This window comes from Procambarus clarkii, chromosome 49 (genome assembly GCF_040958095.1).
Source record: "Procambarus clarkii isolate CNS0578487 chromosome 49, FALCON_Pclarkii_2.0, whole genome shotgun sequence".
Taxonomy (NCBI): domain Eukaryota; kingdom Metazoa; phylum Arthropoda; class Malacostraca; order Decapoda; family Cambaridae; genus Procambarus; species Procambarus clarkii.
Genome location: NC_091198.1, coordinates 17,511,109 through 17,799,466, shown reverse-complemented (window position 1 = coordinate 17,799,466; position 288,358 = coordinate 17,511,109). Strand labels below are relative to the sequence as shown.

At 44.8% G+C, this 288,358-nt stretch overlaps 4 protein-coding genes and 1 pseudogene across 10 annotated transcripts in view; 4 read left to right on the top strand and 1 right to left on the bottom strand.

Moving 5' to 3' along the window:
* The window catches only part of LOC123763146 (collagen alpha-1(I) chain), a 118,927-nt gene extending 17,164 nt beyond the window's left edge, over positions 1-101,763 (top strand). Inside the window, exons 2-9 of one of the 5 annotated variants that reach the window (XM_045750105.2) lie at positions 20,193-20,275; positions 45,958-46,008; positions 63,267-64,048; positions 73,704-75,134; positions 84,112-84,925; positions 88,534-88,970; positions 94,805-94,852; positions 96,511-101,763. In XM_045750105.2, the coding sequence (XP_045606061.1) occupies positions 63,800-64,048; positions 73,704-75,134; positions 84,112-84,925; positions 88,534-88,970; positions 94,805-94,852; positions 96,511-97,506 (3,975 nt within the window). In that variant the 5' untranslated portion in view covers positions 20,193-20,275; positions 45,958-46,008; positions 63,267-63,799 and the 3' untranslated portion in view covers positions 97,507-101,763. Of the gene's footprint in view, positions 1-20,192; positions 20,276-45,957; positions 46,009-63,266; positions 64,049-73,700; positions 75,135-84,111; positions 84,926-88,533; positions 88,971-94,804; positions 94,853-96,510 lie in introns of all 5 variants that reach the window. The other 4 variants (XM_045750107.2, XM_045750103.2, XM_045750104.2 and 1 more) reach the window with 4 other exon arrangements.
* A 10,141-nt stretch (positions 101,764-111,904) lies between these two features.
* LOC123763144 (putative leucine-rich repeat-containing protein DDB_G0290503) lies at positions 111,905-122,137 on the top strand (annotated as a pseudogene).
* On the top strand, positions 111,909-142,197 carry LOC123763145 (SKA complex subunit 1-like). 2 transcript variants are annotated; one of them, XM_069303052.1, is made up of 6 exons: positions 111,909-112,020; positions 126,726-126,806; positions 128,356-128,682; positions 130,749-130,834; positions 134,233-134,402; positions 138,556-142,197. In XM_069303052.1, the coding sequence occupies exons 2-6, from the start codon at positions 126,732-126,734 to the stop codon at positions 138,708-138,710; spliced, it is 813 nt and encodes a 270-aa protein (XP_069159153.1). In that variant the 5' UTR covers positions 111,909-112,020; positions 126,726-126,731; the 3' UTR covers positions 138,711-142,197. The 2 variants fall into 2 exon arrangements, with proteins under 2 accessions (XP_069159153.1, XP_045606057.1); XM_045750101.2 differs by lacking the exon at positions 111,909-112,020 and adding an exon at positions 122,229-122,368.
* Positions 142,198-148,389: 6,192 nt separating this feature from the next.
* Positions 148,390-181,959, top strand: LOC123763143 (heat shock protein 75 kDa, mitochondrial). Its single transcript, XM_045750098.2, is given in 14 exon segments — positions 148,390-148,744; positions 151,314-151,522; positions 152,108-152,281; positions 154,767-154,930; positions 157,311-157,420; positions 160,885-160,985; positions 160,987-161,122; positions 162,806-162,919; positions 165,333-165,518; positions 168,906-169,108; positions 173,744-173,885; positions 174,600-174,831; positions 175,472-175,544; positions 181,616-181,959. Coding segments are annotated over 14 exon segments (2,061 nt in total). The 5' UTR covers positions 148,390-148,629; the 3' UTR covers positions 181,718-181,959.
* A 1,684-nt stretch (positions 181,960-183,643) lies between these two features.
* Positions 183,644-282,221, bottom strand: tyn (trynity). 2 transcript variants are annotated; one of them, XM_069303051.1, is made up of 18 exons: positions 281,977-282,221; positions 247,335-247,395; positions 238,145-238,277; positions 237,367-237,503; positions 217,547-217,668; positions 215,756-215,900; positions 211,528-211,640; positions 210,648-210,817; positions 209,832-209,887; positions 201,075-201,335; positions 199,216-199,391; positions 197,239-197,372; positions 196,846-196,890; positions 191,761-191,900; positions 190,363-190,444; positions 188,234-188,378; positions 187,304-187,652; positions 183,644-187,049 (listed from the first exon to the last, which is right to left on the bottom strand). In XM_069303051.1, exons 1-18 carry the CDS (start codon positions 281,998-282,000, stop codon positions 186,880-186,882), a joined length of 2,463 nt encoding a protein of 820 aa, XP_069159152.1. In that variant the 5' UTR covers positions 282,001-282,221; the 3' UTR covers positions 183,644-186,879. The 2 variants fall into 2 exon arrangements, with proteins under 2 accessions (XP_069159152.1, XP_045606053.2); XM_045750097.2 differs by lacking the exon at positions 196,846-196,890.
* Positions 282,222-288,358: the final 6,137 nt, after the last annotated feature.

The window sequence follows — 288,358 nt, the reverse complement described above, 5'->3', positions numbered from 1 at the left end:
CAAATGCATTTTAACTACTAATAATGCGCTAAGCTCTGTTAGCTTACATTTTCCTAAACTGATTCTCATACATTCTCCTTCTCTTGGTCTTGTTTCGTGCAGATCGGGGTTCAATCCCCGACCGTCCAAGTGGTTGGGCACCATTCCTCCCCCTCCTGATTCATCCCAAGTCCTTATCCTGACACCTTCCAAGTGCTATATTGTCATAATGGCTTGGGGGCTTTCCCTTGATAGTTCAATTCCCTTCTCCCTCTGGAGGGGAGCTGGGCGGTAGCGGGAGGTGAACCTCACTGAACCAATTAAAATATTGTACACCATTAAGCTTATCGTACAGGACGGCACCGCTCCTGTGCCAGGTGAGTCCACCATGGGCTCACCATAGCCCGTGCTAGGTAACCAGGTATCAACCAGGCTACTTGCCCCGCTCCTGTGCCAGGTAAGTCCACTACGGGCAAGTAGCCTGGGCTCACCATAGCCCGTGCTACTTGGAACTTGTTCCGAGTAGCTGACTCTATAACAGCAGCAGCAGCTTATGGTAGTGAAGATGTTTGACAGGATGAGAGGTGTGGGTGATGGATGATGTCCCAGTGAGGGGTGTGTGTGTGTGTGTGGGGGGGGGGGGGAGGGGAGGTCTCAGCTGTTTTCTACGTAACAACTGTACACACACACACACACACACGCTCCTCCCAACCATTTTACCCCCCTTTTATTTGTATTACTTCTATACTTTGACGACCACCTTTGTGAGGCGGAGCGCCATTGTGAGACCATCATTCTCATTCAAATTCTGGTACAATCCGCTTCATCAATTGTGCTGTGTTGTATGTGTTGGGGGGGGGGGGTCCAGCAGGAAGACTGGAAGGGATACCCTATGATGATGTCAGGGTTCAATGTCCCCGCGGCCCGGTTCTCGACCAGGCCTTGTTTGTTATTGTAACCTACAGGCAAACTGCAGGTTAAAATATTAAAAACTAGAGTTAAGTTAGCTGTGTTTGCCCAGTGGGACGGATATGGCATTAATTTAGAGTAGTTGTTGTTGTTATAGATTCAGCTACTCAGAACAAGTGCCAAGTAGCACGGGCTATGGTGAGCCCGTAGTGGACTTACCTGTCACAGGAGCGGGGCAAGTAGCACGGGCTATGGTGAGCCCGTAGTGGACTTACCTGTCACAGGAGCGGGGCAAGTAGCACAGGCTATGGTGAGCCCGTAGTGGACTTACCTGTCACAGGAGCGGGGCAAGTAGCACAGGCTATGGTGAGCCCGTAGTGGACTTACCTGTCACAGGAGCGGGGCAAGTAGCACAGACTATGGTGAGCCCGTAGTGGACTTGCCTGGCACAAGAGCGGGGCAAGTAGCACGGGCTATGGTGATCCCGTAGTGGACTTACCTGGCACAGGAGCGGGGCAAGTAGCACGGGCTATGGTGATCCCGTAGTGGACTTACCTGGCACAGGAGCGGGGCAAGTAGCACGGGCTATGGTGATCCCGTAGTGGACTTACCCGGCACAAGGACCGGTGCCGTTTAGAGTAGCCATTAGTTGTGCAGGCAGCTGACAGACACTGTTAAGGTGTCGGGTGGAGTAAAGAGCTAAGACGATCTCTCCCAGCACGTTGATGTATTGCCTCGTCACTTAAGTGGTGGTGGTAGTGACTCTGTACTCTGTGGTGGGGTGCCTGGGGGTCCGTGAGGTCCCTGGGGGTTCCTCGGGGTCCCTGGGGGCGAGAACACCACAGCTCCAATATACCCGTTGTTGTTATAGATTCAGCTACTCTGAACAAATTCCAAGTAGCACGGGCTAGGGTGAGCCCGTAGTGGACGTACCTGGCACAGGAGCGGTGCTGTCTGCTGTGCCAATATACCCACTCCACTACTACTTTCTTGAGGTTACCGTGAGATGATTTCGGGGCTTAGCGTCCCCGCGGCCCGGTCCTCCACCAGGCTTCCTTTTTGTTACCCCCCCCCCCAGGAAGCAGCCCGTACCAACTGTCTTAACTCCCAGGTACCTATTTACTGCTAGGTAGCAGGGGCATCAGGGTGAAAGAAACTGCCCATCCCAGACGCGCCTTAGTCGACTGCGCCATGACCATAGTTAAAAGAATTGTAACCTGGAGTGCTACTGCCCTCACGAGGATCCAGGTTACAATTATTTTAACCATGTCTTGGCGCAGTTGACTAAGGCGCGTCTGGGATCATACCGGACGTAGGTTCGAACCCTCATCATCTCATCTTGGGCCACCAGCTGTGGGAGTGGGGCGTCTCATCTTGGGCCACCAGCTGTGGGAGTGGGGCGTCTCATCTTGGGCTACCAGCTGTGGGAGTGGGGCGTCTCATCTTGGGCCACCAGCTGTGGGAGTGGGGCGTCTCATCTTGGGCCACCAGCTGTGGGAGTGGGGCGTCTCATCTTGGGCCACCAGCTGTGGGAGTGGGGCGTCTCATCTTGGGCTACCAGCTGTGGGAGTGGGGCGTCTCATCTTGGGCCACCAGCTGTGGGAGTGGGGCGTCTCATCTTGGGCCACCAGCTGTGGGAGCGGGGCGTCTCATCTTGGGCCACCAGCTGTGGGAGTGGGGCGTCTCATCTTGAGCCACCAGCTGTGGGAGCGGGGCGTCTCATCTTGGGCCACCAGCTGTGGGAGTGGGGCGTCTCATCTTGGGCCACCAGCTGTGGGAGTGGGGCGTCTCATCTTGGGCTACCAGCTGTGGGAATGGGGCGTCTCATCTTGGGCCACCAGCTGTGGGAGTGGGGCGTCTCATCTTGGGCCACCAGCTGTGGGAGCGGGGCGTCTCATCTTGGGCCACCAGCTGTGGGAGCGGGGCGTCTCATCTTGGAGTAATCTTTCTAACATTGGGTCCTCTTAACATTTCGATGGTGTTCCACACCCTGATGGCTTGGTGCTGCAGTCTGATGTTTAGTGGCTGTATGTTCAGGAATTCATGGACTGTCCAGGGTTACAGAGATGCTGATTCCAGCAGCAGACTGGTTGAGGTGAGTCTACCTACCTAAGGGGGTTCTCGTCTACCAGATAGGAGGGGGGGGGGTTAGTGGTGGGTGGGAGGCGAATAATTTCTAGCCGGCGGGTGGGGGGGGGGGTAGAGGTGCTGACACGGCAGCATTTCATGGTGGTAAAAGTGTAAAACGAGGAGTGTGGAGCGAATGTGAAAGTGTGCGGGTGGGCCCTGCTGGCGTCTTGACCTGCTGCTCCCTGCCCGTCCCCCTCCTCTTAGCCCGTCCCCCTCCTCCTGGCCCGTCCCCCTCCTCCTAGCCCGACCCCCTCCCTCCTAGCCCGTCCCCCCTCCCTCCTAGCCCGTCCCCCCTCCCTCCTAGCCCGTCCCCCTCCTCCTCCCGCTCATCTGCCCCTCCCTTTCCATTACCTCCACCTGCTCACTCACTCCCTGAGTCATTCTTAAGTAAATTGAGCTTCAAAGGGGCGCCAACGTTGGTAAAACAATTTAGGTAACGTCTTACGGTAACTGATGTTAGTAAGGGTGGTGAACCTCTACCACCTTACTCCCCCCCCCCCTAGTGCATTGTATTTTGTTAACTACTCTCAAGATTTACTAGAGAAATTCCAGCAAATATCTCTGTAGCTCATTTGGATACTAAGTTTGCAACTGTGCTCCCTTGTTCTTGCACCACCAGTGTTAAGTAGCGTGTCTTTACCTAACATATCAGTTTCCGTATGTGATAATGTCTCCCCTACCTCTTCAGTCTTCCACTGACGTGGTGTTTAATTCCTGTCGCGTTTGATCGTAATTCACACTTGAGCGTGACTAAATATGGACTATACAATAAGGCTGCATACTGCCACAATTGGTCTGACATATGTTATATAAGGTTCTGAATGATTCCTTGCACACATTTCAAAAGGCAATTCTTTTGTTGGCCTTCTTAGCATATGCTGCTGATCATATTCCTGTACTCGCCTAGTTGTGGTTGCGGGGTTACCTACCTTGAGGTTACCTTGAGGTGCTTCCGGGGCTTAGCGTCCCCGCGGCCCGGTCGTCGACCAGGCCTCCTGGTTGCTGGACTGGTCAACCAGGCTGTTAGACGCGGCTGCTCGCAGCCTGACGTATGAGTCACAGCCTGGTTGATCAGGTATCCTTTGGAGGTGCTTATCCAGTTCTCTCTTGAACACTGTGAGGGGTTTGCCAATTATGCCCCTTACGTGTAGTGGAAGCGTGTTGAACAGTCTCGGGCCTCTGATGTTGATAGAGTTCTCTCTCAGAGTACCTGTTGCACCTCTGCTTTTCAACGGGGGTATTCTGCACATCCTGCCATGCCTTCTGGTCTCATGTGATGTTATTTCTGTGTGCAGGTTTGGGACCAGCCCCTCAATTATTTTCCACGTGTAAATTATTATGTATCTCTCCCGCCTGCGCTCAAGGGAGTACAGATTTAGGCTCTTTAGTCGGTCCCAGTAATTTAGATGTTTTACTGAGTGGATTCTAGCAGTAAAGGATCTCTGCACGCTCTCTAGGTCAGCAATTTCTCCAGCTTTGAAAGGGGCTGTCATTGTGCAGCAGTACTCCATTCTAGAGAGCACAAGCGTTTTGAAAAGTATCATCATCGGTATAGCATCTCTAGTGTGAAAAGTTCTTGTTATCCAACCTGTCATTTTTCTTGCAGTTGTGACGACTGCTTTATTGTGTTCTTTAAAGGTAAGGTCTTCCGACATGAGTACACCCAGATCCTTTACATTGCCTTTTCGTTCTATGTTATGATTTGCCTGAGTTTTGTACGTGGTTTCCGTTTTTATATTTTAATTTTTTCCGTAGCGCATGAGCTGGAACTTATCTTCGTTAAACACCATATTATTTTCTGTTGCCCATAGAAAGACCTGATCTACATCTGACTGGAGGTTCGCCGTGTCCTCTATGTTGCCTACTCTCATGAAGATCCAAGGGGGTTGAGCTTTTGGCTCTTTGGTCCTGCCTTTCAACCGTCAATCAACTGATGTACAGATTCCCCTGTGATGGGCTTCCCTCCTGAAGTCCCCCTGTGATGGGCTCCCCTACTGAAGTCCCCCCTGTGATAGGGGCTTCAGGAGCCAGGTTCGAAGAGTAAGAGTTAAGGTTCAGGCAGTGTGTCCGAGATATCGGGAGTCATTGCAGAAAGTGAAACGTGTAAAGTGAACGGTACGTTTGTTGAAGCCTCCCGGCACACAGTGCAGGCTGGTACTGTCACATTATACGTGGCATACACTACTTGTGCCGACATCCACCTCCAGTCTGGTGTATACACGTTGGAGACTCGCCCAGTACTGGTTGGGGAGTAGAAGAACTCCTACCAGAACCCCATCAACCAGGTACTGGTTACCGGTGCGAGTGGTGGACGGTGTCTCCATGTTCTCCTGTGTGTATACTCACACCACCAGAACACGCATCTCAGCCACACGTCTAAATGTAACACTTCAGTCCTCAGACCCTGAGGGGGTGATACCTGAGTGGACAGCGCTAAGGATTCTTCGTCCTGAGGTTTCGGGTTCGATCCCAGGTGGAGGCGGAAATAAATGTGCTCAGTTTCTTTCACTTTGATGCTCCTGTTACCTAGCGGTAAATAGGTACCTGGGAGTTAGACAGCTGCTACGGGCTGCTTCCTGGGAGTGTAACTAATAGTAGGCCCGGTCGAGGACCGGGCCGCGGGGACGCAAAGCCCCGAAATCATTTCCAGATAACCTCAAGAAGTGCTACTGATTTCCCTGACGTCGTGGTTAAACGTTTGCAAGTTTTGAACAGAAATAGAGCAGTTCAAGTATGTTTATTGAGACAAGAAAGAAATACATCTCAAAGGGATAGAGTAGAGTAGCTTAGGCTATTTCTATCCCCCAATAGAGCAGTTGTGGTTCTACCTGGAGGAAAGTGAGGTCTCACTCTTATTATGCGAGTAAAATTCCCCTTGAGAAAGGTACTAGACCAATTTATAACAGCTTACCGTCTACCGCATTCTCAGAGAGCAGACGCTGATAGACTCACTAGACTCACAGAGGAAATGTTACAGTGTGATGTAATTGCGTCGAGCAATTCGCCATGGAACGCTACATGGATTCTTGTACCAAAGTGAGAGTACACATGGAGACCGGTAATCGATTATCGGAAGCTTAACAGAGTAACCATACCTGACCGTTTCCCACTTCCAGTTTTAAATGATTTGTTGCAAGACATAGGCCGAACCAATCCTGAAGCGGCTAGGCCCATGTCATTACTCACCGTAGAGCGGCGAGTGGCCGTTCTCAAGTAGGCTCAGTTATCTCAGACCTTAGACAAGGGTAGGATGCTGGCGAGGAGTCACAATAACGTGGCTGAAAAATGTTGACCAAACCACACACTAGAAATCGAAGGGACGACGACGTTTCGGTCCGTCCTGGACCGAAATCGACTTGAGAATGGTTCGGGACGGACCGAAACGTTGTCGTCCCTTCACTTTCTAGTGTGTGGTCTGGTCAACGAGGGTAGGACCTCGTGTCCCCAGTGCCCTGGATATATACATCTCCTGGATATATACAGTCTTCATCAGTAAAGACCGCGAAGTTAGACTGTATCTCTACAACCAAGCAAGTACAAACTGCAAGGTAACGAATACAAGAATCATACCAAATCCACCTTACCTTGGGGTTACCTTGCGTTGATTTCGGGGTTCAACGTCCCCGGTCTTCGACCAGGCATTGCTGCACAATGACAGCCCCTGTCAAAGCTGCCTTGATTACCTTGAGGTGCTTCCGGGGCTTAGCGTCCCCGCGGCCCGGTTGCCGACCAGTCCAGCAACCAGGTGACCTGAGCCCAGATTCATAAAGCTGTTACGCAAGCACTTACGAACCTGTACGTCTTTTTTTAATCTTTGGCGGCTTTGTTTACAATTATTTAACAATTAATGAGCTCCGAAGCACCAGGAGGCTGTTTATAACAACAACAACAACAACAGTTGATTGGCAAGTTTTCATGCTTGTAAACTGTTTAATAAATGTAACAAAAGCCGTCAAAGATTGAGGAAAGATGTACACGTTCGTAAGTACTTGCGTAACTGCTTCGTGAATCTGGGCCCTGGTTAGAAACCGGGACGTGGAGACTTCAATCCCCGAAATGAACGCAAGTTGGGGGTTAGTATAGGTCACTGCTTCCCAGCATTCCAACACACTCATATGCTTACGTACATTTCTGGCTGTTTCTTATTGGGTCATGTATTGGGATAGGTTTTTTTTATGGACCTAGGGAGTTTCCTGGTTTCAAACTTGTAGTGTGAGTCTTGGTTGTGTTTGAATCAATGGAATCTCATGGGGGGCCACCAGAAGTGGGAGCGTCCCGGGCCGGGTCTACATGGGGTAATATTTGCAGCGATGGGTTTTGTGTGAGTGTCGAGACGAGTGAGTCGGTGGTCGGGCGTGTGTTGTGGGTCCCTGGCAGGTGTGGCCTCTGACGGTAGTGGCTTGCAGCTGCTGTTGCAACACCCGCCCTCGCTTCCTCCCTCCCCTCTTCCTTGCCCCTCTACCCTCCTCGCCGCTCCATCGACCCCCTCCCCCTCCCCTCCCTTCCCTCGGTCATTTCCTATCTCCCTCCCCTTCATGACACTCCTATTCCCCTCATCATATCACTCCTCTCCCCCGCCTATCCATTCCCGTCTCCCCCCCGGACTCATAGCATGCTGTGTGCCGCCACCTGCCTCAACACGCCAAGTCTTGACCCGAGGGAGCGGTGACAGTGTTGGTGGTGAGGGTGCGTGGTGAGGGTGCGTCTTAGTGTGGCCTACACCCAGGCACGCCACCGTCCTTACCTTAGCTTACCTTCCCTTGACTCTGACCAGACCTCCTGGTTGATTCAAAACGAATTTTTCATTAATGTAATACCAACATCAAATCATATATCAGATGTCACCCTATCCCCACTGGATTTTGAAGAAGCCATAAGACAGTGTGCCTATGCACTCTGCACCAGGCCATAATTCTTGGAACTCTATATTCATCAAGAACAGCAAAACCCCACCATCGTAGGCCCTTCACATTCTTTGGAGAGAGCCTAGATATTTGCGTTATCCCTGATGTACTAAAAACAATATAGTTTGTTTGTATAGTCTCCACTCCATAAAGGAGGAAATAAGGCAGAGGCAAAAAATTACAGAGCGATAGCACTACTGTAGCAGAAGTTTCGACGAGCATGGATTCAAGTTTAAGTTTATTGTTTGTTTATTGAGACAAGAAAGAAATACATCTCAAAGGGAAAGAGTAGGTTAGGTGTTGCACTATGAGCATGGGTCAATAAACCTGTGCAGCCAACCCCAAATTCCAGAGGAGAATTCAGTAAGTTAAATTTTAATAACAAACTAATTAACTGGAAACTAATGAGGAATAATTATAGATGAATTAGAGTTGATTGATTATTTGCACGCTCTCCAAGTCAGTAATTTCTTCGGCTCTGATTTGAACTGTTAGTGCAACAATATTCCACCCTAGAGAGCACCAGTGTCTTAAACAGTATCATCATTGGTATGTCATCCCTTGTTTGGAAGGTCCTTATTATCCAACCTGTCATTGTTCTTGCAGTCGTGACAGCTACTTTATGGTGGAGGTAAGGTCTTCTAACATGATTACTGGCATATCCTTTACTTTCTTTCGTTCTATAGTGGGATTTTAATCCGTTTTATATATGGTTTCAGTTTTTAAATTAATATTTTTCCGTGGCACAGGAGCTGGAACTTATTTTCATAAAACACCACAATATTATATTTGGCCCATTGAAAGACCCAATCTACATCCGATTGGAGGTTTGCCGTGTCCTTTATATTGTCTTCTCTTATGAAAATCCTATTGACATCTGCTAATGATGATACAGTACTGTAGTTTGTATCCTTGTGTGATATTAGGATAAGTCTCTGGGCAAGTACGGTACCTTGGGTATGGTGGGTCATACAAATGTGACCAATACCTAATTGTGTTCTCTAAAAGTAAAGTTTTCCAACGTGATTACTCCCAGATCCTTTACATTGCTTTTCACGGAAAATAATCCAGAATTTACTTTTGTCTTTTACTCTTTGGGTTCTGTTTGTTGGGAAATAAATAGCCATCTTTGAATTTTCCAGTCATTCCTTTGTTTGGTAATTCCCAATTACCGTAGGGAATTCTGGGGCGCCTGACAGCTGGGTGGACAGCGCTTCGGGTTCGTAGTTCTGAGGTTCCGGGTTCGGTCCCCGGTGGAGGCAGAGACAAATGGGCAAGAAGTTTCTTTCACCCTGATGCGCCTGTTTGTAACACCAATTGATGTTGTAGAATGATTTAAGTGTTGTTGACCGGGGATGGTCGAAGGTTACTCGGTAGTGGGCAGGAATTGGAGTACCAAACGCCCACTGCTTTTCCAGGGTTTTATTATGAAAATATATAACTTCTACACCGGGCCAGGATCTAGCTTAGGAGTGTGTGAGGGAGCGTGTGTACACGCTCCGTTGCCCAGGGTTGTCTCTGAAGGTCTGACGGGCTGGAGGGCGCAGGGCTACGCTGTGTATTCAGATCTGCTGACAACGTTGTTGACACCTATTTAGTTGTTTAGCGCCGGCCATAATCAGAAGAGGGTATTAGGTCACCCCATGTGTGTGTCCAGGGCACGTCCACTGGCGCCTAACCGGCGTCGCAACATGTTACCTAGCAGTAAATAGGTACCTGGGAGTTAGACAGCTGCTACGGGCTGCTTCCTGGGGAGTGTTAAACCAAAAAAGGAGGCCTGGCCGAGGACCGGGCTTGGGGAGTACAAGAACTCCCAGAACCCCATCAACCAGGAGGACCGTGACCACCAACACCTGAGCTCGGAGAACAAATAATTTTGTTAGTGTTTCCATGTCAGGTGTGCCGAGTTAGTGAACGGTGGCTGGCCGATCTTTAGTGAACATTGTCTTGATTGTCCCACCAGTGGGCGTGACGGGGCCTGGTGAGTGGGCGTGGCAGCGGGGCGTGGCCCCTGTCTGTGGATGTAGCCACACCCTGGCTCCTGTTGATATTCTCAAAGCACCGCCCAAAACTCCTTATCGTCACAATCTTTCTTTTCTTCGTTACCTCTTGCTTGATGGGGTTCTAGGAGGCCTTCTACTTCCTAAGCTCGGCCCGAGGCCAGGCTTGACTTGTGAGAGCTTGGTCCACCAGGCTGTTGCTTAGAGCGGCCCACAGGCCCACTTTCAAAGATGTCCACGGTTGTTCCGGCAATATTTCTTATAGTCGCTGGGAGGACGTTGAACAACCGTGGACCTCTGATGTTTATACAGTGTTCTCTGATAATGCCTGTGGCACCCCTGCTCTTCACTGGTTCTATTCTGCGTTTTCTTCCATATCGTTCACTCCAGTACGTTGTTATTTTGCTATGTAGATTTGGGACCTGGCCCTCCAGTATCTTCCACGTGTATATTATATGATATCTCTCTCGTCTCCTTTCTAGTGAGTACATGCCCGAAACGCTTTGCGTAATAGTGACTTTAGGCATTGTATGTACTAGCTCTACCTATAAGTCAACCAATCTTTGTAAAAATTTCTTGTATGTATGTACCTTACCTAAATAAACATTTATTTATTATTTATTTATTTATTTGGAGAGCTTTGAGACGATCCCAGTAGTTTAGGTCCTTTATCGCGTCTATGCGTGCCGTACATGTTGTCTCCTCTGTTTCAGCAATCTCTCAAGCCATTCGTTTTCTTTGCTAATAGAGGGAACGCCGTTCCCGTTCCAATCTGCGTCTCTTACTTTACCTTGAGGTTATCTTGAGGTGTTTTCGGAACTTAGCGACCCCGTGGCCCGGTCGTCGACCAGGCCTCCTCATTGCTAGGCTGGTTAACCAGGCTGTTGGAAGCGGCTGCTCGCAGCCTGACGTATGAGTCACAACCTAGTTGGTTACGTATCCTTTGGAGGTGTTTGTCAAGTTCTCTCTTGAACACTGTGAGGGGTTTGCCAATTATGTCCCTTACGTGTAGTGGAAGCGTGTTGAACAGTCTCGGGCCTCTGATGTTGATAGAGTTCTCTCTCAGAGTACCTGTTGCACCTCTGCTCTTCAACGGGGGTATTCTGCACATCCTGCCATGTCTTCTGGTCTCATGTGATATTATTTCTGTGTGCAGGTTTGGGACCAGCCCCTCTAACATTTTCCACGTGTAAATTATTATATATCTCTCCCGCCTGCGCTCAAGAGAATACAGATCTAGGCTCTTTAGTCGGGCCCAATAGTTTAGATGTTTTACTGAGTGGATTCTGAGCTTTACTGAGTAAAGGATCTCCAGGTCAGCAATTTCTCCAGCTTTGAAAGGTGCTGTCATTGTGCAGCAGTACTCCACTCTAGAGAGCACTAGCGTGTTAAAAAGTATCATCATCGGTATAGCATCTCTAGTGTGAAAGGTTCTTGTTATCCAACCTGTCATTTTTCTTGCAGTTGTCACGGCTACTTTATTGTGTTCTCTAAAGGTAAGGTCTTCCGACATGAGTACACCCAGATCCTTTACATTGCCTTTTCGTTATATGTTATGATTTGACTGCGTTTTATACGTGGTTTTGTACGTGATTTTCATTTTTCCGTAGCGCATGAGCTGGAACTTCGTTAAACACCGTATTATTTTCTGTAGCCCATAGAAAGACCTGATTTACATCTGATTGGAGGTTTGCCGTGTCCTCTATGTTGTCGACTCTCATGAAAATCCTGGTGTCATCTGCAAAGGATGTAGTGAAAATGAGGTCCAGCGTGTTTTCTTTCATAGTTGGTTCTACTATTTGCAGGTTTAAGGCAAATGTTGTTGATTTGGGCGAAGAGCGCGTTACAGCTCTACCCCTGCACCCATGTCTACCCCAGCACCCATGTCTACCCCAGCACCCATGTCTACCCCAGCATCCATGTCTACCCCAGCACCCATGTCTACCCCTGCACCCATGTCTACCCCTGCACCCATGTCTACCCCTGCACCCATACTCCTTTCATTCTAGCCGGGTTTCTTGGTTATCTTGAGGTTATCTTGAGATGATTTCGGGGCTTTTTAGTGTCCCCGCGGCCCGGTCCTCGACCAGGCCTCCACCCCCAGGAAGCAGCCCGTGACAGCTGGCTAACACCCAGGTACCTATTTTACTGCTAGGTAACAGGGGCATAGGGTGAAAGAAACTCTGCCCATTGTTTCTCGCCGGCGCCTGGGATCGAACCCAGGTCCACAGGATCACAAGTCTAGCGTGCTGTCCGCTCGGCCGACCGGCTCCCCCATGTGCACTAAGGCTCTGTACAAACCTCATTTAGAAACTGGCCTGCGCCCCCCCCAGTGTGTAACCTCATAGGGAGTGATTATGGGTGTTAAGGAATGGCAAGGCTGTGTGTGTGTGTGTGTGTGTGTGTGTGTGTGTGTGTGTGTGTGTGTGTGTGTGTGTGTGTGTGTGTGTACTCACCTAGTTGTGTTTGCGGGGGTTGAGCTCTGGCTCTTTGGTCCCGCCTCTCAACCGTCAATCAACAGGTGTACAGATTCCTGAGCCTATTGGGCTCTATCATATCTACACTTGAAACTGTGTATGGACTCAGCCTCCACCACATCACTTCCTAATGCATTCCATTTATCAACCACTCCACTGTGTGTATTCACCTAGTTGTGTTTGCGGGGGTTCACCTAGTTGTGTGTGTGTGTAATTACCTAAGTGTAGTTGCAGGATGAGAGCTACGCTCGTGGTGTCCCGTCGTCCCAGCACTCTTTGTCATATAACGCTTTGAAACTACTGACGGTCTTGGCCTCCACCAAGTTGGTGGGTGGGTGTGTGTGTGTGTGTGTGTGTGTGTGTGTGTGTGTGTGTGTGTGTGTGTGTGTGTGTGTGTGTGTGTGTGTGTGTGCGCGCGTGCGTGCGTGCGTGCGCACGCGTGTGCGTACTCACCTATTTGTGCTTGCGGGGGTTGAGCTTTGGCTCTTTGGTCCCGCCTCTCAACTGTGTGCGCGCGCGTGTGCGTGTGCAGGAAGGTGTTGTGGGCAGGTGGAGAAGGTCGTTGTCCGCTGGCTCCCACCTGGCTGGCCGCGCCCGGCCCCACCCACACTCTTGTCTTAAATAACATTATAATGTGGCGCGTCTGGGAAGACCTTTACTATGTCTACTTCCCCCCTCCCCCCCCCCCCACACACACTTGGCACCCTCCATTTTTCCCCTGCCCGCCCCCCCCTCCGTGTAGTTAACTTGAGATGATTTTGGGGCTCAGCGTCTCCAACCAGGCCTCCTGGTTTGTGGACTGGTCAACAACCAGGAGGCCTGGTCGACGAACGGGCCGCGGGGTCTCTAAGCCCCGAAATCACCTCAAGGTAACCTTATGGTTAGGTTAAGTGGTTGTATTCGGTGAAGAACAGGGCGGTTAATCAGAGAACACTGTATAAACATCAGAGGTCGGCAGTTGTTCAACACCCTCCCAGCGAGCATTAGAAATATTGCCGGAACACCCGTGGGCATCTTTAAGAGGAAACCTAGATTGTTTTTTCAAGAAGTACCAGACCAACCGGGCTGTGATAGGTATGTGAGCCTGCGGGCCGCTCCAAGCAACAGCCTGGTGGACCAAACTCTCACAAATCAAGCCTGGCCTCGGGCCGGGCTTGGGGAGGAGATTAACTCCCAGAACCCCATCAACAAGCAGGTAAGCTTGTTCCCTTTCCTACTAAGTTGGGATAGGGTCATCTTGCTGGAGGAGACTCCACCCAATGCCGCCACCCCCCCCCCACCTCTCCCACTTCCTCCCCACCCCTCCGCTACCCCTCCGCTACCCCTCCACCACCACTCCACCCCACACTGATCTAAGCCTCCTACTTCCTACCCTCGCTCCACCACCCTTTCTCCCTCGCCTCATATCCACCCCCTGTCCTCGTCACCCCCAACCCCTCCCCCCTTCCTTTGCTTGCTCACTCTCTGGTGTGTCTGGGGCGGCGCGGCGTGCTGGGGGGGGGGGTGGGGGATGGGAGGTTTGTGGTGGTGAAGGGCAGGTTTGTGGTGGTGAAGGGCAGGTTTGTGGTGGTGAAGGGTATGGTGGTAGTGGAGGGGGGGTAGGGGCTGGTGCTGGTAAAATGTCCCGTTTAGATAGCCCCTATTGTACCGCTCGTCAATAGTCACAATTCGTACATTCTTGGTGATAGTAGTATATTGACTAGTAAGAATTTTCTAAAAATAAATACTTTAAACACAAAGTTAAATATTGCTAGGCCTAGTATAGTACAAACATGTACTATACTAGGCCTCAGATATCGTGTACTAGGCTTAGGAAGGTTAGGTTTAGTGTGTCACAGCAACACAGGTAAACAAATAGTGACGGCTGTAATACGCTTCGGTATTGGCAGTGTGGTCCACAGGGCGGTCCACAGGGTGGTCCACAGGGCGGTCCACAGGGCGGTCCACAGGGTGGTCCACAGGGTGGTCCACAGGGCGGTCCACAGGGTGGTCCACCGGGCGGTCCACAGGGTGGTCCACAGGGTGGTCCACCGGGCGGTCCACAGGGTGGTCCACAGGGTGGTCCACCGGGCGGTCCACAGGGTGGTCCACAGGGTGGTCCACAGGGCGGTCCACAGGGTGGTCCACCGGGCGGTCCACAGGGTGGTCCACCGGGCGGTCCACAGGGCGGTCCACTGGGCGGTGTGTTGCTATGATGGGAGTGTGTTGGTGGAGGAGGGACTCGCGCCGGTAGCTTGGTAGTCTAGGCTAATATCAGCGTTGTTGTGTGGTAGTTACGCCAACTTGTCATCAATCAATAATCGTGTGTGTGTGTGTGTGTGTGTGTGTGTGTGTGTGTGTGTGTGTGTAGTGGTGTGAACTGGTGGTGGTGACCCGTCCGTCACCCTCCCCTCCTCTTCTCTCGATGATTCAGCCCGAGTGGTGTGTATTTGACGGCGGCACCATTAATAAACTGTTGTGGGTGTAGGGGGGAGGAGAGGGATCAATAGGTTGACAGCCCTGGCGCCCCGGCTACAACTCCCTCACTCTCCCTCACTCTCCCTCACTCACTCACTCACTCACTCACTCACTCACTCACTCACTCACTCACTCACTCACTCACTCACTCACTCACTCACTCACTCACTCACTCACTCACTCACTCACTCACTCGGAGTAAATAGAGAATTTCCCCGTAAACACACCCACAGTACTCAGATGAGCCAGAGATATACAAGAAAGAACTTTATTAGTGTCAGGGTAGTTAAGGAATGGAATGACTTAGGAAGTGATGTGGTGGTTACCTTGGGGTTAAGTTGACCATGGTGGTGTTTTGAACACAATGCGTTCAAAAGGGAGAATACCTGTTCAAAAGGAATTGCCGGAAAAAATAGGTAGATCTACAATTTCCTAACTAACAGACCCCAGTGTGTAATAGTATATCAAATAAAATCCGGTCCATCAACCGTGAAGAGCTCAGTCCCCCAGGGTACTGTGCTTGCTCCAGTACTTTTTCTCTTCCTAATATCGGACATAGACAAGGACACAATCTATAGCACTGTATCATCCTTTGCAGATAACACTAGGATTTTTATGAGAGTAGACAATATAGAGGACACGGCAAATAAACAATGTTTGTTAGAACCCAATAGGTTCAGGAATCGGTACACCAGTTGATTAACAGTTGAGAGGCGGGACCAAAGAGTCGAAGCTCCACCCCGCAAGCTCAAGTTAGTGAGTACAGTAAATGTTCCAGCTTTGTCCAAGCATGTGTTGCTTTCCTGTCCCCATGCTGTCCAGTCAGTGTCCCCGGTGCTTTATGGCAGGAAATCATGCTGGAAATAACCAATCACATGCCAGTAATCCAGTTATTATGTCGCAAGTTTCCCCTCAAATGATAGACAACTGGAAACGAAAATTATTTTGGTATGATCTTGACGAATAATGATGAAACGGATTAGTCTTAAGTAATTTCGTACACATTTCGCAAATTCACAGAAGTTCAAAGCAACATTAATTGGAAGAAATGGAACAATTGATGGCAGAATTCTACAAAATCTGCTTATCTGCTTGATGGGGTTCTGGGAGTTCTTCTACTCCCCAAGCCCGGCCCGAGGCCAGGCTTGACTTGTGAGAGCTTGGTCCACCAGGCTTGAAATATATGCTTGAAATATATTCCTTTCCAGTAGATCAACAAGAGGAATAACTTAGGAATGAAACGCAGAAGGAAAATAGTAACTGAATTTCTTAGGACGACACAAACATTCCAGCCTTACCTTGTGGAAATTCCGAGGATCAGTGCCCTCGACATCTGGCGGAAAGGCCCGGTCTCTGACCACCCCTCCTGGTTGATAGTCTGGTCAACAAGGCTGTTAGACGGGGCTCCTGGCAGCCTGTCATATGACTCGGCCAGGTTGATCGGGTATTCATAGGAGGTGTTTATCAAGTTCTCGTTTGAATCCAGTGAGAGAGTTCGGCCAGCTATGTGTAGCGGGAATGTTGAAAAGTCTTGGGGCCTTTGATGTTGGTAGAATTCTCTCCCAGTGAAGTGCTGCAAGCAAAGGATGATGGAGAAATTAGTGAAATGGTAAAAGAACAGTATTATGTTTAACGCTCCATTGAACATGAAAGTCGAAGATCCTAGCAGCTCAATGGTCACCTCCGAGGTGTACCTAGCGACCATATTGTCTCGCGGTCTCCTGGGCGACCACGGCACGTGTTGGCACCAGTGTTGGGGTCTTCTGGGGACCATGACAGGTGTGGGCACCGGTGTTGAGGTCTCCTGGGCCGCCATGACAAGTGTGGGCGAGACACTGGCACTTGGTTGATGGGGTTCTGGGAGTTGTTCTACTCCCCAAACCCGGCCAGAGGTTGACTTGTGAGAGTTTGGTCCACCAGGCTGTTGCTTGGAGCGGCCCGCGGGCCCACATACCCACCACAGCCCGGTTGGTCAGGCACTCCTTGGAGGAAATTGTCTAGTTTCCTCTTGAAGATGTCCACAGTTGTTCCGGCAATATTTCTTATGCTCGCTGGGAAGATGTTTAACAACCGTGGACCTCTGATGTTTATACAGTGTTCTCTGATTGTGCCTATGTCACCTCTGCTCTTCACCGGTTCTATTCTGCATTTTCTTCCATATCGTTCACTCTAGTACGTTGTTATTTTACTGTGTAATTTTGGGACCTGGCCTTCCAGTATTTTCCATGTGTATATTATTTGGTATCTCTCGTCTCCTTTCTAGTGAGTACATTTGGAGAGCTTTGAGACGATCCTAATAATTTTGGTGCTTTATTGCGTCTATGCGTGCCGTATATGTTTTCTGTATTTCCTGTATTTCAGCAATCTCTACTGCTCTGAAAGGGGGGGAAGTGAGTACTGAGCAGTACTCAAGACGGCACAGCACAAGTGATTTGAAGAGTACAACCATTGTGATGGGATCCCTGGATTTTAAAGTTCTTTTAATCCATCCTATCATTTTTCTGGCTGACGCAATATTTGCTTGGTTATGCTCCCTAAACGTTAGATCGTCGGACATCATTATTCCCAAATCCTTGACATGCTGTTTTCCTACTATGGGCAGATTCGATTGTGTTTTGTGCCCTGTATGAACTTCAGGTCCTCATTTTTGGCGTACCTGAGTACCTGGAAATTGTCACTGTTAAACTTCATGTTATTTTCTACTGCCTAATCGAAAACAGTTGATATCTGCTTGTAATTTTTCAATGTCTTCAGCAGAGGTAATTTTCATGCTGATTTTTGTATCATCTGCAAAAGGTGACACGAAGCTGTGACTTGTATTTTTGTCTATATCTGATATGAGAATAAGGAACAGTAGCGGTGCAAGGACTGTACCTTGAGGTACAGAGCTTTTAACTGCGCTCGGACTTGGTTTTATCTGATTGACTGTTACTCTTTGTGTTCTGTTCGACAGGAAATTGAGTATCCAGCATCCTACTTTACCAGCTATTTCCATTGACCTCATTTTGTGAGCTATCTGGAGGCCTGGTCGACGACCGGGCCGCGGGGACACTAAGCCCCGGAAGCACCTCAAGGTAGGTATCACCCCATGGTCACATTTGTCGAACGCCTTTGCAAAGTCTGTGTATACAACATCTGCATTTTGCTTTTCTTCTAGAGCTTCTGTGATTTTGTCATAGTGGTTGAGTAACTGTGACAGACAGGATCTTCCCGCTCTGAATCCATGTTGTCCTGGGTTGTGTAGCTCAATATTTTCCATAAAACTAGAAATTTGATTCCTAATCACTCTTTCAAACACTTTTATTATGTGTGATGTTAGTGCAACTGGTCTATAATTTTTGCCAAGGTTTTACTCCCCCCTTGTGCAGCAGAGCTATATCTGCAGATTTAAGTGCAGCTGATATCTCCCCCTGTATCCAGGCTCTTTCTCCATATTACGCTGAGTGCTCTCGCTACCGGTACTTTGCATTTCTTTATGAATATTGAATTGCACGAGTCCGGCCCAGGAGCTGAGTGCATGGGCATGTTGTCAATTTCTCTTTCAAAATCTTCCGAGTTCGTGTTAATATCCGTTTTATTATTTGCAGCTTGAATGTCATTCATAAAGAAGCTGTCTGGGTCATCAACTTTCATGTTGTGTATTGGTGTGCTAAACATAGCCTCATACTGGCTTCTTAGAATTTTACGAATTTCCTTGTTGTCCTGTGTGTACGTACCTTCAGTTATAATTACAAGTCCAATACTAGTCGAGGTTTTTGATTTTGCGTATGTGAAAAAAATATTTAGTTTTTCTTTATCTCTTGTATTTATCTTCTTTATTTCTGTTTCAGTTCCATTTCGTCAGCCTCGTATGATCGCTTCAACGTTTGTTCTATATCTTCGATCTCCCTGTTTAGGTTTATTTTCCTTTCTTGTGATAGTTGTGTCTGCCGAAGCATTTCCGTTATTTTTTTCCTTCTCCTGTACAGTCGTCTGCGTTCTCTTTCTAGAGTGGTCCTCTTTCTGCCCCTCCTCACAGGCACGTACTTCAAGCAGACCTTGTAAGCTTCAGCTGTCAGTTGAGCTATTCCCTGTGTGGGAGTTTTGTCGCTTAAGACCGTCTCCTGTTGAATGGTTGCAAGGTCTACATTTATTTTTTCCCAGTCGATCCTCTTATTGTTGAAATTGAATTGATTGAATACTCATTCTCGCTTGTTGGGTCTCTTAGACCTACTACCGTTATTTATGCTAGTTCGCACTTCAATGAGCTTGTGGCCTGAGTATGTGGTATCTGAGATTGTAATGTGTCTGATTAGTTCATCATTGTTCGTGAATAACAAGTCTAGTGTGTTTTCGTTCTTAGTTGTTTCTGTAATCTGTTAACTGAGCGAGAATTTGTCACAGAATCTCAAAAGTTCTCTGACCTGTGGTTGGTTATTTCCCGGGTCGTTCCCTGCTATGATATTTGTGTTTGCCGTTCTCCATCTTAGACTTGGTACATTGAAATCTCTAAGGAAGATAATATCTGGAGCTGGGTTCGCTAGGTTATCAAGGGTGTTCTATATTTTGTGCATCTGCTCTGTGAATTCCTCAACCGTTGTATCTGGTTTGTTTATATATTAGAATAATAAATAGGTTTATTTTTTCCACCTTAATTCCAAGTACTTCTACCACCTCATTAGTTGAGTTTAGTAGCTCTGCATACTCAGGTCCTCTTTAATACACAGACCTACTCCTCCATTTGACCTTGTTTCTCTATCTTTCCACATCACAGGCAGTGATGTGGTCAACATACCTGCCTTGTGGGTAGGGGTAGACCACATCAGCTTTCCATTTGTTAACAACTCTGCTGGAAGCAGACTCCATACAGTTTCAAATGCAGATACGATAAAGCCCAATAGATTCAGGAACCTGTACTCTGGTACAACTATCAGGGGCACCAAGACTTTTCAACACTCCCGCTATACACAAGGGGCATAACTGGATATCTGGTGAATACCTGGGGTTGATGGGGTTCTGGGAGTTCTGCTACTCACTAAGCCCGACCCGAGGCCAGGCTTGACTTGTGAGTTTGGTTCATCAGGCTGTTGCTTGCAGTGGCCCGCAGGCCCACATACCCACCACAGCCCGATTATGGGCTGTGGTAAAGTTACGTCAAAACGCGATGTGCAATGCAAATTATTATGCATCTCTCCCGCCTGCGCTCAAGAGCAAAGAGATTGAGGTATTTTCGTCAGTCCCAGTAGTTTAGATGTTTGAGTGAGTGGATTCTAGCAGTAAAAGATCTCTCACCATGTTAATGTTACATCTGTAACTCACAAAATTCATGTAATAATTTTCGTTTCTCTTTTTTTCAGGTGGTGAGTATGGCGAGCTGAGCGGTAGTGTCGTGAAGGGAGGTAACGAGCGCCCTTCACTTCAAGCCGGACTTGGGATAGAGGTGTGTGTGCCGAGCCAGACTGACACTTAGGGGCAGACTTAAGTGCCAGGTGTAGGCCTGGCAGCGCCAGTCATGTGTGCCGCCCCACCACCAACCTTCATGTGACAGCATCGTGTACACTTTTCCCTAGTGTGTTACCCACTCTGTATGTAGGCCACCAGTGGTGTGGGGCGTAGATCACTGCGGATGTTTGTCATCCATCACCCACTGGCTTAGTGGGGGGGGGGGGTGTTGACGTGAAGGCGTCCCTCCACCGCTTGTTTGTGGGGTATCCTCTGGCGCTGTTGTTTGTGGGGGGGGGGGGAGGTGTCCATCACAATGGTTGTACTATTCAAATCACTTGTGTTGACCTGTCTAACGGGGTGAGAATAGCTTGAGCTACCTCATCCCTTTGTGTGTATTTTACCTCAATAAACTTATTTCAATTTCAATTGACCTGTCTTGAGTGCTGGTCGGTACTCGCTTCCCCCCTTCAGAGCAGGAGGCTCTGTAGGACCACATACCCACTACAGTCTGGTTGGTCCGGCACTTCTTGCAACAACTTATCCAAGTGCCTCTTGAGTACATCAACCTTTGTTCTAGTAATATTTCTAATGCTTGCTGGGAGGGTGTTGAACAGCTGTGGACCTGTGATGTTCAGTGTTCTATGGCACCTGTACTCCTCACTGGTTCTATTCTGCATTTAATTCAGTGTCTTTTGCTCCAGTATGTTGTTATTCTACTGTACAAATTTGAGACCCGGCCCTCGAATATCTAATATCTTCCATGTATATATTATTTCATACCTTTCTCGTCTCCTTTCCAAAGAGTACATTTTGAGAGCTTTGAGACGGTCCCAATAATTCAAACATTTTATCGTGTCCTATGCGTGCTGTATATGTTCTCTGTATTCTCTCTAGTTCAGAGATCTCTCCCGCTCTGAAGGAGGAGTACCCAGCAATACTCCAGACGGGACAGCACCAGTGGTCTAAATAGTATTAACATTGCTGTGGGGTCTCTGGGTTTGAACGGTCTCATAATCCATCTTATCGAAGACCTTATTAATATCTGCCTGCTGTTGTTCAGTGTCTTTTGCAGAGGAAATTTGCATGCTGATTTTTATATCTGCAAAGGATAACCCGAAGCTGTGACTAGTATTTTTGTTTATATCCGAGATAATAATGAGAAATAGCAGCGGTGCAAGGACTGTGCATTATCTTGAGGCTATCTTGATTACGGGGCTTAGCGTCCCCGCGGCCCGGTCCTCCACCAGGCCTCCTTTTTGTTACACAGCCCCAGGAAGCAGCCCGTAGCAGCTGTCTAACTCCCGGGTACCTATTTACTGCTAGGTGAGCAGGGGCCTCAAGATGAAAGAAACTGCCCATTTGTTTCCGCCTCCGCCGGGTATCGAACCCGGAACCTTAGGACTACGAATCCTGAGAGCTGTTCACTCAGCCATCAGGCCCCCTGACCTTTTGTAGTTCATTATTTTCCATAAAACTAGAAATTCGATTCCTAATCACTCTTTCAAAAACTTTTGTGTGTGATCGTGCAAGCAACAGCCTGTTGGACCAAGCTTTGACGAGTCTATAGTCTGGCCCCGGCCTGGGCTTGGCGAATGTAAGAACTCCCAGAACCCCATCCAGGTACAATCCAGGTACAGGTACATATTCATTTGTCAGACTGTGCGAGGAGCTGCGTCTAACAGCCAGGTTGACCAGACTGCCAACCAGGATGCATGGCCAGAGACTGGGCCGCGGGACATTGAACCTTCAGACCAACTTGAAGGTAACCTCAAGGTGTAGGGCGGCCTTACTGGTGGATGGTTAATGTGGGTCTTACAATGGTACAGTGTTTTAGGTCAGGTCGTGGAAGGTATCAAGCAGGTTATAAATATCTGTGCGTACCATTGCCCAATAGAAAATATTACGGCGTTGCGTGCAGGCGTTGCGTGCAGACGTTGCTTGCAGGCGTTGCGTGCAGACGTTGCGTGCAGACGTTGCGTGCAGACGTTGCGTGCAGACGTTGCTTGCAGACGTTGCGTGCAGGCGTTGCTTGCAGGCGTTGCGTGCAGACGTTGCTTGCAGGCGTTGCGTGCAGACGTTGCTTGCAGACGTTGCTTGCAGACGTTGCTTGCAGACGTTGCGTGCAGACGTTGCTTGCAGGCGTTGTAGCACTGGTGAGTGTGCGCGGCGCCTTCACTGGCAGAGCGGCCAAGGTCTGTGACACCGGGTGGTGAGGCTCCTGGCAACTTGCATAGTTCCTATTCGGACCTTGCAACATGGGGCCAATTATGCACTATAATATAACTTAAAAGTGAAGGATGTAAAGAAATAGACTAGAGGTGATGAAGAGTGGTGGAGCCACAGTCACTAGGCTGGCTCTTCATCTTTATGATAAGTGCTTCCATAGTATCCCGTATGGACAGTTTTAAGTGTAGTAGTCTTGGATTAATTGCTTTCACTTAGTAGTCACCTCGCTGGCGTGGCTCGCTCCTGCGCTCGTAAGACACTCGAGGATTAATATCGCCGTTGAAGGTGCATGTTTCTTAGGGATTACGTGATGGAAGGTGACATCCCTGACGGGCAAGAGTCGACAGTTTGGCCAAGGGTGGTCGCTGGAGGAGGTTGTCCACATTACCAGAGATGTGGAGCCCTGGTGTGAGACGTCCCAGGGTGGGTGGGGTGGGACAGGGTGGCTGGGGCGCCCCAGGGTGGCTGGGGCGTCCCAGGGTGGGTGGGACAAAACTTGCAGATAGAATGTGGTGACGGATGATGAAGCTTTTAATGTAGGTAATGTAAGAGAAGGTGCACTACAATCTCCTCTACTAACAGAACCCAATGTGCAATAGTCAACAAAATAAAATACGGACCATCAACCGTGAAGAGCTCAGTCACCCAGGGTACTGTGCTTGCTCCAGTACAGTCCCCCAGGGTACTGTGCTTGCTCCAGTACAGTCCCCCAGGGTACTGTGCTTGCTCCAGTACAGTCCCCCAGGGTACTGTGCTTGCTCCAGTACAGTCCCCCAGGGTACTGTGTTTGCTCCAGTACAGTCCCCCAGGGTACTGTGTTTGCTCCAGTACAGTCCCCCAGGGTACTGTGTTTGCTCCAGTACAGTCCCCCAGGGTACTGTGCTTGCTCCAGTACAGTCCCCCAGGGTACTGTGCTTGCTCCAGTACAGTCCCCCAGGGTACTGTGCTTGCTCCAGTACAGTCCCCCAGGGTACTGTGCTTGCTCCAGTACTTTTTCTCATCCTAATACCGAACATAGACAAGGACACAACCTATAGTACTGTATCATCCTTGGCAGATGACACTAGGATTTTCATGAGTAGACAACATAGAGGACACGGCAAACCTGCAATCAGATGTCAATCAGGTCTTTCTATGGGCTACAGAAAATAATATGGTGTTTAAGGAAGAAAAGTTCCAGCTCATGCGCTACGGAAAAAATATAAATAGAAAAGCAGAAACCAGGTACAAAACTCAGGCAAATTATAACATAGAACGAAAAGGCAATGTAAAGGATCTGGGTGTACTCATGTCGGAAGACCTTACCTTTAAAGAACACAATAAAGAAGTCGTCAACTGCAAACTGCAAGAAAAATGACAGGTTGGATAACAAGAACTTTTCATACTAGAGATGCTATACCGATGATGATACTCTTCAAGACGCTTGTGCTCTATAGAGTGGAGTACTGCTGCACAATGACAGCCCCTTTCAAAGCTGGAGAAATTGCTGACCTGGAGAGCGTGCAGAGATCCTTTACTGCTAGAATCCACTCAGTAAAACATCTAAACTACTGGGGCCGACTAAAGAGCCTAAATCTGTATTCTCTGGAGTGCAGGTCGGAGAGAGACATAATTTACAAGTGGAAAATAGTAGAGGGGCTGGTCCCAAACCTGCACACACAAATAACACCACATGAGACCAGGACGAATGGCAGGATGTACAGAATACCCCCGTTGAAGAGCAGAGGTGCAACAGGTACTCTGAGAGAGAACTCGACATCAGAGGCCCGAGACTGTTCAACACGCTTCCACTACACATAACTGGCCGACCCCTCACAGTGTTCAAGACAGAACTGGACAAGTACCTCGAAATTATACCTCATCAACGGCTGTGACTCATACGTCAGGCTGCGAGCAGCCGCGTCCAACATCCTGGTTGACCAGTCCAGCAACCAAGAGGCCTGGTCGAAGACCGGGCCGCGGAGACGCTAAACCGCGAAATCATCTGAAAGTAACCTCTCAAGGTGGTGCAACCTGCTCTGCCCCCAGTCACGCCTTCTGCAGGGCGTGAGGTCTGGGGGCGTTTGTGCCCCAGTTCATTCATGTGCTACATACTAGTTACGACACTATACTCAAATTTTATATTCGATTCCACTAAAAAGCCACAATTCTGATACGATTAATTATAGATTTCAATTATTTTCAGAAATATAGTTGGATACTTGTTTTTTATATTTTATTGATAATGATTTACGTAATGAGCATGGTAAATATGTTAATAATGTAATACATTGATGCACCTCAGTCAGTCGTGTACACCTGCACCTTGATGTCTGACGACCTGACATTTAGTGAACATAACCGAGCAAATCAGGCAAATGATCAGATGAATTATGAGACCGTTCAAACCCAGAGACCCCACAGCAATGTTAATTCTATTTAAACCACTGGTGCTGTCCCGTCTTGAGTATTGCTCGGTACTCACTTCTCCTTCAGAGCGGGAGAGATATCTGAACTAGAGGGAATACAGAGAACATATACAGCACGCATAGGACACGATAAAACGTCAGAATTATCAGGATTGTCTCAAAGCTCTCAAAATGTACTCTTTGGAAAGGAGATGAGAAAGGTATCAAATAATATATATACTTGGAGGATATTCGAGGGCCGGGTCTCAAATTTGTACAGTAGAATAACAACATACTGGAGCAAAAGACACTGAAATAAATGCAGAATAGAACCAGTGAGGAGTACAGGTGCCATAGAACACTGTCTGAACACCAGAGGTCCACAGCTACTCAACACCCTCCCAGCAAGCATTAGAAATATTACTGGAACAAAGGTGGATGTATTCAAGAGGCACTTAGATAAATTCAAGCAGAAGTGCCAGACCAACAAGGCTGTAGTGGGTATGTGGTCCTGCGGACCGCAGGGACGTTGAACCCCCACATCATGGCAAGATATAACCAAGGAGGCAATTCATGTGTACATGGTGGTTGGAGGCTTTATATAGTTTTGTGGGTTGTTGCGTGTGTGCATAACTACATGAAATCTGACAGCTGTAGGTGTGTGTGTGTGTGTGTGTGTGCGTGTGTGTGTGTGTGTGTGTGTGTGTGTGTGTGTGTGTGTGTGTGTGTGTGTGTGTGTGTGTGTGTGTGTGTGTGTGTGTGTGTGTGTACTCACCTAATTGTATTCACCTAATTGTGCTTGCGGGGGTTGAGCTTTGGCTCTTTGGTCCCGCCTCTCAACTGTCAATCAACTGGTGTACAGATTCTTGAGCCTACTGGGCTCTATCATATCTACACTATAAACTGTGTATGGAGTCAGCCTCCACCACATCACTGCCTACTGCATTCCACCTGTTAACTACTCTGACACTGAAAAAGTTCTTTCTAATATCTCTGTGGCTCCTGAGGTGTGTGGTGGGAAGTGGTTGTGTAGTGGTAGCGTGGGCAGGGTGTGTGAGGGTGCGGGTGGAAGGACCAACAAGAGTGGTGTTATCACGGGGTTGCCTCACACTCAACACTTCCCTCCCCTCACTCTTCATCATGTTTATTTCCCTAAGACGGTGACCTTGCCCGTTCACCGGCTACTCCCTCGACCTTACTCCCTGGCCTCAGTCTCCGCCACCTTTCTACCAGCCACTCGGCTCCTCCTCTTAATACCCTCACACACACCAACCCGCCCTCTTAATACTGTGTCGTATTTTAACAAACACTTTACCAAAGGCAAAACAAACAGGGAGCCGGTCGGCCGAGCGGACAGCACACTGCTCTTGTGATCCTGTGGTCCCGGGGTCGATCCCGGTCGCCGGCGAGAAACAAAGATCAGAGTTTCTTTCACCCTATGCCCCTATTACCTAGCAGTAAAAATAGGTACCTGGGTGTTAGTCAGCTGTCCCGGGCTGCTTCCTGGGGGTGGAGGCCTGGTCGAGGACCGGGCCGCGGGGACACTAAAGCCCCGAAGTCATCTCAAGATAACCTCAAGAAACTGTCGTACTAGAAAATAGTAGCGGCTTGCGAAATTGACATAATGTCCAGTTTTCAGTTGGTGGGTCCTCTGGTATGGTTAGGATAAGGCTCTTTAGGACGAATGTTTCTTGACGTTGGGACGGGCTATATACTTGTATACTTAAACGTAACCTGTATTGAGAGCACACATGGAAACCCCATACTATAGTCTTCCCAAACTACGGTTGCCTCACCAGGAATGGTTAAAATTAGGAAGTGCTCAAACTCTCCATTATCTATATTATATGGAAGGTGAGTAGGGAGTAGAAGGACTCCCAGAACCCCATCAAGCAGGTGTTGTTGACCAGACCACACACTAGAAGGTGAAGGGACGACGACGTTTCGGTCCGTCCTGGGCCATTCTCAAGTCGATTGTGGCCATTCACAATCGACTTGAGTATGGTCCAGGACGGACCGAAACGTCGTCGTCCCTTCACCTTCTAGTGTGTGGTCTAGTCAACTTACTTTAGCCACGTTATTGTGACTCGCCGCTTGCAAGCAGGTATTATTTACCTACATTTTGGTGGTCCCCAGCCAGGGCTCCTGTGGCTTGGTCTAGAACCAAGTGTGAAGGTTGAAAGCCTGGTCAGCTAGACTGTGCGTTCATGCAGCTCGCTGTCTGATGTGGGACTTGAGTTTACAACTTTCCCTACATTGGTTACCTTGCCTTGAGATGATTTTGGGGTTTACCGACCCTGCAGCCCGGTCCTCGACCAGGCCTCCTCGTTGCTGGACTGTTCAACCAGGGGAGTAGAAGAACTCCAAGAACCCCCCCCCCCCCCCCCTCAAGCTGGAGGTCGTTATCTCGTGATAACCATTGGGTAGGTCGTTATCTCTCGTGATTGAAACACCACTATAAATATAAACTAATAATGGAACACTAATATTGTACTGAGTAACACTTCCTATCGGTTGCACCTGGTAACACTTTGCTATTGAACACTGTATTTATATTTAACGTAATATGAACTGACATGTGATGGTTACCGGAACCCAAGGTGCACTTCCAAGGAAATGCTACACAGGATTAACTACGCTGCCACCATCTGCCTTGTCCATCAACTATATCAAGCAACGAGGCAAGAAACATTGCTTGACTTGGAGAATCCTCTTTTTCTTTAACTGTCATTAAGTATGGGACGGTTGTTAGCAAACTATATCCATAGACTAAGAGGATCCAACAATTGACACAGACGGAAAGTTTAACACGAGTTTATTGAGAACAAATTATGCTAATCACCACTATAAATCCTACTCTAACACTGGCCAATAGTTAAGAAATTTAGACATGGAACAAAACCCTCAGAAATCACACTTTACCTTAAGACCTCTGTCTCTCCCTCCGGTGGATTCACTTTCTCTCCCTGGCTGTGTGATGTTCTCACAGACCCACTCTGGACCCTGGTGTCCGGCACTGTCTAAACTACGTCTGCCCCAGGACCAATATATACACCTCAAAAATGGGGGAGGGGGAGATTTGCTGTTGCTACCAACACCGAAGATGCAAGAGGTCTGGCCACACGTGCACAAACACTCAAGAATTTTTCCATTAAGCTTATTTGACATTCACCATATACTCTTCAAGAGAGGAATTATTAATTACGTATGTGACTGACCTCTGACCTGGCCAAAAGGGAGAGATCCAAGGATGTTTACACATAAGAATCTGGGGTCTAATTCCATTGCAATGTTTGACAACAGTATCGTGAAATATTACATACTTGAAACTAGCTGACTAAGACTAACCCAGGAATTTTTAATCAACATACAAGATAATCCGGAGGTCATCTGGGCTGACCTCTTGGAGAAGGCTTCCCTGGGTGTGAACTCTAAGGGGGGGGTCATGGGTGTTACATGATAACCATTGGGTAGGTCGTTATCTCGTGATAACCATTGGGTAGGTCGTTATCTCTCGTGATAACCATTGGGTAGGTCGTTATCTCTTGTGATAACCATTGGGTAGGTCGTTATCTCTTGTGATAAGCATTGGGTAGGTCGTTATCTCTCGTGATAACCATTGGGTAGGTCGTTATCTCGTGATAACCATTGGGTAGGTCGTTATCTCGTGATAACCATTGGGTAAGTCGTTATCTTTCGTGATAACCATTGGGTAGGTCGTTATATCGTGATAACCATTGGGTAGGTCGTTATCTCGTGATAACCATTGGGTAGGTCGTTATCTCTCGTGATAACCATTGGGTAGGTCGTTATCTCTCGTGATAACCATTGGGTAGGTCGTTATCTCTCGTGATAACCATTGGGTAGGTCGTTATCTCGTGATAACCATTGGGTAGGTCGTTATCTCTCGTGATAACCATTGGGTAGGTCGTTATCTCATGATAACCATTGGGTAGGTCGTTATCTCTCGTGACAACCATTCGGTAGGTTGTTCAGATACCTCAGGCTCTTGGTGAAATTATGCATCTAATGATGGCTTACCTACGTTGTGTAGTTTCCGGGGATCAACGGTCACGCGACCCTGTCTTCGACCAGGTTGGTCATCTGGTCAACAATGCTGTTGGACGCGGCTACGAGCAGCCACGTCCTATGAATCACAGCCTGGTTGATCCGGTATCATTTGGAGGTGTTTGTCAAGTTCTCTCTCTTGCACACTGTGAGGGGTCGGCCAGTTATGCCCCTTATGTAGTGGAAGCGTGTTGAACAGTCTCGGGCCTCTGATGTTGATAGTTCTCTCTCAAGAGTACCTGTTGCACCTCTGCTCTTCAACGGGGGTATTCTGCACATCCTGCCATGCCTTCTGATCTCATGTGATGTTATTTCTGTGTGCAGGTTTGGGACCAGCCCCTCTACTATTTTCCACGTATAGATTATTATGTATCTCTCCCGCCTGCGCTAAAGAGAATACAGATTTAGGCTCTTTAGTCGGTCCCAATAGTTTAGATGTTTTACTGAGTGGATTCTAGCAGTAAAGGATCTCTGCACGCTCTCCAGGTCAGCAATTTCTCCAGCTTTGAAAGGGGCTGTCATTGTGCAGCAGTACTCCACTCTAGAGAGCACTAGCGTCTTGAAGAGTATCATCATCGGTATAGTATCTTTAGTGTGAAAAGTTCTTGTTATCCAACCTGTCATTTTTCTTGCATTTGTGACGGCTTATTTATTGTGTTCATTAAAAGTGCTTTTTTGTAACGTCTTCCGACATGAATACACCCAAATGGAGTATGAGTACATGAGTGCACCCAAACATGAGTACACCCAAATGGAAGGCCAGGACCCAAATCTACACAGTAAAATAACAACGTACTGGAGTGAACGATATGGAAGAAAATGCAGAATAGACCCAGTGAAGAGCAGAGGTGCCATAGGCACAATCAGAGAACACTGTATAAACATCAGAGGTCCACGGTTGTTCAACACCCTCCCAGCAAGTATAAGAAATATTGCCGGAACAACTGTGGACATCTTCAAGAGAAAATTAGATCATTTTCTTCAAGAAGTTCTGGACCAACCGGGCTGTGGTGTATATGTGAGCCTGCGGGCCGCTCCAAGCAACAGCCTGGTGGACCAAATTCTCACACGTCAAGCCTGGCCTCGAACCGGGCTTTGGCAGTAGAACAACTCCCAGAACCCCATCAAGCAGGTATCGAGCAAGCAGGTATATGAAAGGCTGAACAGTGTGTTGAACAATCTCTCTGGTGTAAAGAGCTCATACAAAGTTCTAAGTGGAAAAATTTGCACCTTTTGGAACATTTTCTTGTACCAAGAACATTCTTTCACATACTAGGGTGATGGCACCCCTGCATGCTCCATTCATGCTCCATTCCTTCTTCCTGATATTCCATATTTACACACACCATGGAGCCGGCGGCTGAGCGGACAGAACACTGGACGCGTGATCCTGTGGTCCCGGGTTCGATCCCGGACGCCGGCGAGAAAGAATAGGCAAAGGTTCTTTCACACTGATGCCCCTGTTACTTAGCAGTAAATAGGTACCTGGGAGTTAGTCCGTTGTCACGGGCTGCTTCCTGGGGCCGGAGGCGAGGTCGAGGACCGGGCTGCGGGGACAATAAAGCCCCGAAATCATCTTAAGATAACCTCATTTGTAGTTATCGACAGGGTTTTGGGTCCATGTTTTGTTTGTGTATCTTGGCGTTGAGCCCCACGACCCAAGCCAAAGATGAAGGTATGCAGTTGTTAGGACCAGATGCACATAGATGAAGCAGGTGGAAAAATCAAATGAGCCAGACGACTCTGGCATTGAGCCAGAGTCTTCAAGGTACGGATAGAACTCTTCTTATTTCTTCTACTAGGGGGAGAGATTATTGAAATTCGTTGCTGTGTGTAGTTATCCTTTAACGAATTGGAAAAAAATTCTCACATTGGTTGTGATGGGACCAGGGAATAAGCGTGTTTCATCCTCACTAGATAATATATGTGACCCAGTTAGACCACAGACATGTCCTCTCTGGTCTTCTGTGTCCCCGACCTCTCCTATTACAAGTTACGTCTGAATTTGGTCGTTTGCTCGTATGGCCGAAAATGGAGAAAAACGAAAATAAAAAAAAATTAATAAAATATTTGATTTTTTCTCCCAAAACAAGTAAGTTGAAGGTCGTCTAGTAGATGAGGAGGGCATGAAATTATCCTAAGGTTTCGAAACGTCATGGAAAAACGTTAATGAATAATAATAATAATGATAATAATAATTTATTTAGGAAAAGTACATGCATAGTTGCAGGGTTACAGTACAAACATTGTTTGATTTAAAGATAGAAGTAGTACATACAATACCTAAAGCCACTAGTACGCATAGCGTTTCGGGCAATTAAAGGTTCCTCTCCTAACCTAACCGAGTAACCCGGTGGATTCAAATAGAAAACGGGGACGGTACGTCACATTCTTGAGCCGATTTCATTTCAAATTAAGTCCATTTTTGGCCATAGCGCGCATACCAGCGAAAAACGACGCTAATTGTTTTTAAGAGGACGGGATTAAAATCGAGCACAGATTTTCTTCTAATCCGAAGGTTACGTGAACACGTGTTCATTCGGTGCCAATGAATAACCTGTTTGATAACTGCTTGAAGGGGTTGTGGTAGTTGTGCTTCCCAAGCCCGGGCCCGCGGCCAGGCTTGGGACGTAGCTTATGAATGATCTCCTTATTACGTCGCCAAATATGTCCGTCAATTTGGCCCAAGCTGCAGGCGGTGCATAGTTTGAAGGATGGAAGTTGTTGGAAGACGTGGTGGGTGGGAGACGGGGAGGAGGAGAAGAGACGGGTGATTCCCGTCTTGCCCAGGATGCCAGCATTTCCGGCCTCACTTTGCTTCCCTTCCATCTTCACCACCATCTTCTCTCCCACCACCACCACCGCTGCTTGCCTACGACAGGGTAGTGACCTCCATTTCTGAATGCCCATTTTCTACCATTTTTAGTAATCTACGTATATAAGATATTTTTATTTTATATCTACGAATATAAGATATTTTTATTTTATATCTACGAATATAAGATATTTCTATTTTATATCTACGAATATAAGATATTTCTATTTTATATCTACGAATATAAGATATTTCTATTTTATATCTACGAATATAAGATATTTCTGTTTTATATCTACGAATATAAGATATTTCTATTTTATGTCTACGAATATAAGATATTTCTATTTTATTTCTACGAATATAAGATATTTCTATTTTATATCTATGAATATAAGATATCAATATTTATAAAGAAATGCACAGTGCCAGTAGCACAGGCACTCAGTGTAGTGTGGAGGAAGAGCTTGGACAACGGGGGAGATACCAGATGCACTTAAAGCAGCAGACATAGCCCCTCTACACAAGGGAGGGAGCAAAGCATTGACAAAGAATTATAGACCAGTTGCACTAACGTCCCACATAATAAAAGTATTTGAGAGAGTGATCAGGAGTCAGGTCACTAGATTCATGGAAACCAATGTCCTCCACAATCCAGGCCAACATGGATTTAGAGCAGGAAGATCATGCCTCTTACAACTACTTGACCAATATGACAAAATCACTGAGGCATTAGAAGAAAAATAGAATGCTGATGTCGTATACATAAGACTGTGCAAAGGCATTCGACAAATGTGACCATGAAGTGATAGCACACAACATAAGGTCAATGGGAATAACTGGTAAAGTAGGACGCTGGATACTTAATTTCTTGTCGAACAGAACACAAAGAGTAACAGTCAATCAAGTAAAAGCTAATCCAAGCGCAGTTAAAAGCTCTGTACCTCAAGGTACAGTCCTTGCACCGCTACTGTTTCTTATTCTCATATCTGATATAGACAAAAATACAAGTCACAGCTTCCTGTCATCCTTTGCAGATGATACAAAAATCAGCATGAAAATTACCTCTGCTGAAAACATTGAAAAACTGCAAACAGACATTAACAAAGTTTTCGATTGGGCAGCAGAAAATAACATGATATTTAACGGTAATAAATTCCAGGTACGGCAAAAATGAGGATCTGAAACATAATACAGGGTACAAAACACAATCGAATCTGCCCATAGTAGGAAAACAGCATGCCAAGGATTTGGGAATAATTATGTCCGACGACCTAACGTTTAGGGAGCATAACCAAGCAAGTAATGCGTCAACCAGAAAAATGATAGGGTAAATTAAAATTACAGACCGATAGCACAAACATTACACATCATAAAAATCTTAGAGAGTGCTAAGAAGTAAGATCACAAAATACATGGAATCCCAGCATCTCCATAACCCTGGACAACATGGTTTCTGAATAGGGCGCTCTTGCCTGTCACAGTTGCTGGATCACTATGACATGGCACTAGATGCCATGGAAGACAAACACAACGCGGATGTAATTACACAGATTTCGCAAAAGCCTTCGACAAATGTGACCATGGTGTTATTGCACATAAAATACGCTCAAAATGAGTTACCGGAAAAAATAGGCAGATGGATCTACAATTTCCTGACTAACAGAACCCAATGTGTAATAGTCAACAAAATCAAATCCTGTCCATCAACCGTGAAGCGCTCAGTACCCCCAGGGTACTGTGCATGCTCCAGTATAGTCCCCCAGGGTACTGTGCATGCTCCAGTATAGTCCCCCCAGCGTTCTGTGCTTGCTCCAGTACAGTCCCCCCAGGGTACTGTGCTTGCTCCAGTACAGTCCCCCCAGGGTACTGTGCTTGCTCCAGTACAGTCTCCCCAGGGTACTGTGCTTGCTCCAGTACAGTCTCCCCAGGGTACTGTGCTTGCTCCAGTACAGTCTCCCCAGGGTACTGTGCTTGCTCCAGTACAGTCTCCCCAGGGTACTGTGCTTGCTCCAGTACAGTCCCCCCAGGGTACTGTGCTTGCTCCAGTACAGTCCCCCCAGGGTACTGTGCTTGCTCCAGTACAGTCCCCCCAGGGTACTGTGCTTGCTCCAGTACAGTCCCCCCAGGGTACTGTGCTTGCTCCAGTACAGTCCCCCCAGGGTACTGTGCTTGCTCCAGTACAGTCCCCCCAGGGTACTGTGCTTGCTCCAGTACAGTCCCCCCAGGGTACTGTGCTTGCTCCAGTACAGTCCCCCCAGGGTACTGTGCTTGCTCCAGTACAGTCCCCCCAGGGTACTGTGCTTGCTCCAGTACAGTCCCCCCAGGGTACTGTGCTTGCTCCAGTACAGTCCCCCCAGGGTACTGTGCTTGCTCCAGTACAGTCCCCCCAGGGTACTGTGCTTGCTCCAGTACAGTCCCCCCAGGGTACTGTGCTTGCTCCAGTACAGTCCCCCCATGGTACTGTGCTTGCTCCAGTACAGTCCCCCCAGGGTACTGTGCTTGCTCCAGTACAGTCCCCCCAGGGTACTGTGCTTGCTCCAGTACAGTCCCCCCAGGGTACTGTGCTTGCTCCAGTACAGTCCCCCCAGGGTACTGTGCTTGCTCCAGTACAGTCCCCCCAGGGTACTGTGCTTGCTCCAGTACAGTCCCCCCAGGGTACTGTGCTTGCTCCAGTACAGTCCCCCCAGGGTACTGTGCTTGCTCCAGTACAGTCCCCCCAGGGTACTGTGCTTGCTCCAGTACAGTCCCCCCAGGGTACTGTGCTTGCTCCAGTACAGTCCCCCCAGGGTACTGTGCTTGCTCCAGTACAGTCCCCCCAGGGTACTGTGCTTGCTCCAGTACAGTCCCCCCAGGGTACTGTGCTTGCTCCAGTACAGTCCCCCCAGGGTACTGTGCTTGCTCCAGTACAGTCCCCCCAGGGTACTGTGCTTGCTCCAGTACAGTCCCCCCAGGGTACTGTGCTTGCTCCAGTACAGTCCCCCCAGGGTACTGTGCTTGCTCCAGTACAGTCCCCCCAGGGTACTGTGCTTGCTCCAGTACAGTCCCCCCAGGGTACTGTGCTTGCTCCAGTACAGTCCCCCCAGGGTACTGTGCTTGCTCCAGTACAGTCCCCCCAGGGTACTGTGCTTGCTCCAGTACAGTCCCCCCAGGGTACTGTGCTTGCTCCAGTACAGTCCCCCCAGGGTACTGTGCCTGCTCCAGTACAGTCCCCCAGGGTACTGTGCTTGCTCCAGTACAGTCCCCCAGGGTACTGTGCTTGCTCCAGTACAGTCCCCCAGTATACTGTGCCTGCTCCAGTACTTTTTCTCATCCTCATATCGGACATAGACAAGGACACAACCTATAGTACTGTGTCATCCTTTGCAGATGACACTAGGATTTTTATGAGAGTAGGCAACATAGAGGATTCGGCAAACCTCCAATCAGATGTAAATCAGGTCTTTCTATGGGCTACAGAAAATAATACGGTGTTTAACGAAGATAATTTTCAGCTCATGCGTTACGTTTCAGGCTGCGAGCAGCTGCGTCCAACAGCCTGGTTGATCAGTCCAGCAACCAGGAGGCCTGGTTGACGACCGGGCCGCGGGGACGCTAAGCCCCGGAAGCACCTCAAGGTAACCTCAAGGTAACGGAAAAAAGGAAAATATTAAAACGGAAATCACGTACAAAACTCAGTCAAATCATAACATAGAAAGAAAAGGCAATGTAAAGGTCTTACTCATGTCGGAAGACCTTACCTTTAAAGAACACAATAAAGTAGCCGTCACAACTGCAAGAAAAATGACAGGTTGGATAACAAGAACTTTTCACACTAGAGATGCTATACCGATGATGATACTCTTCAAGACGCTAGTGCTCTCTAGAGTGGAGTACTGCTGCACAATGACAGCACCTTTCAAAGCTGGAGAAATTGCTGACCTGGAGAGCGTGCAGAGATCCTTTACTGCTAGAATCCACTCAGTAAAACATCTAAACTATTGGGACCGACTAAAGAGCCTAAATCTGTATTCTCTTGAGCGCAGGCGGGAGAGATACATAATAATTTACATGTGGAAAATAGTAGAGGGGCTGGTCCCAAACCTGCACACAGAAATAACACCACATGAGACCAGAAGGCATGGCAGGATGTGCAGAATACCCCCCCCCCCCCCCCCCACACCTTTGAAAAGTAGAGGTGCAACAGGGGCCGCTCCAAGCAACAGCCTGGTGGACCAAACTCTCACAAGTGGAGCCTGGCCTCGGGCCGGGCTTGGGGAGTAGAAGAACTCCCAGAACCCCATCAACCCCAGGTATGAACCAGGTACCACCACCATTTGCCTCGGGTGGCCGCCGCCCTCCACCACCACCTGGCTGAGGGGCCGCCGCCCTCCACCACAGTGTGGAGTAGTGTAAGAGTGTGAGGGAGGAGTGGGCGTGGGTGTGGGTGGGGGGAGTAATGACGAGGTCGCCCGGGTCCACGCAGACTTGGGTGGGTGCTGCCGGGGGCTGCCAGGTCCGTTGCTGCTCCTCTTCCTCCTCCTTGACTTCTCCTTGACTACTCCTCCTCCTTGACTACTCTTCCTCCTCCTCCTCCTTGACTCCTTCTCCTCCTTGACTTCTCCTTGACTACTCCTCCTCCTCCTCCTCCTTGACTACTCCTCCTCGACTCCTCCTAATTCTCTCCACAGTTCCTGCTCTGCTTTCTTCCAACTGCTGACATTTTTCCTCCTCGAAACCTTGAATTGACTTCAGTTGTTGATGATTGTTTTGCAGTGGCAAGTGTAAGTCTAAGACTATAACTGTATTGTAAGCTAAGGTGGTATATATATAGGTGGGTCTGAAGGGTGAAATACTTCTCTATGTGGTGTTGCAGAGCGAGTGTGCAAAGTGCATCTGTCCGTGAATAGCGTGTGCCTGTGATAGCGTGTAGCTGGTCTCTCTCTCTGGCCTCATCCCAAACACTCCACCTGGCCACTAAGCACTTGGGTGCCACCTCCCGGATTGGCATGATGTGGATTGATGTACGGGGAGGGTGTGTGGGGGGGGGCCAAGAGTGCCAGTGGAAGGTGTTGGAACACAGCCTCGGCTCGTGCCTGTATTTGTCACCACATTCACCAGAGCGGGAAATTAAACATATGCATGGCGGCTGCGGTGACTTCGGGGATCAACGTCCTTGCGGCCCCGTCTCTGACCAGGCCTCCTGGTCTGGTCACCCAAGCTGATGATTGACCTGATAGCTGAAGGGGCCAAGGCGTTTCAGGCCCCTAAGTGAAGCGGAAGCGTGTTGAACAGTCTCGGGCCTCGGGTATGGAGTTCTCTCTCGGTGGTGACCGCGGTGTACTTATTGCACCTCTGCTTTTGGGGTGTTCACAGGGGTGCTCTGCACAAAGGATTACAAAGACACACACCTCCGTCGAGCTGCTAAACACCATAAACAATATGGTGGAAGTGTTGATAATCAAAATAGAGCTCCTAAATGTAGTTATTGTCCTTGTATATAAGACACCGGAGGCAGATCCTCGGCAGTTTAAATAGACCAACTAATGAAAATAGAACACTGCTTATAACACCTCACAAATCCAGCCCCAAACATCATCCTGCTTGGGGACTTCAACCTACGGCACCTGAAATGGAAGACCGTAATTAATAGTTATATCCGACAGAATACCGGGAAGTAGCCTAAATGAACAGTCACAAACAAATGACCTACTGCGGATGTGAGACAGATTTGCCTTAAAAGAGCAAATAGTAGAACCAACTAGAAACCATAGGGAGCCGATCGGCCGAGCGGACAGCACGCTGAACTTGTGATCCTGTGGATCTGGGTACGATCTCAGGCGCCGGCGAGAAACAATGGGCAGAGTTTCTTTCACCCTACGCCCCTGTTACCTAGCAGTAAAATAGGTACCTGGGTGTTAGTCAGCTGTCACGGGCTGCTTCCTGAGGGGGTGGAGGCCTGGTCGAGGACCGGGCCGCTGGGACACTAAAGCCCCGAAATCATCTCAAGATAACCTCAAGCGTAGAGTATGTAGAGTATCAAGCGTAGAGTATGTAGAGTATCAAGCGTAGAGTATGTAGAGTATCAAGCGTAGAGTATGTAGAGTATCAAGCGTAGAGTATGTAGAGTATCAAGCGTAGAGTATGTAGAGTATCAAGCGTAGAGTATGTAGAGTATCAAGCGTAGAGTATGTAGAGTATCAAGCGTAGAGTATGTAGGGTATCAAGCGTAGAGTATGTAGGGTATCAAGCGTAGAGTATGTCGAGTATCAAGCGTAGAGTATGTAGACTATCAAGCGTAGAGTATGTAGAGTATCAAGCGTAGAGTATGTAGAGTATCAAGCGTAGAGTATGTAGAGTATCAAGCGTAGAGTATGTAGGGTATCAAGCGTAGAGTATGTAGGGTATCAAGCGTAGAGTATGTAGAGTATCAAGCGTAGAGTATGTAGGGTATCAAGCGTAGAATATGTAGAGTATCAAGCGTAGAGTATGTAGAGTATCAAGCGTAGAGTATGTAGGGTATCAAGCGTAGAGTATGTAGAGTATCAAGCGTAGAGTATGTAGAGTATCAAGCGTAGAGTATGTAGAGTATCAAGCGTAGAGTATGTAGAGTATCAAGCGTAGAGTATGTAGGGTATCAAGCGTAGAGTATGTAGGGTATCAAGCGTAGAGTATGTAGGGTATCAAGCGTAGAGTATGTAGGGTATCAAGCGTAGAGTATGTAGGGTATCAAGCAGAGTATGAGGCCTGACAATGATGGGGTCGTCCTTTCTGGACGACCCCAGAGAGATCGTTTCGTATGATCGACGAGAGATCCTTTACTGCTAGAATCCACTCGGTAAGACATCTAAATTACTGGGACCGACTAAAGAGCCTAAATCTGTACTCCCTTGAGCGCAGGCGGGAGAGATACATAATAATTTACACGTGGAAAATAATTGAGGGGCTGGTCCCAAACCTGCACACAGAAATAACATCACATGAGACCAGAAGACATGGCAGGATGTGCAGAATACCCCCGTTGAAAAGCAGAGGTGCAACAGGTACTCTGAGAGAGAACTCTTATCAACATCAGAGGCCCGAGACTGTTCAACACGCTTCCACTACACATAAGGGACATAACTGGCCGACCCCTCACAGTGTTCAAGAGAGAACTATCAACATCAGAGGCCCGAGACTGTTCAACACGCTTCCACTACACATAAGGGACATAACTGGCCGACCCCTCACAGTGTTCAAGAGAGAACTATCAACATCAGAGGCCCGAGACTGTTCAACACGCTTCCACTACACATAAGGGGCATAACTGGCCGACCCCTCACAGTGTTCAAGAGAGAACTGGATAAGCACCTCCAAAGGATACCTGATCACCCAGGCTGTGACTCATACGTCAGGCTGCGAGCAGCCGCGTCTAACAGCCTGGTTGATCAGTCCAGCAACCAGGAGGCCTGGTCGACGACCGGGTCGCGGGGACACTAAGCCCCGGAAGCACCTCAAGGTAACCTCAAGGTAGGTCGTAAGCACCCACCCACCTATAGTCTTCGTGGATTATCTCATTGATATATATATATCCTTAATGTGAGTTGTGTGTGTTTAAGGAGACGGGTACTGCATGGAAGGGGGCCGAGGGGAGGAGAGTATTGTGTGGGGGAGTCGCGGGGAGAGGTGTTCTGGCTGGAAGAGACCACGGGTGGGAGGGGCCGCTGGGAGAGGGGTTCTGCGCGGGAGGGGCCGCAGGGAGAGGGGTTCTGCGCGGGAGGGGCCGCAGGGAGAGGGGTTCTGCGCGGGAGGGGCCGCTGGGAGAGGGGTTCTGCGCGGGAGGGGCCGCAGGGAGAGGGGTTCTGCGCGGGAGGGGCCGCAGGGAGAGGGGTTCTGCGCGGGAGGGGCCGCTGGGAGAGGGGTTCTGCGCGGGAGGGGCCGCAGGGAGAGGGGTTCTGCGCGGGAGGGGCCGCTGGGAGAGGGGTTCTGCGCGGGAGAGGCCGCAGGGAGAGGGGTTCTGCGCGGTAGGGGCCGCTGGGAGAGGGGGTTCTGCGCGGGAGAGGCCGCAGGGAGAGGGGGTTCTGCGCGGGAGAGGCCGCTGGGAGAGGGGGTTCTGCGCGGGAGAGGCCGCTGGGAGAGGGGGTTCTGCGCGGGAGGGGCCGCAGGGAGAGGGGGTTCTGCGCGGGAGGGGCCGCAGGGAAATTCCTGCCCCCCCCCCCCCCCCCTTCCTTGAGGCCACCTTCCAACTTCCGGGCAATTGAACTCTAAACTACTGTAGGTACAATCTTCATAGAAGAGCGCTACCAACCCACCAAGACGACCTAACCTTCCCCTACCTTGAGGCTACCTTGAGGTGCTTCCGGGGCTTAGTGTCCCCGCGGCCCGGTCGTCGACCAGGCCTCCTGGTTGCTGGACTGATCAACCAGGCTGTTAGACGCGGCTGCTCGCAGCCTGACGTATGAGTCACAGCCTGGTTGATCAGGTATCCTTTGGAGGTGCTTATCCAGTTCTCTCTTGAACACTGTGAGGGGTTTGCCAGTTATGCCCCTTATGTGTAGTGGAAGCGTGTTGAACAGTCTCGGGCCTCTGATGTTGATAGAGTTCTCTCTCAGAGTACCTGTTGCACCTCTGCTTTTCAACGGGGGTATTCTGCACATCCTGCCATATCTTCTGGTCTCATGTGGTGTTATTTCTGTGTGCAGGTTTGGTGTCGGCCCCTGGCCGACATCATGAAACTCACCAGAAGGAACAGACCTGCCTACTTCCTGGGAGATCTGAACGCCAAGCACAGAACACTGGGACATAGAAGGAACAACCAGGCAGGAGAAGTCATCCACAATATGATAAGAAACGGAAATCTAACCTACCTGGGCCCAGACTTCCCAACTTCCGTCAGACAAGGCCACAGTGGTAAGCCAGACATAATGCTGTCAAACAACCACCACTTCCTAAACACCCACATAGAATGGGGCCCTGTGAGCACAAGCGACCACCTACCCATAATAATGACGCTATCAACTAACCCTATTCAGACACCCTCACCACCTATACACCAAAACTGACTGGGAGGAGACACCTTCAAGGAAGGGAGACCTTCAAGGAGGAGAGACCTTCAAGGAAGGGAGACCTTCAAGGAGGAGAGACCTTCAAGGAGAGGAGACCTTCAAGGAAGGGAGACCTTCAAGGAGGAGAGACCTTCAAGGAGAGGAGACCTTCAAAAGGAGTACACAGGAGATCAGCGTCACAGACTTCAATGGAAAGGTAACATCATGCATAAACACAGAGCTAAATACACAGATTAGCACCATGGAAAACTGCATGAAGGACCGTAGCTGACCGTATAACGCTCCCACACAGTCACGGAGGCATTCACAACACTGTAAACCAGATATAACAATATTCTACAACTTGTAACACACAATGGGTGGGCAAACGAGCGCTAAAGGCTACAAGGGGAACTACAAGATGAGCTGCAAGATCTATGCAAAACAGTACACCAAAAAAAGTGATATATTGAGGTTATCTTGAAGATTTCGGGGCTTAGCGTCCCTGCGGCCCGGTCCTATTTACGGCTAGGTAACAGGGGCATCAGGGTGAAAGAAACATTTTGCCCTTTTGTCTCCACCTCCACCGGGGATCGAACTCGGAACCTCAGGACTACGAATCCGAAGCGCTGTCCACTCAGCTGTCAGGCGCCCTTATGGCCGTCAGGCGGGATGACCTGATAAGCAAAATTCAAGTCGTCTGTAGAAACTCAGGAAAATTCTGGAAAAAGTAAAAACCCAAATAGGAAACTCAACCGAGGAAATGCCCACGTCATGGGGTCTGTAAACATCAGAGGTCCGCGGTTGTTCAACATCCTTCCACCCACTATAAGAAATATTGCCGGGACAACCGTGGACATCTTCAAGAGAAAACTAGATATGCAGGCGATGAGTCACAATAACGTGGCTGAAGAATGTTGACCAGACCACACACACTAGAAGGTGAAGGGACGACGTCGTTTCGGTCCGTCCTGGACCATTCTCAAGTCGATTGTGAAATCGACTTGAAACTAGATAGTTTTCTCCAAGGAATTTTTTTTATTGTTGTCGCCGGAGACGCCTGGTTTATTGTGAACCCCATACTTGTCCTGTGAGCGGTAGCGTAAAAAGCATTAGAGGGCACAAAAGGTCTTTTATCTGACCTCATCTTAGATTATTACATAAACAATTTCAACTATCCTTCACATCTTATAGTTACACGTCGGCTAGTCACAGAGAAAGTTCTATTTCAAGAGCTATATATTTACAGTAAGTCATTATACATTAATGGTAGGTCTTATCGCTAATACATAGTAGTTTGACAAATGGGGATATTCCAGAGTCATAGGGGAGCTTCTCTTTATTATTAGTCCTCACAATACACTACTTGTTTCTTAATCTCATATGTCATTTATCTACTGGAAGCGAAATATGGATACAGTGCAAGGATTTCAGGTATTTTATCCATGGTAATAAGATAGGTTGCCATATCATATAGCGTGAGCTTAGATTTATCTCTAAATGGCTCAATTTTACCACAATCCAAGATATAGTGTTCGAGTGTGTGTCCCTGTCTTTGTCCACACACTTTACACTTTACTTCATCTAGATCCCTATACAAGCCGAACTGCCAGAGATACTTGTAGCCAAGTCTTATACGAGCTGTGACAACATCTGTTAGTCTACTTACTTTGTTACTTGCCCCATACACATGTTTTACTTCACACATTTCATTGTGATGAACAATGGACCTGCTAGTTCCAGTTTGCACTGTTCTACTTTCTTCAAATCCATTCAGGAGTTCTCGTCTAATGACACTTTTAAGGGACCTATTTGATAGCTCAAGATTCCATTCAATACTGTCTTTATTTACTGCAGCCTTAGCAAGGGCGTCAACTTTGTCATGTTCCTGCATGCCAATGTGAGAAGGAATCCACAACATTTTTATATTTACTCTCTTGCTAAGTATTCTTATATATCTACGTCTAGCTTCCAAGACAAGCACGTTATTACTTGATTGCAAACTGTTTATTGCTCGTAGTGAGGAAAGGGAGTCGGAAATAATTAAGCTGTCTACTTCAGTGTTGTCAATAATTTCGAGTGCTACCAGTATCGCTACCAACTCGGCTTGCATTGTGGATGCCCAGTTACTAATTCTTATATTCCTTTGAATTGTGCTGCCATCGGGCTGATGAGCAATAACAGCACTTCCTGCAGCTGTATTGAGTGATCCGTCAGTGTATATGGCCTGTGCAATGTTGTTTTCAGCTTGTATATTGTGAATGTGTTCTATGGTGCTTAATTTAGCAGCAAGCTGAGCATGAGGGTTGCTTGTGATTAGTTTCTTGGTGGGGTATGCAGGGGTCAGGATGTCAAAAGGTACTATCTGCCAGGGTGGAAGGAAGTGCTGTACTCTCATTTGTATATACATCGTGCAGTCCCATTATTTTAATATGAGTGGCTGTTCTTTGAATCCATTTAGACTCACTGGTTCCATTTAGAGTGACGGACCAACCAGGCTGTGGTGGGTATGTGGGCCTGCGGGCCGCTCCAAGCAACAGCCTGGTGGACCAAACTCTCCAGGTCGAGCCTGGCCTCTGGCCGGGCTTGGGGAGTAGAAGAACTCCCAGAACCCCATCAAGCAGGTATCATAGACGCCTCAGGAAATAAACTATAGGAGGAGTATATCTTGTATCGGGCCCCTGCGAAAGACAGATGGAACTTTCACAGATGACAACAAAGAAATGAGCGAAATTCTGAGGAATCAGTACGACTTTTGTTTTCAGAAAGCCATTAAACACATTAAAGATTGATAACCCAAATGAATTTTTCATGGATGTGATACCAACATCAAACCATATATCAGACGTCACCCTATCCACACTGGATTTTGAAGAAGCCATAGACAGTATGCCTATGCACTCTGCACCAGGCCCGGATTCCTGGAACTCCATATTCATCAAGAACTGAAAAAACCACTGTCGCAGGCCCTTCACATTCCTTAAGAGGCAAAGCCTAGATACTGGCGTTATCCCTGACATACTAAAAGCAGCAGAGATAGCACCACTCCATAGAGGAGGAAATAAGGCAGAGGCAAAAAAATACAGAACGATAGCACTAACATCCTTGACAACCGCCCGATCCAATATGCGAATGTAGGCAGAATATTGGGACTCATGATCAATACAACAGGGATAAAAATTCACGTAAGGGACCGCTAAACAAAGCCAAAGCAGCCTTAGGAAAACTGAGGTGATTCCGAAGCCTCGGTACAATCATACAGATACACCTATGAAATGTTGACCAGACCACACACTAGAAGGTGAAGGAACGACGACGTTTCGGTCCGTCCTGGACCATTCTCAAGTCGACTTGAGAATGGTCCAGGACGGACCGAAACGTCGTCGTCCCTTCACCTTCTAGTGTGTGGTCTGGTCAACATTCCTCAGCCAGGTTATTGTGACTCCTCGCCTGTACCTATAAAAGGCTCTAGTCTGGCCGCATCTAGAATATCCCCCAGTACCACTACACACCTTAAAAAAAACTAACACTAACATGTAAAAACTAGAAGCAGTGCAAAATAAGGTACTAAAGAGAGCAGCAAAGCACCGTCCACCATATGATCAGACCTGGTTGATACCTGCTTGATGGGGTTCTGGGAGTTCTTGTACGCCACAAGCCCGGCCCGAGACTAGGCTTGACTTGTGAGAGTTTGGTCCAACAGGCTGTTGCTCGGAGTGGCCCGTAGGACCCCATTCCCACACAGCCCGGTTGGTTGGACACGTTTTTTAGAAAACACTCTAGTTTTCTCTTGAAGATGTCCACGGTTGTTCCTGCAATATTTTTTATAGTTGCTGTATACATATACAGCGAAGTATACAATCTACAATCTCAATATACAATATACAATCTACAATCTCAATATACAATCTAGGAACTCCGTGGACTCCTGAACATACAGCCGCTAAAACATCAGACTACAGCACCAAGCCATCAGGGTGTGGAACACCATCGAAATGTTAGAGGACCCAATGTTAGAAAGATTACTCCAAGATGAGACGCCCCGCTCCCACAGCTGGTGTCCCAAGAAGAGACGCCCTGCTCCCACAGCTGGTGGCCCAAGATGAGACGCCCTGCTCCCACAGCTGGTGGTTCAAGATGAGACGCCCCACTCCCACAGCTGGTGGCCCAAGATGAGACGCCCCGCTCCCACAGCTGGTGACCCAAGATGAGACGCCCCGCTCCCACAGCTGGTGTCCCAAGAAGAGACGCCCTGCTCCCACAGCTGGTGGCCCAAGATGAGACGCCCTGCTCCCACAGCTGGTGGTCCAAGATGAGACGCCCTGCTCCCACAGCTGGTGGTCCAAGATGAGACGCCCTGCTCCCACAGCTGGTGGTCCAAGATGAGACGCCCTGCTCCCACAGCTGGTGGTCCAAGATGAGACGCCCTGCTCCCACAGCTGGTGGTCCAAGATGAGACGCCCTGCTCCCACAGCTGGTGGTCCAAAATGAGACGCCCTGCTCCCACAGCTGGTGGTCCAAGATGAGACGCCCCACTCCCGCAGCTGGTGGTCCAAGATGAGACGCCCCGCTCCCACAGCTGGTGGTCCAAGATGAGACGCCCTGCTCCCACAGCTGGTGGTCCAAGATGAGACGCCCTGCTCCCACAGCTGGTGGCCCAATAGCCTCGATTTACTAGATGAAAACCTCGCCCCACAGTACATAATTCCCAGATGAAATACTGACCAGAAATCCCTCCCCCAATAATAGGTAAAAATTGTGTACTGTATATGTAAACTGAATATATAAATCCATAAATAATAGCCCTGAACAGAACAACATGTGTGGAAGCATCGGAGTGTGTATATATGAATGCTACACAGTATTCATCTATAGACATCCATATGCGGTGAAACACGTGTGAAGAACCTCTCACACACTGACAGCTCCCTGACAAGAGGGAGCCAGCTTAGCTTAGGTGCCAACACCCACACATGGTGTCAGCAAGGCGGACAGCCCGCCTGCTTTCATACCTCTCACTGTATGTCCCACTTCTGTACTTCCCTTCACCTGTGCCTCTCCTTCCTCTTTACTCAGGCAGGGAGGGGAGTACTGTGCCTCAAGAATGTGAATGATCGTTTATGAAAGTTTCAATGTGTGTATAAAAGGCCGTTAATAGTTTTGTTTTTGTTGCTTTCAGGTACGAAGATGGCTGTGTAAGCCTGAGGCCGCCGCCCCTGCCACGGAGAAGGTAAGGTTGTCACCACACTTTTATACCGCCTACTACACTATTATATGTGCGCTGACATGGACCATATTGGGAGCGTGGCAACCAACAATGTTGACGTACGTTGTACTTACCTAGGTCACAGAGTTGGGCTTTGGCTCTGGTCCCGCCTCCTCCCACCAGTCAATCAACTGGTGTACAGATTCCTGAGCCTACTGGGCTCCTATCATATCTACAGTTGAAACTGTGTATGGAGTCAGCCTCCACCACATCACTTCCTAGTGCATTCCATCTGTTAACTACTCTGACATTGAAAAAGTTCTTTCTAATGTGTCTGTGGCTCATCCGGGTACTCAGTTTCCACCTGTGTCCCCTTGTTTGTGCATGCTAAAGAGTTTGTCTTTGTCCACCCTGTCAGTTTCCCTGAGAATTTTGTAGGTGGTTATCATGTCTCCCCTTATTCCTCTGTCTTTCAGGGACGTGAGTTTCAGCTCTCATTGCCTTTCCTCGTAGCTCATACCTCTCGGTTCCGGGACTAGTCTGGTGGCATACCACTGAATCTTCTCTAACTTTGTCTTGTGTTTATCTAGGAGGGGTGGAACTGCATATTCCAGGATTGGTCTGACATATGTGGTATACAGGGTCCTGAACGATTCCTTTCACAAGTTTCTGAAGGCAGGGTTTATGTTGGCCAGTCTAGCATATGTCACTGATAATATCCTTTTGATGTGGACCTCTGGGGACAGGTTCGGTGTGATATCAACCCCCAGATCTTTTTCTCTATTTGACTCTTGCAGGTTCTTATCTCCCAAATGTTACCTTGTGTTCAGCCTTCTGCTTTCTTTGCTTAATTTCATTACTTTGCACTTTCCAGAGTTGAACTTTAGTAGCTATTTTCTAGACCATTCCTCCAGTTTGTCCAGGTCGTCCTGTAGTCTCTGTTTATCTTCACCTGTCTTGATTCTTCTCATAATTTTTGCATCATCAGCAAACATTGAGAGGAATGAGTCTATATCCTCCGGAAGCTCGTTTACATCTATCAGAAACGGGATGGGTCCAAGTACAGAGCCCTGTGGGACTCAGCTTGTGACATCTCGCCACTCTGATGTCTTCCCCCCTCACCGTTACTCGCTGTTTCCTTTTGCTTAGATACTCCCTTATCCACTGGAGCACCTTACCTTTCACTGCTGCCTGTTGCTCCAACTTTTGTAGCAGCCTTTTATGGGATACTGTGTTAAAGGCTTACTGACAGTCCAAGAAAATGCAGTCTGCCAACCCTTTTTTTTCTTACCTAATTATTGTTGCTTGGTCATAGAATTCTAGTAAACCTGTGAGGCACGATTTACCATCTCTGAACCCATGCTGGTGGTGTGTTACAAAGCTGTTTCCCTCCAGATGCTCTACGAGCCTTTTCCTCACGATCTTCTCCATCACCTTGCATGGTATACAAGTTAGGGAAACAGGCCTGTAGTTCAGTGCCTCTTGCCTGTCACCCTTTTTGTATATTGGGACTACATTAGCTGTCTTCCAGCTTTCCGGTTGGTCTCCTGTTTCCAGTGACCTGTTATACAGTTGGGAGTTGTTGGGGCGTTAGGGGGGGGGGGGGACACACTTGCCGAGCTCCACGAAAAACAATATATATCTAGAGTTATTTCAGTGATACAGCACGGGAGACATCTCCCGTCACGCAGGGTGCAGTCGCACCTCCACAGATCTCCAGTATCATCTATTGATACTGGTGATGGCTCAAAAGGGCCACCACTTACGGGCTATTCATGCCCGTGAATTTTGGGTGGCTTAATCTTCATCAATCAGTGACATAGGAACTAAACAGTCTGATATCTCATAAAGTGCGTCTCAACATATTAAACAATAGACCATAGTGAGTCTTCAAGTCACTTGTGTTATCCCGTCTTGAGTACTGCTCAGTACTCACTTCCCCCTTCAGAGCAGGAGAGATTGCTGAAATAGAGGGAATACAGAGAACATATACGGCACGCATAGACGCGATAAAGCACCTAAATTATTGTGATCGTCTCAAAGCTCTCCAAATGTACTCACTAGAAAGAAGACGAGAGAGATATCAAATAATATACTTCTGGAAGATACAGGAGGGCCAGGTCCCAAATCTACACAGTAAAATAACAACGTACTGGAGTGAACGATATGGAAGAAAATGTAGAATAGAACCAGTGAAGAGCAGGGGTGCCATAGGCACAATCAGGGAACACTGTATAAACATCAGAGGTCCGCGGTTGTTCAACGTCCTCCCAGCAAGCATAAGAAATATTGCTGGAACAACCGTGGACATCTTCAAGAGAAAACTGGACTGTTTTCTAAAAAAAAAAAAAAAAGTGCTGGACCAACCGGGGAGTGGTGGGTATGTGGGGCCTGCGGGCCGCTCCAAGCAACAGCCTAGTGGACCAAACTCTCACAAGTCAAGCCTGGCTTCGGGCCGGGCTTGGGGAGTAGAAGAACTCCCAGAACCCCATCAACCAGGTATCAGGCAGGTCAGTGTGGGGGTGGTGAGAGGGAGGGAGACGTTCAAAAGTAGTGCACAGGAAATCAGTGTCACAGAATTTAATGGAAAGGAAACATCATGCATAAACGCTGAGCTTAATACATGGATTAACACCATAGAAAAATGCATGAATTATCACATCCCCTCCAAGATGAGCTGCAAGATCTATGCAAAACAAGAGTACACCAAACAATGGGATGACCTAATAAGCAAAATTCAAGTCGACTACAGAAACCCGGGAAAGTTCTGGAAAAAAGTAAAGACTGATGAGAAACTCTTCTGAGAAAACACCCTACATCATAGACGCCTCAGGAAATAAAATCTGAGGTGAGAGAACAAAAGCAGGAATTCAGGAAGTTCTGGGAAAAAATATTCAGGATAAACCCGGAAGAAAATATAAACTTTTGCCCAATTAATGAAAGGGAAATTACAACTCAAGTCGATAAGAGAGCTGCAGCACTACTCCCGACGCGAACAATAGACCTTAACAACATACGCGATGACTGCCACCTTATGAAACACATAACCATTGCGGAGGTCCATAAAACAATTATGGGTTTCAAGAACAAGGCGCCGGGCAACAGCAAGATAAATAAGATGGTATTATCCAACCTACCAGTGATTGCACTCCATCAATACACACGTATAATAAATCCAGCTCTTGCATCTGGACTATTCCCCACATACTTCAAGAATGCCACAATCAGATTAATCCCCAAGCCAGGTAAACCCCCAACCCAAACTGAAAATTACAGGCCAATTTCCCTCCTTGAAGTACCAGACAAAATATTCGAAAAAATTATCAATCAGAGACTTGTGAAGTACATGGAAGAGGAAGAGAAGTATAACACCAGGTAACATGGGTTTAGAAACAGCAGACGGGCCCATACAGCTATAGCCCTGATCTACCAGCATATAGCCAACGCAGTGTCGAAAAAAGATCAATGCTTAGAGACGTTTCGAAAGCCTTCGACAAAATTTGGCACACAGGCCTAAAATATAAGATATCTGAACTAGGACTTCCTGAGAGATTTACTGCTACTCTCTACAGCTTTATAGACAACAGAACTGCTAGGCTTAATATCGGCAGCTACTTGGGTGACGTAATAGAACTGAAAAGTTGAGTACCACAAGGAAGCTGCCTCTCCCCCACTCTATTCAACATATACAGCTGACCTACCCCAACCCCAACATGGAGAATACATCACGTACTCTGACGATGTCGGCCAAATAATATGCCAACCGGGAGCATCAAAGCCGCTACTAGCCGACAAGACCAAGGCAGCAATTGAACTCATAAACAACTTTGAGAAGCAATGGAAAATTAGCACCAACAAACAAAAGTTTCAGATAATACACATTGCGAAAAGAAACCCGGACCCCATCATCCTTGACAACCATCCGATCCAATATGCGGAGGTAGGCAGAATACTGGGACTCATGATCAATAGAACAGGGATACAAATTCATGTAAGGGACCGACTAAACAAAGCGAAAGCAGCCTTAGGAAAATTGAGGAGATTCCGAAGCCTCAGTACTAACATTCAGATCCACCTATATAAGGTTCTAGTTGGGCCGCATCTAGAGTATCCCCCAGTACCACTACACACCATAAAGAAAACAAACATGCAGAAACTGCAAGCAGTACAAAATAAAGTGCTAAGGAGAGCAGCAAAACACCGTCCACCATATGATCAGACAATCCAGGAGCTCCACGAACTCCTGAACATACAGCCACTAAACATCAGACTGCAGCACCAAGCCATCAGGGTGTGGAACACCATCGAAATACTAGAGGACCCAATGTTAGAAAGATTGCTCCAAGATGAGACGCCCCGCTCCCACAGCTGGTGGCCCAAGATGAGACGCCCCGCTCCCACAGCTGGTGGCCCAAGATGAGACGCCCCGCTCCCACAGCTGGTGGCCCAAGATGAGACGCCCCGCTCCCACAGCTGGTGGCCCAAGATGAGACGCCCCGCTCCCACAGCTGGTGGCCCAAGAGCCGCGATTTACTAGAAGCAAACCCAGCCCCACAGTACATAATTCCCAGATGAAATACTGACCAGAAATCCTTCCCACAATAAATGGAAAAATTTAGTACATGTGTGTATGTGTATAGTTGTGTGTATGCATATGTATACGGGTATATATATGTATAGGTGTATGTATGAATAACTCAATAAATAATAATAATAAAGAGCCTTAAACAGAACAACATGTGTGGAAGCATCGGAGTGTGTATATATGAATGCTACACAATATTCATCTATAGACATCCATATGCGGTGAAACACATGTGAAGAACCTCTCACACACTCACAGCTCCCTGACAAGAGGGAGCCAGCTTAGCTTAGCTGCCAACACCCACACATGGTGTCAGCAAGGCGGACAGCCCGCCTGCTTTCATACCTCTCACTCTATTTCCCACTTCTATACTCCCCTTCACCTATGCCTCTCCTTTCTCTTTACTCTCCCCCCCCCCCAAAAAAAAAATGAGAGGGAGGTAGGAAGGTGAGTGTTGGGGTGGTGGGAGGGAGGGAGGGAGGGAGGGAGGGTAGAGTACAGGGCGGCAACACTGCAGACCGTGGGAACGGGTCCACTTACCCAGGCAGTGAGCCACCGCACCTATGTACTCAACACGGCCCCTCCCATCCTCTCCTCAACTCATCCGTGTCTGAGTGGACGAGAGGATGGGTGATTCCAGTGAGTGACATTACTCTCCTTGAGGTGTTCTCGGGGGCCTAGCGTTCCCGCGGCCCGGTCGTCGACCAGGTCTCCTCGTTGCTGGACTTGTCCACCAGGCTGTTGGACGCGGCTGCCCGCAGCCTGACGTATGACTCACAGCCTGGTTAATCAGTTCCTTCGGAGGTGCTTGTCAAGTTCTCTCTTGAACACTGTGAGGGGTCTCAGTATAGTCACAACACAGGCACTCAGTATAGTGTGGAGGAAGAGCTTGGACACTGGGAGATACCAGATGTGCTTAAAGCAGCAGACATAGCCCCTCTACACAAGAGAGGGAGCAAAGCATTGGCAAAGAATTATAGACCAGTTGCACTAACGTCCCACATAATAAACGTATTTGAGAGAGTGATCAGGAGTCGGGTCATGGAGACCAATGACCTTCACAACCCAGGCCAACATGGATTTAGAGCGGGAAGGTCATGCCTCTCACAGCTACTTGACCACTACGACAGTCACTGAGGCTTTAGAAGAAAAACAGAATGCTGATGTGGTATACACGGACTTTGCAAAGGTATTCCATAAATGTGACCATGGAGTGATGGCACACAAAATGAGGTCAATGGGAATAAATAACTGGTCAAGTAGGACGGTGGATACTCGGTTTTCTGTCGAACAAAACACAAAGAGTAACAGTCTGGTTGATACTTGATTGATGGTGTTCTGGGAGTTCTGCTCCCCAAGCCCGGCCCGAGACCAGACGTGACTTGTGAGAGTTTGGTCCACCAGGCTGTTGCTTGGAGCGGCCCGCAGGCCCACATACCAACATACCCATAGCCCGGTTGGTCCGGCACTTCTTGGAGGAAACAATCTAGTTTCCTCTTGGAGTTGTCCACAGTTGTTCCGGCAATATTTTTTATGCTTGCTGGGAGGACGTTTCTAGCTAGGTAACTAGATCGAGATCCACGTGGATATACACGAATATCCACATGTATATTATTTGATATCTCTCGGGCCCAGCGCACGGCGCGGGGAGTAGAACTCCTCCCAGAACCCCATCAAGCAGGTATCGTCTCCTTTCTAGTGAGTACATTTGGTGAGCTTTGAGACGATCCCAATAATTTAGGTGCTTTATCTCGTCTATGTATGTCGTATATGTTCTCTGTATTCCTCTATTTCAGCAATTTCTCCTGCTCTGAAGGGGGAAGTGAGCACTGAGCAGTACTCAAGATGGGGCAAAACACGTGATTTGAAGAGTACACTTTGTGATGGGATCCCTGGATTTAAAAGTTCTCTTAATCCATCCGATCATTTTTCTGGCTGGCGCAATATTTGCTTGGTTATGCTTTCTAAACGTTAGATCGCCAGACATCATTATTCCCAAGCCCTTGACATTTTGCTTTCCTGTGGGCAAACCTGAGTACCTGGAATTTATCACTGTTAAACGTGTTATTTTCTGTTGCTCAGTCGAAAACTTTATTAATATCAGCTTGAAGTTAATTTTCAGCCGAGGTAATTTTCATGCTGATTTTTGTGTCATCTGCAAAGGATGATACGAAGCCGTGACTTGTATTTTTGTCTCTCTGATATGAGAATATGGAATAAGTCAACCATATAAAATAGTAATTTATGCGGGATATCCAAACCCCTGTAAATATAACTGATATCAACACGAGCGTACTAGACTTTGAAAGATTAATTGAAAACATGCCCATGCACTCGGCTCCGGGTCCAGATTCATGGAATTCAATATTAATAAAGAAATGCAAAGTGCCAGTAGCACAGGCACTCAGTATAGTGTGGAGGAAGAGCCTGGACACAGGGGAGATACCAGATGCGCTTAAAGTAGCAGACATAGCCCCTCTACACAAGGGAGGGAGCAAAGCATTGGCAAAGAATTATAGACCAGTTGCACTAACATCGCACATAATAAAAGTATTTGAAAGTGATTGCGAGTCAGGTCACCAATTTCATGGAGACCAATGACCTTCACAACCCAGGCCAACATGGATTTCGAGCGGGAAGATCGTGCCTCTCACAGCTACTTGACCACTACGACAGTCACTGAGGCTTTAGAAGAAAAAAGATAATGCTGATGTGGTACACACGGACTTTGCAAAGGCTTTCGATAAATGTGACCATGGCGTGATAGCACACAAAATAAGGTCAATGGGAATAACCGGTAAAGTAGGACGCTGGATACTCAATTTTCTGTCAAACAGGACTCGGCGAGTAACGGTCAATCATATAAAATAGTCCAAGCGCAGTTAAAAGCTCTGTACTTCAACGTACAGTCCTTGCACCACTTCTGTTCCTTATTCTCATATCAGACATAGACAAAAATACAAGTCACAGACAGCTTCGTGTCATCCTTTGCAGATGACACCAAAATCAGCATGAAAATTACCTCGGCTGAAAATTAACTTCAAGCAAATATTAATAAAGTTTTCGACTGGGCAACAGAAAATAACATGTTTAACAGTGATAAATTCCAGGTACTCAGGTACGGTAAAAATGAGGACCTTAAACATAATACAGAGTACAAAACACAATCAAATGTACCCATAGTAGGAAAACAGCATGTAAAGGATTTGGGAATAATGATGTCTGACGACCTAACGTTTAGAGAGCATAACCAAGCAAATATTGCGTCAGCCAGAAAAATGATAGGATGGATTACGAGAACTTTTAAATCCAGGGATCCCATCACAATGGTTGTACTCTTCAAGTCCCTTGTGTTGTCCCGTCTTGAGTACTGCTCAGTACTCACTTCCCCCTTCAGAGCTGGCGAGATTGCTGAAATAGAGGGAATACAGAGAACATATACGGCACGCATAGACGCGATAAAGCACCTAAATTATTGGGATCGTCTCAAAGCTCTCCAAATGTACTCCCTAGAAAGACGACGAGAGAGATATCATATAATATACACCTGGAAGATACTGGAGGGCCAGGTCCCAAATCTACACAGTAAAATAACAACGTACTGGAGTGAACGATATGGAAGAAAATGCAGAATAGAACCAGTGAAGAGCAGAGGTGCCATAGGCACATAGAACACTGTATAAACATCAGAGGTCCGCGGTTGTTCAACCCACCTCTTGGGTGGCTTAATCTTTTATCAATCAATCAATCAATAATCAGATCAATACACGGGAGACATCTCCCGTACTGAAGGGTGCAGTCGCACCTCCCCAGATCTGATACCAGTGTAAGCTTTTTTGATACTGGAAGGGGCTATGGAAATGGCACTTACGGGCTATTCATGCCCGTGCCACATTTTAGGTGGCTTAATCTTCATCAATAGGTTGTTCAACGTCCTCCCAGCAAGCATCAGAAATATTGCCGGAACAACCGTGGACATCAAGAGACTGTTTTCTAAAAAAAAGTTCCAGACCATCCGAGATGTGGGCCTGCGGGCCGTTCCAAGCCTGGTGGACCAAACTCTCACAAGTCAAGCCTGACCTCGGGCCTGGCTTGGGGAGTAGAAGAACTCCCAGAACCCCATCAAGCAGGTACAAGAGCAAGGTTGGGTGTTTGAGCTGCTGTTGTGGTTCTTGTGGCAACGTGTAGTGAGCGTGGAGCTCCCATCATGGGCCCCGTGTGGCCAGTGATCACACCCATATTTACCCTCCACTGCCAGTCACCACCGTCACCTGGAATGCTATAATCTAGCTACAGTATGGCCAGAGTAACTTGACTCCATTCATCAGGCTCTGGTGACTTATAATGTTGGGCTGTCTCACTCCCTGACAATATTCAACATCTTGTACAGCAAGAGTGTATACGGATGTTAAAAACTGGGCTGTTTTTATATTAAAGCTGCTAATATTTTAACTGGTAATTTATAGTTGAGTTGTGTAGTGTTGATGTGCAAGGAACAATAATATTGACTGTTCAGACACATTATATTGCATGATCATCTCTCAGGGTGGCCTTCATAACAGCCCTCTGCAGGAATACCTAAGTGTTGTAAACAGAAGTAGTGTAGTAAACTGGTGTGCTCTTGTGACCTACCTTGAGTTTATTTTGAGATGGTTTCGGGGCTTAGCATCCCCTTTGCTGGACTGGTCAACCAGGCTGTTGGACGCGGCTGTTCGCAGTCTGACGTATGAATCATAGCCTGGTTGAACAGGTATCTTTTGGATGTGTGTGTCAAGTTCTCTCTTGAACACTGTGAGGGGTCGGCCAGTTATGTTTGTGGAAGGCCAGTTTATGTGTAGTGGAAGCGTGTTGAACAGTCTCGGGCCAATCTACATCTACGTTCCAATCTACATCTCTTTCTCTCTTTTCTAAGGGGTACGGGGGTGTTTGCGGTTTGAGCATATTTCTAGAGCTACTGAGTTAATTTTTTCAGGCTTTTCAGGCTTTTTCAGGCAGGTTCAGGTTTACATTTTCTAGCTGTTCTTGCCAGCTTATTTCTGTGAGGTCTTCGTTTATTTGCTCCCAGTTAATCCGTTTATTAAAACTGAATTTGCTTAATTCTCCTCCCCTGGGGCTCGGGACTGATTGTGCAGGTCTACCCCGCATGCTTGTCAGAACCTCAATTAGGTTGTCATCTGAGTAACAGGTATTTGTAATCATTATGTTCATCATCATCATTATTAGTGAAAATGAGGTCCAACATGTTCTCTTTTCTGGTTGGTTCTATTATTTGCTGGTTTAAGGCAAATCTCGTACATCGGTAGCAAGTCATTTGCATATACCTGTTACACACAGAAATCACAATAACGTGATGCATCAAATGAACAAATCATCACGGCCCTTGTTGATTTGTTCATATGCCTGTTCATTTAGGCTACTTCCTGGTATTCCTTTTGATATAACTGGAAGCCTCCATTTCAGGTGCCGTTGGTTGAGGTCCCCAAGTAGGATGATGATCGGGGCTGGATTTGTGAGGTTTTCCAAGCAGTGTTCTATTTCATTAATTGGTCTTTAAACTGCTGAGGATTTGCCTCCGGTGTCTTATATACAAGGACAATAACTACATTTAGGAGCTCTATTTTGATTATCAACACTTCCACCATATTGTTTGTGGTGTTTAGCAGCTCAATGCAGATGAGCGTGTCATTGATGTAGAGGCTGACCCCACCCTGTAGCCGGTGTTTCCTGTCACATCTGAAATGATTGTACTATGAGATCCATATTTCACCATCATGGTAGTCCTTGGTGTGTTTCCGCTAGGGCTGCAAACCCTTTTTTTTATACCCTAGATGTTGGCAAATATAAATGATGTTATCGTGTTAGTGGAAGTGCTGGATGCTTTACTTGGTGTTAATATCTGAGGCTCTGGTAGGGAGGCTACTGTGTTTGCGTCCTCTCCAGCATTTGACCGAGATGGTGGTAGAGTCTGGACATTTTTAGTCATTTTTAATCATTCTTCTCATCTTTCTTTTGCTAAAAAAATCATCCTGGTCGATAGAGTTGTGGCTGTTGTCATAGTGGAGGTCTGTCTGTTTTATTCACCTGGTACCTCATATATGAAAAGCTGGACATTCCGTATTGAAGTATTCTTTCCTGTCTAAACAGTTCTTGCAAATTTCCGGGTGAAAGAATTCACCGCTTATGGCACCTTTACCCATACCATTTTTGGCACATATATATGATTATATATATAATAATTATATAACACTTGGTGATAGTTCTGTTTAGTGTTGTTTACCCCCCCCCCCTTTTTCCTTTAGTGATTATTACTGGTAGTTCTTAATAAGTTACCAAAGACTCGCGGTGGGTGGTAAGAAGAGGCACTTAGGCCCCATATACGGTTTAATAAGTAAAGAACCTGGTTACTGGCTAGTGAGGCCGTAACTGGAAGGAAATGCAGGATAGAGCCAGTGAAGAGTAGAGGTGCCATCTTGAGGTTATCTTGAGATGATTTCGGGGCTTTTAGTGTCCCCGCGGCCCGGTCCTCGACCAGGCCTCCACCCCCAGGAAGCAGCCCGTGACAGCTGACTAACACCCAAGTACCTATTTTACTGCTAGGTAACAGGGGCATAGGGTGAAAGAAACTCTGCCCATTGTTTCTCGCCGGCGCCCGGGATCGAACCCGGGACCACAGGATCACAAGTGCAGTGTGCTGTCCGCTCGGCCGACTGGCTTCCTAACCAGCCATAGTTACAATCAGAGAACCTTGTATAAACATGAGAGGTCCACGGTTGTTCAATATACCAGCAAATATAGAAATATTGCCGGAACAGTGGAAATCTTCAAGACAAAATGTTTAAGATCCTGCGTGAAAGTGACACCTGCAGTGTTATGCCTTTACAAGATTTTTGCAAGACGTGCCCGATTAACCGGGTTGTAGTGGGTATGTGGGCCGCTCCAGCCTGTTGGAACAAGCTATCAAGCCTGGACCTGGGCCGGAGTAGAACAACTCCCAGACCTCAGCCAGGTACAAAGTAATGCACTGAGTCGTCTTGTGGGCGGGCAGACGGACAGTGTGTACTCCCCTAGTTGTGCTTGCGGGGAGCTCTGATCTTTCGGCCCGCCTCTCAACTGTCAATCAATCAACTTCCTCTACCCCCAGGAAGCAGCCCGTAGCAGCTGTCTAACTCCCAGGTACTTATTTACTGCTAGGTAACAGGGGCACCAGGGTGAACGAAACTGCCCATTTGTTTTCTGTCAATCACCGGGGATAGAACCCGGTCCCTAGGATTGCGAGTCCCAAGTGCTGTCCACTCAGCCACAGGCTGCCTGTAATCTAGCCTAGTTGGTGGGAGTATTACTGAGAATGTGTGCTTGAGTGGTAGTTTTGTGGGTGGCGGGTGTGTGTGTGTGGGTGGAGGGGCGGCGGCGGCATGAGAGTGGTTGTAAGCGGGTAAAATGGTGAGTGTTGGCGGTGGCTGGCCACACGGACCACTCTGGCCGCTGCTGTGCTGGTCTGGAGGTGATCACTAGGGTTGCCACACCACGCCACACACCGCTCCTAACACTCCGCCACCCTGCTAATGTAACACACTGCACTTATTAGTAACACACAATACTTTATGATGATGATGACGAGGAGGAGAGGTGTAGGGACAAGCTGGTGTATCTAACAGGGGGGGAGGGGGGTTAGTGACACCTCGCCTGTGTGTGTGTGTGTCCCAGTTCACCCCTCCCCTTCCTCCTTCCTCCTAGCCCCTCTCTTGTTCACTCAGCTGACGACACCCCCCCCCCCCCCACCTCACTGCTCCCCGCTCTCTGGCGCTGTTCATTAGGGTTTCATTGGTACTGGTGTGGGCCGTGGTGCCTCGTCCACGTGTTGAGAGGGGCCCCGAGCCTGGTGTGGGGTAAACTGTGCCAACACCACCATCCAGGGATCCCATCACAATGGTTGTACTCTTGTGTTGTCCCGTCTTGAGTACTGCTTAGTATTCACTTCCCCCTTCAGAGCAGGAGAGATTGCTGAAATAGAGGGAATACAGAGAACATATACGGCACACATAGACGCGATAAAGCACCTAAATTATTGGGATCGTCTCAAAGCCCTCCAAATGTATTCACTAGAAAGAAGACGAGAGAGATATCAAGTAATATACACCTGGAAGATACTGGAGGGCCAAGTACCAAATCTACACAGTAAAATAACAACGTACTGGAGTGAACGATATGGAAAAAAATGCAGAATAGAACCAGTGAAGAGCAGGGGTGCCATAGGCACAATCAGAGAACACTGTATAAACATCAGGGGTCTACGGTTGTTCAACACCCAGCGAGCATAAGAAATATTGCCGGAACAACCGTGGACATCTTCAAGAGGAAACTAGATTTATTCCTCCAAGGAGTGCCGGACCAACCGGGCTGTGGTGGGTATGTGGGCCGCTCCTAGCAACAGCCTAGTGGACCAAACTCTCACAAGTCAAGCCTGGCCTCGGGCCGGGCTTGGGGAGTAGAACTCTCAGAACCCCATCAACCCCAGGTATCAGGTATCGACATGTGCTGGTGTGGGCCGTGGTGCCTCGTCCACGTGTTGAGAGGGGCCCCGAGCCTGGTGTGGGCCGTGGTGCCTCGTCCACGTGTTGAGAGGGGCCCCCGAGCTTGGTGTGGGCCGTGGCCCCTCGTCCACGTGTTGGAGAGGGGCCCCGAGCCTGGTGTGGGGTAAACTGCGCCAACACCACCTCGACCTGGTTGAGGGTGTGGGAGGCACCACCCCGCCACCCGCCTCATTATCATCCCGGGGACCCCACCAGTCCTTCACTGTTATGGAGCACCTCCCTTCCCCACCTCTGGCGTGTGTGTGAAGTTGAGCTCCTTACTAATGTACAGTCTTGTGTTAGAGCGCTGCTGGACGGACTCCAGGTATCACTCCTTGGCCAGCCCCGGAATACTGACTCGTTTAGATAATCTTATTTGTACTTGTTTTTTGGTGTCCCTTTGTGGCCGTTAACCTCCAGTTACTGACGTGAGCCGTGAAAAGGTCTAGTGAGAGTCACATGTGCACTGCTGTGCACGTCTTTGACTTTATTATATTTCAAGTTTTCACCTTTACACTTTCGTCCTGTGTACTTCTTAAGTACTGTCATATACCACCACTCCTCATCCCCATGGGCAAGTAAATGATATAACGATCGACGTTGATCCTATAAGTAAATGTTGTTTCATGTTTTTTCTGCTGGGATTCTTTATCTGTGCCTCTTATAACTAGAAGGGAGACATGACATGTTCCCAGCATAGCGCCTTCCTCTGATAAGTACTTGTAATCTTGTATGTTGTGATCATGAGTTTAATTTTCTGATTCCATTGACAGGGGGTCCTCCTCTGTGCTTGGCCTCGCAGTATAGTTTTCTTATTTCTGGAACCAGCCTTGTGACAGTCTGAACATTCACCCATTTACTTGTATAAATGGGTGATGTACTTGGACCCATCCTGTTTGATGTATATTAAGGATCTTCCAGAGGGTATAGACTCATTCCTCTCAATGTTTGCCGATGATGGGGCCTGATGTGGGCCTGTGGGCCGCTGCAAGCAACAGCCTAGTGGACCAAACTCTCACAAGTCAAGCCTGGCCTCGGGCCGGGCTTGGGAAGTAGAAGAACTCCCAGAACCCCATCAAGCAGGTATCAAGAAGATGTAAAAATTTAGAAGAATCAAGACATGATTAAGACACGATGATCAAGAATCAAGACGATTCTTGATTCCTCAAGAAGTGCTGGACCAACCGGACTGTTGTGGATATGTGGGCCTCTGGGCTGCTCCAAGCCACAAACAGCCTGTTGGACCAAGCTCTCTCAAGTCAAGCCTGGCCTCGGGCCAGGGGTTGATCTCACACCGAACTTGTCACCAGAAGCCCACATCAAAAGGATATTATCAGTGGCATATGCTAGATTGGCCAACATAAGAACTGCTTTTAGAAACTTGCATAAGGAATCATTCATGATGATTTTCAGGTAATTTTCATGATTTTCAGGTAATTTTCAAGCTGATTTTTGTGTCATCTGCAATGGATGATACGAAGCTGTGACTTGTATTGTTGTCTATATCTGATATGAGAATAAGGAAAAGCAGTGGTGCAAGGATTGTACCCTGAGGTACAGAGCTTTTAACTGCTCTTGGACTCAATTTTATTTGATTGACTGTTACTCTTTGTGTTCTGTTCGACAGGAAATTGAGTATCCACCATCTTACTTTACCAGTTATTCCCATAGACCTCATTTTGTGGTGTCACTCCATGGTCTCACTTGTCGAATGCCTTTGCAAAGTCTGTGTATACAACATCTGTATTTTTGCTTTTCTTTTAAGGGTCCTGTGATTTTGTCATAGTGGTTAAGTAACTGTGACAGACAGGATCTTCCTGCTCTAAATCCATGCTGTCCTGGGTTGTGTACAGTAGTTCATTATTTTCCATTAAATTAGAAATTTTATTCCTAATCACTCTTTCAAAAACTTTTATTGTGTGATGTTAGTGGAACTGGTCTATAATATTTTGCCAAAGCTTTACTACCTCTTGTGCAGAGGGAGCTATATCTGCTGATTTAAGTGCTGCTGGTATCTCCCCTGTATCCAGGCTCTTTCTCCATATTACACTAAGAACTCACTCTACTGGTACTTTACATTTCTATATGAATTTTGAATTCCATGAGACAGGACCAGGGGCTGAGTGCATGGGCATGCTGTCAATTTCTCTTTTTAAGTTTTCCGAGTTCATGTTAATATCCGTTATATTATTTGAAGCTTGGATGTCATTCATAAAGAAGCTGTCTGGATCTTCAACTTTCATGTTGTTTATTGGTGTGCTAAACATAACCTCATACTGGCATCTTTTAATTTCACCAATTTCCTTGTTGTCCTCTTCAGTTGTAAATAAAGGTCCAATACTGGCAGAGGTTTTTTATTTTGATTTTGCATATGTGAAAACATATTTTGGATGCATATTCTAATTTTGGTGTCACAAGTTATGAACAGTTTCTTTAGTATTTCACCATCCATATAATAAAAAGCAAGTCTGAAGTTGGAAAACGACGCATACACTCCTCTTGCAGTGTTCTTTGTGTTCCTCTGGACTCTAGAAGTAAGCTACTATCAAATCTTACTATCCAAAACTACCCATAGGTCTTGTCCTTTATTAAGAGTTCAGTAATTCCTTTCCACATAATTTGTAAGTTGTACAGTATGTGGTCTATTTTCTCCAATTCCACGTGCCATAATATGGCATTTATTCACATATCAACATCAGAGGCCTGAGACTGTTCAACATACTTCCACTACACATAAGGGGCATAACTGGCTAATCTCTCGGTGTTCAAAAGAGAACTTGATAAACACCTCCAAAGGATGTCTGATCAACCAGGCTGTGATTCATACGTCAGGCTGCGAGCAGCCGCATTCAACTGCTTGGTTGACCAGACCATCATCCAGGAGGCCTGATCAGAGACCGGACCAGGGGGGACCCTGACCCTCGGAACCACCACAAGGTGTAAGGTAAGGCAAGCCAAGCCAAGGTATATGAGGTGGAGGATGGAGGGCCAAAGGATGGGGTGGCAGGGAGGGAGGAAGGGAGGATTTGAGTGGCATGGTGGTCATTGTATAGGGAGGGATATGAGGGGGTTTGGGCTTGGGCTTGGGGTGGGGGGGTCCTATGGGGTGGCAGGTGTAGGTGTTGCAGTTCCTCTGGGGTTACTGAATTGCTGGTTGTGGGTTCCCCACTCCCCACTGGGAATGTTGGGTTGGGCTGTAGTTCCCTGGTTCCCTTCCCTCTCGCACTGCACCTCTTCCTTGCATCTGCTGTCTGGATTCTCATGTCCCTCAAGAGGAATATCTTGTTGTATTCCATAACATGTTGCTCTTCCACTCCATACCATGCGTTAGAATTTCTTCTTTGGTGGCCTCATTTGTTAATGCTACCTTTATCAATTGATATCTGTCTTTGTTGTATCAGCCAAGCCTAATAAAACATTGTTCAGCTTCCTCCATTTGTTAACCCCCACAACCTTCAGAGAAGGATCCCCCTTCAGAATCCCTGACATTGCATCTCTGTCCTTAGCTTTTCACTCTTCCTAACTGGAATCTTCTTGTTCCTTGATACCTGCCACGACTTAAGCTCTGTTCCTTTCCAGTAGGTGATTCGTGCACTCTGCTGCCTCCTGTAAGGTTCCATGCTGCATATTCTAGTACTGGTTCAACAAATGCTGTGTTAAGTAGCTAGGTTGCCTTGATGAGTCGTTAAGAGCAACCACCAAGCAACAGCCTGGTGGACCAAACTCTCACAAGTCGAGCCTGGCCTTGGGCCGGGCTTGGGGAGTAGAAGAACTCCCAGAACCCCATCAACCAGGTATCAACCAGGTATCAAGACTTCAGTGACTTAGCTGAACATTTCTAACCAATGTTCTTATGATTGGCAGTGATCCATATTCTGCCATTGTTACACTGTGTGCCGCTGGTTTTAATTTTGGAATTGTTTGTGTTTTTTACATTTTTAAATATGCAGATGTAGGGATAATCTTTAGTTAAAAACAACATTTTGTATTTATTTATTTATTTATTGTTAATAATTTGATTGAGTCATATTTCTGTACCTTATTTTCCGAATATTGGTGTACACAACATTTACCGATCGCATGTTTTCTGTTAAGTTTACTAAAACATAAAAAACTTTCTATTGCAGGTGGGGTGAGCAAGATGGTTGAGAGGCAGTTTTGGAGAGGCTGTGTGAAGATGGCGGCGGCTCCGGAGTACGCGTCCCCAGTGCTGGTGTTTCCCCGCGAGCCTCCTAGGTTCCTCCTGCCTGCCTAGGGCGGAGGTCCAGGCTCCAGTGGGTCTCATCAGCTGGCTACAGGAGGATTACACCAAGTGCTGATCTTGAGCTATTCCTCCTGCTGGCCAGGCCGCCTAAGAAGTGCGCACAACCATTAATCATGTGATACTCTGCATGGTCTGAGTACCACACACAAACAATATATTTGAGACTAAGATTAAATAACTAAATCCAAGAAGAGAGAATCACGGAAGATTTGGTGACAGCCTCGAGTACCACGTCGCGCTTGGTCGCTTACCTCCTCCACGCGCCAGTAAAACTTTTAACGCTGGTTCAAGTGCAGTGTTTTAAACTGGCTGTTTTTGCGGTGCTCCCGACATTCCGCCATAGTGGCAGGGGTGGGCGGGGGCACGGCGCTGGCTGGGGGTGCAGGCCCTGATAATATGGCCGACTTCCAGCAGGGCCGACAAGTTGTTGTTGATCGCCTAAAGCGACGCCTGGGACACTACCGCCAGAACCATAATTCAGTCACCAGTAGATTTGACACCTCAATTGAGACACTTTATACTGACCAGCAGAAGCAGACTCTTCTTCTCAAGCAGAGGCATATAGAATCAAAAGCCAAAAAGACAAACAAAAAAACTACAGAAAATAAGAAACAGGATAATAATACCTTATTGGCCACAATGGGGGTAAGTTCCTTAAAAGAAATAAATTTACTTATTAGTATTGTTGCACTTAATTGTTCTTTTTTATATCATTACTGTATATATGCACTTGAGTGCAAAATGTATGTTACCCTTAATTTTAGTACCATTTAATTAGGATTGATTGTTTATTGGCGACCACATGGGGTCTACCATGTGCTGGGTGCAAATCTCTGATCAAGTTGTTAGACACTGCAGCTCCCAGTTTGACATAAAAATCACAGCCTGGTTGATCAGGTATCCTGTAGAGAACAGCCAGAAAATGTAATTGGATGGATTATGAGAACCTTCAAATCCAAGGATCCCATCACAATGCTTGTACTATTCAAATAACTTGTGCTGTCCCATCTTGAGTACTGCTCAATACATGCTTTCCCTTTCAGAGCAGGATAGATTGCTGAAATAGATGGAATATAAAGAACATATACAACATAGACACAATAAAGCACCTAAATTATTGAGATCATCTCGAAGCTCTCCAAATGGACTCGGTAGAAAGGAGACGAGAGAGATACCAAATAATATACCTGTGGAAAAACGTGTGGGGAAGGGGGGGGGGGACCAGGTCCCAAATCTGCATAATAACATAACATACTGGAGTGAATGATATGGAAGAAAATGCAGAATAGGACCAGTGAAGAGCAGGGGTGCCATAGGCACAATCAGAGAACATTGTACAGTATTTACATCGGAGGTCCACAGTTATTCAGCATACCTTGCGATGATTTCGGGGCTTAACATCTCAGCGTCCCTGTCCTCGACCAGGCCTCTCTTTGCTGGACTGGTCAACCAGACTGTTGGACTCGGCTGCTTGTAGCCTGATGTGTGAATCACAGCCTGATTGATCTGGTATCCTTTTTGGGTGTTCATCAAGTTCTCTCTTGAACACTGCGAGGGGTCGGCCAGTTATGCCCCCGTTATGTGTGGTGGAAGCGTGTTGAACAGTCTCGGGCCTCTGGTGTTGATAGAGTTCTCTCGCAGAGTACCTATTGCACCTCTGCTTTTCAACAGGGAGTATTATGCACATCCAGCCGTGCCTTCTGGTCTCGTGTGGTGTTATTTCTGTGTACAGGTTTGGGACTAGCCCCTCTACTATTTTCCACATGTAAATTATTATGTATCTCTCCCGCCTGCACTCAAGAGAATACAGACTGTCCCAATAGTTTTAGGTGCTTAACTGTGTGGATTATAGCCATAAAGGATAGCTCTCCAGGTCAGCAATTTCTCCAGCTTTGAAAGGGGCTGTCATTGTGCAACTGTGTTCCATTCTAGAGAGCATACTCACAGCGTGTATAAGAAATATTGCCATAACAACCATGGACATCTTCAAGAGAAAACTAGATAGTTTTCTTTAACTACTGCAGTGCTCAGCCTTAAAATATAACAAACCCATGGTGTGCCAAAAATAAATTATTCACAATTTATTTTTGTTCTTCCTAAAGTGTTAAATACCCTTCCCTGATCATATATCTGTTGAAAAAAATGTCAAAAGTGTACTAGGCTGCAGTGGTGTCCAGAAAATGGGGCCTCACGTCACGTCTCAGTGGTCGCCCGTGCCGTAGACTATACATCCCCTATCAACACACTTAGAACTGCGCGAGTGTGTGATAATCAGTGAAGCAGTCAACGGGGCATAGGGGAACTTTGCACTCGACGCATCAGGTGCAGATGCATCTTTGCTTGCGTTCCCTATGTCGTATGTTCTTGCAGATAACTCGGGCGCGTTTACCCTTGTCCCATGCGCCTGTGCCTGGCATATAACCAAGCTTGTGTACAGCCAGAATGTGCTTACCCCTGAGTCTGTCAGAAACTGCATGAGGCATTGTTGCTGGCATCCCACATGTTGCAACACAGCCCTCCACCCCATGCTTCATGAGAAGTTGTGACACTAGAGCAACACTGAATGTACACTCTTGCCAGATTTCATGAGATACATATTGAAAACATAGAAATCACAATAGTGTGATGCATTCATTTGATGCATCACACTATTATGATTTCTGTGTGTATTGAAGTAAGGGCGAAGAGGTAGAATAGCTTATTGGCAGAGCTCAGGTGCATGGGGGGAATTGTGTAAAACACTGGTTTGTGTCTCGGAGAGACTGCAGGGTCCGTGATAGGTCACGTTGATTTTGCGGTTGCAATTCTTTTGACCATGTCGTAGCTTAGTCGATTAAGGCGTGTCTGGGATCCTCTCAGACGTAGGTTCGAACCCTCTTCACGGCCCTTGTGGATTTGGTCATGTTGAAACAGTTCAGCACTGCAACGTCAATGAGGTGGAAAATAAATTTCTTCGTCCACATCATAGATTTTCGCACGCACTCGACGGCACCAACCATAATGTTGCATTTATCAACTTGCCACATATTTACGTTGTAGTCAGTGACACATCAGGTTTATATATTGGGAACTTTGTTGCAAAGTTCACTTTGCCACTATCCAACATGGCACTGGTGTGAATAGTTGTCAACATATTCACCTCGTGTTTGTCCCTCCAGCGCACTGATAACATTTGTTCACACTTTTGCAGCTGGCAATCACCTACTGCAATACCAATGCCAAACACTGGCATTTCCCTCCTGTGTGCCTTGACAGTGCCACATATGCCAGTGTTGTGGCCAAGGAGGAGTCTGCTCAGCAAGGGGCTGGTATAGTAGTTGTCTGTGAACAGGATATGCCCCTTGTTCAGCAACGGTTCCATGAGTGTTTTCACGACACTGTCTGAGAACTCGTGTGGATCTTGACCTGGTATGTCAACGTCTGTACCTGAATACAGTATCATGTCCATGATGATACCAGTTTCGCAATCACACAGCACGAAAAACATGAGTCCAAACCGGTGCCGTTTTGATGGAATGTTCTGCTTGAACACCAGTCGTCCCTTTAAGAGGACTAGCGATTGATCAATCACGACATTCTGTCCTGGTTCAAAATAGTGACGGAACTTTCCTCTCATATCGCTAAATATCATCTGCACCTTAAACAGTCTGTCATGTCTGTCTTCATTATCATTGTTCTCAAAGTGCAGGCACCTGAGAAGCAGCAGGAACCAATCATGTGAAAGTCCTGGCCCGAGGCCAGGCTTGACTTGTGAGAGTTTGGTCCACCAGGCTGTTGCTTGCAGCGGCCCGCAGGCCCACATATCCACCACAGGCCGGTTGGTCCAGCACTCCTTGGAGAAAATGATCTAGTTTTCTCATGTCCACGGTTGTTCCGGCAATTATTTCTTATGCTCGCTGGGAGGATGTTGAACAACTGTGGACACACAGAAATCACAATAGCGTGATGCATCATATGAACAAATCCACAAGGGCTGTGATGAGGATACGAACCTACGTCCGAGAGCATCCCAGACGCTGCCTTAATCGACTGAGCTACAACATGGTAAATGTCATTGCTCAGTCGATTAATAAGGCAGCGTCTGGGATGCTCTCGGACATAGGTTCGAATCTTCGTCACAGGCCCTTGTGGATTTGTGGACCTCTGATGTTTATACAGTGTTCTCTGATTGTGTCTATGGCACCCCTGCTCTTCATTGGTTCTTTTCTGCATTTTTCTTCCATATCATTCACTCCAGTATGTTGTTATTTTACTATGTAGATTTGGTATTTATATACCAAATAAATTCCAGTATTTTCCATGTGTATATTATTTGATATCTCTCTCATCTTCTTTCTAGTGAGTACATTTGGAGAGCTTTGAGATGATTTCAATAATTTAGGTGCTTTATTGCGTCTATGTATGCCGTATATGTTCTCTGTATTCCATCTATTTCAGCAATCTCTCCTGCTCTGAAGGGGTGAGTGAGTACTGAGCAGTACTCAAGATGGGACATTATAAGTGATTTGTATAGTACGGTACTGTACAACCATTGTGATGGGATCCCTGGATTTGAAAGTTCTCGTAATCCATCCAATCATTTTTCTCGTTGACGTAACATTTACTTGGTTATGCTCCTTAAACATTAGGTCATCAGACATCATTATTCCCAAATCCTTTACATGCTGCTTTCCTACTATGGGCACATTTGATTGTGTTTTGTACCCTGTATTATGTTTAAGGTCCTCATTTTTACCGTACCTGAGTACCTGGAATTTATCACTGTTAAACATCATGTTATTTTCTGTTTCTGTTGTATTGGAGCCTATGTCACTGAAACCCGAGAATGATTCTTCACTTGTTGTATCACTAAATAAACTTGCATCGGGAAACACACATGGGGATGGTGACACCTAGCGGTGTTGACCCAGGGCGGCGAGGCAGGCCGAGCGAGGTGCGTGTACTGTACACACTCGCAACATAGTCCACCTCCGTGTCCCCATCACTCAAGTCCAACCCCCCTGTGTTAGGTCTTTTTCAGGACTGTAGTCTAAATCATCATACAATACATTCCGTATCTCGTCCTCCGAGAATCATTTTGCTGGACTGCGGCTGACCATGGACCGGGAGCTTGTAGACGATGAGTCAGACATGGTTGCTTCCTTGAAACAGAGGGTTCCCACGGCTCTGGGGTATGCTGGGATTTTTTTTCAAAATGGCGGACGATCACTAGACGATCACATCCATTTCGTACCCGCGTCATTGTGCACCACTTTTGAATTGTGCACTATACCTATGAGAGACCTGAGGCGTGTTGTGCACCACCCATCGAGAGCCTCAAGGTGCGTTGCGCAGTGCGGTACAGTAGTTAAGAAGTGCCGGACCAACCGGTTGTGGTGGACATGTGGGCCTGTGGGCCGCTCGAAGCAATAGCGTGTTGGACCACGCTATTGAGAGAGAACACTGTATAAACATCAGAGGTCCACGGTTGTTCAACGTCCTCCCAGCAAGCATAAGAAATATTGCCGGAACAACCGTGGACATTTTCAAGAGGAAACTAGATTTATTGCTCCAAGGAGTGCCAGACCAACCGGGCTGTGGTGGGTATGTGGGCCTGCGGGCCGCTCCAAGCAATAGCCTAGTGGACCGAACTCTCACAAGTCAAGCCTGGCCTCGGGCCGGGCTTGGGGAGTAGAAGAACTCCCAGAACCCCATCAACCAGGTATCAACCAGGTACCAAGCTCTCACAAGTAGATCCTGGCTCCTGGCTAGGCTTTGGGAGTAGAAAGACTTCCAGAACCCCATCTAAGTACAAATGATTTGAATAGTATGAGCATTGTGGTGTGATCCCTGGATTTGAAGGTTCTCATAATCTATTCTTTCATTTTCCTGGCTGATGCTATACAGTATTTTGCTTAGTTATGTTCACTGAACATCAGACATTATTTCCAGATCCTTTACATGAAATTTATTGCTGATAAACATCATTTTATTATAAATTACCAACCACACTTCCGTGGAAATAAACATTCCATTGGTCTGGATTGTATGGGTCTCGAGCCTGGACCCATAGCCAGTCGATAGAGCTATGGCTTCACACGCGTGGGGTCCACGGTTTAAGACCCAAACAGTCCAGGTGAATGGAATATTTTTTTTATTATGCAACCAATAGAAGAAATTTCTTATATCGGCTTGTACTTTTTCGTCTCTGCTACAGAAGTAATTATCATTATTTTATGTCATTTGCAAGGGGTGACATAAAGATGTAACTTGCATTTTTGGGTATATCTCATATGAGAAAAAGCATTGGTGCAAGGACTGTGTTCTGGAGTACAGAGCTACTCGCTGTGCTTGAACTTCATTTTATTTGACTGTTATTCTTTGCATTCTTCCAATGGATTATGAGTGTGTTTAAATCCAGAGATCCCACAGCAATGCTAATACTACTGTATTTGCAATGAGCAAATCACTGGTCACTTCACTGATCACTTCCCCTTTCAGAGCAGAAGAGTTCTCCTGCTCTATATAAGTACTTCTGATATCTTGCCTACTTCAATGCTTTTTTCCCCTATTACACTGAGCTCTGATGCTACTACCTGGATTGTACCTGGATAGGGTTCTGGGAGTTCAACTTCCCAAGCCCGGCCAGGTTTTACTTGCGAGAGCTTGGTCCAACAGGCTGTTGCTTGGAGCGGCCCACAGGCCCACATACCCACCACAGCCCGGTTGGTCTGGCATTCCTTGGAGGAAACAACATAGTTTCTTCTTGAAGATGTCCACGGTTGTTCCGGTAATATTTTTTATGCTTGCTGAGAGGATGTTGAACAACTGCAGACCTCTGATGTTTATACAGTTCTCCGATTGTGCCTATGGCACTCCTGCTCTTCACTGGTTCTATTCTGCATTTTCTTCCATATCGTTCACTCCAGTATGTTGTTATTTTACTGTGTAGATTTGAGCCCTACAGTATCTTCCACGTCTCGGGCCGGGCCCGAGAGAGAGCCCGGCCCCGAGAGTTCGGGGCCGAACTATCCAGTTTTCTCTTGAAGATGTCCACTTTTGTTCCAGCAATATTTCTTATGCTCATGGAGAGGATATTGAACAACCGTGGACCTCTGATGTTTATACCATGTTCTCTGTATCTGATTGTTTCTATGGCAAGGTCAAGGTAAGGTATGGCACCTCTGCTGTTTACTGGTTCTATTCTGCATTTCTTTCCATATCGTTTCACTCCATTATATTGTTATTCTACTGTGTAGATTTGAAACCTGACCTTCCAGTATTTTTTGTGTGTTTTTGATTATACTGGTATTATTACTAGTACAGGTATTATTATTACTGGTTCAGTAATACGTTTCTTTACACTTCTCTGTAAATATGGAAATTCCACGAGTTAGGACCAGGGGCTGACCACCTTACATTCAGGTTACCTTGAGGTGTTTCCGGTTCTTAGCGTCCCCGCGGCCGATTGTCGACCAGGCCTTCTCGTTGCTGGACTGGTCAACCAGACTGTTTGAACTAGATTGTTTCCTCCAAGGAGTGCCGGACCAACCGGGCTGTGGTGGGTATGTGGGCCTGCGGGCTGTTCCAAGCAACAGCCTGGTGGATAAAACTGTCACAAGTCAAGCATGGCCTCGGGCTGAGCTTGAGGAGTAGAACAACTCCCAGAACCCCATCAACCAGGTATCAACATCACATGAGACCAGGAGGCATGACAGGATGTGCAAAATACCCCTGTTGAAAAGCAGAGGTGCAACAGGTACTCTGAGAGAGAACTCCATCAACATCAAGGACCCAAGACTTTTCATCACTCTCACTACTTATAAGTGGCATAACTGGCTGGCCTCTCAGTGTTCAAGAGAGACCTCAACAAACACCTCCAGAGAATACCTGCTCAACGAGGCATGATTCGTACATCAGGCTGCGAGGAGCCATGTCCAACAGCCTGGTTGACCAAACAACGAATCGGGAGGCCTGGTCGGAGACCGGGCTGCGGGACCATTGATACCCGGGAAGCTACACAAGGTAGACCCGCACGGTAGGTAGGGTTTTGTACATCATTCATAAAGATATTTTGTTATTTATTTGGGTGCTAAGTCCCAGCTGTGTCTGGGGTACAAGTGACAGTACAACCCAGTGAGTTTTCTTCTAATTTGTCATACATGCTTCTGTATCAGACATAAGCAATACACAAACTATAGTACCATAGCATCCTTTGTGGATGTCATGTATTTTTTTGAGAGTAGACAATATGAAGGACAAAGCAAACCTCCAAATTGATGGAAATTGGGGTTTTCAATGGGCAACAAGAAATAACATGGTGTAATGAAGATCTAGTTCCTGCTCTATGGATATGGAAAAAGTCCAGCATTGAAAGGAATGAAAGGCCTCTTTCTGGATGAGCTCCAATGGCTTGCTGAATGTACCTCGCTCAGATTGTGCCATGCAACTAGGTCATATCAGACAGGGAAGTTTTGTTTGACCTACATGTGACCAGAGCTGAAATCTGACATTCCCCAGAGGTTCAAAGAGCAAGTGACAATTTACCATCACATCAAGAAAGCATAAAAAATTCAGTAGAACTTTACCTACAACAGAAGAGAAACAAAGAGCAAAACCTCAAAAACGCCAAACAACTCTGCAAACGATTCACACAGAATAAGAGTAACATTCAAATTTAGCACAAAACCCATAGTACCGAATGCCACTGCCAAATCACACAATAGAATGAAAAGACAGTATAAAAATTTTGGGAGTACTCATTTTGAAAGAATTTACTTATAAAGTACTCAATAAAATAGCTGTAACAAGAACAAATCCACATGCAAGGGCTATTACAAGGGTTCGAACCTAGGTCCGAGAGGATCCCAGATGCTGCCTCAATCGACTGACTTCTCAGTCGATTAAGGCAGTGTCTGGGATCCTCTTGGACGTAGGTTCGAACCCTCGAACCCTTGTGGATTTGTTCATTTGATGCATCTCGCTATTGTTCAACTGTGTGATCAACTGAATTGTAATTCACAAGTCAGGCCAAGCAGCTGCATCTAACAGAGCCTGGCTGGCCAGACCACTAACCAAATGGTCTGGTCAGTTGGACAGTACGAACATTGATCCTCACAACCACAATAGTGAACATAAGGTAAGGATAAAGTGATCAAGGCAGTGGCTTTGTCTTTACCACTGATTCTGTAATTCCTCTGTTCAGCTGTCACTTCCATTCCAATTCTTCATGCATCCATGAGTTTGCTGACCTGCAGACTGTGCAGAGATCCTTTACTGCTAGAATCCACTCAGTAAAACATCTAAACTACTGGGACCGACTAAAGAGCCTAAATCTGTATTCCCTTGAGCGCAGGTGGGAGAGATACATAATAATTAACACATGGAAAATAGTAGTGGGGATAGTCCCAAACCTGCACACAGAAATAACATCACATGAGACCAGGAGGCACGGCAGGATGTTCAGGATACCCCCGTTGAAAAGCAGAGGTGCAACAGGTACTCTGAGAGAGAGAGAATTATCAACATCAGAGCCCCGAGACTGTTCAACACGCTTCCACTACACATAAGGGGCATAACTGGCTGACCCCTCACAATGTTCAAGAGAGAACTGGATAAACACCTCCAAAAGAAACCTGATCAACCAGGCTGTGAATCGTTCATCAGGCTGCAAGCAGCAGCATCCAACAGCCTGGTTGACCAGTCCAGCAACCAGGAGGCCTGATTGACAACCGGGCTGCAGGGACTCTAAGCCCCGGAAGCACCTCAAGGTAACCTCAAGGTGATGAATGATGAATTCTTGCAATTTCAGATTCTCAACTTCGGCCACCACCTTTTCGTCCATCTCCCAAATCTCTTGTATTGCTTTTTCGTTCTATAGTGTGAGTTGATTGTTTTATGAAAGTTTTGTTTTTATATGTTAGTTTTTTCTGTAGCGCTTAAGCTGAAACTTATCTTCATTAAACATACAGTAATATTAAACATTGTATCACATTGAAAAACCTTATTTGCATAAGCTTGGAGGGTTGGCATGACCTCTATGCTGTACTTTCATCAAAATTATTGTGACATTTGCAAATGATAATACAGTACTGTAATATAGTTTGTCATTTATGTTCATTATGAGGATGAGAAAAAAGTCTGGAGCAAGCACAATACAGTATACATATTGAAATTTTTATCTAGCCTTTCAATATTTTGCAACTGTGGTTTGGTTTGGTTTGGTTTGGTATAAATTATAGATTACCGTGAGGGGTAAGCAGTAAACTAGTTTGTGTTATTGTGCTCTTAACTTTTAACAAAATTTATCTTTTTTCAGCAGTCGAAGATGCTTGCCCGAGGGCATGACCAGACCACTTCATCTGGCGAGACCCATGAAAATGAACCAGCTGCCAAAAAGCAACGTTTGAATAATGGTGGCCCACCTCATGGGGGACCCATGCATAGCAATCCTTCCCATGGTGGTGGTCCTCATGGTGGGCCTCCTCATGGGGGCCCTATTCATGCTGGCTCATCCCAATCCAGTGGAGCAACAGGAGACATCAACGATTTTCAAATGGTGCAACAACTTCCTAATATAAAAAAAACGGAATCTCCTGTGCCTACAGGTGCTACTACCTCTGCCTCAAATGGCTCCCCTGTAGATGATGTCAAAAAAGAGCAGCAAGATCTAGACATCACCCTCCTTGATGACATTGATGACTTTGGTAACATTGGTGATATTGATGATATGGGGATCAATTTTGATCAGTTTATGAGTGATTTAGATTTTGACAATATTAAACAAGAAAATAGTAACTCTGGTTTGGGTGATTTTGTGAAAGAGGAATCTGTGGATAATTTATTCGATAATGAACCGTCTAGTGTTAGTAGTGACAGTGGTGTTGCAAGTGGGAATGCTAATGCTCAGAGCCCTCAGGTTGCTATGAGTAAGGCAGGGGGTACATCTACTTCCTCAGCTTCTCCAGTGTTTTCACAATATCCAGGAACTCCCCCAGTGTCTCATACCTCTACCCCACCTACCTCCTTCACCCAAACCTCATTCAACCCCACCTCCACCTCTAGTACGTCTGGCTCCCCAACTCCCTTCTCTGCCACCAGTAGTGTGCCAAAAATACGAATGGGCCAATCTGACATGATTCCTGCTGCTCAAACTCTGAAGCAAATGGCAGAGCAACATCAAATAAAGATGGTGTCCACTGGACCTAATAATATTCGGCAGGGTTTTGCCGATTATCAGTTAAATAACATTAATAATCCTGCAGGCCCTGGCATGATGGCTCAGCCAGGGAGCATTAATAATCAAATGTATACTAGTAACATGAATCAAACAAATGCCATGTACAACAATCAAAATAGTGGTATGAGTGAAATGGAAATTAAAAAGCGACAATTATTACAACAACAAATGGCACAACAGCAGCAGCAGCAACAGCAACAGCAGCAACACCATCATCAACAGCAGCCCCAACAACAATCACAGCAGCAGCAACAGGCCCAGCAGCAGCAGCCAGGAAACCAACAGCAAGCACAGATGCCAGGAGGAATGGTGCCATACCAAAATCGCATGTCACCTATGGGCTCCTACCCCAATTCTTCTCAGCCTGGTACTTTAACTCCTCAACAGTATCAGATGGCTGGAGCTATGGGGACTGGGGTAAGGGGGCCTTACCCAGGGGGACCTCGGGGCCCATCACCAATACCACCAGGGTCACAGGCGGGAGGACCTTCACCCATGACTGCTGGTGCACAGGTTAGTAGTCTATACTTAGTGTATACTTAGTACTAAATGTATACTGTACTAAGTATGCTTAGTATACTTAGTACCTATACATGAGGACATGGATTGTACATACCAATGATATGAATAGATACCCTTGGAGAGAGAGAGAAAGATAAATTGCATGTGCACCAGGCAAATTTTTTAACCGGTTATGGGGAACCTTTACTGTTCTGGGAATAGGGGTCCACGGCTGTTCAACCCCCTCCCAGCAAGTATTAGAAATATTGCCGGAACAAACGTGGATGTATTCAAGAGGCACTTGGACAAGTTCTTGTAAGAAGTGCCGGACCAACCAGGCTGTAGTGGATATGTGAGCCTGTGGGCTATTCCAAGCAACAGCCTGTTGGACCAGGTTATCACAAGTTGAGCCTGGTCTCAGGCTGGGCTCGGAGAGTAGAAGAGCTCCCGAGACCCCCTCCAGGTATGCTCCAGGGAGCTATAATAGCATTATTAAACTTGCTGCAGGCAAATATTCAATGTTGAACTTGAGACACTGAGAGAGAAATAGCTAAATACTGAATGCTAGCAAGGCATTCAGAATCTGAGTCTTGAGAGACTGACAGATTCACACACACACATGTTGAAGAGTCAGGTACATTGACTCACGAAAATATGTGGCAACGAGTACACTTAGCTGACAGTAATAGTAGATTCTCCACAGATTCTCAGAAAAATGAGTTAAGCCAAGTGAATAATGGCAAAGAAATAAATGGCATTCTAAATAAGTACTTTGACTTTATATTTACTGAAGGAACTTTATATTTTAATGATAATACTGTAATTCATTATGTCAGGGTAAATGCCTATGTATGTATAAATGTAAGGCTTGCATTGAGTTTGCCCCAAGGTCAGACTATTGACCTCTACAGGACGCAACTCGACAACAGTTGACTAACTCCCGGTACCTATTTACTGCTAAGTGAACAGTGGCATTAAGTGAAGGGAAACTTGCTCAATCATTTCTGTCCTACTTGGAATTCAAATCCAGGATTTCAGATTAGGAGTTGAGAATGATCCCAGGTGTACTCCCACCGTAGAACACTGTACTAACATCTGGGCAAATCTGTGTAGGAAGTGAAAATGGCATGCTCAATAGTTGATACCTGGGAAAAAGTTATTTAAGGAAAAAACTTAAGCCAAACAAGTTCCCATTACCAGTGAAGTTTCTGTGGAGAGCTCCTCCGGCTCCCTGGAGCTATACCGGGCTGATGTGTATATATTAGACTGTGGCAACTGACAGTCGATGGAGTTCTAAGCCTACTGTGGCCCACGAGCCAGAACCTGTCCCCCTTAGAGAGGCACGAGGAGCAATGACCTATAGACACCCCCATGTAGCTGGAAGCAGTCTGTCTGCCATCTACCAGGTCAGGCAACCAGAAAGGTATAAATCCCAAAACACACTACAGCTGGTTAAACATTGCAAACTGAAAAGCAAACAAGCAAGCAGGGGGAGGGGGGTCCCAGTCTTCCTGTGCCGGCTACCCAACCCTAGTTCTGAGGCTGTTATGTTGGGTGGTGGTCGATCGACTCTGGCTCCAATCTTCGAGCAGTGTGGTGGTATGCGAGCCAGGTGTTATTCTTGAAGTACTGGGGCTGCATGCACCTAGGGGTTACCTTCCCATGGTGCCCTGTAAGTACTGCCCTTGCAGTTTGAGGTTACCTTCCACAAACTGTTCGGGGGCTACTTCCGCATAGTTCTTTTGCTGCTCGGTAATTGCTGGCCCTTGGGGTCAGCTGGGGTTTGTCCTACCACTGTTTGGCCTTGGGTAGGAGGTAGCATTGTCGCTGGCTGGGGCACAAGGTACTGTGTAGCTGTCTTATAATACGCATAGTGGCGAGTTCTGTTCCTCCTGGAGACGTTGTTTTTGCAGGGTGGTTCTTTTTTGTTTTGTTTTGCCTGGTGTGGCTGTAGGACCACTTGTGTTATTTTTGTGGCCCTCCACTAGCTCCCCGTGATTGCACACGTCACAGGGGTTCAGTATTTTGATTGTTGCTTGGTAGTTCTGGAATAACAGGTTAGCAGTACCTTGCCTGGGCTTCCCTTAGCAGTCAGCCTAAGGGCCCTGGAAACTCAAATTGGGCTCATTGGTCCAATGGATGTGTCCTCTTGAGTCCCATCTCTCTTCGTGTTGGTTTTATGGTTGCTCTGTCCCCTTGTCTCGGGTTTTCTGCTTGTTGGGTCAATGACATCTTCGACCCAGAGTCTTGCGAGTGGTGTTCCTTGCTTGAACTCCAATTCACCCAGTCCAATGATATTGATATTTGGGTGCAGGCAGCTTCAGCATTGCATGCACGGTTTAGGGTGCTGCAACATGCTAGGTTGGTTGCCTTTTCGGATGCCCCACAGCTGCTCCACTTTGGTTATAGGGACCCAGACTTAGGGGCGTTAGTCGCCTCGACTTTGGTTTCATTCTCGCCCTCTTGTCCTTTCCCTGCTGTGGTTCATCCTGCTCCCCCCAACTCCCTACTATCGGCTCCCAAACGTCTGAGGGTTTCAGAATCAGGGCAGGGCTTTCTTGGTGGTGAGACTTGGACGGCTTCGGGGACTGCCCCTTCCGGATCGGCGGTGGAGGCATTCGAGCCTGTTCCTCCTGCCAGAGCTTTTGGGTAATGACGGTGGGCCCCCTTCTTCCCTGCTTTTCCCCATAGACTCTGCCTTTTCTCCAAAGGCAGAGGGTTTGGAGGCCTTGGGGGGGGGGGGGGGGAAGGGTCTTGAGCCCCATTTGACCCTGCTTGGGTATTGGTACCCATGGTGCAGTGGTACCTATCTCCCTTCCCTGTACGAGTTTGATATGGGTTCGGTTCCAGGGTTCCTTTGGGTTCCTCGGTTCCCTCCTTTCGAAAGTTTTCTTCAGCCCACATCCCGCAAAGAAAGGTGTGGGAGAACCTTGGGGCTTACCTCCGACGAGACCCGGATTACGCCTTGATAATGGATCCTTCTTCTTTTGAGTTTGGCTCCTCTTTTCCTTACTAGGTACGTTACGAGGTGCCAGAGTCTTCCTGGCTGGCAGACCTCCATTTCCTTTCGTTGGGGGCGTGACATGCATTCTGTCGGACTTGCATGCTTGAGTCTGGCCAGCCCGTGGTCTACTATTGTGCCTGTGATGTGAGGTAGTATGCTGCTCTTGTTGCTGTCTTTGGTAATATGTCTTGGGTCGACATTCGGGCGCAGGAGTTTTGGAGGTCTAACAGGGTCCTGGCCGCCAAGTATCTCATGACCATCCTGAGCCCTCTTCGGCCTTGTTGCATTGGGGAGACTGTTGCAGCCGTCAGTCTCTTCTTCACCTTGAGACCTGCGGTGCTGCCGCCTCCTGGGTAAGTCCTTGTTTTTTCTTATCTGTGGGTAGTTAGCTTCAAGGAACCAAAGAGGCTTCCCACAGAAAAGCATTGTTGAATGTAATGAAACACTATTTTCTGGGCGAGCGCCAGAGGCTCCCTGATGCCATCCCTCCCTCTGGTCAGCGATCTTCATCGTTCTAGAACTGGATTGGTGGGCTGGCAGCTTCCCCTCCCCCCTTTGGGTGGGAGCACTAATGAGCAGAAATGTTTGTTGGATGAAGTATTGCTTATTTGTTTTTTTTCTGGGGGGAGTTCTTTGGCTATGTTTGGACATAGGTCGCAATTTTCACCAGATTGTAGTCCGTTTTGTTTTGCCTATTTTTCTGGGAGCCTTTCCCGGTTGATGGCAATTATGACATACAGTCCTTTAAATGTAAGGTGCTCATAGGCCATTGAGAGAGAGGACCTCTCTGAGAGGACCAGGTTCTGGCTCGTGGTTCCCGGTAGACATAAGGACTCCTGTGACGGATAACCCCCAAACTAATTTAGTACATATCAGTTTGAATAGCTTCAGGAAGCCTCCGTGGCTTGCCCAGACAATGGCATTTCATTACTTTCAATGCTGGTTTTTTCTTGTATCTTCTAGTTTTGGCACATTTAATGCCTCTAATCTCTCCTCATAGCTCTTGTCCTTCAGTTCTGGGAGCCATTTAGTTGCATGTCTTTGCACCATTTCCAGTTTGTTGATGTGCTTTTTAAGATATTGCACCATACAACCACTGCATATTCCAGCTTTGGTCTAACAAATTTCGTAAACAATTTCTTTAATTCATCATCTGTGTATTTAAAAGCAATTCTGAAATTAGGTAGTGTAGCATAGTCTCCCCACGATGTTCTTTGTGAACCTCTGGTGATACTTTTCTATCTAGGACCACCCTTAGATCTTTCTTTAACAGAATTCTTTAAAGATTTCTCACATAATTTATAAGTTGTGTGTGGGGGGGGGGGTCTGTTAACCTATTCCACATTCCAAAACATGGCATTTATTCACAATAAAATTTCATTTGCCAATTGGTGCTCTATACACTTGTTTGTCCAGGTCTTCTTGAAGGGCATGACAATCATCTAAGTTTCTTATCTTCCCTGTTATCTTAGCATCATCAGCAAACATGTTCATATAATTCTGTGTTCCATCTGGTAGATCATTTATGTAGACAATGATCATTACCGGTGCAAGAACTGAACCTTGTGGTACTCCACTCATGACATTTCTCCAGTCCAATACATTGCCTCTGATTACTGCCCTCATTTTCTGTCAGTTAGAAAAATTTTCAGCCATGTTAGAAGCCTACCTGTCACATTTCCAATATGTTCCAGTTTGCAGAAGAACCTTTTATGTGGAACTGTCGAAAACCTGTTTTAGGTCCAGGTTGATGCAGTCAACCCAACCATCTCTTTCCTAATGGTGTAAGGGGTGTAAGGACTGTGGTGTAAGTGATCTTATTTGATTGACTGTTACTCTTTGCATTCTGTTTGATAGAATATTTTAAATCCAACGCCCTACTTTACCCTTAAAATATTTATAAAGAAATGCAAAGTGCCGGTAGTACAGGCACTCAGTATAGTGTAGAGGAAGAACTCGGACATGGGGGAAGATACCAGATGCGTTTAAAGCAGCAGACATAGCCCCTTTACACAAGGGAGGGAGCAAAGCATTGGCTAAAAATTATAAACCAGTTGCACTAATGTCCCACATAATAAAAGTAATGTTCTGTATTTGAGTAAGTGATTAGGAATTAGGTCACCAGTTTTATAGATTAATGACCTCCACAACCCAGGCCAACATGGATTTAGAGTGGGAAGATCATGCCTCTTGCAGCTACTTGACCACTACGACAAAATCACTGAACCATTAGAAGAAAAACAGAATTCAATTGTGGTATATACAAACTTTGCAAAGGTATTTGATGAATGTGACCATGGAGTCATAGCACACAAAATGAAGTCAATGGGAATAACAGGTAAAGTAGAACGGTGGATATTATATTTTCTGTCTAACAGAACACAGAGTAACAGTCAACCAAATAAAATAGTCGCAGTTAAAAGTTGTGTACCTCGGGGTACAGTCCTTGCACTACTGCTTTTCCTTATTCTCATATCATATACTGTATAGACAAAAATACAAGTCACAGCTTCGTATCATCCTTTGCAGATGAGACAAAATCAGCATGAAAATTACCTCTGCTGAAGACATTGAAAAACTACAAGCAGATATTAATAAAGTTTTCGACTAGGCAGCAGAAAATTAAAATAAATTAAATTAAATTTTGTATTCAGGAAAAGTACATTCATAATTGATTTAAAACATAATATTGGATTTATAGATCGAGCTAGTACAGTACATACAATACCTAAAGCCACTAATACGCATAGCGTTTCGGGCAAGGTGTGGGAGGAAAAAAACACTTAGACTAAAACTTAATAGTAATTGGGATTAGATATAAATTGTGTTGAAAAAATGAATGAAAAATAAAAAAGGTGGGGAACATGGCAGAAATCAGCAATTGTATAAGTTGGTGAACAAACAGCATTGTTTCAAAATGTTTAAGTCATAAGTTCCAGGTACAGTACTCGGCTACGGTAAAAATGAGGACCTTAAACAATATACTGTACAGGGTACAAAACAGTCAAATGTACCATAGTAGGAAAGCAGCATGTAAAGGATCTTGGAATAATGTGTGATGTCCTAACGTTTTGGGAACATAACCATGGAAATATTACGTCAGCCAAGAAAAATGATAGGATGGATTACGAGAACTTTGAAATTCAGGGAGCCCATCACAATACTGTACTATTCAAATTACTTGTGCTGTCCCATCTTGGGGGTAATGCTCGATACTCACTTTCCCCTTCAGAGTGGGAGAGGTTGCTGATGCTCTCCAAATGTACTCCCTAGAAAGGAGACAAGATAGATGTCAAATGTTATACGCATGCAAAATACTGGAGGGCCAGGTCCCAAATCTACAAAGTAAAAAAACAATATACTGGAGTGAATGATATGAAATAAATGCAAAATAGAACCATTGAAGAGCAGGGGTGCCATAGGCACAATCAGAGAGCACTGCATGAATATCAGAGATACAAGGTTGTTGAACATACTCCCAGTGAGTATAAGCAATATTGCCGGAACAAACGTGGACATCTTGAAGAAAACTAGTTTTCTAGTGAAGAAGTGCTAGACCAACCGGCCTGTGGTAGATATGTGAGCCCGGGGGCTGCTCCAAGCAACAGCCTGTTGGACCAAGCAAGCTCTCTCACAAATCGAGCCTGACCCCGAGCCAAGCTTGGGCAGTAGAAGAAATCCCAGAACCCCATCAAGGTACAATCCAGGTACCTGATATTCCGATTGATTTCACTTTATGCGCTCAGACTTATCAAGTGCCTTTGCATCTGCATTTTGTTTTGTTTTTTCTTCTAATGCTTTCTATGATTTTGTCACGGGTGTTGACTAATTATGAAAGGCAGGATATTCCTGCTCTAAATCCACATTGACCTTGGTTGTGAAGTTCACTGTTTTCTATAAAACTGGTTGATTTGACTACTAATCACTTTTTCAAAACCTTCTGTGTGTGATGTTAGAGGCCAGGTTAAAACCTGGCGTCTCTGACGGGGACAAGATTCTAGCTCATGGTTCTCGGTAGGCAAGAACTCCAGTCGACTGATGCCATGGTCTAATACACACACATCAGCCCAGTAAGCTCCGGGGAGCCTCCGGGGCTCACACAGAAAATGGTGTTTCATTACATTCAACGCTGGTTTCTTGGGAGCCCCTTCAGCTCCCCAGAGCTATCCGGGTTGATATGAATGTATTAGACCCTGGCATCAGTCAATGTGCATGAAGTTCTAGGCCTACCGAGGACCACGAGCCAAAAAGTGGCCCCCTCAGAGAGGCACAAACCTCCTCGTGGGTTTGAGAATAGTCCAGGACGGACCGAAGCGTCGTCGTCCCTTCACTTTCTAGTGTGTGATTTGGTCAACATGTCCCGGGGGTTCAGCTTTAGGAGTTTGCTTGGTAGTTTTTGGGTGCTGGTTAGCAGTACCTTGCCTGGGCGTCCCTTAGCAAGATAATGCAACTAAGGAGCTTGGGAAACCCCCCCCGAGGGCTCTTTAGTCCAATGGATGCGACCCCTGCGTCCTCACTTGCTTTGTGCGAGTTTGAAGGCTGCTCTGTCCCCTTGTCTCAGGGTGACACTCACCGGTTGTGCCTCAGTCATGCTGCCTGTTGGGTCTGTGACACTTTCGAATCAAAGCCTTCCAAGTTTTGTTGGAAGGCTCTGATCTATTGGTTGGTCTGTCTTGGGGGGGTGATAACGTGTTGTGTCCGGATGAGGCTCTCCACCGTTATCTGCGCACCACTGCCTTGGTGGCCGGGGATGCTCTTTGGGTTAACCCGGTTTTCCTTCCCTGTTCCAGGGTTCGGGTCTTCCAGGTCATCCGCAGGGTTATTCAGTCCATCCAGCCTGCGGTCTATCCTCGTGCCCTCGTGCTATCCTTACGTCTATCGTTCGTAAGTTTGCTGCGCAGGCTGCCATCTTCGGTTAAATGTCTTGCGCTGACATTCTGGCATGGGGTTTTTGGAGGACAAACAGGGTCCTGGGTGCTCACTACCTTGTCAACGTTCCTGGGGCTAGTCGGGTTTGTGCCACATTGGGTCGGCGGTTGCAGCCAGTTGTCTCGACTTCGCGTTGAGGAGTGAGGGCCGACTGCCTCCAGGGTAAGTCCCTCTTGTTATTGTCTCTGGGAAAGTCTCTTTGGGGCTCCCCCCAGAAAACCAGCGTCGAATGTAAATAAGTGCCTTTTTTGGGTAAGACCTAGAGGCTCCCTGGCAACCCTCCCTCCTTCCAGTCAGCGGGTTTTTCACATATTTTGACATCCAGCCTAAGAACTGCAGGGTGGATAGCCGACACGGTAGTCTGGGGCTCCCCTTTTCCCTCCCGGGGAGAGGAGGGGGGGAAAGTTGGGCAGACAGCGGCCCGGTGACGTCGTGCTCGTTTGCTTGTTTTCAATTAGGGAGTTCTGTCCACTAGTTTGGCTTTCAGTAACAATATTTTAACCAGAATAGGGGTTTGTTTTGAGGCATTTACCTTTCTGGGTGCCTGACCCAGTAGATGGTAGACATAGAATGCTTCCAACCACATGAGTTTCTATAGGCCATTGCTCCTCGTGCCTCTCTAAGGGGGCTAGGTTCTTGGTCCTCGGTAGGTCTAGAACTCCATGCATATTGACTGATGCCAGGGACTAATACATTCATATCAGCCCGGACAGCTCCAAGGAGCCTCCGGGTCTCACCGAGTAAATGGCGTTTCATTACATTTAACGTTGTTTTTTTGTCACCTGTTAGGGCAAAATGGGGGTAGCCAGTGCATTCTTGGCATTTAGGTAGACATTGGTTTGATGATTGTGTTAGTTGCTGGTTTCTACATATATATGTGCAAACAAAGTTAATAAATACTGTATATGATTTCCCTTCCCATTAAAGTTGGAAGCAGTATAGTGATGATGTATGTACATCTGTTTTTGGTATAATTTGGAAGTTTTATTTAGGGGTTGGGGGGTTAGAATGCTTTTACTACTAATCTAGACTGGGTTACCTGTCCTTCTCTGACAGCTGGGTGGTCAGATGGGAGCAGATGGCAAAATGAGTAATGAGATGTTCTACCAGGGCCAGATGAGTGGGCAGTATGCTATGAGCCAGCCACAACCACCACGATATCCTGGCCAACAGATGATGGGCCCAGGCACCATGATGCGACATGTGACTCCAGCAGGGGGTCAGATGGTCGGTCAGACTGGCCAGATGATGTCTCGTCCACCACCGCCCGAATATCGGCAAGTTACGCTATTGCAGCAGCAGCAACAGATGATGGGTCAACCTATGCCCCAGCCAATGTCCCAGATGGGTCAAAATATGGGTCAGATGAGCTACCAAGGCATGCGGCCAAATATGAGACCAGGTATGGTTAGTGGCCCTATGGTCAATATGGGGACAAGTCAAATGATGGGTGGTATGACACAGCAAACATTACCCCCTAATATGCCCACCATGAAGCCTGGTATGGTACCAACTACAACCATGAATCCCACATCTAGTATGCCAAGTAGTACCATTACTGGGGCTTCCATGCCTACCATGAGTGTGGGGACTATATCAGCTAGTAACATGAGTAATAGCCTAGGTCAAGTCAGCACAGCCGGTACCATGGGTATGGTTAGTCGCACACCCATGGCCACTGGTGGCATGTTACAAAGACCTCGACCACCTAATGTTAACATTGGCCCAGGACCTGGTGGACTCAATATTGGAACACAGATGCCTCCTTCAAGACCTGAATGGCGCCAGATTATGATGCAGGGCAGCCAGGGTAACATGCAGATGATTGGACCAATGAGGCCAGGATATCCTCAGCAACAACCACAGCAAGGTTAGTACACCTACACTATAATGATTTATTGATTTTATTCTGCTATGATTTATGTATATTCTGCTTAGTCTGTGTGGGTTTCATATTTAATAATTTAATATACATTACACTATATATAATTGATAAATTATAATAGATAATGCTATTTGGTCATGGGTATTGCACTGTGAAATTTTTAATTGAATTATATTTGTAGTTATATAATTGTAATGTGAACCCTGTGGGTGATTATAAATTAGTAATGATTGCACCTTCATATAAATATAAATGATTGTCGTAAGTGTAAGAACTATAAGAGGCATTAGGTTTCCTACGTGTATGCCAGGATAATGATTGAAAGAGTATAGAACACTACCATGAAATTAGCAATATGCATGGTGATGAAAGGTGATTGGAAAGTGAAGAAAATGTCCTCGCATAGTTGTACTTGCAAGGGTTGAGCTTCAGCTCTTTGATCCCACACCTCAACTGTAAATCAACTGGTGTACAGATTCCTGAGCCTGTTGGGCTCAATCATATCTACATTTGAAAATGTGTATGGAGTACGCCTGCACCACAACAATGCCATGACTGCATTCCACATTCCACAACTGCAAACAACTGCATTCCATTTGTTAACTACCGACACTAAAAAAGTTCCTTTTAATATGTCTATTGCTCATTTGAGTACCGTGTTCAGTTTCCACCTGTGTTCCCTTGTGGGTGTACCACCTGTGTTAAATAACCTGTGTCTATCTACCTTATCAATTCCTCTGAGAATCTTGTATGTGGTGATCATGTCTCCCCCAAATCTTCTTTCTTCCAGCGACATGAGGTTCAGTTCTCGTAGGCTTTCCTTGTAGCTCATACCCCTCGGCTCAGATACCAGTGTGGTGGCATACCTTTTAACATACTCTAATTTAGTCTTGTGCTTGACTAGATATGGACTCCACGCTGGAGCTGCATACTCCAGGATCGGTCTGACATATATATGGTACTGTATACAAGGTCCTATATGATTTCCTTATACAAGACTAATGGCAGTTCTTATGTTGGCCTATGTAGCATATGCCACTGATGATATCATCTTGGTGTGGGCTTCAGTGGATAAGTCTGGCATGATATCAATTCTCAGGTCTTTCTCTCAGATTCTTGAAGGTTTTCATCTCCCAAATGGTAACTTGTATCCGGTCTCCTGCTCCTTACCCCTAACTTCAGTACTTTGCATTTGCTCGAATTAAACTCTTAATAGCTATTTGTCGAACCATTCCTTCAGTCTGTCCAGGTCATCTTGTAGTCTCGTGCATTCCTGTCTAAATCCTTCTCTTAATTTTAGCATCATCAGCAAACATTGACAGGAATGAGTTATAATCTCTGGAAGATCATTTACGTCTTATCAAAAACAGGATAGGTCCAAGTATAGAACCCTGTGGGACACTGCTCGTGATATCTCGCCATCCTGAGACCTTACCCCCCTCGCAGTAACGCTCTGCTTCCTATTGCTTTGATACTCCCTTACCACTGGATCATCCTGCCCAATTCTCCAACTTACGCACTAGCCTCTTAACCCTTAAAGGGCGCTTGCCTTAACCCTTAGACCGCGCATATTACCGCACACATTGGGGGCCTGGTAGCGAAAAATATTTGAATTATGTAAAAAATAACTTAAAAATATTAAACAAAGGCGCTTCTCACTATGAAAAGTGAATATTCTTTTCAACTTTGTCATCTCAATTCTCAGTCCTAGGCTTTTCAATTTGGTATCAATGTGTTTGCAATAGAATTCTCTAGAGGATTAAATGCATATAAAGCCCAAAAGCCCGGTGAGAATGTGAGAAAGTGAGAGCGTGTTATCCACGAGCGAGCCAGAGCAATAAAATGTGTACACTTCACTTTGGACATCTCAATTCTCGTCTTAAGTCTTTCATTTTGGTATCATTGTGTTCGCAAAAGAATTTCCTACAGGAGTATGTAAATATAAAGTCCAAAAGCCCGGCGTACCATCCACAACAAGCAGTGAAAGTGACAGAGCGTTACCCCCGTGAGCGCTAATAAAGAGCAATAAAATGGGTATTCTGTTTTCAACTTTGTTACCTCAATTCTGGTCCTAGGACTTTCATTTTGGTATCAATGTATTCGCAACGAAATTCACCACAAGAGTATATGCATATAATGTCCAAGAAATTTCCGAAAATGCCACTACTGTTGCCGCACGGAGGACTCAAGTGCTGAGTCCTCACTGAACTTGCCCGTGTTTTACGGAGGACTCAATGCTGAGTCCTCACCGAACTTGCCCGTGTTTTACGGAGGACTCAATGCTGAGTCGTCACCGGGCGAAAGTGTTAAACAATATAAACTATTGGGACCATCTCAGAACTCAAAATTTACTCTAGAAAGTAAGAAGAAAGGGGTATCACATATATGGAAGATATTACAAGGCCAGGTCCCAAATTTACATGGTAAAATAACAATATTCTATAGCACACAATATGAGAGGAAATGTAGAATAGAATCAGTGAAGAGCAGAGGTGCCATAAGCATAATCAGAGAACTCTGCATGAACATCAGTGATCCATGGCTATTTAGTACCCTCCTAGCAAGCATTTAGAAATAATGGTGGAAAAAAAGTGGTCTTTTTGAAGAAAAAATTAGACTAAGCTCCTGGAAGAAATGCCAGACCAGCCGAGTTATAGTGGATATGGGGGCCTGTGGGCTGCTCCAAGCATCAGTCTGTTGGACCAGTTAATCACACAACCTGTCCTCTTAAAAAGAACGTCGCTTTTGGCCGTTTGCCCGTATGGCCGAATTTGGACGTAATTTGAAAATGAAAAAAAAATGAAAACAAATTTGGAATTTTTTTTTTCAACAACAGTAAGTTAAGGGTCCTCTGATAGGTTAGGTGGGCAGGAAATTCTTATAAAGTTTCAAAACGTTATGAAAAACGTTAATTTAAAGTGTCCTCTTATAACCTCTGCGCGTAGGCAGGACGACTCAAACAGAAAACGGAACAGAACGTCACTTTTGTGAGTCGATTTCATTTCAAATTACGTCCAAATTTAGCCATATCGCTCATACGAGCCAAAAGTGACGTTCTTTTTAAGAGGACGGGTTGAATCACAAGTCAAGTCTGGCCTCAATCTGGAAAAGTGTAGAGGAACTCCCAAAACCCCTCTCCATGTATGGTCCAGGTAGTAAGGGATAAGGTTAGATGGAATCAAGAGTGGTAAGAATGAATTTGTTTGGCATAATTTTAAATGACTGAAAGGAAGCACTTTATGCTGAATTGTATGAAGCCATGGGTATGTTTTGTTAAACTATAACTGTCTGGATTATACATGTTGCTGCGTGTATAAACTGTGCAATTTGTAAAACATATATGAACTGTTGCTGCATTCTGTGCAGTATGCATGGTAGTGTGGAAGGTACTGTCAATGGATATGACATCTTTTTCATTTTTTTTTAGCCCTTTCTTGTATAACTTAACAAAAAAAATAATGTGCCTGCACTACATGAGAGTGGGAACAGGTAATGGAGAGAAAAATGCATTAAGATGTTATCTTTTGTTGTACATTTAATGATATAATGTGGTGTTTCTCTTACCAATATAACATGGTGTTTCTCTTAACTAGGTGCCATGATGAGCCAGGGTGGTCAAATAATTGGAATGCAACGTCCACCTAATCAGATGATGAACATTATGGCAATGCAACAAGGCCCATCCATGCAAGGTGGCCCTGGTATGCAGGGGACACCAGGAATGCAACCAGGACCTGGCATGCAGGGCGGACCTGGCATGCAGGGCGGACCTGGCATGCAAGGTGGACCTGGCATGCAAGGCGGACCTGGCATGCAGGGCGGACCTGGCATGCAAGGCGGACCTGGCATGCAAGGTGGGCCTGGCATGCAAGGTGGACCTGGCATGCAGGGCGGACCTGGCATGCAGGGCGGACCTGGCATGCAAGGCGGACCTGGTATGCAAGGTGGACCTGGTATGCAAGGTGGTCCAACTATGCAAGGGAATCCAAGGATGCAAGCTAATATGGTTGCCTTGACTCAACAAGGACAGGTATGTGCTTAACTTAGTTGTAGTGTTCATTTTGACCATTTATAGCAAGCTATATTTAACTGTTTTAGCTGCTTCTGTATAGAGTACTGTAATGTATTTTGTATTTTTGCAAAATACGATAATGTATTTTTTCTGTTGGTGTGAATACTCTACTAATTGTTTGTCTTTTGCTCATGAGGAATTTTGCTTATTGTAAAAATAAATGGTTGAATCACAACCCAGTTGATAGTTTTTGACCAGGAAGGAATAGGTTATGGTAAATCTGTATTGCATTGACTCCAAGGAAGACAGTTTTAAGGGGGTTTAGGTTTACTAATTAATGTTATGACTATGAATGTGGACAGTGAACATTCTCTACACATTTTGTAAGTTTTTATTAATCAGACTGTCATCATTTTTGCAATTATTGTCTTGTGCTTCTCAAAACTAAGATCTTCCAACATGATTACTTTCAGATCTCTCCATTCCATTGTATAGTTATTCAAGGGTTGACTGTTTTGTTTTGTTCCAATTTTAATTAATTTTACATAGGATCAAATATTTGCTGTACCTTTTGTGAAATCTTCTCGGGAAAGAGCTCTAGGGGGTTAGTATCATACTTAGGGTGAATAGGTCATTTTATATTTAGCCTCTACCCTGAAGTTGCCTGGAGTCACTGCCCCTGCAGTCCAATCTCTGACAATGTGTCTGGCCTACCTTGTGGCTACCTTGTGTAGCTTCCGGAGATCAACGGTCCCACGGCCCGGTCTCACACCAGGCCTCCCGGTTGCTCGTCTGGTCAACCAGGCTGTTGGATGTGGCTCCTCGCAGCCTGACATATGAATCCCAGCCAGGTTGATCGGGTATTCTTTGGAGGTGTTTGTCGAGTTTTGTCTTGACCACTGTGAGAGGCTGGCCAGTTATGCTCCTTACGTGTAGCGTGATAGTGTTGAAAAGTCTTGGGCTCTTGATGTTGATAGAGTTGTCCCTCAGCAGCCTGAAGAATACAAAATTTTATCTTAAATATAACGAAATGCCCCTTTCTGATGGTGAGATATCCATGCTGTACATGCTTACTGTAATGTTGTCATCAGTGTCCTTATCACTCACATCTGCTGATTGTTTGAGGTCTTTATTGGTTAATGAGTGAACACCGTGCTCCAGTGCAGTCCTTATCAAATAATGTGTTCTGTATTTCATCCTCTTGAGTGGTTTTTCAACCATGTGACCGATGGGAGACCCTCAAGTGCAAAAAAGTGCTATGAGCCCCCACTGGTCAAGCGCCTTAAAGCAATATGTGCAGTGCATGGGTTAAAGTACTTGGGACACCACGTGTTGCCTCTTTGCCTCCTACTAACACGTAGATAATAATGAATTAATCCTTCAGCTCCCTGTGTGTGTCTAGTGTACTCTGGTTTGTGCACTTGTCCATATGGCATGCTGCAAGTGCCCTGCATAGCCTTGATTTTGTGGCTCCTCGAGGCGATTGTCTTTTGGCAAACATCCCCTGTGCCTGGGTGTCCTGTTTGACTTCAGGCCCTGGCAATTTCCCTGCTGTGTTTGTGTGCTTCTCCTTAGATCAGTCCATTGAATCTGCTAACAATGTTTACAAGTTTGAGGGATGTTCATCAGCATTGCTTCTTGGCAATGATCATTCTTTCTCTCTGCCATGTTGCCTGTTGGGTTGGCATCACCTATGACCTTGAGTCCTGTGGTGTGTGCCTCCAGAGTCTATTTTATCTGATCCTACTTTTGAAGTGGAATCTTATCAGGCAGCTACCACATTATAGGTAAGCTTTTCTCAGTGTTCAGCATTTGGAGCTTCATGCTCATTTGGATGCCCTAGAGTTGGCCTGTAGTGTATTTAGGAATACAGAATTGGAGGGGTTGGTAAATTCCACCTTGGTTTCCTCCGTACCACCACCTCTTTAACCTGCAGGTGTGGTTTGCCCTGCTTTTGTTTCTCTATCCTCCCTGATTGGTTCTGAAGCATCTGAGGGTTGTGGAGATAGGGCAGGGTTTAGCTTGGCCTTCTACCCCATCTTTTTTGAGGCAATTAAGGCACCTGGTCCTTTCGGGGAATTAAGAGTTTTCGACTTCTGAGCTGTTTTCTTCCATCTCCTTGAGAGGACACCATTCTATCCCAGGCATTAGGTGGATGGCAGAGGGTCAGTCATGAGGCTTTCTTGGCAGGCTCCTGGTGGTATGGGGAAGCCCGATGGACTTTAGTGCCCTCTGTGGAGGGACTTTTGCTTCAGAGGGAGAGGATTTTTCATAACTCTTAAATATACAAGTGTGTAATTTGTCTGCAGCCCAAATTTTTTAATTTCTATGTGCCTTACAATCTTCCAGATACTGTACATCTTTCTGTAGATTTCTGTCTTTTCAAATTTCGCCTTCTGAGGCTCGTGGGAATATTTTTTGGTATTTATTTTTGTGGATTTGAACCGTGCTTCCTTGTTGGTCCCAGTATCTTACGAGTTAGGATCTGCCTTGCCTTTCTGGCTTGCATTACAATGTTCCAGATTCATCCTGGCTGGCAGGCAATGTTTTCCATCAGGGACCTGGCATGGATTCTGTTGTTCCTGTATGCTTGATTGCTGTGAGGCGAGTAACGTTTTTTAGGTAGTTTTGGGCAACTGAATCTATTTGTCACTTGACAACTGCTTATTGGCTTTAGCTTTGTCCAAGGATGTAGGCAAGTAGCAACTCTACATACAGCTGCCTTTGCTTTCTGGAGCCCTTATTGTGGAGGACCACAAGGCTTGTTCTCACTTTGTGACGATCTGACATGCCATCCTGGAGCTTTTTACTCATTGGCTGCAGGAGGATGTGGATTCGCTTGGCCTGTTGCTGGGTACAAAGAACTTGTTGCTCGCAGTTTTGGCTGCGGTGCCCCTTGCTAAATGGTTCGCACCGATACAAGTGGTATCCCTCGTTTACGATCGGAATCTGTTCCCAGAGACGTGTCGTTAACCAAAAATTCGGCAACCAAAAGCAATTTTCCCAGAAGAAATAATGAAAATTGAATTAATCCGTTCCACAACCCTTAAAAATATTAACTTAAAAATACATTTTATACTGAATAACACATTTTGTACTAGCTACAATGCAGCATGTATATCTTATATTGAATGAGGACTCTTTGTTGGCATATGAACTGGTTGTGTCTCACTGCTTGCTTGTCTTACTAAGAATCTGTCTATAGATACGTGTTTTTCCTTAAGTTTTAACACTTGTCTGTAGTGAGATATCACATTCTCATATGAATGATCTCTTGTTTTTTCTCTATTCGTCATCCTCACAACTATTTTCTTAGGTTGAACTTTACCACTGACTTTCTTGGGACCCATGGCGTGATATATAAGAACTTTTATGTAAAAAAAAAAAAGCAGGCAAACGGTGAAATTCTTCACAAGGAATTCAAGCGCGGCTGCGGTTGTCACTTCGCGGGATAGACATGTAAACACACTGAGAGTGCCTTGCCCCACATCCCCAGCACCTTGTGCTCGTTTGACCCATACGCGTACTAACAGACGTCGTCTTCCAAGTAAACCGTCATACACCAATTCAAATTTTATGACGAATTTGACGTTGTCAACCAAAAAATTTGTACTCTACGGCAGTCGTCAACCGAGGTTCCATTGTACTTGATGAGAATAGTGGTAGTGTTTTAATTGACCCACTTATCTGTCAGCAGGCTGTACTGGTCCAGTCTTTAGATTCTGCCTGGTTCTTAGCTCTTTTGTCTTGCTTTCCCTCTCGCCTCTTTCCAAAAAATGTTACTGTTCAATTCCTTTCCATGCCTGCTACATTTTGCAGGCCTATCAATCAGATGTTGGTTTCTCTGGGTTCTGTCCCTTGTTTACAGAGGCAGATCAGTAGGGCTGAGGCCGCACCTGCTGCTGGTTGGGGTAGATTATCAGTGGAGTCGGATTTCTGGGTCAGTTACGCTATCTTTGTTTGGTTCCTCTTCTGCGGAAACTTACTGTTCTTAAGCATCACAGAAGGATGATGCCCATCGTGGTTTGTGCTGATCCTTTCACTGTTCAAGATATAGGGAGCCGGTCGGCCGAGCGGACAGCACGCTGGACTTGTGATCCTGTGGTCCCGGGGTCGATCCCGGGCGCCGGCGAGAAACATTGGGCAGAGTTTCTTTCACCCTATGCCCCTGTTACCTAGCAGTAAAATAGGTACCTGGGTGTTAGTCAGCTGTCACGGGCTGCTTCCTGGGGGTGGAGGCCTGGTCGAGGACCGGGCCGCTGGGACACTAAAGCCCCGAAATCATCTCAAGATAACCTCAAGATAACCTCAAGATAACCTCAAGATACACACATGGAAAATACTGGAGGGCCAGGTCCCAAATCTACACAGTAAAATAACGTACTGGAGTGAACAAGATGGAAGAAAATGCAGAATAGAACCAGTGAGGAGTAGGGATGCCACTAGGCACAATCAGAGAATGCTGTATGAACATCACAGGTCCACAGTTGTTCATCATACTCCCAGTGAGTATAAGAAATATTGCAGGAACAAACGTGAACACCTTCAATAGAATCTTTCTTCAAGACATGCTGGACCAAGTGGGCTGTAGTGGATATATGGGCCTGTGGGCATCTCCAAGCAACAATTTGTTGGACCAAGCTCTCACAGGTCAAGCCTGGCCCTGGGCTGGGCTTTGGGAGCAGATAAACTCTCAAAACCTGCACACAGAAATAACATCACATGAGACCCGTGGGGACACTAAAAGCCCCGAAATCATCTCAAGATAACCTCAAGATAACCTCAAGACCAGAAGGCATGGCAGGATGTATAGAATACCCCCATTGAAAAGCAGAGGTGCAACAGGTACTCTGAGAGAGAACTATCAACATCAGAGGCCCGAGACTGTTCAACACGCTTCCACTACACATAAGGGGCATAACTGCCCGGCCCCTCACGGTGTTCAAGAGAACTTGACAAACATCTCCAAAGGATACCTGATCAACCGGGCTGTGATTCATACGCGGACTGTTGGACGCGGCTGCGTCCAACAGCCTGGTTGACCAGTCCAGCAACAAGGAGGCCTGGTCGACGATCGGGCTGTGAGGTCGCTAAGTCCCGGAATCACCTCATGGTAACCTCCATCCATCCAGTTCTCTCACCATCCATCCATCCAGTTCCCTCACCATCCATCCATCCAGTTCCCTCACCATCCATCCATCCAGTTCCCTCACCATCCATCCATCCAGTTCCCTCACCATCCATCCATCCATCCAGTTCCCTCACCATCCATCCATCCTGTTCTCCTCCCAAATACAATATTCAAGTCCGATCGTCATGGATGACACTGGTAAACTTAAGTACGCCTCGCCCATGCCACCAGGAAACCACACGCTCAGTCAACCCATACGTGTATCAACAAAGTCGCAAGGCGAGCAAAGGTCGTAACCCAATTCGAGTTTTCCTAAGAAATTTAGCTTGTAACCCGAAAAATTTGTAAAGAGGGACGTTCACTACCCGAGGTTCTACTGTACATACATATGTAAATTACTATAAACACTATGCTCACGATGATCACCTGTAAGGCTAGGAATCGCCTCACTGACTATCACACTACTAATACTACTACACCAATGATTGGCTGTTACCCCCACACACATGTATACAACATTCGTTTAAAGGATGTTTGTATTTGAAATATATGTATATACAGTACGTATATATAATATATAAACAAAAATAAAATTCTTTTACACTACACTATAAGATAATACACTGTTGGTGATGCAAGGTTAAACAGAAGTTTGGATTTTTTCATTGATTCCTTTTGTTGTTCTTACATGAGAAATAAAGAACTTATCTTGATATTACAGGCAGAATCAGCTAAGATACAGCAGACGGCTCTTTCAGGTGTCAAAAAGGTAATACTGTAATACAGTTAAGATAAATGTTTAAGTACAGGAAAAATATTTATGTAGATATCGGTGGTTATTGTAAGACCGTCAGTGCTTACAGAGTTCATACCCGCGTATTGCCATTCATCAAACCCTTTACTATTAAAATTGGCTTTGCTTAGATTTTTCTTAGCCCCGAAGACACCTCAAGGTAACCTCAAGGTAGCTAACAAATTAAATATTTTCTTCCTTCTTCTGATGTACATTTTTTTTTCTGGGAGGAGTCCCCTGGTGGCTCCCTGAAGCTATTTCACCGAGATGACTCTCCACTTCTGGATCACATCAGTTGCAGAAATCCTGTTAGGCCTGTCAATAACCACACACACACACAACTTGCTGCTTTTCCCCATCCCCCCATAGAGGTGCAGAGAGCATTGGACTTTTATCATCACTCACTGAGATGGCATCCATAAAGATGGCAAAGACAACTTCAAGGTTCATAGAAAATGAAGCACTGAATGGTGAAATGATTCTAACTACTATTTATGTGAAACAAGTTATTAACTCCTAACTAGTACTGATAGCTGCCACCATTGATTCCTTTTGTTTGTCTATTGTTTTGTTTGTTCCTTGGCAGGTGTGGGCCAAGGGTCCGAACCACCTTGGGCCACACCTCTGTTGGTTACTCCTGTCACTGATACAGTTGTATAAATACAGTGTAGTAGTGCTTTCCGGGTTATCATCCATCGCGGCATGTCCCGCTGCTTCTTATGCTAAATGCTGGTCATGCTTTGGACTTTGTCATGATGGGGCCATATGCTTATGTTTTTGTATATTTTGGTATTAGCCTCTTGTATGTGTATTCTTGCCAGCTTGGTTGTGTGAACTTGGCTTGTTTTGCTCTTTGAGCTACATGTACTATGTGCTCATTTTAGTGCTTCCTCAGCACTGCCAGAATTAGATCTGGTGTGTTCGGGAGTTCAGCCTGTTAATAGGATGAAGAACTTCACCCTAGACAGTTCATGAGACGTTGACTCCTGTGTGGACGCTGGGTTAGGTGCATCTTCGCAAGGGTACACACACTCTTTGTTTATTCTTCATACTGTGGACATAATTTGTAACCACGTTTTTACAGGCTGCATTCAGTGTCTCTCTTGTTTTTGGTGATGCATGGTGCATCATCCTAGTGCATGGATGTCCTGCTTAGCTAGTAGCCTATGGACCCCTAGTAATTCCCCATGCAGGACTTTTGTGAGACCATAATTTGAATTTGCAGTGGTTGTATGGTGCCCATGTCTCAAGAAGCACATCAACAAACTTTGAAAAAAGTGCAAAGATATGCTGCTAAATGACTTTTGTAACTGAAAAAAAAGAGCTATGAGGAGAGGCTAAAAGTGATAAATATCCCAAAGCTGTAAGATAGAAGAAATAGAGGCGGTGATATCGCTACATACAAAAATAGGAACAGGAATAAAAAAAATTGACAGAGGAATTGTGGGAACTGCAACTTCAAGAACAAGAGGTCATAGATTCAGTCAGAGAAGCAATGATGCTGAAAAAATTACTTAAGTTCTCTTTTTGCAAAATCATCTGTCATTAGGTATATTCAGTAATCTGACAGAATTCTCATTTCATAATTTGTAAGGCTTTGTACAGTACTGTATTTACATTATCTTATGTTTCAGGTACGAATGGGCATACACATGAGCCAAGCTGGAGGTATGGGTGGTGCTCAGGTGACCTCTCAATACCCTGGACAACAAGGACAGATGACTTCTATGGGACAGATTCCTACTGGACCTAACCAGATGTTGACTAATCCTGCTGCTCAAGCCAGAAACCCTGCAGCTATGGTTGGTATGACTGGTGCTCGCAGCCCAGCTGCCATGGCTCAGATGAGTGGACCAGGCCACCCCATGAGTCCTGCAAATAGGGGACAGATGGGTGGGGCCAGTCCAGTTAACATGGGTCAGATGAGTGGTCCTGGCCAAGCTTCCAGTCCAGCCAACATGGGTGGCATGGCACACCCACGCTCCCCTGCTACCATGGGCCAAATGCATCCTCGTAGTCCTGCCACTATGAGCCAAGGTGGACCAGCTAGACCACTGAGCAACCCTGGCATGGGGCAGGGTGGCCCAACACGACCCTTGAGTAACCCAGGCATGTCTCAGCAGCAAGGGCAGCAACCAGCACAAACAGCCGCTGCAGCACCAACACTGGGAGGTCAAACTCCTGGAAGCACTGCAGGACCCATGAATCGTGGCTCACCTGGTGGTATGAACCAAAATCCTGGTGGCATGAGTCAAAATCCTGGGGGCATGAACCAGAATCCTGGAAGTATGAACCAAAATCCTGGGGGTATGAGTCAGACTCCTGGGAGTTCTTCTGGCCCTCGACCTGGCCAGAGTCCCATGAACCAGGTACAGCCTATTCAAGGTCCAGGAAGTGGACCACAGGCTAATATGAACTTGAGTAGGGTAAAAGGTGGCCCAGCTGCAGTGAATAATGGACCAAATGCACCTCAAACCTCAGTGGGTAATCAGAGGCCTGCCAATGATGGTAATAGTAGTATACGGACATCACAACCATCAACTCCCAACCCGCCCACCTCTAGTGGCAGTGCACCACCAACAGACTTTGAGTTTGATTTTGGTGAATTTGCATCATTGATAAACGATTAAAGTGGTTTATTGGGCATGGGTTTGGTGCCTCGTGTCAGTGCTGTACATATGATGCATTCCTGTAGACGTGTTATATAGTGTACAGTCTTAATTATTATTATTATTATTTTATTATTATTGTGTCAATAATTATCAGTGAATGGTCCAAGAATTACGAGAAAATGAGTAATGTAGTGTACTGATGAGGACTTGCCATATCATTTAGTCTTACTGCCAAGTATTAAACCCCCATACCACCAGAGAGAGCAGCCATTTTGACATCAGCAGGAGTGCTACATTCCATAATCCCTACACTGGGGCAGATCTCAAGTCTTCACCCTCAGTTACGTGGCAACCACAAATTTTTTAGCCAAGCCCACGAACCACATTTTTATTATATTAGCCCAAGAGAATGAATTATGTACACGACAAAATTGTTCAGCATGCTTTGCTCATTCAAAACCAAAAGACTAAACTTACATTTGGGGTATTTTTTCCATGGGTAGTGGTGTAGGTAAGGACCATGATTTTAACTAAGTGAGGGATAATGTGCCTGATTAGCCACCAGGGCTTGACATAGTTTAGCTGGTTTTTATCATATTTTTCCATGACATGGGCCTTGGAGTATTTGCGTTTTCCTTTTCTAAGATTGTTTTTATTTTATTTTTGTATTGTACTAAAGATTATATAGAATCTATTCGATGTCGTGTATGGCACCATATGTTACTTGTATATAGGTCAAATATTAGTGCATCTTCAAAAATACATGACATCCCATAATTATTTGAACTTCAAGGCCCACTTTGTGCCAAGTCAGTGTACAAAATCTATAATTTGTGACGAACAAATTCTTTTCTTATTACAAAGAGTGTCGTGTATTATCAACTGAGAGTGTTGGTCTTTATATGCCCCAGCAGAGGTGACTGTAGCTATGTACTCATGTAGGCAGTTTTGTAGTTTTCCTAATATTATAAATTAGCATCAGAAAGGAGCATTTTTTATTTTTTATTTTTATTTATATTTTTTTTTTTTTACTGGCTAGACTTTCAATAGCAATCACATTTTCATATCCTCCTTCCTCAGCCTCCACCATTACAATCAAGATTACCATCCCCACCTCTTTGTTTAGTGATGCCATGTGTCCCATAATGCAGTGTAAAGGCACTTGGGAGGGAAGAGCTTCAAATGTAGAACTGATTTGATTAAAGAGTTGCATCATACCATGTAATATTAAAAAATACCTCGATTCTAAATTACTTCTGAATACTGGTATGCATTCTCCCAAGTCCTGGTTATACTGCATGCAACTGAAGTGCAATGGTAAGATACCGAAGCTCAGCATGCCTTATTTTCCCTATTGTACACCTCCATCTCTCTTATCACCACTGGCAATTATCATGATAGCCGTGACTTGTGCTGTGTGTTAGGGCAGTGATTAGTCACCAGTATTATCTTCAAGACTCTGGCACACTCCACTTGATGCTTTACCCTACCATTTTGCCCGAACTGTTGTCTATGCAGTATTAATACGTTTATTTTGTCATATTTGACGAGGATTTTTACCCTGAAGAATTTTTTAGAATTACTTTCCAAAATATTAAAAAAAATATTGGAGATGTAGGCATGAAGAAGCTTCACTTTAACACTGGAAAGAAACACAAAACTGTAAACTATTTTTATATATGACTTGTGCAGCATGACAAGAAAGACATTGTGCTGAACCTACCACACTGCATCATATTCCTGTCAAAATCAGTTCTGTTGGTTGTGCCGTACATTTCTACCATTTTGTACAGTCTTCACCCAGTGATTCTCAGGTATTTTGCAGAGACCCAAACTTCCAACCAGTCCCCAACATATAATTATATATTTATTTGTCTTCTACAACCATTTGCTTTTTTTTTTCTTTTGCCAGTGATCTTGTCATTAGTATTGTTATATTCTTGAATTTAATCAGGGATATGACATTCTTCAGGTGCATTTCCTTCCATATACTTTTTTCCTCTGGGTCTGTACGGCAAAACCAACCGAAAGGCATGAGAAGCCCTCTGCTGTAATCCTGCAACGAGAATCACACCCTGCAGATGTATACCATAACAGAGAATTTAATAGCACAAGGTGTATCCACAGATGGATTGTGTAGCATATCCACCAGTTTAGATGGTGGTAATTATTGGGCGTGCTTCTCACAGTTGTGTGGGTGGCAGTACGGCAGCGTGGACACAGGTCCTTCCTTGAGTGCGTGCTACGTGTTCGCCAGTGTACAAACTGTAGTTTACTAGTCCATCACATAAAGGAATGAAGGGGAAGATGTTGACCTGTCCACCTTTATTAATTTTCTTGGGAATTTTGCCATTTCCTGAAGGAAGTAATCTTTCTAACGAATATAGTAAATTAAAAGAATTCTTTTTATATACAATGGCATTGAAAGTCTCCTTCGAGTAATGTTGCTCTCACAAGGAAATGATTTGGGTCATTACAGGAGCTGCCCTTCAAACGTGCCCATGAATCAGTGAAAACATAGGTTGTGTAGCAAGTATCCTTTTCCAGAAGACATATTTTTAAATGTTTGTTAAAGTTTCAAGTGTACAAATTTAGCCTCTATTTTAAAGGCAGTGTGTTTTCACTGATTTTTGGTCCATAAAGTTTTGTAATGCAAAATTGGAGTTTGTGCATTTGTGACAATAACATTAATTATGAGTTTTGGGGGATTTGAGTAACAGGTGCTTGTTTCCTCCCCAACCCCTTTTTTTTCTTTTGGAGGGAAATGACCCTTAACAGCTAACTCCCAAAAGTCTCATAATTGATGGGCTAATCACAATTAATGATAAACATGGGCATCAAAGCATTTTACTGTTACTACTAGTATTGACAAACTTTGAAGTTGCTGATTTTTTTTAAATCTTTGTATCAGTAAAGTTTGCTTAAAGTTCATAGCTAATTTTATTTCAACTTTGGTACCAAAATGCTGGCATTGTTCCACATTATTTTAGGTGCAATTTCAAAGCTTCATGCAATTCTTATCCTTATTTTACTAAATTTTAGATTAATTTATTATCAGATGTTTTCTATATAATGTGGGTTTCCAATAAGTTGCACAATTAAATTTGATTTAACAATTGAAACCAGAATTTTATTAGATTTTTGTGGGTCTTTAAATACCAGAATATATCTCCCCACATCATACCTGTCAATCCACTTACCTAACCATGCTTTGATTGCCCGGTTAAGGATCAAACCTGAGGCTCTAGTGAAAATTATTTGCAAATGAGTATTATATAGTTGAATTTTATACAATATGATTATAATTGAAAATTTGACTGGTACTATTTGCACATTGCAATTATCTGAGCCACAGGTCTTGTCCTGCTACAAACTTTTGACCCCAGACAGTGCCGCACCGCCACCACGACAGTGTCTTGCATCACCTCGCATCGTTTCATCGAATGCACCCCAGCCACCTTTGAGATCTTGATACAAAAGGGCTGTATATATCATCAGGACTAGATCAGTATTCCTTCATTATGTATTTTGTAAAGCTCTGCCAATTATGGCTATACTTGATGTATTGTAATTACTCCTTGTAAATATTTTCCAGAGGCTGCTTTTATGCAAGCTATGTAACTATTAAATCTGTTTCTACCACAAACAAACTGTGGTGTCTAATGTAATGAAGGTAATGATGTCCCAGGTTTGCCTCCCAAGGAATCTTGTTACACAGCCTGAGTGAAATTAACAAGAGACAAAGGTTGCTGTGGTGTTAGTGTCACACTTGAAAAGTGGCACAACATGCAGTTGAGGAAGTGACTGTTGTGCTTCAAAAATGCAGCAGCCACTCCTTAACCCCGAGGCAATGGTTCTGTCATACTTTGTAAGCACAGCAGCCACACCTTAACCCCGCTGTGTCTTGTTGGCTGGTCACTCACTTAGTAAGAAATGGAATTGTAAATTTGCAGGATGTAGTTTGAAGGGCACAGAACAAGTGTGAATTCATAGGAAATAGCTGTAAGGGTACAGGGAAATGATTGTATTCTAGCACGTAGGATTAGGGGGAGGGCTCCTCAAAGAATGCCACAAAGCCAAAAAAAGGAAAAAGCAGGAAGGTGGGTGCGGCACAATGACCCCCCCTGGCCACACCTGTGACCGGATGATCTCAGCCGAAGTACTTAGGTCACAAAGTCTATTGCTTTGTATCATGTCATTCACCAGCTGACATGCCATCCTTGCAGATATGTAAATATTGTTGTCATTTCAAATGCAATAAAATAGTTTCGGTCATATGGTTTTTCCTTGTATATGACCTTTACAAATTGTTTTTCTTTGTGATTTTCATCCTACACATACACACAGTTCACATTTCCTTCCTCAGGCTTCAAATAAACAAATGCCATTTTGCAAAAAAAAGTATTCGGCATGCCTCTTGGGTATGAACCATTCAACCATTCAATGGGAGACGGTCTTAAGCGACAAAACTCCCACACAGGGAATAGCTCAACTGACAGCTGAAGCTTACAAGGTCTGCTTGAAGCACGTACCTGTGAGGAGGGGCAGAAAGAGGACCACTCTAGAAAGAGAACGGAGACGACTGTACAGGAGAAGGAAAAAAATAACGGAAATGCTTCGGCAGACACAACTATCACAAGCAAGGAAAACAAGCCTAAGCAGGGAGATTGAGGAAATAGAACAAACGTTGAAGCGATCATATGAGTCTGAGGAAATGGAATTGGAACAGAAAGCTATACAAGAGATAAGGAAAAATCCGAAATATTTTTTCACATACGCAAAATCAAAATCCAAAACCTCGACCAGTATTGGACCGTTAATTACAAATGAAGGTACGTACACAGAGGACAACAAAGAGATTAGTGAAATTCTAAGAAGCCAGTATGAGGCTATGTTTAGCACACCAATAAACAACATGAAAGTTGATGACCCAGACAGCTTCTTTATGAATGACATTCAAGCTGCAGATAATATAACGGATATTACCACAAACTCGGAAGACTTTGAAAGAGAAATTGGTAATATGCCTATGCACTCAGCTCCTGGGCTTGACTCATGGAATTCAATATTCATAAAGAAATGTAAAGTACCAGTAGCGAGAGCACTCAGCGTAATATGGAGAAAGAGCCTGGATACAGGGGAGATACCAGCAGCACTTAAATCTGCAGATATAGCTCCGTTGCACAAGGGGGGGAGTAAAGCCTTGGCAAAAAATTATAGGCCAGTTGCACTAACATCACACATAATAAAAGTGTTTGAAAGAGTGATTAGGAATCAAATTTCTAGTTTTATGGAAAACAATGAATTGCACAATCCAGGACAACATGGATTTAGAGCGGGAAGATCCTGTCTGTCACAGTTACTCAACCACTATGACAAAATCACAGAAGCCCTAGAAGAAAAGCAAAATGCAGATGTTGTATACACAGACTTTGCAAAGGCGTTCGACAAATGTGACCATGGGGTGATAGCTCACAAAATGAGGTCAATGGGAATAACTGGAAAAGTAGGACGCTGGATACTCAATTTCCTGTCGAACAGAACACAAAGAGTAACAGTCAATCAGATAAAATCGAGTCCAAGCGATGTTAAAAGCTCTGTACCTCAAGGTACAGTCCTTGCACCGCTACTGTTCCTTATTCTCATATCTGATATAGACAAAAATACACGCCACAGCTTCGTGTCGTCCTTTGCAGATGACACAAAAATCAGCATGAAAATTACCTCTGCTGAAGACATTGAAAAACTACAAGCAGATGTCAACAAAGTTTTTGATTGGGCAGCAGAAAATAACATGATGTTTAACAGTGATAAATTTCAGGTACTCAGGTACGGCAAAAATGAGGATCTGAAACATAATACAGGGTACAAAACACAATCGAATCTTCCCATAGTAGGAAAACAGCATGTCAAGGATTTGGGAATAATGATGTCCGACGATCTAACGTTTAGGGAGCATAACCAAGCAAATATCGCGTCAGCCAGAAAAATGATCGGATGGATTACGAGAACTTTCAAATCCAGGGATCCCATCACAATGGTTGTACTCTTCAAGTCACTTGTGCTGTCCCGTCTCGAGTACTGCTCAGTACTCACTTCCCCCTTCAGAGCAGGAGAGATTGCTGAAATAGAGGGAATACAGAGAACATATACGGCACGCATAGACGAGATAAAACACCTAAATTATTGGGATCGTCTCAAAGCTCTCCAAATGTACTCTCTAGAAAGGAGACGAGAGAGATACCAAATAATATACACCTGGAAAATACTGGAGGGTCAGGTCCCAAATCTACACAGTAAAATAACAACGTACTGGAGTGAACGATATGGAAGAAAATGCAAGATTGAACCTGTGAAGAGCAGAGGTGCCATAGGCACAATCAGAGAGCACTGTATAAACATCAGGGGTCCGCGGTTGTTCAACGTCCTCCCAGCGAGCATAAGAAATATTGCCGGAACAACCGTGGACATCTTCAAGAGAAAACTGGACGGTTTTCTAAGAGAAGTTCCGGATCAGCCGGGCTGTGGTGGGTACGTGGCCCTGCGGGCCGCTCCAAGCAACAGCCTGGTGGACCAAACTCTCACAAGTCGAGCCTGGCCTCGGGCCGGGCTTGGGGAGTAGAAGAACTCCCAGAACCCCATCAACCAGGTATCAACCAGGTATGAGAGGGCGACCACGGGTAGTGCGTAGTGTACCACATCAAAATGTTTGGATGTGTGATAATGGTATGATAGACAGTATACTTACGAGCTACAAGAATTTTGCCCCAAGAGTGTAACACTTATATGCGGTGCTTACTATATTAACCCCGAAACAATTTGATGTGGTACACTACTTATTTCCTTATTTCTATAGTTATAAAAAAGTTGACACTAATACATAATGTTCTAAGGTGTGGGCGTGCGGCATATTACATAATTTACACTCCTTATCTTTTTTCCTTGACATCAACACTGTATTGCCAGATATATTTGTATCCTAATCTTAATCTCATGTAAATTGAATCCTTCCAAGTAGACTTTCCTCTACCATAGGTGAAGGACCAATTTGTATTTTTTATTGAATAATTCTTAAGTGTGTTACTACTGTCCACCATTGCCATTCTCTTTATCATTTCTTCACCCTCCTGAATCATCTTGATTCTTGTTTTTATTTGTTTCAAGGTTATCTGACATACATCAACAAGAGTTTTTTCCGTGTCTCGCTTCGCTATCTCGTCAACTACCTCATTCAACAGTATTCCCACATGTGAAGGGATCCACATGAATCTTACTTTATAACCAGTTTTTTCTAATTTCTTAACATTCTCTCTACACTCTATCACAATATTCTGGTATACTGGGCGTCTGCTATTTAAAAGACTCTAACGCTCCTTTACTGTCAATAAAGAAGCAAGCATTTTTACCACATTTGACTACTTCCTGTAATCCTGCTAATACACTGCTCCTGCACCAAATCCTGCTAATAAGAGTTCAGCCTGCGTTGAAGAGACTTGTCAGTTAAGCGGCGTCCAATAACAGTATCTACAGTGCCGATGTCGGTGTACTCCCTGATCAAGACTCCACATCCTGCTTTCCTAACCCTAGCTACTGACCCATCACAATATACATGTAGAGTGTTTTCTGTAGGTAATTTTCTAATTATACAATCATATGTTGCCCTCAGCTCTCCTATTTCATACATACTTTTTTTTCTTTTGCAAGGGAGTAATTACTACATATACATTACAATCCTCCCATGGTGGTGTGAATTCTCTCCTAGGCACAGCAATACACTGTAATAATATCATACTTTATAACATTAGAACATAATGTGCTTATATATGCTCTCTTCTTTATCATACATTGTTCATTACTTCCCACCTTTTGAACCCCAGAGGATTAATTCATTAGCTCCCCCACCTCACATTAATCTAATGGCAGAGGCTACATTTAACTCTGAAATTCTATTCCCCATATACACGGGAGACATTTCCCGTCACGCAGGGTGCAGTCGCACCTCCACAGATCTCCAGTATCATCTATTGATACTGGAAATGGCTCAAAAGGGCCACCACTTATGGGCTATTCATGCCCAAGCCACCTTTTGGGTGGCTTAATCTTCTCTCTCTCTCTACTCATCACACCATTTGGTCCGGGAGACATCTCCCGTCACGCAGGGTGTTGTCGCACCACCACAGATCTCCAGTATCATCTATTGATACTGGTGATGGCTCGAAAGGGCCACCACTTACGGGCTATTCATGCCCGTGCCACCTTTTGGGTGGCTTAATCTTCATCAATCAATCTATTCCCCATACTCTTCAGATTCGACTCCATCCTCATTATCTCAATCTCAATCATTTCTTGGGCATCTTAAGATAATTCTCAGGGCTTCATTTTGTACCTTCTCCAACACTCCCATCCTACCTTTACTAAAACAAGATATGACAGGTGCAGCGTAATCAATAAGAGATCTTACAGTACTCAAGTATATCATTCGTAGCACAGGGACTCTTACTCCCCTTCCACAGCATGCCAAGACCTTCAGAGGTTGTAATCTCTTCCGACATTGAACCAACAGTCTGTTCATCTCGGCTTCCAAACTCTCATGAGTATATCCAACATATATGCCTAAATATTTATATATTTATTATACTTCCCAATTATATATCCAGCGCAATAATCTCCCTTTAACACCAAGACCAGCTAATTTATATAAAATAATCTCTTTGTTGGCTTTATCAAAAGCTCCTTGTAAATCAATACAAATTCTATAATAATCATTATCATTAGCTAGACATTTAATAATACAGTCAGAGGTACAGTTGCCTCTAAGGAACCCGAACAAATTACTAGACAGCTGATCACCTATCATATATAAAAGTATTTAATTAATATGATCCATCATTTTACAAAAACACGAGGTTAGGGACACAGGTCTGTACTCTCCGTTGGCTTTAGGGATAGGGATGATCGTAGTTTTTTCCATTTACTGGGAATACTGCCCTCTTTATAACTAATATTTAAGAGGTCTAACAGTGGGCTTTTCATAATGGCAAGTTCATTAAGTATTTCATAAGTTACTTCATTCTCGGCCTTGGCCGACCGGGGGAGCCGGTCGGCCGAGCGGACAGCACACTAGACTTGTGATCCTGTGGTCCCGGGTTCGATCCCGGGCGCCGGCGAGAAACAATGGGCAGAGTTTCTTTCACCCTATGCCCCTGTTACCTAGCAGTAAAATGGGCACCTGGGTGTTAGTCAGCCGTCACAGGCTGCTTCCTGGGGGTGGAGGCCTGGTCGAGGACCGGGCCGCGGGGACACTAAAGCCCCGAAACCATCTCGAGAAGATCCTCTCCAGGGGCGGTAGATTTCCCAACTTTAATCGCCGTTATTAGTTCTTCTCTGGTAATACCTGTGCAAGTGACATCAGCACTGTTACCTGCTGTAAGTATAAAATCTTTTCTTAGACCTTTCCAAGACCACGGGAGACATCTCCCATCACGCAGGGTGCAGTCGCACCTCCACAGATCTCCAGTATCATCTATTGATACTGGTAATGGCTCAAAAGGGTCACCACTTACGGGCTATTCATGGCCGTGCCACCTATTGGGTGGCTTAATCGTCATCAATCGATCAATCTTTCCAAGACAGTTCACCCAGTGAGCCAACTCCACGCTGACTTTGTTTCCAGTAGCACAGAGCATCACCTTCACTCACCAGACACCACTCCACAGTGAGCATTTGAACTAAATTATGGAATGCCAATTGAATTGTAATAGATCCAGCAATGCTGCTCAGTGTAGGAAAAGAAAATCTATACTCGATACAAGTTCTGAAAGTGACGGCGAGTGGAATCATGTGACTAAGGCAAACAGGACAAGCCACTCCATGACGACCCATCGTCTGACAATCACTCCAGCTTCTCCAGCTCTTCCAGCTCCTCAGACTAAATCTGCACTGCCAGTCTTCAAGGTGCAGCATACCGAAGGTAAGTCTTCCTATACCACTATAGTGGACCTCGAAAAAGAGTACCCACAGCTCTAGCTCAGAGCAAAACCAAATCTCCAAAGTTCTCCCAAAAAATTATGCAAATATATCATGCTTATTGCTATTATAAAATCATTAAATGAACTTAAGAAACAAGGCTGTTTAGAGACATACACTCTACATATAATAAGGTGTAAGTTTCATGTAAATTGAATAACAAATGAAAGAGAAATTTGAACGTTTATGTTACTTGAAAATAATAAGTAAAAAATAAAGTCTAAGGTGCTGCCATCTGTGGCTGAGGTTGACATCAACCAATTTCCTGGCACCCTTGGCACCCTTACAGATAGGCTTATGTGCCGCCACCTGAATAAGTTTCATGCAAATCGTCCGATAAACAAATAAGAAAAATAAAATTTAAAAAATACATTTTTATATATTTGATTAAAATATATATTGTTCCGAGTAGCTGAATCTATAACAACAACACAATTTCACAATATCCACAGGATTAAGGATTTGCCGGCAACACTACGCGTGCTGCAGGTAGCTGTACAAGAATGTAACTACTCTGACGGGAGACATCTCCCGTCACGCAGGGTGCAGTCGTGCCTCCATAGATCTCCAGTATCAGCTCTTGATACTGGTAATGGCTCAAAAGGGCCACCACTTATGGGCTATTCATGCCCGTGCCACCTTTTGGGTGGCTTAATCTTTATCAATCAATCAGTAACAACTCTTGTATCGCTTCCCACTGGATGTGGGGGGCGGTGTGCAGGACAAACATAAATTTTGACACTAGCTCTCCACATATCGGGGGAGCCGGTCGGCCAAGCTGACAGCACGCTGGGCTTGTGATCCTGTGGTCCAGATCCAGATATGTCAGTTGCTTAATTTAGAACCTGTACTTGAGGTCGATCTCGAACCCATTGTTGATGTGACGACTTATATTAAATTTTGTAACTAGCTCATCAAGATTGTAAATTGCTTAGCTAAATGAATTGTGGGGTTCAGTCCCTGAGCCCATTATGTGCCTCTGTAACCCTTTCCACTACCGCCCACAAGATGGGTATGGGGTGCATAATAAATGAACTAAACTAACTTGTATATATAAATAACAACAATATATATCAGAGAGCGTGTAGGATTAGGTGTTCTATAAGCGAAAAAGACATAAGGAGTTTAGGTAGCGAGCTATATAACAAATATAACTATATAATCTATATAACAAAGTCCTATGGAGTTGATTTGGCTTCTAAACACGTTTTCTTAAATAAATATTAAAGGTTTTATGGCTATTTGTGCTAGATATTATTATAGATAAACATTCTACTTGTTAATATCACCAATAAAATTTGCCATACATCTTCATTACCTATATAATGCTAGCAGGCTTTGGGTAGTTTTGGGTGACTTTGGGTGGCTTTGGGTAGTTTTGGGTAGGTTTGGGTGGTGTTGTGTAGCTTTGTGTGACTTTGGGTAGATTTGGGTGGTGTTGTGTAGCTTTGTGTGACTTTGGGTAGTTTTGTGTAGCTTTGTGTAAGTTTGGGTGGTTTTGTGTAGCTGTGTGACTTTGGGTAGGTTTGGGTGGTGTTGTGTAGCTCTTTGTGACGGTGGTTTTGTGTAGCTTTGTGGGACTTTGGGTAGCTTTGGGTGGTGTTGTGTAGCTTTGTGGGACTTTGGGTAGCTTTGGGTGGTGTTGTGTAGCTTTGTGGGACTTTGGGTGGTTTTGGGTAGCTTTGTGTGACTTTGGGTAGGTTTGGATGGTTTTGTGTAGCTCTGAGTGACTTTGGGTAGGTTTGGGTGGTTTTGGTGGTGTTTTTTTTTTTTACATTTGGTCGGAAATATGTAAACGTTCAGATATGTCCGAAACGCTGGATGTGTTTAAGTACTGGTATTTTTGTTATTCATGTAACAATATACATTAAATTTTGTAACTAGCTTATCAAGGCTGCAGCTTGCTTAGCTAAATGAATGTTGAAATGACAAGTGATGTTGTACACGAGCTCTGTAACCCTTTCCACTACCGCCAACAAGATGGTTATGGGGTGCATAATAAATAAACTAAACTAAAATAGTGAGTGCTTTATAATCTTCCCGGCTTGGTGCCTTCTTTTTTATATTTGCTTTTTTTTTGTTTTTGTTTTTATTAAACCAGCTTAGGGACATTGATATATAATTGTTGACATTAGAGCGAGGGTCCGGGTACCACTGAAAAAGACCAGCCTAGTGGTGCCAGATTGGGCTTCAAGTAGCGGTTTGGGCTACTTTTGAGAGCCCCGCGCTCCCAAATTTTTAATTTAGCTACTTGCGACTTTTTTGGCTAATTTAAAAGCAAGTTGGGCTAATTTGGGCTATTAATGTTAAGCCCAATGATGATTATTTATGCTTTTATAATGTAATGTGTACAAATCACAGCCGCGTCCAACAGCCTGATTGACTAGACCACTTACCATAGGAGGCCTGGTCAGAGACCGGCCCCCTGTGGACGTTGATCCTAGAAACGTTCGAAAGAAAAAGTAACCGCAAGGCAAAGTAACCCTTCCCAGGAGCCAGAGATTTCCCAACCTTAATTGTCATTAATATTCCATCCCAAAAACTAAAGCTAGTTCCACAGATCTTCATTAAGGGGAGAAAGTTATCTAGAAATTTACAGATTGATAAATGATAGGAAAGATCCCTTACAGTTAATACCTTTGTCAGGAAGACGATGGTTGGCAAGGAGCGGTAGTGTACAGTGGCTGTTGGATCAATGGGATTCTTTAACGAATCATTACCAAATCGCTTCTTGCTCTTGTGATAAATATGTTGCAAGGTAACTATTCTCAATGTATTCTGATCCCACCAATAAACTATATTTCACTTTTCTCAAATCAATCATAAATTATTTTAAAAGGATGAATTGACTTTATCAAAAAGTTGAAACATATCAGTGTAGCCTTCACACTGTCTTAGACAACTGCACTCTTGGAATACTGAGAAGAATCGTGCATCCTGATCTTGCAAAGCTTGATGTTAATTTGGACAGCAATTCCATACATCTGCCCCTGGAGAAAGTTGACTTTGGTTACGACTTTTCAACACTTTTGGCAATTAACAGACAAAACAATTTTATAACCCAGGAAAAGTTTAAAAATATTCATGAAGCCATAATTTTTTAATGAAAGCTTGCAAATAGCTTCTTTCTCGTATTCTAAGTAATGACGAAACTTTCAAAAAGGTGAAACATCTGTCACCTATCATATGCCTTAGCCACACACGGCCACTATTTTTCAGAACTTAGTACTAGCTGACCAATCTAAGCTTAGTGAAATTGAAAGTCAGTGGCGCCTACTGTTAACCATTAACTGTTGCAACATTTGTGAGGGGCAAATTCCAACATCTGGATCGTCATTATGGACCAAGACATTAACTGTCAAGAACGCTGCTGGCGATCCCATACTGATTGACCTCGCTGAGTTTGCATTGAAAATGTACAGCTTACCAAGCAGTAATGGCCTGGTTGAACGAGTATTTCGACCCGTCCAACACAGAGTAACATTTGAGATACTGTACCAACGCTCAGTGCGCTCAACTCACACCAACGTATCACCTGTGTACTTCTGTATCTTCGACCAAATATATATATAGTATCTTAGTGTCTGTGTTTATTTGTCACCATACTTTACGTAACAATAGAACCGTTACAAAACTGAACTGAGAAATGGAACGGAACTTGAGCTTTTGACATCAAACTTGAGAATCAAAATATATCTTGAAGAAAACGGAACTTGTTGCTCATCATTTGAACAGTCCATGTCAATGCTTAAATATGAGTCTGCAATATACAAGACAGAGGTTGTGGATGCAAGTTCTTGATAATTTTCAACTGTGAAGACGTGGATAAGGACTCCACACCATTATGCTTCCTACAGTAAATATTGGTAAGTTATCCTATTATCATATTTTTTAAATATATATATGCAGAGATAATAGTAATAAAACAATCCAAATCGTGTAGTGTAGTCTATGTATCAAATTATATTACTTTGAAATCTGTATCAGTCACTAAACGAAAAATTGGGCTACTCTTATTAGAAATTCGCTACTTTTAGACCGTCAGCTGGACGGTAGAGCGACGGTCTTGCTTCATGCAGATCGGCGTTCAATCTCCGACCGTCCACAAGTGGTTGGACACCATTCCTTTCCTTCCCGTCCCATCCCAGATCCTTATCCTGACCCCTTCCAAGTGAGCCATAATGGCTTGGTGCTTTCCCTTGATAATTCCTTTCTGCCCGAAACGCTTTGCGTAATAGTGTCTTTACGCATTGTATGTACTAGCTCTATCTATAATCCATTAACTTTTGTATCTTACCTTGTATGTATGTACCTTACGTGAATAAAAATTTATTTATTTATTTATTTTCCTTCGCTACTCTGAGCACTTGGATGTGGCAACTGTGGAGCAGCCGGAGTCCGGGTGCCACTGAAAGAGACCAGGCGGCCAGCAGCTGGTCGTCGGCCCAGATTTGAACCTCCGGAGAAGACCGAGTTGTGTTGTCCCTGTTCTCTTAAACCTGGTAGGTGGGTATTGTTGTTAGTTTTGTACTGTGTGAGTGTGTCTGTGTGCTTATTGGGCTTACATCATGGTTGGTGCGTGTTACATAGGGTACTTGCATCATGGTTGGTGCGTGTTACATGGGGTACTTGCATCATGGTTGGTGTGTGTGTGTTAAAGGCTCGAGCCTTTACTTTTAAGTGCTTTTTTTAATAACTGTTGGTTAATGCAAGACTCAATTCTTGAAAGTATCATATATTTGCTTTGAAGTTTTTATGTCTACATTAATCTATCCCATTAATCCTATGGGCTAATCCTAATTCCACTAATCCTAATCCTACTAATCCTATCCCAGCAGTTCCCCTGGCACAGTGGTAACACACTCCCATGCATCGTGATTGATTTGGCCTGGATTCGTATCCTGGACGGGGAGGATTGACCAGGCGCCAATCCTTAAACTATCACTATTTTAACTGTAGCCTCTGTTTACCCAGACTGTACCTATGTAATGTATGGGTACCTGGTTGTTAAACAATTTGGCAGGTTGTAGTCTAGGGAAAATTAAGATTAAGGACGTGCCCGAAACGACGTGCACGTTAGTGGCTTTACAAGAATGTAAGAACTCCTGTATATAACGTGTATAAATAAAATCAAGTAAAATTAAAAAAATCCCTTAATAAGAATATTTTTTGTTACATTTCTGATATTTTGATTTTATTCATTTATTATGCAACCCATACCCATCCTGTAGGCAGTACTGGAAAAGGTTACAGAGGCTCTGGAACTGAATCCCAAAATTCATTTAGCTAAGCAAGTATTGTAATTCTTGTTAAACTAGTTGCACAGTGTAATGTGTATATATTAAGTCTTTTATAGCATAAGTGGTTCAAGAACTGTCCCATGACTGTCTTTAGGCTGAGCTATTTACATCTCTCTGGCCAGTTAGTTATTAATCAAGCCTGCATGTTATTAATCATAGGAGGCCTGGTCGACGACTGGGCCGCTGGGACGCTAAGCCCTGGAAGCACCTCAAGGCAAGGTAGCCCCCACACCTGTCGAAAGGATGGTAGCTGCGGAAGGTTTAGTACAGTGTGCATGTACTATCTACAATAAGTAAACGTTGGATATTTGGCAAAGATTTTCTGGTATTTCATTTTGAATGAAATGCAAATTTCCTGAACATTTGTAATAGTTATCCCTGAATTTTGAGATTTTTTTTTTTTAGTTTCAATCACATAGTGATGTAAGGTATGTGAATAATTCTGCATACAAAAGTTTACATTTAGTCAGATCTTTGTAAGCTGGTGGTGAAAACTCCCAGAGGTATTTGTAGCCAAGCTCAAGCCTAGCAGTAGTAATGTCTAGAAGTCTACTGACTTTATTGGATGAACCATTGATGTGTGGCTCTTCCTACATAATAGTATGTTAGATTGAATAACCAATGTGAATTTTAGTTTATCTCGGGTCTTCTAGATTTTGTTGCAGTTTTTGGTATATTACTGTCCTTGTTCTACTACTAACCATTTTTAGCAATATTTTTATTTTTAGCAATATTTTTGTTGCCTGTGATAAACCACATGTAGTGGGGAAAGAATAGTAGTTTTCTTGGGATACAGGTTACTTTGTACCCAAGACTGTTCACCAAGAGATTTTAAAACCTTCTTTACCAAACCCCAGCCAAACTGGGGTAAAGTCATACACAGGCATTTTGACGAAATCGCATGAATTGTTAGGTTAGAATGTATTACACTGTGTTCACTCCAAGCAACACCTGTTGGACATGTCACAAGTTGAGCCTGACTCCAAGCTGGGTTCGAGGAGAACTCCTAGAATCCTTTCCAGGTATGATCCAGGCTGTAAGGCTCGGGTTAGCTTAGGTTTGGTTGGTAAAGTTAAAGGTTTTAAAATCTGTTGGCAAACTGTTTTGTGTGCAGTAGGAGTTGTACTCACCCAGCCCAGGGTATACTCAACTTGTATGCAAGAAGGTTTACCAAAAGTAATTTTTCACTTGCTAAAACCATATACTGTACAGTGTATTCTTAGGTTAGGATATACAGTATTGGCATACGTGAGACTATTGGGCTTGGTTCAGTTCGGTTATGTTGGTTGGGTAAGGTTAGGTTTGATTGGGTACTTGCCCAACCAAACCTAACCCAACCCTAACCCTAATCCAACCCTAACCTAATTTCCCAACCCTAACCTAATCCAACCCTAACCTAATCCAACCCTAACCTGACCTTCCCAACCTGACCTAACCCAAACCAACCTAACCTTGCCCAAACTTTTATTTTTATTTATTTATTAATATATATTCAAGAAGGTACATTGGGTTGTGAGAGTACGTTACATTAGTATTTGAGAATTACATTCTTGCAATGCCACTAACAAACAAAGGGGCCTCGCAGCTGAGTGGCCAGCACCTGGGGGTCGTAGTCCTAAGGACCCAGATTCAATTTCCGGCTGAGGCAGAAACAAATGGGCAGAGTTTCTTTCACCATTTGGGGAGCATAACCAAGCAAATATTGCGTCAGCCAGAAAAATGATGGGATGGATTACAAGAACTTTGAAATCCAGGGAACCCATCACCATTGTACTCTTCAAATCACTTGTGTTGTCCCGTCTTGAGTACTGCTCAGTACTCGCTTCGCCCTTCAGAGCAGGAGAGATTGCTGAAATAGATGAAGTACAGAGAACATATACGGCACACATAGACACGATAAAGCACCTAAATTATTGGAATCGTCTCAAAGCTCTCCAGATGTACTCACTGGAAAGAAGACGAGAGAGATATAAAATAATATAAAGTACACATGGAAAATACTAGAAGGCCAGGTCCCAGCTAGATTCTGCAGGCACAAATACACAAAGGCACATACATACTTAACATTTCACAAAGACCTATCTTGAGGTTATCTTGAGATGATTTCAGGGCTTTAGTGTCCCCGCGGCCCGGTTCTCGATCAGGCCTCCACCCCCAGGAGGTTCTCGATCAGGCCTCCACCCCCAGGAACTAGCCCGTGACAGCTGATTAACACCCAGCTGTATGATCCAGGCTGTAAGGCTCAGGTTGGCTTACCTAACCAAACATTTTGGCCAGACCCACCTAAACCTGCCTAACCCTCAGTTTAGGTTGATTTGGGTAAGTTTAGGATGGTTTGGGTAAGGTTAGTTTGGTTTGGGTTAGGATAGGGTGGTTTGAATAAGCTGTCACGGACTGCTTCTTGGGGGTGGAGGCCTGGTCGAGGACCGGGCCGCGGGGACACTGAAGCCCCGAAATCATCTCAAGATAACCTCAAGATAGGAAGGCTAAGGGTTTGGGCAAGGCTAAGCTGGTTTGGACAAGATTGGGCTGGTCTGGGGAAGGTTGGGCTGGCCTGGGGCAAGGTTGGGCTGGCCTGGGGCAAGGTTGGGCTGGCCTGGGGCAAGGTTGGGCTGGCCTGGGGCAAGGTTGGGCTGGCCTGGGGCAAGGTTGGGCTGGCCTGGGGCAAGGTTGGGCTGGCCTGGGGCAAGGTTGGGCTGGCCTGGCCTGGGGCAAGGTTGGGCTGGCCTGGCCTGGGCAAGGTAGGGCTGGCCTGGCCTGGGCAAGGTAGGGCTGGCCTGGCCTGGGCAAGGTTGGGCTGGCCTGGCCTGGGGCAAGGTTGGGCTGGCCTGGGGCAAGGTTGGGCTGGGTTGGCCTGGGGCAAGGTTGGGCTGGGTTGGCCTGGGCAAGGCTGGGCTGGGTTGGCCTGGGCAAGGCTGGGCTGGTTTGGGCAAGGATGGGCTGGCCTGGGCAAGGATGGGTTGGGCTGGGCAAGGATGGGTTGGCCTGGTTTGGGCAAGGTTAGGCATTAACCTTAGGTAAGGTAAGGTAAGGTTAGGTTTGGATAAAAAGTCAGGCAGACTTCCAGAAGGGTCCTTTGGTTGTGGACACTTGGTTGGTTTGCTGGGGTACATTCATGTATTTTATCTGGTGGCGGCTTTATGCTGCTACCTTTGTACTGTCCGGTTACAAAGGTGGATTCATTATCAGTTGATCCGGTTTCCCTGATTCCCTATTCCAGGGCTCGTATTTCTCAGGTCGTATGCAATGTAATTGTCTAGCCAGCCTGTAGTCTACCCCTCATACCTATGATGTCCATAAGTATGTCACTCTGAAGGCAGTGTTTGCTAATGTCTTGACTGATATTCGGGCATGGGGATTTTGGAGGTTTAACAGGGTCTTGGTGGTCAGGAATCTTGTGAACCTCCCTGGTGCTCAGCAGCCTTGTGTTGCTTTAGGGTGTGTGTCACGGCCGATGATTTTGTCTTCGAATTGATACCTGCGGTGCTGCTTCCTCCCACGTAAGTGCTCTTTATTGTCCTCTGTGGGTTCAGGGAGCCAGCAGGGGCTCCCCTACCCCCAGTCCAGAAAACCAGCATTGAATGCAATGAAATGCCAATTTCTGGGAGAGTCTAAAGGCTCCCCAACTTGGGGAGTTCTCTTAGCAATTTTTGGGCTGCAATTTAGTTTTAATCACACTGTATTGTAGTCTATTTTGGTTCGCCTAACTTTCTGGGTGCTTCCCTGGTGGTGGCAATTATGATTGACTTTAAATACAGAAAATTGCACTAGTGTAATAAACATCAATGAGAAAATCCACTGGGGTTGTGAGGCAATGCAATGCGAAGGAAGGCATTGCCAGCCGCATACTGGTGCGGTGGTAGAGTATGCAGCTGGGAATACTGTTCCTTGATTGCGGGTTCGCATCACTTTGCAGCAGCACCTGGATTTTCTCATTGCAGTAACTTTACTTTTAAAGTTTTCATAGGTCATCTTTCCTTGTGCCTCTCTGAGGGGGTGGGGGGGTGTCAGCTCATGGTACCTGGTAGGCCAATAAAACTCCACCAATGATGGCACCTAGTAGTATGGCACTGATCAATGTATGATAGTTTTTGCCCAGAAATTGGCACTTCATTACATTCAACACTTTTTTTTTTATTCCAAATTTTTGGCAAATGATCATTCCTTCATATGCATAGTCAAAATGAAGAATTCGTAATACAGGTAACCTAAGTTTTTTTTTTATGACTACAGTCAGCCATGTGCTTTACGAAAACCTTTTTTTTCTTAAAATGCCTGTTATCCGATTTGAGTTCGGATAAAATGTTCAGATAAATAGTGAGGCAGGCAGTCTGAATAAAAATGTACAATAAAGATAGAACTAGTTTTCCCAGTGACCACACACAGAACCACTTGAGCAGCATTCATACACTAATAGGATGGCTCAGAAACTTTCAACTCTGTCCATGGCATTAGGTACATTAGAGTACATGGTGCAAGGCAGTCTGGTGAGGTTACCTCATCACCATTAATTTCCACTTCAGTCAACCCAACACTCATCCACCACCACCTTTTCTATTTAAATAACGATGCTCCATCGTAATTGAGTACCATCAATTAGTCTTCAAGTTAACAAGTGGATCAGAACGTCTCATATTGGTGAGTACAAACAAAACTTCGAATTTCTGCAACAAAATTGTCAATTTTTCTCCCCTAGCTTTTCAGGATGACAAACCACTTATCCGAACACAACAGGTTATCCATTCAATCTTGGTTCTGAGGGGTTCGGAAAACAGTTGACTGACTGACTGTATATTGAGACTGATAGAGGCTGTTTAAATCCTGGCCATCACTTACATCTGTACTTGGCAATAATTGTCATATAGTTATGACTTTGATATGGAAGTGTTCACCATTTTGATTGCTCCATTCTATTCCATGATGAATTTGTAATAAATTTATTTTATTGTTTAATAAATAACAAAAAAGTGGGATAATGGATTTGTACTTGTTTAAATGTGCTTCAGGATTATTTATGAAGATATTTCACTAGAATACTTTCCTGGTAAATCACAAATCTTTATATGCATTATAGTGGATGTAGTTTTTTTTTTGGGGGGGGGGGGATGTCTGGGGTCTGAGAACAAAATCTTTTATGGAGCGAGTCAGCCTTGCCTCATATAGCTCCTTCAAGCGAGGACACAACTTTACAGTATGATTCTTAACTATACAGTTGAGCAGTAATATAAGTGTATTTTCCTTGTTTTATACCTGTATATTAAAAAAATACATCACATAAATACCTCCTGTAGGTGTCAGGTTTCAATGAATCATGGTTGGTTCCATGTAGTTTTCCCGAATTGAGGTTGCACTTATTAATAATAATAATCTAATTTTCTCTTTCAGGTAATGGATAATCCAGGCCATAGCATATTTGGTGGGATGAGCTTACACTTAGAGGGTATTAGGACATCTGATCTAGATGGTGAAGAAGAGGAAGAACAAAATTTGAGAGAGGAGGAAGAGGAAAATAAGAGAAGGGAGGAAGAACTCAAAGAAAAGTTGGCTGGGGCTTTTGATGATCTTGAAGAGGATGAATCTTATGCAAATCAGATTAGCCATTATTCCACATCCTCTAATCAACTTCAAGGAAATTCCATTCAGGAGGAGGGATAGTTCAGAGAGACGCCCAGAAGTATCTTACGTTCATGACGATGTGAACAGCCAGAGAAGCTTTGAAAATTCTCACGGTAGTATAAACGAATATGATCATGTAGATCCTTATGCAAGTGAGGGGCTGCAGAACCAGTCTCTTGGGGATCATGCCACAATTCTTCCCACTGCTTTTAGCAGTAGCCAGAGGGGTGTTCCCACATGGGGCAATGACAGTCAAGATGATCCAAACCAGTATAACCCCTTTGTAGCCCATGAGACTGATGGAGACTTTCATATTTTATCAGAGTATCAACACCCACAAGAAGACAATTATGAAATTAATAGGAACATGGATTATAATGATGAAGGGCCATCATATGAAGCTACTGAAGCTTACAATGCAGATGATTACAAATCTAGCATTACTGAGAATGAGAGTGCTAAGGAAATACTAAGAAATCAATATAAGGACGTAGACACAGCATACGATCAGCTGAAACTTTTGTATGAAGCCAGGGGTAGAGAAATTGATAAACTAACGTCAGAATTTTCAAAGTTAAAGTTTGAAAGTAGTCGTAATACTCGGGTGTTACAGCATCAGCTCAATCTCCTAAAATCTGACAGTGAAAGCAAAGCTGCCAATATAAATCAACTTCAAATTCTCCTGACAAAAAAGGATGAAAGAATAAAAAACTTAATAAGTGATTTTAATGAAGTTCATGATAAATTTAAAAGTGCTCAAGATGAAAATAGCAAACTTCACTTTGAACTTGAAACAGCAGAATCTACTATTTCTAGTTTAGAATGCCAAATCTCTGAACTAAAAGCTGCTGACAGCCTCACGAGAAATCAGCAGATACATGACAATTTTGTTCGGAAACTTCAGCAGGGTAGTAAGGAAGAAAAGGACTTATTAATGACTAAACTGCAGGAAGCTCAGAGAGAAATTGAGACATATCAGCAAGAGATTAAAAGACTAAGAGATGAATTGAAGAATTTGAGAGCAACCTACGATGATGCACTTATACAAAAATCAGAGACTGTAACAAAACTTACTTTGACCATTGAAAATGTAAGAAAACAGTATGAAGATCTGCTGCAGGCTCACGATAGCAAGCAACTCTTAGAACTGCAGTTAAAAATTAAGGATCTTGAATCTAACAAACATCGTTTAGAGAGTAAAGTTTGCTCTCTAGAACAGGATTTGGCAAATTCCAAAGAGGAGCTTGAAGAATTTGACACGTCCATGAAGATAGCACTTTTTAGTAAAATAGCACCAGTAGAGGAGTCTCTGGAACAGTTAGGTATTAAAAGAAAACTGAACTATGATGACGCTCAGACTGAGGATACAAGAAAGGGTGACAAGTTAACTGAAACTCAGGACAAATTTAAATTACAAGATGAATTGAAAAAAAGTTTGTTAATTAATAAGGTTAAACGAGATAAAATAAGAACACTGAAGGAAGAGAACGCTCTCTCACAATTACTGGTTAGGAAAGCTGAAAGTGATCTTAAGGAATGCCCACATTGAAATAAATGAACTACGTGGAAACTTGATGAAGCTTAAGTTGGAGCATGCTGAATGCCAGCTACAGGATGGTAATAAGACGGCTGATAATAACAATAATGCAAAAGCTGTACAGGCTGAAAATATATCTCTTCGACAGGAATTAACTCTTTTACACAACTCTTATAGAAAATTAAAATACTCTTTAAAGGAGTTAAATGATCTGATTCCACCATTTGAAAAGTGACCTATCTAATATGAATTCAGAAAATGACTGTGTTACTTTAAATACTAAGTTTGACAAATGGCTACAGGAAGTAGAGTTGGGTAAGAATTTTATTACAGATACAGAGCAGTTCCAGAAAGCAATAGCTCAGGTTAGAGAAGATAACCATAAATTGTATGAAAGACAAGTTTTGTGGGAGAAGAGAATGAATGACATGCAAATCATATTAAAGGTTTCAGAAAAGATGATTGTCAGTGCGATTAATGATCAAGGAAGAGGTAATGAGTATAACCATGCTTGCAATACCCTTCAGAAGCTTCTGGAAGATCTACAACAACTAATGAAGAATGTACAAGAGGAAAATTCTGGTGTGTACAATGAGAATATGAACCTACTGGATCAACTGACCAATTGTCATTTGGAGTTGGAACACTTAAAAGAGAAGGTTGACAGTATCAAAGAGCAAAATAAGGTGCTGGAGGAAGAAATGACAGTTTTATCAAAGAAAAAGGATGAAGAAAGAATTCTTGCATTAGAAGATTGTCAAAGTACATACTTGAGGTTTCATGAACAGGCAGTTCGTGAACTAGAGATGAAAATTAAAACGCAATATGAAAGTATTGCACAAAACCTGAAAGGTGAAATTAGCAGACTTTCAGATGAATTGAATAATACAAAGGAGTTGTATATCAAGGTGTGTCAGGAAAAAGATGGGCTTGAGCTTGAACTTGAAAAGGCAGAGGCAGAAAAATCTGTAGTCAAGAGATCAGGGTGGTGACTCGGACAAACTGAAATCGAAAGATAAGGTTGTGGAGACCCCTGATTCCCATGTTACAGACAATTCTGGAAAATGGTACAGAAAACAACCTTTCACTATGTATAAGAAGACAATAGAAGATCTTGAAACAGAATTGGCAAATTTGAAGGAACGATACAGTGAAGACAACAAAAAGATGGTAATAGAGAAAGAAAATCTAAATATGAAATACAAAAAGCAAGTAGAAGAAATACAAACTATCAGGCAGGAGTCACACAAGTCTGTGGAAGATTTACAGAAAAAATGTTTAGAATTAGAGAAGTGTAATGTTAACTTGGAAGACAAATGTAGAAGACTAGAGGAAGAAATATTGATGATGAAGGAAAATAACAGGGCAGAAGTTGATCCAAGACAGCCTGAGGGTTGGCGCCTTATATTAGAGAGACAGCAAAAGCGGGTAGATGAAGAAAAGGAAGAAATGAAAAGACAGTACGAGACCCTCATACAAGACCTACAAAACAAATATGCCAAGGCTGAAAGTTCAAAGTTATTAGAAAAGAAAGTGAAAGAACAGGAGGAAGAAATTAAAATTCTAGAAAATAAAGTGAAAGATCAAGAAAAGAATTTAAAGACAATTAGTAATGAACTGGAGAGAATGAAGGAAAGGGAAAAGGAGGAAAAAGAAAATGAGTGTGTGTTTGAGCAGGAGATACACAGGTTAACAGACATGGTGCAAAACCTGGAGAGCGAGTTGAAAGAAAAGCAAGAGGAAAATGAAAAGGCAAAAGTTGCACGCACACAGTTCGTACAAGATCTACAGGATGAATTGGAAACATTAAGGAAAAAACTGCTGCAAGCTGAAGAGGAAGTTGGTACATTGAGGCAGATTCAAGACAAATATAAATCACTAAAACAAAGGGTTACAAAGTATCATTCAGCAACAAAGCAGGAAAATTCTTACTACAAAGAGGAAATGGATCGACTTGCCAGAGAATATGCGTCTGCCAAGCAAACATTGCTGGACCGTGTCAGGGTGTACATTGAGGAAATTAAGCTAAAATGCATATTCTGCATAGACTCTATAATATCTTCCCTTAGAGGCCTAGAAAATATGCATTATTCATTAGATGCCACTCTCTTAGAATTAGAGGAGTTGGCCAAGGAACTTAAGGATTTTACTCTACAGTTAAAGTGAGATTGCATTTGGAAATTGCTCTGTAGTTCCTAAGAAGTATTTTGTTTTTCTCCAAAAAGTGATATATTGTATTTAACCAAAGGCTCTATTTTCTTGTATGCTAAATTATTTTAGTGATTGAGTGTCGTTATATTTGCCAAAGATATAAATGTTCAAAAACTTTTGCTAGCACTGATATTTGACAAATGTGGAAAAACAGCTCATCGATAAAAATACACAGCTGTTATTATTTTGTGTAAGTACTATGCGTCAGTATCTGTTCTGTACTATATTTGTTAAAAAAAAAAAGCTTTTTATATATATACAGGATGTATTTCATTCAATTTTGTACTTGCAACAAAACTCCTTTTGAGCAAGGACAAACTTGATAACATGTGGTGTAATAATAGCTTCTTTTGATTTCTGCATATATATATTTTTTAATATTAGTACTTATTAATATAATTTGGATAAAGTTGTACTTAAGTTGGTTTGAAAAGTTTTGAAGCAATGTAGAATAGTTTTCTCATGAATTTGGTGGATGCTAGCACAATTGTAACCTGATGCTTGGGGGGTAAGAATCCTCGCTTAAACATTTGAATGGTTCATTGAACACACTGTTTGGACCATCCAAGAATTTTTATAGCAAGGACCCACTGTACTTTTAAGTTCTGTTCATAATGCTGATTTCCTGGAAAGTCTCATTCCACTCAAAACACTTTGGAATTCTTGTATTTGTTTTAGCGTTTCACACATTTCCTTTCCATTATACTTATGCGAGTCTGTCTCCCATTTGTAATCCTTGGATCTTGTCTTTCACTTGGAATTTGCTTTTTATGATTTTATAAAATTCAATCCAGGTCTTGTTGAAGGGCATGGCAGTTGTCTAAGTATCTTCCCTAGTATCTTGGCATCATCAGCAAACATGTTACAGTATATAATTTTGTATTCCTTCTGATAGGTCGTTTATGTAGGCAGTGAACATTGTCAGTGCAAGAACTGAACCCCATGGTACTCCACTCGTGACATTTCACTTTCATTTGCGAAAGTGAATTTTCTAATTTCTTCGGGGAGCTTTGTTTAGTCAATTTAAATCTATGACCTCTTGTTCTTGAAGATCCAGGTCTCGGAAATTCTATCCTATTAATTTTATCAAATTTCATTACTATTTTGTTCTTAGTGATCATATTGCCTCTTTTTCTTCTAACCTCTCCTTGTAGCTCTTGTCTTTCAGTTCTGGGAGCCATTGAGTTGCACGTCTTTGCACCTTTTCCAGTTTCTTGATGTGTTACTTAAGATTTGGGGACCATACAATTGCTGCATATGCCTGCTTTGGTCTCAATGGTCATGAACAATTTCTTTAGTATTTCACCATCCATGTATTTTAAAAGCAAGTCTAATTGGAAAGCGTAGTACAGAGGTATAGGCTTCTTGTACATTGTTCTTTATGTTGTCCTCAAGTGATGGTTTTTTATCTAGAACCACTCGTAGATCTTTATTTTTCAGAATTTTTTTAAGCTTTTCCACATAATTTGATGGTTGTATGTAGACTATTTTCTCCTATATATCCACATTCCATAACATGGCATTTATTCATAAATGTCACATTTGTGACATTTGTCACACATGTCATATTCAAAATTGTTGTGAAGAGGAAAATTGTTAGTGAGAAATAGTGCAGATACAAGCAGTGTTAACCTATTTAAACAAATTAGGAACATACATTTTGTCCAATAATTTATATTTGTATCAAATATATAATTGTGATGAAACTGTGCTGTATTAGAGGAGTTTGACTGAAAAAAAAACTAGCTTTGAGGAGTGAGGGTAGTGTTCCAGGGAGTAAGGTTAACAAGGACAGCTGTCAGCCATGGTGTGCGCCAATGCCAATGGCAAACAGACCAAGGGTGCAATTGCTTTAAAGTCCAAGAAACCAAGAGCTTTGCAACATTGCTTGAAAAGTCTGCCTGTGAAATAATATAGCTTATCCACTGCACTGTGCAGAGCGCCTTAAGGTGCCTGATTGGGGGTGCGCAGAGTGCCATAAGGTGCCTTTAGGTATAGGGAACAACTCAAAGCATCCATAGGTACACAGGGCTCATGTCCTGTGCCTCAGGACATCAGTAAACAGACACCATCTTGGGGAAAAAAAAATCAGCATCCGTACTATTGTGAGTGCCTCAATACTGAGAGCGCGTCCAAGGCTGGCACATGCAGCAGGAGCTCACAGTACCACTTAATAATGATGAGTAAAACAGGTATCTGCAATTATTGTGTTGATAGTGTCATAGATGATCCTGACTTTGATAGACTGTGTACAATGTTCAGATATAAGTGAACACAATGTTGTAGAAAGACAGGACCCAGATGTTTCCTGCATAGATGCATCATGAACAGTTATGTTGTGATGTTCCATCACAATATAACCATGTGTAAATAGATTCATATTCAGGATTTTGTGACAGGAATGTGATAATAACAGCAGTTCTGTTTTGTTCAATGCCATATAGGTTCGTTCAGTGTATGTCGGGTAGGCTGCTCCATCATGACGATCTTTGTGTTTCAAGTGTCCCATTTGTTTTGTATTTTTCATTTTTCTCTCAATAATGGAACAGTCTACCCAACAAACACATTTGTTTTGAGTCATTTTAAACACATTTGAAAGATTTGTTTATCGGACGATTTGCATGAAACTTATACACCTGATGGCACGTAAGCCTATCTGTAAGGGTGCCAAAGGGGGGCCAGGAAATTGGTTGATGTCAACCTCAGCCACAGATGGCAGCACTTTAACTTTATTTTTTACTTATTTATTTCAAGTAACATAAACGTTCATTTAACTTTCATTTTTTATTAAATTTACATGAAACTTACACCTTATATGTAGAGCGTATGTCTCTAAAATCTGTAGTCAGCGTGTAGTCAAATCTGTAGTCAGTCATTTATTGATTTTATAAGAGCAATAAACAAGTTACATTTGCATATTTTTTGAGGGGGGGAGACTTTGACTATTTGGATTAGGAAAACTAAACATGTTTTGGAAAATCCCCAACTTTAGATCCTTTATTATATGCTAATGTGTCAGAAAAGTGTCATAGAATGATTATATCTGAAATGTGTGGGTCTATATATGCACTTGAAAATGTGTATTATTCATTGAAAAAAAAAATTGAATCTCCCTTTCTATTTAGGCTGCAGCACTGAAACTTGGAACAATTGCAGCCCTTTTCTTATACAACTAGTCAAAAAATATTGGTTGACATTGAACAACTTTTAATAAACTAATCCAATGGCCCCTTAATCCAGGGGACTCCCTTCCAAACAGTAACACCTCTCCTCCTCCCCCCCTCCTCACCATCTTCCATACGCCAACAGGAGTCATCAGCAAGAGTAAGTAGTAACTTGAACATAATTTTGTAGTGTAGATTTGGATGAATTAGGTATAAAATTTAGTTTGAAGTGAAGTTTTTGGGTAGTTGGGAACAGATTAATTCATTTCACATTATTTCTTATGGGGGAAATTAGCTTCAGTTTACGAGTTTTTGGGTTACGGGCTGTCTCCAGGAACGGATTAAACTCTTAAACCGAGGTACCCCTGTACTTATTTCTCAAATTACACACTTGAATAATAATATAGCAAAAAAAAAAAAAAGTGAAATAACTATGAACAATTATATTCACAGCAACTGCTGCCCTACGGTGCGACTGGGGCAAGTGTCTCAGAGTGCTTAATCACTCTGCCCATAAATTTCTCAATTCTTTGCTCCATCACCCCTAGAGTATGCCACATACGATATTTTATTTTACTTTCTCGTGATCAGAGACAGTATTTTAACAATGTAAAAAGATAAAATCATTTTTTTTAAATCATTTTTTCTGGTGCACCATTTATTATAATGCTGTGCACTTCGGTGGTTAAAGAATGCATAGTTTATGCCGGAGATTTTTCTTTCTTTTGCAAGGAAGTTTGTGACCATCAAATTAAGACAAACAATGTTTGGGCTTTGGTGTGATTGATAATGCACCTACCTACTCCAGTATTGACACCCCTAACCTCACATGATGGCAAGATAACAGGTTTAGTATTATTATATTTGCTGAATTCTTTTCCTCTAGAAATTTGGATTCCCTGTGCAGGTCTATTGCCCATGCTTGTGTGAACTTCAGTTAAATTGGGATCTGAATAACGGGTATTTGTAATCATTGTTCCTGATCAATTCATTGTTGTTTGTGAAAAAATAAGGTCTTGTGTGTTATTTTGTCTAGTTTTACTAGTTTAGTGCAAATCTGTCATACAGCCATAGTAGGACATTTGTGCATGACTGTTCATTTAGGCTACTTCCTGGTATTCTCTTGGATATAACTGTATTTGCTACATTCTTCAATTTTAGGTGCCGTAGATTGAAGTCGCTAAGTATGATGATGATTGGGGCTGGATTTAAACGGTATTCTATTTTCATTAGTTTGCCTTTAAACTGCTGAGGATTTGCCTCTGGTGGCTTAGTCATAAAAAGGTAGTCAAGAAAAAAAGTAAGTTAACTTAAGATATAAGCTTAATATGATATGATAAAAAATTATGCTATTTCTGGTAATTTTTAAATATGTATTTGCAGTAAAGGATGTCGATTGTTAATACTTCCACCACATTAAAATCCCTGGATAGAGAATTCCGAGACAAGATTGGTGCTTTGCAGGTAAGTTTTTGTTTCAAATAAATTACTTAGCTGACAATGGAGATTATGTGGGAGTGACAAGTGTGACATTAAAGTGCAATTCTGATGAATACATTTACAGTAGAAAGGGGGTTGACATAGAATGTAGCTTGTAAATACAATACAGTACAGCACATCTGTATAGTCCATAGTCCACAATTGGAATTAAAGTGTATTTCATAATAGTACATCATAGTCATGGAACTCGTAGTCTATAGTGAAGATTACAGATGTCAACTGCAAGTATAGTAGGCAACAGTTTTGGAAACATGTAGTTAATAGGATTTTGATCAAGACTTCAATGGCACCTCGACTTACGACTGCCCCTACTTACAAATTTTTCGAGTTACGGTGTAAATTTTGTTGGAAAATGCCACTCGGCTTATGACCTTTGCCTCAACTAGTGACTTTGTTGACACGCGAATGGGTCGGTCGATTGCGTGGTTCCTGGTGGCATGGCCGACCCTGCCTCAGTTTAGCAGAGCTGCCCATTTAGTGACAATCGTGCTTGTAAAGAATTTCATTATTTTTGCGCTTTTTTGTTTTTTGAACATAATAGTAATTACCTATATTATATATCATGCCACGGGTCCCAAGAAATTCAGTGGTAAGGTTCAACCTAAGAAAATAGAGTAGAGGCAGTAGAGAATGTCCCTCATTCAGAAGATGTGTGAGGTATGGGAAGAACTGCAAAGTTTTGTTGAAAAGACTCGCCCAGATAAAGCTGTAACAGGCCGTCGCATTGACCTTTTAACCGACAATGTGATGTCTCGCTACAGACGTGTTAAAATGTAGGGATAAACAAGTGTGTCTAGACAGATTCTTAATAAGACAAGCAAGCAGTGAAGCCTCACTGCTTCTTCTAAGCTCACAGTGAGCTTCTTAGTTGTACAGTTGGTTCACACATTTTATTGTATAAATATATTACACTACACACTATTGAATAATATTACTGCAAAAAACTGAAAAAATCACATTGTAAAAATTAGGTGGTAATATGTTTGTGGTAACTCCCACCTGTCAGTGCGGGCGGAGCAGATCGCCACAAGACGCTTACTCTGTCAACGCCTCAATTTTGCCAGACTTCTCCACCCTATTGCGGCCAAAATATGTCGCCTATGATTTTTATTATTTTTCCTGTGATCAGGGAACACGAACACTTTTAAAACAATTTAATTTTTTCTTGCGCCTGGCTGTGTTGAAGGTTATGAAGGCAAGCACCTCCCAGGGGTTAAAGGAGTGCAAATGGTTCAATTTGATGTTTATGTTTGTCAAGTGTTTAATGGAATAAATAAAGGATTTGAGTTAAACTTCATATGTGCTCTTCTGAGAACGAGCCAAACTTCCAGGAATTTTTTGTATTAAAGTACCAAAAAATATATGAACAATTTGCTCAACCCATATTAATGAAGTTCTTTCTCAATGATTTACCTCCTTAAATTACTTTTCTGGATCTGACTTAATTTTAAATTATTATTTATTTTGATACAGTTGGTGTTCAAGTTCTGAAGCTTACTTTGTTACTCTATAGATATGTGCAGAACTGCGAGGAGGCTGGGGTGAAGACACGGTCTTGGAGATAGAACAGCTAAGCTTAGAAGTTAAGAAGATGCAAGAGGATGTTGCCATGTACAGAAGCATTGTGGCCACTGCTAAAAATAATATTCAAACTGCACAGGGTCAAATAGAGCAGATACAGCAACTCTGTGCACGGCTCACACACATGACAGATAATTTACCAAGCCATGTGCCGCATGCCAATGCCCGTACTTCTCTTCAGATGTCCACTTCACCCAATTTGACAGCAAAACAAGCAAATGCCAACAAAGAAAATGTACGTCTTCATGGTCAGGGCAAGGTTTGTTACATAATTAATTTGAATAACAGCATTCATTTTAGTTTAAATTAACAAATTAATTAATTTTGTTAGGGGACAGACAGCCTTTGTGTATACAGAGGAACCTTGTGTGATGAGCAGCCCTATCTATAAGCAACTCAAGTAACGAGCAAGCCACTTGCAGAAAATTTGTCTCGATTGATGACCTTCCACTCGATTAATGAAAAACACACGTGGTGCTTCCTAGCATTCCCGCTGGTTCTCGCAAATTCTCGATGCCTCCAACGACAGTGTTGTTGTTGTATTGTGCAGGACGAGCATCCCTCTGCATTTATTTGTGGTTTTCTTTATGGTTTTGTGACTACAATTTGTAACCCACGATGTCGCCAAAGATGCTGCTTGGTAAAGATAGTGTTGTCAAGAGGAAGAAAGACAGTTACTATAAATTTGAAGATTTATAAATTTGGAAAAGCATCACCCTGATAAAGCAGTGGCAACATGGTGTGTGAACATGTTTAATGACAATTTGCTGTCTCGTTTTAGGGACATCCTAAAATGAAGACAAAAGCAATTGTCAATAGATACATTCTTTGGAAAGAAACAACCTGATCCCAGTGGGGTGAAATTCCCAAGAAGAGAGCCCATCTGTCTCAGAGGTGGATTCTCCTTCCACACCGTAATCCCTCTCCTCCTCCCCACTTCCCCATCGTTTCCATCAAGCCAGCAAAGACTCTTCATAAGGTAAAGTACATGTGCAATTGAAACAGTAAAACAAAACATTTATAATAATTACATGTACAGTATTATAATTACATTATAAAATGTCATATTGATGTTTTTCGGGGGTGGAATGGATTAATTTTATTAACATTATTTTTAAATGGGGGAATTTGTTTCGCAAGACGGGCATTTCACATGATGAGCTCGGTGCTGGAACGGATTAAATTCGTTAATCGAGGCTCCTCTGTATATACATTAAGCTTACATCAGGGTCCCAAAGGTCGAACTATTGACCCTCCCCAGAATGCAAGCCCATGATGAGGTGGTACCTCTACTTTTTTGCCTAACCTTTGGGTACTTATTTACTGTTAGGTGAACACACATTATGTGATAGGAAATGTGCTCAACCATTTCTGTCCTGCACAAAGATTTGAATCTGGATTCCTTATTGTGAGTTGAGAATGAACCCAACTTTACCAGATGAAACCCTTTTAAGAAGTCTGCATAGAAGAAACTGTTAGCGTAGTATGGAAGTTGAAATTTTTCAAATACAGCAAATCACATGCAATATTCTGTTGCATATTGGCTAGAGGGACCATTCGAACTTCTCACAAATGTTACTTGCGTGGCCTCTGCATGTGAGGTTATTTGATGAAATATCGGTGCCCAAAAAAGGTCACAGTGCTGTTGGGAATTGGGTTAAGGGTCTTACAACTTCACCTACCTTGAGGTTACCTTGAGGTGCTTCCGGGGCTTAGCGTCCCCGCGGCCCGGTCGTCGACCAGGCCTCCTGGTTGCCGGACTGATCAACCAGGCTGTTGGACGCGGCTGCTCGCAGCCTGACGTACGAGTCACAGCCTGGTTGATCAGGTATCCTTTGGAGGTGCTTATCCAGTTCTCTCTTGAACACTGTGAGGGGTCGGCCAGTTATGCCCCTAACCTATTATATATATATAATATACATACCTTGGCTTTGGGCAAAAAACAAAATTCAAAGATTTATATATTTTTCACAACAATTGCCACTGTCCAGCTTTTATCAATGCTCTCATTATATTTATGGTATTGGGACACCACTTGTATAGCTCATCCCAGCACTATCACCCAGCATCATCACCCTGGAGTTCTCGAGGTGTCACGACTGATGATGATGATAACGACCCACCATAAAATATGTAGAATGGACAATGTTTGTACACATGCATGCATGCACATTATTTTTTTCATTCTATAATTTGTTTTCCTCATTTTTATTTGTTTATTTTAGTTTGTTTTTTGTTTTACAGCTCTAATTTACTGGCAACTGCATATAGTGTTTTATATTTAGAAAGAATCTTTGCATACTTACTGATTAGTTTTGTTTTCAGGTCTTTACTAAGGTAGCTTCTGGGAAAACACGGCAGATTCCAGCTATTGACTATCTTACTGTTGAGGAATTTGAGTCTGTTCCTAAGTAAGTATTTAGGGTAAAATGATCTACTGTATTTGAGCTTACAGTAATATATATATATGTGTGTGTATGACACTCATCTATCACACTACCATATAATAAAGGATTTGTATAAGGGGGATTATCCAAATTATGTTTAGTTTTACTAAATACAAGTAGTCAAAGTTTCCCAAAAATATATGCCAATATTTCATGTTTGCAAATATTTATAAAATCAATAGATGAACTTAGGAATAGTGTTTTATAGAGATTGTAGAGACGTAAACTCGTACATATAAGGTGTAAATTTCATGTAAATTGAAAAAAATGAGTCAATTTTTTGTTGCTTGACACTAAATACGGTCAAAAATTCTGCCAGATGTTGAGGTTGACATCAACCAATTTCCTCCAAAATTTGCACCCTTACATATAGGCTTACGTTCTGTAAGGTGTACAAGTTTCATACAAATCGGCAGATAAAAAATTATTATTTTTTTTTATTGGCATAAAACTAAATATTAAAATACTTTATTATATGCTATTGTGATAGCTTAGTCATAGACATGATTTCAGTTGACACTTGTGTTGTTAATTTTTTACCATTATAGAAAATTTGTGACACATAATTCAATATATATTTTCCACCTATTTTATGGTACGATGCTGAGACTTGGACCAGTTGAACCCAATTTCATATAGAACTAGTCAAATTTTTTTTATTGAAATCGAACCAGTTTTTGTTTATTGCATATTTTCGTAATACACCCCCCTTAAAGCACTTGACATGACACAAAGGGACACCACACGCTTTGCATCATGTTAACACCATTTTAAGACCACGCACAGTGGTCTCTTGTGTGTGGTCTTACACACAGTGGTCTCTTGTGTGTGGTCTTACACACAGTGGTCTCTTGTGTGTGTGGTCTTACACACAGTGGTCTCTTGTGTGTGGTCTTACACACAGTGGTCTCTTGTGTGTGGTCTTACACACAGTGGTCTCTTGTGTGTGTGATCTTACACACAGTGTAATGTCATTCTGTACCAAAGTGTATTTCTGAGGTGCATCTTGAAATAGTTTATTTTGAAATAATTTACCAAATGGAGCATTAATTTTATCATCAGAGTCTTTAAAATAGGATCATTATCACACTCGTAGGAAAGTTAGATCGGAATTGTTGTTGGACATTAATTTGTTGTACATTAGGATCAACTCCAAAACACAATAAAACACTAGTATTACCTTGGTACTGCTTAGCCTTTAGACAGCAGTTATTGTCATTCCTTGATTCACAGGGTAATGTGGTTATCATCATACGACAATTTAAACAATTATTGTCTGTTTGCATGTATGATGCAAATATGGATATAATAGCGCTCTGTGGATGTAATGGAGTTTACCTTAACCCATTAAAAAAAATCCTGCTTCCATTTCATAGTCACATGTACTAGGAGGAGGAGGAGCCTGCCGTCATGTGTAATTACTATAACTACACTTATGTGTGTATAAGTGTAGTTATAGAATGAAAGCTATGCTCCTGGTGTCCCATCTACCCAGTACTGTAAAATAACGTTTTGAAACTACTGACGGTTTTGGTCTCCTCCGCCTTCTCACTTGTTCCAACGGTCTATCACTGTTTGCAAAAGAAAACTTTCTAATAGATTTTTGGGCTGTTGTTTCCTTACCATGAATGTGTGTCCTCTTGTTCTTGAAGTTGCTGGTTTCAGGAATTGCAAACAGGAATTATGTAAATTCTTGTTAATATTTTGTAAGTGGTGATCATATCACCTTTTTTCCTTTTATTTTCTAGCTTTGGCATATTTAACGCCTCTAGCTGCACCTCGTAACTCTTGTTTTTCAGTTCCGGAAGCTATCTTGTAGCATACCTTTGCTCTTTTTCCAGTTTATTGATGTGTATCTTGAGATATGGGCACCATACAACTGCTGCATATTCCAATTTTGGTCTTACAAAAGTCATGAATATTTTCTTTAGTATTTCACTATCCATGCAATTAAAAGCGAGTCTGAAATTGGAAAGCGTCGCATATGCACATTGCACAATGTTCTTTATGTTCCTCTTGTGACTGTTTACTATCCAGAACCACTCTTAGATCTCATTCTTTATTAGAATTCCTTAGTTTCTTTCCACATAATTTACAGGTTGTGTGGTCTATTTTCTCACATTCCATAATATGATATTTATTCACACTGACTTCCATTTGTTACATGTTGCTCCAAGCTTAATGGTTTGTTATGGTGAAGACAAATTTATATACTTATATACTGTATAACGTGTGCATATAGCATAATAACAGCAAAAACAGTATGTTAGGAGGAAGATTCTTGCCAAGTGAGACGACGTCTCTTGCTGGCTGGTGTGTGTGTGTGTGTGATGTCATGCATTGTATGGTGGCTGCTATGCTGTTCGGACACCATACTAGCTTAGTGGTGCATTATGGTGCACAAAAATGTAGATACTTGTATGTAATGTGTATAGCGTAATAACGGCAAAAATATTGTTTTATAAATACCTGTACTGTATAATAATTGAATCACTAATATGCACACTATACTTTTGAGTACAGTATAGCGATGGTTCACAATTTATAATATAAATATATCACACTACAGAGTATTGAAAAATATTACTGAAAAAAAACACATTGAAATAATTAGGTAATGTATTTGTAGTAACTCTCTCCTGATGGCTTGGCTGGAGGAGAGCGACCCGGACATGTACTCTTTCAGGGTCTGTTTTTTGTGCCGGACTTCCTTGCCCTATCATGGCCAAAATGTCGCCTACAATTCCCCCCTATGATCAGGAAAATTTTTAACAATCTTAGATGGAAAACAATTTCTTGAATTTTTTCTTGCGTACAGAGGTGTTATCGGCTATCAATAGCTGCTCCATCCAAGGGTTAAAAAGCAAGTGATCCAACTCACATCCTGGTGAATCATTTCAGGGTCTCCTTTTTTGTTAGGTTTTCCGTACTGTTGTCTATATTGTCTCAACTTTTCTGGTGGCCTTTTCTTGGTCTGAGTGATCTAGTATCCTTAGCTCCTTACACCTCAATTAAAGCCCATATGTTTTTGCCTTTGATTTCTGGTAAGTTTACATTGACTCACAAGGGCCTGGTGTGGATCGAATTGTGTAGAGCTATTCAGGTTTCAAGCAACAGGGAGACTTGAAAAACCAAACAGAAAGAGGCATTTTATTACTTTTCAATCATGGTTGGTTTTATTTGGAGCTAATGATCTCGATATTACAGAACCAGAGAAATTGTTTGTCAATTAATCATGTTCCAATTATTGTATTAATATTTAGCAAACAAGAATATTTTATAGGAAAAACAATATTACTGTATATAAAAAATTAATGTGTTCAAATTTGTTGTGGTAATTATTTTTAAAAATCTTCCACAAGGTACATCCGAGGTCGTCTCCAGTACGAGCAAGTGAATAATGCTGTTAATGAATTAAATAAGACCCTGGACAGCAAGTACACTCTCTTGTCGCGTCATAGATCCAAACTTTCCGAAACTGACTGGAGAATTGTTAATATTTGCAAACGGCAGGAGACCCAAGAAACCAAAGGTGGGTTTTTTTTCCGTGAGATATTTATAAAATTTGATTTTAAGTTTTTATTCAGTGACTAGGTCTGTTTTGCAAATATTTGCTTCAAAATGTGTGTGTATACTATATTGCATGGAAATACCTAGTTATGTGTACAGGAAGCAAACTCCACCTCCAGAGCCCCATCTGGTAACTACTGAAACTGATGCATTTATACCTCCTGACGTTCTAGTATTGTCTTCCTGGCTCTTCAAACTGTACGATGAATGATTCCACCACCTCTAGTTCATTCCACTTCCTTATTACACACTAGTATATCCTCTGGTGCACTTGTTTCCAATTTGAGAACAAAAGAATAGTAAAAACAGCAAAGTCTATTGGCCTATGCAATGCAGCTTTTACTTATTCCCATTAAACTAATTTATATATACAGTACAGTACAGTCTAACTGTATCATTGATCATTGTGATCCTATTGTTATCCAGTAATTTGTTCAATAAATCTCCCCCCTATTCCCAATAAATTTGTTTACGCAGGTCTTCTATGTATCTGCACCTATTCAATTTGTATCCATTGTATTTTGTATTGTCCTATTGTGTTCATATATTTAGTACCTTAATAACTACCCTTACGTCATTTCCTCCATTGTATACTTCATTCATTTTCCCTTACTGTTTTCCTCTCTAGATAATGTTAACCCTTAACGTGCGGCTATCATGAAAAGTGCCACTCTGCCTGTGAGCGAACAAAGATTATTTGTTCATATAAAAATTATATATTTGCATGCAAAAAGTTAGAAAAATGCAAAAAACACTCAAAAGATTATACTGATTTTATGCACATCGGGAAAAAAAGCAGAGTGGGTGAGTCTTTGGCTCCAGAAACACATGGATGTGCTATTTGCTTTCTTGTCGTGTAGGGGAGAAGGCGCTGATGTTCAAGTTAGATGGCTTTGTTTATTGTTTCCCTTTAGTTTATACAGCGTGTGTGTGTGTGCGCGTGGAACAAATTGATATATTTACGCATAATCATATGCTATAAATCAGAGTGCCTCAGTTCGAGTGAACACTGTATTTTAGTTGTCAGTCTCGTAACTGGCCACCTCATTGAGTTTCCGATCATATTATACTATCTAGATACAGTACAGCTGTACTAAAAACACGGTAAAACCGTGAGATTACTCAGCGTTAGTTATGGGTCGGATCATGGTACATCGAACATGGACTTTTGAACGGCCTTTTACCAGCAAGTAAGGCATAATCGTCCGATGGTTGCTGGGCATGTCAATGTATGTCGTACCAAGCTGACATTGTGCAAGATGGCCTCCTCGTTGCTGGACTGGTCAACCAGGCTGTTAGACACGGCTGCTTGCAGCCAGTCACAGCCTGGTTGATCAGGTGGTGAAGAATCGGTCTGGTTGATCAGGTGGTGAAGAATCAGTCTGGTTGATCAGGCTGTGAAGAATCGGCCTGGTTGATAAGGCTGTGAAGTCCCCCAACTCGCGTTTGTGCATGAAGTTAGCAACCGACTCTCACATCTGGAGTGTGTATTAAATTATTTCTGGTCTTAAGATTAACTTTATTTTAATAATCTACTTGATTTTTAAAAGGTTGACTTTGATTTCCTCCACTTTTATTAATAATGAGAATCGACAGTTACAGATAGCTTCATCGTCTCATAACAAAGTGGGAAGGTTGTAATTGCCTAAATGTAGTTACTATGCTCGTGGTGTCCTGTCTCCCCAGCACTGTCATATAACGCTTTGAAATTACTGACGGTTTTGGCCTCCCACCTTCTCACCTAACTTGTTCCAACCGTCTACCACTGTTTACTAAAGTGAATTTTTTTATATTTCTCTGGTAGCTTTGTTTTGTTAGTTTAAATCAATGGCCTCTTGTTCTTGAAGTTCCAGGTCTCAGGAATTCTTTCCTATCAATTTTATCGATTCCTGTTACTATTTTGTACGTAGTGATCATATCGCCTCTTTTTCTTCTATCTTCTAGTTTTCCATATTTAATGCCTCTAATCTCTCCTTGTAGTTCTGGGAGCCACTTAGTGGCATGTCTTTGCACCTTTTCCAGTGTGTTGATGTGCTGCTTAAGATATGGGCACCATACAACTGCTGCATATTCCAGCTTTGGTCTAACAAAAGTCCTGAACAATTTCTGTAGAATTTCTCCATCCATGTATTTAAAAGCAATTCTGAAGTCAAATTGTAGCATAGGCCCCTCGAATGATGTTCTTAATGTGTTCCTCAGTTGACAGTTTTTTATTTAGAACCACCCCTGGATCTCTTTCTTTATCATAATTCTTTAAAGATTTCTCACATAATTTATAGGTTGTGTGGGGGGTCTGTTCTATTCCACATTCCATAACATGGTATTTATTCACATTAAATTCCATTTGCCAAGTGGTGCTTCATATACTTATTTTGTCCAGGTCTTCTTTCAGGGCATGACAATTATCTAAGTTTCTTAACTTCCCTGTTATCTTAGCATAATCAGCAAACATGTTCATATAATTCTGTATTCCATCTGGTAGATCGTTTATGTACACAGTGAACATCACTGGTGCAAGAACTGAACCCTGTGGTACTCCACTTGTGACATTTCTCCAGTCCGATACATTGCCTCTGATTACTGCACTCATTTTTCTATCATAGTTTTTTATCCATGTTAGGAAGAAAAGATGATCAAGCCATGTTAGATGGTTGTGCCAGACAAAGTAGGAAGGATCTGGTTACTGCTCAATTTAGTTATTATTTATGAACACACAACAAATCATCATAGTTTATATGTTAGTAATTTGTGGTTAGTCTTATAAGCTTAACAGAACGAATCCTCATAGCTATATATTATTAGATGGTTATAAATTGGATAAGTTTAGATTTAGGAAAGACCTGGGTAATTACTGGTTCGGTGACAGGTTTGTTGATTGTAGAACCAATTACCGCGTAACGTTGTGGAGGTATTCTCTTGAGTGCAGGCGGGAGAGATACATAATAATTTACACATGGAAAATAATAGAGGGGGATGGTCCCAAACCTGCACACAGAAATAACATCACATGAGACCAGAAGGCATGGCAGGATGTGCATAATACCCCCGTTGAAAAGCAGAGGTGCAACAGGTACTCTGAGAGAGAACTCTATCAACATCAGAGGCCCGAGACTGTTCAACACGCTTCCACTACACATAAGGGGCATAACTGGCTGACCCCTCAGTGTTCAAGAGAGAACTTGATAAGCACCTCCAAAGAATACCTGATCAACCAGGCTGTGACTCATACATCAGGCTGTGAGCAGCTGCGTACAACAGCCTGGTAGACCAATCCAGCAATGAGGAGGCCTGAACGACGATCGAGCCGCGGGGTCGCTAAGCCCCAAAATCACCTCAAGGTAACCTTAAGGTAAGAAGGTGGGGTCCCTTGACTGTTTTGAACATGGGTTGGACATGTATGTGAGTGGGACTGGGTGGTTATAAATAGGAGCTGCCGTGTATGGGCCAATAGGCCCTCTGCAGTTTCCTTTATTCATATGTTCTTAGATATATTTATTAAATACCGGTAGTTAATTAAGTGGGGTAAGTGGGAAAATATTTCTCCCACCCAGAGCTTTGTCATATGACACGTTGAAACGACTGACACTTTTGGTCTCTACCAACACCTCACTTAATCTGTTCCAACTCTGTAAAGGGAACTTCTAATGTTTTTTCAGCAGGTTTGTTTCCTTAGTTTGAACCTGTCATCGTGTTCTTGAAGTTGCAAGTTTTCAAAATTCTTCTTTGGAAATTGTGTTGATATCTTATTATTTTGTTCATAGTGATCATATCACTTCTTTTTTTTTTTATCTTCTACCTTTGTTATATCATTGTGACTGATGTGACCCAGTAGTGGAGAGCCATCTTGGAAAGATAGTTTCAGTGAGCCACCAGGGCTCTACCCAAAAGAAGCATTTCATTACACTCGATGCTTGTTTCTTCCCCAATCCACATGTATACATGGTAATTTATTTTTGCTTTAGTGGCAGTCTCTGCTACTCTTCTGTTTCTTTGACTTTGGCTTCAGCGACTGTGTCTTCCTCCTTATTTTCCTTTCACTATCATTCACCTCTCATTTTTTCTTTTCACCAATTTGCCATGTTTTCATTGAATTTTATTGCATATCTCTTAAACAGGTTCATACTTCGTGGTTGATGATGACATCAAACGCTGGAGTGGACTGAAACTGGACACAGCTGGAAGATCTATGATGACAGTGTTGCGTACTCTGAAACGAATACGAGAAGTAAGGGGTCCAGGCGGCCTTGTTAGATTTACTGTTATTTCTTAGGTTAGGAGGGGCCTACAAGTACAAGAAATGTATTTTCAACATTTTCCATAAATTTTTCTGAAAATGTTATTGTGCATTGTAATTTTTTCATGTGTTATACAGTATTTCATAAAAATTAGCTTCAAGTTTTGCTTCATATAGACTTAACCTTGTACCTGATTTTGAAACAGCCATTAATCTGTTGAAATTAATTTTTTAAGAACCAATTAAGTATAATTAAGTTCTTGTGCTACCTGTCTTGAAAGCTTTGTTATTTCTGTGAATTTGCCACCTTCAAATTGGTGGATTCAGACAGAATTTATCTTTGCTACTTCATGTGCCCTAATTTTGAGACTTTAATTTTAAAGACTTTTGAGACTTTAAGTCAAATTAAAGAAGATTGACATGAAGCCCGAATGGGAAAGTTGTTGTTATTTGAAGACTTGTGTGACACAAAGACAATAAAGTAGGCCATGAATTGATAAGAGCAAGGCAAGTACAGTGACCATTCATAGATGACAAGGTATCTTTCATGTACCTGCCTTCCAATATTGCCTTCATGGACAACAGTGGTTAACTAGAATGCTACCCAAGTCATTATGGCAGTTATCAACCAAAGAAAATCTAAAGATCTACTTAAAGTTATGAGTAAATATGAAGTTTAAGTGGTAAATTAAACAAGAAATACTTTTTTATTAAAATGAGTCTTTCCTATTATGAAACATTCATGTTACTTTAGACATTTTTTTTAGCTCATTTAGATCAAATATTTGATTTGGAAAATGCAGCACTGTCGTTATATTTGCAGGCCAATGAAGCACAATGTCACTATGTGAAGGCTAAGGAAAACTTTCAATTAAATTTATTGGTACTGTGCTGTGCAGTAGCATTCCTTTTAGATGATTTCCCCACATTGTGTATTGAAAACTGTCGTACTATCTTGTTCTCTGCTGATGCCATCTCCTTGAGTGCCATTCAATCACATTCTCGGCACTCTCTCTCTCTTTTTAATCTCTGGAGTTTAAAGTGCTTGTGAAACTTTTTAAGGTTTTGTATTAATCACAAAGGTTTTATTTTTCTCCTTAAAATACACAAATTAGGAACTGTTTTTGTACATAATGTGAGATTTTTTAAGTGTGTGTCACTCCTTCAAAGATTACTCTCTGGAGAGAACACGACATCTAAAAAATATTTTTTATTGAATGAAGTTTTTACCCCTTATTATTATATTGCAAATTAAATTTGTATCTTAGGTATTGTAACTAATAATGTTAACTTCCATGGCTATTATCACCGTGATGAATTTGTGAGAATTCTGGATTATTTTTGGTATTGAGTGGTAATAGGGGGGGTGTAACAAAAACGAATCCTGATTGAGGACCGGGCCATGGGGACACCAAGCCCCGAAGTCATCTCAAGATAACCTCAAGATATCTACTGAGCTCCCTTTTCTTATCCAGTACAGTAATATAGGCAAGATCATATAAAAAGTTACTTGTCAAAGTGGGGCTCAAAGCTGCACAGAGCCTGGCATACTAGCAGTGACATGGGTGTATCTATGACCTTGGGTCAGGAGAGAAGCCGGGTGCCACTCACAAATTCACTTCAATGATCTTTTTCTGGAGGAGCCTTTTCGTTGCTCCCTGAAGCTATGTTGCCGGTATAGCTTTCCAATATTAAGTCACATTAATCATGTGTGTCCTGTTGGTCTTGACAACAAGAGCCAAAACTTGGAGCCAGAACCTAGACCCCTCGGGGGCACAGGGAGCAGGGGATTTACAATCACCATCACTGGGAAAGTAACCAGAAAGTAGACGAGACAATACAAACTGCATAATTCATAAAAATGGAGCACCAAATCATCCAACAGACATTGCAAAAGAGTTGCTCAAAATGAAATGGTTCACTTGAAACTGGGTACAAAACATCCCTTAGTGCACCAAGCAGCCAACAGGTGGTGACCCAGAACTACCAGCTTCAAGGCCAGCGACTGCTTCAGTCCTATTGCTAATGGGAGACGTTCCACCTCTCTCCTTCCCTAGTCGCCTCATCATAGCAAGTCCCACTACTTCTCAAAGTTGAATGCTGACCATCCTTTGGACTCTGCCCTATGGGGCCCATCTTGCTAGTGTATTGTTTCTAGTTTTTGGCATTAGCTTTACAAGCTGGGGCTCCTGACAGCTGGGTGGAGAGCGCTTCGGATTCGTAGTCCTGAGGTTCCGGGTTCGATCCCCGGTGGAGCAGAGACAAATGGGCAAAATGTTTTTCACCCTGATGTCCCTGTTACCTAGCAGTAAATAGGTACCTGGGAGTTAAAGCTGCTACGGGCTGCTTCCTGGGGGTGGAGGCCTGGTCAAGGACCGGGCCGCGGGGACACTAAGCCCCGAAATCATCTCAAGATAACCTAAGCGCATTTTTTTGTCGATACAGTAATTCCTTGCTACTGTTTCGCAAATTGTCTCTGGCTTTGTCTCATCTGGCCAGCTCATGCAACCCCTAAGCCATCTTGGTCTCTAGATGGATGTTAGTGAACATACCCAAAGTTTATAGTTGCCCCTTTGGACGAATATTTTTCTTAAGACATTGCTTTTGTTGGCTCTCACCTGATGTCATTTTGGGAAGCTTTATACTCTCCTCCAGAGGTGTGGGTTTTGTTCTTTTGGCCCTGGCTTGCGTTATATTATCTTGGGCCAGTTTGCACCTATTTTCCTTTCTGGTAAGTCACATCTCTCTCTTTCTCCTGTTAACTTCAGGAGGTTACCGAAGGTCTCCTTCCTAAAAACCAGCATTTAATTTCGTGAAATGCCCTTTCCGGGTGAAGACAGATGGCTCCCTGACACACTCCCTTGTGCCAGGTTCATAGGTTCATGGTCCATCAGGTCCTGGTTGAAGCAGTCGCTTGACTTGAAACTGGGAGTTCCAGAATGCTGATGTATTGGCTCGACTCACTAAATGGTGTTTTGTACCCAGTTTTGTGTGAACCATTTTGACTGATTCTTTTGTGGAGTCTGTTAGCTGGTTTAGGTGTATCATGTACACCTACGAGCCATGTTGCTTTCCTGGCGAGGATGACCATAACAATCTCCCCTGCTCCTTGTGCATATAAGCGAGGTGCTGGTTCTGGCGACCAGTAGGCCAACAGGACATCTATGACTGATGTAACTCAGTATTGAGATCTTGGCAACAAAGTTTCAGGAAACCCCCGGGGCTCACCAAGAAAGGGGTCACTTGATAACACTCAACATTAGTTTTTTTTTTTTATCTTGTCTAGTTGATAAATGTATGTATGACATATAAAAGGTAGATCAATTGCTTGAAACCATCTTGGTATTTTTTGTGAATGATCAAGTAATGCTAATGTTAGGTCTTTGAAATGTCAAACTAACTCTGGATCTGCTAGATTTATTTTTAATTTACGTAAAGTTAAACTTTACCATTCTCTTACCAAGGAAATATATTATTTTCCTAAAATTTATTTTATTATTCTAATAAAATATTGGCCAAATTTTGAAGTTGATATTTTCCCTATTTAATTTTCTATATATAAAATATAATTGTTTGAACTTGTCTCAAGCAAAATAATTTTCAACCAATGTATGAATTTCCATATACTGTACTGTATTAATGTATTGCACATATTCAAAGCAGTAATTCAGAAGGCAAGCCATCTTGTTCCTGATAAGCAATGAAGGAAGGTGGTCCAACCTCCATTTCCTGACAGAGGCAGTGTTGGAGAGGCCTAACCTCTCTCCTGTTAAAGAGCATGGGTCTTTTATGTAATGGTAAAACTGTCAACGTATATTCATTGTTGAAGAATATTGAAATGATAAATCCAGTCAAGTTTGGTCTCTTGTCTCAATGAAGTTGGGAAGAGATCTTTGTATCCATATAGAGTTTACAGTAGAATTTGTTTCCCTAGTAGATAACCATTTCATTGATCAAGAAGTAAGTATTCTGTAATCAGTTTTCTGATATACTGTATTCTCATTCTCTCATTTTTCTCTCTAGCTGACATATAAGAAGTTAATGTTCTTCATTGGTTCCCAGCTCAAGATACCAGAGCACTTGTTGCCAATTAGTCTCATATAGGTACTGACCAGCCCGTCCTCCAAACAAAGATCCAAAAGTGATTCCATGCCCCCGCCAAACACACTATTTGAGTGAAAAACGGTTTACACATGACTCGCAACTGATGATGTCCGAACACTTCCAGAACAAGTACTTCACTGACGAATTTTGTTCGAACCACAACGCTATAAATGCTTCGCCAACAGAACCTAAACACCTAACCTATGCCTATATATGCACAATATGCTATTTTATTATAATATTAATTTATATTTGAGAAAATTCCTGTTTTGAATAAACAGCATGTAAACATTTCTGAATGCATCTGTGGGGTCGACCGCTGGAAGTAATAGACTCGAGTCGAGGACAGGTTGGTATTGACACGTGCTCTTGCCAGTCCAATAAGAAAAGCTCAAATGACCCGTAGCTATTAACAGCTTGCTGGACACTCAACTACCACACCAATACTCATACCATTCACATTACTGGTTCTGTTCTGCCTTGAGTACTACATGATACATGCTTTGCCTTTCAGAGCAGGAGTGATTGCTGAAATAGAGGGAATACAGAGAATATATACGTGCATAAATACGATAGAGCCCAAATTATAGGGATTGTCTCAAAGCTCTCAAAATGTACTCTAGAAAAGAGACAAGAGATATTAAATGATATATACAGTACATGTAAAATACCGGAGGCCAGGTCCCAAATTTACACAGTAACATAACATACTGGAGTGAATGATGTGGAAGGGAATGCTGAATTGAGCCAGTGAAAAGTAGTGCCATTAGGCACAAATAGAGAACATTGTATGAACATCGGAGGTCTATAGTTCAATATCCTCCGAACAAGTACAAGAAATGTTGCCAGAACAAAAGTTGGAGTCTTAAAGAAAAAACTGGACATTTTTCTTCAAGAAGTGCCGGACCAACCAGGCTGTGGTGGATGTGTGTGCATTTGGGCCACTCCAAGCAATAGCTAGTTGGACCAAGCTCTCAAGTCAATCCCAGCCTATCAGGGCTGGGATTGGGGAGTAGAAAAACTTCCAAAACCTCATCCAGGTACCACACTCATGCCTGACTTCCTTCTGCCTTGCCAAATCCCATCACAATACTTGTCATTAACTTTATTTACCCTCATAGATACTAACCTATAAATGCTAACATAATATCCTTTCTAAACTTTTTGTGTCTAATTTTTAGCTATTTAAACATTTACAGGAGTACAGTACTATGGCGCATGCTTCAGCAACTGTTCACCCTTATAGCAGCTGCCTGTGTTTGGGCACTCATTGCCTAGGGACTGATCTCCATAAATTGGCTGAATTAAGAATACCTTTTTAAATTGTCTGCTGCTATTTACCAGCCATCAATAACTTATCATACAACCACCAAACTACAATGATTCTTTACTGTGACTCATGGTTGTCTCTCAAGGTATGCCTTGTTGGATCTACAATTATGTCTACTATTTTCTACAACATATTTTTCTACATAGAAACCAGGAATAGAGTTAGGTTGTGTCTCAGCCTGTAAGAATACAGTAGATGCATAGGAGGGATCCTCTCTCTGCAACTTACGGAACTCATGTTGTAATGAAATTAGTCGAAGGCAACAGAAGGCTGAATACAATGTACCATCTGGGAGATGATATCTTGCAAAAATAAAAGAGAGAGAAAGGTCTGGGGGTTGATATCACACCGAACCTGTCCCCAGAGGCCCACATCAAACAAATATCAGCGGCATATGCTAGATTGGCCAACATAAGAGCTGCCTTTAGAAACTTGTGTAAGGAATCATTCAGGACCCTGTATACCACTTATGTCAGACCAATCCTGGAATATGCAGCTCCAGCCTGGAGTCCATACCTAGTTAAACACAGGACAAAGTTAGAGAAGATTCAGTGGTATGCCACCAGACTGGTCCTGGAACTGAGAGGTATGAGCTACAAGGAAAGGCTAAGGGAGCTGAACCTCACGTCCCTTGAAAACAGAACAGTAAGGTGAAACATGATAACCACCTACAAAATTCTCAGGGGAATTGACAGGGTGGACAAAGACAAACACTTTAGCATGGGTGAGACACGAACAAGGGGACACAGGTGGAACTTAGTACCCAGATGAGCCACAGAGACATTAGAAAGAATTTTTTGTGTCAGGGTAGTTAACAAATGGAATGCATTAAGTAGTGATGTGGTGGAGGCTGACTCCATACACAGTTACCAATAATAATAATAATAATATTTTTATTCATGAAAAGTACATACATAGTTGATTTACAAACATAATTGTTACATTTGAAGGTGGAAGAGAAACAATCTTTGTCCACATGGTTTATTGTTAACAACCAACAACAAAACAATTATAAGGTACATAACATACTATTTACAACTTGCTATAACTTACAAAAGAGCACCTACTCCAAACATGCTACACCCAACATCTGTAGTACTCAATCCCAACAATAATATTGGATTTATAGATAGAGCTAGTACATATAATACCTGAAAGCCACTAATACGCATAGCGTTTCGGGCAAAGTGGGGGGGATGGGGAAACAGACCAAAACTTAAATAGTAATTGGAATTAAGTATAAATTGTGCTGTAAAAAGGAATAAAAAATAAAAAAGGGGGGGGGGAACATGGCAGAAATCAGCAGTTGTATAAGTCGGTGAACAAACAGCATTGTTTAAAAAAAGCAAGATAAGATCACTGCTTTTACCTAAAAAAAAAAAAAAAAAAAAGCTGTGGGTTTTCTGAGAGGAGAAAACGTGTGTCTGAGAGCTGAGTCTAACCGCCCAAGCTGCGCGCGCAACGAGCCAAGGTTATATAAGCTCTGCCCGCATACTGTGGGGGCCCCTGTTCTCGACAAGCAAGCAGCTGCTCACTTACAAAGCGCCCACCCTCCTCCCGGGATCCTCTGCATCCCCTGTTTTCTTTTCCAAGGGACGACGCACACGCAGGCTCAAGGGGCACTTGCTCTAGATTGCTAAGCATTTGCGGTATCTTTGGGGATGCTCCGCCGGAACTCCCAAAGTGATAAGCCTGCAGATAGCTAAGAAATATTACCATGAATTGTAATTAGTGTAAATTCAAATAATGCAACTTTCAATTACTAACTATAGATGTAACTATTAATTGTAATTGATTTAATACTTTATCATTATAATGATTACTCATTATAATTATTCTTTAATACTTTATTGTTATGCATTAGTCACTAATTATTTATCATTCACCCTAATTAGCTATTTGATTCATTAAAAATAATTGCTTATCATTATACTATTTGTTATTATTATTATTATATTAATTATTATATAATAATTATTATTATTATTAATTTATTATTTATTATTAATTTATTATTTATTATTAATTTATTATTATTATTAATTATTATTATTATTAATTTATTATTTACTGTTATAAAATAAACAAGTCCCCAATCTGAGCGCGTTTTCTTCCAACCGCAGAAAATGGGTTGACATTTAGGGGGTAAGGTAGGTTACATGGAGTTAACTAGGTAGCACTTGATTTTACTCTTGAACTGGTTGAGAGAGGTACAGCCTTTGACATGATTGGGGAGACCATTCCACATTCTGGGTCCCTTGATTTGTAGAGCATTTCTAGTGCATTTCATTTCTTCTAGAGCATTTCAATGCAAATACGATAGAGCCCAATAGGCTCAGGAATCTGTACTCCAGTTGATTGACAGTTGAGAGGCGGGACCAAAGACCCAGAGCTCAACCCCCGCAAACAACACTAGGTGAGTACAGATGAAAGGGGATGCAGAGCAAGCAGGCTTTGTCCGTGCCCTGAGCGTCCGCCGCTGCGTCGTCGTCCCCGGGTGGCCGTGGGCAGCGCCCTCTTCCTCGTCCCGGAGGAAGGTGGGTACCTTGTCGTTTCTGTGTAAATGGGGGCGTTAGCATAAGCGAACTCAGGCATGGTGGCATAATGAATTCTTGATTCAACAATGTATTTGCACTTGAAATTGTATTAAGGGTGATACACAGGAATAACGCCCCTGCGTTAGAGAGGGTGACTTAGACGGCCGCCATTCGTACGGCAGTGGAAAGAAGGAATGACAGAAAGATGCAAGCATCACGCCCCCGGAAACAAAACGAGGATGATGATGATGATGTTTTAGATTCAGTTATTTTAGGTTGATTAGCTTACTTTATATTAGGTAGGCTCAGAACAAATAGTTCCAGTAGTACGGGCTATTGTGAGCCCGTAAGTGGAGGCTCTTTGGAGCCTTTATCTGTATCAATAGCTAATATTAGAGATCTGGCGAAGGATTGGGGTCTTTATGGTGGTTTTCAGTTCTGAAGGGCTGGCTGTACTAGCTATGGAGCTGGTGGGGTTAGTGTAAACCTCTAGGTTTTCCGTTCCGTATCCAGAACGAGGATAGTGAACCAGTGTTAAATACGGAATGTAGCCCTGTGCACAGTGTCGGCTAAATGATGTGAATTGCCCAGATAACAGTGCTGCGGCGGAAAGGGGGGACGAAAGTGTCATGAATGGTAACATAGGGATGTTAGCTTTCTAGAACAAAACGCAGGGTACAAAGTCGGGAGGAACGCCACCGCTAGTGTAGGGGGCAAACCGCTGTTTATGTTTTCTCCCTCCAGAAATTTCTCTGTTTTCATTCAAGCAGTGTCCATATAAATAAATAAATAAATAAATCTCCTCACACAACCAGACCATCACCAGAGAAATCTTAACAAGCAACACAAATTATCGAGAGATACAACGATAACAGGAGACCTGCCAAGTAACACATAATTAGATTCTACCCACTTCAAGACCACAAACCAACACAGAAGCAAGAAAAGAAAACACTCATGTACCCATTGATTCGTGTTTTGAATTGTCTTCACCCATTGCTTTTGTCCTGTCACCTAGGTGACAGGACAGTTTTGGGTGAACTCACCCAAAACATGTGTTCTATCACCTCACCCAGAAACGATTATAAGCACGAAACAGAATATGTAAAATTGGCTGATATTAGATATCAGCCAATTTTATAGGCTGGTATGATATGTTTATGTACAATTGGCTTTGAAAATGTAAGGAGTTTCTTGCAAAACTCTTCTAGGCGTCAGACCATAAATAAAGTGTGAAGATGAACTTTGGAGAGTTAATTTATCGACTACCCTCGACAATGAAGAAAAACAAGAACTATTCAGAAGATTCGAGTTAGAATTATTAATCTTATCCTTTCGGTCATATTCAACAACATATGTTTTCAAGAAAGACTGCTACCAAAATATACTAATAAAAAAAAACATGCTTAACTTTAAATAACATTAATTAATCTATGTTTTTCAAGATGAATGGTATTTACAATTATCGATTGAAGCAACTTTACCACAATAGACGTTAAGCTTGTCCGTTTCTTGCACAGATATTTCTTGCCTGAAACCCTGTGCATATTAGTGGCTTCAGCCATTGTATGTACTAGCTCTATCAATAAATCCAACATTATGTTTGTAACTGATTATCAATGTATGTACCTTTACCTGAATAAACATCTTATCTAATCGGCCGATAATTTTGTGGCCAAGTGATTAAATTACGATCACAGTGATCATAGAAAACGTAAATATTACGGATATCAAAGAAAGCGATCCACGACAACAACTCCAACCGACCAAGTGTTGTGGTCGTATAACACACTATTACCACGACCAAGTGTTGTGTATATATCCCAGAAGGAATAATCCCGGCTTGCCTGACTGTCAAAAGCGACGCGTCTACCACAATACAACTTGTACAGTTACTGAGGGAAGGCATCCTTCACGGACCTGACACGGAAGACAAGACATTGTGTGCAGACGAAGCCGGTCTGCTGGTGGCTGCCTCACACACATGGCTCTCCGGGCTCCTTCCTCACTGAAGAGGCTGCTGGTGCTGCTCTCGCCTCATGCCAGGTCTCTCCACACACACACGCACATCTCATCATCTTCAAGAAGATATTTTGCCGGTAATGTTGATTTTTTATAAATATTGTGTACGGGACGTTGCCGGGAAGCCGTCACGATCATATACTTGGCTCATGTTTATACTTAGTATGATATTATTATGCTTTGTATGATATTATGCTTTGTATGATAGTTATTATGCATTGTTTGATATTATTATGCTTTGTATAATATTATTGTGCTTTGTATAACATTATTATGCTTTGTATAGCATTATTATGCTTTGTATAGCATTATTATGCTTTGTATAGCATTATTATGCTTTGTATAACATTATTATGCTTTGTATAACATTATTGTGCTTTGTATAACATTATTGTGCTTTGTATAACATTATTGTGCTTTGTATAACATAATTATACTTTATAAACTTGTATTTTCTTCGAATGGAGGAAAACATATGCATAGAGTGGGGGACTTCTTTATTTGTTTATAATAATTATTTTATAATTATGATAGTTATAATAACATAATATTTAATAATGCATTTATAATAATAGGTTATTTTAACATTTATAATATTTGTGATAACATAATTCCTTTATAACAATAATGAATAAATACAATAATAATTTATAAAGCAATTATAACAGCAATTACAATAACATTGTAATAATAGCCATAATATAATTTAATAGATCTATAAGGTTTAAGTTCTTTAATTGTTTAGTAGGATAAATAAGGATAAATTTATAAATTTAGAAGGATAAATATTAAAGTTTTTAATTAACATTTATAAATAGCTTTTATAATAGTAAGTGATACTAAATATTATTCATTAAAATAAATATAAATTTTTAAATAACATTTAAAGTAATATTTATAATTACCATTTATAATTAGAAACTTTATAACAGTAATTATATGATCTTGATATTGCACAATAGAAATAATATACAGTAATTTATTAAATCTATAATAGATTTAATTTTATAATTACAGAACTAATTACATGATCATTTATTAAAAATTACACCAATGCATTTACGAAGGGGATTAGTTAGTAATCCTGGTATTAAATATCGTAAGACTTTGGGGGTTCCAGCAGAGCACCGTTCCGGTGGTGCACCCCTTGTAAATGTATTTTGTTTAAGCTGTGTTAATTTTAAAAATCAGTTGACGAACCATCTTTTAGACACGGTAACCTGTAACTGCACCAGGTGTATCACATTTGTATTTTAAATTAAAGTACTGTACAGGTTATGATCTTGATACTACAAAGAATATTGGAGGAAATACATACCAATTACATATGTCTGGTTTCTCGTTTTATCATAGTTGGGACTACAATCCTAGGTGTATTGAGGTCTCTCCTAGATCAACTATTTTCCTTGGATTCAAATAGCATCGTACACAAATTGATACACCAAATTAATTCCGATTTTTGTGTACTCACCTAGTTGTGCATTAAGGGATTGAGCTTTGGTTCTTTGGTCCTGCTTCTCAACTGTCAATCAACTGGTGAACCATTTCTGGAGCCTATTGGGCTCTATCAAATCTGCATTTGAAACTGTGTATGGAGTCAGCCTCCACCACATTACTGCCTAATGCATTCCATTTCTTAACTACTCTGACACTGAAAACATTCTTTCTAATGTCTCTGTGGCTCATTTGGGTACTAAGTTTCCACCTGTGTCCCTTGTTCGTGTTCCATGTTAAATTGTTTGTCTTTGTCCACCTAGTCAATTTCCCCAAGAATTTAGTAGATGGTGATCATGTCTCCCCTTACTATTCAGTTTTTCAGGGACGTGATGTTTAGCTCCCATAGCCTTTCCTCATAGTTCATACCTCTCAGTTCTGGGACTAGTCTGGTGGCATACCTCTGAATCTTCTCTAACTTTGCCTTGTGTTTAATTATGTATGGACTCCTGGCTGGAGCTGCATATTCCAGGATTGGTCTGACATAAGCATATACAAGGTCCTGAATGATTCCTTACACAAGTTTCTAAAGGCAGTTCTTACATTGGTCAATCTAGCATATGCCACTGATGATGTCCTTATGATATGGGTCTCTGGGGACAGGTTCGGTGTGATAACCCTAAGCTTCTCTATTTGACTTCTGTAGGATATCACCTCCCAGATGGTACCTTGTGTTCAGCATCCTGCTCCCTTTGCCTAATTTCATTACACTTCCCTGTGTTGAATTTTAATAGCCATTTTCTAGACCATTCCTCCAGTTTGTCCAGGTCGTCCTGTAGTCTCTGTCATCTTCATCTGTCTTGATTATTCTCATAATTTTTGCATCATTTGCAAACACTGAGAGGAATGATTCTATACCCCTCTGGAAGATTGTTTACATATACAGTATCAGAAACAGGATGGGTCCAAGTACAGAGCCCTGTGGGACTCCGCTGGTGACATCTCGCCACTCTGATGTCCCCCCCCCCCTCACAGTTACTCGCTGTTTTCTGTTTCCTAAATTGGCTGGCAAAGGGTTTCTATAAAGTCATCACACTCAGTTGATAGCTATACAGTAGCTTGTTTTGGTAAGATATACTGTATATTAGGCTTTGAAAGTTTCAATGCACAGCATAAATTTTAAAGGATTTACTTATGAGGATTTTATTGCAGGTTATTATGGATACAATTTTATTGCAAGGCACAGTATCCATTCACATCCCCAGCTACTCCAGGAAGCTGTCCAGACAAGTGAACCTAAAGCATACGATTTTCAGGCTGAGACTCGCATGCTTTTGGATATTGTAGCAAAGTCCCTCTACTCTGAGAAAGAAGTGTTTGTTAGAGAGCTGATCTCAAATGCTTCAGATGCTATTGAAAAGGTAAGAAACTTCAGAATAATCATTCATATTATGGGTTCATTCCATAAGTGTTTGCTTAATTGTCATTTCAAATGTTCTCTAGTAACATGTATGGACGACCACATGCTTTCTGGGCACCTTGAGACCATGACCTGATGAATAACTAGTTGTGGCCGAGAAACTGGTTAGGCTTCCAAAAAATTCAAGGAGAAATAGACAATTTGATGGAAAAATTCACCATTATTTTATGTTCTAGGTGTTAGTGGGTAGGTGTATGTATGGTGTATGCATACACCCATACATCAGTGTATGGGTGTATGGAGTAATTACTTAAGTGTAGTTACAGGATGAGAGCTTCAATTATTTCTTTTATCTTAATTACTTTTCAACTTCCCTATATCTTTATATAACCAGGAACATCTTCCTACAGCCCTCAACCTGTTCCCAATACCTAGGATATTTCTGGAGCCTGTTGCAGAGTGACTCCTGCCACATGGCACTGCTAAGCTAGGTGTGTGAGGTCTCCAGGTAGGTATCTTGGGGAGATAGAGAAGGGGTTTGTCAGAAAGAGATTTCACTACTTCAATGTTTGATTTATGTTTTCAGGCTCGCTACTTTGCTCTGCAAGGCAGAGAATTGGATTCTTCTGAGGCTGATATGAAAATTCACATCACCACAGACAAGTATGATAAGACGCTAACCATTCAAGATTCGGGTATTGGCATGACAAAAGAAGAGCTCATAGATAATTTGGGTACCATTGCCCGCTCAGGATCTAAGGTAAAGCATGGAAGGATAAATAATCTAAGGTATTTTGGTGGCAAATGATTCTTTGTTTGCTTTAACCCTTAAGCTGCTATAGCATAAGAGGCTGAACCGAAAAAATATTCAAATTATGTGAAAATTACTTGTAAATGTTAAACGAATCTCCAACTTACTGGCTTCAGCGTCATGAAAGTTTCATCCCAATATTTTCAGAAATGTATTTTAGACGAAGTTTTTAAAAGAACATTTTGTTGATAAGGAGAACAGCTCCTATTAACTGGAGTTAAATTAAATTAACTGCTTCTCGACTCGTGTGTCGGCAGGCGGTGCTCGCTTCTTCCTTGGAATCTGCTTGGGCCCTGGCACTTAGACTGTCTTCCCTTTTGACCGTTGCTGTTTACGGAGTCTGCGTTGTGCAGTGTCTGCTGGCAGCTTTGGCTAGTTGCCATCCTCTGTTGGATTCGGACATAGGATGTGTCAGATTCGGCGCCGGCGCAGCCTTTATTGCTGTCTGTTTCTCTTCGATGCGGGAAATGCCCTATGCGCCATTTAGGTGCTCGTAAGATGTGTCGGCCCCTTCGCGGTTTGTCCCATTGACAGGGCGATGGGGGAGAGGCTCACTTTGTTTGCTTGTGCCTAGTCCCACGATTTGTGGGCCTTTTGTGTCATTTTGTGTGACCTGCGGTGGCGTTGGGTGGCTCCTCCTCCTTCGGGGGGTTTGGTGCTGGCAGGGTGGGCCTCTTCTGTGCTCTGTTGGAGTGGGTTCGCTTGAGAGTGGTCAAAACAACCGCATCCCTCAGGTGGGTTTCCCGCCTGTTTCCGGTCCCAGAATGGGACTGCACGGACCTCTGGTTCATTCTGACTTGTCCCGTCTGAACCTATGGGTTTATTGCCTTTGTCCCAGGTCCATCATTTATTGGAGCCAGATGCTTGGATGGTGTCCCTGGGCTTCCAGAACGCGTCTTGGCATGTCCCAATTCCTCCAAGGTTTAGTGACTGGTTCAGTTTTGTTGTGGGGATTCAAGGTTACCGCTTTTGTTGCCTTTCTTCCCCTTCCTGGAAGAGGAAGCATATTATTATCATAAAATGATAATAACCACATTTTCCGGATCCACCAAATGAGCATCCACTGTCATAGAACCAGTGGCCCCACAGGCAGCGAAGGAAAGCCACCACCGGACACAACACGTGATGCACCCCCCGGCCTAACCAACCAAGCATCCACAACCAACGGACCCCTCCCAGCTGTCTCATTCTTCGCCAGAAAAGGAGAAGGCTGCAAACGAATGAAACGACCACCTGGACCAAATGAACAGAACCCCTGGCATCGGAGGAGAGCTTGAAGTTAACCTAACCTGACCCCCAGAGGCCAAGGCCAACAAAAACAACGCCTTCCAAAAGCAATCCCTAATCAAAGGGGCCACAACAATGAGAGGAGAAAAAAGAAAAGAAAGAACACTGTCTAAAGACCAAGAAGGCTCAGGCGGCGCTTGAGCAGGCTGGACGTGAAAAATGCACGTGAAAGTTGCCGGAACGTAGTGGTTGCTATGCTAGCGGTGACGAGGGTTGCTCGTTATCCCTTGTTCACTTGCTTCTTGCTGGGGAGTTCTGCCTTTCACCTTATTAGGTATGCCTAGGGTGTGTGCGGTGGAACTCCCATGCTACTGCCAGGCTATCCTAGTGGCTTTTAGTGGTCTGGTTGCCTGCACCAACAGGGTTTACCGGCATAGCTGCAGGGCGCATACCCTGCTGGCCAAGAAAAAACCCTATGGACTCGGTTGTACATTGGTACCTCTTGTACCGTTTGTACAAGAGGACTGTCCTTTGTTTTCCTTGGGGCTTGTTGCAGCTTTTTATCGGTATGCTTGAGTGGTGGGAGGTGTCTTCTGTGTTGCTTGTATTGTTGGAATAAAAACGGTAGTCTGTTTTGATTCGCCCACCTTTCTGGGTGCCTTCCCTGGTCATTGGCAAGATGGCAAACTTTAAATGTGAAGAGTTCATGGGCCATTGCTCCCTTTCCCCGTGCCTCTCTGAGGGGGCCAGGTTCTGGCTCGTGGTCCCCAGTAGATTTACCAGAACTCTGCATCTGATGACTCCAAGTAGTATGGCACTTAATCAGTATAGATAGCTTCAGGGAGCCTCCGGGGCTCACCCAGAAACTGGAGTGTCATTAAATTAAATGCTGGTATTTTGGGTACTGCATCCTAGCCAATTATTTATATTTTCTTGTTAAAATTTTCACGATACATGCTCCTGAAGCTGTGAATGGAGATGGCTTAAACTAATATTTTCAGTGTATTATACATATTAGCATATTCATTGTCAGTGGGAGACTGGTGTACCACTTCACTAATCAAACTATTGTAATAGGTTTGACACATTCCTTGGATTGTGTCTACAAATCTACTTTGAATTATAAATGGCAAGGTTGCCAACTTAATTCACTAAAAATTCAAACTTCCGAGTTAATTTTATACGAATATATAATTATTTTTTTCAGGCTTTCATTCAGCAACTTCAGGAAAGTGGCAGCTCAGATCCACAAAGTATTATTGGCCAGTTTGGGGTTGGCTTTTATGCTGCATTTATGGTGGCAGAGCGAGTTGATGTGTACACAAAGTCCCGGTTACCTGGTGGCATTGGCTATTGCTGGTCCTCAGATGGGTAAGTAGTTTAATCAGTTTAATCAGCCTTGTTGTTTAAACATTGTTTAGACATACAGTAATCAAATTTAATATATATTGTCATACAAAAGTCAGTGGTAGAGTATGCGACTGGCAAAGCCGGGGTCGTAGGTTCGTGCCCACCTATAGTCCTAGTGGATTTTCACACTTATATTAGCGGTGTGCCGATACCACGATTTTGATTAGTACTTTACTGCCTTATTAACCCTTAAGCAGCACAATACATACATATATGATTTGAGTAACTGTCACAAAACGGCATAACTCATATATACAGTACATGATTTGCATATTTAAAATAGTTAAAATAGTCCTACACATACATAGAGCTCACCTCTGCTTCCTCAAACCACCAGTAACAATCCCCCATCTTGAAAAAAAATCCAGAGTCCCTCACTTTCCTTCTAGGGCCTTTGTAAGAAAATGATGACCATTGCTTGGCAACATCACCATGCAGTATCTGAATGTTTAGGGCAGCCATACAGGAGACATTAAACTTTTAGCAACAGCAAATGAGTGATTACCATGTATATATTTGAGCAAAATGTGTGCTATTTGCAATTTTAAGATTTAGGCTTAAAATAAATAAATAAATAAATTATATAATATATATATGTATATATATATTTTATTATTATGAATAAGTATGTGGGTGTCTTTATATCTTTTCTTGTACAATGGGGCCTCAACTTACGATGCTAATCCGTTCCCAGAGACGGATCGTAACTCGAAATATCGTAAGTCGAAGCGATTTTTCCCATAAGAAATAAAGGGAATTGAATTATCTGTTCCCACCCTCCAAAATATTACCATACAAATACATTTTATACTGAATACAAGGTTTTTTTCTAACTACAATACAGTACCTAAGTTAGTCTTACCTTTATGGAGGGCTCTTGATGGCGTATGGAAGATGGTGATGAGGGGGGAGGAGAGTTGTTACTGTTTGGAAGGGGAGTTCCCATCCATTATCACATCATGCAGTGATGTTTTCTCTGGGGTACTCTGTCTCCTACGTTTTGCCGGAATACCACTAGGACCTGGTTGTGGTTCAGTGGTTGTTTGTCTCACTACAAATTTGTCAAGAGACATTTGTTTTTCCCTTCGTTTTAACATTTGTCTGTAATGATGCATCAGTGTCATTGAATAGATTAAGGCAACGGCCTACTGCAGCTTGATTTGGGCGAGTCGTTTCAGCAAAGGTTTGCAATTCTTCCCATGCTACACACATTTTCTTAATTGTTGAGGAAGAGACATTCTGTACTCTTGTTTCTGCTCTATGGTCATCCTTACATGGGTTTTCATATGTTTATCCTTAACACTGACTTTCCTGGGACTCATGGCGTGATATATAATAATTACTTTAATGTTCAAAATGCAAAAAATCACCACAAACGCGAAATTTCTTATAGGCGCGATCGTCACTAAGCGGGCAGCTGTAGTAAACTGAGGCAGGTCGACCGTGTGACCGGGAACCACGCGCTCGGTCGACCCGAACGTGTACCAACAAATATCGGAAGTCGACGACACCATCGGATGTCGAGTCACATTTTTCGATGAAATTTACATTGTAACTCGAAATTATCGTAAGTAGGGGCAATCGTAAGTCGAGGTGCCACTGTATATCCATACATACTTATATTTTCAAAGTTTTACATAATAGACAGTAACTTTGACACACAAATACAATCTGTTAGCATGAAAAAACTAAATAAATAAATTGAGAAACAATGAAAATAAATCCACAAAGTTATATCTATGTGGCACCTCAACTAAAAATATGCAACTTCTCCAGGCCACTACAGCTGGAACACAAGAGCTAGAGACTTTTTATTTGGAGTTTTGTGCTTCCTGAAGGCTAATTAACAATGTCATTAGAAAAAAAAAATTTCAGAACAATTTTTTCTTGAGCGCCCTGGGGATGTTTGCTATTTAACAGTTAGTGGTTTAAGGGTTAACCAGTACTAGTATTACAGAAAGACCAATATTCTGATATTATAGAAAGATCAATATTCTGATAATAAAGAAAGACCAGACTCACCTAGAAAATAGCGTTTCATTACATTCAACGCCGCTTTTTTTTTTTAATTTTGTGACAGAATGGGTTCAATGGGTTCTTTTTGTTGTCTAAACATAAGAGAACCGCTTCTCTAATGATATCCTTTCATTGTAGTGTATAACTGTAGTTAGTGGATCATCTCTGGGCAAGCTTTAGCTGTAAAAATGTTAGTAAATAACTTCAGGTTCAGATTCCTGAATTGTTTTCATTGTCACTTGTAAAACTGTAATTATAATATGATCATTTCCCTTAGTAGTTTTGCTAAGTTTTATTATTTAAATTTGTGTTTTAATTTTTTCAGGTGTGGAAAGTATACAATAGAGGAGTGTGAGGGTGTCGAGCCAGGAACCAAGATAGTTTGTCATCTTAAAATAGATAATCGAGAATTTGCAGATGAACAGACTATTAAAGGTATTGCTGATGAGATAGAAATGAAATAGTAGACCTGACATTTTTACCAATTCAATGAAATACTGCCATTTGGGAAATAAATGTGAATATATTATCTGCTACATAGGATTCTATCTAAATTTGCTCATTATGCTGCTCTATGGTATTTGAGCCATTGTACACATGGAAAGAATCATGCACAGTTAGGCATGATTGGGACCTGACGGCTGAGTGGAGAGCGCTTAGGATTCGTAGTCCCGAGGTTCCGGGTTCGATCCCTGGTGAAAGCGGAAACAAATGGGCAGAGTTTCTTTCAGCCTGATGCCACTGTCCACCTAGCAGTAAATAGGTACCTGGGAGTTAGACAGCTGCTATGGGCTTCTTCCTGGGGGATGTCTAACAAAAAGGAGGTCTGGTCGAGGACCGGGCTGCGGGGACGCTAAGTCCCGAAATCATCTCAAGATAACCTCAAGAAGATGGTATACAATCACCAATATCATAGGGATTTTTTTCATACTGTTTCTATAGCATGCAAAATGCTAGAAACTTTAAACATCCACCCCAGGGTACCCAAAAGACCACTGTAAGGAAACATCTTTGATGGTCCATTCCATGGCAATGGGATGGAAATGAGAGACCATCTACAAGAACATTGGATACACCCTGCATGTGAACCGAGTCCTGGATTCCGTTCCTAAGAATCCAGAATGCCGTTTCCCAGAGAGTCTAGTTCCACAATGAAAGATACCAAAAGGATCTCCCCTCATTTTGAGGAATTAACCACTGCAGAGCAGTAGGAGTTTAGCTGGACTATGGAGCCTGGAGGAAGATAAAGGTATCATGAGACATGCCAGATTCTTAATCCCTAGGCTGCTTTTGTGATTTTAGCCTGCAACACGCCCAGGTGCAAGAAATTTTGTTATTTCGTCTTATAAAAGTGTTCATTTGTGTTCCCTGATCACAGGGAAAAAAAAATTAAAAAATTGTAGGTGGCATATTTTGGCCGCAAAGGGGGCGAGGAAATCTGGCAAAGAAACTCTGGTTGGCAGAGCAAGCGTCGAAGAGAGGTCTGCTCCGCCCGAGTTGTCAGGTGGGAGTGGTCACAAAGATATTATTTCCTAATTATTTCAATGTCTCTGATTTTTCTTAGTTTTTTGCAGTAATATTATTCAGTAGTGTGTAGTGTGATATATTTATATTATAAAATATGTGAACCATCGCTACACAGTGGTACCTCGGTTTACAAATTTAATCCATTCCCAGAGATGGCTTGTAAGCCGAATACTGTATTCGTAAACTGAAGCGAATTTCCCCATAAGAAATAATGTAAATTGAATTAATTCGTTCCAGACTCCCCAAAAAATTAACTGCAAAGTAAATTTTATACCTAATTCACTCAAATCTTCAGTACTAAAGCATGTACAAGTTATTACTTACCTTTACTGATGACTCTTGTTGGCGTATGGAAGACGGTGAGAAGGGGGAAGGAGGAGAGGTGTTAGTGTTTGGAAGGGGAGTTCCCTTCCATTATAACATCAGGCAGTGAGGACTTCTCTGGGGTTACACTCTCTGGCACATTTTCCCTGCATACCACTAAGACCTGCTTGTGGCTGGCTCACTGCTAGTTTTTCATCACTAAAAACCTGTCTAGCAACACTTGTTTTTCCCTACATTGTTATACTTGTCTGAAGTGAGACATCACATTGTCATTAAAAAGGTTAACACAACGGTCTGCTACAGCTTGATTTGGATGACACTTTTCAGCAAAATTTTGCAATTCTTCCCATACTGCACACATTTTCTTAATAAATGAGGAAGGGACATCCTCTACTCTACATCAACAACCCTCATACCATTTTCATGTTTACGAATGATCTCTTGTTTTTCCTCTATGGTCATTCTCACATATGTTTTCTTGACTTGAACTTTACCACTGGCTTTCTTGGGACCCATGGCGAGATATATAATAACAACATTAATGTTCAAATACCCAAAAATCCCCCAAAATAGTTCTTTATAAAGAATTCAGGCGCGATTGTCACTAGGCAGGAGTTACAGGATGAGAGCTACTCTCGTGGTGTCCCTGTCTTCCCAGTACTCTTTGTCGTATAATGCTTTGAAACTACTGATGGCTTTGGCCTCCAACACCTTCTCACTTAGCTTGTTCCAACCATCTACCACTCTGTTTGCAAAAGAAAACTTCCTATTATATTTTGGCACCTTTGTTTCCATAGCTTGAATCTGTTCATGAAGTTGCTGGTTACATGAATTCCTCTTTGTCAATTTGGTTGATTCCTGTTAGTATTTTGTAAGAGGTTATCGTATCACCTTTTTTTTATCATATCTTATAGTTTTGGCATGTTTAACTGCCTGTAGTATCTCCTTGTAATTCTTGTTTTTGTTTCGAACAAAACAAAAACTTGTTTTTATTTTCTTGTTATTTTTCTTGTTCCGAAAGCCATTTTGTAGCAAACCATTGTACCTTTTCCAGTTTATTGATGTGATTGGCCAGCGGCATATGCCAGGCTGGCTAACATAGGAACGGCATTCAGAAACTTGTGTAAGGAATCATTCAGAACTTTGTATACCACATATGTCAGGCCAATCCTGGAGTATGCAGCCCCAGCATGGAGTCCATATCTAGTCAAGGATAAGACCAAACTGGAAAAGGTTCAAAGGTTTGCCACCAGACTGGTATCCGAGCTGAGAGGTATGAGGTACGAGTAGAGGCTACGGGAATTAAACCTCACTTCACTGGAAGACAGAAGAGTTAGGGGGGACATGATCACCACATTCAAGATTCTCAAGGGAATTGATAGGGTAGATAAAGACAGGCTATTTAACACAAGGGGCACACACACTAGGGGACACAGGTGGAAACTGAGTGCCCAAATGAGCCACAGAGATATTAGAGAGAACTTTTTTTAGTGTCAGAGTGGTTGACAAATGGAATGCATTAGGAAGTGATGTGGTGGAGGCTGACTCCATACCTAGGAATCGGAGGCAAAGAGACAGAGAAGGAAAGCCGGTAGCCAGGAAAACAGACCAGAATCGAACTTCGTTTGTGCTCGGTGTGGGATGGACTGCCACTCTCGGATTGGCCTCATCAGTCACACCAGACACTGCACCAGGAATGACAACTAGGGCGCAACTCCATAGTCTCCCGAGACTGAAGGATGCCTACTACATACATACATACTGTATATAAATGAGATTGGGTGGATATAAATAGGAGCTGCCTCGTATGGGCCAATAGGCCTTCTTCAATTACCTTCATTCTTATGTTCTGTGTTACATTGTCTTGTACTGGATGACTTACATTGTCATGTGTTACATTGTCTTGTACTTGTAAGTGATGTTTATCATCATTAAGTTAACTTATCATATATTTTCAAGCTCTTTTTAATAATGGTTTACAGTAATATAAAATTTTGGACGATTACATGTACTGGCCAGCGTTTCCAATTTATTTGTTTCTTCCACAGATGTCATAAAAAAGTACAGCAGTTTTGTAGGTTCTCCTATTGAAGTAAATGGTGAGCAAGCAAACAACATCAAACCCATTTGGCTCATGGATCCCAAGGAAGGTGTCTCCTGATCAGCACGATGAATTCTACCGTTATGTGGGCTCGGCGTATGACAAGCCACGCTTTGTGCTTCACTATCGTACTGATGCTCCAATAGACCTTCGATGTCTCCTGTACATTCCCGAGGGCAAACCAGGTGTGTAGTGAGGCACTTGTGGGCAAACCAGGTGGGCGACTGATGCTCCTGTGGGCAAACCAGGTGGGCAAGTGAGGCTCCTGTGGGCAAACCAGGTGGGCACTGAGGCTCCTGTGGGCAAACCAGGTGGGAAGTGAGGCTCCTGTGGGCACACCAGGTGGGAAGTGAGGCTCCTGTGGGCACACCAGGTGGGAAGTGAGGCTCCCGTGGGCAAACCAGGTGGAAAGTGAGGCTCCCGTGGGCAAACCAGGTGGGAAGTGAGGTTCCTGTGGGCAAACCAGGTGGGCACCGAGGCTCCTGTGGGTAAACCAGGTGGGCACTGAGGCTCCTGTGGGTAAACCAGGTGGGCACTGAGGCTCCTGTGGGTAAACCAGGTGGGCACTGAGGCTCCTGTGGGTAAACCAGGTGGGCAGTGAGGCTCCTATAGGCAAACCAGGTGGGCACTGAGGCTCCTATAGGCAAACCAGGCAGGTAGTGAGGCTCCTGTGGGCAAACCAGGCAGGTAGTGAGGCTCCTGTGGGCAAACCAGGCAGGTAGTGAGGCTCCTGTGGGCAAACCAGGCAGGTAGTGAGGCTCCTGTGGGCAAACCAGGCAGGTAGTGAGGCTCCTGTGGGCAAATCAGATCGGTAGTAAGGCTTCTGTGGGTAAAACCTGGTGGATATTGAACAATGTTATGGGGCTATTAGTCTGCTGCGAACATCTCGGATCTCCTGAGTCACACAGTAGCTCAGTCCAAATCTAAACTTCTTCACACCCTAAAGTTCTGCGCCCCTAGTTGCCTGCCCAACCGTAAATGTTTCACACCCTTGCCGCACTCTTAACTGTAAACATTCCTGGCTTCTCAAACCCCATTCAGTGGGGTTTTGAGTATGCCTAAAAGTTTAAAACATTTTCTAAGTTATTTTTTGAGTTACCTATTTAACTATAAATTTAGTGCCACTATTTATTTAAATATGAATTTTCTAGAGTATAGATGCAAAAAAAATAAGCATTGAATATAATGAAATACATCTTTCTTGGTGGGCTCTGGTGGTTTCCTGAAGCTGTTTTGATAAGAGTGCTCCATGCAAATGGTTCACATCAGATGTGGAATTTTATTTGGCCTACTGGGGACCAGAGCTAAAACCTGGACCCCCATCAGAGGTGCTGAGAGCAAGTGACAGTTTGCCTGGAAAACATCCTTAAAGATGGCTCTTACAGTAAGCAAGTTCGACCACCCCTGGTGTGTAGCTTCAGGGAAGCCACTGGGGCTCACCCAGAAATTAGCGTTTTATTACATTTAATGCTGGTATTTCTTGGGGAAGCCCCGTCAGCTCCCTGACGCTATTATACTGATAAAGTGCCATATTACGTGAGGGTCATTGGTTGCAGAGTTCATTCTGCCTACCGAAGCCCATGAGCCAGAACTTGGTTGTGGTCTCTAGTAGACAGAAAGAGCTCCGCGACTGATGACCCTCAAGTAGTATGGCACTTAATCAGTATGATAGCATCAGGAAGCCTCAGAGGCACGCCCAAAAACTGGCGTTTCTTTACGTTCAGTGCTGTTTTAATTTTTTGAATTCATATTCTATCCCAAATAGCCACCAAAGGACCCATCAGGAAGAGGAATTTCATTACATTCAAAGCTGAAGTTTATTAATCCTCTTATATAATGAAGAGTTATGACTGTATCCTTTAATTTAGGTTTGTTTGACCTGAATCGTGATGCCGAAAGCAGTGTCTCCCTCTATTGCCGTCGTGTCCTCATCATGAACAAGGCTGAAAATGTTCTTCCAAAATGGCTTAGATTCTTGAAAGGTATGTATTAACAAAATTTATATGTTTATTATACAGCATTATGGTTTGTTTACTCATTATTGACTGAAATAGATCAGTTATTTGGAAAGCTTAGGTTGCCAACCAAGCTATTGTTTGTATTTTAATTCTAATAATGTTTGTACAGTTATATTATTTTTACCTTGCATGGATCAAGAAAACTTGATGGAATTTGGTGTAAATACAATGTTAATAAAGCGTTTGATTCAGGGCTCTATTTATTACAGTGATAACTCGGCTTATGAATGACCCTCTTTATGAACTTTTCGGGTTACGAGCCCATTTCCTTGTAAAATCCGAATGGGGTTACGAATGTTGACCAGACCACACACTAGAAGTTGAAGGGACGACGACGTTTCGGTCCCTCCTGGACCATTCTCAAGTCGATTCAATCGACTTGAGAATGGTCCAAGATGGACCGAAACGTCGTCGTCCCTTCAACTTCTAGTGTGTGGTCTGGTCAACATACTTCAGCCACGTTATTGTGACTCATCGCCTGCATATGGGGTTACGAACTTTGCCTCAGGAAACAAAGTTTCTTGATACAGTGCGTGTATAGCCGACCTAGCATGTGGTGGTACGGTGACCACACCTCAGTTTACCAGTGCCTCCCGCCTAGTGACAATCGCGCCTGAATTCTTTGTAAAGAATTTCAGTGTTTTTCGTATTTTTGGGTATTTGAACATTAAAGTAATTATTAAATATCTCGCCATGGGTCCCAAGAAAGCCAGTGGTAAGGTTCAATCCAAGAAAACACATGTGAGGATGACCATAGAGGAGAAACAAGAGATCAGCTGAGGAAATGTCTTCAGGGAAGGAGGAGGCAGTACAGAATGTCCCTTCCTCAACAATTAGGAAGTGGTGTAGACTGCGAGAAGAAATGCAAAGTTTTGTTGAAAAGACTAACCCAGAGCAAGCTATAGTAGGCCGTTGCATTAACCTTTTTAATGACACTGTGATACCTCACTACACACAAGTATTACAACGAAGGGAAAAACAATCCTCTATGGATAGATTTTTAGTGAGAAAATCAAGCAGTGAGCCAAAAGCTGGTCCTAGTGTTATGCAGGCAAAATGTGCCAGAGAGTGTACCCCAGAGAAGTCATCATTGCCTGATGGTATAATGGATGGGGACTCCCTTTCCAAACACTAATACCTTTTCTCCTCCCCTCCACCTTACCTCTTTAACAAGAGTCATCAATATAGGTAAGCAATAACTTGTACATACTTTAGTACTGAAGATTTGGGTTAATTAGGTACATTCACCCAAAACCTTCTCTGGGAATGGATTAAATTTGTAAGCTGAGGTACCACTGTATTTGCATTTACTACATTTGTACCTGTATGATCAAGCTCTTAGCTCTTGGTCCCTGCCTTTCTAACCATAAGTTTTCTAATGTACTGGTTATTGACATATTTTTCTTCTATCATATCTACTACATATATTTCTCTCTCAAAAAAAAAAGAAAAACACACATACATGGAATGTGGAATCTGATAAAAATAAACCACACAAAACTTACAAAATTATGCAGACAGGAATTAAAGAACTCTAATAAAGAACAAGATCTAGAGGTGGTTTTGATGATAGTAAACTGTCAGCAGAGGAACACATAAAGAACGTTGTGAGAGGAGTGTATGCATACCTGTCTGTGAGCCATCCCTTACTCCCTTACCTTGAAATAATTTGCAGTGATTATAATTTCATATATAAATAGATGTTATATATTCTTATATATGTACAGTTGTTTTTAATTATCCAATTTTACTTTTGATGTGTCTACATAGGGGCATTCTGGTGTATCAAAAACATGCATGCTACTATTCCCCTAGATACGTTTCCAGTGCTGCCAGATACACGAGCCTTGCTGAACTAGTTAGGTAATAACTTGCCTGCTGGGTTCTCTAGGGTTTGGCACTCCTGGCCCTTCACATTCAGGGGGGTGTCCAATGTCCTGGCAGACAGCCTGTCCTGGTTCATTCCGCTGTCCTCGGAATGAACGATCGACGCCGACTCATTCAGTTGGCTTTGCCAGACGTAATGGGCTCCCGGACGTACAGGCTCCCGGACGTACGGGCTCCCGGACGTACGGGCTCCCGGACGTATGGGCTCCCGGACGTACGGGCTTACACTGTAGGCTTATATTGAACACCCAGAGGAACATAACACAACTTAGAGTAATATTAAACCAGTTACTCATTATACCATTAACTCTAAAACAAGCTCTACATCATACATAGAAACTCTTCAAAGTTTTAAACAGAATTCAACTTGTTTTGTATGTTGTATTTTCCTTACATTGCCATCTAAAGGCATTGTAAATCTGACAGTCGTCTTTTTCTCGCATACATTCTGAGTAACCTGTATTTAAGCCAAATTTTATTTATATTCCAGGTGTTGTTGACAGTGAGGACATTCCCTTAAATCTGAGCAGAGAATTACTTCAGGATTCTGCATCGATTCGCAAACTCCGTACTGTCATTCAAAATCGTGTTACTCGTTTCCTCTTTGACAAATCACGTAAAGATGTTGAAAGTTATACCAAGTTCTTTTCAGATTATGGAATATTCATCAAAGAAGGCAAGTTGATAAGATGTGGCATGTTGTGCTAGAAAACAAGTAGGAAATGGTGATCACCTATACTGTACTTGTACTGTACTGCTATGTTGAGCTATATTTGCCTTCTATTTATCATTTTGTTTGTATACCTTAATTATTATTTGCTGTGCATACATTGTTAAATAATAGTTTAAATGTTTAGTAGGTGGTAGAATTTACTTATCTCTATGGCATGTAGCACATATCAGGATGAGAGCTTATTGTACCACTGATTTGTTACTTAGGGATAGGGATAGTGAGCTAGGGATTGTGTGTGACTATTGCAGTAGCAATATAACATTTGGAAAGGAAACTCTGGTTAATGTTTGATTTTGTTCAACAAAGGTGCATTACACTTTATTTTCATCTTAACATAATATGTGTACCTGTAGTGTAGTGTACCATGTATATGGTGGTGCTTTGCTTTATTCACATACATAATTTATCACTTTTGTGTATGGAGCTCCATTGGCTCCCTGAAGCTATCATTACTGATTAAGTGCCATATTATATAGTGTCATCAGTTGTGGAGTTCTCTTTGTCTACTGGGGACCATGAGCCAGAACTTGGCACCCTCAGAGAGGTGAAGGGAACGATGGCCTATGATCACTTTACATTTTAATGTCATCATATTTGCCATCACCAGGGAAGACACCCAAAGAGATAGGTGAATCAAAACAAACCACTACCAATTTTAAACAAACAAGACTGAAGCCCAAAAAATGTTAAAAGAACTCCCCCAATACCTTGAGGGGGTTTCGAAGTTCTTCTACTCCCTGAGCTCAGTCTGAGGCCAGGCTCAACACGAAGGAAGAAAGAAAGAAGAAAAAAAGAAACGAGCAAAACTTAATGAAACTATCCCTTTCCCCCGCTAGTTAGCTCCACCTCCTTTCTCATTAGGGAGGGGATAGTTGGCCTGGGAAGGTTGGGCCGACCGGCTTCAGTTCTCAACCGATGTGCTTACCTGGTGGTCATGTTTTGCTCTGGCTCCTTTGTCCCTTTTTCTAGTGGTGTTTTCTTGCCTTTTTTGGCAGTGTTTTACACAGCAATGTACATGAGTCAGGGGTGTAGTGTGCCGGAGCTGCATGAGCTCAGGGTTTCCTTCACTGTGCATTTTGTGAGTTTAGTACTGTGGTACTTTGTGAGAATTAAAATCTGGGAATTATGATGTCTGACCACCAGACATTTAGTGAACATTACTGAGCAAATATAGCGGTGGTCAGGAAAATGATAGGATAAATTATGAGAACGTTCAAATCCAAGGATTTGACAGCAATGCAAATGATATTTAAATCACTGGTGATGTCCCATCTTGAATATTGCTCGGTACTCACTTCCCCTTTCAGAGCAGGAGAGATCTCCGAATTAGAGAAAATACAGAGAACATATACAGAATGCATAGAAATGATAAAACATCTCAATTATTAGGACCATCTCAAAGCTCTCAAAATGTACTTTGGAAGGAGATGAGAAAGGTATCAAATAATATATACATGGAAGATACTGGAGAGGCCAGGTCCCAAATTTGCACAGTAGAATAACAACATACTAGAGCAAAAGATACGAAAGGAAATGCAGAATAGAACCATTGAGGAGTAGAGGTGCCATAGGCACAATCAGAGAGCACTGTCTGAATATCAGAGGCCCACAGCTGTTCTACACCTTCCCAGCAACTATTCAACTATTGCCGGAAAGAAAGTGGAGGTATTCAAGAGGCACTTGGACAGGTTCTTGCAAGAAGTGCTGGACCAACCGGGCTGTAGTAGATATGTGGGCCTGTGGGTCGCTCCAAGCCTGTTGGACCAAGTTACCACAAATCGAGCCTGGCCTCTGGCCAGGCTTGGGCGAATAAAAGAACTCCCGAAACACACTCCAGATATGCTCCAGGTATGCTCTCGCCCCAGGGTTGTCTTCCCTGGGGCATTCAGGAAACATTTTTTTTATAGGGGGCATGTGCTTTTGTTTTACCTGGGGTTTGAGGGTGGGTGGGTTTTTTTTTGGCTGGTGGGGGCACTGCAGTTTTCACACCTGCACTTTACCAAACTGCACATGGATACTTCGATGTTGCTCCCTGGCTGCTCGTTTGCAGCAGTTTAGTCTTGGTGTTTTTTATTTTGTGCTTTTCTTTCTGTATTTTTGCTGTTTTGCTCTTGAGTTCTGCCTTTCGGTTTTTAGGGCTGCATAGTGTGTGCGCTCTGGAATCCCCTTACTTTTCCCTTGACTTTTGATTAGGCTTCGGGGGGTCTGGTTACCTGCATTGACAGGGTTTAACAGCATCGTGGACCCCAATGTCTGGGCTTCCTGCAGGGCTCATTCACACTGCAGGCCCCAGAACACCCCCCCCCCTCACCCACCCCACAGGCTGGGTTGTACTATGGATACCTCTTCCATGCCCCCTCTCGCTTTATGCGAATTTGAGGGTGGTCCGTCACCGGTGCCACTCAGTGATGTTCATAATTTCTTCCTCCACCCTTGCTGCTCGTTGGGTCAGCGACACCTACAACCCAGAGTAATGTGGGTCTTGTCTCCCCCTCCCTCCATCCCATATGCTCCTACTTCCCTATTCCACTGTGGAAGTCCAGAGGTCACTCCCAAAGCAGTGTGTGCTTTGCATTGCCGGTTTTTGGTATTGCAATGCTCCAGGTTGTGTACCAGTTGGTGGACCCAGACCTGCCCCATTTGTATTTTAGGGACTTGGAATTGGGGGTGCTGGTCAACTCGATCTTGGTTCTATCGGCAACCCCTCTTCCTTCTTTGGTGGGCTTGGTTCGAAGTACACACACTTTGGCATGTGGATGGGTGCTTTTTCACGGGTAACTCGGCGGATTTTCTGGTTTGCTGTGGGTAGTGCGCCGGGCTTTTTGGCCTTATATGCATGTAACCCTTTAGAGAATTCTATTGCGAACAATTCGATACCAAAATCAAAGACGTAGCATGAAAATTGAGGTGAGAAAATTGAAATGAGTATACACATTTTAGTGCGGTTGTGTGTTCACGGGTGACACTTCGCCAACTTTTGGGTCTGCTGCAGGTGGCAAGCTGGGCTTTTTGACCTTATATACGCAAAAGAGTATACACATTTTAGTGCGGGTGAGCACTCACAGGCTCACCTTGGGGTGAATCGGCCAGGCCGACCTTGGGTTGGGCTGAGTCTCGCGCGACAGGCTAGGCAAAGTGTTAATCAGCAATGATAGCTTCACAGAGCCTCCGGGGTTCACCCAGACACTGGCGTTTCATTACATTCAACGCTGGTTTTTTTATATTTTAATAACTAGTTATTGGTATAAGATTTAGGATTTGAAGTACTGTTTGATTGTTTATTAGTAACTAGACATGGTTTGCTATTTAATGTAATAACTGTATTCGCAGGTATTCTTTCATCCCAGGAGCAAGTGGAGAAGGAAGAGATTGCGAAACTAATAATGTACGATTCATCTGCAAAACCTAATGGGGAGAAGGTTACACTTCCAGAATACATTAGTCGAATGGCTGATAACCAGAAAGATATTTATTACCTAGCAGCTCCCTCAAGAGAATTGGCAGAGACTTCTCCATATTTTGAGGCACTTAAGGTATAGGGTTTTCATAAGTCTTTATCATTATGTACGGTTTGCGAAAAACAATAATATATGGTGATTATTATATAGTGTGATTTTGTACAGGTTTATTTAATGCTTATTAAGATTTTTGGTGAATCCCACCTTGGTTGCTTCTCGAACTAAGTGTTAGTCCAGCCAAGCTTTAGAAAGATGCATTAGGCACCTGAGAGCAAGCCTTGCCTACAGAAAGCCATGATCAGAATCTAGCTCTCTTAGCAAGGCAAAGCAAGCTTGAGAATCACAGATCAACAAAAACCAAGAAAAACTCACCAGAAAGCATAATTGAAACAAGAGGAGTAACTGAAAAGTAGGTATCCACAAACAACGAGGCAAGTAATTATTGCCTGAGTGTAAACACTAACACTGATGCACCTGACCACAGATCTAAGTGGTAGCCCAGAGCCACCCTTCCCCATCTCTCACCTGCCTGTTCATAGTCTCAAAGATGCACCTGACCACAGATCTAAGTGGTAGCCCAGAGCCACCCTTCCCCATCTCTCACCTGCCTGTTCATAGTCTCAAAGATGCACCTGACCACAGATCTAAGTGGTAGCCCAGAGCCACCCTTCCCCATCTCTCACCTGCCTGTTCATAGTCTCAAAGATGCACCTGACCACAGACCTAAGTGGTAGCCCAGAGCCACCCTTCCCCATCTCTCACCTGCCTGCTCATAGTCTCAAAGGGCATGCTAGATCTGACATGGCCTTAAGGTAAGTGGTGTTATCTATTCCTAGAACATTAATTTGTTGTTGTTCATGAATGTTTGTAATGTCATCCACATTGCATATGCTCTTGCTTAATATTTTGCTTCAACTGATAGCCCGAAGTTCATTCCTTTTATAGTAGGCTCGTATGTATCCTACCCCTCTGGAGATAACTGTTTTGAGGAATTTAGGTTTCTCAAAGATTTTGGGTTTCCCTATTTACTGACTGCTCTTGAGTGACCTTGAATCAGGTGCATCTTACCTCCACATCAGGCCCCGGGGACGAGTCATCCTTCAAAGTCCGGCCTCACAAGAAAAAGCCGCGGCAGCCAAAAAAGCAGGAAGAATGGAGACCCACTGGTCAGACCCCCATCGCTATGGCTGGAGGAACCGACTCGAATGCCTCTGTCGCCACCCCGAAGTAGCGACCCCCGAAACTGCCCAAGTCTCAGAATCCTCTAAACCTCGCCCTGACCCCGAAGCCCTCAGATGCTGCAGAGTGGGAATCAAGGGGGCAGGGAGGGGGAGGGGGGAAGCAGAATGAATTACAGCAGGGGAAGAACGAGGGGGTGTGGACTGAACCAAGGCTGAAGCGACCAACACCCCCAAGTCCGAGTCCCTATAAGCAAAGCAGGGCAGCCTTGAGGCATCCGGGGAAGCAACCAACCTAGCACGTTGCAGCAACCTATATCCAGCATGCAACGTCTGAGTCGTGTGCACCCAAATAATGTCATCAGTTGATTGGGTGAATTGAGTTACAAACAAGCAACAATGCTCGCCGGACTCGGGGTCGAAGGTGTCACTTACTCGACAGGCAACATAACAGGAGGCAAAAACATTGAGCGTTGCCCTGAGACAAGGGGACAGAGCAACCTTCAAACTCTCAAAAAGTGAGTGGGGACCCAGGGGTCGCATCCATTGGACCCCCTTCACCCCCACAGGGCTTCCCAGGGCCTTAAGACTGGTTTTGTTAAGGGTAAGCCCAACCAGGGTACTGCTAACTGGCACCCAAGTCTACCAAACAAATTTCTAAAACTGAACCCCTGGGACGTGTCCACTCACTGGGGCCAAGCAGGGGGGAACCACCGAGCCCAGGAAGGTCAAGATCCTAATATAACAGGGGGCAGGGGAACAAAAGCAGCCCCCCCCCCACTAGGTACAAAAAAAAATGAATAGAAAACCCCCGCCAGAGGACAACGTACCCAGAAGGAACAGAGCCGGCCACTGTAATATGTGAAAACTAGCTGCGCAATACCCTGTGCTCCTACCAGTGCAAAAACTACCAGTTACCCCAAGGTAAAAAGTGAGGAGGAAACCCCCCAACACTTCCAGTGCGGTCAATTACCGAGCAGCAAAAGACCAACAGAGGTAGTTCCCAAGGTGCCTTGTGGAAGATAACCCCAATCCCCAAGGGCATTACTTACAGGGCACTCAGGGAAGGGAACCCTAAGCACATGCAGCCCGAGTACCTGTGAATATTAGATTATTACTCCCAGCTCACATGCCACAGTAAGAGCAGTACTGAACACAAGGCATAGCACAAGAGAGAGAATCTGGAGCTGGAGCCACACGACCGAGCCGTATCACATCAGCCGAGAACTGGGGTGTGGATCGCTGGCATGAGGGGTCTGGGGCTCCCCCTTCCCCCTCCCGGGGGTGGGGGGGAGCTGCGCAGACAAGTGACACGGCACATGTGACATCACGCTCGTTTTCATTTGGGAAGTTCAGTCCACTCGTTAGTTTCAGTAGTGGTTTTAACCAGAAGAGGGGGCTTGTTTTGAGGTGCTTGCCTTTCTGGGTGCCTGGCATGGTCAATGGCAGACATAGAATGCTCCAAATCACATGTGCAATTTTATAGGCCATTGCTCCTCGTGCCTCTCTGAGGGGGCCAGGTTCTGGCTCGTGGTCCCTGGTAGGCCTAGAACTTCATTCACACTAATGCCAAAGTCTAATAATACTGTATACATATCTGCCTGGATAGCTCTGGGGAGCCTCGGGGTCTCGCCTAGAAAATGACATTTCATTACAGTTCAAAGCTGGTTTTTTATTTTTTTGTGCGATGGAACTAAAAAGGAGTACCAGAAACCTTGGCAAGATGAGAAGGCTCAACTGTATCTACACTTGAATTGAAAGGGACAACCCTCGTAGCTGCCGAAGGGATATCCCTAAAGAAAAACCCCACCCCAACCCTAAACCTGCTACTGGGCCAGGGGCATGGGGAAAAAGAGAAGAAGGGCAAACCCCCTGCCCAAAGGAGAAAGAAGGAAAAGGAGGTACTGAACAAAATCACCGCCTATTCCATGAGACAAGCATCATTTGCTAGCCCCGGGCCTCAAACCGGGGACACAACCTTGACTACTGCAATCCAGGAACTAAAGACTGCCAGCAGTTGCTGCCAGAAGCCCCTCCAAAATTGGCAGAGTAGAGCAACTTGAAGGGAGTTGACTTCATGACTCAGGGCCAAAGGTGTCACAGACCCAACAGGTAGCAGTGGAGGCAGACAAACTGAACATTGCCACAAAGCATGGATGGTGCGCAACCCAGAAATTTGCTCGAAGTGAGATTCAGGGATGGTGGGTGGATCACAAGGACCACCAAACCCATAGGGGTTTTCCAGGGCTTGCAGGGTGAATGTTCCCTGCAGGTATGCCCAGGCACTGGGATTGCTAATGCTGATAACTCCTATATAATTGTATAGGTTTCCCTATTAACACCCAATACCACCAGAAAGAGCAAGAGAGAAACCAAAAAGGGAACCATCCATGCCTAGACACTAGGTAAACCTAATAAGTCAGGAATGGCACAAATAAACCCCCTTTAGAGGAATGAGGGCACAATGAAAACTAAAGGCCATAAAGGGACTGAATTACAAATTAAGTACCACTAACTCTCAAGATACCCGACCCTGGAACAAAGGAGAATAGCAGACCAAACCAGGTATGGTAATCTGGAAGGCCTACCTCAGTGCGCCCCACCAGCATATAAACACACTCGACCCAAGGAGAGACTGACAGTCCAAGACAATAAGCTTACCTTCAGGGTGAGAGCCACCACAAGCATGGAGACCTCTTTAGGGAGTGAACCCTGTACAACGCAAGGACAGCACTTAATGAGCGCACATGGAAGGTAGCCTTGGGCACATGCAGCTTCAAGAACACTAAACTCCTGGCTCACAGTTGCACAACCATGCACAGAAAAAGCCTCGAGGGCAAAACACCACTGAGCTGAAACCAAGACCAGAGCCAGAACAATGAGAGAGGAACCAGGCACATACATATCAACATTAGAACTGAGGGTGGAGCAGTTGGCTCCACACCTGACTGCCTCCCTCCTTCCCCCAAATGTTGAGGGAGGTGGAGGCAAATGAGCTAGCTCAAGTTTCATGAATTTTCAATTGTTTGTTTACATTGTTATGGGAGCTCATTTGGTGGTTTTGAGGCTGTGGTCTCTTTTGTTGCATTGACTTTCTGGGTGCCTTGCTTTGGTGGTGGCAAACAGAAATAAATTGACAGAAATTTTTTTCATAACTGCCTTTGCTCCCTGCACCTGTGAGGTGGGTCAGGTTCTGTCAATACGAACTCCACAACTGATGGCACCTTGTAGTTTGGCACTATATCATTATAGTAGCTTCAGGGAGCCACTAGGGGCTTTCCCCTGAAAAAAATAGGTTGTGGAAATAATAAGACTCAAGTAGTAGTTATATCATCTAAGACTAGCCAGTGTGGAACTGTTCCAGGTCCAAAACAGACTTACTTGTTGATCCACACCTTAATCTCTGAACCATTTAGGTTTAAGGTGTTCCACTCAATACAATAATTTAGTGATGTTTGCAATGCTGGACAGTTCTTAGAATTATGATACTGAGGATATAACAGTTAATGTGTTTCTTTTTTCTCCTATGCAGAAACGCAATGTGGAAGTGTTATTCTGCTACGAGCCCTATGATGAAGTAGTTCTCATGCAGCTACGGGAATTCACTAACAGGAAAATTGTTTCTGTAGAGAAAGAAATGCGTCAGGATAAAGAAACAGTTGATTACGAAGGAAGTAAGAAACTTAAAATTTTTTGTATAACTTTTCTAACTGGCTGCTAAGCAGACATAGAAAAACATTATGTTCATGAATTTTTATTCATTCTTTGGTGAAAATTTTAATTTTTTTTTTTATATTACTGTTAATTCCCCTCCTCTTTTAATTTGTATATTAATGTGAAATAACTGGTGTCCCATAATTTTCTGTTCTCAGTAAGTTTCCAATTGTCTACATTCATCTACAATCTGGATTAATTAAAATTCCATAATGCCCATTGAATCTTTGCATACAAGTGCACTCAACTCATTAATTTGATTTTTAATACTGCTTTTGTTATTGTATTTTCTGTGAGGAAAATTGTCAGCTCTCTGAAGCTATCACACTGAATAAGTGCCATACTACTAGGTGTCATCAGTTGCAGAGTTCTGTTGGCCTACTGGGGACTATGAGCCAGATTCTGCCCCCCCCCCCCCCTCCCTCCCTTAGAGAGGAGCAGGGAGCAATGCTCTCCATGCCTCTCTGAGGGGGCCAGGTTCTGCCTCGTGGTCCCCGGTAGGCCCACAGAACTCCATACACATGACTGATGCCAAAGTCTGACATTAGCATATCAACCTAGTAAGCTCCGGGGAGCCTCCAGGTCTCGCCCAGAAAATGGCGTTTCATTACACTCAACACTTGTTTTTTATTGCATATAACATAAATTGTGTCCATTTTTTTTTACACTATCAGCTGAGAGTAGTCTTCGTCGTTCCCAAGCAAATGAATTGATGGATTGGCTGAAAACTGTGTTGGCTGGACGATGTTGGGGAGTGAAGGCTACTTCTCGTCTGGAGTCGCATCCATGTGTCGTCACTGTGGAAGAGATGGGTGCAGCAAGACACTTCGTACGCACTCAATTTACACAGATTCCCGAAGAGACCAGATACTCACTTTTGCAGCCACAGTTGGAAATTAATCCAAGGTATGATTTTTGTTTTGGGCTGTAATATAGAGGGAACATAGACTTCCTTGACCCTCAGCTCTCCCTCTGACTTGGTCCTCTCTCATTCTTGTTAATCCACTCCATATTTCCTGTATTACAAGTGATGTGGATAAGCATGGGGGATTTTTTTTTTATATTGCAGCATGGTGACTGATAGGGGCTAGTGCGTGATGCTTTCCTACTAATCCAGACCCACTCAAATGCATATGCTATATTTAGATCAACAGCACTGCTGATCTTTGATTCATCCAGTGTCTAATGTCACTTAGTGGAGAGATTTAGCAAGAGGTCAGCAGCAGATCAACTTTTTCTAAATACCATGTTGGCGATCACAGCAAACAATGATGGTCAAAAAAATTTCATTTGCCGAGAGATTCCAATTCAGTAGAACTCCATTCACACCGACTGATGCCAAAATCTAATACATCCATATCAGCCTGGATAGCTCCGGGGAGCCTCTGGGTCTCGCCCAGAAAATGATGTTTCATTACATTCAATTTTTTTTTTACCTTGTCTGTAAGACATTGTTTTCTGCAGATAAAATAATAACTATTTGGTATTTCTGAACATCATTCTCATAAATTTCTGCTCTGTTTAATTGAAGCCTTTTTATTTCAGTCCATCCAATTATTACGAAGCTAAATGAGCTACGTAACAGCAATCCACGATTAGCAGAACTCACTGCCAAACAGGTAAGTGGGAGGGATGAGGTTTGATGCAATTGACAGATAAGGACATATTTTAAAAGGATTCAGTACAAGTAGACAAATAAACACATAATTTAATAGGAGCATCTCTAAGCAGTAGCGTATATACTAAGCCTACAAACATAGTATTATGCCTAAACAGTAGGAGTGAGTGCTCCCAAAGATACAAAGCCAGTGTTCTAAACACTTATATTCGTTAAGCCCTTACCCACTGCTCAGAATAGAGCAACATGAGTAGGGAGTTTGAAAGTTAACTGAAGTGTTGGTGAACAATGGAAATAGCAACAAAGAAGTAAACCTTGACATAAGATGACACCTGGACCAGGTACAATCCTGAACCTAGAACAGAAACCACAACACCTCCAATAATATTATATTACAAATCAACTATGCACAGTGAACATGAAAAAAGAGGAAAGAATAATAAAAGAAATAATTCGTGAAGGAGCAAAAAGCACAACTCCTAAGCAAAACAAAGACCTAATCATATTATATACAGTATAACAAAGAAGACTACCGACCTCCTCATTAAAACCTTTAAGCTGCTAACTGTTAATAGCTGACATACTCCCCATGTGCTCAAGAAAAAAATTGTTCTGAAATTTTTTTTTTCTTATGACATTGTTAATTAGCTTTCAGGAAATACAAAAATCCAATTAAAAAGTGTCTAGCTCTTGTGGTTTAGCTGTAGTGAGCTGGAGAAGTTGCATAATTTTAGGTAAATGAGTTGAGGTGCCGCATGGGAATAACTTTGTGGATTTATTTTCATATTTCTCGCTTATTTAGTTTTTCATACTAACAGGTTGTATTTGTGTGTCAAAGGTACTGTCTATTATGTATAACTTTGAAAATATAAGTGTGTATGGATATACGAGTATAGATATACAGACACCACACATACTTATTCATAATAATATATGTATACATATATTGTAAGGCTAAATCTTAAAATTGCATATAGCATATATTTTGCCTCAAATATATACATTGTAATCACTCATTTGCTGTTTGCTAAGAGTTTAGTGTCTTGTATGGGTATCTTCGTGTATGGCATGGTTGCCCTAAACGTTCAGACACTAGATGGTAATGTTGGCAAGCAATGGTCATCATTTCCTTACTAAGGCCCTAGAAGGAAAGTGAGGGACTCAGGAATTTTTTTCAAGATGGGGGAGTGTTACTAGAGCCCTGAGGAAGCTGATGTGAACCCCATGTAGCTGCGGGACTTTTAAATGTTGTACGGTACTCCAAAACGTCATATGAAGTGGTGAGCACTTTCGTGTCAGTTACTCAACATCTCATATGAAGTGTTGGGCAGTTTAAGGGTTAAAAACAGGCCGAAGCCGACAGTGAACCCTTTACAGCAGTCAAACTTGGTATATGTGTACACCTGCCCGCTACGAAGGATGTAGCCTTCAATCTAAGTACAGTACTGTTCATAGGTATGACGTTGACCAAGCTGACGAGGCATTTGACCTGTCATCTTCAATCAGGTGCCCTTAAAAATCACATGAGACAAACCCATGACATCACCCTAACAAGAGAAATGTTGAATAAACACACTTGTATAATAGACAAAATCCAAGATGTAAGAAGATTACCAATTCTTGAAACTGTCCACATAAAAATAGAACAATCCACCATAAATACCCAAATAAGGAAGTATTCACTCTACCCACCATGAGAGTAAGAGTAAGGTCGGAACGTGAAGATGCCAACATAGAAGACTGTGTAACATGCCACGCCCACTACACCTGATTAATCTTTGTATGTGCTTTGTCCCTTTTTTGCATTATTCTTCACATTTTTTACAGCTCACTCTTCACCCCTTTATGCCTTACTCTTCACATATTTGTATGTACATATTTGTGTTCTTTACAATATGTATACAGTAGAACATTCATAATGTTCCATGGAACTGTGATACATGTGTCAGTAATGTGTCCACAATAAATGTTTATTGTCGCAATATTACTTGTTGAAAATTCACTAAAATACAATATATACAGTTTCACACACTGTTTACACAATTACACACTGCATTACACACTGCATTACACACTGCATTACACACTGCATTACACACTGCATTACACACTGCATTACACACTGCATTACACACTCAGTACTTGGGAAGTGAGTAATAATCAACAAAGTAGTCCATGGTACACTGTACGACTTTGCTCTCAGTGCACCAGGTACAGATAGTTTCGCTTCCTGTTTCTTCATACTGTGTGCTTGCAAATAACGCACTCGTGTACACCCTTGGCTTTAGTACCTATAGGTGGTATGTAGCCAAGCTTGTGAAGCATAAAGTAGTCTTGAAAAGATTATAGGAAAAGATCAATTTGTAAGGTAGTCTTGAAAAGATTGCTTTGTAAGGTCCCTCACTGGAAGAGATTCAGTCATTCTGGAAGAGATTCAGTTACTCAGGAAGAGTGTCAGCCAATCTGGAAGAAATTCAGTTATTCTTGAAAATATCTATGGAAAACACCACCATGGAAGCCGCTAACACTGTTCATTTATACTACTTGTATGAGATGCATTATCACTGAACCCAGAAAATGAATCATCTATGTATCATCTATAAAAATTAGAGATGGCATGGGTGGAAAAGAGTGGAAGATTTCCTTCCTTAAGGAGGTAGGAACTACCAGCTTGTTGACGTTAGCCAAATCATCCTCCTCCTCTAACTTACTGGGTCTGAATCTTTGGTATAAAATCTGATTATTTTTTAATCCTTAAACCGCACAATACATACATATACGATGAGAGTAACTTTACACACAATACAGCCGCACAGTACATACATATATGATTGAGGGTCTAGCGCACGATTTTAAATGCCCTGCAAGGGATAGGAGCAGGTATAGTCTAGCCACGGCCGATAGTAAACAGACGCCACCTAGAACAAAAATCGTGGGTAACATATCCGGGTGTGAGAACCTCAGTTCTGAGTGAGCCACCAAGGCTGGCGCACGCAGCATGAGCTCACAGCCCTGCTGTTGAGCTTGTGATCACAGCATCGCCTAAAAATGTCAAAATATATATGACCATGGTATTATTTAGCAATGATAGTATTACAGAAGACCTCTGACTGATAAAAATGACCAGGATTCTGGTAATAGCAGGATTGTGGTGATAATTAGCACTGTGGTGGGAGGAGTAATCTTGGTGGGGAGGGAGGTAGCGTTGTCTGCTGACTCTGTGTGACCACCTTTTACTGTCTGGACTTACTATACCAGCTTAGTGGTTTACTATGGTGAACACAAATGTGGATACATATATATAATGTGTGTGTATATAGTGTAATAACACCACAAACAGTATTGTTGGAGGAGAAATATTAGTGCATCTGGCCTTGAACCAGTGAAGGAGGCAGCCACCAGCTTACCGTGTGTGTAGCTACATCTCTATTGCCTGAACTCACCATACAAGCTTAGATGAACAGTTATGGTGAACAAAACATGTAGATAATTATATATAATGTCTGTATATAGTGAATAAAAGCAAAAACAGCATGGTGAGAGGAGAATGTTGGCAAGTGAGGAAGGGAGTGGCGGCCAGTGGCTGTCGGGCAGATGTGGTGGCCACTCGTCGTTGTTTTTTGACTCCATTCCAATTTAGTGGTTCGTTATGGTGACCAAAATATGCAGATACTTATATATAACCTGTGTATATAGTGTAATAACAGGAAACTATTTATTTATTGTTTTATGAACATAATAATTGAATCACTAATATGCACACCATAATTTTGAGTATAGCGATGGTTCACACATTTTATTACATAAATATCACACTACACACTACTGAATATTATTACTGCAAAAATCTAAGAAAAAATCAATCAGAGACACTAGGTAATAACATCTTTGTGGCAACTCCTGCCTGACAGCTGGGGAGGAGCAGACCTCGTCATGGCTTCTGCTCAGTCAACGCCTTTTTTTGCCAGACTTCCCCACCCTATTGCTGCCAAAATATGCCACCTATGATTTTTTAATTTTTTTCCTGTGATCAGGGAACACAAATGAACACTTTTATAAGACGAAAGAATTGTTTTTAATTATTTTTTGTTATGCCTGGCGGTGTTGCAGGCCAAAAAAGCCCTTAGCGGTTTAAGGGTTAAGGAAATACCCAGGGATAGGATCGGTTTGAGTTTGAGCCTGAAAAAAATAAAGGAGTCAGGGTTAAATCATCTTTCTGGATTGAGATTCGGTGGGAGGCTCTGAGAATCTTGAGGGACAGCTGTGGTTGAGTGGCTTGGACATGAGCCTGTCACCATGACTGGCTGGGAGATGTCCTCTGTTTCGTTGGTCGGTTGTACCTCCTCTGTAATGTATTTCATAGCAGGGTTTTCCATGGCAGAGTCACATACTTGTGGTTTGTTACTGATAATGAGGTTCACGGGTTCTTGATCTTCTGGCAAGTCGTTGCCCAGGAGAAGTTGAATTCCTGGCATGGGGAAAGGTTTTTCCCTTATGGCGACTTGGACCTCACCAAGGATGAAAGAACAATCGAGGTGGACTGTAGCGAGTGGGTATGGAGTGGTTGTAGTGAGGTTGGTGATGAGGACGGTTTCTCCTGTGTAGGTGATGTTGGATGCAGCTGCTTTGAGGAGTATGGATTGTAGAGCAGCTCTGTCCCTCAAGATGTGAAGTTCTGGATGTGAAAGGAACTAAAGTCCAGTAGGTCCTACGTTCGTACTGTAAAGATGGACATAATAGCCCTGGAGACAGACCAAAGTACCCAAGAGAGTGATCTGAGTGAAAAACCTCTGTAGGGACAAAATTAAGGTGGAAAACACAGGATATAGCAACGATCATTAGACTAACTAACCATTACTGAGTATGAATTTGCGCATAAAAGACCTACGTAATCTAAAGTCAATCCAGTAGTCAGAAATTGCTACACCTGAAATGTATAAAGCTGTTAAGTCACCAAAAATAAACCAAAAAAAGTGCTGAAAACAAACGTGTTAAAGCCAAAGTAACAAATGTACAACTTTAAATAAAGGAACTTGGAGCATTACTTGAGCAAGACTCTCGGACAGTTTGGGGAATTGATGTGTGAGATTAATATTTATTTAATTTATAATTATTTATTTAGAATTTATATTTTACGTTAATTAATATTATTTGATAGTTGTTTGAAGTGAACTGCGTTTCTAAAAGTGTTTCACAAATCACTTTTCTTGCACATTCTGGGGGTTTATTAAATTATATGTAGTCTAGCAATCAAATTATTGTTTGGTAGACATTGACTACAATATTACTATGTTAAACTACAACTACAGTGTATTAGTTAAGACTGGTGAAGCCTTATCCGATAAGAAGGATTCAGCATTAATGGTGTAGAGTAAGTGGGTAGCCTGCCAGTCACGTGGTCTCCCTCTTTGAGTGCTTACACATTAATGGCTTCACTTCTCAAATTACCTGCCAACGAGATTGCACAGTAATATTTGCTGCATATAAATAAATCTGTAAAGAGGTATATTATAATATTCTGAAATAAAACTTTGGTGTTTTGTTTATATACTATACTGTATTTATATTACTATAGTAGTATTATATACTACCTACAATATATTTTATACACACACACACACACACACACAAAAAGGGGGCCGGTGGCTGAGTGGACAGCACAGGTTGATACATAGTCATGTGGACTGGGGTTTGATTCCCGGGACCAGCAAAAACAAATGGGCAGTTTCTTTCACCCTGATGCCTCTGTTACCTTAGCAGTACATAGGTACCTGGGAGTTAGACAGTTGTTACAGGGCTGCTTCCTGGGAGTGTGTGGGTATTGAAAAAAATTGTTAGTAACATTTGAGAGGCGGGCCGAAAGAGCAGAGCTCAACCCTCGCAAGCACAAGTACATGTAGGTGAATTCAACTAGATGAATACACATATATGTATATACAGTGTCACAGTGTGTGTGTGTGTGTATATATATAATATATGATACATATGTGTATATACAGTATTTATAATGTGAATTGTTTCTGTATTTAAATAGATGTTAAATTAAATTAACATTGCTCTTTTTCATTTCAGCTGTTCAGCAATGCCATGGTTTTAGCAGGTCTAGTAGAAGACCCGCGCACCATCCTTACTTCTATAAATGAACTTCTCGAGTTAGCTTTAGAAAAACATTAACCATAATGTGTTATTTTTATCTGTTAATGTTCAATAAAGAAACATGAGAATGCTGATAAGGTTCCTTTCTTAGGTGCAAAGTGACCTAGCATGTGAACTGATGTCTTAATAAGAAATTAACCTTCATATATTGTAAGGTGTAGCTGTATACATTCAAAATAATATGGTGTCAATAAGTATTATTATACTACTGTATATTAACATTTTGAGAACAAGTTATTTATTAAAAGCTATTGATTGTTTCTTCTAATATAATAATCCCTTCCATGTAATTTTTGACATGAAACCACGTAAACAGAGCAATAGCAAAATAAAAAAAGCCACATAGTTTACCTGCAGTAAAATGGAGAAGGTGCAGTGTGATGTTACAGATGGCTGGGCACTCTTGCTGTTGACTGCTAAGGGCTGTCACTTGTGTGATTCAACCCCCCCTCCCTGTTCAGCTCAGTTGTTGCTGTGAGGGGGTCTTGGTGGGCGGCTGCTGGAGTGTGATGCTCCATGGGACAGTCCTCTGTACTTTTGTAGCCTTGTGCTTCCTGCTGCTGTCCTCTCTAATTGTGCCGAATGACTTTTTCTTTTCCTTCAGTTTCGTTTTTCTTCCTCTTCTTCTATCTGCTTGTTCGTTTCCTGCCGACCTTTTGCTTGTTTTGGTTATTCCTTTGGACTTCTTCTATTTTGACGCATGGGTGCTTGAGGAGGCATACTCTTGCACCCAGTAGAACTGTAGTACCTAACGTCGAGAGCGAGGGAAACCTTTTATTGTTAATCCTCCTTTCGTCACTGAACCCAATCTCGATGGACTGATGGTTCTTAAGGTGGCGTTTGTGGGCGTGTACTCACGACGCACCCCTAGGGGGCCCCAACACGATCGGCGATAGCTTCTTGTTGGGTGTCCTGCCTCTAATTATGGCTCCATGGTGAGTGTGGGGGCACTTTCGTGAATGAATGTTTTTCTTTCGTACTCGTGTCCATACTCCCCCATTCTCCCCCATACTTCCCCAGTACTTCCCCACTCTTCCCTCATACTCCTGCACTCTCCCCCATTCTCCCGCACTCTTCCCCCATACTCCCCCAATACTCCTCTACTCTCCCCAATACTCCTCCATACTCCCCCACTCTCCCTCACACGCCCCCACTCTCCCCCATACTCCTCCACTCTTCCCCCACTTTCCCTCATACTCCCCCATTCTCCTGCACTCTCCCCCATACCCCTCCACTCTCCCCCATACTCCCTAACTCTCCCCATACTCCTGCACTCTACCCCATACTCCCCCACTCTCCCCCATACCTCCATACTCCCCCACTCTCCCCCATACCTCCATACTCCCCCACTCTCCCCCATACCTCCATACTCCCCCACTCTCCCCCATACCTCCATACTCCCCCACTCTCCCCCATACCTCCATACTCCCCCACTCTCCCCCATACCTCCATACTCCCCCACTCTCTCCCATACTCCCCCATACCCATTCACTCTCCCGCATTCTCCTCCATACTCCCCCCTCTCTCTCCCATTCTCCCCCGGTTGCAACTCCAACCGGGTCGCAACGCGGTTGCGACCCGTAGTGGCCGTAACAAGGACAGAAATGGTTTGGTACATTATCTTTTACCTGATTCCACTGTTCACTTGGCAGTAAATTCAGTAAATACGGTAGGTATCTGTGGTTGTTGAATTGTTTCAAACATAGATTAGACAAATGAATGAGTTTAGTTAGGTATAAATTAAAGCAGCATTGCAGATATTTTGCAATGCATTATTGCATAAATGCATTATTTTTTCTTACAAACATTCTTAAATTTATTATTAAAATAATCATGATTTTGTAATTTGAATTGACTTTAATTAACCTCAATAATTAAAAATGAAATCATGAGATTGCAATATTTTATTTTAGCAAAGTTTAAGATTGTTAATTAAAAATTCCGAAACATTTAGAAACATTTATTGGCTTTAACACTCTACTTTTACAAACTACACACAATTGGTAATAAATAATATATTTACAAGACTCTAGCTTCTCGGTAAGAAGAGGCTTAGCAAGCTCTACACGTGAAGACACTAAACACCGTTGACCCAGGGAGGAAGCCCTGGAGGTACGTCATGAGCCTCGGTCAGTGTCAAGATACTGTATGATAAACAGTGAACAAATGTCTTCAAGATCTGTACATTCTCAGTACCATCACCCGAAGACTTAAAGTTTTCTACACATTGTCCTATGCATAACTTGGAGGTGATAATAGACTTATGATGATGAGTAATAGACATGGTAGTAAGTAAAATACTTATGACTACTACTTTTTGCCATAAGTCTTACATTTCATAATAATTATCATTAATATATATATTATAATTATTATTATCATCATAATTTATTTGCAAGAAGGTACAATGAGTTGGTGAGATTACATAAGTTTGGTATTTTTACATTTACGCAAAGTCATGAAACAGTGTGTGTGTTAGTGGCTTTGCATGACTGTAAAAATACCAATCTTATGTAATTTCACCAACACATTGTACCTTCTTGCAAATAAATTATTATTATTATTATTATTATGACACTTAACAGACTTATGGCAAAAAGCAGCAGACTTAGCACAATAAGCTACAGATTTGTAGTAATAAGTAAAATACTTATAGAAATAAATAACATGCTTATGGTAATAAGTAACAAACTTAAGGCAATAATTAACAGACTAATGGCAACAAATAATAGACTTGTGGCAATAAGTAACAGATTTATGGTGATAAGTAACAGACTTTTGGTGATATGAAACTGACTGGTGGTGATACGTAGACTTATTGCCATAAGTGTTCTTATTGCCATAACAGACTTATGGAAAAAAAGCAACAGCCTTATGGCTATAAGTAACAGTGATATGAATTGAGATTGCATTTTGAGATTTGTTATATGGATAAAAATTAAGTGAACGAGGCATCATGACTGGCCTCCAGGCTCCTCCCACAGGTAACACCACACACTCAATGCCCCAGAGCTTTGTCCGCATCGTTGACTCATTGGACCGTGTTCGGGCACACTTATGAGAAAAACTGAATAATGTCCGACTACAGCTAAAGAGCTTTGCAGGTTCTAACTCATAATTGTAGGAAGCACACGAGTTTAGCAACCTATGATACATGGTTTTTTATCAGCTATTTTGTAATGTACTACTATGAATCAGGCATAAATGCACAATAGCTGAATTTTACATATATATGTCAGACAAAAAAAAATTAAACTGAAAGAGGATGAACTATTATGGTCGCATTAACAAATCAACAATGGGACAAAGATTTACGATATACCACTAACACTCTAAGAAGCAGACAGTAAAGCACAGCCACATATTCACATACTGATCATACCAATTATTTCTTTCTTTGAACGAATGACACTAGCTAACCAATCATCTACATGAGGCATGGTCTAGTTTTCTGGCCAGTATGTGGTTAGGACAATGGCAGACGAGGGAGAGTGAGGTGTGAAGATGACAGACCTAGAAAAGGGCTGATCCTGACACTCTTTAAGTGTGTTATGGCCAGACTAATAACACCTGCATAGGGGGATGTTTGCAGCCTCTCCTGCTCCTGATTTGTTTGCAAACAGCAGAGGAAGCCACACAGCAGGTGTACCTCCCTATGATATAATACTGCTATGAAGCTGCAGGCACTGAGCTCTAAAGCCCCAACAATATGGCCTAACTAGACTCCAGCAACATAACACTTCCCTTGCTTGTTCAATAGTTATATCACAAAACATTTTTAGTATCCAATGCCCATGGGAAGGTCACATTTAATCTATGTGCAAGTTGAGCTTAATAATTCAATGCCCACGAATTAACTGATAGGGGTTAATGCCTCAAAAAACATACAGCGGATGTGCTATCCCACACTTTCCTTAGACAGTGGGGTGACCTACAACTTGGGATTCGCCCCACACTTCCCTTCGATAGTGGGACGATCCACAACTTTGTTCCTAATTACCTTAAGGCCTAGGTTCCTAACGTGTCGGTTGCACCGAAACGTTTTCTGGGAGGTCGCAGAACTTAAATTCTGTTTATACCTGAATCATCAAGAATTAGCAAGAGATGAGTATCCTCATTAGACAATTTTGTAAAATTTTCATGTGTAAAATCCTAATTTTTTTACTGGCAGGTCTAGTTACCTGATAAATAAGGTTGCGAGTTCAAAAAGGTTGGGAACCTATGCCTTAAGGTATGAGTTTGGGCAACATCTGTGGCCTTGTCGATAGCAAAAATCCGTCCCTCATGAGAAAAGTATATACAAAAATTATAGTAATATTCAATACTAATTTGTTTTGTATGAAATGGGCTGAGAACGGATGCGCTGAGGAGGTATTTAGCATCTGTATTTTGCATGTAAGCTTTTTGAAAAGGTTTCTTGTACTGTATCAAAGTGATACAGAAAATTCTGACTGAATATCTTATGAATACAGATCAAATTTTGTCCATTGTCCCTATAAACTGTTTAATTAGCTTACATATAGTTTAACAGATTTGAGTATTTTTATATCAGATTCATCATAAACATTAACAAATAAATAAATACAACAAAAATAACAAATAACAAAATAAATAGACGAGTTAATAACAAATAACAAATATAAATAGATAAATTAACTAACAAATGAGACAATGTGGCATTTCATTAATGTTTGTATTAAAAGATGGTAAGACATTTCAACATTTAACATGAAAAATCAATAATTTGTTAGAGAGTTCAAGATGTAAAGGAAGAGCTCGGCGCAATGCTGGCTAGCTGGCATACCAACACAACAATGTTGTTGTGTTGGTATGTGAGAGGTCTAATCGTGATAGTTACTGAGCTCTCCATCACAAGCACGAGTGAAGCTGAGCTTTTTAACATAACAATGATGGAAGCTGAGCTCAGAAATACATCAATGACGGCAGCAGAGCCCTTCAATGCAACCATGAAGGAAAGCAGAGCCCTCCAACAAAACTATGAGGGCAGCTGCACTCATCATTGATGCATCAGAATTATTTTGCATTTCTTAATGCTAAATTTTGTGAAAGAATTCACCGAACATGAATATTCCCTGGCTGTTATCACCACCCTGCAGAAGACCAAGAAGGCCTCCCAACGCACCAATACCATACTCTATTTTAATGAGTTTTCCTATATCTTATCGGACATTCTTTGGTGGACGAAGCCACTTTCTCATGACGAAATAGAAGACGGTGAGGACATAGATTAGCAGAAGTATGGCACATGTGACGGCCAAGGCGAGGACAGAGGATCTCGTTGGGCAGGTTTCGAACAAGGTGACATCGGCACCCTCGAAGGTGTAGGTGTCTGGGGAAAGAAGTAAAGGGGACATAAGTCGTGAGGCTATGCAGCTTTGGTGATAATTACAAATATGACTATTTATAAACAAATAATAGCCATTTGATCCTGAAGATAAATAGTGCCTACTGAATCAGATGCTGAAGCATAATAATGAAATTTAAAAACTTTACTCTTGAAAGTCCAGTTATAGGTAAAAGTGATAAGAAATATTATGAAATTTGAGGTTAATGATGCAGCAATAGCCAACCCTAATTACTCACTATTCCTGTGGTAGCTCCTTGTGGCCTCAGGAACTGGCTCACTGCGGTACTGTGGGCTCTGGTCATCACCCAGGTCGAGCACAAGTATTTCCTGGCTTATGCTCATCTCGTCATTGTCTGATGATGATGCGAGTGCCTGAGAAGCTGCCAGTGCCTCCTCCTTAGTGGTCTCCTGAACCTGGCCCCAAGCTCCTTTGGAGTTCTTTACGCCACGGCGTTTACGGCTTGCTACCAAAGCCTCATCCTTGATGGTTTCTAGAACATGGCCCCAAGCATCCATGGAGCTGTTCGTGTTACGGCGTTTACGACCCCAGGAGAAGAGCTTTTCTCGGCCCATCTGACATCTTACCTAAAAAGGAAAATATGCTTTATTAACTCAAGTCTTATCAAAATATGGTGAAAAGATCTGCAAAAAGATTAACTCTCTTCATTTTGTGAACAGTTAACTGCACTGAGATTATCTTTGAATTGTTTTTTTATTTTTGAACAGAAAGTGAACAATTATGAAAACACTCCGTGTTTTTAAAAACTGAAAACTTTGCTTTTATATTAGCCCTAACAGTGCACATATGCAAATTTCAGTACTGTATACATATATTTGTGAATGATTTGGGAGGTAAGAACTCTCAGTGGAGACAGTCTCAAATACTTTGTCTGTTTGACAGAGGTTAAAATACTGTGCAATTAATCACAAATTTCACTATAATTTGTGAGTAAGCAAATCATTATTTGTGCACTGCTTTTGTAAAAATTATTTTATTCTTAGATAACTAATACAGTTCCAAATGTTTCACGATAACGCATGCATTAACTAAATATTGACTAGAGCGTTAAAAAACTATTAGAAAACTACAATTAGAATGATCTACTAGGTACAAATAATACTTGAATGCAAGGCATCTAACATTAACCATGCATGAGAATACTCACCGGCTCGCATGGACCCAGGCAGTACTTGACGTTACATTGGAAGATGACACCATAGGACTCTGTAAACCTGAAGGCCTCATACACACACTGAAGTGCAGATCCGTCCTTAGTGAACTGAGGGAAAATCGATGGCTCCACTGGGCATCTGGCAGTGAGTGAATAACATATATTAAAAAAGCACAGGCATCATGAAGTTTTCAATAGGCTCCTAACAGAGAAGAACTGGCCATGTTAGACAGCGGAAGGAATCAAAAGAAATAAGGATTTAAATGGAGAAGAATGATTAAGTCATATTAGAGATACAGTAAGGAGAAAATTATGCATTTACTATATTTATTTATTTATATACAAGAAGGTACATTGAGTTGAGAAAATGCATACATTAGGGTTCGAGTGTAACATTCTTGCAAAGCCACTGACACATAAAGCATTTCAGGCAGGTTCAATAAAGGTAACAGAATTCAAGTTCAACATTATCTGCACTGAGATTATCTTTGTATTGTTTTTTATTTTTGAACAGAAAGTGAACAATTAATATGCAAACACTCCGTGTTTTTAAGAGAGTACTCACCTGCATTACAAGAGAGAAGAGAACCTGCATTACAAATTGATAAAATAGATTACATGATGAAATTGAATATCTTAAGTACTAAATTAGGTGAGTGAGGTAACATAAGATGGAAAACTGTGAGGATGAAATAAGGCACTTTTTGGTTTTACTTTTGAATAAAGAATAGTTTAAGGTCGCCTGGTGAGGTATATGAGGTGAAGAGGGGGATGGTAGATGGTATGGGATGAAATATACCGTACTAGCAGTCTGGTATATTTTACCTTTAACTTTTTGCTATTTCAAATGTGTGCTTGAAATGACAAGCATTTTTCATTCATGTGTGTCTTTTAAATACCACAATACAATCCTGTAGAAGTAGTGTTGTTAACAAAATTATAGAGATGAACAATGACAACAGAAGAGCTATAAGAAGTTGCAATAATGCTGGGTTCAAGAGAACTACTGTGAAGTTGGAGTTGATACCTCAACACACAACTACTGTGATGGTAGAATGGAATGCATTATCATATGATATTATATCATGAATAGAATACTTCCAACACACAGCTACTGTGAAGGTGGAAGAGGTTGATGCCCCCAACACACAACTACTGTGAAGGTGGAAGGGGTTGATGCCCCCAACACACAACTACTGTGAAGGTGGAAGGGGTTGATGCCCCCAACACACAACTACTGTGAAGGTGGAAGGGGTTGATGCCCCCAACACACAACTACTGTGAAGGTGGAAGAGGTTGATGCCCCCAACACACAACTACTGTGAAGGTGGAAGGGGTTGATGCCCCCAACACACAACTACTGTGAAGGTGGAAGGGGTTGATGCCCCCAACACACAACTACTGTGAAGGTGGAAGGGGTTGATGCCGCCAACACACAACTACTGTGAAGGTGGAAGAGGTTGATGCCGCCAACACACAACTACTGTGAAGGTGGAAGAGGTTGATGCCCCCAACACACAACTACTGTGAAGGTGGAAGGGGTTGATGCCGCCAACACACAACTACTGTGAAGGTGGAAGGGGTTGATGCCGCCAACACACAACTACTGTGAAGGTGGAAGGGGTTGATGCCCCCAACACACAACTACTGTGAAGGTGGAAGGGGTTGATGCCCCCAACACACAACTACTGTGAAGGTGGAAGGGGTTGATGCCCCCCAACACAACTACTGTGAAGGTAGAAGAGGTCGATGCCGCCAACAGACAACTACTGTGAAGGTAGAAGGGGTCGATGCCGCCAACAGACAACTACTGTGAAGGTAGAAGGGGTCGATGTCCCCAACAGACAACTACTGTGAAGGTAGAAGGGGTCGATGCCCCCAACACACTACTACTGTGAAGGTAGAAGGGGTCGATGCCCCAACACACTACTACTGTGAAGATGGAAGGGGTTGATGCTCCCAACAGACAACTACTGTGAAGGTAGAAGGGGTCAATGCCCACCAGAACACACAACTACTGTGAAGACAGAAGGGGGTTGATGCTTACAACACACACAAGCGCACAATGTGGAACAATGAAGTAACATTAAAACAAGAAATTAGGTCCTTTGAGGTACACTGACCCATCGTCATCAATGATCTGGAAGGTGGAGCGGGAGTCCTTGGCCATTGCAACGCAACTCCGGGCGAAGATACCGTATGGGGCTGTGGAAGGAACAAGTGTCAGTTCAGGGCCTCCTTGTCATATAGCTTTACAGTATATACTCTCATTTACATGGTAACAATGATATAACACTGCTGAATTAAGTAACATATTGATTACAACTAAATTTTCACAATGAAATAATGAAAATGCAACATTTTCACAATAGTTTTGTAAATATTATATAGAACATCTCCCATTTTCCCAGTCGACGAGGGTCCCCCATGCCCCCTAGGCGTGTCCAGTACTATAGCCACTCTGCCATCAGACTGTACAAAAGTATTGGAAAGTCTTCAGAATTTTTAACCCAATACCTGACAGCTCTCAGGTATTGGGAACCAGATATTTTACTTACATATTTCATCAAATCACTTCATCATGCTTGGGCCGCATGAGTAACATTTGTGCATCAAGCTTGAATGGTCCCCAAGCCAACATGCATCAGAAAAATCTTGACCCCTGAAGTTTTCTGATGCATCTTGAATGATGATGAAGCCCAGCACTCCATTACATTATATTTACATTCTAGTTTATGTGATCATTCTATCGACTTCCGAGGGGCAAAATGTATTGTTAAAAGTAGGGGTTTCGTTGAGCGAAAATGTGATCGAGTCCGCTCTGATCAAACAATGTAACAACAGCCTTAATGTAAGCCTTGGCATTTACAAATTAGATCCCCATATGAACTTCAATATAGCACATCAATACAACATAGCATCCATTTATCCTGTGTTTATTTATTTTTTATTTATTTCCATCCAGAGGCACTTTTATATATTATCCAGTGTTTTTGTTATGTACAGTTATCCTTATTTGCCTCTTTTTCATCCACTTTTATCCTTAGGTTTCATCCCTATCTTGGTGGTTAGGTGACCTGCCCTGGCAGGTATAAGGTCTGCCTACCACATTTCCTCCTTCATTCTATTCTGTTCTTATGAAGGCGAATTGAGCTGAAAACATGTTTAGCATTCTCTATTTTTCCACATGTGGTTTTTCCGCATACTTGGATCAATGTTTTTGTAAGCGTTGTTGCGTGTATGTATGTATGTATGTATGTATGTATGTATGTATGTATGTAAATATGCTATGTATGTATGTATGTATGTATGTATGTAAATATGCATGTATGTATGTATGCGCGCGCAACAACACTTGCAAAAACACTGATCCAAGTATGCGGAAAAACCACATGTGAAAAATAGAGAATGCAGGTACATTACCTGCTTATCCTTTTATAGTGGTTATCTTGGTGTATACACCAACAATTCTTTGCTCAATGACTAATTATACTGATGTTCAGCCATCAGACAATACTTACTGGCTTCTGGAATCTCGATCCTGAAGGTAAGAGTGTCTCCAATCCTCACGGTTTCTACCTCCCGGAGAGCAGCGTCTAGGATGCGAATCCTGGGTGGGGGTGCCTCGGGAGCAGAGGTGATGGGAATCATGTCGGGGTCCCTGACAGGAGAAACACAGTGTTAGACTATTACAGTTCACTAGAGTCTTGTTTTACAGCTAAGAGGAGGAAAGAATAAAAAGTTACATGAAGTTCTACCACCTCGGCGATGTCTTTCAGTCGTTTATTGAAAATCTGTCAAGCGCCAGTCTCTCTCTCTCTCACAAGACATGTTCTGTCTAGGTTAGTGTCTACTGGTTGTTTTTCTAAATACAAAATACTATTACATATATTCTGTGTTGTTATGTGAAACTATATATATTTTCATATAAGCACACACATCACACACAAACACATACATGCATAAACTCAAAGACAGTACAGGTAAATTAGTATCTAACCAAAAAACAGCATGAAAATTTACTCCACAAGTTGAATGAAATAAATAACAATTAGTTTATATAAATAATAGCAAGAACCTTGCATAAGAACTGGTATCTATAGGGTGGTGAGGAGATCCCATCAGTGTGAGACGGTCCCAGCTGTGCTTGGGAGAAGGTGTGACAGGCAAGAGGGCCGTGTGGTGAAGGGATGGGAGAGAGGAAGGAAACGGTCAAACAGATGAGTATGTGTATGACTGAAGTGAGCCACCGTGTGCATGTGTATGAGTGAAGTAAGCCACCCTGTGCATGTGTATGAGTGAAGTAAGCCACCCTGTGCATGTGTATGTATATGGTAAATGGTAATGGTATGTACCGTATATGGTAAAGCGGGAAATAATAATTATATTGGAGCACTACAAAGAGATCTACATGAACTCCACAAATGGTCAGAAGACTGGCAAATGCTTGTTTATACTGACAAATGCAAGACCTTGCATGTAGGGCATAACAACCCATGTCACCACTACCAAATAAATAACATTCCAATATTGAGCATTTTAATAACCCAAGATTGATGAAGAAAAAGACCTTGGAGTCAAAATTCACTATTCACTGAAAGCAGCACAGTATGTAGGAGCAGCAGTCAGAAAAGCTAACCAAACTCTTGGAACACTCAAGCATGCCTTTGACTTTAAGGTAGAAAGGTAGTGATTCAACTGTATAAATCTCTAGTGAGTCCCCATTTGGATTACTGTATCCAAGCATGGAGACATCTTCAGAAGGACATAGCTGCCCTGGAGAAAGTTAAACTTCGGGCAACAAAAATCATTCCAGAGCTAAGTGGAATGGTTGAGGGACACAATGTTAACAACACTGCAAACCATGCACTGGTACTATGTTTGTTGTCTTTTTCAATATATCTATTAAGATTCCTCTGCACAAGGATGTCTGGAATATTAATTAGAGTGGAAAGCTCAGCTCAGTTGCACAATCTCGCAGCACCCAAGGTGAAATTCCATCATATTATATTCATCATATTATATTTATTTATTTCTAGCTCCATGAGTGATATTTCCACTTCGTCTTGAGATACGTCTATGTATTCTATGGCGTGTTCTAGAATAGGTATTTGGTCCGGCTCTCTTCATTTTATACAAACACATTGTGGAACTGTTCATTTAACATTTCACACATTTATTTTTAATTTTCCGCAGTCCTGTTCCCCGTTCTCAAACTCTGGATTTTATCTTTCACATGCAGCTTGTTTTTAATGAATTTCTAGAAAAGGCCTGGATTTGTTTTACATTTATCTGCTATATCTTTTTCAAAGTGCCTTTCTGCCTCTCTTCTCACTGTTGTGTAATTGTTTCTTGCTTGTTTGTAATGCTGGTATGTTTGTGGGTTAGGTCTCATCCGATATTCAACCCATTTTCTTTTTTTTTCTGTATGTGTGTGTGTGTGTGTGTGTGTGTGTGTGTGTGTGTGTGTGTGTGTGTGTGTGTGTGTGTGTGTGTGTGTGTGTGTGTAATTACCTAAGTGTAATTACCTAAGTGTAGTTACAGGATGAGAGCTACGCTCGTGGTGTCCCGTCTTCCCAGCACTCTTTGTCATATAACGCTTTGAAACTACTGACGGTCTTGGCCTCCACCACCTTCTCACTTAACTTGTTCCAACCGTCTACCACTCTGTTTGCGAAGGTGAATTTTCTTATATTTCTTCGGCATCTGTGTTCAGCTAGTTTAAATCTATGACCTCTTGTTCTTAAAGTTCCAGGTCTCAGGAATAAAATGTGTTTAATGAGTCCGTATGTGTGTTCGTGTGTGTGTACTCGCCTATCTGTGCCTGCAGGATCGAGCTTTAGCTCTTGGACTCTGTTGTTCCAGTCGTTGGTTATCTAATATAATGACTCCTACCTAAAAACAAGCTCTCACTACCTACAAAGAGTTCGAACTAGTGACCGCGTGAACACCGGATCCGACCTCCCAGTCTGACCACAACGCTTCCTACCCATTTGTGTTAAAATGTCTGCTTGAGGCTTCCTACCTATTTGTGTTAAAGAAAGAGTGAGTGAGTGAGTGAGTGAGTGAGTGAGTGAGTGAGTGAGTGTGTGTGTGTGTGTGTGTGTGTGTGTGTGTGTGTGTGTGTGTGTGTGTGTGTGTGTGTGTGTGTACACATGCATGATGTGATATTTTGTGTGAGTGCATGTGTGCTAGCATGCATACATGTGTGTGCAAGTGTGCTAGCATGCATACATGTGTGTGCAAGTGGCTAGCATGCATACATGTGTGTGCAAGTGTGCTAGCATGCATACATGTGTGTGCAAGTGTGCTAGCATGCATACATGTGTGTGCAAGTGTGCTAGCATGCATACATGTGTGTGCAAATGTGCTAGCATGCATACATGTGTGTGTGCAGGCATACATGTGTGTGTGCAGGCATACATGTGTGTGTGCAAGCATGCATGTGTGTGTACTCTCCAAATGTACTTGCAGGATTGAGTGTTCAGTTCCAGACCTTCCTTTTGAACATTATATAATTTAACAAATAAGTTGGTTCTTGTTTTCTTATTTACTTTTAATTTTGAGTATTTAGTTAGCTTTTCATTCGCTAACCTATTTCACATATTTACCAGAATTTACCCGAGTCACCATCTCTTTTAGAGGCCTTAATGAGGATAGGAAGCTGGCAGCTTATCAAAGGTTGTAGGCCATACTCTAGGTCTAATTCAAATTCGCTGCATTTTCCAAAAGACACAAAAATGAAAGAAATGTACCATGAGTTATTGCATTATTCCACATACACAAGAGATGTGTTTGATGACATCTTCTCAACCCTACCGTCACACACACACAAGACCCGTGCTTCTTAATATTGACAAAAGCAAGACCCTGCATGTGGGGGCACAACAACCCTCGCCACAACTACCAAATTAATAACATTGCATTACAGCAGATCGATGAAGAAAAGGACCTTGAAATCAAAATCCATCACTCAATGATAGTGGCACAGCAACTAGGAACAGCAGTTAAAAAAGCTAACCAAACATTTGGAATAATCAAGAGTTAATTTCAATGAAAAAAGAAGGTAGTGATTCAATTGTATAAATCTCTGGTGCATCCTCCATTTGGAGTACTGTATCCAAGCATAGAGACCTCATCTTCAGAAGGACATAGCTGCTCTAGTGAAAGTGCAATACTGGAAAACAAAAATCATTCCAGAGCTAAGTCAACTCACGTATCAGGAACGGGTGAGGGCCATGGGGCTAACAACACTACAAACCAGGCATGACAGGGCGGATCTTATTGAAACTTTTAAAATACTGAACAAATTGGAGGATGTTGATCCAGAACAATTCTTTAAAAGGTTAGGTGTAAGACAAACAAGGAGAAACAGTTTCAAGCTCAACAAGCCACAATGTAGGATTGAGAACAGGAGTTGCTTTTTCACCCACAGGGTTATTCACCCATGGAACCGCCTACCCACCCAAGCTGTTAAAGTCAAAACACTCTTGGGTTTTGAAGCACAGCTGGAGAAGATCAAGGTAACTGGGACTTTCGTTTCTGCTCTCGTCGAGGCCACTAGCATTAGTGACTCTCTGGTAAACTCAGGTAAACAGGTAAGATATGGGTTTGATCACATCTTCTCAACACTACCTTCACACAAAGAGGCAGCAGTTGCTGTGTGTGTGAAAGGGATGCAAAGATTTTCCATTACAGGACTTCAGAGCAACACACAAATTTGAGTGTGGTGGATCTTGGAGGAAAGAGAAACTTGTAAGACTTGAGGATAAAAGGAAGATGATAAAGATGAGGATGGAAGATAATATAATCAAAGATAAATGGTCTATTAACACATTACGCATCACCACTCTACTTCGACCTGTGTGGACAGACCGGGCCAGACTCACACATTCCTCTCCATCTACCTATGAATTTAAATTAACATCGCCAGCTTAATATTCCAAGCCACAGGTACAGGCTTAGGCAAAAATAAAACCTGTGATATCTGCTCAGTCCTCTCACAGATTGATCAATCTTTTGAGAAACTGATATGATGAGCAACAATGGTCCTTTATTTAAGTTATTTGTTTGAATGTGAAAGTGGGTGGTCAGTCTGTTAGGATATTTACAAAATATTATAAGACTATATGTTTATGAATTACATGATTCTCATGTATTTCAAAATAAACGTGGGAAATTTCAAGGACTTTGAAATGTTTAAAGTTAAATCTTTGAGTCTGTTGACTGGTAACTAGTTATAAAAAAAATATCATGCTGTAGTCTTACAATAAAGATTTTGTGACAGACAATTTGTAGATGCAACACATTCACTACGATACGTGCATACAGTCTGTGCCTACAGTTTGTGCCTACAGTCTGTGTCTACAGTCTGTGTCTACTTCTCTGCATATACAGATGTTACATTACTAGTTCATATCTATAAGTCAGTGTTGAAGGTCTTTGTCTACTAGTCAGTGCTTACAGGATAAAAACACAGAGCAATCTACCGAGAAGTCAAAGTATCTACAGATCTGGGAAGGACAAGCTACAGGTAGAGTGGTGAGGCTGCACTGAAGCCAGCAATCACAGCCCAGAGCCCCTGTGAGCCACACTTCATGTCTTACCGGATGATCAGAGTGTTGGATAAGGGGTCGTGCTCACTTGAACTGCTGTAAAATGTATACCATCATTAAAAAACATCTACAGCAAGAAATGTGTCATTTTAAGAATCTACTTATGCTGCAGCTTTGCTTTAATAAAATTGATTACATATTTTTCTATAACCACTTATGCAGCAGGATGATGGCGGACAGGAACTTATATCTACAGACTGATTGGACAATCTATAGATGGAGTTCACACACACACACACACACACACACACGAAAACATGGCATATGTGATAGGATATTTTTTAAGACCGCAATGCAATAACTATATTTAAATGGAGCATGTAATGCTATTAAGGAAACTGAAGAAGTGAAAAGCAAGTTGAAATGAATGGATTAAAGTCATACCTGATGGGGAGCATGCCGAAGGTGATGTTCTTGGAGGTCATGTCGTAGGTGCAACGGATCTTGTAGATCTTGTCAGTCTTGGTCATGACGATGGAATGGTGCTGGATGACCACAGTGTTGGTGTAGACACCATTCTGCAACACACACACACAATAGTATAACACTCCAATTGGAGGTACAAAATATGTATGGATTATTAGTTGTGGTAACACAGGCCTTTAGGGGAAGGTCATGTGATCTGTGGCTGGTATTAACTCAAACTTTTCAACTATGCTCCCATATGCACAAATGCCAAAATAAACATTTGATTGTGTGAGTTTCTTCTTTACAAATAGGTTAAATAAAGATCAATAAAATAAAAACAGCTGTATTTCCTACCTTGAAAATACAGAGAGATAATCTAAACTGACTTTGACAAAAATGAGTTCCCAACTGGCCTCTTCAGTGTTCTGAGAAATGTCTTAGATACTGTAAAGCAAATCTATCTCTTAAACTTCATCATTGTGGAATTCGAGGGTTTGTTCTGAGCTATATTCACTCATATCTTAGTGTCAGACTCAGTATGTAGCCACCAATGACATAACCTCCCCCACCATTAACTGTGGGACTGTCACAGGGCAGCATCTGAGGGCCTCTCTTATTTCTTATATACATAAGTGATTTGCCAAATGTATCCAACATTCTAAACCTATACTATTTGTTGACGATACTTCACCTATTCAGACCCCAACCCACCACACACTAGATACTGTAAATACTGAATTAAAAAAAAAACTCCACTCATGGATGTCAACAAACACTAAACATAGAAAAGACCTACTACATTTTATTTGGAAGTAAATCATCAAACCAAATTCACCTTCAGATAGACAATGCTAACATTTGCATTAAAAATTATGGAAAGTTCCTTAGAAGAGACTAAAGAGACTTACAAGAGACTAGACTTCAGCACCAACATACAGCACATAGCCAAAAGTGTCTCAAAAACTGTTTGTATGCTCTCTAAAATCAGATATTATATTCTCCACTCTGCTCTCCTCTCATTATACTACTCATTAATCTATATCTACCTTACATACGGAATCTGTGCATGGGTTCAACCATTAATTACCTCAAGCCCATTATCACCTAGCAAAAATCTGAATTATAACAAACTCTGTCTTCAGACAACACACAGTCCCTCTGTTTAACTCCCTAAACATATTAAACATACACTCCACACATTCTCTTGTGCTATTTACATGTACAAAACCTTATTCCTAAATGCCAATCCTGATCTGAGACTCTTCCTTGACAGATGCAATAGAACCCATGAGCACCACACCAGAAATTAATATTTATTTATTTATTTATTTGTATATATACAAGAAGGTACATTGGGGGTTAACAGAGAACATAGAGTTTAAGTTGAAATTACATTCTTGTAAAGCCACTAGTATGCATAGCGTTTCATGCAATATAATTTGATCTCTCTATTGTCAGACTAAATTTGTGCAAACACTCCATGCAAATAAAAGGACCCAGTCTATGGAACTCGCTCAATAATGAATTAAAAAACTGTCCAACCTATGATTTATTCAAATGTAAAACCAAAAATTACTGTACCTAATATCATCCTCATTGTTTCGTACCTTGTGCTCCAAACTCCCACTGTATCTTGTGCTACCCACCCACCCAATTTTAGTACTGTACTTAAGACATGCAACTTCACCAGAATAATCAATACCATCTATTTATATTGTAGTTATTATATTGAATTCAAATTCAGCTACAATGAACCTATTAATAGTTTTACTTCCATCGGTTAGATTAAGGACCTGACCGAAACACCAAGCGTGTTGGTGGCTTTGTAAGAATGTCACACTCAAACACCAATGTTATGTACTCTCACAACCCAATGTACCTTCCTGTATATAAATACCCAGTATATAAATAAAAGGGAAGAAAGAGAGGAAGAGGAGGATAATGACTACTTACAGCACTCTGAGTGTTACAGTCTTGGCCAGCCATTGAGAGGTCGAGGCGGAACTTGTCAGAGTTGACGACTTGGACGTTGCAGGTCTCCGAGCGGCCCAAGGCATAGATGCGCCCATTGAAGGCTTGATTGGTGTTCACCTCCACCACAATCCTCGTGTCCTTACAGTGAACTGACACTGTACACAAACACACGTATTCTTAAAACATTGCCTACCAAATTTCCTCTTTGATATCTTAACTCAACACAATCCATGAGAGTTACTTCTAATAAGGAGAATCATATATGCATTTTTATAAATGATTTGATATTGAAAATATTGTTTTAATATTGAAAATATTATATTACTGTAAATAACGAACGAAAAAAGTTCAGAAAAGAACATAAAACATAGAAAAAACATAAAACATAGAAAAGACCTACTACATTTTATTTGGTAGTAAATCATGAAAGTGGGCCACAGCGTGGGCAGGCTACAACGCTGGCGGGCCACAGCGCGGGTGGGCCACAGCGCGGGTGGGCCACAGCACCGATTGGCCACAGCAAGGGTGGGCCACTGCGCGGGCGGCCCACCGCACTGGCAGCCCATAGCGAGGGCGGCCCATAGCGAGGGCGGCCCATAGCGCGGGCGGCCCACCGCACTGGCAGCCCATAGCGCGGGCGGCCCACCGCGCCGGCGGCCCACAGCATTGGTGGGCCACAGCATTGGTGAGCCACACAGCAAAGGGCAACAGAAGGAAGGGGGAAAGGGCGACACAACCAGGCCGGCAATAAAATTTTATAAACTTAATTATTAATAACTTTAATTATAAATTATATAAATTTGAAGGTAATAATATGGGTAATACATATAGGTGAGAGTGTGTTTGAATCACCAAGACGAAAAAATGAAGGTGTAAAAAACGCTCAAATTTTTCGGCTTGGAGGATTCAAACTGGTGGGCATCAGTTATATATTTGTCCAGTAAGGCCAGGCGGCTCAGCCAGTCGCCAGCTAGACCACAGGGCACACAAGCGCATGCTGGGTCACATATACTTAGATATCATCTGATATCATGGTTGTTATATTGAGTGCATATTCTACTGCATTATTCCTTGAAATGATCCTCATTGTGCTTCAGTGAACCAATGTATAACCCTGAAATGTTATCCTAATGTACCTAGTAATCCTTGTCAATATTGTGTATTGTTATTATTGTGAATTATTGTAATCTGCTTTTGTGTCAAAATTTCTTACAATGTACCTGTAAACTTTTTTGTCAATTTTACTGTAGTTATTCTACTTAAAATTATCTGTAACTGTAAAGTAAAGCTGTAAAGTACCTGTAAACATTTTTTGTCAATTTTACTGTGAATTATCTAAAAATTATCTGTTAGTTTAAAGACTTGCCTGAAACGCTATGCGTGTTAGTGGCTTTACAAGAATGTACAAATACCAATCTTATGTTATCTCACCAACCCATTGTACCTTCTTGTGAATAAATTATTAAAGTCATTTTAATTCAAGTACAGATCACTGTACTTGAATTAAAACGTTAATGTTATCAAGTTATTTTACCCAGGGTAAAACTTTCACACATGTTAGTTAACCTTATTATTAACTTAAAATTTGTATAATTTATAATTATAGTTATTGATAACTTTAATTATTAATAACTTTAATTAATTAAATATAAGATTATATAAGATAAGATAATTAAAGTTATTAATAATAAAGTTTATTAAAAAAGTTATCGCCATAGCATGTTTGAATCACGAAGGCCAAAAATAATTCCTATTTAAAAAGTCTTCATAGTTAAGGAAGACAAGAGAGACATGGCAGTGAGGTAATATTTAGAGCACAGTACAGGGATGAGACTTACCATCATAGCAAACTCCAGTTGGGTCACAGTTCACGTTTTCTCCAGTGGGTCTTCCAGTCGTTCCCTGACCACTGATAGTTGTTCCGTATGAAGAGGAGGAGGAGGAACTACCTGAGCCTCCTCCAAGTGTTGAGCCGCCGGTGCTGCTGCTGCTGCTGCTGCTGCTGGAGCTGCCTCCCAGCGAGGTGAATACGTCCCCATTGTCTGTGTAGCCGGCAGGGACAGGGGTGACCAGCCCTCCTGTGCTGCTGCCATAGGGGCCTGTAACATAGTCATTGTAACTAGCTGGGATCCCTGGCAGGAGGAGGAGTAGTGTGGTAACATGCAGCATGGGAGATAACCTTATTCTTTCTTCATTCACGCTTTGTTCTATCACCATCAAATACAGACCAGCAGAAGAATGCTAGTTATACAAGAAGTGATACATGGATACTCCATGGCGCTGTGTCCATACCTCATCACCAGTTGGATTTCTGAAGACAGGTTCTTCATAGCCCCAACGACTTTTAGGAAAATTGTTTCAGTCTCATCACTGTTATATTATGAGTACATCTCATCATCTTATTCAAGCTCAACTTGGGTAAGAAATATATCAATTTCGGTGGAGGTGGGGAGGTAATATTTTTCCACTTTCCTCAGCCTTATTATTCTCAAAGTCGCGAGAAGTGTTTAATTCACTTCTTAATCCAACCAAATCCCCTAACTGAACCTAATCTACGCCTATCTCTGCAAACCTAAAATATCAAATAATCTGTCTAAGCTACGGGTATGTATAAAGCCATTATTTGGTTATATAAAACAAATCAGTATATACAAACTAGAGGATGTGTTATTTTACCCGAGGGCCACTATCTAGCGGTCCTCGAAGAGCACAGGAAGCCGGTGACTCGCTGAAGATTCTTTCCCCCCCTCCCCCCATTTATCCTGATGATTCTGTCCAGCTGAATTTTGATATTCAGCAATTTTCGCATTTACGGTTTCGTCAGGTACGAGGTTCCATTGGTTTATAACTCTTTAGATGAAAAGGTGTCTCCTGTTTCTGTCCTGTATTGTGGCTTGTTGAGCTTGAAACCTTTCTTCCTTGTTCGTGTTACATCTGACATTCCGAAGAAGTGGTCTGGATCAATATCCAACAAACTGTTCAGTATTTTAAGTTTCAACGTCAGCTGTCATGTCTGGCGTACAGTGTTGTTAGCCCTGCGGCCCTCAGTCATCCCTGGTATCAGAGTCTACTTAGTTCAGGAGTGAGATTTTGCCGACCGGCACTGAACTTTCTCCAAAGCAAATACTGTATGTCTTTCTGAAGATGAGGTCTCCATGCTTGGATACAATATTCCAGGAATAGACATGCAGTTGTACAACTATCTTCTTTTCCCTAAAGTCAAAATTTCGTTTCATTATTCGAAAGGATTTGGTTTGCTTTTTTTTCCACTGCAGTTCCCAGTTAATATGTGTGAAATTACCTAAGTGTAGTTACAGAATGAGAACTATGCTCGTGGTGTCCCGTCTTTCCAGTACTCTATGCCATATAACACTTTGAAACTACTGATGGTTTTGGCCTCCACCATTTTCTCACTAGATTTGTTGGTGACGGACCTCGGCGCATTCTACGATCCAGGTTCCGAGTCATAATAGTTGACCCTCCCATTAATATTAGTTTCCCATCTTCTAGTCTGGTGTTCTGGGAGTTTTTTGTTTGCAGGGATATTCCTGCGCGGGCCCTAAGCCTCTGGTTGGCCCACTAAGTGTTGCTTGTTTCTGTTTTGCCCGAAACGCTTTGCGTAATAGTGGCTTTAGGCATTGCATGTACTAGCCCTATCTATAAATCCATCACTCTTTGTAAAATCTCTTGTATGTATGTACCTTACCTAAATAAACATTTTGATTTTTTGATTTTTGATTTGATTTTACTTGGGCGGAGTATGAGTATTTATGACTCATATGGTCGCTTACCTGGAAGGTGATGAGGTACCGGTAACTGTGACAGACGGCAGTGAAGCAGGGAGGGTAAAGTACACAGGTCGACCTTGGGACGCCTCTGAGGAAGTGTACTAGCAAGAGGGCTAGTAGAGCGCTGAGGACTTCACTGTTGGAGTGTGCTAGCCTGAGGGCTAGTGGAGGAGTGGAAGACTTCACTGTTTCGGGTGTACTAGCCAGTGGGCTAGTGGAGCGCTTGAAGACGTCACCATAACTTCAGCTAGCGTGAGAGCCAGTGTATCGTGGAAGACCTCGTCAAAGGAACTCCATCACCTTGCATGATATACAAGTTAGGGAAACTGGCCTGTAGTGCCTCTTGCCTGGCACCCATTTTGTTTATTTGGACTACATTAGCTGTCTTTCAGCTTTCCGGTAGGTCTCCTGTTTCCAGTGATCTGTTTACACCATAGAGTGGCACACTTGGTGCTTCTACACCCTCTTTTAGTATCCACGATGAGATTCTGTCAGGCCCAACGGCCTTTATCACATTCAGCTCCAACAGATTCCTTTTTGACCTCATCACTGGTGAGCTCAAATTCCTCCAACATCGCTTGGTTGCCGCCTCCTCTCTTAGTACAGGGGCTTCTCCTTGCTTTATTGTAAAGACCTCCAGAAATCTCGAGTTCTGCACACACCTCTTTATCATTCTCTGTATATCTGTTCTCCTATTTTCTCAGTTTCATCACTTGTTCCTTCACTGCTGTGTTCCTCTTGATGTGACTGTGGAGCAGATTTGGTTGGGTCTTGGTTTTATTTACGACGCCATTTTCATAGTGTCTCTGCTTCTCTCCTCACTCTGAGGTACTCATTCCTTGTCCTCTGGTATCTCTCCCTGCTCTCTGGTGTTCTGTTATTCCTGTAGTTTCTCCGTGTTCTTTTACTCAATTGCTTCGCTACCTTACATTCCTGGTTGAACCATTGATTCTTCTGATGATTTTCATTTTTCTCCTTTTGGGCCAGGATACACCCAATGTGTGTGTTTGTGTGTGTGTGTGTGTGTGTGTGTGTGTGTGTGTGTCTGCACTCACCTAGTTGTGACTGCAGGGGTTGTGCTTCGGCTCTTTGGTCCTGCCTCTCAACCGTCAACCTACTGGTGTACAGGTTCATGAGCTAATTGAGCTCTATCATATCTACATTTGAAACTTTTTATGGAGTTTGCATCCACCACATTACTGCCTAATGCATTTCATTTATTAACTACTCTGACAACGAAAATGTACTTTCTTATGTCTCTGTGGCTCATTTGGGTACTCAGTCCCCAGATGTATCCCACTGTGGGTGTACCAAAAGTGCTAAATAATCTGTTCTTATCTACCCCTGTCAATTCCCCCTAGAATTTTGTATGTCGTTATCATGTCTCCCCGAACTCTTGTCTTCCAATGATGTGAGGTGCAATTCACGCAGCCTTTCCTCGTAACTCATGCCTCTTAGTTATGGGACTACTTTTTAATATACTAGTTTCCAGTATTTCATATACTAGAATTTGTATATATATTTCATTCATTTACCAGTGTTTGTAATTTCACGTGTGGTAAACTGGTTTTGCTCCATCACATACCAAAGATTATTCGGTTTATTTTGTATCTGACAGCCCAGGAGGCGTGAGTGACTCAGCAAGTACCTGGCGGGAAATGGTAAGTGTTGTTTACGTTAGCAAAATCTTGAGATGCCATCATCAGAGATCCAAAGTTAATAGATGTTAAGATCACAGATACTATATCAGAGGCTGTCGTGTCGGGCTGAGGGCTGTCGTGTGAGGCTGAGGGCTGTCGTGTGAGGCTGAGGGCTGTCGTGTCGGGCTGAGGGCTGTCGTGTGAGGCTGAGGGCTGTCGTGTGAGGCTGAGGGCTGTCGTGTCGGGCTGAGGGCTGTCGTGTGAGGCTGAGGGCTGTCGTGTGAGGCTGAGGGCTGTCGTGTCGGGCTGAGGGCTGTCGTGTGAGGCTGAGGGCTGTCGTGTCGGGCTGAGGGCTGTCGTGTGGGGCTGAGGGCTGTCGTGTGGGGCTGAGGGCTGTCTTAAGTCAACCAGACGTGAAGTGTTACACATACTGCTGTCAGCCCGTAAGCTGAGGTTGTCATATACAAATAAAAACACTTTAAAAAATAATAGAAGATTGCAAGAAAGTCACTTTGCTCATGCTTAAGCTGTTAGTTAAGTGCGTGTTAGTGAAGCAAGTCATTCCACAATTTATACGGATGTACAAACATTATTGATCTCTATGGGTTAACTCTGACATGCTGTAACTGTTCTGCACTATCTTGCAAGCCGCTTCTTGACCACCAAACTGTTTACTAATCACAATGGTCTTGTCTCTCCATAAAAGACAAATGATGTTTGTAGATTTGTTAGTAAAACATCGAGTTAGTTCAATTAGTCTGATATGAATAATGTACAGTCCATCTGAATTATAATAATTAAATAACAAAAAATATGTTGTTCATAATGGACTATTCATATTTCACTACAAAGGGTTAGAAGGGGATTGTAAAGAGAAGAATAACGTTCACAATCCACGTACCAGTGATCATTGTCAATGTGGCGCCTCGGTAATGTTCATGTAAGGCAATGTAAGGTAATTATCAGGAGACAACACAGTCAGTATGATAATATAACCACAATGTGTTGATGGATTACCTTCTTACATCACTAGAAAATGTATACATGCTGGTTAGCATTGTAAATGTGTGGCCAAGTTTGTGGTAGAAAAAAAAATCACTCTAATACTGTAACAATAAAGGTGAAGCAACGCTCCAATATATGTGTCAGTATTAATCAAAACAAATTTTCAGAACATTGTATATATACATCACCTTGAGAAAGGATGTAGGTTCCATCCGAAAATTTGTGTTAATACACTTACACATATACCGGGTCTTTCCTTCACCTTCCTCTAAGCACTACGGCATTGTAGCAAGTTTCTACAATGCAAAAATGAAAACAAAAAATCACATTGTGGTTAAAACTGAAAGGGATGCAAGGAGATGGGATATGAGGACGGAATGAAGGTAACGGTGCCTAACCACTTGTACCATCGGGGGATGGAGCGCAGACCTGCATGAAGCGAGGTTGTCGCTGTATCAACCAGTTCAAGTGGCTGGACTCATAGTTATTACCGGAAATAAACACCGAAATAACCAATCACCGTGAGACTGGATGAAAAGTTCCCAACAGCCAACCAGCGCTCGCGTCCATCCATGAAATGGCCAGCCGGCCAATGAATGCCACTTTAATATTTATGACTGACCAATGAAATGGAGTCTTTTTACTGTCTTACCGAGCTCCTCCACTCCCTCGATGTTGACTTGGCGAGAGATGGAAGCCTTGTCAAAGCACATGATCTGAGTGATGTAGCGATTGTCTCTGGTTGTCACCTGCTTACAGATCATATTTTCTCTGGCCTCTGTAACGTCATGTGGTCAAGGGGAAAGGTCAGTAGTGGTGGGCCAACACTCCACTATGTCATGTCAGAGAATCAAGAAACATTCGTCCTCATGACCAGACCACACACTAGAATGTGAAGGGACGACGACGTTTCGGTCCGTCCTGGACCATTCTCAAGTCGATTGTGGTCCAGGACGGACCGAAACGTCGTCGTCCCTTCACATTCTAGTGTGTGGTCTGGTCATCATACTTTAGCCACGTTATTGTGACTCATCGCCTGCATTCGTCCTCATAAACATTGACATGTCTTTCTCAGACAGAGACCGGCTTCATGATAACAAATAGGTCAGATAACAGATAACTCTTAAGTCAAATTGTCTACTAAGAAGGTTATTGTGTGAGAAGTCTACTAAGAGAAGGGGTGAATAATGAGGATAATGATTTGGTAAGGCTACGTTACTACGGCTTATGCCTATGTTAAGCCTATTTAGGCCAATGTTAAGACTGTTTCGGTCACTGTTATGACTGTTTAAGTCAACGGTAGTAAAGGCAAGAAGATAAATAAAGAGCTCTGTACTGCACGTCCATTGAACCCTCGATAAAAAGGTAAGGCTTTATACCCAAGTAGTTCGGTTCATGAATTTAAAGCGTGTATGTAAGTATGTATGTATGTGGTAACGCATATAATACTGGGGCTAGTGTGTGTGTGTGTGTGTGTGTGTGTGTGTGTGTGTGTGTGTGTGTGTGTGTGTGTGTGTGTGTGTGTGTGTGTGTGTGTGTGTACTCGCCTAGTTGTGCTTGCAGGGGATGAGCTCTGGCTCTTTGGTCCCGCCTCTCAACTGTCAATCAACAGGTGTACAGGTTCCTGAGCCTATTGGGCTCTATCATATCTACACTTGAAACTGTGTATGGAGTCAGTCTCCACCACATCACTGCCTAATGTATTCCACCTGTTAACTACTCTGACACTGAAAAGTTCTTTCTAATATCTCTGTGGCTCGTTTGTGCACTCAATTTCCGCCTGTGTCCCCTTGTGCGTGTGCCCCTTGTGTTAAATAGTCTGTCTTTATCTACCCTATCAATTCCTCTGAGAATCTTGCATGTGGTGATCATGTCCCCCTAACTCTTCTGTCTTCCAGCGACGTGAGGTTCAACTCCCGCAGTCTCTCCTCGTAGCTCATACCTCTCAGTTCGGGTACTAGTCTGGTGGCAAACCTTTGTACCTTTCCCAGTTTAGTCTTATGCTCCAGGATTGGTCTGACATATGTGGTATACAAAGTTCTAAATGATTCCTTACACAAGTTTCTAAAGGCCTTTCTAACTAATATGGCCAGCCTGGCATATGCCGCTGATGTTTTCCTCTTGATATGGGCTTCAGGGGGAAAGGTCTGGCGTGATATCAACCCCCAAGTCTCTCTCTCTCTCAACTAGTTCTACTCACCTAGTTGTGCTTGCGAAGGTTGAGCTTCGGCTCTTTGGTCCTTCCTCTCAACCGTCAATCTACTGGTGAGTGAATGTATGTGTGTGTACTTACCTAACTGTGCTTGCGGGGGGTTGAGCTCTGGCTCTTTGGTCCCGCCTCTCAACTGTCAATCAACTGATGTACAGATTCCTGAGCCTACTGAGCTCTATCATATCTACATTTGAAACTGTGTATGGAGTCAGCCTCCACCACATCACTGCCTAATGCATTCTACTCTGACACTGAAAATGTTCTTTCTAACGTCCCTGTGGCTCATTTGGGTACTCAGTCTCCACCTGTGTCCCCTTGTTCGCGTCTCACCCGTGTTAAACAGTCTATTTTTATCTACCCTGTCAATTCCTCTGAGAATTTTATAGGTGTGTGTGCGTGTGTGTCTGTGCGTGTTGGGTGACTTGTGAAATACTATTGTAAATTTTGCATCCGTTAGTCTTGTAAAGGTTAGTTATGTATTATATATTGATAATGAAATATATGACAGCCTGAATAAGGTGGGTAATTTGCATAATTCAGAAAGTTGATGTTTGAATCCATACTGAGGAGTGGTGGTGGTGGTGGCATTGGTGGTGATGGTGGTGGCATTGGTGGTGGTGGTGGTGGTGGTGGTGGTGGTGGTGGTGGTGGTGATGGTGGTGGTGGTAGTTGTGGTGGTGGTGGTGGTGGTGGTGGTGGTGATGGTAGTGGTGGTGGTGATGGTGGCTTTGGTGATGATGGTGGTGGTGGTTGCGGTGGTGCTATGCTTACAAGTCATAAACGTATCCTGCAAGGCGATTTTTTTTAGACATTACTATGTTAGTGTTCAAAATAAACATTAAGTGTGTGTGTGTATAAATAAATAAATAAATATATATATATATATATATATATATATATATATATATATATATATATATATATATATATATATATATATAATATATATATATATATAATATATATATTATATATATATATTTATGTATATATGTGTGTGTGTGACTTACATGTAATATGCTAGCATGAAACATTACGTTGTGAGTGTAGTAACAAAGGTACAGACAGTGCAGTTACCAACAAAGCCAAAGGTGTACACTTCTACAAACAAATATACAGTGGTGTTAAAAGTAATAAAGCATAACTAACACACACAACACTACTACTACTAGGTTACAAAACCTGGCTGCCTTTTACTGGCAGGAACAGCCGCTAATGACTAACCTAACTATTGAGTGGCAACAAAGCACATCTAATACATTGGTTATTGGTCATGCGGTGGTGATATAACTTTAGCTCCTGCACACACACATACACCTCCGCCCCTCCCCTGCTCCACCTCATCCACCTCCGCCCCTCCCCTGCTCCACCTCATCCACCTTGGGGAATGGACCTGAAGTCACTGCTTCGTCATTTACGAAGCAGTGACGTGTCTATTTACGAGATCCGCACCGCTTACCTCCACTATAGCGGCTCAGATGGTATTTACTAAACAGTTTACGAGCGCCGTTACGTTACAAGGTTGCCTTGACGGTCATAATCTTAGGTCGAGGGCGGTATCGTAGAGCTTCGGAGCTCATAAGCTGTTTAGTAAATTAAGACCAAGCCGTCATGATCGAGATGACACCAAGAGGTACAGATCTCGGAAGAGGACTCGCAAATACTGTTTATACTGGCCTAGAGAAAGACAAGCAGGAAAATAAACAATTTTCACACGATTAGGGAAGGCAAGAAATGTACACTGAGACTTAAATAATTGTAGATTATAAAGAACTGAGAAGACTTGGTATTAGTTTCAATGGCAGAGGTGGACTTGGGGACGGGGAGACGGTGTAGTGTGTGGTGCAGACTTACACATGGACGGTATTTAGGCAAGGATTGTTTAGTGTGTGGCTTAATTACACGGAGGGACGGTGGGGGTAGGAAGGCAGTCCACGTCACACTACTCACCCTTGCAGGAGTTCTCGTAGTAGGTTCCTGTGCGCTGCCCATCATCAAGGAGAGGCCTTCGGTACAACAGTTAGGTTACATTAGGTTTTCTTAGCTTTGAATAAGTTATTTTAACATGTATCAAGTTAGTGACTTATGATTGTCAACTACTCGTCCCTGAACACATCCACAAGGGCCGTGCGTGTCGAGGGTTCGAACCTACGTCCGTGCCTTATTGACAGAGCTCGGGTGCATGGGGGAATTGTGTAAAAACCTGGTTTGTGTCTCAGAGAGCCTGGAGGATCCGTGGTCGGTCAAGTTGATTTCCCGGTTGCAATTCTTATACCATGTCGTAGCTCAGTCGATTAAGGCGTGTCTGGGATCCTCTCAGACGTAGGTTCGAACCCTCGTCACGGCCCTTGTGGATTTGTTCATTTGATGCATCATGCTATTGTGATTTCTGTGTGTGCCCGTTCCTGATTCTTATTGCTCACGGAAATCACTGATTTTCAGTCATGACTAAAGGTATTCTTCATATATATATATATATATATATATATATATATATATATATATATATATATATATATATATATATATATATATATATATATATATATATATATACATACGTATTCTCCTCAAATTAAAAACCATTTAGTCAAAATATTCATTATACAGTGAAATACTAATTTGAGCACTTTTAACTTCCAGTGTACTTAAAAATACTGATCTAAGCTAACATATATATTTTAAAAACGTCCTCATAAATATTTCCATTACATAGTAATATTGTAGGACTCCGCCCCAGGTGACCTTGGGAAGAGTCAAGTTTACCTGTCGGTGGAGAGGAAGGTGGAGGGACCATCTGGGAGCGTGTAGTGGTCCAGGTGGAACAGCTGGCAGTTGTAGGTGGTGCCGGTGGGCGGACCCTTGTACAGGAACGATCTACACAGGAACTCGTTCTCGATCTCGCACGCTCTCTTGCACGCGGCCACGCTGTTGGCCTAGGAGGAGGAGGTGGCGGCGAAGGTCACTACCTCTAACATAATGTTTCTCACAGACGTCCACTTACTATTACTGTATATTTCTGTGTATTTATCTTGTCATTTTGTGTCATTTATGTTTTCCGCGGTTGTCAGAAATGTTTAGTTATAGGAAATGTTAATTTTGTTGGAGTAATCACCAAAGATATGTTAAAAGCTGGGATGTTTCATTACATTTACTAGCGCAGTGTGTGTGTGTGTGTAGGGAGGTGGGGAGGCCCCTTGAGGTAATGGGTGGGGAGGCCCCCTTGAGATAATGGGTGGGGAGGCCCCCTTGAGGTAATGGGTGGGAAGGCCTCCTTGAGGTAATGGGTGGGGGAGGCCCCTTGAGGTAATGAGTGGGGGAGGGCCCCTTGAGGTAATGGGTGGGGAGGCTCCCTTGAGGTAATGGGTGGGGAGGCCCCTTGAGGTAATGGGTGGGGGGGATTTAGAAGTGGTGAAGGAGGCAACATCGGCTCTGACAATAGAGAACTCCCGCGCTAACACAGGCAGCCTCGTCCGCGTCATTCTTCGCCAGATCTCTAAACTTAACCGCTCGCTAAGAGGACAATATGGAAGGGGAGGAGCAGCTAGGCGGAGGTGGACGATGGGAGAGGACATGGGACGATGGGAGAGGACATGGGACGGAGGAGAGGGGCTCCGGGCTGGTCTGGAGGGAAGGAGACACTCACCATAAGTTCCTTGTCGACGTAGTAGTGCATGTCCACGTAGTGGGAGACCAGTTGACCGGACACTCCAAGCTCAGGCTCCAGGTACTCCCTGTCCTCGCTACACGACTCCGATGCTGCGGGACGAGGAGGAGGCAATGCTTAAACTCGCAGAAGGGAGGAGGAACTCTGACACTCACAGGAGGGAAGAGCTCTGACACCCACAGGAGGGAGGAGGGGCTCTGACACTCACAGGAGGGAGGAGGGGCACTGACACTCACAGGAGGGAGGAGGGGCTCTGACACTCACAGGAGGGAGGAGGGGCTCTGACGCTCACAGGAGGGAGGAGGGGCTCTGACACTCACAGGAGGGAGGAGGAGCTCTGACACTCACAGGAGGGAGGGAGGAGCTCTGACACTCACAGGAGGGAGGGAGAAGGCAAGACACTCACAGGAGGGAGGGAGAAGCTCTGACACTCACAGGAGGGAGGGAGGAGCTCTGACACTCACAGGAGGGAGGGAAAAGCTCTGACACTCACAGGAGGGAGGGAGGAGCTCTGACACTCACAGGAGGGAGGGAGAAGCTCTGACACTCACAGGAGGGAGGGAGGAGCTCTGACACTCACAGGAGGGAGGGAGAAGCTCTGACACTCACAGGAGGGAGAGAGGAGCTCTGACACTCACAGGAGGGAGGGAGGAGCTCTGACACTCACAGGAGGGAGGGAGAAGCTCTGACACTCACAGGAGGGAGGGAGGAGCTCTGATACTCACAGGAGGGAGGGAGAAGCTCTGACACTCACAGGAGGGAGAGAGGAGCTCTGACACTCACAGGAGGGAGGGAGGAGCTCTGACACTCACAGGAGGGAGAGAGGAGCTCTGACACTCACAGGAGGGGCTCTGACACTCACAGGAGGGAGGGAGAAGCTCTGACACTCACAGGAGGGAGGGAGGAGCTCTGACACTCACAGGAGAGAGGGAGAAGCTCTGACACTCACAGGAGGGAGGGAGAAGCTCTAACACTCACAGGAGGGAGAGAGGAGCTCTGACACTCACAGGAGGGAGAGAGGAGCTCTGACACTCACAGGAGGGGCTCTGACACTCACAGGAGGGAGGGAGAAGCTCTGACACTCACAGGAGGGAGGGAGGGGCTCTGACACTCACAGGAGGGAGAGAGGAGCTCTGACACTCACAGGAGGGGCTCTGACACTCACAGGAGGGAGGGAGAAGCTCTGACACTCACAGGAGGGAGGGAGGAGCTCTGACACTCACAGGAGGGAGGGAGGAGCTCTGACACTCACAGGAGGGAGGGAGAAGCTCTGACACTCACAGGAGGGAGGGAGGAGCTCTGACACTCACAGGAGGGAGGGAGGAGCTCTGACACTCACAGAAGGAAGAAGGGGCTCTGACACTCACAGGAGGGAAGGAGGGAGGGAGGGCCTCTGACAGACATACAGGAGGGCGCGGCCATGACAAATTTATAGGCGATAGCGGTACCCTTGCTTAATATTGTCTCTTAACAGCTAAAGTACACAACACAATACACATTGCCCTAACGACCACCACGGCTGTGGGTATAAGCCGGTGGACGTAGTAGATGCTGATTAGTATCAACAGTTTAAAGAATCAAAATATGACATCTTCGAAATGCTGAGTTTGGCTGAGTATCAATAGGCCTTGCCTCGTATGGGCCAACAGGTCATATGAAGGTTCCTTTATGTTATTTTCTTATGTTTGATGGTTGAGATCAGCCCGCCCTCTTGTTTTGGTAATTATAGCAAGGATGAGGACTATAGTATATATATATATATATATATATATATATATATATATATATATATATATATATATATATATATATATATATATATATATATATATACACACACTCGTACAACTCAACTAAAAAGTGGAAATCTGTACTAATGAATTTTGACAAACCGGAAAAGGTTTTGTATTTATATTGCAAAGATAAACTAACCTAATATTCGTAGGCCTAATACACACTATCTGAGGCCTAATATAGTACATATACGTGCTATACTAGGCCTAGGGATATTTGTTTGTTTTTTAGCTTCTTTTTCAGATTCAATAAAGTGAATAGTACAAGGTTCTACTATCTAATTGCTTTAGTACGTCAATGTTTGTACTATGGTGCACACAGTTATAAACACTATTATCTAAACAGGAGGATGATGAGTTACAGTACCTAGTATAGTACATAGGTACTATAGGTACTACAGTACCTATAGTACCTAGTATAGTACCTATACTAGGTACTATAGGCCTAGTATAGTACACATATGTACTATATTAGGCCTCGGATAGTGTGCGTTAGGCCTAAATACAAAACATTTCCCAATTTGTCCAAAATTGAATAGTATAGCTTTTTACTTTCTAATTATGTTGTATGTCGCTATATGTACTATGGTCCTCATGGTTACAAGTACTGCTAAATCCCCCGCCAAACACACACCGAAACTACGACGTTGGTACAACGTTCGAACAAGTTTTAACACCTTCCTAACCAGTTATAACAACCAATATAGCAAGTTGTAACAACGTTCTAATACGTCATAAACACGTTAAGCCAAGATGTAACAACTTTATTACAAGTTGTAACAAGCGGAAAATAGTGACAGTTTCGGGTTGTGTTTCCAGGGGCATGGTCTGTGAGGGTGTGAGCCCTTCTTGGTGCGGCCGTTCACCAGCTGGTGGTAACGTTCCCTCGAGACACGCGGCCATCACCGCCTGGGGACCACATTCACGAAAGCACTTACGAACCTGTCCATCTTTTCTCAATCTTTGGCGGCTTTGTTTACAATTATTAAACAGTTAATGAGCTCGGAAGCACCAGGAGGCTGTTTATAACAATAACAACAGTTGATTGGCAAGTTTTCATGCTTGTAAACTGTTTAATAAATGTAACCAAAGCCGTCAGAGATTGAGGAAAGATGTACACGTTCGTAAGTGCTTGCGTAAGTGCTTTCGTGAATCTGGCCCCAGGCTGGTCTCCAAGATCACACCAAGACTGCTCAAGAAGATGCTCTCATGCAAACTATAGCACTAATACCGCGGACTATTAATTAAATTGAAATGAATAGCTATTATTTATTAATTAAAAGTCCCCCTCCCTCTCAACCCTTGTTATAGCTGGCCGTGGGATGGTAATGCCGCCGAGGCTGTCACAGCAACCCGTCCTCTTAAAAATAACGTCACTTTTCGCTCGTATGTGCGCTATGGCCAAATTTGGACGTAATTTGAAATGAAATCGACTCACAAAAGTGACGTACTGTTCCGTTTTCTGTTTGAGTCGTCCGGCTTACTCGGCAAGCTTAGAAGAGCCAACTTTCCATAAACGTTTTTCATACCGTTTTGAAACTTTATGAGAATTTCCTGCCCACCTAACCTATCAGAGGACCCTTAACTCACAGACCCGTGTGACAGAGCTCATGTGTCACGCGGAAACAACGAGATCTTGACCTCTATCTCTCACACCAAGTCGTCAATGAAACTGGTATCTGAAGATTTAATCAACGTGTTAATGAGTAATTATAGCTCCGCGCGCAATTAATCTAATCGTGGAAACTCAGCCACTCATCAGAGCATAGCGCCTTCCTTATCATTAAACTTCCTTTTTCTGGAAGAAAATGGCCAGGCCGTCGATGGACAGAAACATCTGTCCATCGACGGCCTGTTGTCAGATACAGGAACTACACAAAACATCTGTCCATCGGTCTCCCGTTGTGAGGTACTCACATGAGAGACACAGGTTCTGTGGGGTACTCACATGAGAGACACAGGTTCTGTGGGGTACTCACATGAGAGACACAGGTTCTGTGGGGTACTCACATGAGAGACACAGGTTCTGTGGGGTACTCACATGAGAGACACAGGTTCTGTGGAGTACTCACATGAGAGACACAGGTTCTGTGGGGTACTCACATGAGAGACACAGGTTCTGTGGGGTACTCACATGAGAGACACGGGTTCTGTGGGGTACTCACATGAGAGACACAGGTTCTGTGAGGTACTCACATGAGAGACACGGGTTCTGTGAGGTACTCACATGAGAGACACGGGTTCTGTGGAGGTACTCACATGAGAGACACAGGTTCTGTGAGGTACTCACATGAGAGACACAGGTTCTGTGAGGTACTCACATGAGAGACACAGGTTCTGTGAGGTACTCACATGAGAGACACAGGTTCTGTGAGGTACTCACATGAGAGACACAGGTTCTGTGAGGTACTCACATGAGAGACACAGGTTCTCAAAGTAGTCTACACCTTTGGTCTCCACCATCTGTATCTTGACCCCCGCCGACCTTCTGTCATGTTGGCTCAGTTGGCACTGTAGAGTCACGTAGTTGTACTCCGCACTCCGGCACTTGAACTTGCTCTGTGGGTGAACAGGAGGAGTTATGAACCTGCTCTGTGGGTGAGGAGGGCGAGAGTTATTGATCTGTATGTGGTGGTGAACGTGTGTAATGAACTTGCTGTGGGTGGGGGTAGATGAGGGCACTAGGGGTAGAGGAGGGCATTAGGGGTAGATGAGGGCACTAGTGGTAGATGAGGGCACTAGGGGTAGAGGAGGGCATTAGGGGTAGATGAGGGCACTAGTGATAGACGAGGGCACTAGTGGTAGATGAAGGCACTAGGGGTTGATGAGGGCAGTAGGAGTAGATGATAGCTCTAGGGTAGATTGTGGCACTAGTAGTAGCTGAGGGCAATATGGGTAGATGAGAGCACTAGAGGTAGATGAAGGCACTAGGGGTATATGAAGGCACTAGGGGTAGATGAGGACACTAGGGGTAGATTAGAGCACTAGGGGTAGAAACGCACTTTATAATACGTACTCCAATCTACCTCTTATTTAAATTATAATAGAAACCCACAATTGATATCAAATAATACACACATGGAAAATTAAGGATGGACAGGTCCCAAATCTACACAGTAAAATAACAACATACTGGAGTGAACGATATGGAAGAAAATGCAGAATAGAACCAGTGAAGCGCAGAGGTGCCATAGGCACAATCAGAGAGCACTGTATAAACATCAGAGGTCCGCGGCTGTTCAACGTCCTCCCAGCGAGTATAAGAAATATTGCCGGAACAACCGTGGACATCTTCAAGAGAAAACTAGACAGTTTTCTTCAAGGAGTGCCGGATCCACCGGGCTGTGGTGGGTATGTGGGCCTGCGGGCCGCTCCAAGCAACAGCCTGGTGGACCAAGTTCTCACAAGTCAAGCCTGGCCTCGGGCCGGGCTTGGGGAGTAGAAGAACTCCCAGAACCCCATCAACCAGGTATCACAAAGTGACAGGAGAAGTTGATCTTCACAATTCCCGATACATAAACCAAAATAAATTGGGTTTAGGGGTGAGCAGGTGACCACAAGTGTAACTTAATGGTCTCTTAAGACTAAAGATAATACCAAGACGAGCTGTAGAGTAAGAGGAGTTAAGTGCAATGAGAAATGTGATTGGTTGTCCTAAGGCTGTTAAGCCGCAGTATTAATGAACAACTCTTTAGAGAATGTTTAATTGCTAATTAATTTTACTAAAATGTAGGTTCTCACAATATGTATTAAATCATTTAGATGATAAATACAAGTTAAAATTATATTCACCACAATAAAACGTGTCTTTGAGACTCGCTTCGTCTAAGACATGTCTCCTAGAATGACTTCATCTAAACTCATCTACCAGACTCCTCTGGTCTAAGACATGTCTACTACATGGAATCAGCAATATTAAGGGGAGGGAACTATCAGGCAGGAAAGCGCCAAGCCATTACGACTATATAGCACTGAGAAGGGGTCAGGATAAGGATTTGAAATGGGCCGGGGGGGGGGGGAAGGAATGGTGCCCCCAACCACTTGTGGACGGTCGGGGATTGAAGGCCGACGTGCATGAAGCGAGACCTAGATTAACCTCTTTCAGACCGTCTTTAGCTAGGCGTTACGGAGATATGACTCGTCTCATTCAGCCTTACGCTAGCCCTCATTAAGACATGCATCACCTCAACTAAGACATGACTCACCTCGTTGAGACACGCGGCCAGACAACCTTCCTTCGTAGAGGTGAATATACGGGCGTCGTCCAGGTCCTTGAGCATCATGTGAGGGACTCTCTCGAAGGTCCAGGGCCGCTTGCACACTTTGTCTGCAACACGAACACCAGACACGTTTCAGTCCCTGTGTACACCAGCCGCATGTACACTCGTGAGTAATGGCGTGTAAGAGGGAGGGAGGGAGGAAAGGAAGGACGGTAAGGAGCAGGTAGGTAGGAAAGAGGAGAAGAGGAGAGAGAGAGAGAGAGAGAGAGAGAGAGAGAGAGAGAGAGAGAGAGAGAGAGAGAGAGAGAGAGAGAGAGAGAGAGAGAGAGAGAGAGAGAGAGAGAGAGAGAGAGAGAGGGGGGGGAGAGGGGGGGGGAGGGAGGGGGGGGGAGAGGAACCGGATATTAACAATCGCCATTGCCACTACAAATACATATATTCACATGCCACAAGCCTCGGCGTTGTTATTCTCAGTCAAAAGTGGACGTCAGTGATGACACAAAGCAGTGAGTTCAACGCTCACAAGTGATTGTTATTGTGTTGGAGTACAGAACAATACACGGTCCCTCGACCCCATGGCTGAGAACCATTGCTCTAGGCCAACTACTCACCTTCCCCCCAAGATGTGATCCATAACAATTGCCCAACTCCCCGGGTACCTGTTAGGTGAAGTGCCCAACCGTTTTTGTCCCATCAGGGGACTGAACTCGGGTCCGTCGATTGTGTGCCGAGAACGTAAGCCACTGTGCTCACCTGCGCTAACCCGGTCTTGTACGTACTTGAATGAAAAAGTACACTGACTTGTTACCAGAGTACATTGACTTGTTACCAAAGACACGGTAACTAAGTAGCTCCCTCGGACACGGAGTCTTGGTACAAAGCCTCACGGTGCCCCGGGTCACCCCTCGGACACGGAGTCTTGGTACAAAGCCTCACGGTGCCCCGGGTCACCCCTCGGACACTGAGTCTTGGTACAAAGCCTCAGGGTGGCCCGGGACACCCGTCAGACACAGAGACTTGGTACAAAGCCTCACGGTGCCCCGGGGACACCCCTCGGACACGGAGGCTTGGTACAAAGCCCCACGGTGCCCCGGGACACCCCTCGGACACGGAGTCTTGGTACAAAGCCCCACGGTGGCCTGGAGCGACCTTGAGGAACTGAAGGGTTGCACCTGCTCTAATATTCGACAGACAATTTGCGAGTTTGCCCGCAAGCTGTCCTCGTGACCACTTCACAACCTCCAGATCAAAGGTTATTTTTGTCATTTTAAAGACCAGGTTGGTTAGTCTCTCTTACGGTCCCTGCTTCCTGGAGACCAGGGCCGGTCACTTTTCTGTTGACCAGGGCGGGTCACATATCTGTGGACCAGGGCGGGGTCACATGTCTGTGGACCAGGGCGGGTCACATATCTGTTGACCAGGGCGGGGTCACATATCTGTGGACCAGGGCGGTTCACATATCTGTGGACCAAGGCGGGTCACATATCTGTGGACCAGGGCGGGTCACATATCTGTGGACCAGGGCGGGTCACATATCTGTGGACCAGGGCGGGTGACATATCTCTTGACCAGGGCGGGTCACATATCTGTGGACCAGGGCGGGGTCACATATCTGTGGACCAGGGCGGGTGACATATCTGTTGACCAGGGCGGGTGACATATCTGTTGACCAGGGCGGGTCACATATCTGTTGACCAGGGCGGGTCACGTATCTGTGGACCAGGGCGGGTCACATATCTGTGGACCAGGGCGGGTCACACATCTGTTGACCAGGGCGGGGTCACATATCTGTGGACCAGGGCGGGTCACATATCTGTTGACCAGGGCGGGTCACATATCTGTGGACCAGGGCGGGTGACATATCTGTTGACAAGGGCGGGGGTCACATATCTGTTGACCAGGGCGGGGTCACATATCTGTTGACCAGGGCGGGGTCACATATCTGTGGACCAGGGCGGGTCACATATCTGTTGACCAGGGCGGGGTCACACATATGTTGACCAGGGCGGGTCACACATCTGTTGACCAGGGCGGGGTCACATATCTGTGGACCAGGGCGGGTCACATATCTGTGGACCAGGGCGGGTCACATATCTGTGGACCAGGGCGGGGTCACATATCTGTGGACCAGGGCGGGGTCACATATCTGTGGACCAGGGCGGGTGACATTGTTCAGTGTTCTGGCGTCCAACAGTTCATCATCCTCCAGAGAAGGAATATAATTACAATGGGCTAATTATTTTAGCCTGACTTATTTTGGACATGTTAGATAGAGTAGAGGATGAGGTCATGACAAGGCTCCTTGAAGGCCATGCGGGCAATTCTCGACCCTCTGAGGCAGGAAATAAAAGCTAGTGCAACAGAGGTCTGTGGTTCTGTTGACCCCGAGCGATGATTGCTGCAATTGTCGTGAAGCACCAGGGTGTGGTGGAGCATGTGGGTGTGGTGAAGCACCACGGTGTGGTGAAGCACCAGGGTGTGGTGATGCACCAGGGGTGTGGTGAAGCACCAGGGTGTGGTGAAGCACCAGGGTGTGGTGAAGCACCAGGGGTGTGGTGAAGCACTAGGATGTGGTGAAGAACGAGGGTGTGGTGATGCACCAGGGTGTGGTGAAGCACGAGGGTGTGGTGAAGCACGAGGGTGTGGTGAAGCACCAGGGTGTGGTGAAGCACGAGGGTGTGGTGAAGCACGAGGGTGTGGTGAAGCACGAGGGTGTGGTGAAGCACCAGGGGTGTGGTGAAGCACCAGGGTGTGGTGAAGCACCAGGGTGTGGTGAAGTACGAGGGTGTGGTGAAGCACCAGGGGTGTGGTGAAGCACGAGGGTGTGGTGAAGCACGAGGGTGTGGTGAAGCACCAGGGGTGTGGTGAAGCACGAGGGTGTGGTGAAGCACCAGGGGTGTGGTGAAGCACCAGGGGTGTGGTGAAGCACCAGGGGTGTGGTGAAGCACCAGGGTGTGGTGAAGCACTACGGTGTGGTGAAGCACGAGGGTGTGGTGAAGCACCAGGGGTGTGGTGAAGCACCAGGGGTGTGGTGAAGCACCAGGGGTGTGGTGAAGCACCAGGGGTGTGGTGAAGCACCAGGGTGTGGTGAAGCACCAGGGTGTGGTGAAGCACGAGGGTGTGGTGAAGCACGAGGGTGCGGTGAAGCACCAGGGTGTGGTGAAGCACCACGGGTGTGGTGAAGCACGAGGGTGTGGTGAAGCAGCAGGGTGTGGTGAAGCACCAGGGTGTGGTGAAGCACCAGGGGTGTGGTGAAGCACGAGGGTGTGGTGAAGCACCGGGGGTGTGGTGAAGCACCAAGGTGTGGTGAAGCACGAGGGTGTGGTGAAGCACGAGGGTGTGGTGAAGCACCACGGGTGTGGTGAAGCACGAGGGTGTGATGAAGCACGAGGGTGTGGTGAAGCACGAGGGTGTGGTGAAGCACCACGGGTGTGGTGAAGCACGAGGGTATGGTGAAGCATTACAGTGTGGTGAAGCACCAGGGGTGTGGTGAAGCACGAGGGTGTGGTGAAGCACGAGGGTGTGGTGAAGCACCAAGGTGTGGTGAAGCACGAGGGTGTGGTGAAGCACGAGGGTGTGGTGAAGCACGAGGGTGTGGTGAAGCACCAAGGTGTGGTGAAGCACGAGGGTGTGGTGAAGCACGAGGGTATGGTGAAGCATTACAGTGTGGTGAAGCACCAGGGGTGTGGTGAAGCACCAGGGGTGTGGTGAAGCACCAGGGGTGTGGTGAAGCACCAGGGGTGTGGTGAAGCACCAGGGGTGTGGTGAAGCACCAGGGGTGTGGTGAAGCACCAGGGGTGTGGTGAAGCACCAGGGGTGTGGTGAAGCACCAGGGGTGTGGTGAAGCACCAGGGGTGTGGTAAAGCACCAGGGGTGTGGTGAAGCACCAGGGTGTGGTGAAGCACTACGGTGTGGTGAACCACCAGGGTGTGGTGAAGCACCAGGGTGTGGTGAAGCACCAGGGGTGTGGTGAAGCACCAGGGGTGTGGTGAAGCACCAGGGGTGTGGTGAAGCACCAGGGTGTGGTGAAGCACTACGGTGTGGTGAACCACCAGGGTGTGGTGAAGCACCAGGGGTGTGGTGAAGCACCAGGGGTGTGGTGAAGCACCAGGGGTGTGGTGAAGCACCAGGGTGTGGTGAAGCACTACGGTGTGGTGAACCACCAGGGTGTGGTAAATGAGAGAATGTGGTTAGACAAACAGTGTGGTGAGGCATATTAACGCCACATAGGGAGCCACAAACGTCTTACAGTCAACAACTTCACTGGAAGAGTCTCCAGGGCCTGTAACACAATGACCACCAAGACCTCCCAAGCCCTCCCAAGACCTCCCAAGACCTCCCAAGCCCTCTCAAGACCTCCCTCGCTTCCTCACTCTTGCTTAACTTCCCCAGCCTCAACATTTCCTGTAGTTCCACAACCTGTGTTTACTCTTTATTTTTGTTTGCTTCCTTTGTCTCTCTGTACCTGCTCGTTTTCTTCTGGCAAAGGAGAATGTCCTTGTAGGGTGGACTTGCATAAAGCAGGGCAGGCAGCGGGGTAGGCGATGTATACTGAACGTGCTTCCCGCTGTGGACTCTGGCAGCCACAGCTACCCGCTGTGGACTCTGGCAGTCACAGCTACCCGCTGTGGACTCTGGCAGTCACAGCCTCCCGCTGTGGCTGCCAGAGGCTACTCTACTCGCCCTAAAGAGTAGAAGGCGAGCAAGGAGGTCCTGAGGTCAGCCAAGGAGAGGCACGTTCTAGGTCAAAGGTCACCAGAGAATTGGAAAAAAAACCAATGTAAATCATTTCAACAATTCAATCATAGGCCAAAAGGCAGACATGATCACTAGAGGATCATCTATGTGTTGATATAAGGATATGAGGACACATATTAAACGTGTCGTCCAAAGGTGAGAGTAAAGCATTTCTGAGCAAATTTATGCAAGATATCGTAAAAGATAAAGAGAAATGTAGAATCCTTATACGAGGCGCACTGCTAGGGTGGGGAGCTGAGAACAGCCGCACTCTCAGGGTGGGGAGCTGAGAACAGCCGCACTGTCAGGGTGGGGAGCTGAGAACAGCCGCACTGTCAGGGTGGGGAGCTGAGAACAGCCGCACTGTCAGGGTGGGGAGCTGAGAACAGCCGCACTGTCAGGGTGGGGAGCTGAGAACAGCCGCACTCTCAGGGTGGGGAGCTGAGAACAGCCGCACTGTCAGGGTGGGGAGCTGAGAACAGCCGCACTGTCAGGGTGGGGAGCTGAGAACAGCCGCACTGTCAGGGTGGGGAGCTGAGAACAGCCGCACTGTCAGGGTGGGGAGCTGAGAACAGCCGCACTGTCAGGGTGGGGAGCTGAGAACAGGCGCACTGCCAGGGTGGGGAGCTGAGAACAGCCGCACTGCCAGGGTGGGGAGCTGAGAACAGGCGCACTGCCAGGGTGGGGAGCTGAGAACAGGCGCACTGCTAGGGTGGGGAGCTGAGAACAGCCGCACTGCCAGGGTGGGGAGCTGAGAACAGGCGCACTGCTAGGGTGGGGAGCTGAGAACAGCCGCACTGCCAGGGTGGGGAGCTGAGAACAGCCGCACTGCCAGGGTGGAGAGCTGAGAACAGCCGCACTGCCAGGGTGGAGAGCTGAGAACAGCCGCACTGCCAGGGTGGGGAGCTGAGAACAGGCGCACTGCTAGGGTGGGGAGCTGAGAACAGCCGCACTGCCAGGGTGGAGAGCTGAGAACAAAACACTCTCAACGGGACAACATAATTATCAAGAGAAAGCACTAAGACGGTATGACTATCAAGTAATTGGAAAAGCTATGAGGACACGGTGCCGGGGTAAGAGGCCGAAGTGGAGGAACGATGTACAACTTGCTGGACCATCTGGGATCGAACACAGACTCTGTACGAAGCTAAGGCGTCATTGTACCAACTACCTACGGATGAGATTCATCTTCCCAGACCAGAGGTCTAAAATTTTAAATTAGCATAATGCAACATAATACAAAATGAAGATGGTAATGACAGTTTTAAGATTAGTAATATATATTGATCTTATATAGCATTTACGACACCATGTAGAAAATGTTGAGCTGAAAGAATGATCATCAGTAAGAGTTTGAACTCTTATTATAGAAATAACTAAAATATAAGAAATATAATGGTTGAGGTAAAAGCACCAGGGTGTATATAAAAGAAAGAGGATGTAATAGCACTCGCAGAAACATGGATGAGTTGATTACATATATATATATATATATATATATATATATATATATATATATATATATATATATATATATATATATATATATATATATATATATATATATATATATATATATATATATATATATATATATATATATATATATTATTATTAAATATTACTGAAAAAGTAAGATTAATAATTCTAACACGAATTTTCTCAATACTTCTTATGTTTCTTTTCACTGTTGATGGTAATTGAAAAATCAGTTCTCCAAAATTCATTTTTATTTCTAGTCTGACGCGACACTTGAACGCGTTTCGTAATAACTTATTACATTTTCAAAGACTTTTAGTTTACACACACACAACTATAACCTGCAAACACTAAACAGTTCTTACTATGCTATGATTTAAACAGCTTTCATTTTATTTTATACCCGCAATTTGGGTGAGGTGATATGTTACAACAGTTTTGGATGAGGTGAACAAAACTTTCAACACAGAACAGAACACGAAACAATGGGTATTAATTGGGTAAATTGAAGGTAAGAATGGAAGTAACTGCAGAGGGCCTATTGGCCCATATTTCTTGATGCTTCTATATTGGAGCGGAGTCTTGAAGTTGGTAGAATATAGTTGTGCATTAATTGGCTGTTGATTGCTGGTGTTGACTTCTTGATGTGTAGTGCCTCGCAGATGTCAAGCCACCTGCTATTGCTGTATCTATCGATGATTTCTGTGTTGTTTGCTAAGATTTCTCTGGTGATGGTCTGGTTGTGGGAAGAGATTATATGTTCCTTAATGGAGCCCTGTTGCTTATGCATCGTTAATTGCTTGGAAAGAGATGTTGTTGTCTTGCCTATATACTGAGTTCTTTGAGGCTTACAGTCCCCAAGTGGGCATTTGAAGGCATAGACGACGTTGGTTTCTTTTAAAGCGTTCTGCTTTGTGTCTGGAGAGTTTCTCATGAGTAGGTTGGCCGTTTTTTTGGTTTTAGAGTAAATTGTCAGTTGTATCTTCTGATTTTTGTCTGTAGGGATAACGTTTCTATTAACAATATCTTTCAGGACCCTTTCCTCCGTTTTATGAGCTGTGGAAAAGAAGTTCCTGTAAAATAGTCTAATAGGGGGTATAGGTGTTGTGTTAGTTGTCTCTTCAGAGGTTGCATGGCGTTTCACCTTCCTTCTTATGATGTCTTCAACTGAAACCATTGGAGAAGCCGTTGTTGACTAGGACCTGCCTTACCCTACAGAGTTCTTCATCGACTTGCTTCCATCCTGAGCTGTGGCTGAGAGCACGGTCGACATAAGCATTAACAACACTCCTCTTGTACCTGTCTGGGCAGTCACTGTTGGCATTTAGGCACATTCCTATGTTTGTTTCCTTAGTGTAGACTGCAGTATGGAAACCTCCGCTCCTTTCCATGACTGTTACATCTAGAAAGAGCAGCTTTCCATCCTTTTCCATCTCGTAAGTGAAACACAACACAGAATTCTGCTCAAATGCCTCCTTCAGCTCCTGTAGATGTCTGACATCAGGTACCTGTGTAAAAATGTCGTCAACATACCTGCAGTATATGGCCGGTTTCAAGTTCATGTCAACTAAAACCTTTTGCTCGATGGTACCCATTGTAGAAGTTCGCAAGCAGGACACCTAGGGGAGAACCCATGGCGATCCCATCTACTTGCTTATACATGTGCCCATCCGGGCTCAAGAAGGGTGCCTCTTTAGTACAAGCTTGGAGTAGTTTCCTTAGAATGTTTTCTGGTATGTCAAGAGGAGTACAGGCCGGATCACGATACATGTATAAGCAAGTAGATGGGGTCGCCATGGGTTCTCCCCTAGGTGTCCTGTTTGCGAACTTCTACATGGGTACCTACGGACTACGACCCCCGAGCCCTGTCCACTCAGCTGCGAGTGTGTGTGTGTGTGTGTGTGTGTGTGTGTGTGTGTGTGTGTGTGTGTGTGTGTGTGTGTACTCACCTAGATGTGCTTGCAGGGTCGAGCTAGGCTCCTGGCCCCACCTTCCAAACGTTCTTAGATTGATGCAGAGACTTATTTCTCACACTTTGATCATATTTACCCACACTTAGTATCTAGCCTGGGTGTGGGGGGTAGATGTTGGAGGCAGTGTGGTGAGAACTGGGTGGTACGGGCTCACCATAGGTCCGTGCTACCTGGAAATTATTGTTCCAGGTAGCGAATCTTAAACAGCAACAAGAGCTGGGGTGCTGGACGTCTGGTGTGTTCGGTCTGGCAGGATCTGGAGGTGTTCTGTAGTGTTGGGTTCCTTGTCAGGCCTGCATGGTCATGGTCAGGTCAGGGCTGCATGGTCAGGTCAGGGCTGCATGGTCAGGTCAGGGCTGCATGGTCAGGTCAGGGCTGCATGGGAGCCGAATGCTCCTACCTGGGGTTCTAGCTGTTTGTTCCTCGTGTTACCATTTATATATTCTTTCACTATATTGCTGTTATGTGTGTGTGTGTGTGTTGTTCTCACTTTTCCTGGGTAAACTGTAAGTTTCCTATCTCTTGTATCACTCCTCTTGCTGTCCACTCTCCTCCCTTCAACCCTTCTCTCTGCTTCGGCCTCTTCTTTCTTCTATATTTTTGTTTAGTTCCTCCTTGCTTATATCATTTCAGAGGTAGACCATTTCAAATTCCCTCAGAGGTCTGAAATCACTTTTTCGATTCATATCATGATTCTTGGAGCAACTTCATTCGTAAATATCGCTTCAGTGGTCTAGTTTTCCTGTTTTTTTTGTGATTAGTATATGACCCCAGCCTGTCTGAACAGTTCTAACATATTTTTATTTTTTGCCTCTTAAAAGCATAGTTCTCTCAGGAGCTCCACGACTGACTATCATAAAAAGCATGTGGTTCGCTTTGGTTTGTGCTGCTGTTCCTTCAGGCAGTGACTAAATGATTATCGTTCACTCCTTCTGTAGTTTCCTCCTAGTCTGTTCTTTCATTATCTGTGAATTTGCTATTTGGAGGGCAACATCCATCATCGCTTCTCCAATACGTTGTCACTACTGACTACTTGGGCCCACGTGGTACCATTTACAGGGTTCAAATTTTGAACCCGTTAAAACCGTTGAGTCCAGCCTCAACGGTTGGTGGCCTCTCTTGGCATAATGCATAATTTTTTCTGTTTCCTTCGTTTGGGCTTTGTTCGTGTCATCAGGCAACTTCTATCTTTTTGTTCCCATTTTGCATGTAGCTCCTATATTTTGTTCTCCCAAGTTACTTTCATTTTCTCCATTTCTTCTGCCAAAAGTTTTTAGCTTCAGCGTCCTGTTTCATTATTCTCTCCTGGCACTGTTGTTCCTCAGTTGTCGCCTCCCTCACTCTGAAATTCCGTAGTTGCTCTCCAGTTTGGACAGTTTGCTTTCAAATTTCTCACTTAAATTCCTCAATCTGTTTCTCACAGTCATCCGTCATCACTATTGCCTGATTCGACCTTTGATGAGACGTCTCACTCTATTTGCTCCATCATGTCTTCCCCCTCTTCTTCTGAGTCAACAGTCTTGCTTCCTCCATTGTCTCCCGTGCGTCTTTCTTCCCATCATTATGTGGCTTGAGACGCTCTCTTCGTCTCTCTCTCTCTCTCTCTCTCTCTCTCTCTCTCTCTCTCTCTCTCTCTCTCTCTCTCTCTCTCTCTCTCTCTCTCTCTCTCTCTCTCGCTCTCTTCGTCTCTCTCTCTCTCTCTCTCTCTCTCTCTCTCTCTCTCTCTCTCTCTCTCTCTCTCTCTCTCTCTCTCTCTCTCTCTCTCTCTCTCGCTCTCTTCGTGTCTCTCTCTCTCGCTCTCTTCGTTTCTCTCTCTCTCGCTCTGTCTCTCTCTGTCTCTCTCTCTCTCTCTCTCTCTCTCTCTCTCTCTCTCTCTCTCTCTCTCTCTCTCTCTCTCTCTCTCTCGCTCTCTCTCCCGTACTATGCTTTAATGTCACTTCAATACTTATACTATGTTGGTATATATTGGGATAGAGTAAAGATTCAGAGTTACGGGGAGACAAGAGGAGCTCTTTGGGAGGAAGCAGAGCGGAAGGGGGGGGGGGAGGAGTGGAGTTTGTGGGTTACGGAAACTGTTGGGGAGGGAGGGAGGGAGGGAGGGAGGGAGGGAGGGAGGGAGGGAGGGAGGGAGGGAGGGAGGGAGGGAGGCAAACAGAGTTGTGATGAGAAAAAGACTCGAGGGGGGGGGGGGGGTAAGAGGTAAGAGTTGTGACAGTTTGGAGGTAGTGAGTGTAGAGGTGTAGAGGACGAGGCCACAGTGAAGGGAAGGAGGAGATGTGTTTTGGACCCCAAGGGACATCTCTATTACATTACAGCTAATGATGCACCTAACATTCGCTTACTATTACAAATGACTAATATTAGCGTGTAACGAGTCACTGTATTTCTCTCAAGCAAATATAATTCTTGCTGACACCATTGCTTTCCCTGACTGAACATCTGATTATTGTAATTGATCCTTACTCCAGACGCGGTGTTGAGTCGTGTGTGTGTGTGTGTGTGTGTGTGTGTGTGTGTGTGTGTGTGTGTGTGTGTGTGTGTGTGTGTGTGTGTGTGTGTGTGTGTATGGAGAGAGGTAGAGGTAGAAGGGAGAAGGGAGAGGGAGAGAAGAGCTTTACCACTATGTAAACACAATGTAAAGGTGCTACGGAAAGCAACGATGTTAGAAGAGATCACATAACTAAGTTCCCGTGATGATCTTGCCCCAGCTTGTCTCACCTGCCTCCGCCTCTACACAACCCTCTTAACTGTACCTAACATGTAACTAACAAAGTAAGAATTAAGGAAAATGCCTAAGACCTCCTGGCGCATACGAGGCATCTATTTATAACCAACCAAACTCTCACTAAACTGTTATGAATGCCTCTTATTTACAAACCAACGATTTTTTTGCACACAACTAATTGTAATGTCTTATGTCGTTAAATTAATAAAATAATTGAAATCCAAACAGGTAGCATCTCAGTGGGTGTTCTCAGGGTTGGTGTATCAGTAACGAGGAAGCTCACCTGAATGATTCTCCAGTTTATAACCAGCAACTAAAAGTTTATTTTTGATTGGGGGGAATGTCCAATCCTTTGTTATAGCAGAGGAACTTGCCCGTCATGGTGGCAGAGGTCATACACACACACACACACACACACACACACACACACACACACACACACACACAATGTGCCCGGAAGATTCGATCCCACGAAACAAGTAACAGTAACCGAGATCCATTTGCGAACGGAAATATGCAAATTAGGTTCAGCGGTGTCTGCGAGAGAGCGGTGACGCTCCAGAGAGAAGTTCTACACATGGGGTCACGCGAGGCAAAAACCTGGAGGTGGCCTCGTGTGTTTTCATCTGATAATACTTCCTGGTGCTGAGGAGTATAACTAGGGCTCCACTCTTCTCTTTGGGGTCCCTGATGCAGCTATGGCCGCTGGTTCAGCCATCCGCCAAACCGTTCCATCCGTCCACAAGACTGCCAGTTCTAATCGATCTCTCGGTGATTTAGATCTCCCATAGCTAATAGTTTTAATGTCCATTGTGTGCTGCTCCTGCTGCTGCTGCTGCTGTTGCTGTTGGTGGTGCTGTTGCTGCTGCTGCTGTTGCTGCTGCTGTTGCTGCTGTTGCTGCTGCTCTCTGCAGTTCATCTAAGCATGCCTGTAGCCACAGTATTCCTTCATGGGTCTCATGTTTGTTGGGTTGTAAATTACAACCACCACCTTCCCCTTTTCCATCTGTTATTGGATGGGAATTATTGGAGTCCTAGTATGTGTATTTACTATTTACGTCAGCACAATCGAGCTATTAGCTCTTGGACCCCGCCTTTTTAACCAATCTAGTTTTCCTCTATTATACTTACTACATATATTTCTCTAACACACGCACACACACACATCCCCAGGATGCAGCCCGGAGCAGCTGTCGAACTCCCAGATAGTTATTTAATGTTAGGTGAACAGGTGCACCAGGGGTGAAAGAAACACTGCCCATTTGTTCCCGCCTCGGACGGGAATCGAGCCTGGGCCCTTAGGACTACGACCCCCCCCCCCTAAGTGCTCTCCACTCAGCACCGAAGCCACCTTTTGGGATGCTTGTACTCACCTGTTTGTGCCTGCAGGATCGAGCTCTAGCTCTTTAACCCCACTTTTCTAACCGCTGGTTGTCGAATGCAAAGACTCCTGGCCTATTTTCCTATCATACCTGCTTTTAAAGTTATGAGTGGGGTTAGCCTAAGCGCTTGACAGCTGAGTAGACAGCGCTTCGGATTCGTAGTCCTGAGGTGCCGGGTTCGATCCCTGGTAGAGGCGGAAACAAATGGCCAAAATGTTTCTTTCACCCTGATGCCCCTGTTACCTAGCAGTAAATAGCTATCTGGGAGTTAGACAGCTGCTACGGGGAAACTGCTTCCTGGGGGGGTGTCTATAAAAAAAAGAGGCCTCGGTCGAGGACCGGGCCGCGGGGACACTAAAAGCCCCGAAATCATCTGAAGATAACCTCAAGATAGCCTGCTCCTTTAGGTCATTCCATTTACTCACTACCCTTATGCTAAATGAAAACTTTCTAACATCTCTATGACACATCAGAGTCTCAAGCTTCCATCTTGGTCTCTTCGTCTCATCATCCGTATAAGATGCAACTTTGTTCAAGCAGACATATACGAGCCCGGGCAACCCTAACATAGCTAGAAGGCCACGTTAAATGGTCCACTTGTCTTAGTGCGTTACGAACCCTGGATCCAGCGTCCGAGCAAGGAGCAGCAACGACTACGCCATCTGTGGGTCAGCTCCCGAAACCCCCGCCAAACGAACGACGACACCGGATGAGGACGGCGAATATCGGCCACAGGGGCCAGTTTCCAGTCCTGTGCAGCTCACAACACAGCCGCTCCTGACCTCTGGGGAGGTGGTGCTCCGACGACAGCGCCATCTATGGACTGGATACGTCAGGTGTTTGCGCCCGAACCCGTAAGTGAGGTGTTTTAGTGTCCCAGTTATTGATGACGTGTCTGTTTACAGAGTCGACCTGGGACCACTGTGTTGAAGGTTGAGTCAGTCTACACGAGGCAGCCAGTCTCCATACCTTGGACGTTGCTGCAGCTGTTGTGAAGTCGTCCCCCCGGAAGAACACTGTGATGTGTTAGCCTGCCAGTGGAGTGGCAGTAAGAGGATTTACCCGGGACCGACTGTTGGAGACGATCATCCACTGGGGTATTGAGGACAGGAGGGTGATTTGTGATATCACACGAGACTCCTGTCTAGGGCGTACCCCTTATATCGTTCGTGGAGTGGCCGTACCAGCCTTGGTGGCTCAGTACCTGCCAGCAGACCAGCTGGACGTGTGGTTGACGGCCTCCACGACGGTGCCCCCAGTGGACCTGCGTTTTGGCTGACCTGTGGCCCGGGTAGGCTCGGCATTCTCAGAGGACACGTCTTGAGGCCACGAAGAAGCACCAAGGACTCAGCACCAAGTGGTGTGGCACCAGAGTCTTCAGCAGAAGACAACGATTATGGATTAATCCCCTTGTATAGTGTTAATACCCCCCCCCCCTTTGTGTAACCGTTTTATATATTATTTATTGGTGACGGACATTATATAATATTAAGTTCTTAGCTTTCTTTCCCTACTCCCTTTAAGTTACTTGCGTCACGGATCTCATCTCTTGATAGCCACTACTGGCTCGGGAACGGATACATATATCTTCCTCTAACAACATCAGAGCAAGAACCCCGTTGCGTCCCGAGAGGGCCGTAACATAGTGTTCTTGTAAATACTTCGCAGTTAGTCAATAACACTGTTCTGTGTTATGTGTGTTCTGTGTTATGTGTGTTCTGTGTTATATGTGTTCTGTGTTATTCCACCTGTGATAACTCTTATCGTTAGTGCTACACTAATGCTGTAAGACAACCACATATATATGTACCACCATCTAGGACTAAAGTTGTTATCTGACTTGACTAAGGGAGTGTAATAAGGGAGTGACCCTGACATGTAATATAAAGCTGTGTGTATAGCAAGTGTGTTCACTAGGGCCACTCTCAATAGTCATGGCCAAGCTCTATACCAACTTCTCTATTTCCAGTTATTTTATCTTCAATTTCTGTACTAATGGAGACAATCCTTTGTCAAGCTTCTTCCAATTACAACTACTTGATCACCTGTTATAATTATGGCTGGACCCCTTGTGACCTGCGAGAGTATGTCCTGGACACTGACTTACACTACTACACCCCCCCCCCAACACTCAAGTGCATGACTGGGTGTACGTTGTTTGTGTGTAAGTGTTGTGTAGTGTTGACGGGTGCGTGAGTGCCTATCAACGGTATAGGTTAAGTAATAATTGTAATTAAGAAGCAATAAGATGCTTATCTTAACGTACTAAGAAGGTTAGGTGAGGTCGGTGTTTTCTATGAAGCTTTTCAAGGTCAACTAAAATATTTACAATCCATTAGTATGTCACATATGCGCTTATTAAATAAGCCAATATTGACTATAAGCAAGTGCGAGAACGGGTTGGCGTGAGTGTGGGCGGGGCAGGAGAGGATGCTGGGTCAGGTCAACACAACGGGAGATAATTGTCATCTCAGGCGACAGGTTACCTAGGGGCAACGGGTCACGCAAGCCGGGGGGAGCACCTGGCCTCCCCCCTCCAGGTGGGAAAGGTGGTGGGCCTCCAGTGTCACCCAGGGTGGAGTGGGCCTCCAGTGTCACCCAGGGTGGAGTGGGCCTCCAGTGTCACCCAGGGTGGGGTGGGCCTCCAGTGTCACCCAGGGTGGGGTGGGCCTCCAGTGTCACCCAGGGTGGGGTGGGCCTCCAGTGTCACCCAGGGTGGAGTGGGCCTCCAGTGTCACCCAGGGTGGAGTGGGCCTCCAGTGTCACCCAGGGTGGGGTGGGCCTCCAGTGTCACCCAGGGTGGAGTGGGCCTCCAGTGTCACCCAGGGTGGAGTGGGCCTCCAGTGTCACCCAGGGTGGGGTGGGCCTCCAGTGTCACCCAGGGTGGGGTGGGCCTCCAGTGTCACCCAGGGTGGGGTGGGCCTCCAGTGTCACCCAGGGTGGAGTGGGCCTCCAGTGTCACCCAGGGTGGAGTGGGCCTCCAGTGTCACCCAGGGTGGGGTGGGCCTCCAGTGTCACCCAGGGTGGAGTGGGCCTCCAGTGTCACCCAGGGTGGAGTGGGCCTCCAGTGTCACCCAGGGTGGAGTGGGCCTCCAGTGTCACCCGGGGTGGGCCTCCAGTGTCACCCAGGGTGGAGTGGGCCTCCAGTGTCACCCAGGGTGGAGTGGGCCTCCAGTGTCACCCAGGGTGGGGTGGGCCTCCAGTGTCACCCAGGGTGGAGTGGGCCTCCAGTGTCACCCAGGGTGGGGTGGGCCTCCAGTGTCACCCAGGGTGGAGTGGGCGTCCAGTGTCACCCAGGGTGGAGTGGGCGTCCAGTGTCACCCAGGGTGGGGTGGGCCTCCAGTGTCACCCAGGGTGGAGTGGGCCTCCAGTGTCACCCAGGGTGGGGTGGGCCTCCAGTGTCACCCAGGGTGGAGTGGGCCTCCAGTGTCACCCAGGGTGGAGTGGGCCTCCAGTGTCACCCAGGGTGGAGTGGGCCTCCAGTGTCACCCAGGGTGGAGTGGGCCTCCAGTGTCACCCAGGGTGGAGTGGGCGTCCAGTGTCACCCAGGGTGGACAATGGAGGCCCACCTGTTTGTGGGTAAATACGAACAAGGAACAATAGTTAGAAACTATCGGCTTCCTGTCCGCGTCGAGGCCACCAGAGTGTTAGTGGCCCCTCAGGTAAATTCTGAAATCTCTTCACATCTCTCCAAGATATGAAGAGATGTCTCTCCAAGGTTCTCCCAGCACTGAGGGGCCTCCCAAAAACAAACGTTAAACCTCCCCAGTTCACTGAAGAATCTCTCCTACTTCTTAAGATTTCTTCAAAGCTGTAAAAATGTATAAAAGTCTTGGTAACATTGTAAATCTTCCAGCGTTATCACATCTCCGTTGTTCGTGCCTCTCGCTTTAATTAAGTTACGCCTTCCTGGGATTCGTTTTCTGTTAATGGGTCTCCACCTTGTTGAGAAGTAACCGTGTTACTAACTCACAACTCCTGCTCTCTATTATCATAAACAAAAAACTATACGCGATAACAAACAAGGTACGAGACGGGTCTTCCGAACATTTTCAAATATATTCATAATTGTTAAGTGTCCTCTAGCCCTCCAAGACGTTCTTAAGAAAGTTTTCAATGTGTTTGAAGCCTTTTATCCTTTTGGGACCTCAGAAGCTGGTCTGATCTTGTCACCTTCTCTAGTCTCCCCATCATCGTTGGGGGCCTCCCTATCGTCTCTTATAATTATCGCGCGCGTCCTCATCTTGTTAACGTGGTTGTCCCGTATATGTGAGCCATGAGGTGAGGCGCGGGGAGTCTGGGTGTTGTCCCCCAGGGTGGTAGCGGTGTCTTGTGAGCCGCCTCATTACTGTGTTACTTGTACACACCAGAACTCCTCATAACGTGGCTCACGAGATCACACACAACCCACACATCTCAAGATGAAGATGTCATACAACTATGACATTATCTTGTCATGCCACTATGACATCTTGTCACACCATTATGACAAGACTTAAATTAATTTCTAAATTTTGCCCCGAGGGGCGAGTTTATTGGGCAGCGCCACTCATCTTGTGAGCAGACATACCGCCATAGCAGCATGTACAACACTCCCCAATAGGAAGAAAACCCGCTGGGTTTGTTCATCCTGTCACTTGTACCGCTTAATGGTGGCCACCGTCCACCGGGGCCATGGCCAGCGTCCACCGCCCTCTGAGTCAACCAGGGCAAATATTGGAGCAGGACTGAGCCAGGGTACGAGGCAGACCTGCAGCCTGGCCGCGGTGTTGTCCAAACACAGCAGACAACTGAAGCAGTCTCCAGGTTTGTTTATGTTCTGCCAGCAGGACGGTAGGCTGAGACGCCAGTCTTACTGGCCACTAAACCAACGCATCACGGGAAATGTTATGAAAACACGACCACTCGAGGTGATGGGGAATATAATGGTAATAAAGAGAGAGAAAGAGACGTGGGAGAGGGGCAGGAAATAAAGACAGAGGCAACAAATAAAAAGAGAGGGGGGGGGGGCGGTGAGGGACGGAGATGATGGCGGAAGGTTGCAAGGTGCTCACGGCAGTGGGTATATAAATATGGAAATACAAATAAATATTGGTTAATGTACAAAATAACAGTAATAAAGAGGGAAGTAAAGAATGGGTGAGCGGCAAGACTCGCGCCAGAGCGGGAGTCAAGAGCCCGAACAATGGGGTGACTTTAGGCAACAAATATCGAACGTAGCAAAACAAAAGTAGGCAAATCACCTCGTTAAATTATTCTCACAATTGGTTCACTTCACTTAGTAGTTCGCTATCCCGCGCCCTCTTGACCCAAACAGTAGTAAACGCACCTTTGTTGTACGTTTTCAATTGGCTAAACAATAATTGTGAGAAGGCAGAGGACTTGTCCTGTAAAGTGTCAGGGTCTGAGCCAGTCCAAAACCTGTGCTGGCATGAACGTTATGACGTCACACCTCGGACACGCCATGTACAACACAACACTATCTCTTCGGTCGTCAGGATCGGTCACATTAAAGTAGGATAAGTTCAAGTTGGGTTAGGTTGAGACAGGATTGGTTGGTTTGTTTAGATTGGACGTGTTTATGAAGCAGCGATGACGTAGTTGGGTACATACTTCTGTCAGGTCTTAGACCCTACTGAGGGTCAGTGGCCTCTCTCACGTATTATGAGCCGCTTCCACTCTCTACATGCACCTCCGACCTCTCCATGCACCTCCGACCTCTCCACGCACCTCCGACCTTCACCACAACAGGAAGGTGACAAAACGCTCAACAAACTACTACAAATCGCCCAACAAACTACTACAAAATGCCTAACAAAAAGCTACTAACTCCCAATAAAACTACAAAATACCCAGCAATCCGGTATAGGAATAGGGTAGGAATAGTAGGAAGGCGGGGGAGGCAGAGGCGCCCCTGGCCCGGGGACAACTGCTGGTCAAGGTGGGAGAGAGAGAGAGAGAGCAGGTCCTGGGACGTGATGGTGCCATAGTCATGACGCTACAACAGTCAACCCTCACATACTCCACCAGTAACATGAGGCAAGTAATGGGGAGCATCAAGCCCCCGAGGGCGACACGGGAGCTTTCCCACACAGGTTAGTGATTCAAGACCACGCAACCCGACACACACAAGCAATGTTTTACACAGTACACATGACAACTGCTGCAAGGTAATGTCTGCAACATACCTGGAGTATCTGCAACATACTTGGTCTGTCCTGGACCCTAATGTGACGACGTTTTGGTCCGTCCTGGACCCTAATGTGACGATGTTTTGGTCCGTCCTGGACCTTAATGTGAAGACGTTTTGGTCCGTCCTGGACCCTAATGTGACGATGTTTTGGTCCGTCCTGGACCTTAATGTGAAGACGTTTTGGTCCGTCCTCGACCCAAATGTGACAACGTTTTGGTCCGTCCTCGACCCTAATGTGACGACGTTTTGGTCCGTCCTGGACCCTAATGTGACAACATTTTGGTCCGTCCTGGACCCTAATGTGACGACATAATCCTAACGGATCCTGATGTCGTGAAAATGCTCGACGACTCCTTGCCCTGATTGATAAGTTAAAAAAGAAAGAACATTGCGATTTCAAGACGCTTAGTTTAGACCTTAGATTTTTTCACATCAAATCTGTTTATAGTTTATTTTGTTGTAAATGGAATATACTTGTGAAATATAATCTAGCAGCTCCTGTGCGTTCCATAACATGAGGGTTGCTGCTCACGCTGCTCTAGCTACTGAGTCATGAGCGCTCATTAAGGCGTGTGAGGCAGGTACCTACACCACCCCTCTCTACATCTGGCCCGAAAACCACAAAGAAATACTAGTTACACCTGAAATTATTATGAGGGGCATTACCAGGTGATAGGTGAGGCGAAGGTGAGAAAATGGGTGAGTTGAGGGTGAGGAACCAGAGGTTGACGTGTCAACCTCTGTTATTGTGGGAAGCCTTGATCACTATGCCAGGTGAGGCCAGACCCCAGGCCACGAAGGTGGTGTGTGTTGGGGGGGGGGTGAGAGGAAGGTCTGGGGTCACAGCAGCCCCGGCGCTATGGGGTCACAGCAGACCCGGCGCTATGGGGTCACAGCAACCCCCGGTACTATGGGATCACAGCAGCCCCCGGCGCTATGGGGTCACAGCAGACCCGGCGCTATGGGGTCACAGCAACCCCCGGTACTATGGGATCACAGCAGACCCGATACTATGGGGTCACAGCAGCCCCCGGGTCTCTAACACTCCCTTTCCCTTTTCTTAAGTATGGAATTATTTATGACTTTCCTCACTGGTGACTCGAGAATAGTCATGAAGACGTGTCCTCGTGTGTGATCTCTCTGCCCCCTCCGGTCACCCAGAGGAGAGCACACGCTCCACCCTCACCACTACAATTACAAGAATTACACTGTAAATATCACTCGGGATTCAAGCTCCTACTACCACCACCACCATAACTACCACCACCACCATAACTACCACCACCATAACTACCACAATTGCTATATATACTTACAGCTCCTGACGGAGAGCTTGACCATGTAGTAGAGGGAGACGGCCCTCTGGGGGTCGGCGGAGGGGTTGGAGGCCATGGTCTCGTTCTGCAGGAGGCACAGCGTCTCCTGCACCGGCGCCAGCGGGTTCATCACGAAGCTGTAACAACAACATCACCATATATCGTGTAACATCACCTCTACACTACCATCCTCCCCTCCCGGTCTTGTCATCGACCACTCCGTCAAAAATGCAGCTGTTTTGCCTCGCCAGAAACGTACGAACCCAAGCAACCCACCTAACTTACCGAGGCCAAAGCATGGAAAATATGACCAATTGAAAATGTTTATAAAAATCCACAAAATTCTTTCATTCTCTCTCTTCTATATATATATATATATATATATATATATATATATATATATATATATATATATATATATATATATATATATATATATATATATATATATATATAAGCTTGAATGGTCCCCAAGCATATATGCAAATGAAAACTCCACACCCCAGAAGTGACTCGAACCCGGACTTCCAGGAGCACATAGCAACGGTGTCACGGTGCCTTAATCCACTCGACCATCAGTGACCGCACATAAGGTGATAGCCGAAGCTATCTGACCCCTCCCCCCCCAGGCGGCACTTTGATGGTAATCTTGGGCATAGCTATTTCATCAAATCACTAAAATGAAGTGATGCACCACTGGTGCTAGAGATGCACCACAGCACTTCTAAGAGGCTGCTGAAGGTGCAAGAGAGAAGGGGAGGGGGGGGGTAGTGTTTACCTGAAGGAGGCGGCGGCACACTCGGGCTCCTCCCTGCACCATCCCTGGCACTCCCACAGCGACAGGTTCCTGATGGTGTAGTAGGTGGACCCTCGGTAGTCCAGCTCCGTCAACTTCTCAAACGCAGTATCACCTTCGGGGAAAAGGAATCGTGTTAAAATTATCGAAAATAAAAAACAATTATAGATGTCATTTTCATATGTGTGTGTGTGTGTGTGTGTGTGTGTGTGTGTGTGTGTGTGTGTGTGTGTGTGTGTGTGTGTGTGTGTGTGTGTGTGTGTGTGTACTTGTCTAATTGTGCTTGCGGGGGTTGAGCTTTGGCTCTTTGGTCCCGCTTTTCAACTGTCAATCGATGTACAGGTTCCTGAGCCTACTGGGCTCTATCATATCTACACTTGAAACTGTGTATGGAGTCAGCCTCCACCACATCACTGCTTAATGCATTTCACCTGTTAACTACTCTGACACTTAAAAAATTATTTTTAATGTCTCTGTGGCTCATCTGGGTACTAAGTTTCCACCCTTGTTCGTGTTCCACCCGTGCTAAATAGTAAATTGTCCACCCCTGTTAATTCCCCTGAGAATGTTGTAGGTTGTGATTATATTCCCCTTACTCTTATGTCTTCCAGGGACGTGAGGTTTAGCCACCGTAGCCTTCCTCGTAACTCATACCTCTCAGTTCTGGGACTAGTCTGTTGGCATACATCTGAATTTTGTCTGACGTAATTCAGTAAGTGACGTAAATAAATAGGATTCAGTAATTAAGTGACGACGTAAAACAACATTTAAGATTTTAAGGGAAATTGATAAGGTAGACAGAGCAGCACTGTTCACATCTTGCAACAGCAGAAGGAGGAGCCATAAATGGAGACTGGGGATGTAAATGCGTCACAGAGACGTCAGAAAGAAGTTTTTAAGTGATACGAGCTCTCAATAAGTGGAACAGGTTAGACGCAGAAGTCGAAATTAGTCATTACATTCATCTGAGAACGTTCGAACGGCGGGGCCAGGAGCCTAGCTCGACCCAGCAAGCACAGCTAGGCAAGTACACACGCACAACCATGCACGGGACAAACTCAAAAAGGGAAAAGTTCCACATTGATGAGAAATAAATTTTTTGAAAAAAAGTTGAACTATTGGTGCGGGAAATGTGGCAGCGTGGCGGGTGCCTGGGTCCTCGGTCCTGGTTCCTGGTCCAGGGCCTGGTTCTGGGTCCTAGTCCTGTGTCCTAGACCTGGTCTTGGGATTGGACCCTGGTTCTGGACTTGGTCCTGGGTCCTGGGGCTGAGTCCTGGGTCCTGGGCCTGGTCCTTGGTTATGGGTCTGGGTCCTATAAAAGGGGCCCAGGGCCTGGTCCTTGGCTTGGGTCCTGGAACTGGTCCTGGGTTCTGGTCCTTGGCCTGGGCCTGGGTCCTGGACCAGGGCCTGGGTCTTGGTCCTGGGCCTGAGCCTGGGTCTTGGTCCAGGTCCTGGGTCCCACACACAAGTGGCAGTGATCATCGCAAAACATTTTTTCGGTCGAGTCTCGCTCTGGTAAGTCAGAATGACAGCTGAAGACGGTATGTTCACAGAGTGTGTCTCCGGGCGGCTAGTGGGTGCTTCTCTGGGCGGCCAGTGAGTGCTTCTCTGAGCGGCCAGTGGACGCTTCTGTGGGCGGCCAGTGGGTGCTTCTGTGGGCGGCCAGTGGGTGCTTCTCTTGAGCTGGCCGGCAGAGCGACGGTCTCGCTTCATGTAGGTCATCGTTCAATCCTCGACCGTCCAAGTGGTTGGGCACCATTCCTTAGCCTCGTCCCATCCCAAATTCTTATCCTGACCCCTTCTAAGTGTTATGTAGTCTTAATGGCTTGGCGCTTTCCCCGAGTTACAACCCCGTTCCTGTGCCAGGTAAGAACCCTACGGGCTTACCATAGTCCGTGCTACTTGCCGCTCCTGTGCCAGGTAAGTACACTACGGGCTCACCATAGCCCATGCTACTTGCCGCTCCTGTGCCAGGTAAGTACACTACGGGCTCACCATAGCCCGTGCTACTTGCCTCGCTCCTGTGCCAGGTAAGTACACTATGGGCTCTCCATAGACCGTGCTACTTGCCGCTCCTGTGCCAGGTAAGTACACTACGGGCTCACCATAGCCCGTGCTACTTGCCTCGCTCCTGTGCCAGGTAAGTACACTATGGGCTCACCATAGACCGTGCTACTTGCCGCTCCTGTGCCAGGTAAGTACACTACGGGCTCTCCATAGCCCGTGCTACTTGCTGCTCCTGCGCCAGGTAAGTACACTACGGGCTCACCATAGCCCGTGCTACTTGCCTCGCTCCTGTACCAGGTAAGTACACTATGGGCTCACCATAGACCGTGCTACTTGCCGCTTCTGTGCCAGGTAAGTACACTACGGGCTTGCCATAGCCCGTGCTACTTGCTGCTCCTGCGCCAGGTAAGTACACTACGGGCTCACCATAGCCCGTGCTACTTGCCTCGCTCCTGTACCAGGTAAGTACACTATGGGCTCACCATAGACCGTGCTACTTGCCGCTTCTGTGCCAGGTAAGTACACTACGGGCTTGCCATAGCCCGTGCTACTTGCTGCTCCTGCGCCAGGTAAGTACACTACGGGCTCACCATACCCCGTGCTACTTGCCTCGCTCCTGTGCCAGGTAAGTACACTATGGGCTCACCATAGACCGTGCTACTTGCCGCTTCTGTGCCAGGTAAGTACACTACGGGCTTGCCATAGCCCGTGCTACTTGCTGCTCCTGTGCCAGGCAAGTCCACTACGGGCTCACCATAGCCCATGCTACATTGAACACTTCGTTCCATGTAGCTTAATCTAAAACAACAACAACGCTTTCTATTGATAATTCACTCCCTCCCTCTGTGGGCGGCCAGTGGACGCTTCTCTGGGTGACCAGCTACCACCTGCTTATGGACAGATGTTTTACCGGACGGGCAGCGACCACCTGCTTATGGACAGGTGTTTTACCGGGCAGCAGCGACCACCTGCTTATGGGCAGGTGTTTTACCGGGCGGGCAGCGACCACTTGATTATGGACAGATGTTTTATCGAGTTGCCAGCGACAACCTGCTTATGGACAGGTGTTTTACCAGGAGGGCAGCGGGCCGTGGTCCAGGGGGACAGTTAATGGCCCCAGGAAGAACCTCTGGGACCTTCGTATGCTGTACAGTTTTGTTAAAGTCAAGAGACATTCTTCACAACAAATAAATCAATTTCTCTACCATTCTGCAACACGCGTTATCGCGGAAAAATATTAGTTTTTTTTCAATAAAAAGTATATGAATATCCTCCTAGCACTTGTTACGGCCACTATCTTACTATATGTTATATGTAGCGTGTGTGTAAAGTGTTGTGGTAGTATATGTAGCGTGTGTGTAAAGTGTTGTGGTAGTATATGTAGCGTGTGTGTAAAGTGTTGTGGTAGTAGGGATAACGACCAATGACTCTGGGATCTCCCCCATACCAGCCACAACATCCGGGAGTCCCACCAATCATACGCCAGCAACTTATTATTGAGACTACCAACATTCTTCTGCAATTGCACTTCAGGACAACGCTCCGAGAATCGGGGCATTGGAGGACAGGAAAAATTCTGTGTGTGTGAACTCACCTAGTTGTGCTTGCGGGGGTTGAGCTCTGGCTTTTTGGTCCCGCCTCTCAACTGTCAGTCAACTCGTGTACAGGTTCCTGAGCCTATTGGGTTCTATCATATCTACATTTGAAACTGTGTATGGAGTCAGCCTCCACCACATCACTGCCTAATGCATTCCACCTGTTAACTACTCTGACACTGAAAAAGTTCTTTCTGACGTCCCTGTGGCTCATTTGGGTACTCAGTTTTCACCTGTGTCCCCTTGTTCGCGTACCACCCGTGTCAAACTGGTTTATCCTTATCTACCCTGTCAATTTCTTCGAGAATTTTGTAGGTAGTGATCATGTCTTCCCTTACTCTTTTGTCTTCCAGTGTCGTTAGGGTGCATTTCACGCAGCCTTTCCTCATAACTCATACCTCTTAGTTCTGGGACTAGTCTAGTGGCATGCCTCTGAACTTTTCAAGCTTAGTCTTATGCTTGATAAGGTACAGGCTCCATGCTGGGGCCGCATACTCCAGGATTGGTCTTGCATATGTGGAATACAAGGTTCTGAATGCCTCCTTACACAGGTTCCTGAAGGCTGTTTTGATGTTAGCCAGCCTCGCGTATGCCGCAGATGTAATTCCTTTTATGTGGGCTTCAAGAGACAGGTCTGGTGTGATATCGACTCCTAGATGTGTGTTTGTAATGAGTCGAATTGGAATGTATAAGATGACATGTATGCTACACTTTATAAGCAGATTATTATCCATGAATATAAGAAGTCATTAAGCATTAATACATATGATCAACAATATACCTAGTAAAAAAACAAGTATATAGAGACCTCCAGAGAATGTGGTGAGGCGTGGGGGGGGTCAAAGACGTGGTGGTCGGAGTGTCTATGTCACCAGATGGCAATAACCAGCTGTGTCAGCCAATCAAACTTGGAGAATGACCGTCATGTTAAAGAGAATTCGTTCATTGTGACGTGACTATTATTCTGTACAGACTGACAGTCAAGAGACGGGCGCCAGAACGCGTTATTCCCATCTGACGGTGAACGCATAATGCAAACTCAGCCTCGCTTGATCTCCTATGGCCACTTGGTCACCTTTACGGCGTTATAAACCTTGGGTGGGGGAAGATTACAGGTCAGAGTCCTAATTCCTGTTTGTTATCGACTCCACAAAAGTTAATTTGCATTTTTCATGTCAACAGGAGCTCGCATGAGGCCTTGTCTCACCTTACACAATGACAGTTTTATTGTGGTCACTTTTATGTTGGAGAAGACGAGGGTGTGGGGGAGTATCTACCCCCTCCCCCCTTCCCCCTCCCCTCTCCCTCCCCCCAACAACCCCGGAAGTATCACCTGGTCAGGGGGGGGGGGCGGGGGACGCGTGCGTGGCTGGTAATAATACTCTTGTGATGAGACTCAGAGACTCTATAATGGGCGGCGCTCTGCTCTATTGTGTGTGTCCACCGGAGTGTGTACAGGACCACGACCCCGGCCACCACACTACTAACTACCGCACCACCACAAGGTAACAGTGTAACTACCACACCACCACAAGACAACAGTGTAACTACCACACCACCACAAGGTAACAGTGTAACTACCGCACCACCACAAGACAACAGTGTAACTACCACACCACCACAAGGTAACAGTGTAACTACCGCACCACCACAAGGTAACAGTGTAACTACCGCACCACCACAAGGTAACAGTGTAACTACCGCACCACCACAAGACAACAGTGTAACTACCACACCACCACAAGGTAACAGTGTAACTACCACACCACCACAAGACAACAGTGTAACTACCGCACCACCACAAGACAACAGTGTAACTACCGCACCACCACAAGGTAACAGTGTAACTACCACACCACCACAAGGTAACAGTGTAACTACCGCACCACCACAAGACAACAGTGTAACTACCACACCACCACAAGACAACAGTGTAACTACCACACCACCACAAGACAACAGTGTAACTACCACGCCACCACAAGACAACAGTGTAACTACCACACCACCACAAGACAACAGTGTAACTACCGCACCACCACAAGACAACAGTGTAACTACCACACCACCACAAGACAACAGTGTAACTACCACACCACCACAAGACAACAGTGTAACTACCACACCACCACAAGACAACAGTGTAACTACCGCACCACCACAAGACAACAGTGTAACTACCGCACTACCACAAGACAACAGTGTAACTACCACGCCACCACAAGACAACAGTGTAACTACCACACCACCACAAGACAACAGTGTAACTACCGCACCACCACAAGACAACAGTGTAACTACCGCACTACCACAAGACAACAGTGTAACTACCACGCCACCACAAGACAACAGTGTAACTACCACACCACCACAAGACAACAGTGTAACTACCGCACCACCACAAGACAACAGTGTAACTACCACACCACCACAAGACAACAGTGTAACTACCACACCACCACAAGACAACAGTGTAACTACCACACCACCACAAGACAACAGTGTAACTACCGCACCACCACAAGACAACAGTGTAACTACCACACCACCACAAGACAACAGTGTAACTACCACACCACCACAAGACAACAGTGTAACTACCGCACCACCACAAGACAACAGTGTAACTACCACACCACCACAAGACAACAGTGTAACTACCACACCACCACAAGACAACAGTGTAACTACCACACCACCACAAGACAACAGTGTAACTACCGCACCACCACAAGACAACAGTGTAACTACCACACCACCACAAGACAACAGTGTAACTACCACACCACCACAACCTCTCTTAAATACCTCGCAAAGTAATTTTGATTTTCTCACAATTCCTTTTTTTCCTTTACAAGAAGGTAGCCATAACTCCTTCCAAGGTCCTGTCATGTTATGCCGGCTGGGTTCGCTATCATTAATAACAGTCTCTTGTGGCGTACTGTATCAAAGCCCTCCTGGCAGTCTAGAAAAATGCAGTTTATCTTTCTCTCTTGTCTACATGTGGATAGTGTCACTAAATACCACGAGATTCGTCAATTCTTCTTCTTCTTAGAACTCTTCTTGTTTGCAGGCGATGAGTCACAATAACGTGGCTGAAGTATGTTGACCAGACCACACACTAGAAGTTGAAGGGACGACGACGTTTCGGTCCGTCCTGGACCATTCTCAAGTCGATTGTTTCTCATTCTTATATTGACGGCAGAGCGACGGTCTCGCTTCTTGCAGGTCGGCGTTCAATCCCCGACCGTCCACAAGTGGTTGGGCACCATTCTTACCCTCCCCCCCCCCCGGCCCATCCCAAATCCTTATCCTGACCCTTACCCAGTGCTATATAGACGTAATGGCTTGGCGCTTTCTCCTGATAATTCCTTAATCTTCCCTTCATTGCTGTTTTATTCTCTTTATCCACTCTCTGGTGTCTTGTGAGAGATACAATGGTCTATCATTTAGTGTCTTGCCTAGACCTGTAAGGGGATAGTTAGGTACACTGGTCTATCATTTAGTATCTTTTTGTCTATCTTTTTAAAATCTGATATTTCATCATTTTGTCCAAGTGTGCAGGAGTTCCCCGGTCAGTACTGAGCAACTGTTCTTATTGTCCAAGTGTGCAGGAGTTCCCCGGTCAGTACTGAGCAACTGTTCGTATTGTCCAAGTGTGCAGGAGTTCCCCGGTCAGTACTGAGCAACTGTTCTTATTGTCCAAGTGTGCAGGAGTTCCCCGGTCAGTACTGAGCAACTGTTCTTATTGTCCAAGTGTGCAGGAGTTCCCCGGTCAGTACTGAGCAACTGTTCTTATTGTCCAAGTGTGCAGGAGTTCCCCGGTCAGTACTGAGCAACTGTTCTTAGTGGCCAAGTGTGCAGGAGTTCCCCGGTCAGTACTGAGCAACTGTTCTTAGTGGCCAAGTGTGCAGGAGTTCCCCGGTCAGTACTGAGCAACTGTTCTTATTGTCCAAGTGTGCAGGAGTTCCCCGGTCAGTACTGAGCAACTGTTCTTATTGTCCAAGTGTGCAGGAGTTCCCCGGTCAGTACTGAGCAACTGTTCTTATTGTCCAAGTGTGCAGGAGTTCCCCGGTCAGTACTGAGCAACTGTTCTTATTGTCCAAGTGTGCAGGAGTTCCCCGGTCAGTACTGAGCAACTGTTCTTAGTGTCCAAGTGTGCAGGAGTTCCCCGGTCAGTACTGAGCAACTGTTCTTATTGTCCAAGTGTGCAGGAGTTCCCCGGTCAGTACTGAGCAACTGTTCTTATTGTCCAAGTGTGCAGGAGTTCCCCGGTCAGTACTGAGCAACTGTTCTTAGTGGCCAAGTGTGCAGGAGTTCCCCGGTCAGTACTGAGCAACTGTTCTTAGTGTCCAAGTGTGCAGGAGTTCCCCGGTCAGTACTGAGCAACTGTTCTTATTGTCCAAGTGTGCAGGAGTTCCCCGGTCAGTACTGAGCAACTGTTCTTATTGTCCAAGTGTGCAGGAGTTCCCCGGTCAGTACTGAGCAACTGTTCTTATTGTCCAAGTGTGCAGGAGTTCCCCGGTCAGTACTGAGCAACTGTTCTTATTGTCCAAGTGTGCAGGAGTTCCCCGGTCAGTACTGAGCAACTGTTCTTATTGTCCAAGTGTGCAGGAGTTCCCCGGTCAGTACTGAGCAACTGTTCTTATTGTCCAAGTGTGCAGGAGTTCCCCGGTCAGTACTGAGCAACTGTTCTTATTGTCCAAGTGTGCAGGAGTTCCCCGGTCAGTACTGAGCAACTGTTCTTAGTGGCCAGAGGCCAAAACAGTATTACCGTCACTTCCTTCAGTATCCGGCGAGAAATCTGACGCGACCAAATTAATACATGAAATTATATGCTTTCAGAAAGGCAAAAGAAATATGTAAGTTCTGACGACGTAACTCGGAATAACAAGTAACTTGCATCAAATAAATTTAAAATTAGAGAGAATTTTTAAGACTTGTGTAGAATTAAGACTGAATAAATAGTAATATTTTGCGAGTCTGAAATATATTCGTGAGTCTCGAAAGAACTTGATATTGAAGAAGAAAATGTGGAAATTCCTCTGCGGTTATAAACAGTTTTACAATCAAGTAACGACAACTCTGCAATTATAACGTAATGACAAAGCAACAAAAATGTACCGAACAATTTACTATGAGATGAAAAGCAAGTTCCAGGTGCAAATGAATTTGTGGCGTTGACGGACACGATTGTGCACTCCGTCCACCCGAACACATCAGCCCATTCTCCCCGGTTGACCCTCCGTAAAAAATGGTGTGGTTTAGCCTACCTAAAAAGCTTCAGAACCAGGGACCACATTCAAAAAGCAGTTACGCAAGCACTTACGAACCTGTACATCTTTTCTCAATCTTTGACGGCTATGTTTACAATTATTAAACAGTTAATAAGCTCCGAAGCACCAGGAGGCTGTTTATAACAATAACAACAGTTGATTGGCAAGTTTTCATGCTTGTAAACTGTTTAATAAATGTAACCAAAGCCGTCAAATATTGAGGAAAGATGTACACGTTCGTAAGTACTTGCGTAAGTGTTTTCGTGAATCTGGTCCCTTGTTAGTAAGACTTACTGTAGACGGCGACGACCAGAACAAGCAGCGCCCCGGAGAACAGTAAGGTCCGTGAACACATCTGAGGAAGAACAGATGAACACATGTCAGTATTGATCAACAAAAAAGGTGAGTCAATTTATTTCAATTTTGCGTAAACTTGTATCTGAACATTTGAGAGTTACAGGTACACTCTACACACGTGTACTTCACATCTGAAAACTAATACATTGTTGTATAGCCAATTTATATCTATAAAATAGAACGTCTCATGTTTCTCCAGCTGCTCAAAGTATGAGGCCAGGCGCTTGAGTCTAGCCTCATTCTACTTTGCAAGATGATACATGCCGTGTATAGGAGCATCATAGACTATGCGCAGAAGGTCTCTAGTGCTACCGTTTCATAAATATCGGCATCTATAGCGACCCCCCGGCGATTTTTATGACGTCTGAAGTTTGTGATGAGTTTTCCGTAGAGTTTCAAGTTGTAAGTGCTTGATAATATTCCATTTTCTAAATAATGGTATTGTCTTAAATTTTCTAAGATACGGGAGGAGACGGGAAGGAGGTGACGGAGGTGGGGAGTGTGTGAAGGGGGTCCCAGGTACACCGGGGGACTCGTCTGGTAACTAATGCATTATAGTGTAGGTTTACACCACACTCTAGACCCACATCACAGTATACATATAAACTCCACACCCCAGGTGATTCGAACACATACTGCCAGGAGCACTATGCAACTGGTGCACAGGAGACCTTAACCACTCGACCATCAGTGACCGTACTAAAGATGATGGTAGCCAAGGCTATTTGCCCATCATCCCGACGGCACTTTAATGGTAATGCCCGATTATATATATATATATATATATATATATATATATATATATATATATATATATATATATATATATATATATATATACATATATATATATATATACATACATATATATATATATATATACATACATATATATATATATATACATACATATATATATATATATATATATATATATATATATATATATATATATACATATATATATATATATATATATATATATATATATATATATATATATATACATATATATATATACATATATATGCATATATATACATATATATATATATACATATATATATATATATATATATATATATATATATATATATATATATATATCACTTAGAAAGGATAGAAGGAAAGGAGGCGCTAGGATATAGGAGAAGACAGGAGCTAGTATTGGGAAATTGCGTGAAAGAAGGCTGCCTATCCAGCAGGGGACGAGGCCGTCACAGTCCAGCAGGGGGACGAGGCCGGGGTTGTGACCTTGGTGGGGTTGTGACCCCGGCGGGGTTGTGACCCCGGCGGGGTTGTGACCCCGGCGGGGTTGTGACCCCGGCGAGGTTGTGACCCTGGCGAGGTTGTGACATTAGTGTACGACTAATGGTTTCTCTCCGCTGCCAATTAAGACTCGCGCGTGTCTCGGGTCTGGCTTCATACTCCAGAACCTCCGCCGGCAACCATCTGTGTACTCACCTTATTGTACTGGCGGGGGTTGAGCTCTGGCTCTTCGGTCCCACCTCTCAATACTGTCAATCAACTGGTGTACAGTTTTCCGAGTCAGTCTCCACCACATCACTGCCTAGTGCATTCCACTTGTTAACTACTCTGACACTGAAAAAGTTTTTTCTAACGTCCCTGTGGCTCATTTGGGTACTCAGTCTCCACCTGTGTCCCCTTGTTCGCGTACCACCCGTGCTAAACAGTTTATCTTTATCTACTCTGTCAATTCCTGAAAATTTCATAGGTAGTGATCATGTCTCCCCTAACTCTTCTGTCTTCCAATGTTGTGAGGTTTAGCTCCAGTAATCTTTCCTCGTAGCTCATACCTCTCAGCTCGGGGACTAGCCTGGTAAACTACCTCTGAATCTTTTCTAGCTTTGTTTTGTGTTTAACTAGATGTGGACTCTACGCTGGAGCCGCATACTCAGGTATTATTGGTGTGATATATGAGGTATACAATGTTCTGAATGATTCCTTACACAAGTTTATGAAAACAGTTCTATGTTCGCCAGCCTTGCATACGCCTCTTTGTGTTATCTTTTTGATGTGGGCTTTAGGGAACAGGTCTGGTGCGATATCAACCCACAGATCTCTCTCTTTTCCTGACTCCTAAAGGATTTCCTCTCCCAGTTGGTACCTTGTGTTTGGCTTCCTACTCCCTAGGCCTATTTTCATCGCTTTGCACTTGCTCGAGTTAAACCCTATCAGCCATTTGTTGGATCATTCCTTCTGTCTATGCAAGTCATCTTGAAGCCTCTTGCTGTCCTCCTCTGCCTTATTTCTTCTCATAATTTTAGCCTCATCATCAAACATTGAGAGGAATGAGTCTATACCTTCTGGAAGATCATGCATGTATTTCAGGAACAAGATAGGTCCGAGTACAGAAACCAGTGGGACTCCGCTGGTGACATCACGCCAGTCGGAGGTCTCACCATTCACAGTGACTCTCTGCTTCCTCTTGGTTAGGTACTCCCTTATCCACTGGAGCACCTAACCACTTACTCCAGCCTATTTCTCCAACATATGCAACAGTATTTTTATGGGGGGACGTTTTCAACAGCTTTCCGACAGTCCAAAAAAAATCAGTCCGTCAACCCTTCTCTTGCTTGTTTAAGGCTTGTTGCTAGGTCATGCCTGACTGAACCACGGATTCCCCTTTTGCTTTTCGTTTTTTTTTTCTGTGCCGGGATAAACCTGTTCTCTGCCTCATGACACTTCTGGGTGAAACAGTCCATCATGTATTCACCTAGTTGTATTTGCGAGGGTTGATCTTTGCTCTTTCGGCCCGCCTCTCAACTGTCAACTGTTTACTAACTACTTTTTTTTTCCACACCACACACACACACTCCAGGAAGCAGCCCGTGACAGCTGACTAACTCCCAGGTACCTATTTACTGCTAGGTAACAGGGGCATTCAGGATGAAAGAAACTGTGCCCATTTGTTTCTGCCTGGTGCGGGAATCGAACCCGCGCCATAGAATTACGAGTTCTGCGCGCTATCCACCAGGCTACCAGGCCCCACAAATGTCTTGTACACACTTTACTCTCAGCTGTCTCCCATGGTATTCCTTTTAGAAATGTTCTTATCTTATCATAGTTTTCTCTTTGGTATTTCAGCCTTTTACTTTTCGGTCCTTTCCATGGTATTATTATATTATTAACATCTTTATTGACAAAATTAATTACAATTTTGCCTAATCTGAGGATTTTGATAAAGTCTTATTAAAGTGAGGATAATTCTTTCCTTGGTTAGGTTATCCCTACTTCCAGCACTCACATGTTAGTACACTGTGGTCACTCATTCCTATGGGGGTTCTGATTGGCCTTCCCTTGTGTGTGAGTGTATGTGAGTGCGTGCGTGTGTGAGTGCGTGCGTGTGTGAGTGCGTGCGTGCGTGTGAGTGCGTGCGTGCGTGTGTGAGTGAGTGCGTGCGTGTGAGTGCGTGTGTGAGTGAGTGCGTGTGTGTGAGTGCGTGCGTGCGTGTGAGTGCGTGTGTGTGTATACTAAGTGTTTCCAGCCGTTAACCCAGGAAATTGACAGCGTCACCGCAATGTGTCCATCAACTCGTGTCCCGTCATCTTCACAAACTTACTGAGGTAAGAGTCAAACACATACTTCAATTTCATCACCGATTTAAATACCATCTAAACAAATTAATTAAGTCTCAGTATGCATAAATAAACACACACACACACACACACACACACACACACACACACACACACACACACACACACACACCCACACACACACACACACACACACACACATGCAAACGCAGATATAAAACACCTAACAATATTTAGTATGATTGACAGTGGAAATAGAAGAAATAATCACAACTAACAGCAATAGAACAAGAGTGGATGGATGGATGGAAGCTCAAGAATCAGACGACTCACAGATGTTAGAAAGTTTCCATTTAGCGTGATAGTGGAAGAACGGAATGACCAAATGGAACAGATTGTGGAACCAAACGGCATTCACAAAGAAATGAATCAGCAATCACTGCATTAAACAACCGGGGTCCAGGAGCTAAAGCTGGATTCGGTAGGCACAAATAGATGAATATAAATAGGGGAGTACAAAAGACATAAGCACGGTATTAAAAATGAAAATTTAGATTAGTATTTAAGGTGGTGTTGAAGTCTCCAGATACAGCGTCTCTCGGACCTGTCATCTCACATTATGTGTCTCGCATCATTACGGAATCAACCAATCCGTTAAAAATGCGAAGAATTACGTGGTAGTGGCAGGGTGGTAGTGGAAAATTGTGGTAGTGGGAGTGGATGGTAGTGGGAGTGGTAGGGTGGTAGTGGCAGGGTGGTTGTGGTAGTGGCAGGGTGGTTGTGGTAGTGGCAGGGTGGTTGTGGTGGTGGCAGGGTGGTTGTGGTGGTGGCAGGGTGGTTGTGGTAGTGGCAGGGTGGTTGTGGTAGTGGCAGGGTGGTTGTGGTAGTGGTAGGGTGGTTGTGGTAGAGGTAGGGTGGTTGTGGTAGTGGCAGGGTGGTTGTGGTAGTGGCAGGGTGGTTGTGGTAGTGGCAGGGTGGTTGTGGTAGTGGCAGGGTGGTTGTGGTAGTGGCAGGGTGGTTGTGGTAGTGGTAGAGTGGTTGTGGTAGTGGCAGGGTGGTTGTGGTAGTGGCAGAGTGGTTGTGGTAGTAGCAGGGTGGTTGTGGTAGTGGCAGGGTGGTTGTGGTAGTGGCAGAGTGGTTGTGGTAGTAGCAGGGTGGTTGTGGTAGTGGCAGGGTGAATGTGGTGGTGGGCGGTGAAGCGTAGATCAATATGACGAAGGAACGGTTAAGTAGAGCAACAGGTGGTGAGCGTTGCTCCTTCCCGTTGATATGGTGGAACCTCCTACCCCACCACCCCCACTCTAGTGGAACCTCCTACCCCACCACCCCCACTCTGGTGGAACCTCCTACCCCACCACCCCCACTCTGGTGGAACCTCCTACCCCACCACCCCCACTCTGGTGGCTCCTCCTACCCCACCACCCCCACTGGTGGAACCTCCTACCCCACCACCCCCACTCTGGTGGAACCTCCTACCCCACCCCCCACCACCATTCCTCTCCCCCCACTACCTCCTCCTCCTCCTCCTCCTCCCCAGCTCAACACCAGGTCAAGGCTTTGCCACTTCCGGTAATTGTCGTGCAATATAATGCAAGGAATTTGTATTTTGCTTAATTCCCTTCTTGCATTCAAATCGGTGTGTGTGTGTGTGTGTGTGTGTGTGTGTGTGTGTGTGTGTGTGTGTGTGTGTGTGTGTGTGTGTGTGTGTGTGTGTGTGTGTGTGTGTGTGTGTTACGATATCAACACCGTTGGTGGAGTGAGTAGTGGCGATATCGACGGACCTGGGGCCAGATTCACCAAAGCACTTACGAACCTGTCCATCTTTTCTCAATCTTTGGTGGCTTTGTTTACAATTATTAAACAGTTAATGAGCTCCGAAGCACCAGGAGGCTGTTTATAACAATAACAACAGTTGATTGGGCAAGTTTTCATGCTCGTAAACTGTTTAATAAATGTAACCAAAGCCGTCAAAGATTGAGGAAAGATGTACACGTTCGTAAGTGCTTGCGCAAGTGCTTTCGTGAATCTGGCCCCTGGTCTCCAACTCCAAGGCATCAGGTAAGACGCAGACAACGCCATCTGTTGACGGAGATGTGGCAAGTTCAACGCCATCTGTGAAAGGTTCCTGTTCCTAGGTCAGGTAGGAGGTGAGGTCGATGACGATGACCTCTGGTGAACGAAGTAACGATATCAACGCCATCTAGATTGTGCATTCGATTACATTTTCAGTTCCCCGGTGAAAAAATTGTATCGTATATTCTCCTTGTATACTTTCTGTCGGACTAATGACTATTATGTCCACAGAGACGACAACGAGGGTTTATTGCCCTTTGGAAGTCCGTTCACTTTGGGCAGTCCGAAGGTGTTGTGACTTGCTCGTGTGAAGACAAGCCGCCGCCGTCGGTATAGAGAGTGTGTGTGTGTGTTGTTGTACTGGTGCAGTGTTGACCAAACTACACACTAGAAAATGAAGGGACGACGACGTTTCGGTCATTATCAAGTCGACTGTGATGAGACGAAGGAAGCAAGTAAAATATGCAGGAGAGAGGTAAGGAGAAGGAAATCTTATAGGAAGAAAAGAGCAAGACGAAAGGTACGGAAGGTAAGGTTTAATAAAGGGTGTAATAAAGGGTGTAAACTAAAGGGTGCGGTAAAAGGGGCATCATCATCATCATCATCTGTAAGGGTGCGGTACCCAGGGGCTTCCAACCTCTGGTGACAAGGACGGGACTAGGTACAGGCTCACGGACGGATATTCTAATGCCTCATATCTTGCTATCAATTTGTTTCATGACGTGTGTGTGTGTGTGTGTGTGTGTGTGTGTGTAGTCTTGACACACACACACACACACACCAGGGGGAGGGCGCCTCCCCCGCCCTACAACTACACCCACACATGTGAGTGATGATACATGAACTACAGATACATCTTCATATATCATCACTATCAACAAGAGAATGATGATTAAATAGCTTCATTATAACAATTAGTATTGATTAATGTAACAGAAGTTAATGAGACTGAACACTTGGTGGTGTGTGTACACATCCTACACCGATGTTGTCTATTGGAACAGCACGGACGCCTCCCAGCACGACCTGCCCCCCCCCCCCCTCCCTGGTCGGGTCGGGTCTTGTATATTGGTCGGGTCGGGCCTGATGTGGCGCCAGGGTGTGGGCGTGGGTATGACGCCAGGGTGTGGGTGTGACGCCAGGGGGTGGGCGTGGCGCCAGGGTGAGGCTGTGGACGTGGGGCAAGGGTGTGGGCGTGGCGCCAGGGTGCAGCGGTGGGCGTGGCGCCAGGGTGTGGGGGTGGGCGTGGCGCCAGGGTGTGGGGGTGGGCGTGGTGCCAGGGAGTGGGGGTGGGCGTGGCGCCAGGGTGTGGGGGTGGGCGTGGCGCCAGATGTGACTGAGTTACGGCGCCATGGGGGGAAGTGGGTCGGGTGGCCGCAGAAGCAGCAGTGACCCGACCCCTTTATGTGGCCGGTGGAGCTCCACCGGCCACACATGTTACCCCTGCTACAGGAGCAGACACTGGTCGCCCGCAGACACGAGCCTCGAGGCTACCAGCAGACACCAGCAGACACCGAGGCCTCCGCACATGCTTCACCAAACCACCTCTACTACAATGGAAGCCCAATAACAAGGCACTTCAGGAGTGACACACTGGAGATCTACAGACTTCAAGACTCTCCGAGCGTGTTGTGGACATGTGTGTAAACTTGCCATCAAATACGGCATATCTGATGACGCGAGCGCCAGCACCCCAGATCTTCACGCATCTTCCGTGTGCTGAAACGATTGCGCTTTGAGGCGGTCTTCTGCATACTGGAAATAAACCCTTAATGCCAGGTAGTGTTGTGGGCGGCCCGGGCCACACACTAACCCGTTCTCGCACTTGCTTATAGTCAATATTGGCTTATTTAATAAGTGCATATGTGACATACTAATTGATTGTGAATATTTTAGTTTACCTTGAAAAGCTTCATAGAAAACACCGACCTCACCTAACCTTCTTAGTATGTTAAGATAAGTTTCTTATTGCTTCTTAATTACAATTATTACTTAACCTATATCGTTGATAGGTTAAGTAATAATTGTAATTAAGAAGCAATAAGATGCTTATCTTAACATACTAAGAAGGTTAGGTGAGGTCGGTGTTTTCTATGAAGCTTTTCAAGGCAAACTAAAACATTCACAATCAATTAGTACGTCACATATGCACTTATTAAATAAGCCAATATTGACTATAAGCAAGTGCGAGAACGGGTTGCACACACCGCGGCTCAGTGATGGTGAACACCATCAACATCACGGTGACAGCATCAACATCATCAACGTAGCATCAACGTCTTCAACGTAGCATCAACGTTTATTCATTGTTAAATCAACGTAGCTTGTTGAGAGTTGCTGTGGTGAGTGTTAGTGAGGCTCACAGTAAACACCGGCCACCACCAGGCACATAACCAGTGGCCACTATGTCCAGTTGCAGCCTCCACGCCGCCTCAACATTGATGCAACGCTGCCGCGTTGTTGGGTGGCTACACTGCTGCGTTGTTGGGTGGCTACACTGCTGCGTTGTTGGGTGGCTACACTGCCGCGTTGTTGGGTGGCTACACTGCTGCGTTGTTGGGTGGCTACACTGCCGCGTTGTTGGGTGGCTACACTGTTGCGTTGTTGGGTGGCTACACTGCCGCGTTGTTGGGTGGCTACACTGCCGCGTTGTTGGGTGGCTACACTGCCGCGTTGTTGGGTGGCTACACTGCTGCGTTGTTGGGTGGCTACACTGCTGCGTTGTTGGGTGGCTACACTGTTGCGTTGTTGGGTGGCTACACTGCCGCGTTGTTGGGTGGCTACACTGCCGCGTTGTTGGGTGGCTACACTGTTGCGTTGTTGGGTGGCTACACTGCCGCGTTGTTGGGTGGCTACACTGTTGCGTTGTTGGGTGGCTACACTGCCGCGTTGTTGGGTGGCTACACTGCTGCGTTGTTGGGTGGCTACACTGCCGCGTTGTTGGGTGGCTACACTGCTGCGTTGTTGGGTGGCTACACTGCCGCGTTGTTGGGTGGCTACACTGCTGCGTTGTTGGGTGGCTACACTGCCGCGTTGTTGGGTGGCTACACTGCTGCGTTGTTGGGTGGCTACACTGCCGCGTTGTTGGGTGGCTACACTGTTGCGTTGTTGGGTGGCTACACTGCCGCGTTGTTGGGTGGCTACACTGTTGCGTTGTTGGGTGGCTACACTGCCGCGTTGTTGGGTGGCTACACTGCTGCGTTGTTGGGTGGCTACACTGCCGCGTTGTTGGGTGGCTACACTGCTGCGTTGTTGGGTGGCTACACTGCTGCGTTGTTGGGTGGCTACACTGCTGCGTTGTTGGGTGGCTACACTGCCGCGTTGTTGGGTGGCTACACTGCCGCGTTGTTGGGTGGCTACACTGCCGCGTTGTTGGGTGGCTACACTGCTGCGTTGTTGGGTGGCTACACTGCTGCGTTGTTGGGTGGCTACACTGCTGCGTTGTTGGGTGGCTACACTGCTGCGTTGTTGGGTGGCTACACTGCTGCGTTGTTGGGTGGCTACACTGCTGCGTTGTTGGGTGGCTACACTGCCGCGTTGTTGGGTGGCTACACTGTTGCGTTGTTGGGTGGCTACACTGCTGCGTTGTTGGGTGGCTACACTGTTGCGTTGTTGGGTGGCTACACTGCCGCGTTGTTGGGTGGCTACACTGCTGCGTTGTTGGGTGGCTACACTGTTGCGTTGTTGGGTGGCTACAGCAGCTAACGTACCAGCTCACCAACTATACGACGGAACGGCAACGTTTTATCATACTAACAACGTAGTTCATTTTCAACGTACTAACGTTATGATCCATTATCGTTGCGTTATGGTTGCAGAGATATTGTTAAATATATCCTGACTATATCCTGGATATGTTCTGGCTATATCCTGGTTATATCCTGACGGTGTGGAGCCTGTTAGTTGAGCAGTGTGATGTGACCTGGCAGTGACCACGTTACTGCCAGCACCCACATTAGTGTGAGAGCAGTGTGGGGGCCCACCTCCCACCCCTGTGAGAGCAGTGTGGGGGCCCACCTCTCACCCCAGTGAGAGCAGTGTGGGGGCCCACCTCTCATCCCTGTGAGAGCAGTGTGGGGGCCCACCTCTCACCCCAGTGAGAGCAGTGTGGGGGCCCACCTCCCACCCCAGTGAGAGCAGTGTGGGGGCCCACCTCTCATCCCAGTGAGAGCAGTGTGGGGGCCCACCTCCCACCCCAGTGAGAGCAGTGTGGGGGCCCACCTCCCACCCCAGTGAGAGCAGTGTGGGGGCCCACCTCCCACCCCAGTGAGAGCAGTGTGGGGGGCCCACCTCCCACCCCTGTGAGAGCAGTGTGGGGGGCCCACCTCCCACCCCAGTGAGAGCAGTGTGGGGGCCCACCTCCCACCCCAGTGAGAGCAGTGTGGGGGCCCACCTCCCACCCCTGTGAGAGCAGTGTGGGGGCCCACCTCCCAAGTATGTGCACAACCACTTCCGTAACCTCTACACATTTCTTCAGCCATAGCGGCGTCGTTAACAATTGTTAGACAGTTGGTGAGCCACGGAACGTGACCAGGTTGTTTATAACAATAATAACCTCGGGTTGTGAAGACCGAAGCTCGTTAACGCATTAATGAATGTCAACACAACCGCCATGATTGATGAGAGATGTACAGGTTTCGTAAGTGGTTGTGTAAATGTTTGTTGACTCCTGGCCCCTCGTGTGTGTGTGTACACGGCCCCGCTGGTGAGGTACTGGTGAAGGAATCTTTCATGTGGACACGTGCGGGTGTACACCACTGATACACCCTCACACTCACCCTCACACTCACCCACACCCTCACAATCACCCACACCCTCCTCCACACCCTCATACTCACCCACACTTTCCCCCACACCCTCACAATCACCCACACTCTCCTCCACACCCTCACACTCACCCACACTTTCCCCCACACCCTCACACTCCCCCACACTCTCTCCCACACCCTCTCACTCTTTCCCACACCCTCACACTCACTCACACTCTCCCCCACACCCTCACACTCTCCCCACACCCCGACACTCTCCCCCACACCCTCACACTCGCCTACACTCTCACCCACACCCCGACACTCCCCCACACTCTTCCCCTGCTTGATGGGGTTCTGGGAGTTCTTCTTACTCCTCAAGCCCGGCCCGAGGCCAGGCTTGACTTGTGAGAGTTTGGTCCACCAGGCTGTTGCTTGGAGCGGCCCGCAGGCCCACATACCCTCCACAGCCCGGCTGATCCGGAACTTCTCTTAGAAAACAGTCCAGTTTTCTATTGAAGATGTCCACGGTTGTTCCGGCAATATTTCTTATAGTCGCTGGGAGGACGTTGAACAACCGCGCGGACCTCTGATGTTTATACAGTGTTCTCTGATTGTGCCTATGACACCTCTGCTCTTCACTGGTTCTATTCTGCATTTTCTTCCATATCGTTCACTCCAGTACGTTATTTTACTGAGTAGATTTGGGACCTGACCCTCCAGTATTTTCCAGGTGTATATTATTTGGTGTCTCTCTCGTCTCCTTTCTAGTGAGTACATTTGAAGGGCTTTGAGACGATCCCAATAATTTAGGTGTTTTATCTCGTCTATGCGTGCCGTATATGTTCTCTATATTCCCTCTATTTCAGCAATCTCTTCCTGCTCTGAAGGGGAAAGTGAGTACTGATCAGTACTCGAGACGGGACAATACAAGTGACTTGAAGAGTACAACCATTGTCATGGGATCCCTGGATTTGAAAGTTCTCGTAACCCATCCTATCATTTTTATGGCTGACGCAATATTTGCTTGGTTATGCTCCCTAAACGTTAGATCGTCGGACATCATTATTCCCATATCCTTGACATGCTGTTTTTCTACTATGGGAAGATTCGATTGTGTTTTGTACCCTGTATTATGTTTCAGATCCTCATTTTTGCCGTACCTGAGTACCTGAAATTTATCACTGTTAAACATCATGTTATTTTCTGCTGCCCAATCGAAAACTTTGTTGACATCTGCATGTAGTTTTTCAATGTCTTCAGCAGAGGTAATTTTCATGCTGATTTTTGTCATCTGCGAAGGATGACACGAAGCTGTGACTGTATATTTTTTGTCTATATCTGATATGAGAATAAGGGACAGTAGCGGTGCAAGGACTATACCTTGAGGTACAGAGCTTTTAACTGCGCTTGGACTCTATTTTATTTGATTGACTGTTATCTCTTTGTGTTCTGTTCGACAGGAAATTGAGTATCCAGCGTCCTACTTTTCCAGTTATTCCCATTGACCTCATTTTGTGAGCTATCACCCCATGGTCCCATTTGTCGAACGCCTTTGCAAAGTCTGTGTATACAACATCTGCAATTTGCTTTTCTTCTAGAGCTTCTGTGATTTTGTCATAGTGGTTGAGTAACTGTGACAGACAGGATCTTCCCGCTCTAAATCCATGTTGTCCTTGGTTGTTCAACTCATTGTTTTCCATAAAACTAGAAATTTGATTCCTAATCACTCTTTTAAACACTTTTATTATGTGTGATGTTAGTGCAACTAGCCTATAATTTTTTGCCAAGGCTTTACTCCCCCCCCCCTTGTGCAACGGAGCTATATCTGCAGATTTAAGTGCTGCTGGTATCTCTCCTGTATCCAGGCTCTTTCTCCGTATTACGCTGAGTGCTCTCGCTACTGGTACTTTACATTTCTTTATGAATATTGAATTCCATGAGTCAGGCCCAGGAGCTGAGTGCATAGGCATATTGTCAATTTCTCTTTCAAAGTCCCCACTCTCACCCACACCCCCTACTCTCCCTCACACCCTCACACTCACCCATACTCTCCCCCACACTCTCCCCCACACCAAATGGTCATTAGCCCAGGGCTTCCCAATCACTCATAATTAGCGTGTAGGAGTGCGTGACGCAGAGACCAAGAACACACTGACCACTTGACGCAACGTTCCACTTAAGACCAACACGGGCCAAGAATGTCGCGGGCAACGCTTCAAGAACAAGACCGAAGAACAGTCTCCTGTTCTTCGGTCTTGTTCTTGAGACCGGAGTACCTCAATCAACTGGCAGGTGGAGTAAAGGAGAGGGAGTTAAAAGGGAACAAGGAATGAATGGGAGGAATGTGAACTTTATTGAACAGTTATATAAAGTATATTGAACAATTATGAGAAGTGTTATCTAAGGATGAATTGACATCTTGTTATAGCATCACTCTATCTACCGCAACAGTCAGTAACAGTTAATTATTAGACACAGTCACTACCAAACACTTCAAGACTTGATATCAAGCGACAGTCAATAACAGTTAACCGAAAAATCGCAATATCAAGGTTCCGTTAAGAGCACTTACCGTGCTCAGCTCTTACCTGTTATCAAGGACCATTAATATAACGAGGAAGAACGCTCTCAAATTATTAATTACATCCATAATTGCTCGAGGGATGGCGCGGGGGGGGGGGGAGGTACGGGAGGAGGATAACGGACGTGTGGGGGGTGAGGGGGGGCTAGTGGGGGATGTAGTGGGGGTGTGGGGGAGCCGGAAGTTGTAAGCTCGAGGACGGCAGAGTTGTAATGGTTGGGTGATAATCCTGAGCACTGCGCGCACTTTCAGGCGCGCTCATTGTATCACTACCTGGACTCCGTATGGTCTCTGGGTCCTGCTCCTACGCTTAAATGTGGTCACGCCAGCCCCTCTTCCGCCGCACACGGATGCACGCACAGGTGGAAACTGGGTACCCACATGAGCCACAGAGACGTTAGAAAGAACTTTTTCAGTGTCAGAGTAGTTAACAGGTGGAATGCATTAGGCAGTGTTGTGGTGGAGGCTGACTCCATACACAGTTTTTTAATGTAGATATGATAGAGCCCAGTAGGCTCAGGAATCTGTTACACCAGTTGATTGACAGTTGAGAGGCGGGACCAAAGAGCCAGAGCTCAACCCCGCAAACACAAATAGGCGAGTACAAATAGGTGAGTACACACGGGAGAAAAAAAGGTGATATGATCACCACTTACAAAATATTAACAAGAATCGACCAAATTGACAAAGAGGAATGCGTGAAACCAGCAACTTCAAGAACAAGAGGACGCGGCTAAGGAAACAAAGGTACCGTAAAAATATATTAGAAGGTTAGGTGAGAACCTAACCTTATGCCCCTGTTACCTAGCAGTAAAATAGGTACCTGGATGTTAGTCAGCTGTCACGGGCTGCTTCCTGGGGGTGGAGGCCTGGTCGAGAACCGGGCCGCGGGGACACTAAAAAGCCCCGAAATCATCTCAAGATAACCTCAAGAGAGAAGGTGGTGGAGGCCAAAGCCGTCAATCGTTTCAAAGCGTTATACGACAAAGAGTACTGGGAAGACGGGACACCACGAGCGTAGCTCATCCTGTAACTACACAGACAATTACCCACGCACAAATTCCTTACGGCCCATCAGACAACGGTCGGGAGTCGAGTCCACGAGCCTGGGTTCGAATTCTCAGCTGAGGCAGAAACAAATAGGCAGTTTCTTTCATTTGATGCCTCTTTTCACCTACCAGTAAATAAGTACCAGTGTGTGTTATGGGCTGCATCCTGTTTGTATGAGAAATAAATGTAGTAAATATTAGAGAGAACAAATATGTCGGGGCCAATGTATTAGACAACCGAGGGTTAGAAAGGCGGGGCCCAAGAGCTGAGAGCTGATCCTGCAGGCACAAGTAGTTAATACAAATGGTAGAGATCATGCCAGGACGAGGGAGGAGTGGAGAGGCCGGGCAGGGAGGAGTGGAGAGGCCGGGCAGGGAGGAGTGGAGAGGCCGGGCAGGGAGGAGTGGAGAGGCCGGGCAGGGAGGAGTGGAGAGGCCGGGCAGGGAGGAGTGGAGAGGCCGGGCAGGGAGGAGTGGAGAGGCCGGGCAGGGAGGAGTGGAGAGGCCGGGCAGGGAGGAGTGGAGAGGCCGGGCAGGGAGGAGTGGAGAGGCCGGGCAGGGAGGAGTGGAGAGCCCGGGCAGGGAGGAGTGGAGAGGCCGGGCAGGGAGGAGTGGAGAGGCCGGGCAGGGAGGAGTGGAGAGGCCGGGCAGGGAGGAGTGGAGAGGCCGGGCAGGGAGGAGTGGAGAGGCCGGGCAGGATAGCGGTTCCTAGACTAATGAACGGACTGTGAGGGAACAGGTTAGAGGAGCAGCGGCCGGCACTACCCGGGGCGCTCATCACGCCCGCAAGGACGTCTGCTTCAACCCGCTCAACTTGACCCGGTTCCAGCAGACTCAAGCAGGCCTAATGAAGCAGACTCGAGCAGGCCTAATGAAGCAGACTCGAGCAGGCCTAATGAAGCAGACTCAAGCAGGCCTAATGAAGCAGACTCAAGCAGGCCTAATGAAGCAGACTCAAACAGGCCTTATGAAGCAGACTCAATCAGGCCTAATGAAGCAGACTCGAGCAGGCCTAATGAAGCAGACTCGAGCAGGCCTAATGAAGCAGACTCAAGCAGGCCTAATGAAGCAGACTCAAGCAGGCCTAATGAAGCAGACTCAAGCAGGCCTAATGAAGCAGACTCAAGCAGGCCTAATGAAGCAGACTCAAGCAGGCCTAATGAAGCAGACTCAATCAGGCCTAATGAAGCAGACTCAATCAGGCCTAATGAAGCAGACTCAAGCAGGCCTAATGAAGCAGACTCAATCAGGCCTAATGAAGCAGACTCAATCACGCCTAATCAAACAGACTTTAACAGGCCTAATCAAGCAGACTTAACTTGCTTGAGCCTGCTAAGACACACATGACTAAGACAAGTCTAAGTCATGCTCACATACATGATGAGGAAATCTTATCCACGCTCACACCACTGTGAAGGAAAGGTAACTACCAGGAGGAAGCACTAAGCCAGCGTGACCAAGCAGCCGTAGCCTACAAGTTAGGACGGAGGGAAGGAATGGTGCCCAACAACCTTGCACCACTGGCGATCGAACGCGGACCTGCAAGGCCGTGGCTGTACCGACCAATCCAAGTGAATGGGTTCCATAAGTGTGAAGAAAGAAATTGATAGTTTAGGAGTTGAGGGAGATGCTGTATGATCAATGATCTGGTGGAGATTAGTGGTCAGACGTATCGGTAGACAGCAGTCACAGGTGTTGGGTAACTGCTACAGGTGTTAAACACCTGTGTTCACACAACCCGTTCTCGCACTTGCTTATAGTACAATATTGGCTTATTTAATAAGTGCATATTGTGACATACTAATTGATTGTGAATATTTTAATTTACATTGAAAAGCTTCATAGAAAACACCGACCTCACCTAACCTTCTTAGTATGTTAAGATAAGCATCTTATTGCTTCTTAATTACAATTATTACTTAACCTATACCGTTGATAGGTTAAGTAATAATTGTAAATAAGAATCAATAAGATGCTTATCTTAACATACTAAGAAGGTTAGGTGAGGTCGGTGTTTTCTATGAAGCTTTTCAAGGTAAACTAAAATATTTGCAATCAATTAGTATGTCACATATGCACTTATTAAATAAGCCAATATTGACTATAAGCAAGTGCGAGAACGGGTTGGTTCACAACACGACAAGCAAGGCGCGCTTGCAGCTCTCCTCATTACTTGATAAGTGAGCAAGAGCAATTATTGATTTGTCGGAACTGAGTGATGCCTTGATTACCTAATACTTTGACTTTAGTTTGTCTCAAAGGTCTTGGCAACGGGTGGGGGTGTGTGGCCACGGGCGGGTGAGGTGTGGCCACGGACGGGTGAGGTGTGGCCACGGGCGGGTGAGGTGTGGCCACGGGCGGGTGAGGTGTGGCCACGGACGGGTGAGGTGTGGCCACGGACGGGTGAGGTGTGGCCACGGGCGGGTGAAGTGTGGCCACGGACGGGTGAGGTGTGGCCACGGGCGGGTGTGGTGTGGCCACGGGCGGGTGAAGTGTGACCACGGACGGGTGAGGTGTGGCCACGGGCGGGTGAGGCGTGGCCACGGACGGGTGAGGTGTGGCCACGGACGGGTGAGGTGTTCCCCCCGAGGCTTCAATGTTATATTCAATATAACATGTAATGTTTTGTCAAGCACTTCACAGACTCAAGTACACCCGAGCAAGCCTCCGCTCGGGTGCACAACTTCACTTAAACTCTTAACACTTTTCCTGCGGTAAAGATAACTTAGGAAGCGTTACACTGTGAGTATAGTCCAGTTATCTTACTAGTGATGATAACACACTCTTGGGGGGTGTTGGGCACTGGGACAACACGCGGGATAAAATAGTGTTTAAAGTTATAGCTTTAAAGCAACGAGTGATGACTTGAGTTACAGGTTACACTTGAGGAGTCGCTGGAGCGTGATGCAGTCCACGCCACCACCACCACACCTGCACCACACCTGCACCACACCTGCACCACACCTGCACCACACCTGCACCACGCCTGCACCACACCTGCACCACACATGCACCACACATGCACCACACACCTGCACCACACATACACCACACACCTGCACCACACCTGCACCACGCCTGCACCACACATGCACCACACCTGCACCACACCTGCACCACACATGCACCACACCTGCACCACACATGCACCACACCTGCACCACACTTCCAATATATATTACTGCATATTTTATGCTGATATAACACTAATATAAAATCCATTTACAAACGTGGAGTTGATATAAGTTTCGAAGCCTTTGTGCCAGTGTTGTACTTTAGATAGTTTATTGTTTTTGGTGTAAGGAACTAAGACTAAGGAACTAAGACCAAGGAACTAAGACTAAGGAACTAAGACTAAGGAACTAAGACCAAGGAACTAAGACTAAGGAACTAAGACTAAGGAACTAAGACTAAGAAACTAAGACTAAGGAACTAAGACCAAGGAACTAAGACTAAGAAACTAAGGACTAAGGAACTAAGACCAAGGAACTAAGACTAAGGAACTAAGACCATGGAACTAAGAGCAAGGAACTAAGACCATGGAACTAAGACCAAGGAACTAAGACCAAGGAACTAAGACTAAGGAACTAAGACTAAGGAACTAAGACTAAGGAACTAAGACTAAGGAACTAAGACCAAGGAACTAAGACTAAGAAACTAAGACTAAGGAACTAAGACCAAGGAACTAAGACTAAGAAACTAAGACTAAGGAACTAAGACTAAGGAACTAAGACCAAGGAACTAAGACTAAGAAACTAAGACCAAGGAACTAAGACTAAGGAACTAAGACCATGGAACTAAGACCAAGGAACTAAGACTAAGGAACTAAGACTAAGGAACTAAGACCAAGGAACTAAGACTAAGGAACTAAGACTAAGGAACTAAGACCAAGGAACTAAGACTAAGAAACTAAGACTAAGGAACTAAGACCAAGGAACTAAGACTAAGAAACTAAGACTAAGGAACTAAGACCAAGGAACTAAGACTAAGGAACTAAGACCATGGAACTAAGAGCAAGGAACTAAGACCATGGAACTAAGACCAAGGAACTAAGACTAAGGAACTAAGACTAAGGAACTAAGACCAAGGAACTAAGACTAAGGAACTAAGAGCAAGGAACTAAGACCAAGGAACTAAGACCAAGGAACTAAGACCATGGAACTAAGACTAAGGAGCTAAGACTAAGGAACTAAGACCAAGGAACTAAGACTAAGGAACTAAGACCAAGGAACTAAGACCAAGGAACTAAGACCAAGGAACTAAGACCAAGGAACTAAGACTAAGGAGCTAAGACTAAGGAACTAAGACCAAGGAACTAAGACCAAGGAACTAAGACCAAGGAACTAAGAGCAAGGAACTAAGACCAAGGAACTAAGACCAAGGAACTAAGACCATGGAACTAAGAGCAAGGAACTAAGACCATGGAACTAAGACCAAGGAACTAAGACCAAGGAACTAAGACTAAGGAACTAAGACTAAGGAACTAAGACCAAGGAACTAAGACTAAGGAACTAAGAGCAAGGAACTAAGACCAAGGAACTAAGACCAAGGAACTAAGACCAAGGAACTAAGACTAAGGAGCTAAGACCAAGGAACTAAGACCAAGGAACTAAGACCAAGGAACTAAGAGCAAGGAACTAAGACCAAGGAACTAAGACCAAGGAACTAAGACCAAGGAGCTAAGACCAAGGAACTAAGACTAAGGAACTAAGACCAAGGAACTAAGACCAAGGAACTAAGACCAAGGAACTAAGACCAAGGAACTAAGACTAAGGAACTAAGACCAAGGAACTAAGACCAAGGAACTAAGACCAAGGAACTAAGACCAAGGAGCTAAGACCAAGGAACTAAGAGCAAGGAACTAAGACCAAGGAACTAAGACCAAGGAACTAAGACCAAGGAACTAAGAGCAAGGAACTAAGAGCAAGGAACTAAGACCAAGGAACTAAGACCAAGGAGCTAAGACCAAGGAACTAAGACTAAGGAACTAAGACCAAGGAACTAAGACCAAGGAACTAAGACCAAGGAACTAAGACCAAGGAACTAAGACCAAGGAACTAAGACCAAGGAACTAAGACCAAGGAACTAAGACCATGGAACTAAGACTAGCACCCTATACAGGCTGCTGGAGAAGGTAGTGTGGCGCACTTACTGGCCTCTCAATTTTCACGTTATTATTTACTGATGGTTCACACATTTACCAGCGGTATGTGTCGTGTACGCCAGCACGTACGTCTCCACGTGGCACGTGGCAGGCCTCCACGTGGCCCAGCTTGTGAGTACTGCTGCCCCCGCCCGCTGTGGGGCAGGGCTCGGGGCGTGACCCCGTCCGCTGTGGGGCAGGGCTCGGGGCGTGACCCCCGCCCGCTGTGGGGCAGGGCTCGGGGCGTGACCCCGTCCGCTGTGGGGCAGGGCTCGGGGCGTGACCCCGTCCGCTGTGGGGCAGGGCTCGGGGCGTGACCCCGTCCGCTGTGGGGCAGGGCTCGGGGCGTGACCCCGCCCGCTGTGGGGCAGGGCTCGGAGCGTGACCCCGTCCGCTGTGGGGCAGGGCTCGGAGCGGGACCCCCGCCCGCTGTGGGGCAGGGCTCCGGGCGTGACCCCGCCCGCTGTGGGGCAGGGCTCGGAGCGTGACCCCGCCCGCTGTGGGGCAGGGCTCGGGGCGTGACCCCGCCCGCTGTGGGGCAGGGCTCGGGGCGTGACCCCGCCCGCTGTGGGGCAGGGCTCGGAGCGTGACCCCGCCCGCTGTGGGGCAGGGCTCGGAGCGTGACCCCGCCCGCTGTGGGGCAGGGCTCGGGGCGTGACCCCGCCCGCTGTGGGGCAGGGCTCCGGGCGTGACCTCCTACCATTGTGGGGCGCCGCACCCCTGCGGGGCCTCAATCACCTGGAATAAGCAGTTTACCGAAGCCAGTCACGACAGTTTAACGGCGGCTGTAACTCTTCCATGCTGCTGCTGCTCCGAGTCATGCTGCTGCTCCCAGTCATGCTGCTGCTGCTGCTGCTGCTGCTGCTCCCAGTCATGCTGCTGCTGCTGCTGCTGCTCCCAGTCATGCTGCTGCTGCTGCTCCCAGTCATGCTGCTGCTGCTGCTCCCAGTCATGCTGCTGCTGCTGCTCCCAGTCATGCTGCTGCTGCTGCTCCCAGTCATGCTGCTGCTGCTGCTGCTGCTCCCAGTCATGCTGCTGCTGCTTCCAGTCATGCTGCTGCTGCTGCTCCCAGTCATGCTGCTGCTCCCAGTCATGCTGCTGCTCCCAGTCATGCTGCTGCTGCTGCTCCCAGTCATGCTGCTGCTGCTGCTCCCAGTCATGCTGCTGCTGCTGCTGCTCCCAGTCATGCTGCTGCTGCTGCTCCCAGTCATGCTGCTGCTGCTCCCAGTCATGCTGCTGCTGCTCCCAGTCATGCTGCTGCTGCTCCCAGTCATGCTGCTGCTGCTCCCAGTCATGCTGCTGCTGCTTCCCCAGTCATGCTGATGCTGCTGCTGCTGCTCCCCGAGTCATGCTGCTGTTCCATAACTGTTCCCAGGCCTGTCTTCCGCACCTTCCCTGCTGTTTGTTGATAATGCTGTTATTCTTGCTACTGATGCTGTTATTGTGGTAATAATAACAACAATATCATTAGTAGCAATCTCAGCATTAGTAGCAACGTAACAGCATTGTAGCAACAACAGCATTAGTAGCGACGTAGCAGCATTGTAGCAACAACAGCATTAGTAGCGACGTAGCAGCATTGTAGCAACCACAGCATTAGTAGCAACGTAACAGCATTGTAGCAACAACAGCATTAGTAATGCTGCTGATCAATGCTCTTATCGAGTCCTTATGAGTTGTTCTGGCTTAGGTATTGTGGGCTAGTTGGTCAGTGCCAGAGTCCTCTACTGGCACTAGTCAGTGCCGGAGTCCTCTACTGGCACTAGTCAGTGCCGGAGTCCTCTACTGGCACTAGTCAGTGCCGGAGTCCTCTACTGGCACTAGTCAGTGCCAGAGTCCTCTACTGGCACTAGTCAGTGCCGGAGTCCTCTACTGGCACTAGTCAGTGCCGGAGTCCTCTGCTGGCACTAGACAAAGTGTTTGTACCGTCACTGTCGCAGGGTACAATGCAAGCACGTACCGTCACTATCGCACGGTACAATACAAGCACGTACCGTCACTATCGCAGGGTACAATACAAGCACGTACCGTCACTATCGCACAGTACAATACAAGCACGTACCGTCACTATCGCACGGTACAATACAAGCACGTACCGTCACTATCGCACGGTACAATACAAGCACGTACCGTCACTATCGCACGGTACAATACAAGCACGTACCGTCACTATCGCACAGTACAATACAAGCACGTACCGTCACTATCGCACGGTACAATACAAGCACGTACCGTCACTACCACACGGTACAATACAAGCACGTACCGTCACTATAGCACAGTACAATACGCCTGTAGCATCCACTCGCACACTAGAGTGATTCAGAAGCAGTTTGCTATGAGAGCCATAAAGACCAAGTTCAATTAAATAAGTTGAGTGTGGGAAGGCTACTCCTCTTGCATCACAGGCGACTGTTCCCACCAGCAGCTCTCCCCGCCGCCTGGAGTACTGCTCGGTACTCCCTCCGTCACAGCGGGAGAGATCGCCGAGTTACAGTGACTACAGAGCTCATGTACGGCACATATAGACACCATAGAATATCTTCATTACTGGGACCGTCTCAAAGCTTTGAAAATGGACAAGGAGAGGGGCAAGGTATCAACAAATATATACATAGAAGATACATGAAGGCTAGGTCCCAAATGTGCATAGTAGAATAACAACATACTGGATTTAAGACACGGAAGGAAATGCAGAATAGAACCAGTGAGGAGTAGAGGTGCCATAGACACAACCAGAGAACACTGAACACCAGAGGTCCACAGGTGTTCAACACCCTCCCAGCAAGCATTAGAAATATTGCCGGTACAAAGGTGGATGTATTCAAGAGGCACTTGGACAGGTTCTTGCAAGAAGTGCCGGACCAACCAGGCTGTAGTGGGTATGTGGGCCTGCGGGCCGCTCCAAGCAACAACCTGGTAGACCAAGTTATCACAAGTCAAGCCTGGCCTCGGGCCGGGCTCGGGGAGTAGAAGAACTCTCAGAACACCTCTCCAGGTATGGTAGTATTTAATATGGGTTTAATGGTACATTTTCTTTCGGTAATTTCTTAAATAGTGGTGACTGGAGCGGCGGTGACTGGAGCGACGGTGACTGGAGCGACGGTGACTGGAGCAGCGGTGACTGGAGCGCCGGTGACTGGAGCGGCGGTGACTGGAGCGGCGGTGACTGTAGCGGCGGTGACTGGAGACTGATGTCTGCTACAACCGCTCGTCGCCGCCGCCACCATAACTACTACCAGGTAAACTACGGTAAACTCTGGCACTAGTCAACCACACAACCTTCCCATTCCCCACCACAACTACCACCACAACTACCACCAACTAACCCCATTATAGCGTACACCGCCTCCCCCCCCCCCCCCTCGCCACCACAATCCGTCATATACGACTAACAGCGCCTCTCACCAACTATCATCACTAACGACACTTACGTTATCTGTCGCTCTTGTGGTCGTTGGTAATAACGGAAGGTGAGGACGACCTCGCAGCGCCTCGACGCTTGTAAACTCTGCAGCGAAGAGTAACATTCTTCCAAGATGGCATTAAGAGGTACAGCAGAGAGGCAACTTGCATGTGACTGTTGGTCACAGGAGGACTGTGATGCAGGGAGGAGGGGGGGCGGGGGAGGATGCAGTCTCCCGGACATTATGAGAGCGTCACCATTGTTCATGCCTGTGTGCTCTTTTCCCAGGCGACAACGGGACTATGGCGCTCTTAGTGGGAGCTGCCACGGTTAATTTGGCGGTCATTCTCTCTCTCTCTCTCTCTCTCTCTCTCTCTCTCTCTCTCTCTCTCTCTCTCTCTCTCTCTCTCTCTCTCTCTCTCTCTCTCTCTCTCTCTCTCTCTCTCTCTCTCGCTATCTCTCTCTCTCTCTCGCTATCTCTCTCTCTCTCTCGCTATCTCTCTCTCTCTCTCGCTATCTCTCTCTCTCTCTCTCTCTCTCTCTCTCTCTCTCTCTCTCTCTCTCTCTCTCTCTCTCTCTCTATCTCTCTCTCTCTCTCTCTCTCTCTCTCTCTCTCTCTCTCTCTCTCTCTCTCTCTCTGTGAGAGAGAACACACACTCACACACTGTGTGTGTGTGTACTCACCTAGTTGTGTTTGAGGGAGTTCCCTGGAAACACAAACCAAAACTGTCTCTATTTTCCGCTTGTTACAACTTGTAATAAAGTTGTTATATCTTGGCTTAACGTGTTTATGACGTATTAGAACGTTGTTACAACTTGCTATATTGGTTGTTACAACTAGTTAGGTGTTAAAACTTGTTCGAACGTTGTACCAACGTCGTAGTTTCGGTGTGTGTTTGGCGGGTTGAGCTCTGGCTCTTTGGTCCCGCCTCTCCACTGTCAATCAACTGGTGTACAGATTCCTGAGCCTACTGGGCTCTATCATATCTACACTTGAAACCGTGTATGGAGTCAGCCTCCACCACATTACTGCCTAATGCATTCCATTTATCAACTAATTTGACACTAAACAAATTCTTTCTAATGTCTCTATGGCTCATTTGAGCACTCGATTTCCACCTGTGTCCCCTAGTGCGCGTGTCCCTGTGTTAAATAATCTATCTACCTTATCAATTCCTTTGAGAATTTTGAATGTCGTGATCATGTCTCCCCTAACTCTTCTGTCTTCCAGCGACGTGAGGTTTAATTCCCGAAGTCTTTCCTCGTAGCTCATACCTTTCAGCTCGGGTACTAGTCTGGTGGCAAACCTTTGGACTTTCTCCAGTTCAATCTTCTGCTTTGCGAGATATGGACTCCATGCTGGAGCTGCAAACTTCAAGATTGGTCTGACATAGGTGGTATCCATATGTGTGTTGTCATTTCTATCACCGTTAGGCCATGTATGAGGGAGGCTGGCCACACCAGGCCATGTATGAGGGAGGCTGGCCACACCAGGCCATGTATGAGGGAGGCTGGCCACACCAGGCCATGTATGAGGGAGGCTGGCCACACCAGGCCATGTATGAGGGAGGCTAGCCACACCAGGCCATGTATGAGGGAGGCTGGCCACACCAGGCCATGTATGAGGGAGGCTGGCCACACCAGGCCATGTATGAGGGAGGCTGGCCAGGCCATGTATGAGGGAGGCTGGCCACACCAGGCCACGTATGAGGGAGGCAGGCCACACCAGGCCATGTATGAGGGAGGCTGGCCACACCAGGCCATGTATGAGGGAGGCTGGCCAGGCCATGTATGAGGGAGGCTGGCCAGGCCATGTATGAGGGAGGCTGGCCAGGCCATGTATGAGGGAGGCTGGCCAGGCCATGTATGAGGGAGGCTGGCCAGGCCATGTATGAGGGAGGCTGGCCAGGCCATGTATGAGGGAGGCTGGCCAGGCCATGTATGAGGGAGGCTGGCCAGGCCATGTATGAGGGAGGCTGGCCAGGCCATGTATGAGGGAGGCTGGCCAGGCCATGTATGAGGGAGGCTGGCCAGGCCATGTATGAGGGAGGCTGGCCACACCAGGCCATGTATGAGGGAGGCTGGCCAGGCCACGTATGAGGGAGGCTGGCCACACCAGGCCATGTATGAGGGAGGCTGGCCAGGCCACGTATGAGGGAGGCTGGCCAGGCCACGTATGAGGGAGGCTGGCCAGGCCACGTATGAGGGAGGCTGGCCAGGCCATGTATGAGGGAGGCTGGCCAGGCCATGTATGAGGGAGGCTGGCCAGGCCATGTATGAGGGAGGCTGGCCAGGCCATGTATGAGGGAGGCTGGCCACACCAGGCCATGTATGAGGGAGGCTGGCCAGGCCACGTATGAGGGAGGCTGGCCACACCAGGCCATGTATGAGGGAGGCTGGCCAGGCCACGTATGAGGGAGGCTGGCCAGGCCACGTATGAGGGAGGCTGGCCAGGCCATGTATGAGGGAGGCTGGCCAGGCCATGTATGAGGGAGGCTGGCCAGGCCATGTATGAGGGAGGCTGGCCAGGCCATGTATGAGGGAGGCTGGCCAGGCCATGTATGAGGGAGGCTGGTCAGGCCATGTATGAGGGAGGCTGGCCAGGCCATGTATGAGGGAGGCTGGCCAGGCCATGTATGAGGGAGGCTGGCCAGGCCATGTATGAGGGAGGCTGGCCACACCAGGCCATGTATGAGGGAGGCTGGCCAGGCCATGTATGAGGGAGGCTGACCACACCAGGCCATGTATGAGGGAGGCTGGCCAGGCCATGTATGAGGGAGGCTGGCCAGGCCATGTATGAGGGAGGCTGGCCAGGCCATGTATGAGGGAGGCTGGCCAGGCCACGTATGAGGGAGGCTGGCCACGCCAGGCCACGTATGAGGGAGGCTGGCCACGCCAGGCCACGTATGAGGGAGGCTGGCCACACCAGGCCACGTATGAGGAAGGCTGGCCAGGCCACGTATGAGGGAGGGTGGCCAGGCCACGTATGAGGGAGGGTGGCCAGGCCACGTATGAGGGAGGGTGGCCAGGCCACGTATGAGGGAGGGTGGCCAGGCCACGTATGAGGGAGGGTGGCCAGGCCACGTATGAGGGAGGCTGGCCAGGCCATGTATGAGGGAGGCTGGCCAGGCCATGTATGAGGGAGGCTGGCCAGGCCGTGAGCGTCACTGTGCTGTAATAATCACCAACAAAGTGCTTCTCTGGCAGGTTCAGTCCCTCAGGTTAAGCGCTCCAGTCCTTTGTTTCCTGTGAGAGAGCCGCGGAGATGTTCCCGTTAGTGTAGTTGAGCAGCGTGTCGCTGTAGTAGCCCCGGACTACACTGTAGCAGCCCCGGACTACACTGCCTGTAGCAGCCCCGGACTACACTGTAGCAGCCCCGGACTACACTGTAGCAGCCCCGGACTACACTGTAGCAGCCCCGGACTACACTGTAGCAGCCCTGGACTACGCTGTAGTAGCCCTGGACTACACTGTAGCAGCCCCGGACTACACTGTAGCAGCCCCGGACTACACTGCCTGTAACAGCCCCGGACTACACTGTAACAGCCCTGGTACACTGTAGCAGACACGAGGTAACGAATAGGAGAGGACGTCCTCCGTGAAATGGACAGAGAGAAAGATCTAGGAGTTGATATCACACCGAACCTGTCTTCTGAAGGCCACATCAAAAGGATATCATAAGCGGCGTATGCGAGGCTGGATAACATCAGAAATGCCTTTAGAAATTTGTGTAAGGAATCATTTAGAACCTTGCATATCACATATGCAAACCAGGCTGGAGCCCCGTACTTAAGAACTGGAGTCCATACCTTGTCAAACATATGACGAAGCTGGAGAAGGTCCAAAGGAAGACCACTAAACTAGCTCCAGAACTAAGAGGTATGAGTTACGAGGAAAGGCATACAAAATTCTCAGCGGAATAGACATGTTAGATAAAGACATTGTTTAACACGGGAGGTACTTGCACAAGGGGACAAAGGTGAAAACTGAGCACCCAAAATGAACACCAGAGATGTTGTTAAGATTTTTTTCAGTGTCAAAGTATTTAATAAATGGAATGCATTAGGCAGTGATGTGGTGGAGGCTGACTCCATACACAGTTTCGAATATAGGTATGATAGAGCCCAGAAGGCTCAGGAACCTGTATATTAGTTAATTGGTAGTTGAAAGATAAGGACCAAGAAGACAAAGCTCAACCCCCGCAAGCACTAGATGAGTACAACTAGATGAGTACACACACACACACACACACAGCCACACACAATAGCGCGCAGGGCTCGTAATTCTGTGGCGCGGGTTCGATTCCCACACGAGGCAGAAACAAATGGGCAAAGTTTCTTTCACCCTAAGTGCCCCTGTTACCTAGCAGTAAATAGGTACCTGGGAGTTAGTCAGCTGTCACGGGCTGCTTCCTGGGGTGTGTGTGTGTGGTGTGGGGAAAAAAAAAGAAAAAAAAAGTAGTTAGTAAACAGTTGATTGACAGTTGAGAGGCGGGCCGAAAGAGCAAAGCTCAACCCCCGCAAAACACAACTAGTAAACAACTAGTAAACACAAGGGGCCAGTGGCTGAGTGGACAGCACATTGGACACGTAATCCTGTGGTCCGGGGTTCGATTCCCGGCGCCGACGAGAAACAATGGGCAGAGTTACTTTCACCCTGATGTCCCCGTTCACCTAACAGTAAATGGGTATCTTGTAGTTCGACAGCTGCTACGGGCTGCTTCCTGTGTGTGTGTGTGTGATTGTCAGTTGAGAGGCAGGCCGAAAGAGCAGAGCTAAACCCTCGCAAGCACAACTAGGTGAATACACACACACACACACACACACACACACACACACACACACACACACACACACACACACACACACATACACACAGGAGAATAAGGAACTACCTGGGAGACGTGCAGTGTGAGGAAGAAATTAGAGGAAAGACAGTCCAAGATATGATGAACCAAGTCATATGGAAATGCAAGGAGGCCGAAGAAAGATTTATACCAAAAGTACAAGGGAAAAATAAGAAGGAATATAATAACCCATGGTTTAATAGACAGTGTCAGGAAGCAAAAATGGCCAGCAGGCGGGAGTGGAGGAAGTACAGAAGACAAAGAACAGAGGACAACAGAAGCAGATACAACAGAGCTAGGAACGATTACATTAACATAAGACGAACATCGGAAAGAAATTATGAGAACGATATTGCGATCAAAGCGAAAAAGCAACCTAAATTACTGCACAGCCATATTAGAAGAAAAATGTCGGTGAACGACCAAGTGACAAGACTAAGGAAAATAGAAGGGGCATATATTGAAAATGACAAGGAAATCTGCGAGGCACTGAATGTCAGTTTTCATAGTGTTCACAACCGAGCCTGAGCAGCTGCCATTGTTAGAAGAGATTACCCTAGATGAAAGACTATCAGATATAGAGGTGACAGCAAAGAAGGTAATGATACCGTTGACAACACTAGATGCAACTAAAGCGGTTGGACCAGACAAAGTATCACCGTGGATACTAAAAGGGGCAGCGCAGGCCCTCAGCGTTCCTCTGACAATGTCGTACCGATTTTCAAGAAAGGGGATAAGGAGGAGGCCTTTAACTATAGACCTGTATCACTGACAAGCATCCTCTGCAAAATACTTGAAAGAATAATTAGGCTAAGACTTGTTGAGCACCTGGAGAACATTAGGTTTGTAAACAAACATCAACATGGGTTCTGGAAAGGGAAATCTTGCCTAACAAACCTTTTGGAATTCTATGATAAAATAACAAGGATAAGACAGGACGGAGAAGGTTGGGCAAACTGCATATTTCTGGACTGCCAAAAGGCCTTTGATACAGTACCGCACATGAGACTGCTATTCAAACTTGAGAGGCAGGCGGGAGTAAGCGGAAAGGCCCTAGCATGGATAAGGAACTACCTAACAGTAGGAGCCAGAGAGTTACGGTAAGGGGCGAGAAGTCGGACTGGCGAACAGTAACGAGTGGAGTACCTCAAGGATCGGTGCTGAGAACAATTCTATTTCTAATATATGTTAACGACATGTTTACAGGTGTAGAGTCCTACATGTTGATGTTCGCGGATGACGCAAAGTTGATGAGAAGAGTTGTGACAGATGAGGATTGTAGGATCATCCAAGAGGACTTGAACAGGTTGCAGAGATGGTCAGAGAAATGGCTACTGGAATTCAACACGAGCAAATGTAAAGATATGGAAATGGGACTAGGAGATAGGAGACCAAAGGGACAGTACACAATGAAGGGGAACAGCCTACCTGTGACGCCTCGAGAAAGAGACCTGGGCGTGGACGTAACACCTAATCTAACTCCTGAGGCACATATAAATAGGATAACACCAGCAGCATACTCTACACTGGTAAAGTTAAAAAATCATTCAGAAACGTAAGAAAGGAGGCATTTAGGGCGGTTTACACTGCCTACGTGAGGCCAGTCTTAGAGTATGCCGCCCCATCATGCATCATGGAGTCCCCACCTGAAGAAACGCACAAGGAAACTGGAAAAGATTCAGAAGTTTGCAACAAGACTTGTCCCAGCGTTACGAGGGATGGGGTATGAAGAGTGCCTGAAGGAACTGTGCCTTACGACACTAGAAAAAAAGAAGGGAGAGGGGGGCTATGATAGGAACGTATAAAATACTTAGGGGAATTGACAGAGTGGAAATAGACGAAATGTTCACACTGAATAGTAACAGAACGAGTGGACATGGGTGGAAGCTGGAAACTCAGATGAGTCACAGGGATGTTAGGAAGTTTTCTTTTAGCGTGAGAGTAATGGAAAAATGGAATGCACTTAAGGAGCAGGTTATGGAAGCAAACTATTCATAATTTTAAAACTAGATATGATAGGGAAATGGGACCGGAGTCATTGCTGTAAACAACCGATGGCTACAAAGGCGGGATCCAAGAATCAATGCTCGATCCTGCAGGCACAAATAGGTGAGTACACACACACACTCAGTGGGGATGTAAGGAAACTTTTGCTAGAGTTGGATGTGACAAAGGCTATAGGCCCGGATGGAATATTACCATGGATACTAAAGGAAGGAGCAGTAGCTCTGTGCCTGCCACTCTCCATAGTGTATAACAAATCACTGGCAACAGGTGAACTGCCAAAAATTTGGAAGACGGCGAACGTAGTCCCGATATACAAGAAGGAGGATAGACACGAGGCACTGAACTACAGGCCAGTGTTCCTAACTTGCATACCAAGCAAGTTGATGGAAAAATTGTGCGAAAAAAGTTAGTGGAACATCTGGAGCGAAGGAACTTTGTGACAGCACCAACATGGTTTCAGGGATGGCAAGTCATGCCTCACAGGATTAATTGAATTCTACGATCAGGCAACAAGCATCAGACAAGAAAGAGGGGGGTGGGCAGACTGCATATTTTTGGATTGCCAGGAAGCTTTTGACACAGTGCCACACCAAAGACTAGTGCGAAAGCTAGAGATGCAGGCAGGAGTGAACGGGAAGGTACTCCATTGGATAAGGGAGTACCTAAGTAACAGAAGACAGCGAGTCACTGTGAGGGGTGAGGCCTCAGATTGGCGAGACGTCACCAGTGGAGTCCCGCAGGGGTCAGTCCTTGGACCCATACTGTTTCTTATATATGTAAATGATCTTCCTGATGGTATAGAATCATTCCTCTCGTTGTTTGCTGATGATGCAAAAATTATGAGGAGGATTAAGACGGTGGAAGATAGTATGAGGCTACAAGATGACCTAGACAGACTGCATGAATGGTCTAACAAATGACTATTAAGGTTCAACCCGAGTAATTGTAAGGTAATGAAACTAGGCAGTGGAAACAGGAGGCCAAACACAGGATACCGAATGGGGGAGGAAGTCCTTTATGAAACGGACAGAGAGAAAGATCAGGGAGTTGATATCACACCAAACCTGTCTCCTGAAGCCCACATCAAAAGAATAACATCTGCGGCATATGCGAGGCTGGCTAACATCAGAACTCCCTTCAGGAACCTATGTAAGGAATCATTCAGAACCTTGTATACCACATATGTAAGACCAATCCTGGAGTATGCGGCCCCAGTATACTAGCATACAGCATGGAGCCCGTACCTTGTCCAGCACAACGCGAAACTAGAAAAAGTTCAGAGGTATGCCACTAGACTAGTCGCAGAACTAAGAGGCATGAGTTACGAGGAAAGGCTGCGGAAAATGCACCTCACGACACTGGAAGACAGAAGAGTAAGGGGAGACATGATCACAACCTACAAAATTCTCAGAGGAATTGACCGGGTAGATAAAGATAAACTGTTTAACACGGGTGGTACGCGAACAAGGGGACACAGGTGGAAACTGTCAGCGTAGTTAACAGATGGAATGCACTAGGAAGCGATGTGGTGGAGGCTGACTCCATACACAGTTTCAAATGTAGATATGATAGAGCCCAGTAGGCTCAGGAACCTGTACACCAGTTGATTGACAGTTGAGAGGCGGGCCCAAAGAGCCAATGCTCAACCCCCGCAAACACAACTAGGTAAGTACACACACATATAGTCAGAGTAAACAGCCTCATCCTTGCTTGTTACAGCCAATTACCTCCCCCCCCCCCTCCATAACATTACCAACAATCGCAGTTTATTACACTGGAGGATAATAAAGGTTATACCTATGCATATTATCCATTTAAAGTAGCTTGTCTGTGTTTCCGTCAAGAGCGTATCACAGGAGGCGCGAAAACTGTGTGTATTATACTCAAGAACCGCGAATACAAGACAGGCTCTTACAAGACTGCTCTTCCGACGGCCAACATATAAGATAACGCCGACAACATATAAGATAACATAGGAGGTGATATGTGTGTAACAGCATTGCTGAGGCCAGCATGTTTGATGCTGAACTGAAGCTAACAATCACTCTGTGATTATTTATATTATATATATATATATATATATATATATATATATATATATATATATATATGTATATATATGTATATATATATATATATATATATATATATATATATATATATATGCAAACAAGCCTGAATGGTCCCCAGGACTATATACAACTGAAAACTCACACCCCAGCGAAACAGAACGGGTTCGAGTCACTTCTGGGGTGTGAGTTTTCAGTTATATATATAATATATATATATATATATATATATATATATATATATATATATATATATATATAATATATATATATATATATATATATATATATATATATATATATATATATATATATATATATATAATCAGAATCTGCAGAAACACGAATCAGAAAATGTTATTACAGTTCCAGAATGTGTAGTTGAACAAGCCGCCGTGGTAGTGCGGAGCGCGTTCGCCCTCAACAGCAATAAAGATGTGATAATGGAAAGAGTTTAGACAATTTAGTTCCTGGTGCACGTGAGCGGATTCTCTGCGGGCAGCGACGTCTCCTCATGTTTAAATTTTCCACGAACGTTTAGTTTATTGTACAGCGTCACTAATACTGTGAGTGAACATACCGCTAGTGACAGTACTGGGCAGCGTCACTCATACTGTGAGTGAATACACCGCCACAGTGGCAGTACTGGGCAGCGTCACTCATACTGTGAGTGAACACACCGCCACAGTGGCAGTACTGGGCAGCGTCACTCATACTGTGAGTGGACACACCGCCAGTGGCAGTACTGGGCAGCGTCACTCATACTGTGAGTGAACACACCGCCAGTGGCAGTACTGGGCAGCGTCACTCATACTGTGAGTGGACACACCGCCAGTGGCAGTACTGGGCAGCGTCACTCATACTGTGAGTGAACACACCGCCAGTGGCAGTACTGGGCAGCGTCACTTATACTGTGAGTGAACATACCACCAGTGGCAGTACTGGGCAGCGTTACTCATACTGTGAGTGAACACACCGCCAGTGGCAGTACTGGGCAGCGTCACTCATACTGTGAGTGAACACTCTAAGGTTGTTGTATGTACACCACTCCCCAATAGGAAGAAAACCCGTTGTTCATGCTGTCACTTGTACCCAGACACAGCTGCGCCCACGGATCCCACACACCTGTTGCAAGCATGTCTCCTTCAACAACTAGGCCTACCACTAACACACATGCTACCCTAACGTCTGTTGAAGTCATCAGATAGTTCTTCTCTAAAATTCCAAATGATAATTTTAGAAAAGCACAACCTTAGAAAATAAATAAATTAGATTTTGAATGCTAAAAAATAGTTGAGGATAAAATCTATGATACAAAGTGTGTTCTCGAGTGTGGTGTGATATTTGGCCTTTGACACTTTGTTATCTTTGTATTGACCTATTATTTAAACCATTAACAGATTAATAATGGTGGCGTTCTTAAATAGTTTGAGAAAAAAACTATATAGCCTAGGCTGACCAATTATTTAAAGCCTAATCAACTTATGCCGTTAACTTCAGTACTGAAGTTAACGGCAAAATCAATCTGGACAGTAAAAATCTTTAAAAGAACATTACATAACTCTTACAATCGCGAGAAATGCCAAACCACTAAAGAGCTGTGACGGACATCTTAACAAGACGTGTTGAGAGACAGTGTTGAGAGTGAGAGGTTCGCTTGGCCGCCCCTGTCAGTCACCGCTCCCACTACTCTTTATGCGCCTTACAGACTTAACACCATATTTATGCTTCGTATTTAAATTGGCTGCATAGAAATATTCCTAAAGTTGATAAATGGCGATAAACTAGTGCAAATAAATTATAAGTAAAGTTTTTACCCGTTTCAATTAAAATTCAGTTGAAAAAATGCTGAAATTGTAGAGACCCTTGACAAGCAGCCGGCTTCCTGTCCCCGTAGAGGTCATTAGAGATGATGGCCCTCTAATAAATACTCGTAAATTAAAAAAAAAAAAAAGAATGGTTTTCACAAATAACAAAAAAAAGTTTTAATTCGAAGAATTTCGCTGAACGATTCCACATTAGATATTTGCTACTTGGAAGACCATCCAGAGATCACACAAGACATTTTGCAACCCTCTTTTTGACGTGTTGAGATATTTGTTGGGTTTCTGTAATTGTCCTCAACAAGGCTTCCACGTAATCGTCGCGATTACTGAATATATTGAGAGAAGTTTTTTTTATTATTATTATTTTCTACCACAGACGTGGCCAGACATTTACAATGCTAACCAGCATATATACATTTTCTTGTCCTCCATGGATAGGGTTAGAAATCAGTTAAACATATAGTTCAAGGGATTTATTGAACAATCAACCACAGAAGGTGATTCGGTACTTTTAAAATGCTAAGCTAACCTACATACGTAAATACATAGATACACAGATTTACGTATGCCCTACATAAAGTGATCGAAGTGTCATTAATGTGCATTTACAAAGGTGAAATGCAATTCTGAGCAGCTTCCATATGTACTTTATACACATACATAGAAGTAGTTGTGTCAGGCACACTGGCCCAAGATAATATGTTTATATCCACGTGGGTAAAGCGAGGCTTTTGAACTCTACGAAGATTAACTTAATTTAAAGCCTCTCGGTACTATTTATATATTTATCAATCTGTAAATATAATATTGAAGCTATTACCAGAATAATGCAGTATCCAGCAGAACTGAAAATATTATTACAAAGGTTTCAATGAATGAAAGTCAAACGAGGTGTTTGGATTTTACATGTTTCACAAATACATGTGGAAAAAACTAATTTAATCACTCCATGAACTGAGTAGGCCTACCACGAGTGTAGTAGGTGCCGCGTCATGAATAGGCCTATCAGCAGTACAGTATGTGCCGCGTCACGATAGGCCTATCACAAAGACCTTAAAGAGATTTGAAAATTGGAAACAAAGAAGCCGTGGAGGAGTGACACCTGTGCTTACTATAGGTGTATTTTAATGTTCCATTCTTATCTTGATCTAAATGTCCCCTCCCCCCAACTTGGGGAGTATTATAACTCCCAGTGAACACACTAGCAATATGAATTGAACTAACACAAAAATGCGAGTTCAGTTGAACGAATGGACCTTTGGACTTACCTTCGATGATATGTTAATGTTCATCTGAACTTCAAGAGCGAAGCTATTAATTGTCAAGAATAAACTTGCTGGGATGATGTAGACGCAAGCGATCACTGGATATTCATTAGAGTCCCGCCTTGCAGACGTTCACTAAGACACCTCAACACTCGAGAGCTGGGAGTGGAGTGGGAGGTGAGGCCGGAGATATACAAGTCCTTGGCACCGACGGCTGGGCTGGAATGAACGTCCGACCGGCTACGAGTCTGGCGTCTGACTGACTGACTGTGGCGACGGCTCTCACTCCCACCCCACATAGGCCAGGCCTCGCCGCACATGTGGGGCCTACAGCCACCCCCTCCATCACCACACTCCCCCCCTTTACCGTCTCTAACACCCCCCCAACCCCCACTCTGCACCCCACTTTACAACCCCCCCCTCCCTTTACGTCTCCGTAGAATCCTGTCTACTACCCTCTTGCCTCTTCGTAGAATCTTACCCACAATCTCCTTGCGTCTGCTTAGAATCTTCTCTACCACCCCCTTAATACTTCGGGTTTAACACATGTAGAGCATAATGAGAGCGTGTTGGTAAAGGTTACAGAGAGTGGTCACTACCACGCAGGTCGCGCGCATTACTCCTTCATCATGGACTGACACTTCCACTAACCTGTCGAACTGCTAGAATTGAAGAATTTACATACGAGTCGCTCTTCACTTCCGCGATGACTTTCACGAAGAATAAAAATTCAATTTTTGTACCAGCTTTATTCTCATCTTCACACACACACACAAGTACCTTGTATATACTTGTTGCTGGTTTCTGGGATCAATGTCCCAGCGTTCCTGTCTATGACCAGGCCTCCTCGATGGTGGTCGGATCAACCAGCCTATTAGACGGGGGGTACACGCACAAGAGGATACAGATGGAAGATGAGTACCCAAATGAGCCACAGAGACATTAGAAAGAACCTTTTCAGTGTCAGAGTAGTTAGTAAATGGAATGTACTAGGAAGTGATGTGGTGGAGGCTGACTCCATACACAGTTTCAAATGTAGATATGATAGAGCTCGAGAAGCTCGGGAATCTGTACACCGGTAGATTAACGGTTGAGAGGCGGGACCACAGAGCCGAAGCTCAGCCGCCCCCCCCCACACACACACAACTAGGTGAGTACGTTGCTGGTGGCAGGTTGACGTAAGAATCACAGCCCGGAGGCTCAGATATCCTCTGGAAGTGTTTATTAAGTTCTCTTTTGAACACCATGAGAGGTCAAGTGGGTGCATGTGATGGTTATGTTCAGAGAGAGGAGTAAACATGCGCGCTCTAATATACGTGTACACGGATTGTATTCCACTAAGATTTACTGCTACCGTATTAACCGTTGGCAGTGTTGTGTGCGTGGGAACATATTCAAGTGACTATAACAAGAGTTCAGGGCGGATGTGCACCTCGACCAGGTGTAACTTGGGTTACGCGCCTTCAACTTTCCATCTATAGTATATGTGGGCGGTACAAGGCATTGCCTGCCCCAGTAGCCTAGGGTGCGTGCGCCCGGGTCGGGGTAGCGGCCTCCGTCGCCCTCACGAGCCTCTGGGTCACATCAATGAATCAACCCTCAACCTTGGCTCATAGTCGCCAAGATTACAAATTACACAGAATTACTGTAACTGTACCGCATGTATCTATAAACTTTCGCATGTAACATTATTGTCTAGAAGATATTAAGAGCCTAGTCGAATACTTCAAAGGATCGAATGACTCAAGACTTAACGCTAAATAGTTTCCTCGGGTGAACAAGTCTCTTCACGCTTGTTTTCCCAACTGCTTGTTCTAAACTGCATTTTTTGGTTAAGACAACGATGTAAAAATAGTTTTATTTACCGATATTGTAAACAGTGAGAGAACGAGATGAGTTGTGCAGTTGGCGAAAACCGTTAGTTCTTGTTAGGGTGCGGGGGTTAAAAATTGGTAAAAGGCATTCACGCGAAACGGTACATGTAAGACTGTTTACACCAGAAGGAATACGGTACACACCAGAAGGTACACGGTACACACCAGAAGGAATACGGTACACACCAGAAGGTACACGGTACACACCAGAAGGTACACGGTACACACCAGAAGGTACACGGTACACACCAGAAGGTACACGGTACACAGCAGAACCCGCACGGTACACACCAGAAGGTACACGGTACACACCAGATGATACACGGTACATACCCGGACCTACACGGTTCACACCAGAAGGTACACGGTACCAACCCGTTCTCGCACTTTCGTATAGTCAATATTGACTTATTAAAATGTGCATATGTGACATACTAAACATATTAGTTTACCTTGAAAAGCTTCATAGAAAACACCGACCTTACCTAACCTTCTTAGTATGTTAAGATAAGCATCTTATTGCTTCGTAATTACAATTATTACTTAACCTATTATAGGTGTAAGTTGACTTAACCTATACCTATAATAGGATTATTACTTAACCTATTATATTACTTAACCTATTATAGGTATAGGTTAAGTAATAATTGTAATTACGAAGCAATAAGATGCTTATCTTAACATACTAAGAAGATTAGGTAAGGTCGGTGTTTTCTATGAAGCTTTTCAAGGTAAATAGTATGTTTAGTATGTCACATATGCACGTATTTAATAAGTCAATATTGACTGTAAGAAAGTGCGAGAACGGGTTGACGGTACACACCAGAAGGTAAACGGTACACACCAGAATGTACACGGTACACACCAGGAGCTATGCGGGCACCTTAAGGTACACGCTACACTCCAGACGTTGCACTTGAGATAAGCAAGAGTTGATCTCCGAGTCTTCTGGACCCGGAGGCTGCCCTCTCATCCCAAATCCTTCGCCCCTTAAGGTTATCAAGGACAGAACCATCGCGCCGGTTATCAATGATGCAACTACTGCTCCGGTTAAGTTATCAACGACTTAACAACCGTTCTTCCAAGATGGACAGGAAACATCGTAGATGCTCACAAAAATGCCCACTACGGGCTCACCATAGCCCGTGCTGCTTGGAACTTTTTGTTCCAAGTAGCGAATCTTATACAACATCACAAAAATGTCTAAAATACTTTAATAATTGATGGTGATTGTGTGTGAAGGTGCGCAGGCGCGGTGCACAGGCGCGTCCGTCACCGCAGATACACGTCTTTTGTTGGTCTTGGTGTCCGGACACATCTGGCTGGTCTTGGTGTCCGGACACATCTGGTTGGTCTTGGTGTCCGGACACATCTGGTTGGTCTTTGTGTCCGGACACCTCTGGCTGGTCTTGGTGTCCGGACACATCTGGCTGGTCTTGGTGTCCGGACACATCTGGCTGGTCTTGGTGTCCGGACACATCTGGCTGGTCTTGGTGTCCGGACACATCTGGCTGGTCTTGGTGTCCGGACACTTCTGGCTGGTCTTGGTGTCCGGACACATCTGGTTGGTCTTGGTGTCCGGACACATCTGGCTGGTCTTGGTGTCCGGACACATCTGGTTGGTCTTGGTGTCCGGACACATCTGGTTGGTCTTGGTGTCCGGACACATCTGGCTGGTCTTGGTGTCCGGACACATCTGGCTGGTCTTGGTGTCCGGACACATCTGGCTGATCTTGGTGTCCGGACATATATAGACAGCCTCAGCCTCTCCCTACATGCAAGCAGCTCCATGTTTCAAGAGCAGCTTGTGTATGTGTATGTGTGTGTGTGTGTGTGTGTGTGTGTGTGTGTGTGTGTGTGTGTGTGTGTGTGTATGTATGTATGTGTGTGTGTGTGTGTGTGTGTGTGTGTGTGTGTGTGTGTATGTGTGTGTGTGTGTGTGTGTGTGTATGTGTGTGTGTGTGTGTGTGTGTGTGTGTGTGTGTGTGTGTGTGTGTGTGTGTGTGTGTGTGTGCGGATGCGCGCGCGCGCGTGTAGGAGAGCGCGAGGATGGCCGCAGAGCGAATCTCTGTAAGAAAGAAGCCTCGTTATAGCGTCCATCTAACACTAAGAGTATGGTGGATGCCGCAGCTGTCTCCCTCACTGAGTAGCCACGAGCAGCTACTTCACCTGTCACTCGAGCAGTAACTTGAGCACTTGGAGCCGCTCAGAAATGTTTAAAATCAGGTATCATTCATGTTTTCATTAATGTCTGCATTAGCTGTGATATTTATAATTATTGTAAGGAACAATGTAGTTAGAGGCGTGTCAAGGTGCACGGGGTGAGGGCGTGCTCACCCGCCTCCTCCGCACCCCAGAAGTCGACCCCAGTCACGCGGCTCAAAATTCTCCTGGAGTATAGGAGCGACTGAGGGCTGAGGGTAATTACCTAAGTCTACTTACAGGATGAGAGCCACGCTCGTGGTGTCCCGTCTTCCCAGCACTCTTTGTCATATAACGCAGTAGTTTCAAAGCGTTATATGACAAAGAGTGCTGGAAAGACGGGACACCACGAGCGTAGCTCTCATCCTGTAACTACACTTCGGTAATCACCCTCAGCCCTCAGTCGCTCCTATACTCCAGGAGAATTTTGAGCCGGGCTGACTGGGGTGGACTTCTCACCCTCCCGGTGTGTGAGTGGCTTTGTAGTCTCCCGCTGTCCGTGGACGTGACACGGCTAAGTAGGAGAAGTCTATTGTTTGTAGAGCGTTGACACGGGCCAAGTGCAGGACCTGGAATGCCTAGGTATAACAACAGCGACGCAGGCTGCAACAACAACAACAGCAGCAGTAGGCAGCATCCATCACTGAGTCTCGACAGACATTGTTTCCTTGTAAAATGACCGTTATTTCTCTTAGGGGCCGCGGTAAAATTCTTCGGGGAGAGGAAGGGAGGAAGTCGACTGCCAGCCGCGAAATTCAGTTGGCGGACAGAAGGAAGTGAGGGGCTGGGGGCCTGGGGAGGGGGGGGGGGCTTTAGAAGTCAGCAAAGCGGCGGTGGTTATTGGCTTAAATTGTGGCGCCCGAGGTCTGACGGTGGAGCTGGGTCTACTGGAGCAGCCCGAGGTCTGACGGTGGAGCTGGGTCTACTGGAGCAGCCCGGGGGCTGACGGTGGAGCTGGGTCTACTGGAGCAGCCCGGGGGCTGACGGTGGAGCTGGGTCTACTGGAGCAGCCCGGGGGCTGACGGTGGAGCTGGGTCTACTGGAGCAGCCCGGGGGCTGACGGTGGAGCTGGGTCTACTGGAGCAGCCCGGGGTCTGACGGCGGAGCTGGGTCTACTGGAGCAGCCCCTGGTCTGACGGCGGAGCTGGGTCTACTGGAGCAGCCCGCGGGCTGACGGTGGAGCTGGGTCTACTGGAGCAGCCCCTGGTCTGACGGCGGAGCTGGGTCTACTGGAGCAGCCCGGGGTCTGACGGTGGAGCTGGGTCTACTGGAGCAGCCCGGGGTCTGACGGTGGAGCTGGGTCTACTGGAGCAGCCCGGGGTCTGACGGTGGAGCTGGGTCTACTGGAGCAGCCCCTGGTCTGACGGTGGAGCTGGGTCTACTGGAGCAGCCCCTGGTCTGACGGCGGAGCTGGGTCTACTGGAGCAGCCCCTGGTCTGACGGCGGAGCTGGGTCTACTGGAGCAGCCCGGGGTCTGACGGTGGAGCTGGGTCTACTGGAGCAGCCCGGGGTCTGACGGTGGAGCTGGGTCTACTGGAGCAGCCCCTGGTCTGACGGCGGAGCTGGGTCTACTGGAGCAGCCCGGGGTCTGACGGTGGAGCTGGGTCTACTGGAGCAGCCCGGGGTCTGACGGTGGAGCTGGGTCTACTGGAGCAGCCCGCGGGCTGACGGTGGAGCTGGGTCTACTGGAGCAGCCCCTGGTCTGACGGCGGAGCTGGGTCTACTGGAGCAGCCCGGGGTCTGACGGTGGAGCTGGGTCTACTGGAGCAGCCCGGGGTCTGACGGTGGAGCTGGGTCTACTGGAGCAGCCCGCGGGCTGACGGTGGAGCTGGGTCTACTGGAGCAGCCCGGGGTCTGACGGTGGAGCTGGGTCTACTGGAGCAGCCCCTGGTCTGACGGCGGAGCTGGGTCTACTGGAGCAGCCCGGGGTCTGACGGTGGAGCTGGGTCTACTGGAGCAGCCCCTGGTCTGACGGCGGAGCTGGGTCTACTGGAGCAGCCCGGGGTCTGACGGTGGAGCTGGGTCTACTGGAGCAGCCCGGGGTCTGACGGTGGAGCTGGGTCTACTGGAGCAGCCCCTGGTCTGACGGCGGAGCTGGGTCTACTGGAGCAGCCCGGGGTCTGACGGTGGAGCTGGGTCTACTGGAGCAGCCCCTGGTCTGACGGCGGAGCTGGGTCTACTGGAGCAGCCCGGGGTCTGACGGTGGAGCTGGGTCTACTGGAGCAGCCCGGGGTCTGACGGTGGAGCTGGGTCTACTGGAGCAGCCCGGGGTCTGACGGTGGAGCTGGGTCTACTGGAGCAGCCCCTGG

What these genes read in the sequence shown, in the direction of transcription:
- LOC123763145 (XM_069303052.1), top strand. Translation starts at nt 126,732, where the DNA reads ATGTCGATTGTTAATACTTCCACCACATTAAAATCCCTGGATAGAGAA. An exon ending in GAATTTGAGTCTGTTCCTAA is followed by an intron (nt 130,835 to 134,232) that starts GTAAGTATTTAG and finishes ATCTTCCACAAG; the next exon opens with GTACATCCGAGGTCGTCTCC. An exon ending in GGAGACCCAAGAAACCAAAG is followed by an intron (nt 134,403 to 138,555) that starts GTGGGTTTTTTT and finishes TCTCTTAAACAG; the next exon opens with GTTCATACTTCGTGGTTGAT.
- tyn (XM_069303051.1), bottom strand. Translation starts at nt 282,000, where the DNA reads ATGAACATTAACATATCATCGAAG. An exon ending in ACATTAACATATCATCGAAG is followed by an intron (nt 247,396 to 281,976) that starts GTAAGTCCAAAG and finishes GTTCTTCCTCAG; the next exon opens with ATGTGTTCACGGACCTTACT. An exon ending in CTACGAGAACTCCTGCAAGG is followed by an intron (nt 201,336 to 209,831) that starts GTGAGTAGTGTG and finishes ACTATGTTACAG; the next exon opens with GCCCCTATGGCAGCAGCACA.